This window comes from Mus caroli, unplaced genomic scaffold (assembly GCF_978045245.1).
Source record: "Mus caroli unplaced genomic scaffold, Mus_caroli_1 scaffold_19, whole genome shotgun sequence".
Lineage (NCBI taxonomy): Eukaryota > Metazoa > Chordata > Mammalia > Rodentia > Muridae > Mus > Mus caroli.
Genome location: NW_028227274.1, coordinates 62,712,150 through 63,000,507, shown reverse-complemented (window position 1 = coordinate 63,000,507; position 288,358 = coordinate 62,712,150). Strand labels below are relative to the sequence as shown.

Below are 288,358 nucleotides of genomic sequence, written 5' to 3'. Positions count from 1 at the left end.
GCTTGACAAAATTTTTGCCACATTTGCCTTCAAGTGACCTGGATATCCCTCTTTGTCTACTTTGTGCTCTTGTCTTTTGATGGCCTTAGCATTTTTATGAATATGATTTACATACTGGACTAAATCATTTAGATCTGATAGATCTTTTCCTACCACATGAAGATAATGACCCCACCATGGAGTTCAGCAAAGCCACTAAAGTCTGATATCAGTCTACTAGTCCTTGCTGAATCAAACCCTGTGAATAGAGTTCTGTCAGGACTGGTGAAGTTGGTATCAAACATACCTCTCTCATACCCAGTTCCCTCACTAGGGACTCCTTCCTCTATTGTCTTCCAGTCCCTGGTGTTCATGGGGACCTCAGTTGTGATAACCAAGAGTCCCTAGTGACTCATAGGAGTCAGTCCATCATGGACTGATTTCCCTTGTTATACAGGTTATACAACCTTTGTCTCAATGACACAATGACACACCCATACAAAAATTAATGTATTCATTTTCTCTACTTCTACAGCATTCAGGCTAATTTACCCAACCCCCATGCCCACAGCCTTATGAGCAAGGTTGTGAGAGACTCTATCATTGCTTATTTAATGCCTCCTCCCAATCCAAATGATGATTATTTCCTGATTTTTTATAGTTTCTTGCTGTGGGACATTATTATAAGACTCTGAATGTTGAATCATAAATTTTCTTTTCATGTCTACGAAATGTCAGACTTGAGCAGTATCTTTTATCATTTTTTCCCCACATTTTCTTTCTCCTCATTATCTGAGTCTTCCCATGGGTTTCAAGTTTTCGGATCCCAGGAGGGGCTCATTAGCATAGCTCTAGCTTACATTCTCTTTCCCTTACATCCTGCTAGCTGTTAGAAATGGCAAGCCAACATCTCCATGCTGTCCTTCCTTCTGCCCTCTGCATTTTGCTAATTCATAAGCTATTCATAAGAAAGCATCTATGTGTCTCTCTTATAATAATTCCTCCCTCATGCAGGCAAGATCTTTCTGGGTGGACAACAGAGCCTGAGTTGCATGTGTTATTACCTACCTCGAAGGTCACACAACTGATACCAAAGTTCTTATAATTCTGTTGCATACATGCAAATTTCAAGGGCTGCAATACATTCCCCAATCCATCCACCATTGTGGAGAGTGTTGCTGTACTCATGTGGTTGACCCCATTCATTAAGGAAGTATTCTACTCTATACCACATAGAAGAAAATGATCATCCTGAGATTACTGCCACAGACACTTGACCTTCATACAATACAGCACCAGTTTCATGTGTTATCACCATGGAAGGAACAATGCAACAGTTTCTATGGCAAGAAAGTTGGCAATTCTGCTCCACTTGGGGAAGGGTGGCCACATCAGAATCAACCTGTGAGTGCTCCACCCTCTCTTGATGACTTAGTTTCAGTTGTACATCTCATACCAGGGAGAATACAAATCGCACCTCTCAATTGCTTCTTTAGTTCTGTCAGGTCCTTATTCAGGCACCAAATGTCATGACTCTTTTCCTGTTGAGATGTGAACGGTATGTATTCACTCCAGATAGCACATCAGTGACAGACCAAAGAAACAATTGTACCCAAGTTTAGTTTTAGGGACCAGTGAGTTTAACATACAGGACCATGGGCAATATAGGAGCAGAACACAACAAAATAATAATTTCCTCCCTCCTTATGTCTCCCCACCAATTGTTAATGACTTAACATATCCTCTGGGAGGGGAGGGGCCTCATGGACCTTTTTATGAGATGCCCATGTGCTGCCTTTTAACCCTTTCCTCTTTAGTCCCTCAAGTATCTTTATGTGAGTCCTTTAACCGTCCATGACTGGGAGGTTGATTGCCTGGGTCTTATGAGGTTCACAGGTAAGAAATTGCAGCTGCTTTGATTTGAAGACACCAGTGCCATGTCAGACTCAAAAGGCAGAGTTCCACAATTAGCTATTGATAGATGGGGTAGAAGTAGAACACAATGCAGGGTACCTTGAAACAGGAAGGCAGTTCAAAAGGAAGAGTAATTGTTACCTCTGAGTTTCTTGGAGTTAAGAGGCCAAGAAGTAGAGGAGAAATGGGAATCCCATCACCTGGCTCCCATATCTGTGGCACTGATGGCATTGAAGTCAAGGTTTCTGCACCATACCGCATCAGGAAGATGAAACATGGGCTGAGGGTGTGGCTCAGTGGTATAGCATGTGCTTTGCATATGTGAGGGCTGGACTTAATGAAAATTAACCAAACAAAACTAATGTGAGCAAATCCTTTGTTGGTTTTGTCTGCAGCTGCTAACTCATCTAGCTTCTTTCTTCCTACATCATCCTCTCATGCCCTTGTATTCAAATTTAGAGCACCTAATTTTTTTCTTTTATCACATGCCATTGCACTGATTCATGACAAACATTAGATATGCTTAAAAACATGTCAATAAAATTTATTCAAAACATCTGTTTTAGGTTCTTTGGAAAATATCAATTTTATAAATTAAACAAATTCCATGATCCCAATAGAGTCAGCATATTTTTTTTTAAATGCTGTGGTAATTTGAATGAAAACATCCCTCGTAGTCTTAGGCATTTAGATACTCAGTCTCGGTTGGTGGCGCTGTTTGGAAAAATTTAAGAGGTCCAGCCTTACTGGAAGAAGTATGTAACTCTGTGGTGGCTTTGAGGGTCAAAACCTTGAAGCACTTCCAGTTCACTCTTTCAGCTTCCTGTCTTCAGTGAAGAAAGAAACTCTGACTGTCTGCAGGCATACTGCTCGCTGCCCTGTCTTCCTCTCATGCTGGCCCTTGCACCATAAGCCAAAAATAAACTCTTTCTTCTCTTAAGTTGTCTTGGTCATGGCATTTTATCACAGCAGCAGAGAAGTAGCTAAGACAAATACATAAGACAAACCATAACCCAACTCAAACATCACAATAAATAAATGTTGAACTATATTCTGTGAACAGTGAACTGGGTTTCCAGTTCTTCCTTTAGAAATTTGCCATATAGCCGGGCATGGTGGCGCACGCCTTTAGTCTCAGTACTCGGGAGGCAGAGGCAGGCAGATTTCTGAGTTCGAGGCCAGCCTGGTCTGCAGAGTGAGTTCCAGGACATCCAGGGCTACACAGAGAAACCCTGTCTTGAAAAAAAAAAAAGCCAAAACTGAAAGAAAGAAAGAAAGAAAGAAAGAAAGAAAGAAAGAAAGAAAGAAAGAAAGAAAGGAAGGAAGGAAGGAAGGAAGGAAGGAAGGAAGGAAGGAAGGAAAGAAGGAAGGTAGAAATTTGCCATAGTAGATGTCAGTTTGGATAAGCTTGTAAAGGTATAAGATAACCACACATTAGTTAATTGTAGACTGAAGTTCAGATTGAATGGTAAGAACATTTTATTTATTATAATTGTGTAGTATGTGTATGCAGGATGTGTGTGTGAATGTACACATCCCATGGCTCAGGTGTAGAGATCAGAGGACAACTTTTGGAAGTCAGTTCTCTCCTTCCACCATGTTGGTCCCTAGGGATTGAATTCAGGTAGTCAGGCCTACATTGGACATGCTTTTACCAACGAGCCATCTCATGGTCTCTGGTATGAACATTTGAAAGGCTTTGTACATATCAATTGCCAAATTGCTTTCCAATAAGCAGTGACAGTCCAGTCTCCCACAGTGTAGACAGGTCCTGTCATCTGAATTCTTGCTCCTATTGGAGATGAGAATCTTTAGTGATGTAAATAAAAAAAAAAATTCTTTGTTGTTTCAATTTGGGCTGAATTACCTTTTCTTTGGTTGGATTTGACATTCTGTAATGATGGAAATGAAAGTGAGAGACTCATGTATGCAGGAAAGTCAACAGACCCACATCTGATACTCAATTACCACTCCCTCTGCAAGGCTCCTGGGCAGCAGGTCTGAGGGAGTGCAGGAGATGGAAGGATGGACGAGGAACTGCAGTAATGCAGCTTTTATGAGTAATCACCCATTCTGGGATGGTGCTGTGTGATGTAGGAACTTGTGTATCATCCATGTCTCTGCCACTAATGCACATCCTAGCCCCATTTTGATGACAGAGTATTTAGACAAGTGGGTAAATAGATGAATATATACCCAGGTAGATAAATTCTAAGCTTAAAGGATGTATGATTTCCTCTTCTGAACTCAGTCAGACTCTATACCATGGAACAGAAAAGCCCAAAGGAAGAGTTTAAGGGGGCTATAGCCACTGCTAGAATCAAAGTGTGTTGGGAGCTATTAAGACAACACTATTGTCCTGATCTCTGAATTGGGCCTCTCCCCCTGAGAAGAATAGGGGGTCAAAAGCGGGCCACCGATGCACTGCTCCGAGAACAACCACAGATTGTTCCAGCCCTAAGTCAGCGCCAGATGTCCTAACCTCAAGATGTACCCTAATACTGCCAAGTTCCTGCTTCCCCATGTAGTCACCAAAAGAAAAATTTCCGCTGCCCCATCCCTCCTGCTGAGGTGCATTTCCGCTGCCCCATTCCTCCTGCTGAGAAGTACTTCCCCTTTCGCTTGTGCATTTAAACCTTGAGCCTTACTAATATAGTGAGACCTTGATGCTACTCAGACTGCTTCCGTGTGTTGTTCATTGCACAAGGTTCTTATCTCTCTCTACCCCCCATTTGGTTCTTAGGAGAAGTTCCCCTCGAGACCCTCAAATAACTGGACCTGCTGGACGGGTCAAAAGTGTTCAAGGAACATTTATTGAGAAAAGTAGCCTACATGTACTGCTTGTGTTTCAAAAGAAAGGGACCATGTTTGTTGGGATCCTTATATTGTGAGTGGGCTCTAAGTAAGATAACAAATCCAAGAAACATACATTTGCTTTTATGAGGTTACATTGTTTCAGGGCTAATGAGATGGCCCAGTGAGCAAAGGCACTTGCCACCAAGTCTGACGGCCTGGATTTGATCCTTGTCACCCATGTGGTGGAAGGAAGGAACAGATTCTTGTATGCTGTTCTCTGACCTCCGCATGTGTGCCATATGTGCCCACCCTCATAAATACAGATAAAACTGTAATTTTAAATGATCACATTACTTAAAGTACTCACCCTAAGTCTGTTGCATGCATTGACTACTATGGAAAGTATGTCAAAAGACAAAGTTAGGAAGTAATAATTATACACAAGACTGATAAATCTCCACCACCCGAGGCATATCGAATCACAGTCTACATGCGCTCTACCAGAACTCATCATGGGACACTGACCAAAGCAATCAGAAGTCTGAAGCCAGTCAGTCTGGTGTTACTTCCTTACCATACTTAAATACCTTCAGGGCAAATCTGGAAAATCATAGAATGATGCATAGCTAACATATCAAACACACCATAGCCACATAGTCTGCAACAGAACATAGGAGTTCAATGGTGGGATAGATATACCCACTGAAACAAATCAGAATTATGTGTATACACTAAAGGTATACTTAATACTTAAGTGCAGACATTCTGAGGTCTTTTTTCCTATTTAGTTCTTCTTTTTAAATTAGATATTATCTTTATTTACATTTCAAATGTTATCCCCTTTCCTAGTTTCCCCTCTAAAAATCCCCTATCCTCTTCCCCCTCCCCCTGCACCCCAACCTACCCACTTCTGCTTCCTGGCCCAGGCATTCCCCTATACTGGGGCATAGAACCTTCACAGGACCAAGGGCCTCTCCTCCCATTGATGACCAACTAGGTCATCTTCTGCTACACATGCAGCTAGAGTCACAAGTCCCTCTGTGTGTTTTCTTTGATTGGTGGTTTAGTCCCAGGGAGCTCTGGAGATACTGGTTAGCTCATATTGTTGTTCCTCCTAGAGGGCTTCAAATTCCTTCAGCTCCTTGTGTCTTTTCTCTAGTTCCTTCATTGGGGACCCTGTGCTCCGTTGAATGGATGACTGTGAGCATCCACTTCTGTATTAGCCAGGCACTGGCAAAGCCTCTCAGGAGACATCTATATCAGGGTCCTGTCAGCAAGCTCTTGGTGGCATCTGCCGTAGTGTCTGGGTTTGGTGGTTGTTTATGGGATGCATCCCCAGGTGGGGCAGTTTCTGGATGGTCATTCCTTTGTCTCTGTAGCTCCTTCCATGGGTATTTTGTTCCCCCTTCTAAGAAGGATCGAAGTATCCACACTTTGGTCTTCCTTCTTGAGTTTCATGTGTTTTGCAAATTGTATCTTCAAGTAATTTTTATATTACAAAATATTATAAGAGCCAGCATGGTGGCCAATGTTTGTGACCCTAGCATTTGAGACACCAAGGCGAAAGGCTGTGGAGCTCAGCTGCCAGCCTGGGCTACATAGTGAGATGTTAAATCCATAAAGGATAAGGAGAAGAGGGGGAAAAAGTTTTATGCTCAAGTACAGTACAGTTTTTTTAATGTTTTATTTTTAAATATAGAGTCACAAGAAATTGTAATAAACAAATGCATACAGAAAGATCCACTTTCCACCACCCAGCCCTCATTGTTAAGTCATCTTGTGGCTGCAGAGATGGCTCAGTAGTACAGAGTACATACTGTTCTTGCAGTGGACCAGAGTTCAGTTTCCAAGACACACAGCAAGTGGCTCACAAACACCTGTAACTCCAGCTCCAGGGAACCTGACACCTTCTTCTCACACATAAACACAAACATATACACGTAACTTTAAAAATTAAAAGGTTTTAGAAATTAATGTTTTCAAGAACGACGAGGGAATGACAAATCCAGAATACTGAGATGCATGCGCTCCACGGAGCTTACTCGGTCTCTGCTCATCTTATAACACTTGGTGTGCATGTGGTTCTGTGTAATTTCATTGACAGTCTCCCTCATCACCACAAAGCTGCCTGCTATGAGCCCCATCCACAACTCCTGGCAATCACTGACTTGTTCACAGCATCTATATATAGTCTTGCTATTTCAAAAAGTTGCACATAGGAACTACATCCCTCATTGAGATGATAAAGCACTCTACAAAAGCAACTTAAGGAAGAGAAGGTTTAGCTTGGCTGCCGGGAAAGGGGTACCTTCCGTCACCGTGGGGGAGTCTCAAGTGAAGAAGCTTGAGGGTTCACGCTGGATTCATAGGCAGAAAAGCAGAGTGAGGTGAATGACAGCTCAGAGCACTTTCCCTTTTTTGTTCCTGGGACTCTAACCCATGGACTGGTGCTACCTGCGGTTAGGGTGGATCCCCTATCTCAATTGTCCCAATCTCGAAACTCCCTCCTAGACTTGCCCAGAGGCTGGCGTCCTAGGCGATTCTAAATCTTCAGATTAACAGTCACTCTTAACTACCCCATTACGTAAATGGAATGCACGCTAGCTGACCCCAGGGAGTAGCTTTTGCTCCTCACGCTAATTACCTTGATGGATCCCAGTTGTGTGTATTGATGCTCCATCTGGTTTATTGCTGAGCCGTGTTCTGTGGCATGCTTGGTTACAGTTTAACGGCTTGCTCACTTACTGAAGAGTTGTGTGCTGTCACTGGTTCAACACAAAGCTGCCTTAAGCCTTGAGCATAAATACACAGAGATGAGCTCTGTCTTCTGGGCATGGCATGCCCATCAGCATCTTGAATCAGAGGGACCGTGATCACCCTCACGGGACCAGGACTATTAATATCTTCTCATAGAAGGATGAGTGACGTGGAGGTCATCAAACTCTTGCCTGAGATCTGGCGGCCGCCTCCTACCAACCAGACAGGTTCTGGCAGTCTGGGGAATGTATGTGCTGGAGTATGCAGGAGGCAGAAGGCTGACTGAAGGCAGAACTGTGGTGATGTGACTTTCATGAGTCAGTACCATGCTGGGTGGGACATTCAGTGAGGCAGGTGCCAGGGAATCATCTGTGCCTCTGGAAGTAATCAAAATTAACTCATTGGTTACTAGGCTGGACTAGGATGGAAGCCATTCTCTGGTCTTTCAGTACCTACCTAGGGTTAATAGATGTTTCTTTATACCTCCCACACAACAACACTTATATATAGGGTTTGCAAAAAAAAAAAAAGAATCAGAGAGCAGTTACTGATTTATTCTGTTAAGTGCACCTTTTGCTTTTTAAGAAGGCGACAAACGCCTTTCTTGACAGGCTGCATCATTTAACACTGTGGGGTAGGGAAGGTAAGAGTTTTCTCTCTCCCGTCTATAGCTCTTCACTCGGACGCATCCCTTGGGGGTGGGGGTGGGGGGGAGATGCATTGATAAAAGGAAAACAATTAAAGTTTATTCATTTGTATGTTTCGTTCAAGATACCCAAGCTTATGAGTAAATATCAAAGAGGTGGTTTTGAGTTCATATTTAGAGATGTTAGCTAGGGACTGGGGAGACGCCACTGTTGCTAAGCATTCTTGCTGCTCTCAAAGAGGGCCAGAGCTCAATTTCCAGCAACCACATTGGGAGGCTCATAAGCATCTGTAACTCCAGCTCCTGAGGATTTAGCACTCTCCTATGACATTTGCTTGAGACAGGGTCTCTATATTTGGTCCTTGGCATCCTGGCCTCAAACTCTCATTGATTGGCAGACGCCTTCCCGGCTGTCTCTTACAGACCTTTCCCTTACAAATGTAAATTGTTTTTAAAACACCAATTTCTGTTCTCCCTTTAGGACTTTTCTTTGCCTATAGTTTCACAGAACTTCAGCTAATTATCTCAAAACAATCTGTAGTGCAAAAGAGGTGTATTTCAAGTGTCCCATTCTAATCTCCTAGAGTCAGGTTTTGAGGTGGCATGTTCTGGTGTCTCATGCTAGCAAGACAGTAAGATCCTCCCAGTGTTCCGTGCAATCATTGTCCTTTTATCTTAGCCATTTTGAGAGATGGGTAGTGACTACTCGTTGTGGCTTTACTTTGCGTCTCCGTGATGGCTTATGATGATGAATGTCTTTTTGTATTCTCTGTTATCTGTCTATGCTTTCCAGTGAGATGTGTACACCCCAATGGGATTGCTGTTTTGATTGTTGAGTTGTGAGGTATCTTAGTTAGGGTTTCAATGCTGTGAAGAGACACCAGGACCATAGCAACTCTTATAAAGGACAACATTTAATTGGGGCTTGCTTACAGGTTTAGATGTTCAGTCCATTATCATTATGGTAGGAAGCATGGCAGCATTCGTCATAGGCTGGAGGAGCTGGGAGTTCTATCTCTTGTTCTGAAGGCAGCTAGGACAAGCCCATGCCAATATTGACACATTTCCTCCAACAAGGCCACACCTACTCTAACAAGGCCACACCTCCTAATAGTGCCACTCCCTGGGCTTAGCATATTCAAACCACCACATGAGGATTTTTTGTATATTCTAGATGCAAATTCTTTCTCAGGTAATGAGACTTGAGAAGGTTTTCAGTGGCTCTGACTTCTCATCAACTTAGCTCATAAAAGTAAGCGTTTCGGTTTTAACAAGGTCCAATGCATCAATATTCCCTATTAAGCTGTGCTTGTGATATCAAGTCTAAAAGCTGCCTCACCTAGTTCTTGTTCCTGTGGCTTTCTTTCTGCTTTCCATTGCTGTGGCTAACATCTGAGGAGATAACTTAGAAGAGGGAAGGTTTTGTTCTGGTTTCCACTTTCAGAGATTTGCTCCACAGTCGTGTAGACCCTTCCCTTAGAGCTTCTGTTGAGGCCGAACATGTCAGGAAACTGGTGGGGCAAAGCTGCTGAGCTCACAGGGGCTTGTGAGTGGGTGGGGACTAGAAAATGGGGAAGCCACGTAGAACAAGCTGTGCCCAAAGGTATAGCCCCAGTCACCACTTCCTCCAAGCGGGTCCCACCTCCTAGGGTGTTCACATCCCAATAATGCCATCAAGTTATAAACCCAACAATAGATCCACTCATTGATGATATTTGAGCTCTCGAGATTTAGTCATTTTCAAAAGCCCACTGATGGATTAAAACAATTAGAAAAAAAAAGTCTTCGGCATACAGTCTTTGTGTGATATTGTAATTCAAATTATCTTGGTTACATCTGTGGATTGTGGAAACTAGGTGGAAACTTGTAACTGTCAATATGTAAACTCCTTGAGTCCTCTACACTGTTAGGGGTATGGTTACTCTGTTTTCTTTCTTTCTTTCTTTCTTTCTTTCTTTCTTTCTTTCTTTCTTTTTTTTTTTTTTGGAAAGATTTATTTATTTATTTAATGTATGTAAGCACACTGTCACTGTCTTCAGACACAACAGAAGAGGGCAGTTACAGATGGTCGTCAACCACCATGTGGTTGCCAGGAATTGAACTCAGGACCTCTGGAAGAGCAATCAGTGCTCTTAACCTCTGAACCATCTCTCCAGCCCTTCTATTTTCAATACCATTTTTAAAACTCTCTTCTAAGATTCAACTTCTAAGATTATTTTACCAAGTGAAGTTCAGAGAATGAGATGCCTTAGGGTTTTTAGTTACTATTTATAGAATGGTTACATTTAGGGCATTGCTATAAGTAGTCTATCTGAATTGGCTCATTGAATCTTCCAAACTCTGTGATAAGAGAGATTTCCATAGCACGGAGGTGCCAAGTTCCTTGTAAGTTATGTATTTACACATATCTATCTTCCCTTCAGCACTACCTTGCTCTTGTCAGCCCCCTTTACACACAGTATCTGAGCTATGAAGGGCTGAGTCCTTGGCCCAGCCTACCTCAGTCTGGGAAGTGATGGACCTGGGATGCTGTGGTACCCCACTGCCTCTGTACACTGACCACACCCTTTCCAACAGCTGAGGGAACTGAGGTGTGGAAAGGCTGTGTAAACTCACTACAGTCACCCAGCAAGCGGGAAGGGAAGACCAGCATTCAAATTTGCAAAAAATCCAAATTTATTTTTCTGATTATTATTATTATTGTAGCCAATGCCACATACACACACACACACACACACACACATACACACACACACATACACAAATACAACAGGAAACTTACTATCTTAACTGTTCTTATCGATTCAGATCAGTATTGTTAAACATATCCACATTGTTGGGAAACAGTTCTCTTTAGTTTTTTCATTTAGCAAATCTGACATGCTACATGTATTTAAAATCAAATTCCCTTTTCCAGCTCCCTTCAGCCCATACAAATTACATTCTATTCTCCATTTCTATTTCTAAGATGGACAACTCTAGACACTCCGTGTAAGGGGAGAAATCATACAGCATTTGGCTTTTTATGGCTGCCTTATTTCACTTACCATGCTATTCTTGAGATTGATACATGTTGTATGGGGCCTAAATCTTCTTCCTTTTAAAACTGAGGAATATTCAATTGTATACATACATAAATCCAAGGTGTCTTTGACCCAAATTCATACTGTTGACTTGCACAGTTTTCTGTCTTCTATCATGGCTTCCAGAACCTTCTCTTACATGGTACCTTTTATATTTATCATAGACACCAAATATATCATCAGTCATATTAGTGTTAGTAAGGGTTTTCATACATTGTCCCTCCAGTACATATAAAGTTTGCTCTAACACGTATGGCCTTATCTATGTAACGTCTCCTTGGAACTGTGATATTACTTTATATCTATGATAAAGAAGATCTAATGTATACTAAGTGGAAAATTGAATTTTGTGGCAAGTTAAATTGACTAGGGGTGGTGTTCCAGAGCATGGTAGCATGGGGTTGTGTCTGGGCTTAGAAGAGAGAGACATGCTGAGCACAAGCTCAGGAGGGGGAATATGACATGTGTCCTAATCCTGGTCTAGATGACCTCCTCCTGTCCCATACATGGATGATGACAAGGGAAGCTTAAGTATGAATGGAGAGAGTTGGGAGTGGATGCCAGATGTCAAATTGTCCATGCTATGATTGGCTGACCTGATGTTCTAGAAGTGGGGGACCCTACTCTGAGTCACATTGAAAACATCCCTGCCTGAAAATGTTATGATTTCTTCCTAGTAACGATTATGTTCTGGGCTCTGTGGCCAAGCCTTCAGTGGCTTTTCCCTATGCCTGTGAGTTTATCTCAGGTAGGAGGAGAAAAAGGATGTAGCCATTTCCCTCTCTGCCCTGTACCCACAAACAATGAAAAGAGCCCAAGCCAGCATTTCCCTTTAATTTGGAGAGAGAAGACTCCCATAGAAATCACTGGGGGACCAGGTAGGAGGACCAGATGGCCATCACTCTGACACAGCCAAAGGCTCCTGAAGATATTTGACTCAAGTCACACATGGTGTCACCAACCTGCAACCCCAGCCCTTGGACTGTCGAGGTAGAAGGGTCACAAGTTAGAGGCCATTCTGGACTACCTAGGGAATAACAGGCTCTCCTGGGCTACAGAGCAAGAACTTGTCTCCTGAAAACAGAAACCATCCAACCTAGAAAATGCCATCTGGATGAAGCAGTTTTTAAATAGTGTGGCCCTCAGCACTTCCCTAAGCAAGCTAAATTCCTAACTCCATTCTACATACTTATCTTTACACCCACAGATAAGTGTAGATATCATCCATCATCAAAGATGTTTCTCTTTTCTGCAGATGTGGACCATTATAGAAAAACCACAACTGATCAGAACGTAGAGAGCAACTGGTTGTGGAGTGCCCCACACCAATTGGTGCATCTGTAACACAACTCCTGTACCGAAGCTCAGAGAACATCTTTGAAACAGGGAGGAAAGGTCGTGGAACCAGAGGACCAGGGAGACTGCCGAGAGAGTGACTCCTAGAAATTACAGGGAAGCAAACATCATGAAACCTTAACAATTCGCTGCCTAAACAAGACCTTGGCAAACCTGACACTAATAGACAAGGTAGCATGGAAGAGAGAAACAGCACGGAGGCCATCTTAGTCAGAGAACTATAGGCAACAAAGGATTGCCGAGAGCAGAGTTTGTCTTCCCCAAGGAGGAGTCCTTAGTCGGTTAACAATGCAAGTGGTCAGTTTTGAAGTCATATACACACAAGTAAATGCAGTAAATGGAGGGAGCAGTGTGTGTGTGTGTGTGTGTGTAACAATTAAAGAAAAATAAGCCATGAATTTAAGAAAGAGCAATGGGGAACATGGTGAGGGTTGGAAGGAGGGAAAGGAAGAGAAAAATGATGCAGTTATATTTAATTAAAAATTAAAAAGTAGTGTGGTTCATTTTTAAAATGTCAAGGAACATTTCTCTCTCTCTCTCTCTCTCTCTCTCTCTCTCTCTCCATACACACACACACACACACACACACACACACACACACACACACACGCAGAGTGTGAAGTCATATACACACAAGTAAATGCAGTAAATGGAGGGAGCAGTGTGTGTGTGTGTGTGTGTGTGTGTGTGTGTGTGTGTGTGGAGAGAGAGAGAGAGAGAGAGAGAGAGAGACTGGTTGTGGAGGACAGAGGTCAACCATTGGTGTTGTGTTGTTTCTCAGAAGTCATCTACTTTGTTTTGCTTTTTTTGCTTGCTTGTTTATTTCTTTGTTTTTCTTCTTTGTTGTTTGTTTCTTTGTCATTAGCCAAGAGATCATCAAGTAGGCTAGACTAGCTGGCCAGCAAGCCCCAAGGAATCTACTTGTCTTCACCTCTCTACATTGGGATTACAAGTCTATGCCATCACTCTTGGCATTGGGAATGGTTTTTTGTTTGCTTGCTTTTTAGAAAAGGTCTCTCTATTGCATAGACTAGGCTGGCCTTGAACTCACAGAGACCCATCTGCCTCTACTTTCCAAATGCTAAGATTAAGGGCATATGCCACCATGCATGGCCCACCCTTGTTTTGTTTTGTTTTGTTTTGTTTTGTTCTGTTTTTGTTTTTGGTTTTTAAAGTAAAATTGGAGGTTAAACACAGGTCCTTATGCTATCATGGCAAACACTTTCCTGATCGAAGAATCTCCCCAGCCTGAATATGAACTTTTAAAATGATTTTCACAATGAGTCATTAGGTAAAAGCATTTTTGTTTCTTTTGCTTGTTTCCTCTTTTTCTGTTTACTAGGTTTCCTTGAAAAATACAACTATTTTATACAACTATCTTTTGACATATGATCTGTTTTCAATAATTTTCTAGGTGTGTATGTTACCCTTCATATTTTTAGCTGTTCATAACTTTAATCACTTCCAATGGCCCAGAAACCATGTGTGTGTGTGTGTGCATTTTGAAACAAGAGTTTTACTACATAGCCCTAGCTGGTCTGAAACTCACTAAATAGCCCAGGCTTAACTGGTAGTGATATTCCTGCCCCTGTCTCCAGAACTGGGGCTTACAGGTGAGTGCCAGCAGACTTGGCCTCCATCTAACTTTTATATATACAAATGATAAAGAGAGGGCATTGGAAGGAGCTGACATTCTTATGATGTGACTAGTCATACCAAGCAAACATGGGACTGAGGATAGGACCCCACATACTACCCGGGGTTCCTGATTGCTTATCAATAGGTAGATTAAAGGTATGAACAGATAAAAACAGGAAGGGTAAAGTAGACACCAAGAAAATGATTGAAAACAGCTTATATGCCTAAATATATTTGGAGTGAATGTAGTTGTAGTTTTTAAGGAAACCTAATAGATGCTAAAGAGACATTTTTAACCACAGAAGGCAGCCCTCTGATAATGTATAGATGCTCCAGGTTCTGGTGTTTGCTGGCCCTCCATGGGGAAAAGTGGCCTCTCCTACTTCTGAAGAAGGAAGCACTCTGTGTCCATTGGTGGCTAGCCAAGGAAGCAGCAGAAAAAAAATCAGGTGCAAAAGGGGACTTCTAAAGAGCTTTATTCTAACAACTCTGCTACCTTACGGAGGACAAGGGGCTGAGCCAGATGAGAGCGTGACTATGTTGGTCTCATTCCTTTCATGGTCATTTGGTGACTCACACATTTATTTATCCAGCCGGTGTGTGCCATGCCACTCCAGGGGCCATTGCTCACTGTCCAGAGTAAAGGAAAATAATCAAGCAGGCCTGGCGGTGGTGGCACACGCCTTTAATCACCGAATGCAGGAGGCAGAGGCAAGCGGGATCTCTGAGTTCGAGGCCAGCCTGGTCTACAGAGTGCGTTCCAGGACAGCCAGGGCTACACAGAGAAACCCTGTCTTGAGAAAAAAAAAAAAAAAAAAAAAAAGAAAGAAAGAAAAAAGAAAAAAGAAAACAAAAACAACAACAAAACCAAAACCAACCAAACAACCAACCAAGACAGAAAAGTATTGAGCAGGGAAAACACAAAATGAGCCATAATGAGAGACACACTTGTGTAAATTTATGCTTTCTGCTAGCCACATTTCTCTAAAGAAAAAATTAAGTCCAATTGTGCAATTTATTTAAACCAAATGAGTCTAAGAGGTCTTTTATGTAAAAATTTTCAATGCAACAATCTATCTTCCTTTTTTTTTTTTTGCTACTAAATCTTCATTATCTGCTGGGTGTTTTACTCCTACAAGGCATTGTAACTTGGACAAGATGTTTTTGCCCATTTAGGAGCCACTTGGGGCTCATAGCTACTCTCTTAAACAGCTAAGCTCTAGGAAAAACAATTGTGTCAAATTAACCCTGGATAAAAGAAAGCATATTCCATAACTGTGTGTGTGTAAATAATTATAATTAATTGTATGATATTCATATATGTATAAATATTCACATATTGGCAGTGAGGGCTAATAAACAGAGCTATTGACAGCATCCCAGGTGGGTCTCTCAGGTTTTGAATGAAAAAGTATATAGAATGCATATTCTGTCCACAAAAATTTCAAAGTGTGAGAACTTAAGGAAGACGTTCTTTAGAGACAAATGCATCTGTCCATCCCAAAATACCATAGATTCAGTGATTTATAAATAGTACCAATGCGGGAGGGGCATGATGCCCTGCTCCTAGCTGAGGAGCTATTGACAGTCAATGGCTGCTGAAGAAGAAAGAATAGCTTTTGTTCAGTTGCTTAGCCACTGGTAAGTTGTTCACGATTTAGTAAATAACTCCATGGCCCCTCCCATGCCCATGCAAGTAGCTCTAATTAAAGTCAGAGGGTCGTAATAATAAAAAGGAAGACACAAAGTTGGAGAGGGTATGTTGGGAGGAAGGGTTTCAGAAGGAGTAAGAAAGAGAAATAATTAAAATACATCATATGCATTCTTTTTTTTTAAAGAAATAATAAATAATAGTATTCACAATCCCAGAGGCTGGGAAATCCAAGGTCAAATTCCTGACAGATCTGATGCCTAGGAAAGGCTGGCTCTCGTCCTTCAAAGATGTACCTTGTAGCTGTAAAGATGTGTCTTTACCCTGTAGAAGGGGACGAACCAGCCAAGCAGACTCCCTCGAGCTTTTTTTTCATAAGGGTAGGGATTCCATCCCAGAAACAGAGAACTCACAGGCCAATCTCTTTTCTAAAGATTCCACCTCTCTTGCCCACGGTCACAGTGGGGACTGTGCTTCAGTGTGGATCCAAACCACGGGGGCGTGAACGCTAAAACAGAGCAGGAAGCAATGACTGGGGAAGAGAAACCAAGCACACAGCAATGACAGAAAGAAATGAAGGGCGCCCTGCAGGGTTTCTCCAGTGGGGACAATAGTTTATTGTAGAAAATGGCAGTGTGAGTGTGGCTATTTGATGGAGGACCCATCCGTACCCTTCTACGAATGCCTTTTGTTCTGATGCTGCAGATGGAATCCCAAGCCTGCTGCATGTCAGGCAAGGACTCCACAACTGAGCTCCATCCCATGGCTTATGAAATCTTAAGTACAATACCCTGTACCCAAAAAAATCCAAAGAATGTGAAAAATAACACCTTAATTGGTATAACTGTTACAAGTGCTCTTTTGGAATTGCTGACTGTGAGGGTTAGCATCATTTATACACCTGACAATATCTAGAATCACTGGGCGGTTTGGGGGAGGGCAGACCTCCGGTGGGTGTGCCTATAGGAATGGTGGGAAGATGACCTGCTGTAGCATCAGCCTCTGGCTGGGATCCTGGGCTGTAAATGCGAGGAAGACAGCTGAGTGTCAGCGTCTCTCTCTGCTTCCTGATCGTGGACCGCAGGCTGCTTCAGGCTCCCCTCCTTCAGCCTTGGTTTTTCCAATATGGTGGACTATACACACCCTTGAACTCTGGGCCAGTTTATGAGCTATAAACCCATCCTTCCTCCCACAAGTTACCTTCTGTCGGCCTATGCTATCACAGCAACAAGGAAGGAGATTTGAATACTTACAAAGCTCATTCAACTAAGCGCATCTCAAAGAACACTTAAGGAGATGAAGGGATTAGGGGAGGGACACCTCCATGATGATGATTTTATGGCTCCCAGAGTTCAAGAGCGGCCATTGGGCCTGCTGAGAAAGGCCTGGTGCCAAGAAAGGCCTGGTGCTTTTATTTTTCTTCTGAGAGATTGGTTAAGGAACAGAGAAAGTCAGTAGGTACCATTTTTCCCCCCTCACCTCAAAGTCAAGCCAAGCAGTCACCCTTAAGCTCCTTTTATAAGAGCAGTAATTCCACCCCAAAGACAGAGCATTCTATGGCCCAACTATTTTCTAAAGGCTCCAACTCCTAATACTGTTGCAGTGAAGAGTGTGTTTCGGTGTGAATTCAAGGCTGGTCTGTGCTCTGTGGTGGCAAGACGCCTCAAAGATGTCATTCAAACGCCCCCACCCCAGTCAACCCCACCCCACCCCCACCTCCAACCTCCCAGTCATAAATGTGGATGTTTGGTTGCTCAGCTCTTGCTGTTTATGTCAGTGCCCTGCCATGTGGAACACAAATCCCAACCTAGATAAAGTCTTAGGCAGGTCATTTATTTGCAGCTCGGCCCCGAAGAGAAAGATGGGGGTTGTGAAGGCTGAGTAACAAGGCTTTTCTGCTCTGTAAGGTGATCACAGACAATCTACTCCCCAGTGACAATTCAGTAGCCCGCCCTGGAGCCTGTGAAGTTTACAGGCTGGCAATCCCTTAGTTGAGACTAAAGATTGCAACTGTCACAGTCTATGCCTGACAACTGGTGTCAGTGTCATGAGATGTCTATCAGGTCACCTATCTGAATCTTGCTCCAGACAGTCACAAGGGATGAGAGGAAAGCAGAAAGCACTGTGACTTGAAAAATGTATCTGTTTTTTTAACTTTATACATTGTGGGTTACTAATGCCTGGTTTTGCATGTTCGAAGTTGTGTCTGAGTGAAACTCTAAGGGACAAATTTGGCCTTTGTCCCTCTATTACCTTCCTCAATATTTTTTCTCTGGGTGGAAGAGTATGACTACTAAGTTTGCTGTTATGACAGAGAGAACCAATAATGCATTGGCTTTTGTAATATGAAAGCATATTTCTATGATAGATAAAAATCCAAGTTAGTATGGGAATAGGAGACACATCAGGATAGTTTTAAGGCCTGTAGCTCTTATCTAATTATTCTACCTCCTCCAACAGATGTGAGGTTTTCATCTTCTAGTGACCCAACCCTGCTGCTCATGATCCTGTCAGCTCATCTGTCTTCCATCCTGCATAAAGAATGTATCGAAAGATGGCCTAGTCGGCCATCACTGGAAAGAGAGGCCCATTGGACTTGCAAACTTTATATGCCCCAATACAGGGGAATGCCAGGGCCAAAAGAATGGGAATGGGTGGGTAGGGAAGTGGGGGGGGGTATGGGGGACTTTTGGGATAGCATTGGAAATGTAATTGAGGAAAATACGTAAAAAAAAAAAAAAAAAGAAAAGAAACCTAAAAAAAAAAAAAAAAAGAATTAGCGGGGCAAGAAGTGTGGTCAGCGAGATGCAGCCATCACTCATGCCAGAATGTTATCCTCTAGTCTACACAATGCCACAAGGAAGGGCTGGTTTAAAGCAGAGATCAGAGTTTAGCTCCAGCAGAAGATAGTGAGCAATATGAAGAATATTGTCTCCACTCACTAGATTCATGCAAGGCTGGGCTGTGCAGGAGACCCAGAGGACCTACGTGTAGCAGGAAGATGCTGGCCAAGTCAGCAGTGACAGGGAGTGATCCTCTGACTTGAACAAGATAAAGCTGTTAAGTGAAAGAATTAGGGATGCCCAGGAATAGTCACTGTTCTACTGACTCCAGACTTTCCAGGCAGGCCTATCTCAGGATTCCTTGTATTCAGGTGAATCCTGGGACGCCTGGGACGTTTGCTCACCGTGTTGAGTTCAACCTTGTCACGCAGCAGCTCAAGCCCCACATGCCAAACAAAACCCGAACTTCCTGCATTGGTTGCTGAGCCAGAATCAGCTGCTCTGCCGGGGTCTCTGTGTCCTGTCTCTTGTGGCCCTTGTGGCCCTATTCCTGCTTCATTCTCACCCAGTGGGAGCTCCAAGGTGCTTTTTCTAAAGCATAGCTAAATATTTCTGCTGAAAACTTGTACTTGCTGGGGGCCCTCTGTCAAGAATAGTCTGTCTAGATTGATGCAATCTGGCTGCTTTCTTCCTTCAAGTCTCTACTTAAAGTAGTTTCCAACTCTTTCAAGAGCCAAATCCTGGCCCTCCCAGACATACTGGTGCTCCCCATAATGCAGTGAACAGACCACAAAGCCTGCTGTCACCACGACACCTGCCTTAGGGTTTCTATTGCTGTGATCAAACACCATGAGAAAAAACAACTTAGGGGAGCAAAGGGTTTATTTCAGCTTACAATTCCATGTCATAGTCTATCACTGAGGGAAGTCAGGGCAGGAACTCAAGGTAAACGTCTAGAGAGAGAAACAGATGCAGTGGCCAGGGGGAGTGCTGCTTACTGGCTTACTCCTCATAGCTTGTTCAGCCCGATTTCTTATACACTCCAGGACCTACCTGCCCATGGTAGACACCATCCACAATGGGCCCTCCCATATCAATCGCCAATTAAGAAAAGGCCCGCACAGGTTTGCCTACAGGCTAATCTGGTGGGGACATTTCCATGAGGTTGAGTTGAGGTGATGAGTCATATGGACTGTACCCTAGTCACACATCCATGGGAGGACCTCTACTGAACTATAATTAGTTACATCGTCATTGACATCATAATTTAAGCTCTCAATCAGCCTGTGTTTTTTTTCTTTTTCCTTTCTTTTCTTTTTCCTCCCTCCCTCCCTCCGCCTCTCTCTCTCTCTCTCTCTCTTTCTCTCTTTCTTTCTTTCTTTCTTTCTTTCTTTCTTTCTTTCTTTCTTTCTTTCTTTCTTTCTTTCTTTCTTTCTTCCTTCCTTCCTTCCTTCCTTCCTTCCTTCCTTCCTTTCTTTCTTTCTTTCTTTCTTTCTTTCTTCCTTCCTTCCTTCCTTCCTTTCTTTCTTTCCTTCTTTCTTTCTTTCCTTCCTTCCTTCTTTCTTTCTTTCTTTCTTCCTTCCTTCCTTCCTTCCTTCCTTCCTTCCTTTCTTTCTTCCTTCCTTCCTTCCTTCCTTCCTTCCTTCCTTTCCTTCTTTCTTTCTTTCTTTCTTTCTTTCTTTCTTTCTTTCCTTCTTTCCTTCTTTCCTTCTTTCTTCCTTTCTTCCTTTCTTCCTTCCTTTCTTTCTTTCTTTCTTTCTTTCTTTCTTCCTTCCTTCCTTCCTTCCTTTCTTTCTTTCTTTCTTTCTTTCTTTCTTTCTTTCTTTCTTTCTTTCTTCTTTCTTCCTTCCTTTCTTTCTTCCTTCCTTCCTTCCTTCCTTCCTTCCTTCCTTCCTTCCTTCCTTCCTTCCTTTCTTCCTTTCTTCTGTGCTGGGGATGGAAGCCAGGACCTTGCACACAATAAGAACAAGCAAGGACTCTGCTTCTGAGCAACATCTCTGGCACAAACGCTTTTTTAATCTTTCATGCAGGAGTTGCCCAGTGTCAGAGACCCTGGAACTGGAGTTTCAGACATTTGTGAGCTGCCATGTGGGTGCCGAGAACCAAACTCAGGTTTCCGAAAGAGCAGCCAGTGCTCTAACCACTAGGCGATCCCTCTGGCCACTTTAGCCATATTCTTTATTGTAATTAATTAAGCATGACAAGTTTACCACTTGAATCATCCTTAGGTTCTAATCCATTGGCACTGCCCACATTCATGGGGGTGTACAGCCATCACCCCCACCCATTCCAGAGGGTTTTCATCTTTCCAAATGAAACTCCACCCCTTACGCAACAACTCCCCCTTCACCCAAACCTGGCAGCCACTATGTCACTTTTGGCCTGATATTCTAGATACCTCATAGAGGTAGAGTCATGCAGGATGTGTCATTCTGGTTTGTCTTATTCACTTAGCATTAAAGTCTTCAGGGTTCATCTATATGTCAGAATTCCTTTGTGTGTATGTGTGAGTGTATGTGTGTGTGTGTGTGTGTGTGTGTGTGCACATGTGGTGGTCAGAGGTCAACCTTGGGTGTCATTCCTCAGGAGTCAGCCACCTTGTTATTTATCTATTTTTGTCCAGAATTAAAACTTTGAAAATATTGACAACAAAATAGGAGGTCATTGTTATAGTAAACAAATTAAGGTGGGGAGATTTTTTTTGTTTTCCAAGTTCCCCTTTGCTCTGTGTACCTGCTGCCTGTGTGTTTTTTTCATTCCCAATAAATGTCTTTCTTCATAGACTAACCTAATGTCATTAGGAGTCATTTTACTGCTTTGTCCCTTTAGCAGAACAGTACACATCAGGGTCTCCGTGTTCAGTACGTTATGTAGGTGTTGTCTTCCTCAATAAGTATTTCGTAGCATTTGGTTTCCCCCTAGGTGCATGGCCTAGCTAGTCTCAGGTTCTTGGCCACCGGGGCAGTGTCAGGCCTGGGTTCCATCTCCTGGAGTGGGCCTTCATCTCATCAGGTAGTGTCTGGTTACTCCCAGAGCACTCTTGTGCCAACCCTGCACCAGCATATCTTGCAGGCAGGTCACCATGGTAGATTCAAGGTTCTGTAGCTGGGTTGGTGTTTAACTTTCCTCTCTGGTAGTGTGCAGAGTACATTTTAGTACCAGGAACACGAGTTTGATAGGGGTGAAGGCTCTAGATAGGCACCATATCAACTTCTCCATATTCAGTAAGTTATGTAGGTGTTGTCTTCAGCAAGAAGGCCTTAACCATCAGTTTGTGTAGAGCAACCAATAGCCTTGGCAATAGGTTGGGTTGTTTGTGGATTTCTGTGGACCCATTTGGCCACTGACTTGATTAGATATAACCCATTCTTGAACCGGAGATTTCATTTGGTAAGGAGAGATCTGTAGTTGGGGGCTGTTGTTTGGTGATCCCATTTAGATTTCTCTTATGTATGTATTTATTTTAGGAAGCTTCTACTATATTAGTTTTTCATGCAACACCTGAAATGCCCCTGGTTTTAGATGTTCCTTTCCATATCCCCTCCTTTACCTCTGCTCCCGGTTTAATGTTTCCATTCCAACTGCCTCCATTCATTCATAACCATCTATTCTATTTCTGCTTCCATAGAAGATCGTTCCCTTCAGCTTAATCTCTTACAATACACTCGACCTCTGTATCTATAAAGATTGTAACTTGCTTATCGAAAGCCTAACAGCTAACATTCACATATAAACAAATACATACTATGTTTGCCTTTTGGGTTTGGGTTGCCTCACTCAGGATGACTTTTCCTAACTCCATCCATTTACCTCTGAACTTCATGATTTCATTTAAAAAAAAAAAAAAACAGCAGAGTAAATTGTGCCTCATCTTCTTTATCTAGTCTAATGTTGAGGGGCATCTAGGCTGTTTCCAATGTTATGACCAGAGCATCAGTGACTAGTGTTGGGCAAGTGTCTCTGTAGTAGGATGAAGCATCCTTTGGGTCTATGCTCAAGAGTACTACAGCTGAGTCCTGAGGATGATCTATTCTTAACTCCCTGAAGAACTACCACACAGATTTCCATAGTGGCTGTTCAAGTTTGCAGTCCCACCAACAGTGACAGAGTGTTCCCCTTACCCCAAATCCTTGCCAGCATGAGTTCTCGTTTGTTTTATTGATCTTGGCCATTCTGACTGGTGTGAGAGTAAATCGCAATGGAGAATTTTATTTGCATTTCCCTGATAACTAAGAATGCTGAACATTTAAATATCTCTCAGCCATTTGTATTTCAGTAATTGAAAACTCTCTGTTTAGATCAACACCCATTTTTTTCTTTCTAATTTGTTCTTCTCTCACATATCACATCCTGACCTCAGTTTCCCCTTCCTCCTGTCTTCCCAGTCCTTCCCTATAAACTTCCCCTCTCCTCCAAATTCACTCCTCCTCCCTTCCCTTCAAAAAAGGGCAGCCTTCTCAGGGTTATCACCCAAACATGGCTTATCAAGTTATAATAAGAGTAGGCATAAACCTTCATATTAAGGTTGGATGAGGCAATCTAGTAGAAGGGAAAAGATCCCAAAAGCAGGCAAAAGAGTCAGAAACAGCCCTGCTCCTGCTGTTAGGAGTCCCACAAGAACACCAAACTACACAGCCATAATATACACGCAGAAGACCTAGGTTAAACAGATATAGGCTCCCTGATTGTCAGTTCAGTCTCTATGAATCCCAATGAGCCCTGGTTAGTTGATTTTGTGGGCTGAGCTCCATCTAATGTTTGGCTGTGGGTCTCTGCATCTGCTGTCATCAGTTGCTGGATGAAGCCTCTCTGCTCCCTCCCTCCCCCGCCTGTCATGTTTGGTTTTATCCTAGATCTCTGGGCTATCCAGTCTCTGGTTCCTGGCCATCCATGCAGTGTCTGGGGCTCCCAGTTATGCCATGGGTCTCAAGTTGGGCCAGTCATTGGTTGGCCACTCCCACAAGTTCTGTGACACCCTTAACTCAGCACATCTTGCAAGCAGGATAAATTGTAGGTCGAAGGGTTGTGACTGTGGTGGTATCTCAGTGCCTCCACTGGAAGCTTTGCCTGTCTACCCCACTTTTAAGGGGGTTATTTTTCTTGGTGTACAGTTTTTTGACTTATTTGTATGTCCTAGATATTAGCCCTCTATTGAATGTGTAGTTGATAAAAATCTTTTCCATTTTGTAGCCTCCCCCTTTGTCTGAATGATGGTGTCTTTTGCCATACTGAAGTCCCTCTATCAGATTCAGTGTGTTTGGCCTTTTGTTGAGGTCTTTGATCCACTTGAAGTTCAGTTTGTGCTGGGTGATAAGTACCTGTCTATTTGCATTCTTCTACATGCAGTCATCCAGTTTAAACAGGTACCCTTTGTTGAAGATGCTGCCTTTCATCGGGCATCACTAGGAGGGGAACCCCTCGGTCCCTTGGAGGCTCGATGACTCAGGGTAGGGGAATGCTAGGGTGCTGATGCAGGAATGGGTGGGCGGGTGAGGGAGCACCTTCATAGAGGCAGGGGGAGGAGATAGGAAGGTTGTGGAGGGGAAACTGGGAAGGGGGATAACATTTGAAATGTAAATAAATAAAATAAGCAATGAAAAATGAAAAAAGTGTGAATTTTCTGGCATATATATTCATATATATATGCACATGTGTATATGTATACATATGTGCATATATATTCACATTTACATTCGCATATAAGTGTGTGTGTGTGTGTGTATCTGTGTCTGTGTATGTGAGATCAGCTGTCCATCGAAATGTGAACTTTTTTAGAATTGTTTTAGCTATTTTAGATTTTTGTTTGTTGTTTCCATTTGAATCTGAAAATTGTCCTTTTAAGTTTTCAGTTTGCTTCACTTGCTTGCTCAGAGTTACCCAAGATTATTATTATTATTATTTTGGAGGCCATGGTGAAAGACACTGTCACCTACCTTATGTTTTGAGACGGACAGACTAGCTCATTGTCCTAGAGCTCGCTGAATAGACTAGTCTGGGTAGACACCAAGCCCTGGGATCTGCTTGTCTCTGCCTCATTAAAACTAGCATTGCAAATGCATGCTACCATGTCTGACATTATTAATTTTCAAGGATTGTGAGGATTGAACTCAGCTTAGGATTTTATCCTTTCTAAGGTTTTTGTTTTTTTTTTTTTTAAGCATTTCGTGTGTGTGTGTGTGTGTGTGTGTGTGTGTGTGTGTGTCTACCTTTGGAGACCAGAGGGTATCCATTCCCCCTGGAGCTGGATTTACAGGCAATTGGTGGTGACCCACCCAACCTAGATGCTGAGAGCTGAATTCTAGCTCTCTATCAGAGCCATATGTGCTCTTAACCACTGAGCCACCTCCCAGCCCTGAATTCTCTTTTTAAAAAGCTTGAATAGGTCTTGTGTGTGTGTGTGTGTGTGTGTGTGTGTGTGTGTGTGTGTGTGTGTGTGGTCCACTCCAGGCAATCAGCTATGCTAAGATGACACTGAGTACCTCCCTCCTGGCCTCCGGCTGTCAGAGCTCACTGATATGCATGACGAATGTTGGCTGTATGCATTCTGTGAGAAGCACGTGGCCATATAATTAGCTGCTGGTGCTTTGCATGAAGAAGGGAAACGGTTATGTAGTCCAAATCAGTGCCGAGAATGACAGACTGGTTTTCCCACCGAGGCAACGCATCTTGACCCACGGCAGCGTGCCCTTGCTGTTGAGTAGCAGACAAGGAGAACTGGAGAGATGGAGAGCCAGTCTGTTCATGGATGCATTGTGCATGCTGGTCTGAGTTCTCCACTTGGTTATTGAAAGAAAGAGGGCTGGCGCGATGGCTCGGCCGTTAAGAGCACTGACTGCTCTTCTGAAGGTCCTGAGTTCAAGTCCCAGCAACCACATGGTGGCTCACAACCATCGGTAATAAGATCTTACACCCCAGCTACAGTATACTTAGATATAATAATTAATAAATCTTTAGACTAGAGGGAGCAGGGCTGGAGTGGGCAGGGCTAACCGGAGCGAGCAACCTTCATTCCCAGCAACCACACAATGGCTCACAACCATCAGTACAGGTACAGTGTACTCATACATAAAATAAATAAATAAGTCTTTAAAAAAAAAAAAAGGAAAGTTAGGAGAAGGAAGGGAAGGAGAGAAAGAAACTCCTAGATTGATAGATACTGTTATGACTCTTCAGTTGGGGCCTAAAATTGCTATCAGGAGCGAAATCTCTTCAGTCTCTCTAAAGATGACGTCCACCAAGATTTTGTCAGAAAGCCCTTAAACTAAGAAAGAAGCCCGGGACCAAAGCACCCAATATTCAATGTCTTGTCATTCCAATTGTCCTGAAACACAAATGCCATTGTATTGCTCTGAAGAAACAACACAGGAAGGAAAACGAGGAGAAGGCAGAGGAATGTTGCCAAGAGATATCGGCTGCCTTCCCGGGAGCTACTTAAGTGTGAGTCCAGTCAAAAATAAGACCTTAAGAATAACAAGTGATCAGACCTTGAAAACACATAAAGGTCTGTGTATATAGTTTAAGTGTATTGTGTATATATAGTTTATTACTTAAGAGTAAATAGTCTCTGTAAGAAAATAAACTTAGACAATTTGTTTTGATTACAAGAACATATCCTACTCCATAGCAAAAGGAATCTATTAAGTAGGACAAAGGTCACTCCTGTAAAGGGCTGTTCTTTGTCATACACAGGTGACCTACCGCCAGGGCCTCTAACTGGCCATTCTTTTCCAATTTAACATTAGCTGGGAATTTCCTAGTTTGTAAAATAATTATCAATGGCTTAGCTGCATTAGCCAGTAGCCAGCCACATATTCAGTGATGAAACTCAAAGCTGCTGGACCAGATCCGGAGGGATGAGGTCACGGATGACTGTGCTCACGTGCTCTTGTGAGCTCAAAATGACAGAAGCTTCATATGGAAACGCCTTGGTGGCAGCTATGCAAAGAGAGCTGGCCCTCTGGGGACAGCTCTGGGACCAGTTTTTCCTGATAGAGGTGCTGCCTTATAAAGAAAAGGGGGAAAAAATCCGCAAAAGGAAATGAACAGTAACTTGTTTGCTGGACAAAAATAGAAAGGTTGACACCCAATATAAAAACAATGTAAGAAAATTTCCGAGGAAGTCCTCGGCTCTATGCGGCAACTGGGGTGTGGCTGAAAGCAAGCCAATCAGAGCACAGCAATGGCCAGAGGTCATCCTTATGAGTTTCAATCAGAAAGACCCTCCCACCCACAGGCACAGACCTAAGCACTCAATCAAGGGATGCTCTGTTTCATGGGCTGGACCCCAAACTGAATAACTGAATGAACAAGAGAGAGCAAGCTGACTACTGGAGTTACATGCATTAAGTAATAGCTCTCTCTCTCTCTCTCTCTCTCTCTCTCTCTCTCTCTCTCTCTCTCTCTCCTCCTTTCTCCTTTTCTCCTTGGAGCTAAAGTGTGTGTGTATGTGGTATGTGTGTGTGTGGGGGGGGGGTGTATGGTATGTGTGAATATGTGTAGTTTATGTGTGCTGTGTAGTGTGATGAGTATGTGTGTGTGCTATGTAGCATGTGAGTATATGAATGTGAGTGTGTGTGTGTGTGTGTGTGTGTGTGTGTGTGTGTGTGTAAAATGCTATGCATCACTGAAATAATTCAGTGGGTGTGGTTGTCAAGGTGCCAAGACAGACATCTCCAGACCCAGCCTCCTCAGGGAAAGAAAGCATCGCTGACCCTGATCTCTGACCCCTTCCAGAGCCAATGAGATGCCAGTGCTAGCAGAACTTCAGGAATGGAAGAGGGAGGGCCACTGATCTTTCTAACATCTCCTGGACACTTCCTTGCTCTGTGGATCTGGAATGAAGATCTGCCTTGTGGCATCAGCCACCGGAGCAATAACTGAAGGCAGAGCAGAAACGCCTCCTCCTCCTCCTCCTCCTCCTCCTCCTCCTCCACATCTCTATTTAGACATCGCCTTCTCAAAGGCCTGCCCCGCAGCCGCTTCTGTGACGCAGTGACTCCCCAATTCTTCCATCTTGCTCCTTCTGAGCTGTAACTCATTCCAAGGGAACCCAGAAGCTGGTTCCGTTTTTCTGTGTCCCACCTACATCTGCCACAGGAGTGCAGACTACAGAACCACCGCGGCTGGCCAGGGGAGGTGTTACAGAGCCAGTGGCTGCCAAGGAACAGAGAACAGGAATCAGGAATCTGTATGGGGCCGCAGCTGGGTGCCTGAGGCTGACTTCATGCTTCCCTGGGGCAGGCATTGCTCAACCTTTGGGCACCTTCCTTCCTTCCATGGTGACTCTGAGTGATGCACAGGGGTCACTTCCTGACCAGCCAACTCTGAGTCTTCTACTTGTGTGGGAGGAACAACAACCCACAAGTTATTTTTCTTTTTTCTTGCTTTCAAACTAGAGCCATAGGTTGGTTGATGCTGGTAACCTGACAGATTCTAGGATCACCTAGGAGACAAAATTTCTGGGTGTGTTTATGGGGGAGTTTCTAGATTATCTTAATTAGATGCGCTCTAAATGTGAGCTGCACCATTCCGTGTGCTGGGGTCCTGGACTAAGTAAGAGAAAGCGAGCAGAGCACCTCGACATCCAATCATCTTTCTGACTATGCAATGGGACTGGTCCAATGTCACATGCCTGATGCCCTTGTCTTTCCCTGACTCTCAAACTATGGGCCAAAGCAAATCCTGCTTTCCCTAAATTGTTTTTGACAGGTATTTTTGTCATGGGAATGAGACAAGTGACTAACACAGGACATAAATTTTAAGCTCCCCCCAAGAGACAACTGAGTTTCTGGAACATTCCAAACTATGTATACATTGGTATTTCTCTGCTTGTGTATGGTAACACCTAATCCATAAATTGGGCACTGTAAGAGATTAACAACAACAGCTAATAATAAAACAGAATGATGTGCTGGGTGTGGTGGCATACGCCTTTAATCCCAGCACTCGGGAGGCAGAGGCAGGCGGATTTCTGAGTTCAAGGCTAGCCTGGTCTACAGAGTGAGTTCCAGGACAGCCAGGGCTACACAGAGAAACCTTGTCTCGAAAAGCCAAAAAAAAAAAAAAAAAAAAAAAGCATTATGTTTTTTTTTTAAAGATATATAGTAATATACTGTAATAAAAGTTATGCAAATGTGGTCTCTGTCTTTCCTGCTCTCCAAATATAATATCTCATTGTACTATGAGAATATACTAGGCTGCTATTGGTGGGAGACAACTGACCATGGAGAGTGGAGCAGTGGGTGGGAAAGCACTGTGCCTTTCTGGAGAGCAGAGCTTACAGGAATGTTTTGTTGAGTACGTCCTAATTAAATATATATTTATAGTGTGCATGTGTATGTGTGTGTATGTGTACATTTGTGTATGTATGTATCAGTGTATATCTCTGTGTGTACATATATGTGTATGTATGTGTGTGTATCTGTGTCTGTGTGTGTACATTTATGTGTATGTATGTATCTGTGTCTATCTGCGTGTATCTATGTGTGTATGTAAGTATTGTGTATCTCTGTGTGTGTATGTATATGTGTATGTGTGTGTTATGTATGCATGCATGTAAAATGTATCTATGTGTGTATGTAAGTATTGTGTATCTCTGTGTGTGTATGTATATGTGTATGTGTGTGTTATGTATGCATGTATGTAAAATGCATGCATCATTCTATCTGGGAACAAGGGTGCTTTCTGGCCTCATCTAGTTTTCTCTAAGCTGTAACTGTTCTAAACGCCCACCATCTGTTACAGAGTCATTTGGTGTCTTCCGTTGCTAAGCATTAACACTGACCTGGCGCCAGTTGTGCCCACTGGCATCTGACAGGGTAGAGCACCTGTACCAATACCACAGAAACCACCTGTTTTGCTCTGCCGATCGATCCTTCCCTCTGGCCCTCAGCATCCTGCCATGTAAACTGAGTGGATGCTGAGAGGGTAAAGGTTGTTTTCGCCTCTCATAGACGTCCATCTATGTTTACTTGCTGGCTTCTTTCTCTAAGATGTGGAAAGTTGACTGTCACCATCCTGTTAATGAAGACTCACAACTGTGACAGTGAGCTGAGAGATACCGACTGAAACACATGATTTTGTTTTGTTTTGTTTTGTTTTCCACAGAAAATAAGCAAAGCAGGGAACAGTCTGGGCTGATAGAGGGATCAAATGTCTTTATGTGTCCTGAGTTGCATATCTCACTGCTCCATGCTCCATAGCTACTGGCTCCATGTTTAAAGTCCCCTCAGATCCAAGCTCAGCAGGTGCCACACACACATTGCTGACACAAAAGAGGAACAAAGAGGATGTCTTTGTTACTTTTAAAATGCTTGTGTGCCGTGCGTGGTGGTGCATACCTTTAATCCCAGCACTTGGGAGGCAGAGGCAGGTGGGTTTCTGAGTTCAAGGCCAGCCTGGTCTACAGAGTGAGTTCCAGGACAGCCAGGGCTATACAAAGAAACCCTGTCTCAAAAAGCCAAAAAAACAAAAACAAAAACAAAAACAAAAACAAAAACAAAAACAAAAAAAAACCCAAAAAACAAAAAACAAAACTAAAATGCTTGTGAAGTCTTCTAGAGCATTCTTTTTTTTTAATAAATAGTTTATAATTTATTTTTGTGTGTATGTGTGAAAATTTATGTGTATTGATATTACAAGGGCTTTTTTTGGGATAGGATATTTTCTTTATTTACATTTTAAATGTTTTCCCCTTTTCGGGTCTCCCCTTCAGAAACACCCTATCCCTACCCCCTCCCCCTGCCTCTATGAGGGTGCTCCCCCACCCATCCATTCATCCTGCCCTGGCATTCCCCTACACTGGGGCATCCAACATCCTCAGGTCCAAGGGCCTCTCCTTCCACTGATGTCCAACAAGGCCATCCTCTGCCACATATGTGGCCAGCGCCATGGGTCCCTCCATGTGTATTCTTTGGTTGGTGGTCCAGTCAACAGGTCCGGGGGGGTCTGGCCTGTTGACACTGTTGCTCCTTCCATGAGGCTGCAAATCCTCTCAGCTCCTTCAGTCCTTTCTCCAATTCTTCCATTGAGGACCCCATGCTCAGTCCAATGGTTGGCTGTAAGCTTTCACCATGCTCCTTCCATGAGGCTGCAAATCCTCTCAGCTCCTTCAGTCCTTTCTCCAGTTCCTCCATTGGGGACCCCATGCTCAGTCCAATGGTTGGCTGTAAGCTTTCACCACTGGAAGGCCCTCTTAGGAGACAGCCATATCAGGCTTCTATCTCACTTTCAGGCATCCACCATAACATCTGGGTTTGGTGTCTGTATATGGGATGGCTCCCGAGGTGAGGCAGTCTCTGGATGGCCTTTCCTTCAGTCTCTGCTCCACATTTTGTCTCCATTTTTCCTCCTGTGAGTATTTTGTTCACCCTTCTAAGAAGCATGGAAGCATCCACATTTTTGGTCTTCCTTCTTCTAGGGCTTCATATGGTCTGTGAATTGAATCTTGGGTATTCCGAACTTTTGGGCTAATATCCACTTACCAGTGAGTACATACCGCATGTGTTCCTTTATGACTGAGTCACCTCACTCAGGATGGTATTCTCAAGTTCGATCCATTTGCCTGCAAATTTCATGAAGTCATTGGGTTTTTTTTAATATTTTTTATTACATCTTTCCCTCAATTACATTTCCAATGCTATCCCAAAAGTCCCCCATACCCTCCCCCCCCACTTCCCTACCCACCCATTCCCAGTTTTTTTTTTTTTTTTTTTTTTTTGGCCCTGGCGTTCCCCTGTACTGGGGCATATAAAGTTTGCATGTCCAATGGGCCTCTCTTTCCAGTGATGGCCGACTAGGCCATCTTTTGATACATACGCAGCTAGAGTCAAGAGCTCTGGGGTACTGGTTAGTTCATAATGTTGTTCCACTCATAGGGTTGCAGATCCATTCAGCTCCTTGGGTACTTTCTCCAGCTCCTCCATTGGGGGCCCTGTGATCCATCCACTAGCTGACTGTGAGCATCCACTTCTGTGTTTGCCAGGCCCCGGCATAGTCTCATAAGAGACAGCTATATCTGTGTCCTTTCAGCAAAATCTTGCTAGTGTATGCAATGGTGTCAGTGTTTGGAAGCTGATTATGGGGTGGATCCCTGGATACAGCAGTCTCTAGATGGTCCATCCTTTTGTCACAGCTCCAAACTTTGTCTCTGTAACTCCTTTCATGGGTGTTCTGTTCCCAATTCTAAGTAGGGGCATAGTGTCCACACTTCAGTCTTCATTCTTCTTGAGTTTCATGTGTTTAGCAAACTGTATCTTATATCTTGGGTATCCTAAGTTTTGGGCTAATATCCACTTATCAGTGAGTACATATTGTGTGAATTCCTTTGTGATTGTGTTACCTCACTCAGGATGATGCCCTCCAGGTCCATCCATTTGGCTAGGAATTTCATAAATTCATTCTTTTTAATAGCTGAGTAGTACTCCATTGTGTAAATGTACCACATTTTCTGTATCCATTCCTCTGTTGAGGGGCATCTGGGTTCTTTCCAGATTCTGGCTATTATAAATAAGGCTGCTATGAACATAGTGGAGCATGTGTTCTTCTTACCGGTTGGGACATCTTCTGGATATATGCCCAGGAGAGGTATTGTTGGATCCTCCGGTAGTACTATGTCCAATTTTCTAAGGAACCGCCAGACTGATTTCCAGAGTGGTTGTACAAGATGGCAATCCCACCAACAATGGAGGAGTGTTCCTCTTTCTCCACATCCTCGCCAGCATCTGCTGTCACCTGAATTTTTGATCCTAGCCATTCTGACTGGTGTGAGGTGGAATCTCAGGGTTGTTTTGATTTGCATTTCCCTGATGATTAAGGATGTTGAACATTTTTTCAGGTGCTTCTCTGCCATTCGGTATTCCTCAGGTGAGAATTCTTTGTTCAGTTCTGAGCCCCATTTTTTAATGGGGTTATTTGATTTTCTGGAGTCCACCTTCTTGAGTTCTTTATATATATTAGATATTAGTCCCCTATCTGATTTAGGATAGGTAAAGATCCTTTCCCAATCTGTTGGTGGTCTTTTTGTCTTATTGACAGTGTCTTTTGCCTTACAGAAGCTTTGCAGTTTCATGAGGTCCCATTTGTCAAATCTCGATCTTACAGCACAAGCCATTGCTGTTCTATTCAGGAATCTTTCCCCTGTGCCCATATCTTCAAGGCTTTTCCCCACTTTCTCCTCTATAAGTTTCAGTGTCTCTGGTTTTATGTGAAGTTCCTTGATCCACTTAGATTTGACCTTAGTACAAGGAGATAGGAATGGATCGATTTGCATTCTTCTACATGATAACAACCAGTTGTGCCAGCACCATTTGTTGAAAATGCTGTCTTTCTTCCACTGGATGGTTTTAGCTCCCTTGTCGAAGATCAAGTGACCATAGGTGTGTGGGTTCATTTCTGGGTCTTCAATTCTATTCCATTGGTCTACTTGTCTGTCACTATACCAGTACCATGCAGTTTTTATCACAATTGCTCTGTAGTAAAGCTTTAGGTCAGGCATGGTGATTCCACCAGAGGATCTTTTATCCTTAAGAAGAGTTTTTGCTATCCTAGGTTTTTTGTTATTCCAGATGGATTTGCAGATTGCTCTTTCTAATTCGTTGAAGAATTGAGATGGAATTTTGATGGGGATTGCATTGAATCTGTAGATTGCTTTTGGCAAGATAGCCATTTTTACAATATTAATCCTGCCAATCCATGAGCATGGGAGATCTTTCCATCTTCTGAGATCTTCTTTAATTTCTTTCTTCAGAGACTTGAAGTTTTTATTATACAGATCTTTCACTTCCTTAGTTAGAGTCACACCAAGATATTTTATATTATTTGTGACTATTGAGAAGGGTGTTGTTTCCCTAATTTCTTTCTCAGCCGGTTTATTCTTTGTGTTGTTTCCAGCTTCTGGCTATTATTTTTTTTCAATTTTTTATTAGATATTTTCTTCATTTACATTTCAAATGCTATCCTGAAAGTCCCCTATAACCTCCCCCTCTACTCCCCTACCCACTCACTTCCACTTCTTGGCCCTGGCGTTCCCCTATACTGGGGTATATAAAGTTTGCAAGACCAAGGGACCTCTCTTCTCAATGCCAACTAGGCCATCTTCTGCTACATATGCAGCTAGAGACACGAGCTCTGGGAGTACTAGTTAGTTCATATTGTTGTTCCACCTATAGGATTGCAGGCCCCTTCTACTCCTTGGGTACTTTCTCTAGCTCCTCCATTGGGGGCCCTGTGTTCCATCCAATAGATGACTGTGAGTATCCACTTCTGTATTTACCAGGTGTGAGACACCTGAATTGCCAGCAAGAAAGACGCCACAGCAGGATCCTTCTGCAACACATTTATTGGGAGAGCATTGACTGTGTAGACGAAAGACCCCAAGCCCCAGAACTGGTGCTGCTTATATAGGCCTAGGAGTGATGTGTCCACACCTGATTGGCTGTGCCCTCAGCACCTCATTCACGTGCCTCGGGTCAGGCAGTGACTCAGCAAAAAACTCTACGGCACATGCACACATTGGTTGTTTACCCATATTCATGGGCGTCGGCTTATTGAAACCAGCACCATTTTGTAATGGCGTTCACGGCTTCCCACAACCAGGCAGTAGCATAGCCTTACAAGAGACAGCTATATCAGGGTTCTTTCAGTAAAATCTTGCTGGCATATGCAATAGTGTCTGTGTTTGGTGGCTGATTATGGGATGGATCCCTGGGTAGGGTAGTCTCTGGATGGTCCATCCTTTCGTCTTAGCTCCAAACTTTGTCTCTGTAACTCCTTCCATGGGTATTTGTTCCCTATTCTAAGGAGGAATGAAGTATCCACACATTGGTTTTCCTTCTTGATTTTCTATTCTTCCAATAAATATCTCATTGGTAAGAACTTGGCCATGTGTCCTACCCGACTAACCAGGGATTTGGACATGCAATCCTTTAGCTAAGCACAATTCTGCTTTTGACAACACTAGAGCTCGTGACTAGGGAAGAAGTGTGGAGCAGATGTCAGGGCAAACAAGGACAGTTCCACTGTACCATCATTCCCATCAGACAGCTGTATAGTACCAACGACATTCAAGTGAGTAAGTTTCCCTGTGTCCACATTGATAGGCATGGGGAAGGGGCAGGCGAGAACTCTTGCTTCAGAACAATAGACAGTGGCTCTTGGTGCCTCAAGGAACTTAGAAAGGACTCCAGCTTTAGGACCTGGCGTGGGCCTCTGCTCTGCTCTGCTCTGCTGTCTGGAGATTCATCTAAGAACACTGCTATCAGATAAAACAGTAGTTTCTAATTATAACAAAGCAACTGCAGAAGGGGTACCACATAGGGCTATAACCTGCCATTGCTTTTATCTCATGGGAGAATTGACAAAGCAGCATGATGGTGGAACATAGGAGGAAAAAAATCAGGGCCCATTGCAGCCTCTGAAGCCCTCTCTGGGAACCACAGCTCCAGCAAAGCCTGGACAGGATGCAAGATGCCAGAAGGTTTCTGGGGAGAAGGGACAATCCACGATTGTAAAGTATAAGAGTGAATAGGATAGGCCCTGTGGGGGATGGGGGAGAATTGGTTTACATGGATCTTGATGTGAAGTGAATGGCTACCGCATCCCAGCAGCCAGAGAAAGCTCCACATCTCAGATCTGTACTCTAGGTTGAATCTCAGAATTGTGTCCATATTTGTCCCACAGAGGTCAAGGGTGCCTGAGAGAAGAGAAGAACAGGAGGCTCTGCAGTAAGTATGAAAACGACTTCCATGGAGCCCAAGGATTACAGACATGGGAAAGAGGGAGCTCTTTCAGAAAAAAAATTGTTTTTTTACAAACTTAAGAGTATAAAACTAGAGTCAGGTGGATCCCTGAGTTTGAGGCAATTCTGATCTACAAGGCAAGTTCCGGGATAGCCTGAGCTAAACGGAGAAACCCTGTCCTAAAAATCAAAATAGAAGACTATAATACTAGGCCGGGGCCTTAGAAGGACTTTGAAGTTTAAGTGTCATTATGTTTATAAAAAAACTTACCTAGGGGACCCCCCCACCACCAATGCTATAAACATACACATTTCTCCGAAGTCTGTTTTGCTCGTCTCTTCTAGTTTTTAGGCACTGGAGATTTTGAATCACGAACAATGTTTGAATATAAAGGTGCTCTGAAAGCCACTGGTGCTGCGCGGCTCAATGGTCCATGCCTCTGATTCCAGCATGGCAGAGCCAGGGAGGATCTCAAACTCAAAACCAGCCTGGACTAAATAGTGAGACCCTGTGAAAAGAGGAAGAAAGGAGGGAAGGAAGGAAAGAAGGAGGGAGGGAAGGGAAGGGAAGGAAAGGAAGGAAGAAGGAAGAAAATAATGAAAGAAAGAAAGAAAGAAAGAAAGAAAGAAAGAAAGAAAGAGGAAGGAAAGGAAGGAAGGAAGAAGGAAGAAAAGAAAGAAAGAAAGAAAGAAAGAAAGAAAGAAAGAAAGAAAGAAAGAAAGAAAGAAAGAAAGAAAGAAAGAAAGAAGAAAAGAAAGAGTGAGAGAAAGAGAGAGAAGGAGAGAGAGAAAGAGAAGAGGAGTGGGAGGGGAGGAGAGGGAGAGGGGGAAGGGGAGAGGGAGAGGCCTGCAAGCCACTACTTGCAGGTGGCTGTTATCTGCCAACATTTGATTAGCCACAGCTTTCAGAAATGAACTGATTTCCAGTCATCCCTGGGAAATAGGCTTGCCCAGGCTGAGAGCGCTGGGCTCTGGGGAGCGTGGTGAGCTGTGAGTCACAGAGTGAGGTCTGTGTACTTCCTGGTCAGGTGTTTCATCGGTGTGATGATTATTCCTTATTGTCACCTTGGCTCGATCTGGAGTGAACTACAATCCAGCAATGTAAGGCACACCTGTGATCCAGATCTTGCGGCTGGAAGACACAGGCTTCTTACCCAGATCATGACATGGAGTGACACACACTTTTGAACCAGATCTTGAGATGTAGGAGTCATGAAAAGCTTAGGCCCAGGCAAGGTAGTGCACACCTTTAATCCCAGGAGACAGAGGCAAGCAGATCTCCTGAGTTCAAGACCAGCCTGGGACAGAGAAAATTCCAAATCTAGGTGTAGTGGTACACACTTTTAATCTGGGCTATACCTTCTGCTGGACCTATATAAGGACAATAGAAGAAAGACCTCCTCCTCCTCCTCTTCCCACCACCACCACCTCTTCCTCCTCCTTCTTTCTTCTTCGTCTGCTTGCACTTACTTGCCAGCACATCTGTTGGGACCTGCTTCTTCAGGATCCCAGCTTATACAGAAAACCAGCTGAAACAACTAGCCTCATGGGACTGAGCAACAACTAGATTCTTGGACTTCCCATCCACAGCTGCCCATTGTTGGGTTAGTTGGACTGAGGACTGTAAGTTATTACAATAAATTCCCTCAATAGAGAGAGACATTCCGTAAGTTCTGTGACTCTAGAGAACCCTGACTAATACAGTAGACTAGTGTCATAGATTGTTTAGATTTAAATATAAGTGGATTTTAAAATGGATTTCTAATGAAGCACACTTTGAAAAGAGGGAGGAGAGAGAGAGAGAGAGAGAGAGAGAGAGGGGGGGGGGAGAGAGAGAGAGAGAGAGAGCTATGTTGCTAGGGTGCAGGGCCTCATGCAAAGGCTGCTACTTGAATCACACCTGAGCATGCATACATGCATTTTAAATGGTGGAAATGTAATTTTGTTCTATTAATGGATGGGTGAAGGAACCTTAGAAAGAATATTCAATATGTGAAAAGATTTTTAAATGTCTTGGAAATGTCTTCATCCTAGGGAAAGAAGATAGAAGCAATGATTTTGATGTCTGAGAACATTTTTTTCAATTTTTTATTAGATATTTTCTTCATTTACATTTCAAATGCTATCCCGAAATTCCCCTATACCCTCCCCCTGCCGTCCTCCCCTACCCACCCACTCCCACTCCTTGGCCCTGGCATTCCCCTGTACTGGGGCATATAAAGTTTGCAATACCAAGGGGCCTATCTTCCCAATGATGGCTGATTAGGCCATCTTCTGCTACATATGCAGCTAGAGACACGAGCTCTGAGGGTACTGGTTAGTTCATATTGTTGTTCCACCTATAGGGTTGCAGACCCCTTCAGCTCCTTGGGTACTTTCTCTAGCTCCTCCTTTGGGGGCCCTGTGTTCCATCCAATAGCTGACTGTGAGCATCCACTTTCGTATTTGCCAGGCACTGGCATAGCCTCATACGAGACAACTATATCAGGGTCCTTTCAGCAAAATCTTGCTGGCATGTGCCTCAGCTATTAAAGACAATGAATTTATGAAATTCTTGGGCAAATGGATGTATCTTGAGGATATCATCCTGAGTGAGGTAACCCAATCACAAAAGAAGTCACTTGATATGCACTCGCTGATAAGTGTATATTAGCCCAGAAACATAGAATACCCAAGATACAATTTGCAAAACACAAGAAAATCAAGAAGGAAGACCAAAGTGTGGATACTTCCATCCTTCTTAGAAGGGGGAACAAAATACCCATGGAAGGTGTTACAGAGACAAAGTTTGGAGCTAAGATGAAAGGATGGACCATCCAGAGACTGCCCCACCCGGGGATTCCATAATCAGTCTGAGAACATTCTTTTTTTTTTTTTTGGTTTTTCAAGACAGGGTTTCTCTGTATAGCCCTGGCTGTCCTGGAACTCACTTTGTAGACCAGGCTGGCCTCGAACTCAGAAATCCGCCTGCCTCTGCCTCCGGAGTGCTGGGATTAAAGGCGTGCGCCACCACGCCCGCTGAGAACATTCTTAATCAGCCAGAAGTTAAATTTATTCTAGCCACAATATAGGTCTTATTTGTTAGATATCCTTTGTCTCTGTGAAGTGTTCTTGGTTCCTAAGTATACTGTCCTGAGATTTGGATATGACTTTTCTCTGCCAAACTTCATATTGGTTTTGAGAAGGGCGCTTGAACCTGAGAGCTTTGTGCCCTTCAGAGTTCCGAGATTAAGATCTGTACCCCTATGCCCAGCTTCATATTGGAAATTGTCAGTGCAGTGCTATAAAGAGCCGGTGGGGTCCTTGGGAGTGTTTGGATGGGGGAGGCCTCCACCCTCATGAAAGCATCAATGTGGCTCACTCAAGATGCTTGGTTACCTCCTAAATGGATTGCTGTAACACCCAGCCTATTATTCCCTCCTCTTACAGTCATGACTTCTTTGCTGATCTTACCAAGAGCTGAAGAAGCACCAGGCTCTCGCCATATGCCCTCCCCCAACCCAACCTCTTCAGTCTCCAGAAGAAGCACGAGCCTCAATGAACTTCTGTTCCTTCTAAATGGCTCAGTGCTAGGTGCTCTTTAAGAGTAACAGTAAACTCTCCAGGCCAGCTGTAAGATGTACAGCCTGCATGCCCATGCTCTGGACCTGATTGGCAGAGTATAAAATAGAAGAATACTTCAAGACATTTCTTCCAAAATAATGTGTCCTTGACTTCTGGCAGATACAGGATGGATTTCTCCATTTTGAAGCTCCAGAGGGCTTGGGACAGCTGTGTCTGACCGGAAAGTATGGAAGCTGATAGGAAGCACCTCATTTGGGGTCAGTTGTGGGAAGAAGAGACTGGCTTCTACCATGTACCACACTTGTGTGTGCTCATGAGGTGGCCTCTGGGGACTGTCTGGCTTCTGTGGGGTAGACTCTGAGGCACTCTGTGCTCTGAGCTGAGGAGCCATGGAAGCATAGGCGAGATGGTTGCCCCACCCCCACCCCCAGTGTAGATTCAAAGCCTGCAGTAGTAGTTAAGTCTTGTTCCCAAGGGCAAAGCTAAAGGAACATTTGAGGGTGTGGCCACTGGTAGGGTTCCTGTGCTTCTGTGAAGACCTCACCCACACTGAAGCACACATGGGCAACAGCAACTGGACTCAGTGTTTATAAAAAGAAAAATGCAAAGATACAACAAGATTGGGAGGAGGGTGTGTTGAGGGCACCAGAAAAAGAGTTGGAAGGCAAAACGGGGGCAGCTATGGTCACACTTTGTCGTATGCATGCATGCATGGAAAAAAAAAAGTAATCGTAAAGCAAAAGCAAATATCTCTAGGGATGTGACAGTCACATGCCAATCAAGAGAAAGAGCAGGGCCAAGCACATCTTCAGCGATTCCTGGTAACCCAGGTGAGCTGGGGACTGTCAAGCTGTGTGGCAAGCAGGATTAATCACAGCACACATATGTGTTAAATGTGCACCCAATTAGCTCCTGGCAATTGTTCCACAGCTAAGAAAAAGAAGGTGAATTTTATCTGACTCTTTTTGCCGGTGTTTCAACCAACTCTAACTGGTATGAAAGAGAGGGGTGGGCTGGAGAGATGGTTCAGCGGTTAAGAGCACTGACTATGTTTCCGGAGGTCCTGAGTTCAAATCCCAGCAACCACATGGTGGCTCACAACCAGCTATAATGGGATCCTATGACCACTTCTGGTATGTCTGAAGACAGCTACAGTGTACTTATATGGATAATAAATAAATCTTTGAATGAAAGAAAGAAAGAAAGAAAGAAAGGAAGAAAGGAAGAAAGAAAGAAAGAAAGAAAGAAAGAAAGAAAGAAAGAAAGAAAGAAAGAAAGAAAGAAAGAGGCCATAAATGGCCTAGGACCTGATTGCTGAGTGGTTTTAAAAAAACAAACAAAGCTGGGCGTGGTGGCGCACGCCTTTAATCCCAGCACTCGGGAGGCAGAGGCAGGCGGATTTCTGAGTTCGAGGCCATCCTGGTCTACAAAGTGAGTGCCAGGACAGCCAGGGCTACACAGAGAAACCCTGTCTCGAAAAACCAAAAAAAAAAAAAAAAAAACAAACCAACAAACAAACTAGATGGATGGAATCATGATGCACTCGTTTGTAATTCCTCTCTTGGTGAGTAAGTGTGGCTTAAGGAAAGCTCCTGAGGTGGTGTGAGGTGTCACTACCACTGCTAATCTATTAGACTAGCTGCCTGGTGTCAGAGATAAGAAATGTCTAGCTTAACACAATAAAAAACTGTGAAGGAGTCAGGTTGGGTCCAGGTGCCTAGTGGGTAAGCTGTTAAGTCTGAAACTCCAGAGAACTTAGAGAATTCCAAAGGGAGCTAGGCCAGGAGAGGCGTTTCTCTGCTGTCAAGGTTGCCTTGGGCTCGCTGCAATTGGACAGAAGTAAATGGACCTGAGAAACATATGTTGTTTTGGCATTCTTACGTTTTCATTTGAAATTTTAATACATACCTACCTACCTACCCCAAGGCCCATTTTAGTAAAACTTTAGAATCAAGGGAACGATTCCAGGCAGTAGGAAGGTGGTCACGGAATTAATTGCTTTTCTCATTGCTGTGAGCAGATCCCAGAGCAGCTAAAGGAGGAAGAGTGTGTTTTGACTCACAGTCTGAGGAGAGACAGTCTGTGGTGCAGAAGACATCACGGTGGGAGGATGGGGCAGCCAGGCACGTTGCTTGTGCTGTCAGGAAGCAGAGAGAGGTAGGCTCTGATATCCACTGCTTCTCTTTTCTGTTCTGCCTGGGGCCCCAGCCTATAAAATGGTGCTGCTTATGCTTAGGACTTTGTTTCCTAGGGGATTCTAGATCTTGTCAAGTTGGTAACCACTATTAACCATCACAGCCTCGTGGAAGGGGTTGAGAGACAAAGTAGCATCAAGCATGCCCTGTAACATCAAAATCTATCATACAGTGGAATTTTGCCTCCAGAATTCTGAGGACAAAATGCTTTCTGGTCTAGATCTCTAGATATCTAGTCCAATTTTAAAGGTAAAAAGGAAGGCGTTTCCAACTATGCACAGTGACAACAAGCCCTCTTCTTCTTTGCACGTTGCAGCCATCTTTTTCTTGCATGTTGAGAGATCAGTTCCCCCGTAGATGCTGAGAAGGTCTTGTGCTCTGTCTCCCAGCCTTCCAAGCTGCAGGTGCCTGGTATGGAAAGGGACCATAGCTGTTGTCATTACCGAAGTAGAACATAGCTGTGCCCATGTCAACAGCATACACTCACTCCAAACTCCCTTCTCTCAGGACTCCCTCCGCTCTCCATAGGAGATCGGGGAAGAGCGTGTACACGTGGTTATTGTGAATGAGATATATCACTCAGCTCTATACTAGGAAACCCATAGCTATCTAAGATGAAAGAAATAACATCAAAAAAGGCAAGGTCGGCATATATTAGTGTGTGAAAATAAACATAAGGGCCAACAGAGCTAAAAAAATGATTTCCTCTGGTGAATACCATTGACCATGAGGCTTGGTGCTATGGAGATTGCTGTTTCCTATCAGAAACTCTGTAGTACTGTGTGAGTATATACACATCATATTGCCAAAATAAATAATTAAAAGATTTTTATGACAGCATTATAAGAAAAAGTTTTAAATGAACAAAGATATACATGAAAAATTAGTTCCACCTGCCTCTGTCTCCTGAGTGCTGAGATTAAAGGCGTGTGCCACCACGCCCAGCTTGACTTTTTTACAAACTACATTTTTAGATTTATTTTATTATCTTAAACAATAAATTCAATTTAAATAATATTTAAATAAAAATGTATTTTATTATTTTCTGTATATGAATGTTTTGTCTGCAGGACACGGGGGTGGGGGTGGGGGGTGGTACCACCTGTATGCCTAGTTCCTATAGAGGGCATTGGATTACCCAGAACTGGAGTTATAGACAGTTGTGAGCCACTATGTGGGTGCTGGGAATCAAAGCCAGGTCATCTGCAGGAACTAGAAGTGTTCTTCACCATTGAGTCAACTCTCCAGCCCTCTACCCCCAACCCAGATGACACTTTAATACATATTACATAATGTACACATTTATTTTATATAAACAAAACAAACATAAACATTTAACAAATTTATTTAAACACTCTGTTGTGTTTGGCATTATCTTATAACAATATATCTTGGAAATGCTACAAATATCAGTATCACTAGATCTTCCTAATGTAATGCTGAATTAGTGTCTCATTGTATAGATGGAACTTCTGTTCAATGGTCACTGAGGTCTCTGCCAATGAGAAAGCAACATGACCCAGTGAACACATGTCTGTTCACCTTTGCACATGTCTTCAGCTGATCCTTAGGATTCATTCTTGGGACACACATATGCATAAAATCTTGATATTTGTTTCTTATCTTTCCTCCATAGAAGATGCATAATTTGCATGCCTGCTTCACTGATGAGATTTTGTCCACTTGACCCAAGCAAAGATATCTGGAAAGAGTGAACCTCAGTTGAGGAATTGTCTCTATCTGATTGGTCTGTGGCCATGGTTGTGGGGGCATTGGCTAATTGCTGATTGATGTAGACAGCCCAGCTAAGTGTGGGTGGTCCCACTTCTGGGAAGGTATGTTGTATAGTAGTTTTCTCTTAGATTAGAGCCTTCCTTTTTAGAGAGAAGCTTGCTAAGACAAAGGATCTTTTAAAAAAGAGGTGAAACACAGAAGGTCTTAGGGAAGTAGAAATATTCCATCTTTCAGGAAAGCTCATTAGACTCAAGAACTAAACAACTCAACATAACTTCCGAAAGTTCCTGAAACTGAGCAGATTCAGTAGGCCCCTCCATGCCCAACCATATACAAATACTAAGTATCACTGAGACAAGACTTTTGAGACAAAGCAAGCTGCCTAGAAGACTTTAAAAATGGACAAGCTCTCTGTAAGAGGTTTAGTCCAATCGAGCCTCCTGGAAAGGATGCTCTCCAACTCGATAAGTTACCTGCAGGTTGTACAGTATGCTCTGGGTTTCCAGCTTTTGTCAGCTGTCACCAATACTGATGTTGGCTTTGGTGATGCAGCTGTCTTGACTCATTTCTGCTCCTGGACGTAACCTCTCACCCACATCCCTGTATGTAACCCCAGTAAAGCTCACTGGTTCATCAGTTAGAATCTGGTAGTCTCCTTACTTTGGACCGTCATTGGTTCTCTGTCTGGGCTGAGACATGCTTATGCATGTCTTGCCAGGAACAGTCATGTTGTGTGGTGGTGGTGGGGGTGTATCAGGTTCGTGTAAAAGTGAGCCTAGAGGCAAGCAGTAAGCATTTCCCCCATTGTTCTTGCCTCTTGCCTCTTCTCTTGTTTGGTTTCCTGCCTTGACCTGCCTCCATGATTGACTGTAATTAGGCTGTATGAGAAGAAGAAGGCTGCTGCTCTCCCTTGCTGTTCCTGATTGCTGTCACTGCAGTTTGACAAGAAAGAAGTTGGAAAGATAACCTGATGACAAGACTGAACTGGCGTCAAGAAACACAGCATCCCTAATCAGCAGAAGTAGTCTAAAAAGGTCTACGCCCCATTTCCTCTCTAACCTTCTGTCTTAGTCAGGGTTTCTATTCCTTCACAAACATCATGGCCAAGAAGCAGTTGGGGAGGAAAGGGTTTATTCGGCTTACATTTTTATACTGCTGTTCATCACCAAGGAAGTCAGGACTGGAACTTAAGCAGGGCATGAAGCAGGAGCTGATGCAGAGGCCATGGAGGAATGTTCCTTACTGGCTTGCTTCCCTGGTTTGCTCAGCCTGCTCTCTTATAGAACCCAAGACTACCAGCCCAGAGATGGTCCCACCCACAAGGGGATCTCCCCACTTGATCACTAATTGAGAAAATGCCTTGCAGCTGGATCTCATGGAGGCATTTCCCCAACTGAAGCTCCTTTCTCTGTGATAACTCCAGCCTGTGTCAAGTTGATACAAAACTAGCCAGTACACCTTCTTTTTTTCCTACCTAGTGTTGGGGGGGGGGAGTTAGAAGTTGAGCACAAAGTTGGGGGGGTTGAGTTAGCACAAAGAAATAGGCCCACATTGTAGGTATACATAAAATCATACATATAGATGCATATATATATAACTCATAAATCATATATATGTACATATATGTATATATGATTTTTGAGTATTTATTTTGTTGTCATTCATGGTTTCAGGATCTTTTTTTTTTTTTTTTTTTTTTTTTTTGGTTTTTCGAGACAGGGCTTCTCTGTATAGCCCTGGCTGTCCTGGAACTCACTTTGTAGACCAGGCTGGCCTCGAACTCAGAAATCCACCTGCCTCTGCCTATTGAGTGCTGGGATTAAAGGTGTGTGCCACCACGCCCGGCTGAAGTTGTAATTTTAATGGTTTGCTTTGGGGAAAAGTTAAGATCCTGAAACCAGCCGGGCGTGGTGGCGCACACCTTTAATCCCAGCACTCGGGAGGCAGAGGCAGGCGGATTTCTGAGTTCGAGGCCAGCCTGGTCTACAAAGTGAGTTCCAGGACAGCCAGAGCTATACAGAGAAACCCTGTCTCGAAAAACCAAAAAAAAAAAAAAAAAAAAAAAAAAAAATTACAACTTCACTTCACCAGAAATCTTCATTAAGAACCCCAAACGACCAGGTGGTGGTAGCACACACCTTTGGTAGACAGATCTCTGTGAGTTCAAGTCCAGCCCTGTCTACAGAGTAAGTTCTAGACAGCCAAGGCTATACAGAGAAACCTTGTATTCAAACAAACAAACAAACAAACGAATGAATGAATACAGTGTTCATATAATTTCTGTATAGCAGGCCCCAGAGGCTCCTGGAGAATGCCCCCAAGGCCCTCCCTGAACACCTTGCCATATCTCTTTCTTTACATCATTTCTATTAATAATATCCTTTATACCAAACTGCAATCTGATCAATGAAATCAATGGAACGTGAAGAACAAGTTGTGAGCCCCCCGATTTACTGTTGCTTAGTCAGAACACAGGTAGAACTAGAGTGTGTTGAGTGATCTCAGGGACTGAGTCCCCTGCCTGTGGTGTCTGGTGCTACCTTCAGGAACACAGTGTCCGACCTGAACAGAATTAGGGGATACCTGACTGATTCCCGCTAGAGAACTGATAGCTTCATTGTTATTGGGCGGGGGGTATGGGGCACCCACACAGCTGGTGTCAGGTCTGATCTGACACCAGGAGAAACTGAATTCAAGTTTGCATTAGTCTTTCCTTGGCTGTCTATTTTTTCCTTGTTTGCTAGTATATATTTATTTTGTTTTGCTTTTTGAGATAGGGTCTCACTTTGTAGCTCTGACTGGCCTAGAACCTGCTGTTTAGGCAAGGCTGGCCTTGAACTTGCCATCCAACCAAATGCCAAGGTGAAAATCAAAAAAATCGCTTCCTGGTTTTTTTAGAGTTATTTATTTTTATGTGTATGTATGTCTTGTCTGCATCTATGTGTGTACATCATGTGACCTAGGAACCACAGAGGCCAGAAGGTGAGGGAGAGAAATCTCCTGGAACTGGAGTTACAGACAGGTGTGAGCCACCACGTGGGTGTTGGGAACTGAACTGGAGTCCTCAAGAGAAGCTGTAAGTACTCTTAAGTACTGAGTCATCGCTCCAGCTCCCTATTCCTTTACCTCACACTTAAACACTTGGTTCTCTTTAGCTGGGAAAGAGAATCCGTCAGCAGGCTGTGAGGCTAGGAGTATAGAAATGGTTGCACCCTTATACACAGGCTTCTTTCTGAGGTTTTTAGATGCCTTTCTCTGCAGTGTTCCAACGACAGCAACAAGTCCTACTGGTGTTCAAGTTCTAATCAAACAAAGCCAAACTGGGATAACACTGACATTCTATCTAGAATGAAGCAAAGAGGGGCAAATCACCAGTAAGGTAACAGGAACGAACCTTTGAAAGTCCTTCAAATAGTGTTGGGTGGAGATTAATTCCAGAGGGCAGGTGGTAAATGAATAAATATCCCAAACCAGCAGATGACTAAAGACACCATCAGCAAGATAAAGTGTTATACAACATCAACCATTCCTCCATTCTTAGAGAAACAATGACTCTGTGACCACACTGAATGCCACACTGAATGCCACACTGAATGCCACACTGATGCTGTAGATAAGAACTGTGAGCCGGGCGTGGTGGCGCACGCCTTTAATCCCAGCACTCGGGAGGCAGAGGCAGGCGGATTTCTGAGTTCGAGGCCAGCCTGGTCTACAAAGTGAGTGCCAGGACAGCCAGGGCTACACAGAGAAACCCTGTCTCGAAAAAAAACCAAAAAAAAAAAAAAAAAAAAAAAGAACTGTGGTGGATCTCAAGGGGCCCACAAGGCAGTGGGGAGTGAGAAGAGAGGAAAAGTGTAAAGTGCTTTTGGAATGTCCGTCCCTTTAGGGGACACTAGAGGAAGCCATTTCAGACCTGAGATAGGAGGGATGATGGGTGCCCTTTTCAGTGGAAGGGATTATACTGCGCACTATTCAGAATCCAGCAATTTGGACAGGGGAACACTGCAGTTTCAGGTTAGGCATAATGAAGGATGAAGTTGGAAAGGTCAAGGTGTTTCCCAGTCAGTAGGAAGTGATGAAAATGGAGCAAAAGATGGCACACAATTCTCAAAACTACACAAGAGCACGGCCATAGAGCAGGCAAGATGGCTCAGCAGGTTAAAGGTGCTTGCCACCAAGCCTGAGTTCAATCCCTAAGACCCACAAGACAGAAGGAAAGAACAAACTTCTCAAAGATTGTCATCTGACCTCTTCATGCATGCCATGACCCAAGCACAACACACACACACACACACACACACACACACACACACACACCACACACCACCACCACCACCATCACCGCTATCAACAAATTAAAAATTAAAAGTGCTTTTCGAATGTCCGTCCCCTTAGGGGACACTAGAGGAAGCCATTTCAGACCTGAGATAGGAGGGATGATGGGTGCCCTTTTCAGTGGAAGGGATTATACTGCGCACTATTCAGAATCCAGCAATCAACAAATTAAAAGACAAATTTGTAAGGGAACATGACAACTTGTGCTAACCATGATCATAAGACAATTTGGGATTTTGTGCTTTGTTTTGTGTTAGATGGAGTCCAGAGCCTCATATAGGCTAGGCAAGCACCCTATCGCTGAGCCACACCCACCAACTCTGAAAACTGCTACTTGGCCTTGTAAGTTAATTATACTAATTAAGTTTAACTGGTGTAGTGTTATCAACACTAGGTCAGTGTAACGTTCATTGAGTGCTTGTATAAATAGTCACTCATGATTCTTTGAAATCTCTTCCTTGTACAAAAGAGGTCTAGAGGAATGCACACACACAGTGATGAACATGAAAGAAAGGAAGCTGATTTTTAGCTACTAACTAGTATTTTGTTTTAAATTTTTAATTTAAATATAATTGCATTTACTCTTCCATTGCCTTTCCTGTCTCTCACTCCTCCCAGGTCAGCCATCCTAGCACATCCTCTCACACTGATGGCCTCTTTTTCTTCTGGTATTATTGTTATATATGCATAGGCGTATATACGTGCATAAATGTATGAATATAATCCGATGAGTCTGTTTAACGTTGTGTGTATATTGTGTCAGGGCTGACCACTTTGCATTGGATAGCCAATGAAGGAGCTCATCTCTGGGGCGTTGGATAACCAATTAGGGGATGCATCCCTGGAAGAGACCAGTTTTCCTTCTCTCTTAGCAATCACTGGTTGTTTGTAGTTCTTAGTCTACAGGTAGACTCTCGACAGATTGCCCACTCTGTATTAGTGTACCTATTTGTCCTGTTGTTACTTATTTCTTGCTTAGGCAACCATTTATTTTTCTTTTAGGTGTCTTGGATGTAGCTTCTCTGACACTCTGGTCCTTCATTTCTTACAGTCTTCCCACCCCGTCTTCTGCGATGTTCCCTGAGCCTTAGGTGCGTGAATCGTGTTCATTGGGACTGAGTCCCCAGGATCAGTTGATCTCCCAGGATCAGTTTTTCTGTGATGGTCTATCTGCTGCAAAAGGAGGCTTCTTGGATGAGGGGTGAGAGCTGCACTTACCTGTGAGTGTGGTTGGGTGCTATGCTGGTCTAGTGCAGTGTTAGGAGTAGATCCATGACTCCATCAGTCCCGGGTACCTGGCTAGTTTCTAGGAATAAGTATGACCTCCTTCCTATTGAGCAGGATTTACGTCCAGTTAGACAGCTGTTGGTTTGCCACCAAGATATAGAGATGCTTCTCCTTCACCTTTGGGGATAGCTTGCTGGTTCTAGTGGTTCACAGCCACCACAGCTGAATAGGACTGTTGGCTGTGTCTCTCCATTGGCCCCTGTCATAGCACCTTCTGCTACTGGGAAAGCTAGGTTACAGGGAGCTTTTCAGAAACAGATTTGAATAGCTCACCCAGACCTGATATTCTGATCTGTGTTTGGTTTGAAAAGATTTGCCCCCCCTCCCCAGATCATGTGTTTGAATGCTTGGCCCATGGGGAGTAGCACTCTCAGGGGATGTGGCCTTTTGGAGAGGGTGTGGCCTTGTTGGAAGAAGTGCATCACTGTGGAGGTGGGCTTTGAAGACTCAGATTCAGCTCTGCCCAGTCTTCTCCTGGCTGCCTTCTGATTGAATCATAGAACTCTCAGCTCCTTCTCCAGCACCAAGCCTGCCTGCCTGCACACTGCCATTCTTCCCACCATGATGATAATGGACTAAACCTCTGAAACTGTAAGCCAGCCCCAATGAAATGTGTGCCTTTATAAGAGTTGCCTTGGTCATGGTGTCTCTTCACAGCAATAAAACCTCAACTGAGACATCGCCTCGTGAATTCTGTGCCTCCCTGCAATTACCAAAATATCCGAGACACATTCCAATTTCTTCTTTGAAAAGAATGAGGAGCTTGGGGAGAAGCCAGGGGATTGGAAAGGAATCGGCGAGTGTCATAACTCAGGAGGTACATGAAACTTTACTTGGGCCAAAGAAGAGAGCAGAATAGAGCATCAGGCCTGGCAAGATGTCTCAGCTGGTAAGAGCGTCTACAACCAACCCCGACAACCTGAATTCAGTCCCTGGGACCCCACACTGTGTAAAGAGAGAGCCGATTCTGGCAAGTTGTCCTGTGTGTGACCTCTACATGCAGAGCTTGGCATGTGCGATCCCCTGCCTCATTTCTCAACAGATAAACATATATAAAAAGAAAAAAAGAGGGCATCATGTATATCTGCTGTTCAAAACGCCGCTTAAGGAGATGGGTAGAGGTTAGATGTTTCTCCCATTAGGTATCGCCAAGAGAGGTTCACGTGAAGCTATTTGTGCTTAAAGTTGTTGTCTTAATATGCTGGGGGCATGCTCCTTCACCCTGCCATCCCTTTCCCCCAAAAAATAAAACCGCAGAGCTGGTGTAGACCATGGTTCTGTAGAAGTCACCTTCCAGCTGAGTTCATCGTGACTGCCAGTTTAGAGTGATGGCTGACTGTGCTTAGTGCGGTGCCCGTGCCTTTCCACTGTTTAGAATTGCTTTGCCTTTATTGACTCCTAGGGTTGGAGGAGGGTAAATGCAGGTGGTATCATCTTTTAAGATTGCCTTTCATCTTTAATTATTACCTTGTAGAAAAAAGAAAAAAATCAAAAACTATTCTAGAAAATGATTTTTTTTCCCAGTCAAATTGAGCTGGTCTGTCTGACAATATCCCGTGTGGGTGCATAGTGATGTACGAAGGGTAAAACAGAAGCAGTGGGAAGACTGCGGTTTACTAAAGCAGAGACTGGAAAGCCTTACTGTTGTGGTTTTTTTTCACCGTCCCTCTGGCAGCAGGCTCAGGGAAGGAGCTGGTTGCGGCCTGAGAGTTCTAAATGGCAGAGCACAATTGTTCAATGTTAGCAGAGCCCGAGGAAAGGTAGAAAGATAGGGGAAATTTTTTAAGTACGTGGGAAGGGAAAAGACTCCTCACGCCAGCATCTAGCTGAAGAGCCAGCTGAAGAGCAAGGATTCCAGCAACCATCCTGTCTAAGGCTCTCTCACTGTAAACATACGAGCTCCTAGAAAGCTCACACCAAATAATAATAGTAATAGTAATAATATAAAAGAAAACCACCTTTTATGATAAAAAGAACGTACTCTACATCTTTGTTCAAACCAGTGTCTCCTGGTTTTACTTCATTAAATAATAATCCCACTCATGACATCTCCAGAGGCAGCCTATACTCTCATTTACTAAAAGGAGAGGGAAAGGTATATGGGGGGAGGGGAGAGGGATTCATGGCACTCCTTTGAGATTTAGCTTGGCAGCCACCAAAGCGGCATATATAACCACCACTGAGAAGCCCTTCCCTCCCACACTAAGTTGTCATATTCCTTGCGCTCTCTCTCTCTCTCCCTCTCTCTCTCCCCCGTTTAAAATATTTATTAATTAACTTCAGCCTATTAAGAAGCCCACAGCCATGCTCGATTGTGCTTTATTACTTCCTCGAGTTTTTTGGGTTTTTTTCGTTCATTAAAAATTTATTAACCTTTATTTTATGTGTCTGGATGTCTTTCTTGGCCTGCATGTCTACGCACCATGTATGTGCAGTTCCCATAGAGGCCAGAAGAGGGCATCAGGTATCCAGAAAGTTGTGTTACTGGACAGTTGTGAGCTACCAGGTGGGTGCTGAGAATCTAACCAGCATCCTTCAGGAAAGCAGCCCAGTGCTCTTAACCACAGAGCCATCTCTCCAGCCCCTCTTTCCAGTTTTAGTAAGGTCGAAGCACTTCATATTGGCTCGTTCTGAATTGATTTTCTGTGTTGAAGCCAAGGATGCACTTTCTTTTAAGTCAAAGTCTCTAAGAGATGAAGGGAACCCTTCGGGCTGTTGTGAGAAATAGAGTGGAGCTAGGCAGATTTCAAAATTAATCCTTGTTACATGCAAAATTAATCCTTGTCACATGCACAGGACAGTCGCAGTGATTGGCCAAAGGCACTGAGATTTGGCATGGTCTATCAGAGAGCGTGAGGGCCAGGATTTTTAGGTCAGGACTCCATCAGCAGTAAAGTCATCTCGTCGAGGTTAAGAGTCAGCTTTCTTGAAAGTCTTTTTCAGTTGGGAGTCTTCAAAAGGCTTATGGGTGACTGTCTAAGGCAACAGAGAAGCTCAGGGCGGCTCAGCGACTCTCATTCAGCTCAAGTTGGGTCCTTGACAATGACGCCATGACTCCAGCAAAGTTACTGAGCAGAGATAGGAGCTAGTACAATGCTTCATATTTAAGTGCGAGAGAAAGGAGAGAGGGGGAGGGGGCACAGAGAGACCTACATGGGTGTCTTCCCTATGCTTTGTGCCCGTGATTCTATGGTTGGGTTTTGTTTTGTTTTGTTTCGTTTGTAACATTGCCCAAAGGATGTAATTTACGACGACAAACCTTAAAGATTGGAGTTTTAAATTTAAATAAAAATACAAGAGAGTTTATTGTTCTTACCTTACAGAATATTTTGCAAACAGAATTGTAAAGATGGTTTTTACGAGGTGCATTGTTTAGATTTCGAGATTAGAGAGATGAGCTGCGCGCTAACAGTTAATCTCAAGCAAGCAGTCTACCTCCAGCTACATTCTTAACACTCCTACGGACCTTTGCTTGCCTCCCTTCTGATCCGAGAGACTTGGGAGTGCAAGCTCTGAGAGTCGAAGGGATGCAGGTGTAGGAACGTGCTGCTCGAGAAGCCGCGCGATTCACACTCTGGGCAGCCACCCGCACCGGCAGCAAGCAGTTTGCCACTTATACACTAACTCCTTCTGGCCCCAACGTCCTAAACATGGGCGACTTTGATCTCAGCAGAAAGTGAGCTTGCTGCAATTAGAGTTTCTCCGAGTCTTAGCGCCCTCTGTTCCGACGCCTTTGGTGACAGATCCCGAAACGTGACTTGGCCGGGAGCGAGCGCGGCTCCTCTTACCCAAGCAGTTCAGGTCCCCGGCTCTCACTAAACCCCGCCAGTTTTCCGAGCTGGCTCGGTCACCGACCCCGGTCTGCGGCCAAGCCGACAACAGTGGGCGGGAAAGTGACGCGAGGCTCGTGGGGTGGTGCCTGTGAAGCAGGGATCTGGAGCGCCCTGGGAGCCGAGAACTGCCGAAAAAGCAGGGTCACAGGGTAGACAAAGATCGGTCACAGTCAGGGGTTGCCACCTGCCTCTGGGGCCCTAGATCGTGTCACTGAAGCAGGACTCGGTAGAACAACCCCAGGCTTGGCGGCCCAGCCTCTCTCCACCCGGGGGAGGGATCGAGGGAGGGCGGACGGCGGGACCGCCCCCGGCCCCAGCTCCAGCCTGGTCCCCAAGCCGCGCGCGGCCACAGCCGCTGCCAGGGGGAGGCGAGAGGCTCCTCCCTGGAGCAGAGAAACCAGTTTGTCCGGTCGGGCAGAGCGGAGGGAAAAGGGCTGCCGCCTAGGAAGGGCGCACGGACGCGGGGCGGGGGGAAGGCGGGGAGCCCTTGGCGAGCCACGAGAGCCTGAGGAGTCGCGGCCAACTGGACAGGCTTCCCGGGGCCCCCGGCCAGCCCCTGTGTGCCATGCAGCGCTAGCGCAGCCGCAGCGCCGGGGCCGGGCGGGAGGTGGCCAGGTGCGCACCAGCCTCGGACAAGCCTCGGAGCGCCGCGTACCCCGCGGATGCCCAAGCCGGGGCCCAGTGAGCACTAGGTAAGAGGGGCGAGGCGCTGCTGTTCTCCGACCTCCAGGACCCAACCAGCCAGGCAGGGGTCCCTGGCTCCCTTGGGTGATCCACGGGCTTGTGGATTTCACGCAGCTGCGGTGCGGTAGCAGCAGCTGTCCGCACCCTCGGGCTCCTGAACCTGGACAAGTGGTGTTTGGGGGGCGGGGGCGGTGGTGCCGGAAGCCTCTGCCCCCGCCGTGGTCCATGGTTGGCAAAGGGCAAGCTGAGCGATTCCCAGTTCTTTGGGGTTTTCTCACCTGTTCGGGGGAGGGATCTCTCGGGAGCTGTTTAGGTATTTTGTTTTAGTATTATTATTTTTCGTTGGTTTGTGACACACATGTCCAGAGTTAAGATTCCAGAGTTAAGCCAAGAACGGATCGGGGAGTCTTTGAAGAGTGTTTCTGGCTGTCATGCGAGGACCACCTAGGAATCTTCCACTGACAGGGTTGGGGAGAAGGCGATTCAAAGCTCTCAAAAGGACCTTAGGGAGGAGTGTTTCTGGCCGCGGCGCACCTGCTGGGAAGGATGGAGGGGGTGAAACCCGCTCCCCCACCCCCACCCCCAACTCCTTCGGTGCGCATCTGTGAGGGAGTGGGGGCGTAATCGGGGTAAACAAACAGTTTTCCGGGTGATCGCTGGGTCGTGTGCACCAGCTCTGTCTCACCGCCGCCGCAGGCTGTCTGTCCTTAATCCCCAGTTTGATACCTGTAGCTGTCACTTGTTGAAAGAAAACGCGGCAGGCGGCGGGAGATGTGGCGTGGAACAGGGCCAGTGCTTTAAGTCCTCTCTTGGCCAACTCTCTCAGCCCAAAGTGAAAAAGAAGTGTCTGGCCAGCTTCTCCGAGGGAGTTCTAAGCATGTATGTCTCAATCCCTGGAGGCTCAGAATGCAGATTTCTAGACTACGTTGGGAAGAGTACCAGGGTTGAAGCACCGGGGCCGAGGAGTGAAAAAGGGCACAGGGAAGTGAAAAAGACTCCCACCACCTCACTGAATCCCTTGGCCTCCAGGCACTGCCTTAGGTCCTTCGTTCTCCTAGCCCTTCTCTGGTGCCTAGCTCTGTGGACTCTCCCATCCTCCCCAAATTGCCTACCCTTTTGGAGTAAAGAAAAGATCTACTCCCATCTTTCTAGATTGCTGCTTTCAAAAATTTTCTCCCCCAGTCCCCGCTCCCGCCCCTGCCCCTGAGAAAATCAAGCCAGATATTACCAATGAACTACTTGAAGACACTTGGCCACCGAGGAAGGCTAACAGCCTTTGAGGAAGAAAAGCTACAAAGAATGTGTCTTTCAAGGTCTCAATGGATGGTAAATGAGAGGTTCATAGCAAAAGAGGAAAGCCATACACCATATGAGGCCAAAGCTCTGGTTTTCCTGGTCTAAGCAGGACCTTCGTGTTAGGCCTAAAGCGTCATTCAGCACTCTGCCTTTTGTTAAGACCTTATTAAACCCTATTATAAATGTATAGACAGTGCGAACCATGATGGGTGGTTATTAGCTGATTAATTTCTGGGGAGCAGTCACACCTGCCGACAATTACTGCTCTGAAGCGGCTAATGGTTTTCTTTATGTAGACGCTTCCTTGTGCTTGCTTTCAGAGGCTCCGTACCGCTGTGTTCATTTATCATCTTCTAATGGTTTTACTTTGCTAATTCTGGTTCTTTGTATAGGGCCCAAGGAGGTGAGGGAGGACCTGGAGGACCTGTGTGACTGGCTTAGAACTGACCAGTACCTCGAACACGGGTGTCTGCCCCCGGGTCTGCCACCATCCAACTCTACTGATTTTTTTTTTTTTTTTTTTTCCGAGACAGGGTTTCTCCATATAGCCCTGGCTGTCCTGGAACTCACTTTGTAGACCAGGCTGGCCTCGAACTCAGAAATCCACCTGACTCTGCCTCCTAAGTGCTGGGATTAAAGGCGGTGGCCAGCACCGCCCGGCTTGATTTTTATTTTATTTTATTTATTTATTTTTATTTATTATTTTATAAGTACACTGTAGTTGTACAGATGGTTGAGAGTCACCATGTGGTTGCTGAGATTAGAACTCAGGACCTTTGGAAGGGCAGTCAGTGCTCTTAACCGCTGAGTCATCTCTCCAGTCCCTTGATTTTTATTTTAAGGACGATACATACCCAAGTTTACTTGTTATCACCTCCTAGAGATGGTACTAGGAGGGTTTTCTTTCTCTGTTTAAGACGGTGATTTAAAACAATGGTTTCTGGGAGCAAATCGTTTAGTAAAAAACAAAAACAAAAAACAACCGAGTCTTCGGATGTAAGCCAGGTTCACGGCTAGCTCCGTGTTCAGCCTCATTTCTGGTGTTGGGATCTTGGTGCTGAGGGAATGCAGCTGTGGAGTGCCTCCCTCTTTCCCGTTCTCTTCCCTTCTGCTTTAAAGCAAGGAGGAGTAAGGACACCTGGTTTTACAGTCCAACGGGGTTTTGGTTCTCTTGCTAATTGCATCCAAGTTTGCTCCTCTATGAAGGGGGAAAGATACTAATGGTTTTTATCTTTTCTTTTCTTTTCTTTTCTTTTCTTTTCTTTTCTTTTCTTTTCTTTTCTTTTCTTTTCTTTTCTTTTCTTTCCTTCCTTCCTTCCTTCCTTCCTTCCTTCCTTTCTTTTCCTCTCCCCTCCCCCCATGGTGGGGACAGCTGGAAGAGGAGAGAGAGAGAACGTGTGTGTCCTTTACCACTAGTAGATATTTGAATGCTGCTTTATTTTCCTTATTAGAAGAATGTTGGCTTTATTTTCATTATCGGTGGTGGTATTTCCAGACAGGGTCTCCTTGTTGGCTATGTTGGCCTCAAGCTTGCTATGTAGCTGACAGTGACCTTGAACTCCTGACGCTCCTCCTCTGATTCCCAGGTGCTGAGATTGTAGATGCGTACCACCACACCTGTCTAATTTTATTATATACGTCTTAATTTTTTGCAGAGCTGGGGATAAGCCAACTCCCGAGCTTTTTCCCCAGCCTCTTGACGTGACTTTAATAAGTCAGCACCTGGGGCAAGCATTTGGTGTTTATACACGATTATTACTTGATACTGGAGTCTAGCCATGTCAACAGGACAATTAATATATTAATATTTTATTATCACTTTAATTTAGATTCTGGGCTAGTTTTTCAGAAGCAATATAGACCATGGGTGATCTCTATAACTCTAGAGAGCTTTTAATTCTACTGTTGGCCTTGCTCTTCCATTCTAGCTTGTAAAAGAAACCTTTGAACCTTCGGATATAGAGGAAGTGGCTCTTTGGAGGCAGTTACAAGTTGTCCTGGGTCCATTCTGGGCTGGGTCCATTCCCGGTCCTAACCTGGGCTCCTACCAAGAGAATCTTTGAGGCTTCTTACGAACTTGCTTTTGGAATGTTTGCCTCTCTATTTGTTTCTAGATTTATCTCCCTGGAAGTTTTCCTTTGTGGGATGTCTTTGGGTACCCTGCGAGGATTTTGGCGTTTTTCTGTTATTCCATTACATCCAGTGTTTGTTGATAGGTCTTTAACTTGCTTCTCAAAGAGGTCGAATTATAGCACACACAAATGGCTTACCTTTTTCATCCAGTGATCTGTGTTATTCTTGAACTCCATCCTGGTACCCACCTAAAAAGCAATACCAAATATAAGCTCTTCTGTAGCTCTCTATGTCAGTATGGAGGAAGGTTATTGGAAAAAAAATGTGTGTGTGTGTGTGTGTGTGTGTGTGTGTGTGTATACATGGTCCTGGTATGTATGCCTCCTTTCTCACTTTTATTCTTAGAAACCAGGGAACTTACCAGCTCACATTTTGGCACAGATTAGTAGCCTCCTGATACTTTTGAGCGAATTGAGCTTTTAAATAAATTATAACCCGATCTACCCACAATGGAGACTATTTTGATAACAGGTCTCAGCGAACAGAGTCCGGAGCAGTGGTAAAGCAGAAATGCTGGCCTCTGACCTGGGGTTGGCATCTGGACTCTGCTGTTTCCAGCTGCATAACCTAGGGAACTTTCTGCAGCCAGGCAGGCATCTTCACCTGTAGATGGTGTGAGGTAATGAGTCTCAGATGAAGCGCTTGGGACAGGAGGGTGTATAAAGCTGAATACAAGGTGGTTGGTCATTGGTAGAGCTACATTGCTGTTGGTGCTCCGTGCATGGTGCTCCCCCCACTGCCTTTCTTCTGCTCTATGGAGGATACGGGATTCATGTTAGCATTTGTTTAGCAAACACAGGTGCACATTTGCACCTGGACATAGAAAGAGCAGTGCTCAGAGTAGGAGCAGATTTCTAAGGCTTCAAATCCTTGTCATTGTTCTGGGATGCTCTTGGATGGATGACCAGGAAGCTAACTGACCTCTAGCCTTACAGGAGGATAAGTTCGGCCAGTCACAGTCACAAGGGACTCTGGATACTCTCAACTGTGTGCTCCTACCTCCTGCCCTGCAGAGGCTCTTGGAGCACTTAGAACACCATAGTGCCTTCTGTACCCCGGTGTTTCTCTTTGACCTTCTTTTCTTTTGCTTCCTATTTTTTACTCCCAGCTTCATACTCAGTAGTCTTTGAATCTCATGGTTTGTGGAGCCTGTGCATGTAAGATCTTCTGTAGCTCTCTATGTCAGTAAGGCCCTAGAATGAAATTTGACCCAACTCTTTTCCTTTTCCTTTTCCTTTTCCTTTTCCTTTTCCTTTTCCTTTTCCTTTTCCTTTTCCTTTTCCTTTTCCTTCCTTCCTTCCTTCCTTCCTTCCTTCCTTCCCTCACATTCCATTAACTATGCCAATAGATTCTCTTCTTATTTTAGGGAATATTATTAGGCTTCTTAAGGGTTTGAGTTGGTTTTCTCCTTTGATAAGAAATCTGGTCAAGGGACTGGAGAGATGGGTTGTCAGCTAAGAGCATTTGCTTTACTTTCAGAGGACCCAAGTTTAGTTCACAGCACTGGCAGGGTGCTTCACAGGCATCTTCACTTCACGGGTACCTTCACTCAGATGATCTGATGCCTGCCGTTGGCCTCAAAAGATACTGCATGCATGTTGTGCACAAGTAGGCAAGGGCACAACACACACACACACACACTAAAAATAAATACATCTGAAAAAATTTGTTAAACATGTTCTTTCTCCTGCTTTGGACACTCTCTATATGGAAAGAGGGTGGTCTCAGATTCTGGCTCTCGGGGCCTGGTTAATCATCAGTCTCCAAGTCTAGCCTTTAAGGTGTGAGAGATGTGCTTGAGTAAGATAGCAGACGTGTTGTCCTAGACAAAGGACTGGACTCCTGGGGAGAAGATTGTCCTAAGTACCTTTCAGTGGTGACGCTATTCTCTCCTTCCTATCATGGTTGAGAAGCCAGCTTCGGCACTAAGTGGAGGCTGACCTTTGCCTGGTAGCCCTGCTCTTTATTTACAGGACTGTTGTTTTATGGCTTCATTTCTTTGCTGAGTGGCTTTTGTTCCACCAGAGTTGAGGTTTGTTTGATTTAGGATAGGCTGTGTTTGAAATCAGTTTTCTTATCTCCACCCTGACTGAGTTGAGCAAGAAAATCCCAAGTCGCGTTTCTTCAACACCAAATACTGAACACATGCTGCCTGGTGGTCTATCTTGCTCCTGGGGAGGTGTGTCCATGCGCTGGGTACATGATTTATTTCATGAGATACAGTGTGGCGTCTACACATTCTTAGTTTGCCCTCTTGAGACCAGTGAGCTAAGATCATGATGCTTCATCTACATTCTCCATGAGAAAGTGAATATTAAGACCGCTTACGTGGCTGGAGTGCTTTCCATATTCACGCTCCGAGATAGAGCTGGTGTGCTCCACTGCCTCTTGGGAAGCACCGGCCTTGTCTTTGCATTGAAGAGGGAGCGCGTGGTGGATCTTCTGAGGACTGAACCACCAGCGGGCAATACGTTTCTAGAACTTCTGACTCTACACAGAAGTCACAAGTGTGGCGCGCAGCCGTGCTCATCGGGCTGCAGAGACTGAGGATCAGGTGAAGTTCTCATTCGGCGTCAGGTAGCAGAGTGACTTTGGGATGGGACGGGACCTTTGTGATAATCTTCCGATGCAACAACTGACTTCGCAGGCGTTTTAGAGAAGAGCTATATGTACAGAGAACACCTGCCATGTTAGCCACATTCAATGTATGGTTCAGCGGCATGAAATACATCCTTATTATTGTGTAGCAAACACCATCGTTACTCCATGAAGTCATTCGGTGTCTCACACAGAAGCTCTATCTGTGTCTCCCTGTCCCTGAGCCCCTGTCTGTCCCACCGTCTGTCAACATGAACCTGACCATTCTAGGGGTGCCTGCTGTTGAGTTTAATCACAGTTACCCTTTTGCCATGGCTCATTTCTCTCGGCATGGTGGCTTCGGGGCTTGCCTCTGAAGTTTCTTCTGCTATAAGGAGACTAGTACTCCATTATCCATCTCCACATTTTGTTTACCCACCTAGACACTTGACAAATTGGATTTGGATGGCGGCCACCTCTCGCTCGTGAACAATGCCGCTGTGGGCCTGTTTGCATAGTTCTTGTTTCTTCACGTGGGGGTTTGAGTGCTCACTTGGTAAAAATTTCTCTTCATAAGTAAGGCTGGAGTCATGGAGTGTTTAGTGACATGCTTTCCTCCAGAACTACTGTTGGGAAAATCCTGGGGTACAGGGGTTACAGTGGTATCAAACATGTAAGATAACAGCCATTCCCCTCTCCTTGAAAACGGAAGCTGCTCATTCTAAGCGAAGGTCATTTGCTATTGCCCTGCTGGCCTGCTTGGAGCTGTTCACTGCACTCTTTGCCATCCTGGGTGTCCATGTTCTGTAGCTCCATGACGAGGTAGTCTCTACAGAATACAGGGGCCTGTTGGAGACGACATTCTGAATGGAGAAAAGAATCCAGGCTTCCTTTACCAATGATTCAATCTTTAAAAAAAAAAATCTTTTGAGTATTTAAATATCAGGTTGTTTTCCAGTTTGGGGTAGAATGGATACCCTTCAAGAAAAGCTCAAAGGGTCATTTGTATACTAAAGCATGGTAGGGTTACCAACTGAACAGTTGTTTTCCCCTAAGGAGATGTTTAGACAGGTCGTGCATGATCTAGAGTACATGACCTAACCCTGGCATTCAAGAGGCAGAGAGGAGAATCACAAGTTTGAGGACAGCCTTAGCTATGTAGCAAGAACCTTTCTAAAAAAAAAAAAAACAATATTCAAGCAAACAAACAAAAAACCCAACAGCAGGGGGTTGTGGCTCAGTGGAAGAGTGCTTGCCTACCACACACAAAGCCCTGGGCTCAATTCTTAGCAAAAGGTGGGAGCAGGGGTGGAAAGTATATTTACTAGTGTGTGGTAGTACATGCCTGTAATCCTACTACTTAGGAGGTAGCAGCAGGAAGATCAAGTTCAAGGCCAGCTTCAGCTGCATATCCCAAGCTACATCTGAGTCTATCTCAAGAAAACCAAACCCAACAAATAAACACACAGGAAGAACACACTTCTCTGTGTGGCAACAAGGTAAACCAAGGGCTTACCTTAGGGAACTATTGGATGTCAGTCTATCATGCTAAAATATCTGTGTTCTTTAGAGAATAGCAATGTCTCCATAAGAGCTTGTAGTCATCCCATCTCCCCAGATTTGTCCAAATCAGGATTTTACATTTTAAAAGTAGAATTTTCTTTTAAACTAAGTGACACAAAATAAAACAACATCGAAACTTCAACCACAAATACCACCTGAGTAGAATCCCTCTTTCCTACCTCATGTTAATCATTACCACAGAAGGAAAAAGGAAGGAGAACTGTTTAAGTCAACTTGATAGCGACCATTTCTATGTCTTATGCTCCCTCTACTACAGAGGGAGGTGTGAAGCGTTTAGGAGGCCATGTGGGACTCCCAGACCACTCTACAGTGATTTGTGTGGAATCTAACATGTCTTGGATCTTTAAAATCATTGGAACCAAGGCTATTAAGACAGGAGACAGATGGCCAGGCCTCTGTAACGTTAGAGAAGAATCAGTCCCATTTCTTGAGTTGTGGCTTTAATGGTTGACATTTTCCTGTCTGTTGGGGCTGCCTGTCTCCTATGTCATCCCCTAGAGAGACCTTTATTAGTATGTACAAAACTTCAAGCACCTACTGAGACCTCACTGAATCCATGGGCAAGTCCAACACCCTGAAGGTCTGTCTGTCCAGCCTTGGCCTGTGCCAGTGAACTAGCAGAGAAACATTTCCTTTAGGAACTCAGATCCAAGAGGCAACAGACAGCAGGTGCTGAGTATACATAACAAACAGAGTGACTATGTATTGTACACCAAGATCTGGGCTCCTGCTCCGAGATAACAGGAGAATGGGCCAGCAAGGACATGACTTCCTACTGAAAATAGAGTTTCCTGCAGCCTAGAGAAGGTGACCCATGAGCAAAGACTTGAGTGGAGAGGGAAGAGGAGGACCTGTAGAGTAAGTGGGGCAGGGGGTGAGGATCATACAGTGCAGGGCAGAGGTTTTAAAGGAGGGATGGCTGGTTTGACTGGATGAAAAGGGCAGAGGTTTGTTTTTTGTTTGTTTTGTTTTGTTTTGTTTTGTTTTGTTTTGTTTTGTTTTGTTGAGACAGGGTTTCTCTGTATAGCCCTAGCTGTCCTGGAACTCACTCTGTAGACCAGGCTGGCCTCGAACTCAGAAATCTGCCTGCCTCTGCCTCCCGAGTGCTGGGATTAAAGGCATGTGCCACCATGCCCGGCAAGGGCAGAGGTCTTAAAGGAGGAATGCCTGGTTTGGCTGGACAAAAAGACAGTACCAGTACTGTAAGAGTGAATGAGTGAGGGGAGGGAGGGAGGGTGGGAGGGAGGGAGGGAAGGAAGCAAGGAGGGAGGGAAGGAGAGGGAGAGAGAGGTGAACCAGATGGAGCTATGTCCGCCTGTGACTTCCACCTTGCCTATATGCCTGCCTTGGACTGAGGCAGGAGGACTTGGAAGCTTATCTGCACTGTATAGGAGGAGCCTGTTTCTCCCTTAACAAAAGTGGGAAAACAAACCAGAAGTGAGAAGATGAGGAGAGGAGGTGTGAGGAGAGGGCTAGGGGAAGATCCACCAGGCTTTGTAAGGACTTTGGCTTTGACTTTGTATGAGATAAAGCCACAGGAAGGGGTGTGATCTGACCTGATGTGAGCCAGCTTGGTTGATATTTATATGGGAGGTCCTAAGCCAAGAGATCAGACAAGAGGCTGTGTCTGCAAGTTATGATAAAGCCATCAGATCAGATCAGATGTCATTTAGAGAACAAAATAGCATCTACCTAGATATATGGACGTGGATGTAAGTTTTCACTTGATCAACTGAAAGGCAACAGGATTTCTGGGCAGATCAGAGGGGGGGAGGTGGGAGGGGGAGAGGGAGAGGGAGAGAGAATGAGTATAAAGAGGGGAGGGGCAAAGATAACTTCCTTGGCTGAGCCTGAGCTGCAGTGTTCTGAGTTTCTGCGGCCCACAGACTCAGTAAGTTCTGTTGAGGTGACTGGTTTGAGGTTCAAAAGACACTCCTCCGAAATACGTACGTCTGGTCTTGTTCAGAGAACCTGAGCTGTTTACCACCAGTGTGTGACCCCAGCTTGCTAGGGTGAGAGGAGAGTATGTTCAGAAAGGGGGATGGATCACAGGCAGCACAGGTAAGGAGCTGATCCACAGGGAATCCACACAGTGCTACAAGAGGAGCCATTTCTTCTAACCATCGACGCCCAGCCCACACGTCAAGCCCTGTGTCAGCTACATGAGCAGAGCAAGCATGAGGTTTCTTGCTGTGGAGCTCATACTACTGTTAGGATTGGGATCTGTGCCCCCTGACCCCCATCCCCAATCTTCTTGCTTTCTACAGATCCCAAACATAGCACTGAGTTCCTGCCCAGCCAGGGTCTTGGAACATGCTACTCTTGCTCTGACTAGAACATTCTTTCCCATGGCGGTCGCCTTCACATCCTTCAAGGACAGCCTCCTCCAGGAGACCCCCTTGGGCCTGCTTGCTCTGTGCCTTTTTTACATTGTGATGAGAGACAGGACATAAAACTTAGTGGTATGTGCTTATAGTTCCAGCTGAGTATGTGGTATGTGCTGATAGTTCTAGAGGCTAAAGTAAGAAGATTGTAGTGTGTTCGAGGCTGGGCTGGCTGTACTTAGTAAGTGCTGAATTAGCTGGGGCTACATAATGGAACCCAAGAGCAACCAAACAGCACTGGCAAAAAAAACAGTAAAATGTAAAATGTATCGTAGTGAAGACTTTGAGTGAACAGTTCACAGGTATTAGGCTGCTCGTATGGACACATAGTCACATCTTTCCTGTTACTCATCCACTCAAGGTGACAGAAGTAGGGGGTTTTAACAAATGTGCTCTTGCTGTGTCTGGATGTAATCTCAGAGTCCCACTCACTAAAAAACCTTCCAGCCGGTGGCTGTGGCATAACTGACATGAAGCAGCAAAAGATTTGCTCATTAAAATGTTTTAGTAGGGGATGGCTCAGTGGTTAGTGTACTGCTTGCTCTTCCGGAGAATCCATGTCTGATCTCTGGCACCTACACTGCTCAGCTCAGAACAGCCTGTGACTCCCATCACTGTGCTTTGTAAATGCCACAACATGGCTGCTTCTTCCTTCCTTTTCTGGAAAATTGGATTCTTTTGACATCTTGGTCGAGGTTATGTGTCTTTAGAAATAGTCCTTGGAAATTCTTAGGTCATTCTGTAATTCTGAACTATGAAACATTTGCAAACAGGGGTAAAAACGGCTTTATTCCCTCACTGGTATGAGTGTATTACTATTGGAAGAAAGGGACAAAGGATTTTAAGATCCTACAGTTATCTTGGAATAGGATGGGGCAAAGTAAAATTTGGTACTTGCTCTGATTTGAGTCAACCAATTTAATGTGTTTATCCACAGAACCAAAACATAAGAACATTGAAATAATTTATATAACTCTTATTTTGCTGTGATGGTTTTTTTTTTTTTTTTTTTTTTTTTTTTTGATTGAGGACAGGTCCTGGCTTATCAAAGATTTTTTGGTATCATATCTCCAACCTAATTTGAGTCAATCTTGCCCTCAAGAAATACTGCAGGAAGTGACAACATAGAGGATGTGACTAGTCTCACCAGAGTACTGACAAACATTCTGTAGTGTATGGATGCCCTGTGTCCCCAACAGTGAAGTATCCTGTTCAAAATGACCAAAATGACAGTGGCACTGGATTGAGAATTCTTATTCTGGCCTACAAGTAAGAATTCTGTTATAGTGCTGTGGTTCCTAGGATAGGCCCAGACAATTTCTTGTTCCTATCCTTTGTCTCTTTGAACCTGCCCAGAAGCAACTTAAGGGAGGAAAGGGTTAATTTTGCTCATAATTTTCCCAGTGTGCCAGGGAAGGCATGGTCCAGGACTGTGAGGCAGCTAGTGGCACTGTCCCTAGAGCACAAAGCAGATAGAGATATAGAAATGCTAGTACTCGATTGCTTTTGCGCTTGAACCCCGGCCCATGAAATGGTGCATCCCACGTTTAGAGTGGATCTTCCTTTCTCAGTAAAGTCTTTCTAGAAACACCATCACATGCATGCCCAGAAGTGTGTCTCCATGGAGTTTGTCAAGGTGATAATGGTGATGAGCCATCCTAGCCTACAGAGAATTGAAGTTGGACAATTTTGGAAGATAAAAACTCTCTAGTTGATGCTTATGCCAGAAACCTGGACTTGGACTTGACTTGAGTTATTCTAAACTTTGCCCTAATTTCCTTTGCAGCCCGATGTCCTTTACAGCTCCTATGTATATCCAAATGGTCCACAGACCAGTCAATTGCTCTGTCTACTGTCACCTGCTCAGTTCAAGCCAGCCTCCTTCCTCCATGGGGTTATCCCAATAGCATCCTAACTGACACACGCATTTCACCCTGCTCCCTCCAACTAGACTAGTCAGATCCTGTGACTTTTGTATATCTAGATAAAAACCTTTTTAGCATTGTAGGACAGGGATGACTGTCTCCTCTCCTGTGCTTGCTCAGCCTTCTCCTATCCCTTCCCTCTTCCTAGTTAGGCAGCTTCAGTCTTTGGATCATGACAAATCACTTCCTGTACCAGGACTTTGCTTCATTCCCTGAAACCTTCTTCCGCAGCATGGCGCCTTCTCACGGGCTTGTGGCCCAAGGGTCATTTCCGTATATTCTTCACTGAGTGCTTCAGAGAAAGGAGTCCCCTCCCAAGCTGTGCTCCAGTGAAAGGAGTCCCCTCCCAAGCTGTGCTCCAGTGAAAGGAGTCCCCACCCAAGCTGTGCTCTCTTCTCTTTTGCTCTGCCACTGCCACCATCTGATGATTTTAACTACTTTGTAGTATAGACCGAACTGACCAGACCTCTCCAGGTAGACCCAGTCCAGTTGTAGGATTCAACACAGAGTTGCTCATGTATTGGAAAGACCAAAATTTACATCATACCTCAACTAAGCAAGCCAGAAGCCCAGTTCAGTCCATTGTCCCTTGAAGTCACCCAAGAGCTTTTACAATGGAAGAGACTGGGGGCTAGTTAGATGACCGATTCACTGGCAAAATATTTGCTAAAGACCTGAGTTTGATCCCCAGGATGCCCGTGGCAGAAGGAAATATGTGTCCATGGCACAGGTACTACCCCCACCCCACCACACACATGCACAGGAAATAAATACAAAATCATTTTTAAAGTAAGTAAAATAAAGTTGAAGTCACTGGACATGATCATGTCTCATGTCTATAATCTGAGTAGTTGCAAAGTAGAGAGAGGAAGGTGAATAAGGAATTGAAATCCAGCCACATAGTTTAAAGCCATCTTGGGCTGCATGAAATTCTGTCTCACAAAACCAAAACCAAACTGATAGATAGATAGATAGATAGATAGATAGATAGATAGATAGATAGATAGATACATAGATAATAGGTAGATTACATGCATATATATATATACACATATGTAGATAGCTAGATGCATACATCATGTATAAAAATAGATACATACATATGTAGATAGATACATGCATATATATATACATAGATAGGCTATATAGATATGTAGATAGCTAGATACATATATGCATATGTACATATTTAGATACATATATAGCTATATACATACATGCATATATACATATATACATACATACATACATACATAAACATATATAAATAAGAGAAGGTTCCTGTGCCCTGTGCCTTCTCTTTTTGAGGTTTCCCAGGTGACTTTAAGTAGGTGTCTGTATTCAGAAGACCTGCCTTCTAATGTTGGAGATTATTCACATCTAAGTATCTGTGGTTGTATGAATAGTCTTCAACCCTGTTTTTTACCCTGTAAAGAGCTGACTGACCCCAAACCATCCTCTGGGCAGCCAGCACTGGCCAGGCCACACCCTACAAGTGAGAAGCATTGCTAAGGAAAAAAAAAATTGTCATCTGTAAAAATCATGGAAGATTGGGGTGTGGCTGTTGAGACTCTTGACTAGTTGGAAGTCCTTTCCTAATCACTTAAGGTGCAAAAGAGCCTGGGAAGGCTGAGAGATAAAATACAGAAAGAAATCTAGACCCAAATCTTCCCTCTGTGTGAATCCATTCATAAGATAAACAAAAATATTATGTACAATATTATTTTTATCAGATAATCCCTCTAGCTAAAGCCAATTAAGAGCGTTTGAGAGCTGTGAACAGTAAAGATCTAGCAATCCTCTTTCTTGGAGTAAAGATGAATTCCTTGCAGTCTCGAGTAGAACTGGCAAACTCCAGAATCCCCCTTTGCCAAGTAAGTCATTGTGACCTTCCCTCCCTACATCTTCCCAGAAGCCAAAGTTTTTCTTCTCCCACCCGCTCTGCAGCGGAAGCCAGCCCATCAGAGCTTTAATTGTTAAATTCCCGAAGCATGAATATATGTAAACACACAACAGGATATTCTTCACAGCTGTGCAGAGGGACCTGGGAGCCAGCCACACCGCCTCTTTGTCCAACCCAGCCAGTCCTATAAAATCTTTGGCTGCATATGTAGTCACTGTAAAGATACACAAGTTCTGGGGACTTTTAAAAGAACTTCAACATGTTGGATGCATTTTAACCTTTCCAAGGGCTTATTATACAGGATTTAAAAATTATATTCACTCTAGTCTTTCCAACTCCGCTTTAGAAAATTTTCTCTATGCTCACTGACACCTACCAAGACAAATTTACATTTACAGACAAACTTGTCAAAAGTTTTAACTGTGTTTACCTATTTGCTGTGTGTGCAGTGGGGGTTGGGGTACACGTGCCCGTGGAAGCCAAAGAACAACTTGCAGGTACCTTCTTTCAAATGGGTCCCAGGAATGGAACTCAGGTTTGTCGGGTTTAGTGGCAAGTGCTTTAACACATTGAACCGTCTCTCCAACACCAAACTTCATTGTGTTATGGGAACCATAAGCATGGGGTTTAGTTAGTTCCCTTATTTGGCTTCTGTTGTCAATATTTATATTAGATTTGGCTGAAAAAGAAAGCTTAACATTTTAACTCAAATAATTCCTTTCATGATAGAGATTGAGGTTTATTATTAATTACCACAGCATGAAATTTTAACGCCATGTCCAACATTGCTAGGATTTAAAAAGCGAACACCAGGCCCTAGCTGTCTCTAACTCCAGATTTTGCAGTTAAGCTTAGATTTAACTTGGCTGCTCAACAGCTTCCCAGTCCCGTCCGTGAGTCTCTGCACCTCCGGAAACCAATCTGGGTGAAGTGATTTCTCTGTGGTTTTCTTTTTTTTTTTTTTTTTTTTGCTAACCTCTTAGAGTTGTTCCAGAAAAGCCTTCTCAGACTACTTTTGACCATATTTGGGCCCCACTAGAGCTCTGAGGAGCCTTATGTAATTTCTCTGGGTTTTGTTTTACTACCAGACCTCTCAGGCTGGCTCCCAGAAAACCCTCCTTGACCAAATTTGGATTCTGATGAAGAGTCTGTTGGCTCATGCTTCCATGACTTCTTGTGTTTCTGGGTAATCTTGAAATGGGTGGAGGTTAGACCTGATTAGTCAGTTTCATGAAGGGATTATGGCCAGAGTAGAGGGGGTCACACTGTGATCTAACATGGTCCATTTATAGCTGGGTGCATCCGAAGTCACAATTAGCACAGCTTTGCCTGCAACAGGCAAGAGAGGACGGGGACACTTCCAAGAAAGGCCCTTTCCCAATAAAGGAAGAAAGGAATTTTACACCGGGAGCCTACACACATTCATATAAGAGTTGGCCCATTCCCAAGATTCCCAGTTAAAGAGTATGATATGGGGCACGCTCAGTTTAAGGTTATACCTTAGAAAGATAGTCGACACATTTGGGGGAATGCTCAGCTCAAGGTCACAGAGCACGTGTATAAAGATATGTGGTTTGGGCATGCTCATCTTGCATGATAAATAGCCTTTTAGCCAAAAATAAGGGAAGGGACATTCATTAACATAGAAGTTTTCCTGACATGTCTCTCTTCTGAGTTGGCCACTCCTCTGAAGCTACATTATGCAAAGAAACCCATTCTTCTTTCTCGAATCCTCTGGCAATTTTTGTCCAAGAGAAGCCAGCTGCCATATTGGATCTGCCACAGGGGAGAGGCAATGTGGCAAGGACCTGGCGTGGCCTCCAGCCAGGTGTCCATGAGGAACTGAATCCCAACCACAGCCCTGGGAGTAAGTTTGTAACTGGACCCTCCCTGACTGAACCTTCACAGGACTGCAACCTAGCCAGCATCTTGACTGCAGCCTGGGCTATGCCCAGCTTCCTGCATCCCTGAAGCTGACATATGAGTTTCTCCTTTTGAGGGATTTTTGTTAGGTAGCAGTTGATGACTAATATCAGGTGAAAGACAGACAGTAACACTGAAGGGTCCCCTTCCTTTGGAGAGCTCACTGTGTAGCATTAAGCTCTTCACGTGTCAGCACTCTCAGTTAAGAAGTGAAAGTGTGACCCTTGCCATTTCCTGATGAAGGGTTCCAACAAAGCAGTTTCTGACCTTCAGTTTTTAATTTCATGTTATTTGTTTTGGGTTGCTTGAATTTTACCTATGATTGACCTATCATCTATCTATCTTTATATTTATCTATGTATCTATATGTTTATCATCTATCTATAAGTAATTATCTATCTTTATCATCTATCCACCTATCCATCTATCCACCTATCCATCTATCCACCTATCCATCTATCCACCTATCCATCTATCCACCTATCCATCTATCCACCTATCCATCTATCCATCTATCCATCTATCCACCTATCCACCTATCCATCTATCCATCTATCCATCTATCCACCTATCCATCTATCCACCTATCCATCTATCCACCTATCCATCTATCCACCTATCCATCTATCCACCTATCCATCTATCCACCTATCCATCTATCCACCTATCCATCTATCCACCTATCCATCTATCCATCTACCTATATACCTATCTCTATCCACCTACCCATCTGTCTGTCTGCCTGCCTGCCTGTCTGTCTGTCTGTCTGTCTGCCTGTCTATGACTTGCTGTTCAGCCAAGGTTCTCCTCGGTTCATCTTCCTGCTTCAGCCTTCTGAGTGCTAAAATCACAGTCACCTCATCTAGGCTAACATTTAGTCTAAGCAATACATGCAAGGCCACACCCTTCAAAGGTACAAGCTTTGTGGTGGTGTCCTTATAGAGATCATTACCATTGTAGGTGGTATGCCACACAAGTCACACTGGAGGGAAGAGTACCTGGGTGGCCCTTGGTTTCCCCGTGTGCAAAAATCGTCTCTCAACTGAGTCGAACCTGAACGTCTGCTCACCTGGTTTAAAATGCCGCAAAGTAAGCTCCGCCAATCCCTTTTATTTATTGTTCAGAAAACTCTGGAAGAAAACAGCCTGCAAATATAATAATAATAACTGCTGATTTTCAGTGACTCACGCTTTCTTTGATGGCATTCCAGTGCCCGGTCTGTTCCTTGTCCTGGCACGATTGCTAGATAGTCCCTTTGATTCATTTACTGCAACATAGGAGTGCACAGGTCTGAAACGATTGCCTAATAATTTCTCAGTGCCTGACAGACTCTCTTACTATAGATAGAGCCAGTTAGTGGCATGTACTTGTTTCTATTTGTGGAACACTCAGCTATGATCCTGTGCCATGCAGTAAGAATTTCTCCTCCCCTTCCTCTTCCTCCTTCCCTCCCTCCTCCTCTGACTCCTCCCCCCTCCTTTCTAGTCTCTCCCTTTCCCTTCACCTCTGCACTCCGTTTTTTCTCTTCCCCTCCCTTTCCAAATATTTGAGTACCCACCCTTGCTAGTCATTCCTACGCATTCTGGGTACAGCAGCTACCACTCAGCTTCATAGGGACTTTAGGATGTGTACCCCAGTGGTAGCACGCTTGCCTCGCACACACAGGGTCCTGGGTTCAGTCCCCAATACCATGGGAGGTAAATTACACAGCTGTTCAATGACAGGAGCTGTGGGGGAAGTAGTGAGAAGGGTAGAAAAGAGTGGAGGATTGGTGACTTTATGCTGGCTGCTAAGAGAGGCCTGGTTAATAAGATGACCTTTCAGTTATTGAACAAATATTCTGGTGTTTGCTGTGATTGCGTCTTTTCTTGGCCTGGGTATGTGTATGATGGTTAGACAGAAACCAAGTCTTTCCCTCCAGAAATGTCTATTCTGGTGGATAGAGACACACCATGTAGGCCTTTCAGTCTGGTAGAGCATGGGAAGCGGTCATGTAGGGAGATCCCAGGTCGGTAAAGTGCGCAAGCTCCTGAGTTAAACATCCCCGAATCAGAAGCATCAACCCCCTGTAATCCCAGTGCTAGGGAGGTAGATTTAGGAAGATCCCTAGGACTTGCTGGCCAATCAGTGTTGCTGAGTCAGTGAGCCCCAGGTTCAGTGAGAAGCCTTGCCTCATACAATATTTAGGGGAGCAATTAAGCCCCTTGTAGTTGATCTCTGGCCTCTCCAGTCATACATACACCCCTCTACAACATAAATGGGAACAGGCTGGAAGAGGATACCTTTTTTAAATAAGAGGAATGTTGGACAGTGGTGGCGCATGCCTTTAATCCCAGCACTTGGGAGGCAGAGACAGGCGGATTTCTGAGTTCGAGGCCAGCCTGGTCTACAGAGTGAGTTCCAGGACAGCCAGGGCTATACAGAGAAACCCTGTCTCGAAAAACAAAACAAACAAACAAACGAAACAACAATAAAAAAGAGACATGTACAGAAGGGATAAGCAAGATAGGGCCACACACCTTAAAAGTAGTAATTAGACAGACATTCTTAATAAAACATTACTTATAGCCAGGCAGTGGTGCCACATGCCTTTTATCCCAGCTTTTGGGAGGCATAGGCAAGGGGATCTCTGTGAGTTCGCGGCCAGCCTAGTCTATAGAGCAAGTTTCAGGACAGCCAAGGCTATGTGGAGAAACTCAAAATAAAACAAAAACAAAAACAAAAACAAAAAAAAAATAAGAAATAAACAAACAGACAAAAAAAACAATAAAACAGAAACAAAAGTGTTATTTATAATAAGGTTATGGGACAGGGGGTCACTGCGGAAAGTGGGTCTAGTGACTGATGACTGACGTTGTCCAGCCCCAAGAAACCAACATGCCAGAGGCTTCTCAAACCAAGCAGGAACTTTGTGGTGCAATCAGAGGGAGAGGGAGTGTGGGTGGATGAACCTAATAGGAAAGAGCAGGTGGATTTGAGGCTATCATTAGAAAAATGGAACTCTGGCGGGGCTTTGGGCAGGGGCGTATCTCAACCACATTGCCTCCTGGGAGAATCTGCTGCCTTCTGTGTTGAAGTTACAAGTGAGGAGGACAGGGGAAAGGGCCAATGCCGGGTGAGAGAGACCTGAACTTTACCCAGGTGTGGAGCAAGATGGCGTTAGACTTAATATAGAAACACGGGAAGGCAGAGCCAATAGCTTGCTAGTGGGTAGGAGCAGGGCAGCAGGGAGTGGAGTCACACACATCGCCAAGTGTTTGTCTTGAGCTTGTGGAAGGCTAGTGTTGCCTCTACTGAATGGAGGAAGTGGTTTTAAAGTTAGCTTCCTTCCGTAATGTGGGCACAACAAGAACCACCCCCTCCTCTAACAAAATGCCCTGTGTGCAGAGAATGGGGACACCAAAGGCGAGCTCAGGAATGGGTGAAATCTCAGGACTCAGCTGGGGTTCAGCTGGAGCATGCTCCCTTAACACTAGAAACAGAGATCTTCATGACTTACTCCTGTCCTGTGGAGGGATCTGGGAAAGGTGTCCAGGAGGTTTTTGGAGGGTCTGCCTGCCATGCCCTGTTGGCCTCTTTCCATGTCCTTCTTCCAGAGACAAGAGGAACTTTGTCTAGTCTTGTATTAGCACAGATTAACACTGTCTCATCTGGAGTGGCTGGTCAGGGTGATCATTTCCAAAGCTCAAATCTGATTTGGACAGCACCAGTTTTGATAGCCTTGGGCTCTTTACACAGAGAATTCCTAGCCATCTGCTTCCCTCCTTGCGCTCTGCTTCCCTCGCCTCTATGGCAGCTTTAGAGCTCCACACGTGACTCACTTGTACCAGGGAATCTTCTAAAATTCCTTTCCCTGTGCTTCCTGCCCTCATTTTCCTGTTACTTCTCCATCGCAGTGTAAATAAATATTTCCTTGGGGTTGGAAAGAGAGCTCAATGGCTAAGAGCTGTATACTGCTCTTGCAGAGGACCCGGGTCCATTTTTGTTTCCTAGAACCTACATTGGAAGCTCACAACTGCCTGTAACTCCAGCTCTAGTGGTATCCAACACTTTCCTCGGGACTCTGGCGGCACATGAGGCACATTTTTACACACACACACACCCATGAGTGCATGAACACACACACACACACACACACGTACATATACACATAATAAAAAAGCCAGCTGAGAAGTGATGGTACACGCCTGTAATTCTAGCACTTGGGAAGCAGAGGCATGCAGATCTCTGAGTTTGAGGCCAGCCTGGTCTACAGAGTGAATTCTAGGACAGCCAGGGGTACACAGAGAAACCCTGTCTATGTATGTATGTATGACTGACTGACTGACTGAATGAATGAATGAATGAATGAATGAATGAAATAATTTTTAAAAATATCTTTGAGCTAGATACTGGTCTCCCCTCAGTCTTTAGGATTTAAGATTTATAAAGGCAGAAGCCACGTTGCTCACCAGAAGCTAGTACCTTGTTTAAAATGCAGGAAATGCTTGTCCCAGTCACAGAAGGCCTCTCCTGGTCTTTGGTTGCTTCAATAACCAAGCTACAAGTGTCTCTAGTCCATAAGTCCTTCTTAGCCTCGGGTGGCCCACTTTTGAGGCCCCTCTTCCCACCATGATCATTTTTATCCAGCAGTTAACTACCACTCTGAGCACTCCAGCCACTCTGAGAGTGAAGCCCACGCTGCCCACCCAGCCTATGCTCTCAGGGTGTCTAGGGAACTCTCCTCTGCATTCTCTCTAGACACAGTTAGTGTTCACCACTCTTTCCACATAGACTCCAGGTATAAGAGGATAGGGCTCACATTCCACTTGTCCTTATACACTTATCTTTAAAGATGTGTAATCTTTTTTTTATTAGATATTTTCTTTATTTACGTTTCGAGTGTTATCCCCTTTCCTAGTTTCCCCTCCAAAAATCCCCTCTCCTCTTCCCCCTTCCCCTGCTCCCCAGCCCACCCACTCCCGCTTCCTAGCCCAGGCATTCCCCTATACTGGGGACCTTCACAGGACCAAGGGCCTCTCCTCCCATTGATGACTGACTAGACCATCCTCTGCTACATATGCAGCTAGAGACCCAAGATCTCTCCATGTGTTTTCTTTGATTGGTGGTTTAGTCCCAGGGAGCTCTGGGGATATTGGTTAGTTCATACTGTTGTTCTTCCTATGGGGCTGCAAACCCCTTCAGCTCCTTGGGTCCTTTCTCTAGCTCTTTCATTGGGGACCTTGTGCTTAATCCAGTGGTTGTCTGTGAGCATCCACTTCTGTATTAGTCGGGCACTGGCAGAGTTTCTCAGGAGACAGCTATATCAGGCTCCTGTCAGCAAGCTCTTGTTGGCATCTGCAATAGTATCTGGGTTTGGTGGTTGTTTATGGGATGGATTCCCAGGTGGAGCAGTTTCTGGATGGTCATTCCTTCAGTCTCTGCTCCAAACTTTGTCTCTGTAACTCCTTCCATGGGTATTTTGTTCCCTCTTCTAAGAAGGATGGAAGTATCCACACTTTGGTCTTCCTTCTTCCTGAGTTTCATGTGTTTTGCAAATTGTATCTTGGGTATTCTGAGCTTCTGGGCTAATATCCACTTATCAGTGAGTGCATATCATGTGAGTTCTTTTGTGATTGGGTATAAGTACAGGTACCTTAGATGTATAATTTATATATAAGCTATAAGTAGTCTACAATATATATGATATAAAGATATGTATCTTTATATACTATATATGTATATAGTATAGACTACTTATAGCTTATCCTTTATAGATTTCGCTTTATGTAGTTATCTCTAGCCACTTTATATACTTTATATGTTGCATAGTCTTCACGTCTCTTTCTGTCTCTGTTCACTTTACACATGATGAACGCTCTGCTCATCACATTGATCTAGGAGTAGGAGAGGAACACTGGAGTTTGCAGCTGAGAGGCCTGTCCCTTAGAGCTCCTTTGTCAACAAGCACTGACGTCAGGAGATTGGTCTTTGCTTGGGAAGCTTGGGAGGGCTCTGCCCTTGGGTTTATTTTTGGTTTTAGCATCACTTTAGGGGACCTTAAGTACCCAGTAGGTAGGTTCAGGTAAATCGATGTCACATTCCATGTTGCTAAATGTCCCCTTACTGATAGTTGGATTTTTGTTTGTCTTTTGAGACAGGGTTTCCCCACACAGCCCAGGCTGACCTCTACCTTGTGAATCTCCTGCCTCAGTGCCTCACAAGCTGGGATGATAGGCCTACGCCACAGCTTGACTCCTATCCCTACCGAAGCCATGACCTTTGCAGAGAGAACTGACTTGGAGGTCAGGCTGCGCTGCCTTGGGGATGGGCTAGAACTCTCTGGCTTCCTCCTAGAGATTTCTCCTGAAGTTCTTTGCTTCAGGCTGGGCTGCCTTCTCTTGGGAATGTGGGTGTTGTTTGTTTGTGTGGTTGCTTGTTTTCTGTCATTCCTAACGTACTAAGCATGTCCATTAACATGAAACTCATTTATCTTGTTTACTAGTATTCTTTTGTTGTTGTTGTGATTGTTCTGTTTGTGAGACTTGGCTGTCCTGGAACTCAGGATGTAGACCAGGCTGGCCTCAGACTTAGAGAGATCCACCTGCTTCTGCCTCCTGACTGCTGAGATTGAAGGTGTGGGCTGGCAGCTCCTGGTCGCTTGTTTTTATCCTTATCTTTGACAACTAAGTGCTTTCTGGGTACCTTATCTGTTTGGAAAGATCAGGGATTATGGGAAGAGATCCACCCCAAGCACACTGCCTCCTTATATGGACTGAGTGTATTGCAGACCCAGCTAGCTCATCCTTTACCAGAAAGGAAACTGTAATTGGATTTGAAAGACGCTTGCCTAAAAACAGCTCTTCTGCCTGAGTTTTGGAAGCCTGCATAAGGGAAATTTGGTCAGGTCCGGTCATTTGAGAATTATATAGAAAAAGATTTACACGTCTCGAAGGCAGAAGGAGGGAATCAGGTGGTAATAATGCACTGCATGATTGCTGAGTGCTGCGAACTGCAAGCTAGCCAGTATGGAGCTTAATAAAGCCACCCGAGTGAGGGCAGGAAAGCTGGTTTCACTTCCAAAGTCAGTGTCTCATCCCCACCAGAAATAGCTTTATTCATTTATTTTATCTCCATAAGAAGCAGCTACATTTTGCGGTAGTCAAAGATTTCCTGAGTTAATTCTCCTGTCAGCTGTGGTAGTCACTCTGTTACTCACTCAGTCCCTCCTTGCCTCTGATAAGAAGCTGAAGTCCACACCTCTGGTAATGACTAGATGCTAAATTACCCTTCCCCCACCGCCTCCTGGTTCTGCGTGCCCCGCCCGGTGTTCCTTATCTCTTACTGGACCTTGTATGCGGCTTTGATAGGGAGAACTGATTAGAAGCTGATGTGATGGGAATAGGCAATGTGGAGTGAAGAATCCTGAGGCAGGCAGGACACAGGGCTGTGGGGCGGGGGGATGCCATAGTCAGATCCTGGCCATTGGTCAGGGCTTGACCAATGCAGACACTGAATCTTCTTCTTTGGTGAGCCATTCTACCTGTTAACCTGCCTAGTCTGGAGACTTTTGAATTTGGAAACTGTTTCTGGCCGACCTGCGTGTATGCTTCCCAAAGCCACCTTTCCTTCAGCATCTCAGCATCAGGACCAGAGCACTTAGCCTATCCAGGACGAGAACTCAAACCACTTTCTGGGAATCTACCCACTGGATTCTTCAGGAGAGCTGAAGAGCAGGCTCTCCCTACTTAGGACCCTTCCTTCCATACCTTCTTAAGGAACTGGGATGTCAAACCCATATCTGAGTTGTTATCTGTAGGAACTATCACCCATTTTTGCTTTATGGGTTTTGTAACCGGCCAGATAGCTGCCTCCCTCGGTGAGCCTGAGGGTTAACCTTTCCTCTTGGGTGTGTGTTACAGCTCAGCTCATTTCCTCCTCCCATCTGTATCCACTCGTGTCCTTGGCACAGGGCTCGTTGTTTCCCAGCTTGGCTTGCTACCATTTCTTGCCCTTTCTATTTAGAACTTGGGAGCAAGGATTAACTCATGTAATATCTTCAGTGCTGCAATGTAACTTGGGTGAATTAAGCACACAATGGAGACAGTTTTAAAAGCTTAGCGGACACAGAAGCGGTAAACGTGACCTTTTAGAGTTTTAATCTGGGCTATATTTTTCTTCTCTCAATTTATGTGGGCGGCTATTTTTAGGATTTGGGGGTAGTTTTACAGAGTGAGATTCTAGGATTCTTCTTAGTGACTTGAAGAAGAATTCTCTTTCTTTATGAGACATGGATGAATATATTTGTCACTTGAATGTGTGTGTGTATAAAATGAGGAATCTATAATTATCTAGCTTTAGACTCTATTTTTTTCTTGTACATGTAGAAGGATATGTGTTATTTTAAATGATAGCTCTAGCCCGTTGCTTTCTGCTTTCATACTGTAAAACCAGAACGCCTGGGGAGACTTGGCTCCAGCCCTTGTAACCGCTTCCTATACCAGTACTGTCCAGTAGGACTTGTGTGGCAGAGTGTTGTGTGTTTAGCCACTAGCCACACCTGGCTGCTAAACCTTCGAAATGTGCCAGTGCCACCGAGAAGCTGGCTTTTAACTGAGTCTCTACTAATTGTATTACCATAATCCACGTGGCTACTGTGTTGGACAACACCACAGGCCGTGTCTAAAACAACTCGGTGCACAACTCAGGCAGCAGGAGAGTTTATGAAGACCTAGAACTTATATCTAGATGATCCTAGAATCAGGCGAATATGTCACTACCGTTTTTCTTAGCCTCTGAGATACCTGTCCTGAGCTTTCCCAGGGATGCCCTAGCTCTTTCGGTGCTTTTTGGCACCAGAGGATCCCTGAGGCTGGCTCCCTGTTGTCCTACTGATGAAGTGTAGTCTCCTTAAGGCCCTTCATGACCTGCTTCACCTGTCTCTTGCCTTCTTACTTATAACTTTCACCCTCATGCTCCCATGACTTGGAAAGACCCTTAGTTCCAAGAACAAGGGGTCTCATTTGTAGAGCTTTGCCAGTACTGTGTCCCCTGCCTGAAATGCCTGTCTCCATCCACTTAGCTGACTCCGACATGGTTATCTCAGTTCAGATCTGAATCCCCGTGGCACCTCTGCTGGAACTTCTTGAGATTTTCTGGGACAGAAGGAGTCTGGGCTGGAATACGTCTCCAAATGAATCCCTGACACGGTTATTAGCTCCTGCCTCCTCTTCCAGCCTGCAACCCTGGCTGAGCCTGGAAATCCCATAGTGAGACCCTGTTTCAAAAACAAGTGCCAGCCAGGTCCACATAGCTAGTTCCAGGGATACATAATGAGACTCTGTCTTAAAATGTTAATAAATAAAATAAATTTATTTTTAATTAAGAAATAAATAAAATGTATAAATACAAACAAATAACTAAAATCATCATGTGGTAATGCATATATAATATAAAATCAATTATTTAAAATTTTTAAGGATTTTATTTTTTGTGTATGGGTGTTTTGCATCCATGCATGTCTATGCACCATTTATGTGCAGTGCCCAAACTGGCCAGGAGTCGGATCCCTGTAACACATGATTGTGAGCTGCCATGTTGGTGATGAGAATCGAACCCAGGTCCTCTAGAAGAGTATCCAGTGCTCTTCACTGCCCCGCCATCTTTCTTACCCCCTTTTGAATAACTTGAACTGTGTTCACACTGTTGTGCAACTGTTGCCATCATAGAACATTTCCCTTTTCTCAAATTTGAAACTCTGTATCTCTTGCACAGCTTTTCTGTTCTTTCCCTGTGGTCGACAGCTCTCTCTTTCTCTTTCTACTTTCTGTCCTAGAGTTTGACTGCTCAGGATCCTCTTGGAGGCGGAATCTGCATTACCTGCCCTTTTGTGACTGCCTCGCTTGTTTAACATAGTGTCTTCGGGTTTGCCTGTTACAGCTTGCTTCTTTTTGAGACTGAATAATGTTTTGTTGCACATACCCAGCCTTGTCATATCCAGTCATCAGACAGACTTTTGGTCACATCTGTTGTTTAGTTATCATGAACAATGGTGCTCAGAACATGGGTGATACCTGAGTATCTACTCTAAGTGCTGCTTTCAGGTCTGTCTAATTCTTCGCAGGAGCTCTTATCTGTTTTCCATACAATATGGCAATACTGTTTTATATTCCCATCAGCAATGAGCAAGGGCTCTGGTTTTTCCACACCCTCACCAGTACGTATTTTCCATTTTTGGCAACTAGATACTTGCAAAAAAAAAGTTCATTCAGGATAATGTCAGAGGAAGATAAAGGTCTCCAGATGCTCAAAAATATTTCTTTGCTCAATGAAACCCTATCTAGGAGTACATAGTGAACAGTATGCCATCCTATTGAAAGAAACAAAGCCAGTAGTATTCATTTTATTGATTTTTATCTGATTCTAACAAAATTGAAAATGTTTATAAAATGCATATAAAAATATGGATATTCGAATATTGCTACTCATCCTGATATAACGTATAGAGGTACAGCTCCATCTTGGTAGAGTTATTTTGGGATAATGATCCCATTATTAGATCGCAAGCTGTGGAAAATAGCTAGGAAACTGCAGGCAAAGTGTTAAGGAGGTCTCCTCCTTCTTTTCAAGCCGTGTCATTATATTAACCCCTGGCTTCAGTGGAACCCGAGCTGCTAGTTATCTCTAGAAAATGAGTGTAGTCTCTGTTAACATCTGGTTTCCATCTTCTAAACTTTAAAGAAAAAAAAAAAAACTATTTGAAGTGACGAAGCCACAGAATCAATGACTCATTGTGTTCTAGAAGAACATTATATCATCAGGGAATAGTCATGGGCTTGGAAGTTTAAGTAATAGAGCAAGGGTATTTATTCCACATGTTCACAGGGAAAGTTGGAAGAGCAGAAGAAGCATCCTTCCCTGCCTGGTATTTGGCCGAGGCCCTGTTGTTAGGGGCGAGCCATTCTGAGTTGTGCTAGCTTTAGGATCAGTGGGCATAAGCTTTCTCCTCATTACTCCTGCCTTTCCTAGCTATCCCACCCCTCTGTGCATTGTGTTCTTTTAGTGGGAAGATATACAGTCTCTCCAGATTTGTCAAACTATACAATGTATAGTAGCATCACTGGCAAACCCCACCATTAACCATGGGCTTTAGTTAATAATTAAACCCATCAGTTGTAGTAATTATGGTAACTCCCACCATCGCTGATGGGGAGCTGTGTGGTGGCTACTTTCATGCCAACCTGACACAAGCTTGAGAATTATCTGAAAGGAGAGAATCTCAATTGAGAAAAATGTTCCCATCAAATCCATCCCTAGGGCATTTTCTTAATTAGTGATTGATGGGGAGGGCCCAGCCCATTGTGGGTTTGTCATCCCTAGGCTGGTGAGCCTGGGTTCTGTAAGAAAGCTGGCTGAGCAGGCCATTAGGAACAAACCAGTACAAACCAACCTTTCTCCGCCTGACCTGTGCATCAGCTCCTGCCTTCAGATTCCTGCCCTGTTTGAGTTTCTGTCCTGACTTCCTTCACTGATGGACTACCACATGGAAGTGTAAGCCAAATTAACCCTTTCCTCCTCCACTTGCTTTTGGTTGGGATGTTTGATCACAGCAATAGAAACTCTTAAGACAGGAGAATCCTCTGTAATTCTTCCTTAATTTTTCTGTGAACATCAAACTACTCAAACAAACAAAAACTGGCCTATTGATCCCCCCAGCCCTGCCTCCTACCTCTAAGACAAGACAGTGTTTCTTTGTGTAGCCCGGGCTGTTTTGGAACTCATTCTGTAAACCAGGCTAACCTTGAACTCACTTGGTTATCTGCCTGCCTCTGGCTCTAGTGTGCTTTGATTAAAGGCGTGTGCCACCATTATCTGATTCTGGCCCATTGATTCTTAAAAGATACAGAAAGGAAGAAGATGAGGGAGGGAGGGAGGGAGGGAGGGAGGGAGGGAGGGAGGGAGGGGCCTCAGGCATCTTCTGGAGACAAATAGGAACAGAATTCCTCTGCTTCCCAGACCAGGCTCAGAGAGGCCAGAACCAGGCTCTGCAGGCTATTGAACTCAAAGTTCTTGTGAATCACTGGTCAGGTCAAAAACTCTGAGCAGAGTAGGAGTCTATCGTGGTTCAGGAGGCCATGCCAGACTGCTGCTGTTCTGTCTGTTGCTTGAGCAATACCTGTGTCTGTCCATCCTTCCCTCCTCCCTCCCTCTTTACCCTGCTGTGTCCAGGTTCTCTCTGTGTGGAGCTGGTGCCTCAAACTCCCCCAGCCCCCTGCTTCAGCCTTGGCGTTGGGTGTGTGTGTGCCTGGTTCCTAATCCTTGTTGCCTCTTACTTTGAGAACTCCGCTTTGGAATACTGCCTGGCAGTGGAGGTGACAACTTTCCTGTGACTCCTTGTAGCAAAGGTGTCTAGTGATGGTGGTCCTAGTGGGTCATTTCGGTTGGGCAGAGTGGCCCTTTTAACTGCTTTCTCTAAGAACACATTCAAATCTGAGTACAGTCTTAGTTAGGGTTTCAGCAAGGCCACATCTCCTAATAGTGTGACTCCCTGGGCCAAGCAAATTCAAACCACCACAGAGAGTATGAGTTATTTCTACTTGTCTGGGGCATATGTTTCTTTTCCAGAAACAGTTTTTGGACTGTTTGGATCTTTACCATAGAAAACCTACCTTGGTGGACAAAGATGAGGCTGTCGTGTAGCTACATTTTCTTGTTACATGTTGCACAATGAGCCTTTGGGGAGTAAAGTCCAGATGGGCAATCCTCCAGGCTGGATTCTGTGGAAGTCACTGGCTTTTCCTCAGTGGAGACCAGTGTTCTGTTTAGGGACATTCAGATCGAAGGTGAAGGCAGTGATAGGCTGTTCATGGGAGGGGCCTCCGCAGATGTTTCTGGAGCTGATAAACCCTGTTGCTCAGCAGGGACCTAGGATCAGGACTTTCCCCTTTGCCTGCCCTCCTAAGACATGTTATGTTGGTCAGTTTTCCCATCCCTAAGGTAACCAAACCAAACCAAACCAAACCACTTGAGGGGACTAAATTTCTAAAGGAGAAACAACTTATTTCCATTCACATTATCTCCAATAATTTGGGCCTGAGACAAGGCCACAGATCACAGTGAAAAGTGGACAGTGGAAAGCAGGTCCTTTAAGGGTAACTGATGTCATGGTGGATGGAGGAAGGAAGGAAGGAAGGAAGGAAGGAAGGAAGGAAGGAAGGAAGGAAGGAAGGAGAAATGGAGGGTCCAAATGCCAACAGCTGAGCCTTTGGGGGATGTTTAAGATTCAAACCATATTCATAGTCACCGAGACAGAAGGCATTTAGACATCTCCTCCACCTCTGCATTATTCCAGAGCAATTGTGTTTATGAAAAGACTTGGTTAATTATGATATCATTATTCCTGAACTCAGCTGGGCTTGCCCCCATTTACGTTTCTGGGGCTGATTAAAACCACTCTACAACCACGTGTGGCAGTCACACACCCACAGCTCCTGCATGAGGCATGGAGGCAGGATGGTGACAACTTTGAAGTCAGCATGGGCTACACAGGGATACCCTATCTCATGAAATAAAAATCCCTAGGTGGCCTGGGGGTGTGTGGGGGTACATTTTAGTTGTTTATTTTCCTGTGAATTTTATGTATGAGAGAGATTGAAGAAAAACCTAATGTCATAGCATTGGCACTTCCTTGTTGTTGATGTTAAGGGGTTTAGAGTGTTTGCCCTATTCTAGTGTCTAGTCCTCTTGGGTGCTGGTGACAAAGTGAGAGGACCTCCTGGCAGCTCTCCTCCATGTTGGGAAGCATGGGACAATGGGGGCGAATGGCTGGTTTGTAAAGGGCAGGACTGGGAGTATGAGTTTACCAGCAGGGCAGGTAGAGCATTCTGAGTCATTCAGGTGACTTTTCCTGGTCTGTTTCCTTTTATGACCACTTTATATGACTTGCCAACCCTCTGTCAGGGATTGAAGGTTCAGTGAATGAATGATCGTTTTGCCATATCCCCAGCATGTGAATATTCACTTCGCCATTATCGCATATCATATCATAGAACGTTCACCACCTTTGATAGAAATGTTTCCAGGGGAAAAGTCATGGATAGAAAATTCATAGTAATACTATATCAGCCCGGGCTAACTTGAGCCTTTAAAGGAAAGCTAGACTTGAGTCACATGGAAGTGTAGGTAAGGACTTCTGTCTTGGAGAACAGAGAATGGATAGAAGCAGATCATGGTGGGATGTATAGATGTCTTTAAAAAAAAGTATTTCTGAAATGGCATAGTGGTGCAGGCCTCTAATCTGAGCATTGTGGATGCTGAACCAGGATGATTAGGGGTCCCAAGCTAGCCAGAGATGCATAGCAAGACTGTGTCTCAAAAAAAAAAAAAATCGAAGAAAATGATGTTTACACACACACACACACACACACATTCACACACATATTCGTCTTATAAATAGTTCTTCTAACAGAGACATCTACTGATTTCCAGACATTAATTAGAAAAATGAAAACTACAGAAGCGTATGTATGATCTGTATTTGAGAAAGAGATATGAGAAAAAAAAAACTACATTTCTGCTGATGTTCACATAAAGAAACACAGGAAGAAGGAACAGAGAGCAGTCTGTCTCGATACAGAATGGGTGGCAGCCAGAAGGGACTTTAAGGAGGACCACTTTCCCTATGATAGGTTCATCTATTGCCACAGTTTCGGTTTTGTGGAGAGCGCTGTGGTTCCATGTTTAAGAGATGGTCTAAATGACAAGAGGAAGGGGAGACTCTAAAGCTCAAAGCAAAAAGAAATGAATGAACCTATTTGTATAGTCGGTGGCTCTGTTTGGGGGAAGTCATGGAACCTGTGGGCCATAGGTCCTAGGTAGCTGCTGTAGGCTGCTAGGGACTGGTCTTGCTGTTAGAACCTGGTCCCACTTGGGCTTTAGTTCTGATTCCTGATCCACCAAGATGTGACAAGCTATAGTCAAATTCCTACTGCCATGCATCTCAAGCCACCATGTAGTCCTGGTTGTGATGGGCGGTAGCCCCTAAACCAGGAGCCTGAATAAGCCTCTCCCCCTTTAATTTGTTTCTATTGGGTGTTTCTCTGGTGGGGCTTCTATTGCTGTGATAAATGCCAAGGCCAAAAGTATCTTGGAAAGGTAGCAGAGAGTTTATATCATCCTACAGCCTACAGTAGAGAAATCAGGGTGGGGACTCGAGCAGGAACTGAACTGAAGCAGAGGTCATAGAGGAGTGCTACCTATTGGCTTGCTTCTCCTGGCTTGTTCAGTCTGCTTTCTTATTCAACCCAGAGGGTAGTACCACCACCACGGGGGGTGGCCTCTGCCATATCAATCAGCAATCAAGACAGGGCCCCCACAGGCTTCCAACAGACCAGCCTGATAAGGCATTTTCTTAATTGAGATTCCCACTTTCCAGACAACCCCAGCTGGTATGAGTTGACAAAAACCTAACCAGGTCAAGTGTTTCGTCACAGTGGTGTGAAAAATAGCTAATCCAAGTGACAAAGGAAGATTATAAAGAAACCCCAACTTTTTAGTGTGTTATATAGTAAAATTAGTAAAGCAATTTGAAAAAGAATAGATTTATTTTAGCATGGGATTAATGAGGATGGTTGGGGGAAGCCAAGGTTCTCATTGAATAGTTCAGAAACTGGGAGAGGGGTAAGGACATTGTAGAAATCAGTTGAGATTTGGGTACAATTGTGAACTCACTTCTGTAAATATGTACCTGTAAAAGTGTTCCAAATATTATATGTGGATATCCAAACACACCTGTATATCTGCATATAGTACATAAGTCTGCCCATTGCAGGGTGAAGAAGCAGTGGACGGTCAGTAGCAAGAGGCACATCTCTCACTGAGAGCTTCATCTCTATTATCATTTTCCTTTATACCTAACCAGGCATGCCTAGAGAAAGGACAGACTACAGGGCTGGGGGTATAACAAGGCTGTAATACCCCGTTAGTGTCCCAAAGTATAGGAATTCTCAAAGAATGATGACAACCTGTTTTAGGATATCTCTTGAAAGAACTCCTTCCTACTGACCAAACGTGGATTGGTTGGAACACCAGTGGGCTATAAGGGATTATATACCATAAGAGAAAGTGGGAACTTGTGCATTCAGAGTGGAGGGCAGCTGTTGAATAAATGAATGAGAAGAAGGGAGACTGCATCCAGTGCGTGGTCCAAGCTGATGGATGCCAAAGGGTGTTCAGGTTGGGAAGTCTTCCTTTGTGGCCTTTGCAGTAAAGACTGGCTCAGGAGAGAACCATCGGTGGATGCCACGTGTAAGAGACGATTCTGGAGGCACAGAGATGGCTCAGTTGTTAAAGGCATGTACTGTTCATGGAGAGGACTGGAGTTCAACACTCATGTCAGGTGACTCACAACTATCTGTGACTCCAGCTCTAGGGGTCTTAAGGCCCAACCCCCACCCAGTGCCAGCTTCTGGCTTCTATAGGCACCTGCATAGGTATATGTGGGCACATATACATACATACACATAAATAAAAATAAGAATGTTTTAATGAAGGAAGAATATGGGGCCAGAAAGATGGCTTCCATGGGTAAAGATGCTTGCCACCAAGCCTGATGACCCAAGCAGACATATATAAATGTAAAAATATATATAATTTAAAAAATAAAATGAAGAACATGTTTGGGGCTCAGGGGCAGTGCAGTGTTGTCTAGTATAACAGTTGCCCTGGGTTTGATTCTCAATACAGTGAAAAGGGAAAAGAAAAAGGGAAAGAAAAAAAATGGGATAGAGGGTCAAGTTACTATATTCAAATGTATGTAAAATTAAATGTTTGCATACGTTGTAAAAACATTACAGATGAAACCATATGGCCAAATGAGAAATAACTGATTATAGAATATAACTTGTACACAAGGAAAATAAACTACAAATGTCATTATTATTGAGTATTATAGGACAAAGTGAGGTCTTACTAATGCTATTGTTAATGTTGAATTGGTTAAAAGTTGGTCATTATTCAATGCTTATATAAAAGAAGGAAGGAGATTGCCTGAAAGTGTCTAGGCAGAGAAGAGTGGGACTTAGCTAAGTACCTTACCCCTCAGATGGTCCAGGGGAGGGATGTGTGAATGTGTGTGCTGGAAAGATCACATATGACCGAGGAGCCAGAGTGTGTGTGCATGTGTGCAAAGCCAGTGGTGTCATGGATACTATGTGAGGCAGAGACAGCATCCTGGCACTTGTGCATCTCATGAAGCTGTCTGTCCCTGGAAAGGCTCTGTTCCATCCTAGCTGGAGATGGGTGAGGCTGAGCCGGCACTGCTGTGACTCCCTGGAGATGCCGTGAGAATGCAGGATTGACACCTTCTGGAAGTGGTTAGCCGCCGCCACCTCTACCCATACTCTCTAAGGCACTAGGAGTTAAACTTCCCCATGGGAGCTGGCCTGTGTAAACAGGTGAGGTGAGCACCTGACTGAGGAGGGAGGGGTGCCTGGCCTGAGAGCAGCAGATAATGAATTAATCAATCATCAAACATGCAGATAATCAAGAATAAACTTGATTAAGTCATGGAGGTGAAGTTGCCAAAATCATGGATATGATATCAAAGAGTATTTTTTTCCTCAGATGGATAAAACAAACAAACAAACAAACAAACAAACAAACCCAAAAAACTGGACAGTCAAGTTTCTTTATGAAAGTCCTTACTCCCCAAATGTCAGCATTGTTATATAGCATATGAATTTTATTCAGTAAATGGGATACTGGCCTAAAGACAGTTCCATAAAGCAGTTCTGATAGGAGTGTACTGTATGAATACATAAACACACTCAGCCCTGGGTTCTTCAATTTACAACCACACATTGTTGATAAACAACTGGGGACTATTTTTGTCTGGATGGTGTAGTGTGTCTCACGCTGGCGAGGTCCATACAGTATATTGTGGCAGAGGTGTCAGATGTAAAGCCAGTTTCTGGCTCTGAAAAATAACACTTCGTCTTTTTTTTTTTTTTAATCCCACCTGAATTTATTATGCAAAGATACTGACTCTAAGATGCATTGTGGGTTTTATACTTTAAGTTCTCTAGGCTGGGTTTTGTGACACATTGTGTCACAAGATCTAAAGAAGGTAGTAATGGATCCTCAGAAGGCAGCTTTGTCCTGAGCAGCTGCTCAACTGAAATATTTAATGTCTCTGTCACGACTAGGGTGACACTTTCCTGCAGCCTGAGCATGCAGGTTACCAGTGAGGCATTCCCTTGGCTATTAATGATTCAATAAGCAAAGGGCCATTTGAGCCCAGTGTGGGCTGTAGGAACTTAGTCACTCTGAAGTGTCGATTGGCAATGCGTTTATTTCTCCTGGTGTCAAATCCTCCCGTGTAAGAACAGCAAGAACTAATATTTACTGTACCTTCCTTTGAATTAAGCTCTATCTCAGTAGCTTTACAGGCAACCAATGTTCCATCTCAGCAAGAGGCAGATGTGTTATTCTGGGCATGATGGTGGACACACAGTTCCAGTGCCCAGCAAACAGAGGCAGGGGCATCCATGGTTACAGGCCAGCCTGGGATAATTGTTGAGCCTGGGGAGAGACAAAGAGTGAGAGAGATGGAGAAAAAGAGACAGAGACAGGCAGACAGATAGACAGACACAGACACCCAGAGGGAGGGAGGGAGACAGAGACAGACAGAGAGAATGGGGAAGACAGAGAGACAGACAGATAGAGGCAGACAGACAGACACAGACAGTCAGACACAAACAGACAGACATACTGAGGGGAGATCGAGACAGAGCTAAGAAGAGACAGGCACAGAGAGACAGAAGCACAGAGAGAGGGACAGAGAGAGTGAGAGAGATTGAGAAGACAGTATGACTTTGTTTATTTTTAGAGATGGGAAACAGAGGATTGCAGTGTTAATTCTCCTAGGACCACACAGCTTTCTGGGCGTTGTTGTTGTTGTTGTTGTCGTCAGTGTATGTATTGCTGACCCTGGGAAATGAAAAGAGCTCAGATTTGGCTCCTGATTCAGCCTCATCACAACCTGCTGTTTGACTCTGAAAAATCCTCCTCAGCTTCAGTCTGTTCTTTAAATTAGGGCAGTTGTGATCATTTATATCTCACACTTGTTGGGGGGGGGTAGGTTTAATGTGACTTAAAAGTGGGAACAGTATGTAAAGTGAAGTGAGTCACTTCAACAGAAAAGCAATCTCATACAAAACTGAGACCATGCAGAAAGTTCCAGCTGGTCTGAAGAGCAAGTGTACTTCCTGGGAGCTGCATGGCTGGAGTAGCCCTGGCTTGCAAGCACTGCTGCTTCCTGTGGTGTTTACCCTTCATAAGCTCCTAAAAAGGGAGAAACTTCTTTTGGCTCTTTATGAACCAAGGAGCTGATGTTGAACACCTGATTTCTCAAGATAAGTCTGAGCTTGCATCATGGATGATACACATGCCATGTAGGGTGATCTACTCTTGATAGGTCCGTGTATGCTGAGAATAGTGTGTTGCATGGCTTTAGTACAGGAAGACATCAGACATGAAGAAAATTAAAATCAGTATCTCCCCTTCCTCATTCATGGCTGTGGCCAATGCTGTTCCATCTAGCGTGTCTCTACCCACTTTCTCCCTCCCCCTAAGCAAGCTCAGTCAGTGCCTCTTTGTTTAATCTGGTTTCGAAATTTGGTGTGTTTCCCATTTTCATACCTTGATGCAACCGTGAGACGTTGCCTACTAAACAGACTTTGAGGAAAGCCAAAAAATCCAAGATCAGTAATTAGGTCACGAGCTGCAACTTTCCCTTTGGTGATGCAGGGGTAACCATGGTTTGTCTTTTTTTTTTTTTTTATAGGTATTTATTTCATTTACATTTCCAATGCTATCCCAAAAGTACCCCCCCACGCTCTCCCACCCACTCCCACTCCCCCCCCCACCCACTCCCACTTCTTGGCCCTGGCGTTCCCCTGTACTGTGGTATATAAAGTTTGCAAGTCCAATGGGCCTCTCTTTCTAGTGATGGCCGACTAGGCCATCTTTTTTTTTTTTTTTTTTTTACATCTTTTCCTCAATTACATTTCCAATGCTATCCCAAAAGTCCCCCATACCCTCCCCCCTACTTCCCTACCCACCCATTCCCATTTTTTTGGCCCTGGCGTTCCCCTGTACTGGGGCATAAGTTTGTCTCTTTTAACCGGGAACTTCTGAACGCTTTATTCTTTTTGTAGTCTGGAAGTTGATGTGTATAAGACATGTACAAGATATCTTAGATGGTCATGGCTCTCAGAAAGCTCACACAGTGGACTGGGATGTGATGACAGGTTTTGGATTGGGATCCCCTAGACCTCATTGGTTGGTTTTCTCCGTTTATCAAGAACTCCAAGAACAGGGATACAATGATGAGTTCTGATCTCAAATGTCTATTCGGCAGTTTGTCATTAATATCATCTATGTGTCAGACACTGCTTAAGGGAGTAGAGATATTGCAGAGAATGAAAGCCATTGCTTTTCAATGGCAGCAACTGAAGCAAGGGTTTTGCTGACAGGGACAACCTTCCCTAAAGAGTGAAGTGTAATATAAAGGCTACTATTTGATTTTTTCTGACTCCTTTTCTGCTTGAAAACTACAAACATATTTTAAGCTTACACAATACATTAAGTTGACAATAAACTAAAGTCTACTGGGAGGGAAAATGTTAGGAACTCTCTGGAGTCAGGTCTTGGTTACTCTTCGATTATATCCATCAGTCCTTTCCTCACACAGTAGGTATCTGACCATTTTCTATGTGTTCTGTTAATACTTTCCCACGGGGTCAAGATCGAGCTTCCCAAGAACCCTACAGGGCAAGTGCCATGTTTCATAAATGAACAGCTAGGGGCATACTAAGGATCTTTTGCCCTAAGTCCTGCAGGAGATTAAGTAGTAGAAGAGCAGAGACTGTTGGTGCCTGCCAAAGGCTTCATCTGTCTCCAATCAAGGAGTCTTTGCCCGTTGTCTAATTTCTTCCCTACTTGAATAATAGTGGGATCTGTGTGGCTCTTAGGCTCAGGCTCTGACCATCATAGTACAAAGAAGCAGAGAGCTGACCAGGCACAGAGTTGTTTGCATGTAAATGACAAGTCATTGTGTGCTGGATCTGAGGAAATGAGAATCTGAAAATGAGCTGAAGAGCCTTCTTGCCCATGGGTATGCAGAAGCTTCAATGCACCCTGCAGTAGGTAGGGCTGAACAGAGATTGCCTCTCCAAGAGCTCTGGAGATGTGAAACTATTAGCTCTCATAATGGAGCACAGCAGAAATGGGCTATCTGTAGCTTTTAGACCAAACAAATTTCAGACTCCCACTTGACCAATGGTAGCCATTTCCTGAGAATCATTGATCCTGACTTATGTTGTATATAATTGTGTTTGAGCTAACAGCAAAATTTAAACCATTCTGAATGATTCTTATGCTATTTTTCAGTAACACTCAAATTGTAGGTAGCTCTGAGACTCTTTAGATGCCCACAGGTTTTGGTGAAACAGGCACGTATTTGCATAGTGAGCTGCAGAGATCATAGCACCCTTGATCTCCTCTGGCAGGGTAGAGTCTACAAAACCAAGCTGAGAAGTTTCCAAGATGCAGAAGGAAAAGAGCAGAGGTGGGCTTTGTGCGTGGGGTGAGGTGTCAGGCAGGACTGTCCTACTGCATAGGCCTACAAGGTGTAGCCCAAATACCAGCTTTGAGTCTTGATTAGATCAAGTCATTCACTGATGAATATACTCAGAAAGCAATTGTCATGACTTCAGTGTTTGAAGGGGTACCACTATGAGTTTAGGTCACAATCTACTTAAGTGCTTTAAAAACATGCTTTGACAATATTTTAGTTATATATATATATATAAATATATATATATATATATATAACATATAGTTGTGTATATATATATATATATATATATGTTATATATATATATATATATTTGAAGTGAAGTTTAAGCCTATGTGACATTGGAAGGCTTTTTCAATGATTCCCTTGAGTTACATAGTGTGCAGTCAGCTTGGATTTATTCCTAGCTCCTGTGTCCTTTTACAAAGAATAATTAAACTCTTTTAATTATTCTTGAGATTTTTCAATTTATCCTTCTTTAATTTTTTTTGAGTCACATGTAGCTAGTTGTGTAGAATGGCTTTGAACTTGCTGTACAGCCAAGGCTGGCCTTGAACTCTTGATCTTCCTGAATTCACCTCTGGAGTCCTAGATCTGTGGGTATACACAACCCCCACACCCAGTCCTTCTCTTTATATTCTTGGTTGGTTGGTTGATGGGTTGGTTTTTCAAAACACAGTTTTTTGTGCATAGGCTGACTATCCTGGAACTCACTCTGTAGACTGGCCTCAAACTCAGAGATCGATTGCTTCTGCCTCCCGGATACTGGGATCAAAGGTGTGTGCCACCACTGCCCAGCTTTCTTTATTTTCTTACACTAACTTCATTTTCTTGCTTGCTTTCCAAAAAAGGACTCTACAATCAAAAGGATTAATATATGGAAATAGCTAGTTCTGGGCAACTAGAGTTGCTCCTTGATAAGAGTGTATTCCTGGTACTGACTTGTTTTTAAAAGGAATTATGGACATCTGTGAGCTGCCACCTGAGTGCTGAGACTCATAGCCACATCCTTAATCCCTGTGCTCTTAATTCCTGAGCCCTTCTGTCCAGCTTCCTGGCACTGATTATTTTTATGGATGACTGGTGATAGGCATACAGTTCTTGTGTTTGCAGGAAAGCACAGACCCCTAGACAGCCCTGCCAGGACCTGCTCCCTCCCAAACCTACAGACAATGATAATGAGCCATTTCCTAAACAAAATAAAGGCCGAGTTTCCTGACTCAATTTAGAATTCTATTGTATGCCTTTACCTAGAACAAATTCATTCAGGGAGGGAGCAATATTTGAAGTCAGTTTCACATTCTACAATGTTATAAAGCCATAATAGTGTTAATGATAGTAGGATCAACTTTCTGAATCATTTTAGGATAACTAGAGTGTTAGAAATGACTTTTCATTTAGTCCAGTGACATTGAGGAAAGTCAATGTAGAAGAATTAACAACAAAACCCAATCTTATCATGAATGATTTATAGTTTACTTCAGAGTTCAAAAAGGACCTGAATATTCTCCCTATACTTTTTGAGTGGAGTTTGGGGCACAGCTAAATCAAAGTCATGCAAGCCCTCATCACTACGTGTAGTTGCTTCCTCAAAGAAACACACAGAAATTTAAAGGGGAAGCACCTATTGATTGAGAGAACTACCACCGTAGAAGAAAGTTGTTCTAGAATAAAGTTGCTTTTTTTCCCCCTGTGACCATGTTTTGTTGTTGTCGTTATTTTGTTTTGTTTTTTTGTTTTTGTTTTTTAAAGTGGTGGACTAGAAAACTGACTCATTTGGCACATCTTTGAGATTCCCAAATATTTGGAAGCCATTTTAACAAATATTGCCTGGTTTTATGGGTATATACTTTCTCTGAACATGCATATCAGAATGTGTTTCTGTACAAGCCCTGCATTTGTGGTCAGGATTTGAGTAACCAGTCACTATTCATACTGAATATCACTTTTTCTTTTATTTCCTACAAATAACACTTCTAAGAGGAGGGGGGACATGTTACGCCATCCATTCATTACAAGACATAAGAGAAAGCATCCTCATAAAGATCCCACTGTAGCATTAGAAGAGCTGGCAGCGTTGTCTTCTGTGTATGTGTACACAGCTATGGGGGGGAAGTGGACTTCCAGTCCTCAGATGCAGAACAAACCTTTAGCAGCTATAGGGGAAAGTGGACTTCCAGCCCTCAGATGCAGAAAAACAAATCTTTAGCTCTAAGGTCCTCCGCTAGTAGGGTTAAGTAATTTTTAAAGTTTCTTCAAATTGCATTCTACACTGGAGCTGTGGGCAGGGGCTCTAAGAAGTAGGCAACTGAATGACTTCAACAATGAAAGTGCAGTGTCTCAGTCCTCAAGGCTGGGAAGTTGGCATGCCCCTAATGGTTCTAGTGGCCTGTGGTAGCTCCATTCCAATCTGCACAAGTATGCTTTGTATTTGTCTCAGTTCTGCCATACTGTATTGCATACCACCATAATGGCCTCATCTTACCTATTTACATTGGTCACAAACCTATTTTTTTTTTCTCTCGGCTTGTCCATTTTAGTTTCTGTGACTGTGTCTTCTGTGCTCAGCCCATGGTCTCCAGTGTGCAATAAAAGATAATTTTGCTCTAGTAGCTTGCTCATTTGAAGAACCTTATGCATTGCTGAAGCTAAGCTGCAGCTGTAGCAGAAATGCCTTCCTGAGCATAGTAGAGAGAACTCTCTAGGAGGATGTGCGCATGCGTAAGAAACACCTGACATCCCCAATATATTACTCCTTTTTCCTCAGTTCCCAACAGGTAAACGTTGAGGGGAGAAATGGGAAAGTGTCCAGATCATTGGGAAGCCCTTCTATCTCTAACATAAATACAACTATGTGTCCCTAGGTAATTTGCCACCCCCTCTATAAACTAGATTAATTATATTTTATTTAGCTTACACCAAAGTGGTATCATTAGGTATAATTAATAATCCCTTACATGTAGTGGTTAAAACCATAGGCTCTGACAAGGCGCTACATACCACCATTAACTATATGTCCTTGAGCAAAGACTAGGCCCTCCTGTAATGCTAGTTTCTTATCTGTAAACCAAGGACATTAATTTAATCCTTTTCCAATCAAAGTGTTTCTAAGGAACACCCGAAGTAGCAGGTCTGTGTTTGTAGTGCGATCGGGTGTATAAGTTCAGGTGTGAATTCTGCTATCACAAATGCACTGGTAATCCCAGCTGAGTCAGATACAGCCGATGAGATGGTACTGCCTATCAGATGTGGCCCTTATCCCTTAGACGTCTGATCTGGAATATATGAAAATATAGTGCTAATTTTTTAGATGAAGAGAGAAAAGAGGTTCAAAGACCGGGAGCGGGGAGCAGAAGAGTCAAGTACATACACGACTGTGAGTTCTGAGCTATGTATGCCTCTGTTTTTAGTTGATGTCACAGTTTTGGATGTGAGTCACTAAAGAAAGTTGGGTGGGATCACTAAGAAAAACAGTAACTGTGTGTATGTGGGGGGTGGGGGGATGGAAGTGAACGACGTCAGGTAGTATGCCTGAGGGTTTGGGGGACAAACAGACCTGGTTGAAACGTCCCTAAGTTTCTCACCCCACATATATTATTCAAAAATATACAGTCATAAGACACAACCTTGGACTTTACCTTTCTTCCCATTTAATACTAGAAAGCATTTCATGTGTTTGGACTATTGTCATTTTTAATGACTATATTGAGATAATAAAAGTGTCTAAAAACCTGTCCTGGCTCAAGGAGCTATTGGTTATTAGTGTTTTCTGGGGGGTAGGTGCATTGTCTTCAGTGATGTAGCCACTGTGTAGTTACAGTGCTCCTATAAATAACCTATCACCTATGGCCAGGTAAGCAACATTAATTAAACCAAAAGAAAAATGATGGAAAATAGAAGAGGCACTGGCTGGGAAGAGGAAGGGGACAAGAGAGGGTAATGATCAAGATATATTACATATATATATGAATGATGTCATAATGAAACTCATTATTATATAAAATTAATATATGCTAATAAAAATGATGGGAGCCGGAGAGATGCTTCAGCAGTTAAGAGTGTGCACTGTCCTTGCAGAGGACGTGAATTTGATTCCTAGCACCCATGGGGGGCAGCTCACACTTGCCTGTAACTTCAGCTCCAGAGGGACACCATGCCTCCAGCCTCCATGGGCAGCTACACTCATATCCCATCCAACTTTCAGGTGGCTTCTGTTCCTGGTCTTCCACTAACAATATTTTTTACGGGAGTTGAGTTCCTTTGTTGAACTATTAGAGAAGTCTCTGAATGATAGATACTCTTGGCTCAAATATATCTTCAGTGTTCTTTTTTTTTTTTTTTTTTTTTTTTTGGTTTTTCGAGACAGAGTTTCTCTGTATAGCCCTGGCTGTCCTGGAACTCACTTTGTAGACCAGGCTGGCCTCGAACTCAGAAATCCGCCTGCCTCTCGAGTGCTGGGACTAAAGGCGTGCGCCACCACGCCCCGCTCAGTGTTCTTGATAAAAGAAGGTTGCATTGGGGCTGGAGAGATGACTCAGTGGTTAAGAGCACTGACTGCTCTTCCAGAGAGGTCCTGAGTTTAATTCCTAGCAACCACATGGTGGCTCACAACCATCTGTAATGGGATCTGATGCCCTCTTCTGGTGTGTCTGAAGACAGCTACAGTGTACTCATCATATACATAAAATAAATAAATCTAATTTAAATAAGGTTAGGTTGCATTGTTTTACATAGGGATGCACAGATTTCTGTGTGAATATCCCAGTACGAATGTATGTGTGTGTGTGTGTGAGTGTGTGTGTGTGAGAGAGAGAGAGAGAGAGAGACAAAGGGAGAGAGAGGAGGTAGGTAGAGGAAGGGAGAAAGAGACAGACAGACAATGCCTCTGTGTATGTGTGTGTGTGTGTGTGTATTCATCTTTATCTGAGCCAGCACTAGACACCACTGTTAAATATTCAGCATAAAGTGGTGTCTTTCGGTTCCCCAGCTTGCCTTCCTGTCATTACTAGCGAGAATAATCCTTTCCCTGTCTGTTTGTTATTCCTGTTTACACACCACGTCTGCCCTTTTATTGAAACAAGCTGTTCCTGTTGAACCTGGACGGGGAGTGTACACACTCTCTGTGTCTCTGTGCAGATGGCAAGTGTTACAGCTTAGGCTCTGGAAATCCACGCCAACGTGGATTACATCTTTCTCTGACACTCATTGCACACTGACTTCCAGGGTCCTGGTTTAGTGAGCTCCACAGCTTCACTGTCCCCTGGGGGTTTTCCTTCCCTGTACCTGCTGATTGCAACCTTCCTGGACTTTCTATTATGGAAATGTGAAGATAATTTGAGAGCCTAATTTCAGTGGCAATAGTAAGGCATTTAAAAAAAAATGAAACCTTTGTAACTAGCTAAATAAACAAAGTTTAGAATAAATACATAAATAAATAATAATGCTTTTCTCCTGTGAACTTTTATCATTTATTATAAAATTACATCCTGGATTGAGGCTGAGTCTCTAAAAATAAACAATTGGGAGAATTTTAACACCATTGCCTTCTGGGAAGCAGGTCTAGTCTATTGTATATTTTTCCTCCTTAGGTTTCCAGACAAAGGAATGGAGGCCCCACCCTGTCTTGATTTTTTTTTTTTTTAATTTATTTATTTTTTTTTTATTGTCCTATTTTTATTTTTATTTTTTTTTTATTTTATTTTTATTACATAATTTCCTCAATTACATTTCCAATACTATCCCAAAAGTCCCCCATAGCGCCCCCCACTTCCCTACCCACCCATTCCCATTCTTTTGGCCCTGGCATTCCCCTATATTGGGGCATATAAAGTTTGCAAGTCCAATGGGCCTCTCTTTCCATTGATGGCCGACTGGGCCATCTTTCGATACATATGCAGCTAGAGACAAGAGCTCCAGGGTTCCCGTTAGTACATCATGTTGTTCCAACAATAGGGTTGCAGATCCCTTTAGCTCCTTGGGTACTTTCTCTAGCTTCTCCATTGGGAGCCCTGTGATACATCCAATAGCTGACTGTGAACATCCACTCCTGTGTTTGCTAGGCCCCGGCATCGTCTCACAAGAGACAGCTATATTTGGGTCCTTTCAGCAAGATCTTGCTAGTGTATGCAATGGTGTCAGCGTTTAGAAGCTGATTATGGGATGGATCCCTGGATACAGCAGTCTCTAAATGGTCCATCCTTTCATCACAGCTACGAACTTTGTCTCTGTAGCTCCTTCCCTGGGTGTTTTGTTCCCATTTCTAAGAAGGTGCACAGTGTCCACACTTTGGTCTTCATTCTTCTTGAGTTTCATGCGTTTAGCAAATTGTATCTTATATCTTGGGTATCCTAAGTTTTGGGCTAATATCCACTTATCAATGAATACATATTGTGTGAGTTCTTTTGTGATTGTGTTACTTCACTCAAGATGATGCCCTCCAGGTCCATCCATTTGGCTAGGAATTTCATAAATTCATTCTTTTTAATAGCTGAGTAGTACTCCATTGTGTAAATGTACCATAATTTCTGTATCCATTCCTCTGTTGAGGGACATCTGGGTTCTTTCCAGCTTCTGGCTATTATAAATAGGGCTGCTATGAACATAGTAGAGCATGTGTCCTTTTTACCGGTTGGGACATCTTCTGGATATATGCCCAGGAGAGGTATTGCTGGATCCTCCGGTAGTACTATGTCCAATTTTCTGAGGAACCGCCAGACTGATTTCCAGAGTGGTTGTACAAGCTTGCAATCCCACCAACAATGGAGGAGTGTTCCTCTTTCTCCACATCCTCGCCAGCATCTGCTGTCACCTGAATTTTTGATCTTAGCCATTCTGACTGGTGTGAGGTGGAATCTCAGGGTTGTTTTGATTTGCATTTCCCTGATGATTAAGGATGTTGAACATTTTTTCAGGTGCTTCTCTGCCATTCGGTATTCCTCAGGTGAGAATTCTTTGTTCAGTTCTGAGCCCCATTTTTTAATGGGGTTATTTGACTTTCTGGAGTCCACCTTCTTGAGTTCTTTATATATATTGGATATTAGTCCCTTATCTGATTTAGGATAGGTGAAGATCCTTTCCCAATCTGTTGGTGGTTTTTTTGTCTTATTGATGGTGTCTTTAGCCTTGCAGAAGCTTTGTAGTTTCATGAGGTCCCACTTGTCAATTCTCGATCTTACAGCACAAGCCATTACTGTTCTATTCAGGAATTTTTCCCCTGTGCCCATATCTTCAAGGCTTTTCCCCACTTTCTCCTCTATAAGTTTCAGTGTCTCTGGTTTTATGTGAAGTTCCTTGATCCACTTAGACTTGACCTTAGTACAAGGAGATAGGAATGGATCGATTCGCATTCTTCTACATGTTAACAACCAGTTGTGCCAGCACCATTTGTTGAAAATGCTGTCTTTCTTCCACTGGATGTTTTTAGCTCCCTTGTCGAAGATCAAGTGACCATAGGTGTGTGGGTTCATTTCTGGGTCTTCAATTCTATTCCATTGGTCTATTTGTCTGTCACTATACCAGTACCATGCAGTTTTTATCACAATTGCTCTGTAGTAGAGCTTTAGGTCCGGCATGGTGATTCCACCAGAGGTTCTTTTATCCTTGAGAAGAGTTTTTGCTATCCTAGGTTTTTTGTTATTCCAGATGAATTTGCAGATTGCACTTTCTAATTCGTTGAAGAATTGATTTGGAATTTTGATGGGGATTGCATTGAATCTGTAGATTGCTTTTGGCAAAATAGCCATTTTTACAATGTTGATCCTGCCAATCCATGAGCATGGGAGATCTTTCCATCTTCTGAGATCTTCTATAATTTCTTTCTTCAGAGACTTGAAGTTTTTATTATACAGATCTTTCACTTCCTTAGTTAGAGTCACGCCAAGATATTTTATATTATTTGTGACTATTGAGAAGGGTGTTGTTTCCCTAATTTCTTTCTCAGCCTGTTTATTCTTTGTGTAGAGAAAGGCCATTGATTTGTTTGAGTTAATTTTATATCCAGCTACTTCACCGAAGCTGTTTATCAGGCTTAGGAGTTCTCTGGTGGAATTTTTAGGGTCACTTATATATACTATCATATCATCTGCAAAAAGTGATATTTTGACTTCATCTTTTCCAATTTGTATCCCTTTGATCTCCTTTTGTTGTCGAATTGCTCTGGCTAGGACTTCAAGTACAATGTTGAATAGGTATGGAGAAAGTGGACAGCCTTGTCTAGTCCCTGATTTTAGAGGGATTGCTTCAAGCTTCTCACCATTTACTTTGATGTTGGCTACTGGTTTGCTGTAGATTGCTTTTATCATGTTTAGGTATGGGCCTTGAATTCCTGATCTTTCCAAGACTTTTATCATGAATGGGTGTTGGATCTTGTCAAATGCTTTTTCCGCATCTAAGGAGATGACCATGTGGTTTTTGTCTTTGAGTTTGTTTATATACTGGATTACATTGATGGATTTCCGTATATTGAACCATCCCTGCATCCCTGGGATGAAACCTACTTGGTCAGGATGGATGATTGTTTTGATGTGTTCTTGGATTCGGTTAGCAAGAACTTTATTGAGGATTTTTGCATCAATATTCATAAGGGATATTGGTCTGAAGTTTTCTATCTTTGTTGGGTCTTTTTGTGGTTTAGGTATCAGAGTAATTGTGGCTTCATAGAATGAGTTGGGTAGAGTACCTTCTGTTTCTATTTTGTGGAATAGTTTGTGAAGAACTGGGATTAGATCTTCTTTGAAGGTCTGATAGAACTCTGCACTAAACCCATCTGGTCCTGGGCTTTTTTTAGTTGGGAGACTATTAATGACTGCTTCTATTTCTTTGGGGGATATAGGGCTGTTTAGATCATTAACCTGATCTTGATTCAACTTTGGTACCTGGTATCTGTCTAGGAACTTCTCCATTTCATCCAGGTTCTCCAGTTTTGTTGAGTATAGCCTTTGGTAGAAGGATCTGATAGTGTTTTGGATGTCTTCAGGATCTGTTGTTATGTCTCCTTTTTCATTTCTGATTTTGTTAATTAGGATGCTTTCCCTGTGCCCTCTAGTGAGTCTGGCTAAGGGTTTATCTATCTTGTTGATTTTCTCAAAGAACCAGCTCCTTGATTGGTTGATTCTTTGAATAGTTTTTCTTGTTTCCACTTGGTTGATTTCACCCCTGAGTTTGATTATTTCCTGCCGTCTACTCCTCTTGGGTGAATTTGCTTCCTTTTGTTCTAGTGCTTTTAGGTGTGTTGTCAAGCTGCTAATGTGTGCTCTCTCTAGTTTCCTTTTGGAGGCACTCAGAGCTATGAGTTTTCCTCTTAAAAATGCTTTCATTGCGTCCCATAAGTTTGGGTATGTTGTGGCTTCATTTTCATTGAACTCTAAAAAGTCCTTAATTTCTTTCTTTATTCCTTCCTTGACCAAGGTATCATTGAGAAGAGTGTTGTTCAGTTTCCACGTGAAGGTTGGCTTTCTATTATTTATTTTGTTATTGAAGATCAGCCTTAGTCCATGGTGATCTGATAGGATGCATGGGACAATTTCAATATTTTTATATCTGTTGAGGCCTGTTTTGTGACCAATTATGTGGTCAATTTTGGAGAAGGTACCATGAGGTGCTGAGAAGAAGGTATATCCTTTTGTTTTAGGATAGAATGTTCTGTAGATATCTGCCAGATCCATTTGATTCATAATTTCTCTTAGTTTCACTGTGTCCCTGTTTAGTTTCTGTTTCCATGATCTGTCCATTGGTGAAAGTGGTGTGTTGAAGTCTCCCACTATTATTGTATGAGGTGCAATGTGTGCTTTGAGATTTACTAAAGTTTCTTTAATGAATGTGGCTGCCTTTGTATTTGGAGCATAGATATTCAGGATTGATAGTTCCTCTTGGAGGATTTTACCTTTGATGAGTATGAAGTGTCCCTCCCTGTCTTTTTTAATGACTTTGGGTTGGAAGTCGATCTTATCAGATATTAGAATGGCTACTCCAGCTTGTTTCTTCATGCCATTTGCTTGGAGAATTGTTTTCCAGCCTTTCATTCTGAGGTAGTGTCTATCCTTTTCTCTGAGATGAGTTTCCTGTAAGCAGCAAAATGTTGGGTCTTGTTTGTGTAGCCAGTTTGTTAGTCTATGTCTTTTTATCGGGGAGTTGAGTCCATTGATATTAAGAGATATTAAGGAAAAGAAATTGGTGTTTCCTGTTATTTTTGATGTTAAAGTTGGCATTTTGTTCTTGTGGCTGTCTTCTTTTAGGTTTGTTGAGGGATTACCTTCTTGTTGTTTCTAGGGCGTGGTTCCTGTCCTTGTATTGGTTTTTTTCTGTTATTATCCTTTGAAGGGCTGGATTCGTGGAGAGATAATGTGTGAATTTGGTTTTGTCGTGGAATACTTTGGTTTCTCCATCTATGTTAATTGAGAGTTTGGCTGGGTATAGTAGCCTGGGCTGGAATTTGTGTTCTTTTAGTGTCTGTATAACATCTGTCCAGGATCTTCTGGCTTTCATAGTCTCTGGTGAAAAGTCTGGTGTAATTCTGATAGGCTTGCCTTTATATGTTACTTGGCCTTTTTCTCTTACTGCTTTTAGTATTCTATCTTTATTTAGAGCATTTGTTGCTCTGATTATTATGTGTCGGGAGGTATTTCTTTTCTGATCCAGTCTATTTGGAGTTCTGTAGGCTTCTTGTATGTTCATGGGCATCTCTTTCTTTAGATTTGGGAAGTTTTCTTCTATAATTTTGTTGAAGATGTTTGCTGGTCCTTTGAGTTGAAAATCTTCATTCTCATCCACTCCTATTATCCGTAGGTTTGGTCTTCTCATTATGTCCTGTATTTCTTGGATGTTTTGAGTTAGGATCTTTTTGCGTTTTACATTTTCCTTGATTGTTGTGCCGATGTTCTCTATGGAATCTTCTGCACCTGAGATTCTCTCTTCCATCTCTTGTATTCTGTTGCTGATGCTTGCATCTATGGTTCCAGATTTCTTTCCTAGGGTTTCTATCTCCAGTGTTGCCTCATTTTGGGTTTTCTTTATTGTGTCTACTTCCCTTTTTAGGTCTAGTATGGTTTTGTTCATTTCCATCATCTGTTTGGATGTGTTTTCCTGTTTTTCTGTAAGGACTTCTACCTGTTTGATTATGTTATCATGTTTTTCTTTAAGGATTTGTAACTCTTTAGCAGTGTTCTCCTGCAATTCTTTAAGGGATTTTTGTGCTTCCTCTTTATTGTCTTCTTCCTTTTTAGCAGTGTTCTCCTGCATTTCTTTAAGTGTGTTATTAACGTCCTTCTTGAAGTCCTCTATCATCATCAGGAGATATGCTTTTAAATCCGTGTCTAGCTTTTCCGGTGTGTTGGGGTGCCCTGGACTGGGTGAAGTGGGGGTGCTGGGTTCTGATGATGGTGAGTGGTCTTGGTTTCTGTTAGTAAGATTATTACGTTTACCTTTCGCCATCTGGTAATCTCTGGGGTTAGTTGTTATCGTTGTCACTATTTAAAGATTGGAGCAGAAGCTGTGTTCCACTCACCAGCAATCTCTAAATCCTGCGGCGGGGGTCGTGGGTAGCTGATGGTACCCCGGTGCTGGTCCAGCCGGAAGAGGCCTGTGGTCCTACTCAGGCCGTTTTTCTGCTTCCCTAACTAATGCAGTCTCTGGTCCCGCGTGCAATTGGATTGGAGCAGAAGCTGTGTTCCACTCTCCAGAAGTCTTAAGATCCTGTGGTGGGTGTTGTGGGTAGCTGGTGAGTGTCAGCCGACCCTGCGCCCCAGCTGCCCCGGTGCTTTTCTGACCGGAAGAGGGTTGTGGCCCTATGTAGGCCGGATTTCTCTCTCCCCAACCAGAGCAGTTTCAGGTCCCTCGTGATTGGACTGGAGCAGAAGCTGTGTTCCACTCACCAGCAGTCCCAAAATCCTGCGGCGGGGGTCGTGGGTAGCTGGCGGGTGTCAGGCAACCCTGCACTCCCGCTACCCTGGCGCTGATCCGGCCGGGTGAGGCCTGTGGTCCTACTCAGGCCGGTTTCTGCTTCCCTAACTAATGCAGTCTCAGGTCCCACGCAATTGGATTGGAGCAGAAGCTGTGCTCCACTCACCAGAAGTCTTAAGATCCTGTGGCGGGTGTTGTGGGCAGTTGGCGAGTGTCAGCTGACCCTGCGCCCCAGCTGCTCAGGTGCTTTTCTGACCGGAAGAGGGTTGTGGCCCTATGTAGGCCGGATTTCTCTCTCCCCAACCAGAGCAGTCTCAGGTCCCGCGTGATTGGACTGGAGCAGAAGCTGTGTTCCACTCACCAGCAGTCCCAAAATCCTGCGGCGGAGGTCGTGGGTAGCTGGCGGGTGTCAGGCAACCCTGCGCTCCCGCTACCCTGGCGCTGATCCGGCCGGGTGAGGCCTGTGGCCCTACCCCTGTCTTGATTTTTAAATGCAATTTTTTTCCTAGCTGTCTCCACCCATGTCAGCTTCCCGCACTGAGTGCTGTGGCTGATCACAGGTGACTAGTAATAATTAATAATAGTGAGGCTGGTTTAAGATGAAAAAAAAATCTGGGACCAGGAGCTGTTCAGGGTCCTGTGACTTGACCTGCCTGGCTAACTCCCCCACCCTCAGCCTTAACAGATGGGCTGGAGAGAGTCACACTCCTCTCCTTGGCAGACACTGTCAGTGCGACAGGCAGTTCCAGAAATGAGGCATTGCCAAGGCCAATGCGTTGCAGAAGGTTCAAGCTCTGTGGAAGGTGACTCCATTCAACCTCTGAACATTTTCTGGCACTTTCCATTGTACTTTCCTGCCTCTGCCTTTGTGTTCTGGTTCTTCCTCATTCCTGAAAATCCTCTTGCTTCCCTCCTTACTACTACCCAAAGTTCCTCAGTGCTCCTATGAGTCTTATTGTCCACTCAAACATAGAGAGGAAGTAACCAACCACATAGAGCACATCAGACACGCCTGCCTGTAGGTTGGAAAGTTTGATGCATTTTTGTTAAGTTCTTCTTTTCCTTTACCCAGGCGTTAGTCATAGTCACAGAAAGTGACCTACAGTTGAGACTTGAAGTCCTTGAGTGATAGCAGAGTTCCAGCACTTCCTGGACCGAGCTTCTGTTGCAGTGACTCCACCCTGCTCACTATGTCACATGGGTCACAGCCCAGGTGGGTGGAGAGAGGACTGAAGTCGAATGACCCTACTACCTAGAAGCTAGGTGACCTTTGGCAAGTTACTTGGCACTGCACTCATCTCATTGGCAGTGCTGAAACCTAGCCACATGCCTTGGACCGTTTCTACCACAACTATAGGGGTCAACTGTCAGGGGCTCCCTAAAAGGAGTCATCTGTATACGGAGATGGAGGGGAACCAATGACAAAGCTGGACAAAGAAAGGCCCAAGTGTGCAGGGTTTCCACAGCCCTTTTTCCACGGCTGTGACTCAGGATGAGAGTAGGGAATGGAATCAGATCAGGGGTGGGCTTCTGCTACAGCACAGAGAAGCCTTTTATCTCGAGTGAGTGAGGATCAGAGCTAGATTGTCTCCGCAGTGGTGACGCAATGGTGCCTTTGTTTTATGTTAGCCGCTTTGGCTTCTGGGTTCTTAGGCTTTGGTTTGGAGAGGAAATAAATACAGTCCTACATGTGCTGGGAACTGCAGTCAGATTGTTTCCCTAATAAAGTTTGATTTTAATCTCTCTTAGATCTATGTTATTAGCATTGCCTCATGAGATTCCTTGTCTGATTTTAGCTGTCAACAGGCTTGTCAGATTCTACCTTCAAGAATATTAGGCATGGGCTGGCGAGATGGCTCAGTGGGTAAGAGCACTGACTGCTCTTCTGAAGGTCCTGAGTTCAAATCCCAGCAACCACATGGTCCAGGCTCACAACCACCCGTAATGTGATCTGACGCCCTCTTTGGGTGTGTCTGAAGACAGCAACAATGTACTTATTTATAATAATAAATAAATCTTTGGGCCGTATGAGCAGGGACTGAGTGAGCGGGGCCGACTGGAGTGAACAGAGATCCTAAATACAATTCCCAACAACCACATGACGGCTCACAACCATCTGTACAGCTACAGTGTACTCATACACATTAAGGAAAGAAAGAAGGATAGAAAGAAAGAAAGAAAGAAAGAAAGAAAGAAAGAAAGAAAGAAAGAAAGAAAGACAGGAAGGAAGGAAGGAAGGAAGGAAGGAAGGAAGGAAGGAAGGAAGGAAGGAAGGAAGGAAGGAAAGAAGGAAGGAAGGAAGGAAGTTAGGCATATTCCAAATGGGGCATAACATGTATCAGAACTAATCAGGATAAAGAGAGATTTCTACTTCCCATCACAAGATGAAGGCCCAGGATGCTCAGTTTATTTGTTTGTTTGTTTTTCTTTGTCTTTTCAAGATGGAGTCTCTCTGTGTAGCCCTGTCTATCCTGGAACTCATCTTGTAAACCAGGCTGGCTTTGAACTCAAGAGATCTGCCTGCTGAGTTCTGGGATTAAAGGCGTGAGCCACCTGCTTACTTTGAAATGGCAAGTTGTCACAGCCTAGAATCACCTGAGAAGAGAGGTTTAATTGAATTGTCTAGATCAAGGCCTGTGGGCATGTCTTGGGGTGGGGTTGTCCTGATTGTTAATTGATGCTGATAATGCTTTCCCCTATGAAGATGGTCTTGAACTGTATAGGACAGGAGAGAGTTACATGAAAACAAGTAAGCAAGGACACAGTGTGTGAACATGTTGCTTTAAGTTCCGGCCTTGACTTCCCTGGAATGATGAGCTACGACCTGCAATTGTGGGCCACGTGAATCCCCCTTTCCTCTGAAGCTGCATTTGTTCAATAGAGTGGTTTCAATAGGAATGCCCTCCCCCAAGCCCCGTAGACTGGTGTATTTGAATGCTTGGCCCACATGGAGTGGTGCTATTAGGCATGTCCTTGTGGGAGTACGTGTGGCCTTCTTAGAGGAAGTGTGTCACTGTGGAGGTGGGCTTTGAGGTCTCATATGTTCAAACTATGCCCAGTGTGGCACACAATCGTTTCTGCTGCCCGTGGATCAAGACATAAAACTCTCAGCTCCTTTTCCAGCACCATGTCTGCCTGCATGCTGCCATGCTTCCCACCATGATGATCACAAACTAAATCTCTGAACTGTAAGCCAGTCCCAATGAAAAGTTTTACTTTATAAGAGTCGCTTTGGTCATGTGTCTCTTCACAGCAATAGAAACCCTAACTAAGACAGTCAGGATCTTTTAGCCACAGTGATAGACTTGAAACTAACCCAGGGCTTTCTTGGAAATAATGTTGGTTAATTAGGCATCCAATTGGGGAGCTATGACTGTTGAGATGAATAGTACCAGTATTCATGGCTGCATGATGCTTTATCCTCAAATGTAGGCACTTAAGTTAACACAGGTCTACCATCTCCAAGGTTATGGACAGATGTCTGGTAGAGCTTAGCTAAGTCTTCTGCCTCAGGGTGTCTCACAACACTACAATGAAGGTGTCTTGCTAAGGGTCTCACTTGAAGACAAGACTGTAGATTATGCTTTCTTTTTTTTTTTAAATTTATTTATTTATTATATGTAAGTAGACTGTAGCTGTCTTCAGAAGAGGGAGTCAGATCTCCTTACGGATGGTTGTGAGCCACCATGTGGTTGCTGGGATTTGAACTCAGGACCTTTAGAAGAACATTTGGGTGCTCTTACCCACTGAGCCATCTCACCAGCCCTAGATTATGCTTTCAAGTTCACATGACTGCTGGCTAACTTCATTTCCTTGGGGATTCTAGTGCTTTCTGGGCACTGCTCCATCAAAGCCACAAAGAGGATAGAGTTGCCTGGCAAGAAGAAAGGCACTGATTTTTGTAACCCAATAATAAAAATGACTTTTCATCACCTGTTGCAATGTTTTGTTGCTTGGATACAAGGTACCATGTCTCTCTCCCAGTGAAAGAGAAGGGATGGCCCCAGTCTGTTGTATAACTTGGTTCTTGCCCAGGGGGACTCAAACTCAGACAGAGAAACTCAGAATGTTCATTTCTGCCCACTCTCAAGTTTGTCTTGTTCATAGACTAATAAAGCTTTCAGGAAGAAAAGAAATTTTTCTTCTCTTCTCTTCTCTTCTCTTCTCTTCTCTTCTCTTCTCTTCTCTTTCTTTTAAAAAAAAAAAACAAAACAAAACAAAATAGGGAATGGTTGAGACAGTTCCATGCTACAGACCTCGCTAGCCTGGAGCTCACTGTGTAGCCCAGGTTGGCTTCAAACTTGCACAGTTCCTGTCCCTCAACCTCCCAAGTGCTGAGCTCCCGGAATGAGCCACCATGCCTAAAAGAAGACATTTCTGAAATACAGTTTTCCTCTTTGGGCTTATAGTTAGTTACCAAGGTCAATGATGCTGACTGTTTAACAGAATACATCATGATATAATGACATTGCATTTATGTGTCCTATGCTACATGTTCTTTGTCATGTGTTCTAAACAGGATTGATCTCATCTCAATATGCAGAGCTTAAAATGGTCTCCAATGACCCCCACAACCCCTGATGGCCAAACCTTCCAATGTTCTTATGTAGGCCTCCAGCAGAAGCTGTAGCCCAAATTAAAGGTGTACGTACACCTTTAATCCCAGATGACCTTGAACTTGGAGATCTTGTCTTAATCTTCTGGAATTCATAGCCAGTATGCCTCAAGATCTCTATACCAAGATCCAGGTCAGAAACTTGTATCTCCCAGCCTCCAGATTAGGATCACTGGTGAGCCTTCCAATTCTGGATTGTAGTTCATCCCAGATATAGTCACTACAGTTGACAACCAGGAATAGCCACTACAGTTGTCTACATCAACTAACTCTTACCCCATCTGAAAGGCCATGTTGTTCTCTCCTTTTTTTCTATGGGAAACGAGAACTTCCTTTCTTCCTTTCTTCCTTTCTTCCTTTCTTCCTTTCTTCCTTCCTTCCTTCCTTCCTCTCTCTCTCTCTCTCTCTCTCTCTCTCTCTCTCTCTCTCTCTCTCTCTCTCTTTCTTTCTTTCTTTCTTTCTTTCTTTCTTGATTTTTCAAGCCAGGGTTTCTCTGTGTAGCCCTGGCTGTCCTGGCACTCACTTTGTACACCAGGCTGGCCTCGAACTCAGAAATCTGCCTGCCTCCGAGTGCTGGGATTAAAGGCGAATGCCACCACACCCAGCTTACGTGAACTTTCTTAAACATGCTAAATTATGCACTGAAGTTACAAAACTAGTGAATCTCGGAGATAACGTTCCAACCCAGGCCCATGCTCCTTCTTTCCCTCCCTGCCTCTCAGTCTTCCTCCCTCTCTTCTTTTCTTCCTTCCTTTCTTGAACAGGCCCTCATAGCTTAGCCCAGGCTGGCCTCAAACCTGTGTTCCATCTGCGTCAGTCTCCCAAGTGCTGTAAAGGCATGCACTGCCAAGCCCAGCCCCCATTCTAACACAGGGGCTGGGGTGGTGTGGGACAGGAGGGCTATGGTATAAACCTGAAGACTACTATTTGGCCCAGGATTTTGTGATGTGTCCCATAGCATCTGTGTCCATTCCCTGACACCTAGCTGGTTCCAGGTGGCTTATTGGAAATCCAGGACTCCCCAGCTGAGCTTTGCTCTTTGAAAGTGTGCTCACCACATACTCTCATCCCAGCAGAATATCCTATATCCTATAGTAACCAGTGCATTAGGAGTTAAATGCTCTAGCACTTTTAACCACCCAGTCCCTTTTGGCTGCATCTCTGCCTGTCCTGCTGATAGCTAGAATGAGAATCCTAAGGATGAGGAGTTGGAGGATGTAGGTAGATTTGATCTTAAGTCAATTTATGCTAGTACTCAGGAAGATTAATTTTTTTCCAATGTGCGGTAATATTAATTCTATAAAGTTATAGTATTTACTCCAAGGCTGAAATCAAACAACTTTCCCTTTTAACGTACACACAGTGTGCATTTTAAGCAGTGATAAATTGATGTAGCAATGTGAAGCCTACCCAAAAAACTATAAACAATTTCGTGGCTCCTTCCAAGTAAGCTGACTATGGGCTCTTTCTAAGGATAGATGACAGAAAATCTCCTGAATGCTACAGCTCAGTGATAAGTTAAAAAAAAAAAAAACCAAAAGTATAAGTTATTCAGTTATTTGCCAACGTGCTGTCCCCCCTTTCTTTCTCTCTCTCTCTCTCTCTCTCTCTCTCTCTCTCTCTCTCTCTCTCCTCCCTCTCTCTCTCTCTCTCTCTCTCTCTCTCTCTCTCTCTCTCTCTGTGTGTGTGTGTGTTTGAGACAGGGTCCCATGAGACAGGCTTGGCCCCCACTGTTATAGCTGAAGCTGCTCTTGAATTATTGATCTTCTTGCTCTCCCCTCACTACTGCTTAGATTACAGTCATGTGCTGTCGCCTCTTTTGGTGGTCCCACTTGTTAGGCAAGCACTCCATCTCTACATCTTCAGCCTTTCTCTTTGTTGTTTGAAACCAGGTTTCACAGAGTGCAGATTAGCTGCAAGCATTATGAAGCAGCCAAAGCTGGCCTTGAACTCTGTGTGTACAAGTGTGTGTGTCACCAGGAGTCAGCTCTCCACCTTATTTGGGGTGACAAGGCCTCCCAGTGAACTCATAACTCTTCAGTTTGGCTAGACTGGCTAACCAGTGAACCCCAGGCGTCTGCTTGTGCCTGCCTCGCCAGCAATGGGACTCTGGGAACTCACTGCTGTGCCAAACTGGACTTTAACATGTGTAGTGGGGATCTGAACTCAGGTCTTTGACCTTGCATGACAAGTGCTTTACCAACTAAACCAGCTCTTTGACCTTGAACTCTTGAGCCTTCTGCCCCCACCTCCAAAATGCTAAGATTACAAGCCTGTGCTGCCACATCAAGTTCTGTTGTTCCTTTTAGAACATGATCATATTAAACAGGTTAAGGGAGTGTAGTGGCTATTCCTGGTTGTCAGCTTGACTATATCTGTAATGAACTACAATCCAGAATTGGAAGGCTCACCAGTGATCCTAATCTGGAGGTTGGGAGAAACAAGTTTCTGACCTGATCTTGGCATGGAGATTTTGAGGCATAGTGGTTATGAATTCCAGAAGACAGGGAGGTCAAGGTCATCTGGGATTAAAGGCACGGAGGCACACATCTTCAATCTGGGCCACAGCTTCTGCTAGAGACCTATGTAAGGAGATTGGAAGAAGGAAGATTTTTACTCTCTATCTTCTTCACCTGCTTGCCTTGTGGGACTAAGCAACTGCTAGCTAGATCCTTGGACTTCCATTCACAGCTGCTACTGACCATTGTTGGGAGTTGGACTGCAGACTGTAAGTCATCAACAAATTCCTTTATGATATAGAAACTACCCATTAGTTCTGTGACTCTAGAGAACCCTGCCTAATATAATATGTAAAGACTGTGGGACTTTTTTTTTTTTTTTTTGGTTTTTCGAGACAGGGTTTCTCTGTCCTGGCTGTCCTGGAACTCACTTTGTAGACCAGGCTTGCCTTGAACTGAGAAATCCACCTGCTTTTGCTTCCTGGGTGCTGGGATTAAAGGCGTGCACCACCATGCCTGGTTTACGTGAACTTTTTTTTTTTTTTTTTGGTTTTTCGAGACAGGGTTTCTCTGTGTAGCCCTGGCTGTCCTGGAACTCACTTTGTAGACCAGGCTAGCCTCGAACTCAGAAATCCACCTGTCTCTGCCTCCCAAGTGCTGGGATTAAAGGCGTGCGCCACCACTGCTGGGCTGACTGTGGGACTTTTAAAGTTATTTAAATCTTGGGAATGAATAAAAAAAGTAGTGATGTGTTTGTGTGTCAAGTTGACAAGGGGTCAATTGTACTGGCTGGTTTTGTGTGTCAACTTGACACAGGCTAGAGTTATCACAGAGAAAGGAGTTTCAGTTGGGGAAGTGCCTCCATGAGATCCAGCTGTGGGCATTTTCTCAGTTGGTGATCAAGAGGGGAGGACCTATGGTGGGTGGTGCCATCCCTAAGCTGTGTAGTCTTGAGTTCTATAAGAGAGCAAGCTGAGCAAGCCAGGGGAAGCAAGCCAGTAAGAAATATCCCTCCATGGCCTCTGCATCAGCTCCTGTATCCTGACCTCCTTTGGTGATGAACAGCAAGCTGGAAGTGTAAGCTGAATAAGCCCTTTCTTCCCCAACTTGCTTCTTGGTCATGATGTTTGTGCAGGAATAGAAACCCTGACACATATTAAAAGTCAATCCTTTAAAACATCCAATGTCTTTGAAAATTCAAAGTCTTAACTGTGGGCTCCACTAAAATACTTTCTTCCTTCTTTCTTCCTTAAAGAGGGAAAAATAAAGCCGGGCGTGGTGGCGCACGCCTTTAATCCCAGCACTCGGGAGGCAGAGGCAGGCGAATTTCTGAGTTCGAGGCCAGCCTGGTCTACAAAGTGAGTGCCAGGACAGCCAGGGCTACACAGAGAAACCCTGTCTCGAAAAAACCTAAAAAAAAAAAAAAAAAAGAGGGAAAAATATCAGGGCACAACCACAATCAAAATCAAAATCAAACTCTAACCATCCAATGTCTGGAATCCACTCATGATATTCTGGGCCCCTTCGAGGAATTGGGTCACTTCTCCAGCTCTGCCCTTTGTAGCATAGACCTTGTCTTCTAGGCTCCAGCTGCCTGCACTCCACTGTTGCTGTTGTTCTTGGCGGTCATCTCATGGTACTGGCATCTTCAAAACTCAGCTGTCTTCCCCTGCAACTAGGCTACACCAATAGTCTCTCATAGGCTCTCTTCATGGTGCCAAGTCTCAACTCCTTTGCATGACCCCTTAAGTCCTGGGCCATCAATTGCAACTGAGGCTGCATCTTCACCAATGGCCTTCCACGGCCTCTCACAGTGCCGAGCCTCAGCTGCTCTTTGTGACCCCTTTATGTATTCAAAACCAGTAACACCTGGGCGACTCTTATACATTACCAGGTCCAGTCATGGCTATCGCTGGAACACAGTCCCTGTGCTCTCAGAAAACACTTCCCAGAAGATTTCACCTCAGTGATGCTCTTCTTAATCACAGCTAATTTCTTAGCTCCAGCTAACCAGCATCAATAGTCCCATTAATGCAAAGGTTTCACTTTAGTAGTTCTGGTATCTTGTTAATCACAGCTGATTCTTCAGTCCCAGCTAACCAAAACCACAGAATCTTCACACTCAAAACAGTAACAGCCCTGATAAGAGTCTTTTTTTTCTCTGAAATTTCACAATCCAGGCCTCCATCTTCTGCACTGTTCTCAACATTATCTTCCAAGCTCCTACAATACATCCCACAGAGCTCTTAACATCCCAATGGCTCTTCCAGCTCAAAGTTCCAAAATCCTTCTACGGTCCTCCCCAAAACATGGTCAGATTGTCACAGATTGTACTATGCTGGTACCAATTTGTCTTAGTCAGGGTTTCTATTCCTGCACAAACATCATGACCAAGAAGCAAGTTGGGGAAGAAAGGGCTTATTCAGCTTACACTTCCAGCTTGCTGTTTATTATCAAAGGAGGTCAGGATACAGGAGCTGATGCAGAGGCCATGGAGGGATGTTTCTTCCTGGCTTGCTTCCCCTGGCTTGCTCAGCTTGCTCTCTTATAGAACTCAAGACTACACAGCCTAGGGATGGCACCACCCACCATGGGTCCTCCCCTCTTGATCACCAACTGAGAAAATGCCCCACAGCTGGATCTCATGGAGGCAGTTCCCCAACTGAAACTCCTTTCTCTGTGATAACTCTAGCCTGTGTCAAGTTGACACACAAAACCAGCCAGTACAGGGAGGAAATGTCATCTTGGGGGCTGGCAAGATGACTCTGCAGTTAAGAGTGCTTGCTGACAAAGCTGATAAGCTGAGTTCCATCCCCTGGTCCCACATGATGGAAGGAGAGAACTGACTCCTGAAGTTGTCTCGTCCTCTGCATGTTTGCCCAAGTGCATGCACATGCACACACACACACACACACACAGACATACATTATTAATAAAAATACCATCATAATTGGCTGTGGATGTGTAGGAAGGTTCCCAACCCCAGCATCCTCACAGCAAGGGAGATGCAACGGTGTCATCCTAGTGATTGTCTGGTGTACATCGTTTCTGGTTACATATCCCAGAAAGAATGAGGGAGGTAACACCCCTAAATCAAAATGGCAACTCTTGTTATTAAGGGACATTTTCCCTTCATAACTACTTCAGCTGGTAGTAGTTTATTTCTCCCCCCTCCCCCCAAATGTGTTCTATTGACCCAGTTTGTTGTGAATTTTATTTGACTTTGGACATTCGATGTTGACCAGTTGTCTTATTGATCTTATTTAATTTCATTATAGCTTTGGGGTCAGCAGGCTTTTTCTTTTCTTTTCTTTCTTTCTTTTCTTTTTTTTTTTTTTTGGTTTTTCGAGACAGGGTTTCTCTGTATAGCCCTGGGTATCCTGGAACTCACTTTGTAGACCAGGCTGGCCTCGAACTCAGAAATCTGCCTGCCTCTGCCTCCCAAGTGCTGGGATTAAAGGCATGCGCCACCACGCCCGGCAGCAGACTTTTTTTTATAAAGGGTCAGAGAGCAAATACTTTAGGGTTTGGGTCCTTATGGTGCCCATAGTAAGTACTGTAGTTGGCGCTGTTTCTGCAGCCATAGGCAATAATGCCTAGATAGATGAGCAAAGATGTTCTAATAGGACTTGGAGAAAGTAGGTGATGGTCCAAGTAGAGCCCCTGGACTATAATTTACCAACTGCTGTCTAGACTACTAGTCCTGTAAGTACAGAATCAAAATTACATCCTCTTTGGCAGATGTGGCACCTGACCTGGGATATTGTGGTGGGCTAGAAAGGTTGCTTCTTACATGCAGTGTCTTCAGAACCTTACAAGAAGCCCTGCTATATTTCCTATGCATGCTACGGTCTTGAACAATGCTTTTTTGATGGTCTCAAAAAAGCCAGCCTCTAAAAGAGCTCTATATTGCTAGACTTTTGACCTTGGCTGTTTTGTTGGTTTGTTTTCGTCTTGTTTGAGTTTCAAGTTTTAAGCCTTCATCCAGTATTGTTGGAATCTGGTAATACCAGGTAGGAGGTATGAACTGGAAGTTGATAGCAAAGAATATTGATAGCAAACACTTCTCTTTGGTATCCTTATCTCCAGATCTTTGCCCTCTGTGTCTCTAGATCTTTGAATGCCAAATAATGTGACTCTGGGTTCCTGTAGAGCAGTGGTTCTTAACCTTCCTAATGCTGCAACCCTTTAATACAGTTCCTCATGTTGCGGCTGCCCACCCCCAACCCTAAAATCATTTTTGATGCTACTTCATAACTGTAATGTTGCTACTGTTATGAGTCATAGTGTAAATATCTGTGTTTTCTGATGGTCTTAGGTGATCCCCACAGGGTTCACAATACGCTGGTTGAGAACCACTTCCGTAGTGATTGTGGTCTAGTCAGGTTCCTGTGTGTTCATACTTGTGAAAGTGCTAGAAAGTATACAAATAATAATGCTATCCCACAGAGGTGACCTGTTCCGTGTCATCGGTAGACGGGGACTTTGACATTACAGTCTAAAGAACGAGAATCCATCATGCTTAGACCGAGGGAAAAGCAGGATCAAAGGACCCGAGGCAAGGAAGATATGTTTGGTTGATGAACTGAGCATCTCTGTGATGTGGATGCTGGTATTCAATCTTCCAAAGCAGGAGATGGAAGTTCAACTGCTGAGTATCAGTCAGGACCAAGCTCTCCTTCAGGGGAGTGTATGAGATACTAAAAAGTGGGAAATCACCATCTAGAAACAGTTTTAGGTGATAAGATATAACACATGTTTCTGCTTCAGTCATAGCCACGTACAAGTTGATTAGTAATGGTCAGAGGTGTGGGTAGCTCAGCCAGAGCAATTTGGGGCCTTTTCAAAGAGAGCGTATTATGTTTATATACTAGGTAAAGCATAGATGCTACTGCATAATAAATCCAAATCAGTTTAATGACTGCACCAGTGACATACACGGATTGATAAACTCACAGAATTCTGAAAAGAAGAAATACAAAGTCCACAGTGAAAATCCAAACCAAACCAAACCAAAACCAAAGCAAACAACCAAACAAAACGCTGGTAGTCTCCTGGCCATTGATGTGTTTACAAAGAAGAAACAAAGCATGCTGATTGGAAGGACACAGAGAGGGAAGGGCCATGCCCATGCTTAAATGTACCACGAAGACTCCATTTGTAAGGGGATGGTAGTCTATGTTTTAGGCATAATTTTGGAGCAGGAAAAGTGTAAAGGGTGGATGAGTCCTTCTGTTTGCTGTTGTAAATAACACTTATCTAACAGTGGACACAATGGCTAACAGTCGTGACTGGCTAATGCTTACTGAGTCCTTGCTATCAGTGACCCACTGCTTACTGAGTCCTTGTTATCAGTGACCCACTAATTGGAGTACTTTGCATTCATCATTCACTTAAAGATTCATTTTTATCTATGTATGTGAGCATGACCACAGGCTTTAGGGTGGCCTCTGGCCTCCAATTCCCAGGAGCTAGAGTGACAGGTGGTTGTGAGTCACCCAGTGTAGGTTCCAGGAACCAAACTTGTGTCCTCTGGAGGGGAAGCAATCGATCTTAGCCACTGAACCTTCTCTCTCCAGCCCCAATCTTTATACTTAAAATAATGCATGCCAGATGCTGGCATTTGCATCAGTAACTGGGACTATTCTGCTTCTATGGGCCTATAGCTCACTATCCTCCCACAATGCATTGTGGCACCACTCAGTGCTCTCTCTCCCGGTCATTTTCTAAATTGACATACACTATTCCAACCGAATGAGCACTGACTCATGCGTATAGTTGACACTCTTTAGTTCCCGGCTTGCTTCTGGTTTTTACTGGTTTAAGTCCCACTAGACTTTTTTTATATGGATTTTCCTCTCATATTAAACTTGAAAATTCTCACACCCATTAATATAAATGCTATTCTAGATGTCCAAGATGCCGGGTTTGGTGTAAATTGTGCACTCATGTCAAGAGTTTCTCTGCAAGCAACTTAAACTTAATTACAGCACATAATAAGCTATAGCACAGAGGTAGAGTACAAGTGCTATTTCCTGGAAAGTGATTGTTGTTGTCACAAAGTTTTCAATATTCCAGAGTCTTGGTTTTCTTCTCAGTAGAGAACAAGTAATAATGACTTCCTCAGGGTGATATGAAACTTTCAAAGGAGCAGTGTTTATGAAGCCCTTAGTCTAGGGACTGGTGTATAGTTAACTCTAAGTGAATGTAGGCTGCTACTGCTCACAATACTCAGTCCATGGCAGACTGACACGTGGGTAAATAATGGCAGGCTGCATGAGTGTCCTCAAGTAACCCAAGGAATTTGTGTAAATATTTTCCCAATATAAATAGAACTCCGGGTATCCTTGTTTCCAGCGTAGAGGTATTTTATGCAGCAGCATACCCTCAAACAAATCCGAGAGAGGGAGGGAGGATGGTGGTGGGAGGAGGGCAGGAGATGGAAGGAGTGTTTGTTTCTTGAAGCAAACCGATTAAAGACTCAAAGTATTAGCATTCACAAGAAACAGTTCTCTTACGGCAGCAGTGTTCCAGCTCTGTCTAAAGTGGGAAATAAAGTTCCATGAAACATATTAATATAATGCAAATAAATGTGTGCTTCTGGGTACCATAAAGCTTTTTTTTTTTTTAACCAGAAAGTACTTGTTGTTACTACATGAATCATGCTTCAATACTGTTAAATCTATTTCACTTTTATTTTAACATTGAGTGTGACCCTACTGAATTTATTACACTAGATAGAGATGGACAATTTGGAATATTTCTTTTAAGGTTTGTGTGGCCTCCTAGAAGGAAAGAATTGAGAGAGATTGAGTCTTATAGTTACATGTTTTTCTTTGTGTGTGTTATGTATGTGGGTATTATATATGGATGCATGTGTATATACAAGTACCAGAAGTGACCATGGGTATCTCCCTCAGGTCCTTCTGCTCCTGTGAGGACCTAAGGAAGCAAATCACAGACTTATAAACTTCTCTTTTTCCCCCTCAATTCTGGTCTGGCACTTAACCAATAGTGTTTTTGTTCTTGTTGCAGAGCAAGTTAAACTTTTACATCACTATTCGTGATATTTGCATTGTCAGCGGCTCAGCGTTCTATAAAAGGGGTCTTCTGACAGGATGCAGCAAGATTCAGCCCAACACGGGAAAGTCACGACTCACTCCTGTTTCCTCCTTTTCTCTCCAGGTAGTTCCAATTTGCCAGCAGAATGAACACAGAAAGAGACTCGGAGACAACATTTGATGAGGAGTCTCAGCCCAACGATGAAGTGGTCCCCTACAGTGATGATGAAACGGAAGACGAACTTGAAGACCAGGGCTCCACGGTTGAACCAGAACAGAATCGTGTCAACAGAGAAGCTGAGAAGAAGAGAGAGACATTCCGGAAAGGTGACTAGGTGGAGGACCTGCTGAGGGTGTACTGTATGTGTGGATGCTCTATGGGGCAGGGGAAATGTACCAAAATTGTCTGGTGCATTCCACGTGGTCTAGGAGGGTATCTTCCTGTCCTCCTCGGGTGGCACTGAGCACGTACCTATCATCCCCAATGTGGCAAGGGTGGAAGCGCATATCTGACAAGTTCTGTCAAGAGAGCAGAAGGTTTGGTTAGTGCATGTAGTTTATGAAGGGGGATTGTGTGTAGAAGAATTGGCTTGCCACGACGCTCAGGAATCTGAAAAGTATACATGCCAATCATAATAATAAATAAAATTTTATTTAAACGATTTGCATTGCTAAATAGCATAAGCACTAAAGTGGCTCCATTGATACTTGAGGCTGGGGATAAGAGCTGGCTCAGTGGATAAGAGCACTTGCTGAGTAAGCATGAAGACTTGAGTTTAAATCCACAGTCCCCTTATAAAACAAAACAAAACAAAACAAATATGAGTATGTCCACTCACGTGCCTATAACCCTAGTTCAGTGTTAGGCAGTGGGGCTGGGGGCTTTCTGGCTGCTAGCTTAGTCTTCTTCAGGGACTCCAGGTTCAGTAAGAGGGAATAAGGCAGAGAGTGGAAGAGAATGGCACCCTGATATCTTCCTCTGGCCTCTCTCTGCACATATGTGAAAGCATACCCAAGCCTACAGTTGATCATATATCATATACTTAGTGTGTCTATGAAGGTTGGCTCCTGTGCCCACAAATCGACAAACACGAGCGGTATCCACATGCAGTTTTCACACTGTGCTGAAATAAATGCACTTTGGCGAATATTCAACCAGTGTTGAAATGTGTCTTTTCTCTGCTCAGCAGAGGTCAGGATATCACACACTGAGGGCAGCTTCCCAAAGAACTCGCAGAGGCAAGGACTCTTTGGAGGAGTGATATTGGAACATTCACATACATTCCGTGACTGTACATTGGGATCAGGCCAAGAGCTCTTTTGTCCTTTGTAATGCTTCCTGATACTTTAGGGGACCTTGGAGCCTCCATACCTTTTGTTCAGTCACTTGTGAATATAAAAACGGCTGTGACCCTCCAGAAAGAATTTTTGTTGGTTATGTTTGCATGTTTACTTTAAAAATATTTGTATTAATTCTTTAAGAATGTTATATGATGCATTTTAATTAATTTCCCCCCAATTCCTCCGTTTAGTTCCTCCCAGACCTGCTGTCACTTTCCTACCCCCTTGGTTTTGTTTCTCCCTTTTCTATTAATTTAATAACCCAATAATTCCAACTCGTACTAGCCATATACTACTGAGCATGCAGCTATCTATGGTCGATCGATCTACCAGGAATCATACCCATAAAGGAAACTGACTCTCCCTACTCCAGGAGCCATAGCTGTTTGTAGCTCCCCAGTTAAGGGTAGGATCTTAGGAACCCAATCCCACTCCTTCCTTGAATTTTGACTGGCTTGATCTAGTACCAGCAGCACTGGTGCTTGGAGTCCTTGAGTGCCTTGGTCCTGTCAGTTCTAGAAGACATGTTGCGCTCTGGTCCTCTCCAACCTCTGGCTTTTACCACCTTTCTGTCATCTTTTCCTTGATGATTCCTGAGCTTTGGAGATGAAGTGATTATAGATGTCCCATTTGTGGCTGGGCACACATTACTGCATTTTGAATACTTTGAGTCTATGCACTAACTACCATCCATTATATTAAGACAAATCTTCTCTAATGGACTGAGAGGGCTACACTACACTATAGGTAAAGAAATACAGATTTAGGAAACAGTCTCACTACCTATGTCAATTCAGCAAAATTATAATAGTAACTTCATTCCTGTGGCCCACAAGCTCCCCAGTCATTGGCTCTCGGCCTGCTTTGCAGAACCAGACACATGTTTCCATCCGTGGAGTGGGACCTGAAGTTTGAGCAGAAAGTAGTTGGTTATTGGCACCACATTCATGCCACCAGCCATTATGCAGGCGGTCATATTATGCATTCTGGTTATTAAGACTACCCCACCCATCAGTCTTCAGAGCGCCTTCTAGATTAAGAGAACCAGCCATCATGGCGGAAACTTCCTGTTCAGTCCCAACTTGGTCTCTCCCTGTCCTGTAAGCTGTGTGTGTGTGTGTGTGTGTGTGTATGTGTGTGTGTGTGTGTGTGTGTGTGTGATCAAAAGAGATTTATTTTAAATGGGTCTTTATTTGCCACGAGGGGCCATCTGCAGCAACCTATGCTTCTTGCCTGAGTCAGGCCAGCTTCAGACATCTCGTCTAGATGACAAGCTTTTCATGCAGAAGGACAGACAGGAAGCATTGTAGGCTTTGCAGACCACACAGTCCTTGCCAAAAGTGCTCTACTCTACCAGTAAAACAGCCACAGACAGTGGCCACTTGGGCAGCAAAATGTGGCTTCCTCGGATCCTTATACGTTCCCTTGTGAACTTACTGGTTCCTGTTGCTTGGCCCTACCCTGGCAAGCAAATGTGACTTTTTCTGTGACTTGTCTGCTCCTGAGAAAGTTGAGTCTTTTCTCTTTGAACTCTAGGCTTGTCTAGGATTCAGGTTAATTTTTTTCTCACTGGATGCCCCAGATTCTAGCAGAAGGAATGGTTTTTCATTGCTGAGTGTGGCTCCCTGTGATGCCCAGCCCTCCAGATGGTCTCCCCAGCTCAGGCCAAGAACCACTGCTTTCCTGAAGTCGTGCCTCCTGTTTTACCCTGCAGGGTAGGGATACCTCCCCTGTCACTCCCTGCCTGATACTTCCCATTTTGTGCTCTGTACCTAGCTCAACGTTCTTTCCTCCCCTGAACAGTTTTCACCTGTCAAGAGTGACAAGTGCCAGGTGCCAGGGGTTGTGGCACATATCTGTCATCTTAGAACACAGGAGGATCACGAGTTTAAAGCCAGTCAGTCCCACATCAGCCTAGGCCACATAACAAGATCCTGTATCAAAAGAATCAAAGAAATATGGACTGGAGCCTGTAATTCCACTTCTATAATGGTATTTCTTTCTGATTCTAGTCACGTTGGGTCACTCTTCATCCTCTTCTCCCTGACGCTGGTGGGGTACAATCCCTGTGTGTGTGTGTGTGTGTGTGTGTGTGTGTGTGTGTGTGTCTATGTCTGTGTGTCTATATACAAAGGGATTTTAAGAGGTCCCATCTCACCACAGCCTACGAGACCCAGAGAGGCTTTCCACTCCTAAGGGTTATCTATCTGCTCCAGCTTCACGTCACTTAAATGAGTTGGATTTCTGGGTTCTCCCTGTTGTCTTCCACTCCGTGAGCACTCTGAGCTCACTGCCCAAATTAGGAAGTATGAAACTCGAAATCTTCGATTGACACGAAGATGAAATCACATTGATCTGGAACGAAGGCAACCTCTTGTTCCAACCGGTCCAAACTGGTACGAGTGGAATGGGGACAAAACTGAAGCGGCCCAACAAGTTAATAGAGAGTTCTAGCTGATTGCCTGGGGTGAATAAAAAACATGCCTCTTCCTCATTCTTTCCTCCGAGGCCCAGCCTGGTATCATAATCTCGGAATCTCTGCAGTGTGTATGTAGATATCTGGGGAGTTGGCAGGAGTTTTGTCTCTGTAGGGTGAAGGGCAAACTTGGCAGTTTGTGCCTAGGGCCACACAATCAGATACATGGTCCAGAGAAGGGACCAGGGTTGGATGCCCACAGAAATGTTGGAAAAACACATCATGGATACAAACATTGCCTCTGTTTTTTTCCAACTTAGCCTGTACTTCATGGTGGTTAGCGCCACTTACTGTTCGTTTAATGATAGGTAATCTTATTCCTAGATTCCTTTCCTTGTTCTATGGACATTGAGGGAGCTTGGTTTTCTAAAAATACAAATGATTGACACTTGTGTGTGCATGTGTGTGATGTATGTGCACGGCAGTGCCCATACGTGCTAGTCAGCTCTGCCGTTTTACTATGTAAGTCGGAGATTGAACTTAGGTGGTCAGGCTTGGTGGACAGCCCCTTTACTTACTGAGACATCTCACGGGTTCATAGTCTAGTTTATATTTTCCTAGGGAAATTTATTGGTTTTCATTTTTCATAACTTCTGTCAAATGACTTTGCCTATGAGTTTTGATACCTGTCTGCCCTCTGCAAGTGCAAACGGACATTCAGTAGATTCCTGCTCTTTTTGTTGCTATTTCTCTGCTGCCCTGTATCCTACAGCTAGCAAGCCATCTTCCCTCCCTCCCTTTCCTGTCTCTGTCTCCCTACTCCCCAGCCCTTCTTAAAGTCCTCTCTAGGTCATTGTCGCAGTCATATGACTGTAACTCTGACCTTCCATTTTGGTTGTTGTTTTGGTGTCTTCCTTGGCATTGTTCTTCGTGGGTTACTTACTACAGACAATTCAATTCTTAGGGACACAGGAGTAAACTGTGACCCACCCACCACAGAGCCTACTAACTCCACCTAGCCCGATGCCAAGGCACCTCGGAGTGCAGGAGCCATGGTTACTTCTTTGATGACATCATTGCCACACTGTCTGTTTTCTTGTTTTAAATCAAGAGAACGCCCTAACCCGCTAAGCTTTCTTTTTAAATGCATGTCAAGCAAGAGTTTTAAGAGACCCATTGAAAGTCCCTTTCCTTTGAAGAGCTATTCTTGTGTGCTGAAAAAAAAAAAAAAAAAAGGAGAACAAGTGTTAACACGCTCCTAGAATGTTCCAGGAGGAGAGATAAGCTCACCACGTTCACCAAGGTAGCCTTACTCTTGCTTGTTTGCTTTGAGCAAGTGTAGACAAACAACCTGTCGATGCTTGCTGGTTGAATGCATGAGAACACTGGCTCCCGGGACGAGTGTCAGGACTCCAGGCTTCGGTTGCCCCTGGAAACATGGAAGTCTTCTTCCCTCTGGGGTTTAGGGTTCTTTATCAGTATTAGGGGGAAACAGTCAGACTTTGTGGAGCCAGAGCTTTCTGCCATTCCTTGGCTGTGGGATGCTGGGTTTAGCTGATGTCCCCAGACCAGTTCTTTGGGTAATAATTCTTTGCCTTCTGGGAATGCTTCAGAGATGAGATCCTCAGGAAGGAGCATGCTCTGGAGAGGATTTCTGGGTTAATGCAAATGTGGGCTTTTCTGAGCCTAGGAATGGGGTGTGAGCACCGCCTCCCACCTCCTCCGCTGTTGACTTATCTGGTGGTAACTCCAGTCTTGCCTTCTGGCTCTGGCTGGCTTCCCCATTTACACACAGCTTCTTTGCCCCAGGCCACATTCTGACCTAAACTCCACCTTCTGCACTCCATGCCCCAGTCTGCCATTCTTAGGAGCACACTTCTGAAAACCACTATCCACTATCACAGCCTCCCATCCCCCTGGCTTCTTCCCCTCTGTGGGCTCCCTGACTCTACAGATAATGCTGTCTTAAAGGTCACCAAGCACCCGGCCACCAAGCCCAGTGAGCTTTGTATCTCTTCTTCTGGTGCCAGCCTTTCTAACGCTGCCCTCAGAAAACCCTGTCTCCCTCCTTCTGTCCCCCGCCCCCCATTTCCATTCTTTGCATGTCACTGTTCATGTCTACAAACTATCCTGTGACAAAATCAGCCTTTAAACCCATGTCATAGGATCAATTCAGGAAACCAAGGTATTTGCTACCAAGCCTGATGACTGGAGCTCTGGTCCCCCAAATCCACTTGTTGGAAGGGGAAAATGGACTTCCTCAAGTTGTCTTCTTAGAGGACACAAAGATACACACACACACACACACACACAAATGCATAATAAACAAAATAAAATAATTTTAAAAATACTAATTAAAAATGCTCATGTAATAGGTGCAAATGTGTGTCCCTGAGAAGGCTAGATGTGCATTGGTTAAGAGGGAAGACCCCAGACTCAAGCTGTGTAGCCAATCAGGCCTAAGTCCTGTCTTCACTATTGTCTTAGTTAGGGTTTTACTGCTGTGAGCAGACACCATGATCAAGGCAAGTCTTATAAAGAACAACATTTAATTGGGGCTGGCTTACAAGTTCAGAGGTTCAGTCCATTATCATCAAGGAACCTGGAAACATCCAGGCAGGCATGGTACAGAAGGAGCTAAGAGTTTTACATCTTCATTTGAAAGCTGCTAGCAGAATACTGGCTTCCAGGCAGTTAGGAAAAGGGTCTTAAAGCCCACAACCACAGTGACACACCTACTTCAAGGCCACACCTCCAAAGAGTGCCACTCCCTGGGCCAAACACAGTCAAACCACTCCAACTATTTTCTAACTGTCTGGCTTTGAGGAAAGGGCTTTATTTCCCTGTGTTTCAGGGTCCATATCTGTAAAATAGGATTGATATTAGAAGAGATGTTATGGTGGTTGTGAGAATTAAATCAGAAATAAATGTGAAGAGCATGTTTTGGCATGCAGTAAGTGCTCAATAAATATCAGCTGTTGTCACCTCCAGCCTGGATTTTCTTTCTTAATCTCTCTTCATATCCAAGTTACCTTTCCCTGCCCCTCAGCTCCTGCCTTAATTTTTTATTAGCAAATCTTCATCTTGACCCCTTCTTTTTTTCTTTGGGGCATTTGCATTCTGGCTTCCCAGACCGAAGCTGTGGGGTTATTTATTAACTGAGTCCTGCTGCCCAAATCCATGAGGGAGGGAGGGAGAGATGACCGGCTGGATTCCAGCATTCCAGGTGATCAGTTCCTCGGACTGAGAATATTTTGTTATTTGGGGTCTTTTCGGGCTCTGTCACCCCCCCAAGGCTTGTGCTTTCACACAGACTTCTTCAAGAAAGCCAACCAGCACACACACACAGTAACAAGGATGTCACTGAAGCTCGCAGTGAAACTAAAAGTGCCATTTATGTAGTGACTTGTCTTGACAGATTGATCCATGGCAGGGCCTCTGCCCCTAACGGATCCAGGAGGCTTCCTCATGATACAGACCTGCCATCTGAAAGATGAGGAATTGATCGGGAGGGAAGAGCACTTACAGGAAGATCACACACAGAGACTCTGGCAGGAGAGGGAGATCATGGTGGTGGCACACAGAGGAACTGAAATAAAGCCTCTGGCCCCACAGGAAAAATACATACTCACTTCCTCTCCTTCTCAGGACCTACCCTGGAACTATTTAGAAATTGAAATGAATGGTTGGAGATTGTCTGTCTCTTAACCAATCAGGGGGTGCTGTTGTGGCCTGGGGTTCCATCTTTCTATTCTGAGCTAGTTCTAGCTCCCCAAGCCCTGTACTGGCATGGATAAAGAAGGTATTTGTAAGTGCATCAGGGGCTGGAAAGATGACTCAAAGGTTAAGAGCACTGGCTGTTCTTCCAGAGGTCCTGAGTTCAATTCCCAGCAACCATATGGTGGCTCACAACCATCTATAATGGGATCTGGTCCCCTCCCTCTTCTGGCCCGCAGGCATATATTCAGGCAGAACACTGTATACATAATAACTCTTTAAAATAAATTAAATCTTAAAAAAAAAAAAGTGCATCAGACTACATGAGCACTGGGACCAAATGGAGCTCTACCAGAGAAATGTCTGTGTACCAAAGGCGCCCTGGAGATGGGTTTACCTGAATGGAGTAGGTGACTGCCTCCCAGCATGCTCCAGAGTGAGACAGTGGTGACTACTAAAGAGTGGAGGGGACTTCAGGGGAGCTAGGGTTCCTGGTGCTGAATGGATCCTTGGAGCCTGGGTGATGGGGATCGGGGATCAGGCAGCTGTGCACGAACAATGTAAATGTCATCCTGAAGGGAGCCTCTCAGGCAGAAAAGAATAGGGCAAAATAAGCTGTAGCCCCCCTTCCAGGGCTTCCTCTCCATGCCCACACCCCTTTCCTCTTCCTGCCGCTCTTATCATAGAGAAGTATTGTTCTGTACACAGACTCCTCACTAGCCCCTTCTCCTGTTCCTTGGTATAGTTTGGTCATCTTTTCCTCCCTGGTTGATCAGGTTACGCACAGCTAACAGCCTCATTCTTTACTTTGCAGCCAAGCCACTTTGACTTGTTGGTTTGCGCTCTCATCTTTAAAAAGATATAAAACGATAAGCCAGACATGGTGCCAAACACCTTTAATGCCAGCATTTGGGAAACAGAGGCAGTGGATCTCTGTAAGTTCAAAGCCAGCCTGTGTCTACATTAGTGAGTCCCAGGCCAGCCAGGCATGCACAGTGAGACCCGTCTCAAAAAGTAATAGCAATAGACTGTATTCCTTTCAAACGTTCTTCTGACTTGGAACCTTGTTCTGATTTCTGTTTGAGACTGAATGGGTCATTGACAGACAGTACTTATGATGAAGTGTTTAATCACTGGGTGGACAGTATTTAGGATGGCATATTCCATAGTCAACAGGTAAGCAGCTTCTAAGGTGGAATGTTTACCAGTCGAGGGAAGAGATCTATCTCTGTTCTTGGCAGAAATTTAAACTGGATTTAACATTCACGAAACCAGTACAGCTGGACACTTGCTGACAGAGACACCCACAGGAAGGGTCTGTAACTAAAGATATGGGAGTGTAGAGGACCTATTAATTTTATGTGGATCCCAAACACTGAAGTATCAAGGTCTGAGGAAACTGTGCAGTAAACTAGACAGAGAGTTATAATTATTACACATTCACATGTGCAAGTTTCATGTTGTATTTGGCTTTCCTTTTCTGATCGTGGGTAAACCAACATGACCAGTGACTTGTGAAATGGAGGTGGAGGATACTGTCCCTTCTCTAGGAGATAAGTATTGGGGGTGTCTCTTGTTTTTCAGGCATTGCTTTTTGACACTAATTTACTATCTAGCCTAGAGTATGAAGCTCTTGTTCATAGAGACCAAATGCAGCTGATGTTTTTCTCCCTACAAGTTTGGAGCTTCTAAAGCAGATTTCAGGCCTGGAGATATAGCTCAGTTGGTAGAATGCTTACTTAGCCTGCGGAAAACCCTGAGTTCAGCCCCCAGCTTTGTATAAACCAGGCACTGATAGCACACCCTGTAGTCTCAGCACTTGAGAAGTGAAGACAGAAAAATCAGCAGTTCGAGGTCATCCTTGGCTCCAAGGCAAGAGCAAGGATAAACTGTGCTATGTGAGCCCCTGTATCGAAACCAAACAACAGTAATAGACCTTAAATGTTAGGAAGGCACTGGCCCTGGCCCTAACTGGGATTCTCAAGGCCATCTGTGTGGCAGGCTCATCTGTGAAGCATAGAAAGCTCTCTAGATTCCCAGCTCACTCCCTAAGACATTAAGATGGAGGAAAGCTGGATTCTGCCTTAACTCAGCAGAATAGCTCATCTCCTCTCCCTGCACACTGGAGACTGAGCACTGGTCCAGCCAGCACCACTGAGTACTTACTAACTAGGTAGAGGAAGCATCTGGCTGCTCCCCTCTCAAGAATCCCAGAGGGTCTTTAAAAACCTTCAGACCTGGTTAGTTGACTCCGTTGGTCTTCCTGTGGGGTTCTTGTCCCCTTTTAGCGCCATAATCCTTCCCCCTGTTCTTCCATAAGGATCCCCAAACTCCATCCAATGTTTGGCTGTGGGTGTCTGCATCTATCTGAGTCAGCTGCTGGGTGGAGCCTCTCAGATAACAGTCTTGCTAGACTCCTGTCTGCAAACATAACAGACTATCATTAATAGTGTCAGGGATTGGTGCTTGCCCATGGAATGAGTCTCTAGTTGGGCAGGTTATTGGCTGGCCATTCCTTCAGTCTCTGCTCCATCTCCCATTCCTGAATTTCTTGGAGACAGGATAAATTTGGAGTCGAAAAGTTTGTGGATATGTAGGTGTCCCTATCGCTCCACTGGGGTTCTTACCCGGCCTCTTCAGGTTCCATATCCCCAATGCTGAGTCACACAGCTAAGGTCACCCCCATTGATTCTGGGTTGTCTCCCTTATCTTAGAGTCACATCCTGGAGATGCCCCCCCCCCACCTCCTCACTCTGGTCAGTAGCAGATTTCCATTCATTTTTATAGCCATCTGGCCATCTCTCCTGCCCCTCCTCATACCTGATATTGAACCCCCCTCCCCCTCCCCACAGCCTCTCCCACCCTGTTCCCTCCCTCTATCTACCTCAACAGAACCAACTATCCTGGACCCTTGGGGCTCTCAGAGACTGAACCACCAACCAAAGAGCATATCCAGGCTGGACCTAGAATCCCACACATATGCAGCAGATGTGCAGTTTGGTCTTCATGTGGGTCCTGAACAACTGGAGCAGGGGCTATCCCAAAAGCTGTTGCCTATATGTGGAATATGTTCTTCTAGCTGGGCTGCCTTGTCTGGCCTCAGTGGGAGACTCATCACAGAGACTTGATGTGTGGGGGTGGGGGAAATACCTAGGGGGCCCCCACCTGCTCAGAGGAGAAGGAGAGGAGGAGGAAAGGGGGAAGGATTGTGGAAGGAAGTGACCTGCAGGGGGGCAATGAGTGGGATGTAAATTTGATAAATAAAAAAATTAATTAAATTAAGTCTAAAAATGTCAACAAAAACAAAAACCTTCAAACCCACTAACAAGTGTACTTCAGTGAGAGGTTTTTACACTTCAGCCTCACCTACGAATTAGAATCAAATTATCTGGCCTGCCCCAGATATACTAAAGCTGCAAACCCTATGTAGAACATGAGGTCTGGAAGGACTCCTTCCTCATAGGAATGCACTGGGTATGCAGGTATGCTTCTGGAAGTCTAGGACTGTGAGGCTCCATCTGGAGACCCTCGTGCTGTAAGTCTGGGCTCTGGCAGAGCCTGCATCCCTCACCAGGTTCCAGAGGATGCAGCTACCCATACCTGGAGTGCCCAAGTGTGGATTGGTGGCGGTGGCGGCAGCTGCTGCTGCTCCTCCTCTTCCTCTTCCTCCTCCTCCTTCCTCCTTCATCCCTCTCCCTCCTCCACCTTCTTCTTTTCTTTCTCCAGCAGCAAAGAACAACATCTAGGTTTTGTTTTGCTTTGCTCTCAATCTATCGATTATTGAGATTAACCAATTGACTAATGGCAACAGTCACATCAAGCAAATGGACACAATCCATTCCTGAGCCCGCCATCGGCTCTATGCTTTTCAACTTCTCAGAAGTTCTTGTGACTTTTCTCATTGCTGTGACCAAATACTGGACACAAAGTAACCGAAGCGGGAAGTGGTTTGTTACGTGGGGGAAGACAGGGTTGCCGGAGTGTGAGGTAGCAGTTCCCATGCACCCACAATCAGAAGGGACGCGGCAATGAGGGCTGCTCTCAGCCAGCTTTATCCTTTTTATGCAGTCTGGGACCAGCCTATGACATGACACCTACTACCTTTAGGGTGAGGCTTTGCACTTCGTTTAACCCCATCCAGAAATTCCCTCAGAAGCATGTGCAGAAATGCGTCTCCTAAGAGAGTCTAGGGCTTATCAGGCTGTCACTCAGTCTTAGCTCTTCTCTTCACAGTTCTCACTCCGAGCAGTTGTCTTAATCATAAGAAAAGCAAGACCCTCTCTGAACCTTCTCCTTTTCTAAGGTAGAAACAAGAACCTTTCCCCTCATCCACTCCCACCCTCAGCAACACATCTGTGCCTCTGATTCATGCCTGTTGTCCTCAATGGACAAACCCATTCACAGGTCTCATAGATACTTTGAATTCAGTACAACCCCTCAAGTAGGCCCATCTCCCCACACTCTATCAGGCATGTCCTTTTCTTTTTAAAAAATATTTGTATCTATTTGTGTGTCTGTGTGCTTATTAATGTGTGTCTTAGTTAGGGTTTTACTGCTGTGAACAGACACCATGACCAAGGCAACTCTTACAAAATACAACATTTAGTTGAAGCTGGCTTACAGGTTCAGAGGTTCAGTCCATTATCAAGACAGGAACATGGCAGCATTCAGGCAGGCATGGTATAGGAGGAGCTAAGAATTCTACCTTCTATCTTCATCTGAAGGCTGCTAGCTGAATATTGGCTTCCAGGCAGCAAGGATGGAGGTCTTATAGGCCACACCCACAGTGACACACCTACATCAACAGGGCCACACCTTCTAATAGTGCCACTGCCTGGGCCAAGCATATACAAACCATCACAATGTGTGTGTGTAAGTCAGAGGACAACCTGTGGGAGTTGGTTTTCCCCTTTCACCTGTGGGCTCTGGGATAAAACTCATGCCATCTGACAAGGGCCTTTACCTGCTGAGATGTCCCAAGGGTCCCATACATATCTAACCCTTTGACATTGCAACATGACATTGTCATCTCCCATTCAAGTATACTAACTGTTTCTGACCCTGCTTAGCTTCTGAAATCATACAGGACTGAGTGACGATCAGGACAGTGTGGCCATAGACAACATCAACACCAAAGATTATGCTCTAGAACTGTGTCACACACACACACACACACACACATACACACACACATACACATGCACGCACTTGTATGTGCACATGCGTAGTGAGCAGCATAAGGCTTTAATGTTTAACTGTAGGGTTTTGTGTTAGGCAACCTTTCCAAGGCTGCATGCCAGTCAAGCCTACGTTCTAATTTGTCCTTGGTTAATTTTTTCCTCCGTTTTCACTTTTAATTCTTTTTGCCTTCATTGCAGAAAGAGCAAGATAGCTCTTGAAGCTGTTACCTCTCTTAGACCATAGCTCTGGTGGGCCATTGTTCATGCTACCTTTAATGATGGTTCTGGTCCTCTGACACTGGTGGTCTTGTTCCCTTTACATACATCCTCACCGCTTGTGATGGTAACTTCATCCAGACTGTGCCAGTTTCCCCTCTAAAGCCCTCTGATAGATGTCTTGCCATGGGCTTCCAGGCCCCACCATGTGCTGGGTCCTGTCTCGTTGCCTGTTCCTAGTAGGAGTGACTCTGGGGCCCCACAGTGCTTTTCATGTATGAGCCAGGTTGTTCCAGCTTAATGTTCTTGCTAATAACATCCCGCTACCCTGAAAAACCCTGAGACGTTTCTCCTCTTTCTTTACTGGCATAATTATGTGCTTCTAAGACTCAGGTAAGCCCAGGCAGTGGCTTGTGTAGTCCAGAGGCTAAGATGGAAGGATGATAAACTCATAGTTAGCCTGGCCAATGTGGAAAGACCCCACTTCAAAAGCCAAAAGCAAAACCAGAGACATAATAGTCCATACAAGGAATGTCTGTTCCAAACACGTTCCCACCACACCCTGGCTGGACTAGACTTCTCACGGCACCAAGTGTCCACCATTATTTAGTACATGGCCATCTCATGTTAATTTTTTCCTCCGTTTTCACTTTTAATTATTTTTGCCTTCATTGCAGAAAGAGCAAGATAGCTCTTGAAGCTGTTACCTCTCTTAGACCATAGCTCTGGTGGGCCGTTGTTCATGCTACCTTTAATGATGGTCCTGGTCCTCTGACACTGGTGGTCTTGTTCCCTTCACATACATCCTCACTGCTTGTGATGGTAACTTCATCCAGACTGTGCCAGTTTCCCCTTGTGTATAAGTGTGTCTGTGATCCCTACTCTGACTGGACAGTTGGGTTTCTAGAGGGTGAGGTTAAGTTTGATCCACAGATGTTTATCTTTGGAAGGGTTTCATATCTGTCTTACTCCAAATTCATATATTCTGAATTTGTGTGGACATTAGATTCACATAGATGGTTTGTGAGAACTCCATCTGCAATCTCTGCTACTATAGCTTTGGGGTGGGACCTAAGGACTGGCATGTCAAATGAGTGTCCATGTGCTGCTGCTGCTGCTGCTGCTGGCCTGGAACCCCAGCTCTCAGAATCATTGCTGTGGTCATTACATGAGCTGATCTGCGCTTTGTCCATCTACAGTTCCAGAGACTGTGGATGTAGATAGAGGTGAGCCTAATTTAGGAAAAGTAGAAGCCATGACATGTGGTGACAAGTTCCACCCTTTCCCTGAGGCTCATTCTATAAGCTAATGGGCATTCTCTGTTTCTCCCCTTGTGGCCTGTTGGCAGAGCAGCCCCTATGCTAGACCCACACTGGAGTGGAAGAACCCAGCCTAGCTGGGCTGAGAGACCTGAGGTGGGCTGGAGTCTTCCTGCAGACATAGAAAGGATAAGCTGATATCTCTTAACTCCCTCATCTCCCACCCTGGGTCGGTTTGACTCCCTCCCAGGCATGCATCAGAGCCCCTCAGAACATGTGGCTGGAGGGACTACTGTAGTTTTCACTTAGGTGACTTCCATTGCCTGTGCCCATTATTCTGGCTGTCAGAGGCCAGTGCTTCTTTCCTCCTGCCTCTACTTCCCCTTTCAAGCTTACTTCTTGTCTGTCTGTCTGTTTGTCTGTCTGTCTTCCCTTTTAGTTCTCTCTCTTTTTAAAACTTGGGATATTTTTGCTTGTGTGCTTTTTTTTTTTAATTAGGTATTTTCCTCATTTACATTTCCAATGCTACCAAAAATTGTGTGCTTTTTTTTTTTTTTTTTTTTTTTTTTTTTTTTTTTTTTGAGACACGATGTTACTGTGTAGCCCTGGCTAGCCCGGAACATGCTAAATTGATAGACCAGGTTAGACTTAAACCTGAAGCCATCCCTCTGCCTCTGCCTTTTGAGTGCTGGAATTGCAGGCCAACACATCTGGTGCACATCTGGCTTTGGTGTTTTTCTTTTCATGTACTTTACAATCCTGAAAGCTGCAGAGAATGCAATCACCTGGCTAAATGGTTATTTCGTGAACATGTGGAACTGTCCTCATGTCAAGCATGAACGTAAGGCTGATAGCCTGGAGGACTTTCATTTCTACCCTCCCTGTTTGCTCAGAGGAAGCCACCATCCTTCTTTTCTTTAAAATGTTTTTATTACATTTTTATTTATTTGTTTGGTGTGTGCATGTATGTGTATGTGTGTGTATCTGTCTATGTGTGTAAGGAGGGCATATGGGGCGTGTGTTTGGTGTGTGTGTGAGAGGAGGGTGTGTGTATATGTGTGAGTGCATGTGTACCTTGGCCCACACGTGACAGAGGACAACTTGTAGAAGTCAGTTCTCTTCTTCCACCATATGGGCCTGGGATCAAACTCATGTGATCATGCTTAGCAAAAGGCATCTTTGTCCTCTGAGCCATCTTGCTAGCCCCATCCTTAATTAAGTAGCCACGACTTCTTTTCTCTTCTTTATTGTTTTCCTATCTGAATCCATGTCTTTAAATACTATAGTTTAGTTCTGCATGCTTTTGAATTTTGTAAAGTTTATTTATGTAGACCTATACAGATATATATCATATATTCTCATTTAAAATATTTTAAGGTATATTTATACTTATTTCCATGGCCATATACATTGAAAGAAATAATAGAATCACAAGCATATTTTTAATAGTAACATATGCAAATGAATCTAATTTGCATGAGTAGAGAGTGAAAGTAAAATCTCCCTTCCCTAGTTCTTCCTCAGCCACAAATTTTTCCTTCTCTGGAAAGAAATTTGTTCTTACTACTTTCTCCTAGATCTGAGAAGCATATAGTGTACACATGGATATTCATCAATCCTTACATACCTCTTGCTCTGTGTCTCCAGGGACATGTGTATGCATACAGTCATCCCATATATTGCTTCTGTGCATCTTGTAACTGAAAGCCCAGGATAATAGTCACTGTCTGCCTTTGACAGTTGGTCATGTGACATAGAATATTTCCCTACCATCCATACAAAGCCATCTCATTTGTTTTATTTTTTTCCTCTCTCTCACCTTAGGCTTTCAATACACGAATGTTTAACCAACTGCTCCTAGTAGGAATTTTGCTTATTCCTAATCCTTAGACAATGTGACTGTATTGAGGAAGCTCTGCACTGCCTGCTCCCTCCTGCAGAGTAGTGCACACATGGGGAATTACTCCTAGAAGTTAGAGTATCCTACAATGCACTAGGTACCAAATTCTGAGACACGGCCAAACTGTTCTCCACAGAGGCTATCCACAGGACTAATTCTTTTTAACTCAGAGCATCATGAGATTCTTTATTCTTTGCAAGAATTTTAGCATTTTAAGATAAAACAATGCTACCCCTGAACACTGGATCTTCAGTATCTTTTCTCCTGTGAAAGAACTGTTTGCATTTGTGTGTGTGTGTATGTTTGTGGTATGTGGGGTGTGTGTGCATGTTGGGGCGGGAGGCTTGCCCTGTGTCCTGTACCCATGTCTTTCTGGGAAGATTGATCTGTTCTTAATATAATGATTCTAAGCTTTTGATTTCCCTAGTCTCCTGAGTTGATTGTAGCTTGTACCAACTATTCCCGGCTTTTGGTTGTTGGTGGCTTTGTAAATGAGAATTCAAAACAGCACAGAGGATAGGGATAGACCCATGCTACTTCCTTTGCCAGATGGCACTGATCAAAGCACTTGGCATCTGTGGGAACACTCTGGACATCACGTAGCTGTGCTTAGATGTATCGATGACAGCAAGCATTTACCAGAGTGGCGTGATACTGATCCACGTGTGGCTGATGTTACACGCATCCCAGACGTGTACCTGCTTGGTTTGCTGCCACAACCCTGGCTGATTATCTTTCTAGCATCCAACTGCAGGACCCTATGTTAAAGATGAATGTTGATGTCGTTCCTGGTAAATTTATAATTTATTTCCTTTGTCAATATTCCAATATGGCTTGTAACTTTTAATTTTTAAAATGTTTTAAAATACGTATCTTATTTCATTTCATGTGTACGTGTGTTCTTCCTGCCTATATGTATGCATAGCCCATGTGTGCCTGGTGCCCACTGAGGTCAGACGGTGACTTTGGATTCCCTGGAATTAGAGTTATGTATGATTGTGAACAATTATGTAAGTGATTGAGTCCTAAACTCAGACTCAGGTCCTCTGAAAGCAGTCAGTGTTCTTAACTGCTCAGTCATCTCCGCACCCTCTGGCTTAGCTTTTGGTCGTCCTGCCCCAGCATCCCTAGTAACAGCTGCAACTGCCTTGTGTACCACTTGTGCAAAGCCCTCCTGGGTGTTTCTAGGACTGGGTTTCAGTCCTTCCCACTGATCTCTTCCTTCTTCTCTGGGAATCCTATCTACTTTTCTTCCCTTCCTGAAATGTAGGGCAGTCTTCTCAGCAGTGTTGTGGTGTACCAGTGCCTAAGACATGACCTGTAACCAACGAGCTCAAATAAAACCTTAGAACCTTATGTCCCTTAATGTGGCACATACCACTGTAACCCAGCACTTAGGAGGCTGAGGCAGGACAATAATAATCTCCTCGCCAGCCTTGGGCTATGTAGTAAGACCCTGTCTTCAAGAATAAAATAGTAAAAAGAAGAAGAAGAAGAAGAAGAAGAAGAAGGAGGAGGAGGAGGAGGAGGAGGAGGAGGAGGAGGAGGAGGAGGAGGAGAAGGAGAAGGAGAAGGAGAAGGAGAAGGAGAAGGAGAAGGAGAAGGAGAAGGAGAAGGAGAAGGAGAAGGAGAAGGAGAAGGAGAAGGAGAAGGAGAAGGAGAAGGAGAAGGAGAAGGAAGGAGAAAATAGTAATGGGTGGATAAATGGCTCAGCAGTTAAGAGCTCTCTGTTCTTGCAGAGAACCCCCATTCAAACTCCAGTATGCACATAACAGTTTCCAACTGTCTGCAATTCTAATCTCAGGGCATCCCATGGGCCTGCTAGCCTCTGTGGGCAACAGGTATACATGTGGTACATCACACATACATGCAAGTAAACACCAATACACATAAAATAAAAATTAATAAGTCCTTTTAAAATGATAAAAATCAGCTACATCGCAAACTGCTGCAACACGGAATGGATTCACGACTGACCCCTGTTTTAGCTCCTCTCCTTTAGCGCTCTCCTTTGAGTGGAAAAGAAGTGTTCTGATTACAGATCTTATCCCAAAGCTTGCAGGTTGTTTTGTACTTCCACTTCCATTTTCCCTCTTGATGAAATTGCTCTTGAGGTTGAGCGACGCCGGGAACATTTACACTTGTCACAACACAACACTTACGATTCCCCAATGAGTGACAGCCAACCACGCAAGGAGACGCTCGGGAATGGTGTTGTGATTTCGAAAATGTAATCAAGTTCATTATTTGCATTCTCTGCCAGTCTGCACTGGATCTCTTGGAGTCGTATCTGGGTTTCCTAAGGAATAGGAAGGTGGAAAGGGAGTCACTTAAAGAGATGAGGTATTTTCCTCCTAAGTACAACTCCGGTTTTTATAATTGTCATGCAATTGATTGTTTTTATGACCCCTTACTCATAAGGTTTTGTTTCTCTGTTTGCCCTTCCAAAAACAGCATGGTATACTCATTGTTAATTTCATCAAACCTTGGCCCACCCCACTGTATGTCACTCATGGGAAAGCTGCCCAAGTGGTATGGAGAAGAGCCTAGCCAACACAGCAAGGTGGAGGGCAGAGGGACCTCAGACAGACAGACTAGATTCTAAGTCTTATGCTAATCTTGCTGATCCTGCCAATGGCTCAGTGTTCTGAGCTATAAAATAAAGATATTAACCACTAGGCACCATGTCTGCCTCATACAGAGAATAGAGCATGTTATCTACAAAACTGATATAGTATAGGGCGGTAGAAGCCTAGATGGAAGAACAAGATGAAACACAGGAGATGCAGCCTCATTGCCAAATGAGGTCATCTCCGTGTGGGAAAGTCCCTTGAGCCTACATTTCCACTCAGTGCTGGGTTTCAACAATAGGGCATCAGTGGATATAGAAAGAGAGCAAACTGAGCTATGAATTTGGCATTTCCAGTTCATTTTGAAGATACTTTGGTGCTACTGTGTTCAGAACATAAGGAGAACCTGTGAGGAATTCAAGGACAAACTTGGTATGTCCCAGGTTCTCCTGGGAACCAGTCTGGGCAGAGAGGAGGTCACAGTACCCATGATAAGGTGTGAATAGAATAGCAGTAGTCACTGCTGTCCCTCTGAGTGGCTTGGCTACAGTGTAGGTTAAGCTACTCTGAAGGAGGCAGGTCTAACTTCTGTCTATCTTCATGAGAGTATGCTCATTCTCTATGTCTCAAAGTGTATGTCTGCCTCTGCTCTAGAGTGGAGTCAGCTCCATCACTTGAAGACCTATGATTGGCCCTGCCCAAAGGGACAGCAGGCAGGAGACAGAATAAACTACATACTTTGGGAGTGGCACTGATAAAGGACTGGTCACAGATGGCTTTAAAGGTTAACAGCTGCCATAAAATGGGGTTTAGATTGGGACAGCTATTGCCTTAAATGTGATGGCTATTTACATTCCCACCTTCTACCTAAGGATTGTGATTTTCAAGATTCAGAGTAACCAAAAGACCGTGGTCAATGAACTGTGCACTGGCTTGTTCAACGTGTCCAAAGGGGACACTGTCCTAAAAGAATGGCTACAGTCATGCAGCCATTAGTGTCTGAATAATGCTGTCCATACTGTCAAAAGACCAGACATGATCAATGTACAACTGAAACCATAGAAAGAACATGGTCCTTGAGTCTGTGCTAGAAGTCATGCTGTTGGCCTGAGCCAGCCACTGGCTGGGTTGAGGATGACTAAGCCACAGGGAGAGGCAGCCACAAGTCTCCAACAATATCAGAATGACCCAGATTCTGTGTTTTGAAGCTTATAAAAGACCTCTGGCCATGACTATGAGAAACATCAGCTATCCAAGAAGCTTGCGGCTGGCTAGCTTCTTGTATATCTGTGGACCCCTGAAGGCAAGTGGAAAGATATCTTGGGCTACAGGAGAAAGTACATGTATCTTATGAGGCTACTATGAAGGACCAGATTAGAATTTAGGCCATTCTAGCTGTGGTTACCCATAGACATGTCTGTATTTGTAGCAAAGGGATGAAGGGTCCTACAGCTACAAGGACTTCTGGGAGATCAGGACGGATTTGATACCAAAAGTGTCTACCCCACAGGACAAGCAGGCTTAGGAGTGGCACTGCCTACATGGGCAGAAAGGATGGTGTCTTAGTTTTATTTCTATGGGGGCTGGGGGGACTAAAATACCCTGACACAAAACAATGGCCTGGGTTTCTGTATACTTTCTCTCTTTCCCTTTTAAAGATTGCACATAGCAAGTCAAAGTAAATGATTGAAAGTTCTGCAGCCAGCCTCATTTTATCAGTATAAAGTGATTTGGTATTAAGGATTTATATTTGCTCAGAATTCCAGGTTATAATTCATCATAGCTGGAAACTCAAGGTGACAGGAACTTAAAACAGCTAGCCAGATCACATCCACAACCAGGAGCACAGAAAAACGGATATGCATATGTTTGTAACTCAGATATCCTTGTCCATTCATATACAGTCCAGGTCTCAGATTCAGGGAATGTAGATACCTCTAGTGGACAGGGTCTTCCCACATCAATTAATCTTACAAAGACAATCACACATAAACATATCAATAGAAGAAACTGATCCCCCATAGAAACTCTCTTTATGGGTGATTCTAGATTGGATCAAGTTGACAATTAAAATTGACCAACCTTGGAGATAAGGTTGATATACAAAGAGATACCTATACAAGCTTCATCAGAGTTGGAAATACAGTGTTAAAAAGAGAACCTGGGCCAGTGGCCTCAGGGATCAACCCTAGAAATAATCAAGTTAGCCAGCACAGCATGATGGTCATAGATAGGTGTTTAAAGAGACACCTGTTAAACAAGAAATTGTTCACCTTAGCAGCAGAGAGAGATACTGTGAAGTTTCTCAAGTTCCCTAGAGTTCAGACATAACAACAGCATGAAGTGAACTTGGAAAGATAACAGGCTGGTCACAATGCCGATGCAAGATTATGACTCAGACATATGGGGCTAGTTGGTGATCCTCTTCTTTGCAATTTATTCATTCACTAAATATTTAAAGCAACGTAAACGTTAGAAACAAAGCAATGGGATTGAGATTTTAAAATAGTTGTAAGCTTTTGGATCTTTGGCAGTTTTCTTTCATCCCTGTTACAGGTTGATTGCTCTTTTAGAACATTAATGTTCCATGAGTGGCTGGTCAAGTCTCAACTCGGATATTCACTTGCTAGGACTACAAGCTGTAATGTAAACATCTGACATGTATGCTGGTGGGCTCTTGCTCTGAAGGTCTGGGATCAAGCTGTTGCCAGGTTTCATTCTTCCCAAGGACAGTGGCGTTGTGATCTGTCTTATTTACCTTTCCTGTTACTGAGATAAAATACCTAAACAAAGGGACCTTAAGGGAAAGGAGGGACTTGTATTGAGTCCCTCCTGGCAGAGAAGGCCTGGCAGTAGAAGGTTGAGGCAGGCAGCCATTCCCATTGTAGCCACACTCATTCAGGAAGCAGTCAGAGATGAACACCTGAGTTTGGCTCCTTCTCTTCTTATTCATGTTAGGACCTGAGCTCATGGAGTGTGCTCATAGTGAAGGTGAATCTCCTACCTCAGTTAATGTAATCAAGGTAATTCCATACAGGCATGCCAAGAGCCCTGCCTCTCATGTGATTCTCGACTTCATTGTCAACCCAAATTGACCATTGAGATTGCCCATCACAGGTTCCACCTCAGGTTCTATGACTGTAGATTCTCATCTTCCACAGGTGACTTCACACCATCCTCCTTCCCTGTTAGCATCTCAATGGCATCTTTGAGGGGGCCATCATGTATATAATAGATTAGGGCCCACTCTATAGACCTTCCCTGGTAACCTCCATTTGTATTTAGAATTCTTTTCTCTTTTTCTTTTAAAGATTGCACGTGGCAAGTCAAAGCAAATGACCGAAAGTTCCACGAACAGCCTCATTTCATGAACACCAAGTTCTTTTGTATTAAGGAGAGCAAATATGCGGTAAGTTAATGGTAAAATGTTTTTATAGTAGCCCAGGTTTGCCTAGTCACTGTCGTGCTTGTCAGCTTCAAACAGTGTCTCCCATGAAAGTAACTACTTGCCTGGGTCTATTAATAACCCTCCCTCATTCTATAGACTGTCTTTTTATTAAAATTTAACTACTCTGAAGGTTGATAGGTATGACGAAACAAAACAGAATCATGTCAATTGGAAACTTCCCCTGTGTAGCTGCAAGGTTCTTGCTAAAATATTTTATGAAAATTATGATTGTCACTGAAGTCCTGTTTTGAAAGTACTGAGTTGACTCTGCCTTGGATGGGTTTAGAGATAGCAAGGATATTTTCACCTAAAATGCTTATTTCCTTTAATATATGATAAAACATATAGACAAGTGGGGTTAGAGAAATGGCTCAGTAGTTAAGAGTACTTGCTGCTCTTACAGAGGACCATGGTTCATTTCCCAGCATCCACAAGGCAGCTCGTGACCATTATAGCTCCAGTTCTTGGGAGCATGAGACCCTCTTCTGGAGTCTGCAAGGACCAGATGTACATGTTGTATACATACATGCATGCAAGCAAAACATTCATGCACATAAAGTAAAAATCAGTAAATCTATTAAGAAAGAATACAGACAAGTGTCAGTTAAAAGCAGAGAAAGGAACTTATTCACTGCAGCCACATTGAGAAGAGTAACAAAGAGTGGCCTCCCAAGTCCATCTTCTAGATTCTCCCATGAGGTGAATGATAACCAGAAGATGAGGGTTATGCATAGCTAAGCTGTCCCTGTCAGTATGTTGTCAACCTGCCACTCATTGTGATGGTCTAGTTAGAGCCACAAGGTGATCTTACAAGCTGTTGTAACTGTGTGAAAGCTCTTTCCTATCTTTCCTCTGGCTAGGAACATTAGAGTACCCCCATTGTGTGACTTAGAAAGCAGGACATTATTTTCTAGTAGTTCAGGGGATCACAAGTCCAGAGTCAAGGGGTTGACACAGTAGGATCCTTATGGAAAATCTCAGAATCAGAGCCATGCCTGTCCCAACATCTGGTGCTTGCACACGATTCTAAGCATTCTTTGGCTAGTAAACACATCACTCCAATTCCTGTCCAATCCAGTCTTCTGTCTTCTTCCTATGTGTCTCTGTATCTAACCCTACCCCCTCACCTTCCCACAAGGCAGTGCTTCTCAACCTCCCTAATACTGCAACACTTTAAAACAGTTCTCCATATCATGGTATCCCCCAACCATACAATTATTTTTGTTGCTACTTTATAACTATAATTATTTTACTGTTATAAGTTCTAATGTGTAAAAGTAACTTTTACTCTCTTGTAGTTATTGTCATCTCTAAGGGTTTCTGCCTCAGTCTGCTAACCTAGGCCTTGTTCGGGAAGCTTCTAACCCCCTTACAGTCTAACCGAGGTCTAGAATGTTTTCAGCTTCTGAGACTTGCTGTCTCACACTTTCTAGCTCTTTCTAAAATCTGGCTAGCTGATCAACTCAGCTGTTCTGGCTCAAACTCTTCTCCAAGCTGACTGACTTACTCTGGTTTCTCTCTCAGCCTCTGACTTTTTGTTCTGCTTGGCAGTCTGTTCTGATCTTCTGCCTCCTTTCTCATTCGCTGGCTTGTTCTGTCTTCACCTGTGTCTAGCTTGTTTTCTCTTCAACCTGTTTCTGGAAAGCTCCTGGTAAAACTGCCTACTCTCTTTTCTTCCTTCTTCTGTCTCTGCACTACCCTCTTAAGTAGCTTCCTTTCCTCTCTCTTCTTATGAGAGTTGGGCATATCCTATTCTGTTAAATCTTACTCTGATTGGTCACTTTGTCTGCCAGTCAATTAGACATGACGTTCAAACATGGGTGCTTCCTTCTACAAACTAACTTTACCTTCATTGTTTGGGATTAAAGGTGTAAACTAAGGGTGTGTCCGTATTCTAGCCTGAGGGATTAAAGGTGTGTTCTAAGTCAGAGCCATAGCTTAATTAAAAACAGCTTTTTTTTTTTTTCCTTTAAAGCAAATAACACAGTCTCAGGGTTCACTGTGGGCCTGTGAACCATTTCACAGTGTCATCAAATATCCTGCAATAGTAATGTGAATACCTGTGTTTTCCGATGGTTTTAAGCAACCCCTGTGAAAGGGTCAGTTGACATCCCCCACAAAGGGGTCAAGACCCACAGGTTGAGAACCATGGCTATAAGGAGACCAGTCGTTAGCTTAGAACTCACCCTGAGCCACTGTGAAGTCATTCTCACAGACGAGTAAGATCTTGTTAATGGGCATTAGAGTTAGACTTCCTTTTGGAGGAAACAGCTTTTTGCTCTTTCTGACGCAGTAGCCTTTATCTTCCCTTACCAAAAGGTACTTACTTGCTCTGTTCACATTGGCATCCATCTTTGTCCCAAGCTCTAAGAGGTACAATGGATCGAAAAATGTGACAGCAGGATCCATAAGGTCACAGCCTGGTGTCTGAATCTTGTGATTTACATCATTCTATTAAAAACTTAGCAACTTGAATTCTGGCCCTGGGTTTTGACGATGGTGATTTGTGCAGGTGGTTCGACTTGGTATATGGCATCGCTTACAATAACTCATTGTTTTGATTTGTTTTCCAACAGAGTAATGCAATTAAAACATACAAGTACAATGGATTTACCTTTCTACCCATGAATTTGTTTGAGCAGTTTAAGAGGGCAGCCAACTTCTATTTCCTGATCCTCCTGATCCTGCAGGTAATTTGCCCTTTGAGACCTAGACTCTGTTGTCAGTGACGGATGCTGAAGGCACGAAGTAAGTAGATAGTCTCAGGGGAGCAAGTAGACAGTCTTGGGGTTGTTTTTATTGTTGGTGGTGGTGGTGTTTGTCCATTTTTTAACTTAGTCATCTACCTTTTTCCATAAGGATACTTTTGATCATAAAGCATCTTAGTCCCTTTTGCAAGTTGGTTTTTATATTAGAAACTAAACACTTTGTTTTTAAGCCAAGGAATCCTTATCTGGAGCGTTAGACTTTTATCTGTGTAGAAACAGTTACTATAATCAAAGGGTTCTACACATTGTAGTTAGTGGTCACAATCAACCTTTCGTACCCCGATGATATGTGGGTCATAAAGATAACATAGTCGGTTGGCTTTATCGGATTCTTTATCACAAGGGTTGGCCTGGGAAAGATCCAATCCACTGGGATTTCCTAGTAAAGCCTTAAACTATAGTAGCATGTGTGTCTGAGAGGGACGTGGGGCTTGTGGAGCAAAGAAAAGATAGAAAAGACACCAAGAAAAAAATGGATATTCAACAGATGTGGGGAAACAAAAGGCCCGATAGCTTGATCAGAAAAGATCTCTGGGCAAGTGTAGAGGTGTACATGTCAAGTCCTACTAGACTTCTCTGTGGCCAGCAGGCTTCTTTCCCTTCACCTACTTCAAGAAGAAGAGACAGAGTCACATGTTCCTGATATAGCTGCAGTCCATTTACTTCCTCTTAAGGTCCAGCAGTCCCCATTAGAGTGACAGTAACAGGCTATTTGCCTGCTTATTTGCTGACTATGAGGTAAACACCAGCTCAAACTTCATCTTGCAGAGAAGAGCTGAGGCGTGGTGTGGTAAAGTATCTTGCCCAGAGTTTGAAATCCTGATTATGTAGAGTTGAACAATGCTAAACCGGGGAGCTTAACTTCAAGGAACCAGCTATGGCCCAATGATCAGCCAATGAATTTGAGAGATCTTTACTAAAAATGGAAGTATCCATTCCACTTGAGACACTGTCTTCATGAGCCGGAGCTTCCTCTCTTGCCAGTAGCAAAGACCATGATGGGAGCTTTACCTAATCAGTTTGGCCGGCCATATTGCCATCTTTTGTCTAATTGTGGGACCACAGTAACCACTGGCTGAACACATCTTGTTTAGAGTCAAGGGCTGCTTCCTCCTGACCCTACCCACTTGGAGTTTTTTTACAAAACGTTTGGAGTAGTTATGATGCAACCTCCCTTTGATGTCTGATTAGAGACAGCAGGATGGTTCTTAAATGTCCTTTCCTCAGTGCACATAGACTTGTTCAACGACAGACATTAGCAAACTTAAAATCAAGTATCCACTACCTGGAAGTTAGATGCTTTTGTGGGGAGGTGTGTGTATGAACGCTTTTCCGTTTCTTTCAGGCAATTCCTCAAATCTCCACCCTGGCATGGTATACCACACTTGTACCTCTGCTTCTGGTGCTGGGCATCACAGCCATCAAAGACCTGGTAGATGATGTGGTAAGGATTTCTCAAGCCACTTTCTTCTTACCCTTCTGACCTTGCTTACACATGTCATTGATGTCTTTAAATATCGAGACGATCCCAATAATACTCCCTCGTCTTCCTTCCAAAGGCTCGTCATAAAATGGACAAGGAAATCAACAATAGGACGTGTGAAGTCATTAAGGATGGCAGGTACCTCCTTTTTATTTATCTGTAAAGATTTCATGTATAAATGGGTCTAGATGCATATTGGAGACTAACAGAGCCTATAAGTCTATGGCACATTAGGTTCGTGTGTATGTGTTTGTGTGTGTTTCTGTGAGTCTGTGCATTGCTACAGGTACATATGGACATGAGAGTATATGTACATGGTGCCAGAAGTCAGTGTTGGGCATCTTTCCACAGATGCTATCTACCTCCCTTTTTGAAGCAGTGTCTCTCAAGGTTCTGAGGCTCACCGATTCAGTTAGACTAGCTGGGAAGTGAGCCTGGGGGTCTGCCTACCTCTACCTCCCTAGCATGGGATTATAAGCATGTACTTCTTGGCATTCCTAGATTTTCACGTGGTCTCTGGGGATTGAACTCAGGTCCTAAAGATTTCATTGCAAGTACTTTACTAACTGAGCCCACGTACATTAGAATTTTAATAGCGAGTCCTCTCTTTAAAGAGAGATTCACCTCGCCTTCAGGGCTGTGGAGCTGAACCCAAATTGGGATATATGTAGTTGCTAATTGGGCTTAGGATACCAGAATATGTAGCTCTTACATAGCCTGCTTCCTCTGGTATGTGGCATCTGCCTCCACCATTCCCAGTTGTGTCCCCTTCATGGATTTGCTGGTAAAGGATGTCCCCCATACCTTTCCTGATTTGTCACCTAAAGTGATTTCTTCCTCCCCTCCTTTTTTAAAAGAACCTTATTAGTACTCATCTTTTTATAATATGAATGGCATTAGAATTATTTGTGTAGGTAGGTGTCTCACCTCCTGGCTCATCCCACCTCACTGTTTAGGGTACATCTACCATGCAGAAAGAATTCAATAGCCTCTTGTTCAAGGAACACAGAATATAGTCAACTCTAGCCAAGCCAAACAAATGAAGGATCAGTAATAAGTCACTTTATGAGCAAGATCGTCAAGAAAGGACTCCAAAGTCAAGTGCTAAAAAAAGAAATGAAAGCCCAACTCACAAGACTTTTTAGTGTGTCCACAATTAGGAAAATAACCCAATGTACAGCCAAAGCCATACATCCAGATGCCACCAAGTTGTAAATGTTGACAAAGGCTTTTTTTCTCCCTCCTTGTAAATAAATGAATGGGTTCTGGGCTGGAAGTTACCTCTGGATTCACTTAGAGTCAATATTGTGAATGGAGGTGAGGTTCTTTGCCATCCCTGGTAAATGGGCAGCCTTGAAGCTAGGGGGAAGCTCAGAGTACAGTGTTTGCCTACCCTTCACACACACACACACACACACACACACACACACACACACGTACGTGTGCACACGCACGCACACATGCACACCCACAAGCTCTCAGTGTAGGAGCATCTCCACCAGGGCCTTGAATCTTGCATCTCTTAACAGCAAATGGAGCCTGCATGAATGCAGGGTGTTGGTGGTAGGGCCCGGAAGCCTCCTCCAAGAAAACTGTTACATCACCCAGTCCAACAGAATGACCTCTGATGTTCCCAGAGTTGGGACATAAAAATTACCAATGTGTCCCACTGTAATTTGCGATCAACACATACATTTCTAAATTATAATTAAACAATATTATAAGATCAAGTATAAATGTCTCTCTTCTTTCTGTCGTGTTAGTTGTTGTTCATTTGTTTTTTTACTTTTATCATTATTTTTGGTGCTGAAGCCTGAAATCAGGACCTTATACACCCTAATCCTGCACTCTCTCTGTCTCCAAGCTACATCTCTAGTCCTTAGAATGTCATTTACTGAGCTATAAGCTAAGTTTATTTTTAAAAGTTCTGGCATTGGGGATTTAAATTCTTACAAATTGTAGAGACGATACTAACAAATACTTAAAATGTATCCTAAATTTCCAGTTTTCTGATGTTTGTGAACACATGGGTGGACAACATAGTAGTTAACGTCTGTGTTCAGAAAACACCTTACTGGTTACTATAGGGCGGTCATGGTCATTACCACTGGATATGTGAAAATTTTACCACCCCTGCCTCCTTTTTTGCCTGAGAAATTTTTATAAAAGCTCAGGTGTATCAAATATCCATACACAAGTCAACCATGGTGGGATAATAAATCACAAAAATTTTATTTTAGGGTGAACCTTTGGTATCAATATAATTTGACCATTTATGAAGGATAAAAGTACATCTTCATACTAATGATTATGCCTGTTTATTTTTACATGAAGAATTTAGTCTTGGATGAACATTTGACACTACAGGACTTAGAACAGCTTCAACCCTTTTCAGTTGGCTGGTATTTTAATCCTTTTGAATCTTCATTGCTGGCAACTCTGACCCATAAATACATAGTACACATGGCAGAAGTAAGTTTAAAGCCACTGCAGAAATTGTTGTACATCCTATCCGCACCCCAAGCCAGAACTTATATAATGTTTTGCTGTTGTTCTTACTGTTGTTTGTTTGTTTGTTTGTTTGTTTACAAAACTCAAGAAAGCAATATCTTTTGGGTTACCCTATGAAGTGATGGGCCTCATTATGACATTTTATATGTCATATTTGATTCTCAATAATTCCCTTCCAGCAATTTTTAAAATCAAGCATTCTAACATAATACAGTACAAAGATGTACTAACTTTCAGAGGAATAGGACAGAAAATATTAAAGTCTTTGTTTTCCGCAATTAAGTGGTTCTGTCTCTATAAGAACAGAAAACATGTGTACAATGAATACCTCACACTCAGTACCAAGCAGTCATTCTCTCGAGCCTGGACTGACATATTCCAGCCAACGCTCATTGGCAGAGCCATGGCCTCAGTGAAGTTTCAGGCCACAGCCTGAAAGAACACTCCCAGAAACACCTCAGGTTCCTTAAGCATTTGGTTTTGCATCTTGACATTTTGTATATTCATAAATCTGTTACTGTTGCCAAAAGTTGTGAAAACCCCACATGTGGAAGAAGCAAACCCGGGCTTACAAAGCTGGGAGTCAGCACCCCTTTTGTGGGTGTGAAGAAACCGTTTGAAGCAGAGGACTACAGTTTGAAGCTTCTCAAACTGCATTAGAAAGGGAGAGATCCTGTGGAATTTAAAGGAGAGAAGCCCTGGGAGAGTTAAAACCTGTGAGGATTCTTGGTGGCCTGTGGGAAATCATGCTTCCCTGTCCTGTACCAACACCAAGCAGAGAGAGAGAGAGAGAGAGAGAGAGAGAGAGAGAGAGAGAGAGAGAAGAGAAGAGAAGAGAAGAGAAGAGAAGAGAAGAGAAGAGAAGAGAAGAGAAGAGAAGAGAAGAGAAGAGAAGAGAAGAGAAGAGAAGAGAAGAGAAGAGAAGAGAAGAGAAGAGGGAGGAGGAGGAGGAGGAGGAGGAAGAGGAAGAAGGAGGAGGAGGAGGAGGAGGGAGGGAGGGAGGGAGGGAGGGAGGGAGGGAGGTAGGAAGGAAGGAACAAACAAACAAACAAAACAGGGAGGGATAGCAAGCCGTGAGCACAGGGAGAAGAAGGTGGCTGCTGTTCCCCCTGCATGTTGAAGTCGATTCTTCCTTACATGAAGCAGGGTGAAAAGAACACAGCATACCACTCCAGTGCCTCCCAGGTTGCCATGTTAAGGCAACTCCCGTGGCGTTAGTGGAAGGGAGAACTTGTAGCAAACACTCTCCTATGATTTTCACTTTTTTTTTCTTTTAAGAATCTTTGACACTCAAGAAAGAATGGGAATTTCTTAGCCTAAAACTTAAAAACCCAAATTGTCCTTATTTTTGATTCTTAGGTTCAAAATCATCAAGTGGAAAGATATCCAGGTTGGAGATGTCATCCGCCTGAAGAAGAATGATTTTATTCCAGTAAGGGAATGGCCTCTGCTCCTCTGCTTCCCCTCACACATACCCACCCCATCTTATCTCCAACCCTATCTCTGCCTACCACCCCAGACCCAGACCCACCAGGCCTCCCCATTCCCCACACCATGTTCCTTCCACCCTGGGGACGCTGTGTGTCTCAGGTGTCTTTTGTTTTTGACAGGCTGACATCCTGCTGTTGTCCAGTTCAGAGCCTAACAGCCTCTGCTATGTAGAAACGGCTGAGCTTGACGGGTGAGTGGGTCTCAGGTGGACCTGTTCCAAAGGGGACCTGGAAGGGAACATGCGTTGTCTGTTCTGGGTAGACTGCGAGTTGGCCTTTGCCTCGGCTGCAGTCTGATATGTCCACAGTGGAGTGGCTCCCTTTTTCTCTAAAATGGAGCTGTTCCCCACTCCCATTAAGACTACGTACCCAAGTTCCTTGCAAACTACTGAGCAGTGACCATGGATACCATCATATCTTCAGAAATGAGACTAGGTTCTTTGCCAATAGAAAATTTTGAATTCTCTCATCATTGTTAGAATAAAATGCTGGGGGGGGGGTGTTGAGGAATTTTCAGTAGATTTATTGAGTACTTAACCACATGAGGACATTTTAACAACTATGTAATTATTATCACACGAGGACTCTGAGGCCCAGGGAGGTGGAGTAGCCTGGCGAAGATCACATAAGAAGGGACAGTCACGGCTCTGCTCCTTGTGGCCCCTGCTTCTCATACCCCAGCTACGGACCCAAAGCTTTATGGAGAGCTAGAATCACAGGAGGGGAAAGCTGGCCTTCTCTTGCCCCGTAGATCAGCTGGTTGATTGTTCAATCTTAGAGGTGGCATAGCCCTTACTCCCAGGGCTGAGAAATTCTGAAACTTTCCAGAGACAGGAAGTCATGTCTTGTCAGAACTGAAGGGTGGAGCTGGGATCATCAGTCAATGTCCTAAAGAGTGAAGACTCCCTTGTTACTGACTATGCCTGAGAAGGCAGCCTGACCCTCCTGAGTGAGGTGCTCAGCTGCCATCATGGAGCACTCCCATGGAGCACTCCCACTTGCTTTTCTTTAGGTTGAGGGTGGTGCAGCCTAAATATACTTACTACCTCCTTGCCTGGCTAGAGCTATCTTTTTTGAAACACATCCAATTGTCTGCTCTAGAAAGTATATGGACAGAAGATGCTAAGCAGGTTGTCTGCACTGGGTCTGTTTTGCATACCGTTGTAGCTGGAGCATGGCAGCATGCTGTGGACCAGGTTTGGGGGCAAAAAGTGCACTTGAAAAGGCTGTATTTTGTCTTAACTGGCACAGTGGCATGAAGCAAAAGGGCGTGGCACATCTTAGGTTTAGATTGGCCCATCTAAACTCACAATTAGTGTGAAAATAGAACAAGAAGATGATTAAGCTTCACTCATTCTGAGAGAGATAGAATGTTACTCTGTGGGATTTTCTTTTTTTTTTTTTAAGATTTATTTATTTATTATATGTAAGTACACTGTAGCTGTCTTCAGACACTCCAGAAGAGGGCTCCAGATCTCATTACGGATGGTTGTGAGCCACCATGTGGTTGCTGGGATTTGAACTCAGGACCTCTTGAAGAACAGTCAGTGCTCTTAACCACTGAGCCATCTCTCCAGCCCCCGGGATTTTCTTTTTGGTTCTTTGAGCTACAAATTGTGCTCCTTTAATTTTACCTCCCTCCCTCTCTCTGTAGAGAAACCAATTTGAAGTTCAAAATGGCCCTGGAAATCACGGACCAATATCTCCAAATAGAAGATAACTTGGCAACATTTGACGGTTTGTACAAAACTACCTCACTTTGTTTGAAATTCTAGTTATTTTACTCGGTCTCCATGGGTTAAGCCGGGGCCTTTTGTATTTGACTGATGGTGTGAATTATACCTTTTGCAAAAGGTTTCATCGAATGTGAAGAACCAAACAATCGGTTAGACAAGTTCACAGGGACGCTGTTTTGGAAGAACCAGAGTTTTCCTCTGGATGCTGATAAAATCCTGTTACGCGGCTGTGTGATAAGGAACACCGATGTCTGCCATGGCCTGGTCATTTTTGCAGGTACGTCCCAAATGTGCTTCGAGTTCTTACAGTTTAAAGAAAGAGCTGAGCATGGTCCAGGCTCTCTGTCCCCTCACTCAGGAGACCGAGGCAGGAGGACTGACATGCCAGAGCCAACTGGGACCGGATAGCCAGACCAGAAGTGTTTGTCATGAATTAGTGGTGGGAAGAGCTTTTTTCTTCTTTTCCCGTTGAAACCACAGAAAGAGTCATTTTATTGATGTGCTTATTAATTGAATTATCCAACTACCAATCACATTGAATTTTCCATTTTTAGGTGCTGACACAAAGATAATGAAGAATAGTGGGAAAACCAGATTTAAAAGAACCAAAATTGATTACTTGATGAACTACATGGTGTACACGGTATTTATTTTTCATTCTGGTACATGAGAGAGTAGGCTGCTATCTTTTGCTCTAGTTTGATGTGTGTTTTTCTAATGCAAGGTGGTCTTACGTTTTTATATGGAGTACAAAGAGGCCTGATTACCCCAAGCCTAATGGGATGGATGTAAAGGGCCTCCCAAGCCTTTTCTGAGAAATTTCATACTTCAAGCAAGAGATTGGGAAGAGAAAGTTCAGAGGCTGTTTCGGGGTATTTTCATGGTTGGCTATTGACTACTTAAAAACCAGGAATATTACACTGGAGCCCTTACCAGAGTTGTTAGGGTCAAAGGTTGCGCCCTGGCATTCCCAATAAGGTGAGACTTGGCTACCCAAGCTCATTAGATCAATGAAATAGGCAAGTGCTAGTTAAAAACAGAGAAAGGAGATTTCTTCCGTGTAGTTACACTGGGAAGAGAAAGAGCTTCATCAGGGTCCTGGCATGAGGTTTCATCTCAGCTAGAAGGAAAGAAGTGTATGATCAGAAGATGTCCCGATTGGGTTGGGGTCTCACCCATCACTGACTAGTCCATCATTTTCTGAGATCCACTTCCAATCCTCTAGCTGGCACCAGGCTTTAGCCTTTCCCATCAGTCAGCATTAGATTCCTGGGAGATTTTCAATCCCTTGGGGACCATTGTTTCAATAGACTGATAGCCAAAGAGAGGGGAGTACAAATAGTTCTCTTTAAAATATTTTCCCTTTGGCCAGGATGGTTAAAAGTCTAGGGACTGTAGAATGGGCTTTATTGCTGTTAGCTTCCCATGGGGGTCCTTGTCATGCATGCAATTGTATGTATATATGTTAAGGTTAGCAATAAGGTTTCTTGAGAGTCTTCAAAGCCATCCCCAGGCTCAAGATTAGGAAGACTCACTGGGTTTGGTGTTCACACCCGTGTCTTGCTGCAGCAGAAGGTTACAAGATAAGCAGAAGGCTCCTGAGGCACATCTAGAGGAAGTTTGTTTCATTTGGACTCACACCAAATAGGCACACAGTTTAAGCAGCAGCAGTTTGTGGCTCTATCCATCCCCTGCTGTCTACAGTAGAGCTCCTTAGCGACTTTTTTAGTTGGGAGTTGGGTGTAAAGGCTTCACTTGCCTGCCATGCTCCAAATTCTAGACTTACTGTAGAAATGCATAAAAGATGTTGTTTGTCCAAACAGGCACAGCGAGCTATTCTTCTAGGAGAGTTGTTCTCAACCTAGGGTTGAGATCCCTTTAAGGGGGGTCAAACCATCCTTTCACAGGAGTTGCATATCAGATATTTACATCACGACTCATAACAGTAGGAAAATCACAGTTATGAAGTAGCATTGAAAATAACTTTATTGTTAGGGGTCATCATAACATGAGCTGCTGTAGTAAAGGGTCACAACATTTAGAAGGTTGAGAACAGCTGTTACAGGAGAATCCGAAATAAGAATCTGGGAAACTCTCCCTAAACCTAACCGTCCATATGCCAGCCAAGGGAGAGTAGACTTGGGCCATGGTATTAACTTTATTCTGCGTGCTCTGAGATCTGAGTCTAAGCAGCCCCATTTCCTAAGGAGAATTGCTTTTCAAATATTCACTTCAACCTGAATGCATAAACACTTCAGAAGGCATAGTTATAATTTGTTCAAATGTGTTCATACTTACAGCCACGTAAAAGTAATAAAAGTAATCAGAGTAACCCTCCCCCCAAATTTTATGAAAACATTTCTCGGACTTGGAATATTTGTCTCTCATGCCATTGTAACTATCACGATGCAAGCACTCAGATCACTGTCTGTCCTGGGGTCCCTTTCATTTCACGAAGGTACTTGAAGAGTCTGTGTATAGAACTCTGTATTTCCCTGGCAATTACTACTGTGGTGGAATTATATAAATATTTCGAGGAAAATTGGGGGAGAAATTGAGACAGGGTCTTGCTATATAGCCCAGACTGGCTTGAGTATTTTGTCTGTAAACATATGCTTCTTAACTCCATAACTTGGTATCTATTGTACCTTAGATGATCTTATCTAGTGTATTAGTTACCTTTCTGTTGCTGTGATAAAATGCTATGACCAAGAGCAACTTAGAGGGGAAGGAAGTGGGGTTTTTGGCCTCATGGTTCCCAGTGAATAGAATCGGTTACTTACTAAGACATCACCTAGCCAAAGAAGCTTTCTCAGGAAAGGGGGGGCGGGGGGGAGAAGGAAAGCAGAAAGGAAAAAATAAAAGAAACAAAACAACCTGCATCTAGTACTTTTTATAAACCTCTCAATTTGGTATTCTTTGAAGTTGCTTCATGCTAAGGTGAAGTATCTTCACGAACAATATGTTACTATTCAAAGTGATAATAGTTGAGGGACTTCCCTGTCATATAAATGACTTTAAGGATTGAATATAAGACATCAGAAAATGTAGCCTTATAAATATAAAGAAATCCATCAAAACCTTGTAGACCTTCAAAGTAACTCTACAGTCCTGTTTCCTCCTAAATGTAATATACTAAAAGGTCATATGCAGTAAAGTGCTAAATAATGTTATTAGAATCTATGAGATGTATGGTGTTGGAAATCCTGCTTTACAATGCATGTCTTCTAGATCTTTATTGTTCTCATCCTGGTTTCTGCCGGCCTCGCCATTGGCCACGCCTATTGGGAAGCCCAAGTTGGCAATTATTCCTGGTACCTCTATGATGGAGAAAATGCCACACCGTCCTACCGGGGCTTCCTGAATTTCTGGGGCTACATCATTGTATTGAACACCATGGTGCCCATTTCTCTCTATGTCAGGTAAGCCTGGTCTCTTCTTGGCCTCTTATTTCCAGGCATAATAAATGCCGTGTCTTAGCAATAATCATTTCAAAGGTCAGAAGGAAGAAGAAAATCAGCTCCATTTTGGAATTGAGGGTGAGGTAGGGGAAGGGCATGAACTTTGAGTGTCGACCCTGTGCCAGGTACTTTCTATCTTGTCCTCTGGGCAGATAAGGCCAGTGATGTCCCATGGTCAAAGGTGACAGTCATTTGCTTGGTGAGTCCTTCTCAGTGGATTCACAAAGAGTCTGAGAGAAGGTAGAGATTCAGAATGTTGTGGAAAAGTTCTTCCTCTTCCAGAGCCACTCTGTGCTCTTAATAAAACCTTCTTTATTGCTGTTGCCCTGGCTTTGCTGGCCTGCCAGGTCTCTCCTTCCTGCCACTACCTCCTGGTAGGAAAGGTGGCCCCTGCATTCCTTCAGCCTCTCTAAACATTGTTTCTCTGTGCAGAACCAATCGCAACCTCAACAAAAAGTCAAGGTCACAGCTTTCTGTCTTATAATCCTCTCCTTCTTCTTCCTCTCATATCAATGTTCACAATTATTGACCAATTGGATTTGAGATCTTGGGAGGAGAGACTGTACATTGTCGTACTTAGAGTGACCAGTCAGTCATTACCTCAATGAGCAACAGCCCAGAAACACCTGAGATCTCACACTCAGGTATCATTAGAAGCTTCCACTTGTTGTTGGAGAGATGGTTCAGTGGTTAAGAGCACTGACTACTCTTCCAGAGCTCTTGAGTTCAATTCTGGTGGCTTAATGGAATCCTGTGCCCTCTTCTGGTGAGTCTGAAGAGAGTGACGGTGTACTCACATATATAAAATATATTAATAATTTTTAAAAGCTTTTACTTTATATAATTTTTATTACATGTGCATTTGTTTTGATTTTGATTTGATTTGATTTGATTTTTAACACATATGTCATTACTGATATCCTCTGAGTGGGAAGTAAATCCCTAGAGCTGCCATCTGTCCAGTAGCCACTTTAAAAGAAATCAAGACGTCATGGCGGTGCTAAGGAGAAGGCTCCGTAGGCAAAGCCCTCATAGCACAAGCAAGAAGATGAGTTTGGACTCCCAGCACCCACAGAAAAGCTGAATGTGCTGGTGTGCCTCTGTAACCTCAGGGCTTCGGGGAGAGGATTGGTGGTAGGGTGCACGGAGGGGAGACAGGCAGATTCTTGGGGCTCACTGGCCAGCAAGTCTTTTCAAGATGGTGAGCTCCAGGTTCATCGAGGGATACTATCTCAAAATACAAGATAGCAAGTGATAGAAGAAGACCCCTGGTGTTGACCCCTGGCCTTCCGATGCAGATGCATGAACAAGCACACCAGCACACCGGGCATTGCTCTTCACGGTCCTTTTTAAGACCAAATCCCTTACCCACCTGCAGCTCTCACCAGCTTGGCCAGGCTGACTGTTGGGTAAGCGCTGGCGAGCCTCCTGAGCCCACCTCCCAGTGCTGAATTACAGGCTTGCATCAATCACTATATGGGTGGGTGCTCAAGCTCCCTCACCAACTAAGTAATTTCCCAGGCCCTGTTTGTTTGTTTGTTTGTTTGTTTGTTTGTTGTAACAGACCCTTTCTTTATACTCCTGGCCTGGAACTCTTTGTTCAGAACAGGCTGGCCTTGAGCTTGAGCAACCCTTTTGCCTCTGTCACCCCAGTGCTGGGACTACAGGCACATGCTACTATGCCTGACTTCAAGTACTCTTTCATTTTCTTCAGACCTTGGCTCTTAGGTGTTACCTTATCCCCATGGCCTCTGTCCCCCCCTGACCTAAATGGTCACTTCCCCTTCCTAATGGTCTCTCTCTCTCTCCTGCCTGCTTTCATTTTCTACAGAGAATGTGCAGCCTCTGCGAGTTTATGTTTGCTGCGTTGTTTTTGTTGGGTTTGTTGATGCTTAAGTCAGGGATTTCTTCTGCTTTGTTTTGCAGTGAGCATTCAGGCACCAAGTAGCACTGCCCTTTAGAAGGGAGGGAGCTATTTTCATCCATAGAACTTGTACAGTTATCCATGGCCCACTTAGCAGTTGCTGGGTATATAAACAGTCTTCTTATAGCTAAGTTTTAAAACCAACATGATTTTCTTAGGATATCTCCTTTTGGACATTCTATGACTTCTAAGCATTTAGGAAGCGAATATACTCTTTCCATAGTATGGTAAGCTACTAAGGCGTCAGTTGCTAAAAGACTCGGTTCAATTGACACATGATGGTGTATCCCCCGGGGGACCATAGTTCACTTTGCACAGGTGATCTATGGCCATCCCAGCTGTCCCTAGCTATGAGAGGCAATGAGAGAAAGAGGGAGGTGCTGTCTCTGTGGCTCTGTCCTACTATCCCTGAGCCTGAAGTGTGGTATGCATTTGGTCAGGGGATCCCCGTGTGGCTTCTAAGCTGAGTGACTTCAAGACAGCAGAGCTTTTACTTTTCATAGTTTAGGAGGCTGGAAAGGCAGTGACCAAGGGTAGCATTGTTGGTAAGTAGTGAGAAGCCACACTTGAGTCACAGATGATCTTGTCTTGCCTTATCTCCTGGCAAAGGAGTCAAACCAGCTCCCTCGGGCTTCTTAAATGGAGGCACTAACGTCACTTGTGAGCTCTTCGCCCTTTGGACCTACCTATCACAGAAAAGCCCCGCCTCTCAGTACTGTTGCACTAATGATGAGGTTTTACTCTCTGGGCTGGAGGAGGGTAATATTAGTCACCTTCCCCATTGGCATAACAATATATCTGTTAAAGGAAGCTTAAGGAAGGATTTATTTGGGTTCATGACTTGAGGGTGCAGTCTATCGTGCTGGAGAACGCATGGGGGTGGGCGTATGAGGCAGCCAGTCACAGTCTATCCGCAGTAGTCTGGAAACAGATGGAACCTGAAACCCAGTTCATTTTCTTCTTTTGGTTCAGTCTGGGGGCCCCAGGCCACCCTGTGGGGCCTTCCTACCTCAGGTAAACCTCTCCCAGAAACACTCTCACGGCCACAACAAGAGATATGTCTCCCAGGGAATTATAAAATCCTGTCAGGTGAATGATCACGATTGACTGTCAGGGCTGGAGGGATGGCCTAGCAGTTAAGAGTACATACGCTCTTGCAGAGGAACTGAGTGTGACTCCCAGCAACCAAGTTGGGTGACTCACAGTCTCCTGTAACTCCTGGAAGATAAGTTGGGCAACTCACAACTTCTGTACCTTCAGATCCTGGAAGATACAACACCTTTGTCCTCATGAGCACCTGCTCTTCCATGCACAAACCCAGGCAAAAACACATACACACTCACACACACACATAATGAAATAAAATAAGTCTTTTTTAAAAGAATGATTGACCACCACAGGAGTGAACACTAACTTTCAAACCAAAGCAGTGGATAAGCAATTCATTGCCATGTGCACAGGGAGAGCAGAATCCATTCCCTGCCCCTCCCCTCTCTGCTTACCACTGAAGCCATCTTCTGTCCTAGTGTGGAAGTGATCCGTCTGGGACAGAGTCATTTCATCAACTGGGACCTGCAGATGTACTATGCTGAGAAGGACACTCCTGCCAAGGCGAGGACCACCACCTTGAATGAGCAGCTAGGGCAGATTCATTACATCTTCTCTGATAAGACGGGGACACTCACGCAAAATATCATGACCTTCAAAAAGTGCTGCATTAACGGGACTATCTATGGTGAGTGACGATCGTGAGGTGGGCGAGCCAGAGCACATCGTCTTCATAAATGCACCGGAAGCTTGGGTTGTTGTCTTCCTGCAGAGTAATTCCAGAGACATTCTTTCAGTTACTAGGTTCAGTTACGTTTTGGGTCTGAAAAGACAGGAATGGTTGGCTGTTGTGGAGGGGTAGAAGCAGAAGTCCCTGGGTGCTGTCTAGAGCAGAGCCTACCTTCCCATGGCTGTTGGTGCTCTCCCTGTGTGGAGTCCAACCAACAAAGAAACATGGGCACTGTTGGGGACAGACAGACAGCCACACACGCACACGCACGCACACACGCGCGCGCGCACACACACACACACACACACGTACATACACGTACACACACATACACACACGTACACACATGTACACAGAGAGAGGGGGGAGGAGGGAGAGATATCAATAATTAGAAACACCCCTCAAAAAATTAAAAACTGAATTGCTGAATTGCCTAGCAATTCTGCATCTAGAAATAATTTGTGTTCAAAAGATTTGAAAACAAGGATCCAAGGATGTTAGTGTAATTTTAAAAGTGATTTTTGTTGTTGTTGTTGTTGTTTTTGTTTTTTCTGTAGCCTGAGTAGCTCAGTTGGTAGAGGGTCATGATTGGAGCCCCACTTTGGGCACCAACTATTAGTGCAGTTTTTAAAGTGATTATTCTTTCTGTAGCCAGGCTAGCTCCCAAATGAACAAGAAGCTTTATGGCGCAAAAGCTGAGCAGTTACTGTTTTACCTCTCTAAGCTAATCTGTCTACCTCCCAACCCAAATCCCCAACATACTTTTGCATTTTAGTATTGGTTTGGTTATCTCTGCTCTAGGTATGTTCCCATGGTGTCTCCTGGACCCTTTGGTCATGGCCGAATCCTCTCTTCCTCTCTCCTGGCTGGGATTGGAAGTCCAGCCCTATTCTCTCCCCTGTTTGTCACTGGCTGATCAGCTTTTATTGACAAATCAGAGTAAATGGAAACAATGTTTACATATGACATTGAAACCTGGAGACTCTTAGAACAAGCATGACAATGCCATGTCTGCTTGCAACCAGATATGGGGGCAGAGAAATCAGCATTTGAGTAATACAAGGCTAATCTTTACACATTACACAATAACATTATGTTTACACAAGGAGATATTGCTTACCCATGTTCATAGCCACATTATTCACATTTGGCTAAGGGTAGGAACAACACAAGTATCTATCAATGAATGAAGAAATGAGCAAGGTGTGCTACAATATAAGTAAGCCCTCGGGGCATTGTGTGAAGTGATACACATGCACAAAAGTAGATGTTGTTATGATTTCATTTAGAATAATCAAAGCCACGGGGACAAAGATGCGTACTGGTTGAAAAAGTTTTAGTAGGGCAACGGGAAGTTAGTGTATAATGTCAGAGTTCAGTTATCAAGATCCAAACAGTCTTATGGTGATAGTTGCACAAGGCGACCACACTGAGTATGACCAAGCTATACAGTAGAAAATAGTTACAATAGTTTATGGTTTATTTCCATCCTACATTCTGAAGCATTCTTCACACACATGAACAGCATTAAAGTTAATATTGCCTTTCAAGAAATATACACGTGCATATTTTTCCCTTTGGAAAAAATGTATAGTGTGTATGAGTTTCCCCATCACCAAAGAAGGTGGGATATGATGGTGTTGGGGAATTTGTAACCATGGTAATGGCAGATGAAAGCATATCAAAGGACTCCCTTCTGGTCCCAGAAGAGGATAGTGGGACAAGTACCCATATTTGAAACAACTCTGGTCAATATTTGGCTACCTTTTTCTGTAAAGAGCCAGATAGTAAACACTTTAGCCTTTGCAGGCCACATAATGATTTCTACCATATTCTTCATTCTTTGAATTATTTATGTATTTAGTTAGTTAGTTTTTGAGACAGGACTTCACCCAGAACCCAAACAAAGCCTTGATTCATAGTGATTCTACTTCAGCCTACCAAGTGCTTGGCTTATATGGATGAACCATCAACGCCTTTGTCATTTTTCCAACTCATAAAAAAATGATTATTTACCCCAGAACCATCCAAAACCAAGAGTAGCATCAGACACTGCAACTGTGTTTGCAAATCCAGGTAGGAGGCTCTACACACACAGACTCAACTTGGTTTGTCCCGTTTGTTTCTTAGGAGACCATCGAGATGCCTCTCAACACAGCCACAGCAAAATCGAGGTGGGTGGTCCTGATAAATCAGTGGCCTGATTGGGTTTCTTTTCCCCGGGCTGCCTCAGTCTGGGGTGTAAAGCAGCAGAAACGTATCTTTCCAAAGTTCTAGAGACTGGAATCCAGATGTTAGCCCCTCCAAACATTTTAGAGGAGGCTCCTTCATGGATTCTCCCTAGCCTCTGGTAGCTGCCAATGATCCTGGCTTGTAGACACCAGGCTACCATCTCTGCTCCTGTTGTCAAGTGGGTTCTTTCTCCTCATGTGTTTGGCTCTGTCCATGATTTCCGACATAATTTAAAAACTTGGCTACAAAGAAAAGGGAATATCAATTATCGATACAGATTTTTAAAACATATATTTATATATGTGTGTGTATGCATGTGCATGTGTGTGCTGCCACACTGCATGTGTGGAAGTTAGAGAACAACTTGATGTAGTTGATTCTCTTTTTCTACTATGTGAATACCAGAAATCAGTATCAAACTCAGGTTGTCAGTCTTGACAGCAAGTGCTTTTGCCCCATGAGCCATCTTGCTGCCCCGGATACATATATCTTTTACTAATTTCCTTCTCCATCTCTTTCAGCTAGTGGACTTTAGCTGGAATACATTTGCCGATGGAAAGCTTGCATTTTATGACCATTACCTTATCGAGCAAATACAGTCAGGGAAAGAACCAGAAGTGCGACAGTTCTTCTTTTTGCTTTCGATTTGCCATACGGTCATGGTGGACAGAATTGATGGTGAGTGTTTCTCCAAAGGCCAGTTTGAGAGTTGGCAGGTGACTCATCTTTAATATCTTAAGTGTAACAAATTCCACGTTTGTCACAAACACTCAACCAATGGCCATTTGTGAGGGCTGACACTAGATATGTATGGAGTAACCAAGCATGAAACAGCCAGTTACTGATTTTTTAACTTATTTTATTTCATTTCATTTTGGGGTAGGATCAGGCTAGTCAAATGCTTCTTGAAGCTCCAGAAAAACTCCTTGCTTCTCAAAATTGTTGACTGATTTAATTATAGCTCTGAATGTGTTAGTACTTTGTAAACAAAATTCTGTTAAAAGATATGGTCAGTGGCCTGGGGGGATGGCTCAGCAGGTAAAGGTGCTTGCTGCTAAGCCTGACAAACTTGAGTTTGATCCCCAGGACCCACAAAGTAGGAGAGAACTGTCTCTCTCAACTTGTTCTTTGACCTCTGAGATCTCATATGTGCTAAAGCCATACACAACATACATGCACATGTATGCACATATAATAATATTATACTACTACTACTAATTAGTAATAAACTTTTAAAACAGTTTGCTATTGAATAAAATAAAGTAAGCTTTATTTTTGTACAGTATACAAATGTTCATTGGGAATGTATCATCAGGCCTTATCTATATCATGAGTGAACATAAGTGTTATTTTCTACAAATTTCTTTTGAGATGTCTACTTTTGTTCTTTCGATTAAAACCTTTGTAACTTGAATTAGATCAGCTAAATGAAGCCTGAGCCACTTTTAAGGTGGCTTTCCCATTTGATGGAGCAAAATTATAGAGAATTTGTGAGTGAACAGCAAAGAATTTAGGCTCTTTTGAAAAATTCTTAAATGCAGTTCATGCCAGCTTTGTCTGAGGAAATCTGTCCGGAGTGAATGAGTACTAGTTATTTTATCACACATGGACATAAACTCTCTAATTCTCTAGGTAGACAAATGCATTGTGGGAAGAGTGAAGGGGATGCTGTTGGTGTGGCTCCAGTCTGCCTGCTCTTCACTCTGCCATTCCACTCCATCCTCTCTTTACTTCAGTCCCTCTGGAACCTCCAGTGGAGCCCCAACCTTGACATTTCATATGTAGTGATATGAAACACTCCCGAGAAGGCACATGTGTAAAAAAAAGATCCCTCAGCAAGTTTTAAAGAAATCCACTCCCCAAGAATGAACAAGTAGCTCCATTAAGCAAAACAGTACAGTTCCGATGGAAGGTGTGGGTTAGCGGCTGTTTGTGGCAGGAGTGGGGATAACAGAAGGGAAAAAAACTGCCAAAGCAGAAGTTCAGAGTCTAGATAGACAAGCAAATCTGACTTCTATCTCAAAAATAAAGTAAGATCTTTTTAAGCACCCTTGTGCTTTGAGGTCTTTTCATCTGTAGAATTCTTCTTCGAATGTGCAGTCATAATTCAGGAATTAACACCCATAGACAAATGTGTATTAATTGTATAGTTTGCTTTCTTTTCCCCATTGAAAGACAGAGCCTTGGGCTATGTGCCAGTCCTGGTTTAGTCCCTATCTGGCCACCGTTTTTCTCAAGAGTGCTGTAAGAAGGGTGGGCATTCAAGGTTCCTGTAAGCACAATCCTTCAGCTCTGTGCTCCACTGTTGGCTGAGGTGCAGGCTGTACATACCAAGACATCTTTGCCCAGCAGGTGATGAGCTGAAAGCCACTGAGAACCAGAACAAGTCGAATTTTGAGGTGCAGAGTGTTAGAAAGGAAACTGGATTTTGATCCATAAGAGACCCTGGAGAGTTCTTTGAGCGGTATCTCAGGGACCATGCCCCCCAATTTTGTGCAAAACAGAGTCAGATATAGGAAGCACTCAGGGCTTTCCCGAGGTCACCCTGAGGGGTCAGTTCAGTGTAGTTCTCTACCATATGACTGTCTCTTTGGCCACCTTCTTGTGTCTCTCTTTTATGAGGATAATGGAGGGGAGGGAGATAGACCAGTGAGAGAGAGTCCTGGCTTGACATGCATGAGGTCTTGGGTTTGATTCCTAGCACCACGGAATAATGGAGAGTGACCTTGTAAAATTATTGTTGTATGAGGAGGAAGCAGCGTTTTCATCTGTGTGGCCCGGAACACTTTTCTTCCTCAGCAGACATTCTGCATAGTTATACATCCATGAGTGTCCTGTTTCTCTGCAATCAATTGCTGCCGCTTGGCAGCTTGGAACATCTGTTTCTTGTGTGTGTGTGTGTGTGTGTGTATGTGTGTGTGTGTGTGTGTGTGTGTGTATTGTGTGTTTATATATAGAGAGAGGGGGGATGGGTACACTGTAGCTGTCTTCAGACACACCAGAAGAGGGCATCAGATCCCGTTTACAGTTGGCTGTGAGCCACAATGTGGTTAGCTGGGAACTGAACTCAGGTCCTCTGGAAGAGCAGTCAGTGTTCTTAACTGTGAGCTTCTAGCTAGGCTTGCTCTTTCCTCTAGGTCCTTGTGAACTGGTTCAGTTTTAAACCGTGTTGGGGAGTCCTCCTTAAGTAGAACTCTCTCTCTCCCCTGCAAAGGAGGGCTCACCTGCTGAGCTGAAAAACACCTAGTTATTCTCTGTTTGGTTTGGTTTGGGGGGGGGTTATTTGTTTGTTTTTCCTTCTTTCTCCTCAATGTGGAGGGCCAAGGCTAGCATAGGTCAGACAAGTGTTCTACCTTTGAGCTACATATGTCCCTGGTAATAATCTCCTCTTGGTCATTAATCAGGACCTACCTACTGTTAAATCTAAAATGTCCCTTCAAACTAACACCTAGCTTAGTGCTTGCTGAATGACTGGAACACAGTGAGTGCGCATCACTGGGGTGGGAACCTTGAGGCCATAGAGAACTGTTCCCACAGAGACTGCATGAGGGCTAAGCCCAAAATGTCATAGAGCCTGTCACCTTATGCTATTTAATCGGCGCTCATAGAGTTTCTTTAGGGGCCTTTAGCACCCTCGAGTGTGATATTATGGGAACTCTGGGGTCAGTATTGGTGGAAGAGGGTTTAGACTGGGGTGAGATGCTCACAAAACAATGAGAAAGACACAGGTGTAGGAGACATCCCATCAAGAATTAGAAGTGATGCAAGGGTAGAAGGCATTTCTGAGGCTGGTGACTGTGGTCCATGGTACTGATATCAGTCAGCAATAACTAGAAACAGGGTGAGAAATGTGAGGTGGCAATTGTGGAATGTGTGTGTGTGTGGGGGGGGGGTATTTGAATTTTAATTGAAAAAGGAGAAAAGAGAATGTAAATGTAGTGCCCACAGTGGCCAGAAGGGAGCACAGGATTCTCCCTAGCCAGTATGACAGATCCACCGGATAGAGTGTTGGGATCGGAACTCAGGTCCTCTATAAGAGCAAGATGTGGCTGGAGCCATCTCTCCAGCCCTGCATCATTGTTGTTATTGTGACAGCATCCTAGTCCTATGCAGGCATTCCCATGACTCCACACATGACTTTCTGGATGGACAAATAGAAAAATAGCCTGTGATGCCGTCTTTAACCACTAACAGGAAAGTGGGTTAGTACCGGCACAAGCAGGGACCGTTATCTCTATTTCCAGCTGCTCTAGAGGCTAAGGAGGGAGGATGGTATGAGCTAAAGACCAGCTTGTGGAACACAGTGACTGCCATCCCCCCACCCACCCCATCCCCACAAACCCCCAAGATTAAAAGAAACAAAACCAAAACAAGAATGCTGACTTGATTGGAAGGGATTCTCTGAGCCAATGTGGTTCCTACCACAGCTGGAACATCCTACCTTCTAGGCAGACTGGAGGGAGAGATGCTGTGAGCTCACCTGTGCTCTGAGTGCTGGATGGAAACTAAATGCCTTTTTCTGTAAAACTTTGGCTGTGGAAGTGCTTTTCCTTCAGTGCTCTTAACCACTGAGCCACCTCTCCATCCCTGCAATTTTTTTTTTAAAGATTTATTTATTTATTATATGTAAGTACACTGTAGCTGTCTTCAGACACTCCAGAAGAGGGCGCCAGATCTCATTACGGATGGTTGTGAGCCACCATGTGGTTGCTGGGATTTGAACTCTGGACCTTTGGAAGAGCAGTCGGGTGCTCTTACCCACTGAGCCAACTCACCAGCCCGCAATTTTATTTTTAAGAGCCAGAAATTTTGAAAATAAACCAAATACCCACGAGAAAAGAGAATAACAGATGTATATTCACTAAAATAATATTTATGTGTGGGTAATCTTTTAAAGACATTCCAACCTGGTCAAAATATGACAGTAAGAAAAAAATCAGAGCCGGGTAGTGGTGGCACACGCCTTTAATCCTAGCCCTTGAGACGCAGAGGCAGAGGCAGGAAGATTTCTGAGTTTGAGGCCAGCCTGTTCTATAGAGTGAGCTCCGGGACAGCCAAGGCTACACAGAGAAACCCTGTCTCCCCCCCCCCAAAAAAAAAGGAAGGAAGGGAGAAAGAAAGAGAAAGAAAGACAGAAAGACAGAGAGAAGAGAGAGAGAGAGAGAGAGAGAGAGAGAGAGAGAGGGAGGGAGGGAGGGAGGGAGGGAGAGAGAGAGAGAGAGAGAAAGAAAAGAAAGAAAGAAAGAAAGAAAGAAAGAAAGAAAGAAAGAAAGAAAGAAAGAAAGAAAGAAAGAAAGAAAGAAAAGAGGGGAGGGGAGGGGAGGGGGAGAGACAAGAGACAAGAGAGGAGAGGAGAAAAGGGAAAAGAGAAGAGAGAAGAGAAGAGAAGAGAAGAGAAGAGAAGAGAAGAGAAGAGAAGAGAAGAGAAGAGAAGAGAAGAGAAGAGAAGAGTAACCCTTCAGACCAACTGGCTTGTTTTCTCCGCAGTGTGCTGAACCCCACAGAGCTGTCTCAGCACAGAGCTCAGGCATGGCTCCCAAGCTCAGACTCACAACAATTCTGACATTTCTCTCCTGCTTCCCTCCTCAGGTCAGATCAACTACCAGGCCGCTTCTCCTGACGAAGGCGCCCTGGTAAACGCTGCCAGGAACTTCGGCTTTGCCTTTCTCGCCCGGACGCAGAACACCATCACCGTCAGCGAACTGGGCTCAGAGAGGACCTACAACGTGCTTGCCATTTTGGATTTCAACAGCGACCGAAAGCGGATGTCTATCATCGGTGGGTCTCTACCGCAGGCTGTCTGGATCCTTCCACTCCATGTGCCTTGTCTCCGTTTTAATCAGCGATGTTTAAGTAAAAGAGAGCATAGATGGACAATTGACTTCTGAGAGTGTCCAGATTTCCTGAAAAAAAAAATTTTTTTCCCCTCTGTTCTCCACTCTGCCGCTACTCACTACTCACGCGGACAGCTGCGGCCTGCCAGGTCCGCAGTGTCAAGGGCAGTGATGACCCGACTTATCTTCCTTTACTTTCAGGTCGCCTCTCCACACTTCTCTGCTTGAGGCCAGGAAAGGGAGGTCTGAGCAGGAAAGGCTGTGCCCATGAGTCCCAGCCTTACCTCCAGTCTAGGATCTTAACAGGCCGCCAGACAGAGAGGAATGTCTCATTTTAGATTTTAATGTCTTTTTCTGAATGGTTTGAAATAATTTCCAACCTAGGGTGGTACTTTTGTATACTCTGTGGTATCAGTTTTTAACATTGTCTACAGTTCCTTTGTCAGTTTGATTATAGATACAGGTATCTATCAGATATCTTCTGAATTACTTCAAAGTAACTACAGGTCAAATATGCCTACCTTTCCTATACAAACACTACAGATATTCCCTACCAACAAGAACCGTAGATGTATATGAGTGGTCAGAATCGGAAACTTGCATTGATACAGCGTTATCCCCTGCACTCTATAGAGCTAGCCTACAGGCATTTTCAGGTCTTACCAGGAACCCTTCAAAATGGTGTTCTGGTGTCCCCTCTTCTTTGTCCCTATCTCACTCCTTCCATTTGTTTGGGGTTTGGGTTTAGAGATCAATTAGTGTTTTAGATAATCATGATTCTGAATAAAGGCCAATTCTTTGTCCTCTTTGAATCTTTCATATATTGGCATTTCCCAAAAGCGGGGCCAGGTTTATTGTAGAATAGCCTGAATATTGAATATTGAATAGAATATTGTAGAATTTGGGGTTTGTCTACTGTCCCTTGATGCTTATAAACCTGGTCACACGTTGTTGGCATAAAGGTTACTTACTGATACTCTGCCCTTCTCGAGGTGTCCTCCTCCAAAGACATCTTGTGGAGGGTGATGTTACTGTTGCTTGGTTGTAAAAATGTGTCCGTGAACTTTCCCACTGTGATGCCGAGTTTTTAATGAGTAGATTTACATTTTATTCAGTGATTTCTGGGTGTCCTACTGATTGTAGACTGGTGATCATGGCTGGAACTTACTTCAGAGGACTGAAAATCTAGTTAGCAATGGGGCATATTCTATGATTATATTGTTGTACAGACTGAGCACTCTAAGGAAATGGTCACAGGAGCCTTGTTAAAGGCAACAAATGGTATGAGCTCAAAGACGGTAAAAAAGAGTCCTATTGGTTTGTGTGGACAAAGAAAATTCTATGGAAGACATTAGCTTCCACAAATCACTGCACATATTATGGAGCCCGTAAAAGGATACAGAAAACTGAACTGACCCAGACTGAATATTTTCATATCTGTCTCACTGTTCCATTCAATAAAGGTGGCAGCTTGCCAAGTTTGTTGAGCGCAGCACTTCATGTGACAAATGTGGTTTGTTTGTTTGTTTGTTTGTTTGTTTGTTTTTTAAATAAGGAACCAAACCTAACTTTATTACTGCCTCTCCTTCCCTTGCTACCAGTGAGGACCCCAGAAGGTAGCATCCGGCTGTACTGTAAAGGTGCTGACACCGTGATTTATGAACGGCTCCATCGGATGAATCCTACGAAGCAAGAAACACAGGATGCCCTGGATGTGAGTCTCACCTTCACTGTTTCTGCTTGGAGAGTCCCCTCTTGCCTTCTGGGACTGTCTCCTCGGCCACACAAAAACTATGCACACAGTTAGTGAACCCTCCCTTCACTCTGGTGTCGTGGGGCTGGCAACACCAGAGTAGAAACATGATGGGTGGTAGTTTTGCTCTTGCTGCCAACGTCCCAGAAAATGATGGTGATGCCCTTTCTTAGCATCCGAGTCTGCAGGACTTTATTGCTCTTCCAGGGGACTTTAAGCAAAGAACAGTTTGCCCTGAACTGTAGACTTTATTATCTCTGTGGTCGCCAAGAGTTTTAGCAAATTCTAGGTATAGAGGGAAGGAAAGAAAGCATTTCTATAGGGCAGGATAGTGAAGCAAATTATTAGACCACTGAGTTCTGATACCTTTGCTATGACCTATATACTCCACAGCTGCAGAGCTTTGTCTTGGGGGGCTACATGCTAACTCCCTATAGAGCCATTAGAATGTATCTGAGACTTGCACTTTGGGAGCATCCCACCAATTCTACATTAAGTTATACTATGGTGGTGAGGTCCTGAGGGTATCGTCATCCTTTTTTTCCCCCAACTTTGTGCCTTTGGGGCAGATACTTATTATATGAAGTGAATTATCAATCTCCATATGAAGACTGAAGGAAAACGCTCTTCTGTGACATAGCGTTGCAAGAGAAAGCCCACTGCCTAGGTTCCTGAAGTAAAGAGGTTCCTAAGAAAAGGTTGTTTCTGTCCTCTAAGAATCCATTTAGGGACTGGCAATATGTCTCAGTGGTTAGGAGCACTGACTGTTCTTCCAGAGGTCCTCAGTTCAATTCCCAGCAACCAACCACATGGTAGCTCACAATAATCTGTTATGGAATCTGATGCCCTCTTCTGGTGTGTCTGAAAACAGCTTCAGTGTACTCATATACAAAAAATTAAAAAATATTTAAAAAATAAAAATAAAAAAGAATCCATTGAGCTTTAGGGGTCAGCCAAAGTCCTAGCAGAGAAACCTGGTAAGCGTTATTTACTGAGTGAGGTCACACTTTCAGGGTATGCACCGATACATAGAATGAATGAGTTCTCATGAGAACAAGGGCAGCCTCAGTGAGGTCAGCACACTGACGACCCATCCAAAGACTCCTTGGAAGTCAATCTGTGGTTGTCTCAGCCCTGCTGCCTCAGCTACAGAAGATGGGACTGCGAAATGAAGACCTTAGCAGTTCAGATAGAAAACTTTGTGAACCTGTTCACCACAGGACAACTTTCCACAAAAGCTTTTCCTTAATGTTTGATCCAATTTGACAGTCGCTTGCCAGTTTTAAACTTGATTTGGTATCTGTGTTTGGTTGAGAGTTCGTAGTTGACTGGATTTGAGACACAGTTTGAGGGCAGGAGTCCTGGATTTGCCATGTCTCTGTGTACACCATGATTGCACTCTTCATTATTGTCTTTGTCATTAACAGCAATGGGGTTTATTTATTCTTGTGACTTGATTTAAAAGAAAGACAGATGTTTGTTTGTTTGCTTCATCTAATTTAGGTGCTAGAAATAGAATGTGTAGGACCCCTGGAATCCTTACAGAAGCAAAACTAACAAGACTTCATAGCCAATGTGCTCTTTTTAAATTCTCTCACTTTAAAGTAAGGTTTCACACTTAATCTACATACAAATAGATCAAGAAAAGTTCTTGTGACTCTATGGAATGGCTCAACAGAAAAAGGCACTTTTTTCCAAGACTGATGAGACCTGCATATGTGCCATGACAGGCATGTATGAATGTGTGCGCTCATGTGTATACACACATGCACTCTCGAGCACACACACACATACACACACTATAAATGTAGTTTTTAAAATGATTTTTTTTTTGGAAAGTAACTATTCTTTGCATGGGTGGATTTTGTCTTTTAAATAAAACAGATCTTTGCAAGTGAGACTCTCAGAACCCTGTGCTTGTGCTACAAGGAAATTGAAGAAAAAGAATTTGCAGAATGGAATAAGAAGTTTATGGCCGCCAGTGTGGCCTCAAGCAACCGAGATGAAGCGTTGGATAAAGTGTACGAGGAGATTGAGAAAGACTTGATTGTGAGTTCAGCCCTACTAACTCTCTCCCTGATATTCTGAACAAATTTGCATTTTTGATTCATTGCATCTCTGATGTCACAGTTTAGAGGGAATTCTCTGATGTATACAGTTGGTTCAAGCAGCTACATCATTTGAATTTTTCTTGTTCAGCAGATAAAAGTTGATATAATAAAACAGAAAAGACATTTTTAATTTTTTTTAAGGCAGGCTCCTTTCTAAACTGCCTTGGCTGGTCTTGCACTCACTTTGTGGTTCAGACTGGCCTTGAACTTATAGCAGTAAAAAAATTTCATTTGATACTTAAATGGCAACAAACTAGCATTTAGTAATTTTATTGAGAGAATTACTAAATCAGTTTAAATAATGGGAAAGTTTAGAGCAAAAAAAATGTTAAGAAAGTCATACATGGTTTTCTTAAAATTTTTAAAGATTTATTTATGTATCTAAGTTCTCTATTTGCATGTATGCCTGCATGACAGAATTGGGCATCAGATCCCATTACAGATGGTTGTGAGCCACTATGTGGTTGCTGGGAATTGAACTCAGGACCTTTGGAAGAGCAGCCTGTGCTCCTAACTACTGAGCCAGCACCCCCTCCCTGCCCCTGCCCCTGCCACCTGCTTTCTTGAATTTATATACAAAAGTGTAATACCTTTAGCTTGAGAAATGGGCTTACATTTCTACAGCTCCAAAACACAATGAAAGTGGATCTTTAACATCTTTTTGTGCTTGTACTTTTTTTTATTTGGGGAACGCACCATATAGCCCAGGTTAGCCTCTAATTTGTGGGCGAGCCTCTAGCTCTGCCTCTGTAGTGCTAGATTTTCAGGGTGAGGCCTCATACACCCTGTATCTATACTTGCCCTTTCTGCCTCAGTAAATTAAATTGTTTAAGAAGCACATTTTTGGGTGCTTTGGTTTGAGCTGTGTCCCAGCTTTCGATGACAGTGCCAGCCATTGCCATCCTAGCATCTATGTCATTAGCTCCCCTTCGTAGACGTTGGCAAATTGCATTTAAAGATACTTTTTATCTGCTAATTTTGTCTATTCCAGCTCTTGGGAGCCACTGCTATTGAAGACAAGCTACAGGATGGAGTCCCAGAAACCATTTCAAAACTTGCAAAAGCTGACATTAAGATCTGGGTACTCACCGGAGACAAAAAGGGTAATATAGGGTAATCTATCATTTGGGGGACACATTGTTAAGTCACAGTATTTATAGCTGCTATTTCCTTTCCTTTGTCTAACATGATCTTTATAGACTTCCCTTCCCCTGGGAATGAAGGGGCTCCTTCCTCTTAAAAACCCTCCTCCTAGTCCAGTCCACCTTGATCAAATCCTTCTCTCTCTCCAGCCAGAGGTGAGCTCTTCTGGAAAGGCCACGTCCCTGTCCCTCCGGTCTCTCTAGCACTCTGCCATCTGCTGAACACAGACTAGAACAATACAAAATGTTGCTACAGCAGCTTTGGTTTCCCTGCCTATTTCAGGTCTTGAAAATTATAGCAAACATTTTTTTTTTTGTGCTAGGAAATCGTTTCACATTTAAACTTAAAAGTTAACCTGGTCATTGTTCATCACCGATTCCTTTTCTACCAGTCCTTCCTCCAGAGACTGCTACTTTCTCATTCCAACACTCTCCAGAGAGAAGCACAGCCCTGCCCTCCGGCAAATACCTGTGGGTGTTAATGCAAAGAAGGGGAGGGGCTCCTGAGCAGCAGCCTTATGTGAGGGTTCATGGAAACAGCCATCCTTGCTCCAACCCTTAACTCGGTGGTTAAGCCACAGGATAGGAATGTTCAGTGTTTTAATGGGCATTAACTGGTTACATAAGCAACTTCGGGGCTTGATGGCATAGTGCATTTAATTTGGGGGGGGGTGTTTGTTTGTTTGTTTGTTTGTTTTTTGAGACAGGGTTTCTCTGTGTAGCCCTGGCTGTCCTGGAACTCACTCTGTAGACCAGGCTGGCCTCGAACTCAGAAATCTGCCTGCCTCTGCCTCCCAAGTGCTAGGATTAAAGGCGAGCACCACCACCACCCGGCTAGTGCATTTAATTATTAAGAGTGTCTCAAAGTAAACTTTGACTCTGACTCATTTCATTACAGAGGAAAAAAATTCTTCGTTGTGGGTTTTATGCATAGCTACAGAAAAAAAGCATATGTGGTTAAATGTGGCTATGATCAAGAGTGGAAAATATTATCAGGAAATCCCTCAAATGCTGAAAATCTGAAAATCTTTTAGCCCTGGCATGATACCACCTGTCTTCATACTACACAAGCCATGGTCAAATGCATGTGATTTGTATGAAGTTGTATAAGTAGTTTATATTTTATATATAGGTTGTGTGTGTTAGGCTCGTCTGGAATACAAGTGACTTCCTGTTTAGACTTGCATTCCACCCTCTAGATAGTGTGTGTGTGTGTGTGTGTGTGTGTGTGTGTGTGTGTATCGAGTATGAGCGTACACTCACACATACTCCAAAGAACAAAATCGCAAACACTTATGGACCCAAGCTTTTCAGATAAGGGACACTTAACATGGCTTAGATAAGCAGAAATAACAGTTAACTTAATTTTGCTCTGTTGTAGAAACTGCAGAAAACATAGGTTTTGCCTGTGAACTCTTGACGGAAGACACTACTATCTGCTACGGGGAGGACATAAAGTAAGTATCCCCTGTGGAAGGATGTATAATATATGTAATATATATAAACTAAGTTCCTGGTTTGGGAGGACATAACGTAGGACGCCCTGCTGTGGGTAGATGCAAATTAAGTACCGGCTTTGGGCCTCTGGTATGAGAGGATATCTTAGCTGGGGTGGAAGGCCGTTTGTTCATTTGTATGATGTTTCTTTTTTTTTTTAAAAGATTTATTTATTTAATGTATGTGAGAACACTGTAGCTGTCTTCAGACACACCAGAAGAGGGCATCAGATCCCATTACAGATGGTTGTGAGCCACCATGTGGTTGCTGGGAATTGAACTCAGGACCTCTGGAAGAGCAGTCAGTGCTCTTAACCACTGAGCCATCTCTCCAGCCCCTGTATAATGTTTCTTAATACAGTCAATATTAAGTGTGGAAGGCAGAAAACACACAGAAATTGGAGCTAGACTGTCTCTTTCTCACATTAAAATGAAAAGGGTATTCCTGTGAACAAGTTTCAGTCAGGGGGAGGTGGGAGCTTTAAGGAACTCTTTTCCTCTATTCTTTAGAAACCTTCTTTTTTTTGTTGTTTTGTTTTGTTTGATTCAGGGTTTCTTTGTGTAGCCTTGGCTGTCCTGGAGCTCACTCTGTAGACCAGGCTGGCCTCGAACTCAGAAATCTGCCTGCCTCTGCCTCCCGAGTTCTGGGATTAATGGCGTGCGCCACCACACCCGGCTATTCTTTGTCTACTGGGACAAAGTAAATCAGAACTGGAAATGCAGGTGCCCACAGCCATCTCTAGCTTTCTGCACGGGGGCTGGGCATCCAAACTCAAATCTTCATGCCATGATGGCCGTAACCACTCATGGACCTATCTTCTCGGCCCCATTGCTAGCAAATTAATATGAATTATGTTTATGTCCCTTTTCTAGGGACTTCATCTTTTAAAACAAAACATAGAGGCAAAAAAAAAAAAAAAAATCCTGGAATGAAAGTCTCGGTGAGCTATATATATCATATAGGTAGGTAGGTAGGTCATTTACTGGTAGTCTCTAAGGGAGCGTGACTGATATTTCAAGCCCTGACTTGTGCTGAGACATTGCTTAGTTTCTAATCAGTTGCAGCAGATCTGGAAATGTGTAACGTAAAGGTATAGTCCTGTTATGGGCTGTAAGCGTTCCTGCGATGCAATTACTGCTGGCTTAATCATTCCATTTATTTCTCAAGCTTTAGAAAAAAACCACAGTCTTTTCTTTCTTTTTTTTTCTTTTCTTTTCTTTTCTTTTCTTTTTTTTTTTTTTTTTTTTTTGTTGTTGTTGTTGTTGTTGTTGTTTTTGTTTTTTGAGACAGGGTTCCTCTGTATAACCCCTGGCTGTCCTGGAACTCACTCTCTGTAGACCAGGCTGGCCTCGAACTCAGAAATTCATCTGCCTCTGTCTCCCAAGTGCTGGGATTAAAGGCGTGCAACCACCACGCCCGAAAAAATCACAGTCTTGTCTAATGGCACAAAGTAGAATTAAGCTGTGAATACACATCTGCTGTGTGTTCTAACCCGGATGCAATGGTGAGCCTTTCTAATGCAGTCAGCTCTGTAAGTCCTTCCAGCGTCGGGCAGTTTGCGAAGGTAGACAGAGCTAGCAGCCTTATGATCTAAATCCCTTCTGTTTGCACAGAAGCACATAAACCAGGCCATTTTGAACTTGCCCTTTTTTTTTTTTGGTAAATACCAATAACCACATTAACTAAAGTGGTTTTTGACTGCAAGCAACTTGGTTAAGTCCCACATGGCTTTATTTACTTTTTATACACAAGATGCTTAATAATTTTTCCATCTCTCTATGGAAAAGGTCAGATTGGGCCTAAGCCAGACTAAGTGGCAAGTTTATACAGACATCAAATCTTAGGGTCATTCTCTCAACTGACTTCCCGGTTATAGAGAGGCGAGCCATCTTTCTTGGTGATTCTTTGAAATCACGGTTTCCATCAAATAGTTTGAGCACACAGCGCCATGAACTGGTCTGCTCCAGTCTTTTAATGACTTCATAGTACTCAGTCATTTTGAACTTGAAAATGAGAATTAGACTGATGTGGGATGAAGTTAGTAAGTGCCTAGTTCTCTGGGCAGTGCTTCTAAGTATTTGCTCATTTTTTAAATCATTATTGTTATCATCATTATTATTATTATCGTCGTCATCATCATGCCTGCACATGTCATGGTACACGTGTGGAGTTCAGAGGACAACTTTGTGAAGTCAGTTCTCTTCTTCCACCTTTACATGGCTTACGAGGGCTCTAGGGGAACAAACTCAGGCTTGTATAGCAGAATTCTTTGCTCACTGTGCCATCTCACTGGCCTTGGTTCTAATTTGATAGATTTTTTTACCTTTTGAGCATCATTGGCAGTGTCTGCAGACATCTTTGGTGGGTGTAACAGGGGAAGAAGGTCCTAACCTAGTTCTAGTAGGCAGAAGCTAAGACTATGCTAAGCCTTATAGAAAGGACATAATCTATAGCAGGTGACCTTGTAGGAAGGAGAATTATCTGGCTCAAGATACCAATAGTGCCCAAGCTGGGAAACCTGCTTGTGAAGATGAAGAATAGCGGTGGTGTGTGTTGGATGGGGAAAGCCTCAGGTTTAGTGGGGAGACCTGAATCCTTTTACCAGATTTCCAGTGGACTTCCTGCAAGTCAGATCACATCCTTTCTTTCTGCCTTCATTTCCTGATTTGTGAGATAAGGAGATTAGTCACTTCCACTCTAAAGTTCCACAGCTCATCTCCCCATCATACAAAAGTGTTCTGATAATTTATATTGATAAATTATAGTGATTTAAAGCAATAAGAAGGCTGGAGAGGTGGCTCAGCAGTTAAGGGTGCATAATGCTCTTACAGAGGACCTAAGTTCAGCTCCCAGCAGCAATGTTTGGCAGCATATACATGACATACAGTCACATAAACACACAACTGTAAATAACTGAAATTAAACATAAATCTTTAAAAAAAAAAAAAAAGCACCAGTGCCAGATGGTAGTGGCACACACCTTTAATCCTGGCACTTGAAGAGCAGAGGCAGGAAGGTCTCTGTGAGATGGAGGCCAGCCTGGTCTACAGAGTAAGTTCCAGGACAGCCAACGCTACACAGAGAAACCCTGTCTCAAAAGACCAAAAATATATAAATAAAGAAATTAGTTAATGAATTTATTTATCATCACTGAGATTTTTGGAGAGCAGATACGATTTTAAGTATGTGGGAAAAGCCTTTTTTATGTCATAAAATAGCGTGGTAAAATTCACATCAAGACTGCTTCCTTTCTCATACATATGGACACAGTGTTTCCTGCATCTTTATTTGGATCTTTGACACGTGGTAAAATTCCAAGATGATGCCCTGTGCTGGAGGACTGAGCACTTAGACATTTCCCCACAGTGGCGGCACCATGGCTAAGGGGTGTACAGAAGTACTCAGCATCACAAACTGTTAGGAACATGCAACTCAAAATCAGAGACTATGACTTATTTCTGGATGCCCAGAAAAGAAAGAAAATGTGAAGATCAGGACTATGGAGTGTGTCTGTGGGATAAAACATGTGTGGTTGCTAAGTTCTGGTGAGGCATGGCAGGAGCAGAACTCTGGCGTGTGTTGGTAGGGTAAAGGCATGCGGCCACAGTGTGGGTCTTCGTCAAGAGCATTAAAAAATAGAATTTTCATATTGTCCTGTCCTGGGTACCTACTCGGAATAGTTGAAAGCAGGATATTGAAAAAAATATATATGCACAGTCTATTTATATAGCTCTGTTCACAGAGGCCAAGAGACAGAAGCAACCCAGACATCCACTAAAGTATGAGTTGGATAAGCAAAAATCAACATATCCACACAATGGAGTATCGCTTACCCCTCAAAGGGAAAGAGAGTTTGACAGATTATTTCATAGCCCTGATGAACTTGAAGACATCAGTGAGGTGACCCAGTCACAAAACAAGCGAGCTTTCCAAGACGGACTGGCTACTCAGTGTGTGAATAGGCTCACCCCTATGAACTACACTCAACAATGTGATAAATGTCAGGCTGGGTACTTTGTAGCATGATTTTTTTTAAGTGAGGTTAAAATTAAAGTCTAAGGCCAGGCATGGCAGTGCAAACTGTTAATCCTAGCACTTGAGAGGCAGAGGCAGGGGGATTGTGAATTCAAGGCTAGTTGGTCTACATAGTGAGTTGTAGGCCTATCAAGGTTACATGTGTATCTATGTGTGTATAAGATCCAAATGCTAGGATTAAAAGTATATACTACCATGCCTGGCCCTAGTCTTTATATATATACACACACACACACACTCACACATATATAGTATATTTATATATAATGTATATTTTATATATAGTATATTTATATATAATATTATATATAAATTTAATTTCTAATATGTAATATATTATAGATAATAACATAAATTATATATATTGTATACACACACACATAATATATATGAGACTTTATAGTCACCTGTTTCAAATTCATTTTATTTTCCCCTAGCTCTCTTCTTCACACCAGGATGGAGAATCAGAGAAACAGAGGTGGAGTCTCTGCAAAATTTGCACCTCCTGTGTATGAACCCTTTTTTCCACCTGGAGAAAACCGTGCCTTAATCATCACTGGCTCCTGGCTTGTGTGTATCAGTAGTGAGTCTTGCCTGTCACTCAAGAAAGTTCATTTGGGCCATTCTTTATTTCTTTTTCTTTTTTTTTTTTTATGTCTTTATGTATTTATTATATGTAAGTACACTGTGGCTGTGCACAGAGGGCACCAGATCTCACAGCGGATGGTTGTGAGCCACCATGTGGTTGCTGGGATTTGAACTCAGGACCTTAGGAAGAGCAGTCGGCGCTCTTAACCACTGAGCCATCTCTCCAGCCCCATTGGGGCCATTCTTGATGGCTTTGCATACTAATTGCCTGTCAATCTCATCTCTTAGCCTGTCACAACAAGTGTGACTTTCCTAAGTTTGAGTTTTAATGTTAGAGGTTATCTAAGAGTTTAGAGCAAAATGGTGAGATTGGTTATCCAGGGAGTTCCACATATGGGTAATTTCCACTTTTCACTTGAAAGACATGCCTATTTTCTATAATCTTATTGTATGCTTTTTATTAGCACAATAAATAACCCATGACCTTTCCTTCCCAGGACTCAAATCTTGGGAGTGGTACTCGTGGTGTAAAAACTAAAGTGATTGGTGGTGCTTTCTCCTTCTGGTGTCACAGAATGAAATCCTTCTAGAGAAGAAGACCAAGAGAAGTAAGATCCTGAAGCTGAAGTTCCCAAGGACAGAGGAGGAGAGGCGGATGCGGAGCCAGAGCCGGAGACGGCTGGAAGAGAAGAAAGAGCAGCGGCAGAAGAACTTCGTGGACCTGGCCTGCGAGTGCAGCGCCGTCATCTGCTGCCGCGTCACGCCCAAGCAGAAGGCCATGGTGGTGGACCTGGTGAAGAGGTACAAAAAAGCCATCACGCTGGCCATTGGAGACGGGGCCAATGATGTCAACATGATCAAAAGTGAGTTGTACACAGGTGGCTTGTGACACCAGCTTGCTGAACACAAGGGGTAGGAGCATGGGGGAGTGAGGGAAAAGTCTCTTCAGTTGCCAGGACTGAGGCATCATAGGCCGGTATCACTGAAGGCAGCTTTCCCTGCCTTGACCTACCCTCTGGAAGCCGGCAGTAGGCTCAGCGGGAGTGGGATTCACCGAACATCCAGTAGATGAGCTATACATGGGAAACTGTTTCTTTTATGTACAGTATGGCGAGGTTTTCTGAGGATAGTTCATTTTTAAGGGCTTAACAAAAGCTTTATTCATTTATTTAATGTATATGAGTACAGTGTCACGGTCTTCAAACACACCAAAAGAGAGCATCAAATCCCAATACAGACAGTTACTTACAGTTGTAAGTCATCATGTGGTTGCCGGGAATCGAACTCAGGACCTCTGGAAGAGTTGCCAGTGCTTTTAACCACTGATCCATCTCTCCAGTCTCCGAACTTAATATTTTTAACTGTTGCTTCTATCCTGATTAAAAAATTAGGTGCTCTGCAAATAAAATTATTTTTTCTTAATGCAATAAAAACCCTTGATATGTAAGAAATTCTGCAAGAGAGTTCTGCTGCACTCAGCATGGACTGTTATGTCTCTCTCTCTCTCTCTCTCTTTGGTATTTATTTTGAGAATATTATTCTTTCTTACCTAAGCCCTGCAGAAAACATTCTCCCACAATCTCATGGTCTTGATCTCCCTAGCAGATAGCCCATGGTCTTCAGGTTAGGCCCAATTTCTCATCTGAAAAAAAGAAAATTATCCTCTCTGTTGTCTAACTCAGTGCTATTACAGTTAAAGTAAAATATTATGTTACTATATATACACACGTACACACACCACATACACACAGATGTACACATACCACACACACATATACACAGACACATACACACAGACATACACATAGACCTGCACATATCACACATGCATATCCACAGAGAAACACATATACACACACATACAGGCACACATACACGGACAAACACAGACATACACACTAACATATACACTACACATACACCCGCACACACTGATACACACTACACATACACAAAAACACACACACATACTACATATACACAGACACACACGGACACATACCACATATACATACACAGGCACACATACACACACACACACCGCCTGTTGTGCTGGGGAACTTAAGTGTGTCACCTATAACCGGATATGAATTGAGCCTACTTTGTGACTCACAGATTTATCTCTTTCTTTCCTCAGAGCTCCTCTCCTTTCCTCCTTGGCCTGTGCTAAGAGTCTCCCTGCCCTGTCTTCTTCAGCAGGAGCCGTCTGTATGACGTATGTCTTCTTGCTTTTTATCAATGCGCACATCTGTTGCCACTGCCGGTTTCGTCCCTCTCTGCTCTCTGCTCTGTGCCTGTCTCACCACACAGATGCCACTGCTCTGAATGAGATCCCTCCCTCCTCGGTGGCCAGCTCTGGATTATTGTCCCACTATGCACCCTTATATGTCTGTGCCTGTGTCTAAAGAGTAACTTACGCATGGTTTTTATTCAGTTCTGATAGAATTTTCTAGTTGTCCTGGAAGGGAAGAGGCCTTACAGACTTGTCATTTTATTAAATGATGGAGCCTCCAGAGGTTTCCTTCCCCGGTTCACCGTCTGTCTTCAAAAGACAGATAAACCTCATGCAGGCCCAGTTTTCTAAAGTTGCTTTAAACTTTTATTTTTTTTTAAGAATTATTATTTATTTATTTTATGTATATGATGAGTACACTGTAACTGTCTTCAGACACACCAGAAGAGGGCATCAGGTCCCATTACAGATGGTTGTGAGCCACCATGTGGTTGCTGGGAATTGAACTCAGGACCTTTGGAAGAGCAGTCAGTGCTCTTAACCACTGAGCCACCTCTCCAGCCCTAAACTTTTATTTTAAAATTTGTATTCATTTACTTATTTAGTTGTGTATGTGTGTGTGTGTGTGCAAGGTATGTGCATGTGTGTGCTAGTGTATGTGTGTGTGCTAGTGTGTGCATGTGCGTGTGTGTGTGTAACTTAAGGAGCATCTGTTTGGGATAAAAATACAGGAAAATGGGGTCTACCTAGAAGTTGTCTGTGTCTCTGTCTGTGTCTGTGTCTGTCTGTGTCATAAGTTTTCTGCCAGATCAAGAACAATGTACATAAGAAGACAAAAACCCCACGTTCTCTCTCCTGTGCAGATTCTAGCTTATAATGTTTATATGCATGCGTATAACTGGGCGTGATTGTGGGCTAAAGGTACACTGTGGCTTTAAGATAGATACATGCATGCACACATTCACAGGCAAAGCTGATTTCCAATGTTGTGCTCATTCTTCCAATAGTTATTAAATACATTTTTGAATTAGAGAATCCAGAATATTGTCCAGGCCTTAAAAATTAAGGTAAACAAAGACAGTGATGTCTTGTAGAGAAAAATGTGCTGACGAACACAAGCAGCCATCCTTCTCCCATGGCCTCCTTTCTGTTTACACACCTCATTTGCACTACTGCCCCCTCCTCTGTCCTAACATGTCCTCCCCAGCCCTCTTATGGGTTCCTTTTTAGGCTGAGTAGCCTCTGGCCCGTTCACTAGAGGAGCTTTTACTGTTTAGGTCTCTCTAAAGAACTTCTCAGTTGAAAAGCCTTTACGGCTGCCCATCAGCTGGAAATGGTTAGAACTCTGCTACAGATATGTCAAAGAGGGAAGGAGATTTTAGGCTCCAGGTCACCTCAGTTTCCCAGTCATGAGTGGATCTAAACAATGGACCCCAGTCACAATTGAGACCAATGGCAGCAGAGTCTGGGAAAGTATGCCAATTTGCTTTCCGGCCTTACTACTTACAACAGAGGAAGAACGCAGGTTGGCAGGGCTAGTTTTGCAGCATCTACTGTAAGTGCGGTGCAGCTGACTCATCTCTGGCTCCTAAGGGTGTCTGGGGCTCACCCTGTGGATGAAAGAGATGGCTGATATGTCAGGTAGATAATCCAAATGGAATTCATCACCCACCTGAGATCCTATCACAAGTTATTTAAGGAGTCCCATCTGAGCTTGGTTTAGCACACTTGTCCTTCTGAACTGAAATCAGGAGCTGGAGGCAGGGGTAGGGAAGTGGGGCGATGGTAAGCAAGAGTTTTTGTTTTGCGATGGAAAGTCTTATGTTGCTCAATGCTCTGCCTTAAAAGCAATGTCTAACCCACTATTTCTTTTTCCCTCTGCCCCCCCAGCTGCCCACATTGGTGTTGGAATAAGTGGACAAGAAGGGATGCAAGCTGTCATGTCCAGTGACTATTCTTTTGCTCAGTTCAGATATCTGCAGCGGTTGCTGCTGGTCCACGGCCGGTGGTCTTACATAAGGATGTGCAAGTTCCTACGATACTTCTTTTACAAGAACTTTGCCTTCACTTTAGTTCATTTCTGGTACTCCTTCTTCAATGGCTACTCAGCCCAGGTAATATAACATGATTCCTTTAGAACTATTTTTTTTTTAGTAGAACTTTTTATAAATAAAATGCTAGTTCTTTTAAACATTTTATGAATTTGTTTGTTTATTGTGTGTGTATCTGTCTATGTGGGGAGGACAGGGCACAGTGTACATGTAGAGGTCAGAGAAACAGCTTTGGGGAGTCAGTTCTTTAGCTGGGCTTCAGGAATTGACCTCAGGTCACCAGGCTTGAGTGACAAGTGCCTTTGCCTGTGAAGCCACCTTGCCAGCCTTCCTGAACTAGTTTTATTTTCAATATTCTTTTTTTTTTTTGAGTATTTAAAAAAGTTTTAAATGCTTCATTTCCATTTCAGAATTGTAATTTCATTTCACAAGGAAGTCTGAAAGTGAGGAACCCAGCTAGAGAGTTGCCTCAAGGTTAAGAGTACACACTGTTCTTATAGAGGACCTGAATTTGGTCCCCAATACCCATGTCAGGTGATTCAGACTACCTGTAACTCCCATCCCAGAGGATCCAAAGCCCTCTTCTTGCATCTGTGGACACTCATGTGCACATACCCATATACAGATGCACACACATACACATAATTTAAAATTTTAAAGTCTTTTTTAAAAAAATAAACACTGATTTTATTTTACTAACATTATTAGTCAGAACAGAATATTTTGGCAAAACCTTATAGTATTCACACACACACACATTTAAGGAGACAATTTCAGAGGGGATTGTTGCTATAGAAAAGCCTGTGGTATATCTCACTGCATAGACTTATTTTGTAGGGCCAGCTGAGGGCTACTTCCTCTTCAGGAGAGGTCCACGCTGGCAGGAGACAGTCCTGCGTGGTGAAAGTAGACCTGTAATGTGTCTGTGTGTGACATAGAGCCTCTGTCTTCGTTCACAGACGGCGTATGAGGACTGGTTTATCACCCTCTACAACGTGCTGTACTCCAGTTTGCCTGTGCTCCTCATGGGGCTGCTTGATCAGGTAGGAGGCCTGGGATGGGGTGCTGTGGAAAGACCCATCTGTTGCCAGGGAGATTACAGAAAGCGCATCCACGCGTTCTGATAAACCCCGGTATACCTGTCAAGCAACAATAGCTGCTTTCTGCTCTGTTCCAAAAAGAGTTTCTGTAGCTTCACTGAGTTCAAGCAAGGATGCTCACATTTTCCTTTCAGACATTTGTTCAGGCGACACCCAAGAATCCAGCCTGACTTATGTCAACAACTTATTTTAAAAAGTAAATTTTAATAGTTTCCAAAGTTTACGCATCTAATTCCTAAATCATGTTTCGCCTAACAAGTTATTCTTTTTTTTTAAATATTTTATTTGTATTCACTTTACATCTCAATCACAGCCCCCCTCCCTCTTCTCTTCCCAGTCCAACCCTTACAAATCTCTCCCCCCCCCAATGCCTCCCCACTTCTAATCAGGGAAGGGGTGCCTCCCTTGGGTACCACCCAACCCTGGGGCATCTAGTCCCAGCAGGTCCCTGTCATCCTCTCCTTACAGAGGCCATTCCAGGCAGTGGGGAAGGGGATCCAATGGAAGGGAACAGAGACCAAGGCAGCCCACACCCCTCTTGCTAGGTGGACAAGTGATTCTTAGGGAAGGGATAATTGATAAGAAATAATTGGGATAATTAAGGATTAACTTACCAACTTGTGTGTGAGTATTCTCCCTCTAGATTTGTAATAATACAAATACATTCTCTCAGGGGGTTAGAAGCTAATCTCCACATACTACTTGACATTACTATTGTCTTTACTAGTACAGTGATAAGTTCCCCATAGCCACGGTCTGTAAGCATTGAGTGACGGTGAGCCAAAGCTTGACTGACCTCTGCACACAAAGATACTGGTCAGGCTTCCCGCTTGCCTTCCTAAAACACTGGGGCAAGGTGCAGCTGTTTGTGAGATCCAAGATGCTCACTGTGACGTCCCTGCATCCTTGACCTGATGGGCGAATTTTGTTTTCTCTTTAAGGACGTGAGTGACAAGCTGAGCCTCCGATTCCCTGGGCTGTATGTAGTGGGGCAGAGGGACTTGCTGTTCAACTATAAGAGATTCTTTGTCAGTTTGCTGCATGGGGTCTTAACCTCAATGGTCCTCTTCTTCATACCGCTTGGCGCTTATCTGCAAACAGTGGGACAGGATGGGGAGGCGCCTTCAGACTACCAGTCCTTCGCCGTCACGGTGGCCTCCGCTCTAGTGATAACGGTCAACTTCCAGGTATGTGGCTTTCCTTCACGGTATCCTGTATCTGTTGGTACCCGTACTTCTGTAACTAGGCAAGCCTGCCCAGCCTGTCCTCAGAGCCCCTGTCACTTTACACAACGAGAAGGTTCTTTGCATCCCTCATCCTAGCATGTTTCTTCTCTCTCTCTCTCTCTCTCTCTCTCTCTCTCTTGCTTGAGCCAAGGGTGGCTTGGTCTCTGGGTGTTTACTGTTCCAACCAAACCATACCCAAACTGCCAAATTGAAATTTGTCAAATTGGAATTTGGAGGGTTCACAGATCTTTCCTTTTCCTGCTCAAGTCCCCAAATGAGTGCTCTGGTTTTTATCCCGCTTCTGGTTTCCCAACAGATTGGCTTGGATACTTCATACTGGACTTTTGTGAATGCCTTTTCAATTTTCGGCAGCATCGCACTGTACTTCGGCATCATGTTTGACTTCCACAGTGCTGGGATACACGTTCTCTTTCCGTCCGCATTTCAGTTCACAGGTTGGTATTGCCCAGACTCCGAAAGTAAGCGTAGGTCAGTGCCATGAGATTACAATCACACATAATCCTTAGGTGAGCAGAAAAATACAAAGAGCATATATCTCTGCTAGTAAAAAATGAGTATTCTAATAGGAATTGAATGGCAGTGGCTCCTTGGAAGGGTCTAAGCAAGGTAAAGTCATATTAAGACACAGCTGTGCATCCGTTAAAGAAGATAGCTTCAAGGTTAAAAGGCTTGGGCCAGCAGGATGAACCAGCAGGTAAATCACTGTGCCCACCACCCAAACCTGACAATATGTGGGCTCACATCGAAGGAGAAGAGAAAGAATTCCCAAAACAAGCTGTCCTCGGACCTACATCTGCAAATGTGCTCACGTACACTCACACACACCCACGCACGCACAATAAACATAGAAATGAACTAAGCTTTTTAAAAAGATTTAAAAGTCGGAGGTGAAGAGATAGGTCAGTGGTTAAGAGGACACACTGCTCTTGCAGAGGACCCAGGATCAGTAAATAACTGTGGCAAGCACAATTATTTACTTGCTTGGCTGCCCCAGGCCTTTATTTAATCTTTACGTTATCTTATTTAACAGATGCCCAGCTGCGTCTTAATGTGGCTTTAACCTGCTTAGACCCTTCCAAACAGCCACTAAAACCCATATCAGGTGGCTCCCGATTGCCAGGAACTCCAGTCCCAAGGGTTCCATGTCCTTTTCTGGCTTCTACAGGCAACACATACACACATAGTTTTAAGATATCATTTTATGCCCAGCAGTAGATGGCCAACAGAAAATGAACTTAATGGCATTCTTTGTGCCACAGTTCTTTCTCAGGGCTCTTTGGTTTTGTTTGTTTCTTATGGAACTTTTGTGTATATATATTACCGATTTCCAGTTTTGTGTTTTCATGAAATTTCTGTGTATGTGAACCTGTGTTTCCACATCTTTTTGTGTTTCTTGTGCTCTTGTGTGTGTGTGTGTGTGTTCTTTTTCTGTTTGTTTTGTCCTATTCTGGTTTGTTTTTATCTTGTCTTATTTTATTATTATTTTTAGATGCCTGTTTGTATTCTATTGAGAGAGAGGAAAGGAAAGTGTGTGGATTGGGGTGGGAGGGGAAGTAGAGAGATCTGGGAGGAGTTGAGAGAAAGGAAACCTTGATCATATATTAGATGAAAAAAATCTTTCTTCAATTTAAAAATTAAAATGAAATTCAAATTGTATTTGGTAAAAGACAATAAATAGGCACAATTTAAAAGTAATAAAAGACAAATAAAACCAAAGATTAAATTGCCGGGAAGAGCGGCAAGTGCCTGTAATCCAAGTTCAGGGTTGGCCTGGTCTATAGAGTGAGCTCCAGGCCAGCTGGGCTAAAAGCAAGGCTCTGCCTAAAAAAAAAAAAAAAAAAACAGAGGCAAAAGAAAGAGGCAGGGGCAGCTAAATAAAGCCTTCCTCCACTCCCACAAGACCTAATCTCCATAGTTATGACACATTGAGTGCATATATATTTCTGAAAGAAGGTTTAATTTTTTCCAAAACACTCTGAAAATGCACAATTAACTATAAAATGCTTCATACATTTTGACCAGGTGTTTCTACTTTAAGGTTCTTTGTACAAAAACTGCAACACTATCACAGTTCTAATCATTTTTAAAGGGGGTGTAGAAATAGGTCAAAGACAAGAATATTAAATTAACCAATCAAATGACGAATTACTAATACAATGGAAACCTAGAACTCAGAATCCTGGTCCATCTTTGGAACTATGTCTGTTGAACAGCAGTTCAATGAACAGTCCACAGAAGCCATGGGCTCAGATGATTGTAACTGTTAAACACATGACTTAAGCTCCAGAGGTTGGGGCTGGAGAGATAGCACAGCAGTTAAAAGCACTGGCTGTTCTCCCAGAGGACCTAGGTTTGACTCCCACCATCCACGTGGTGGCTTACAACATCTGTAACTCCAGCTCCAGGAGATCCAATGCCCTCTTCTGGCTTCCAAAAGCACCAGGCATGCATGTGATGCACAGGCATACAGGCAAGCAAAACACCCATACACATAAGATGTAAAAGTAACACACACACACAATTTAAGAGCCAGAGGTCAGGAGGAGAACAATGTCTTCTGACTCTGACAGGACTGCTGCACTCATGAACTCACAGAGCTGTGGTTGCCTGCACAGAGTCAAGCCAGCCAGTATTTCAGTGTGGAGGGGGAAGGGGCTCGTGAGCCCTCTGCCTCTAACTTAGTGGGACAGTTGATGGCTTCTGAGCAAGGGAGAGTCAGATTCCTTTAAGGGTGTCACCCTGCTCTAGTAAATGCCCTACTTTTGAGTATATGGGTAGCACAAAGCAGACTTGGAGGGTTATTTAAAAAAAAAAAAAGAAAGAAAGAAAGAAAAGAGAAAAAGAAAGGATAAGAACTTGGGAGGGAAGTGTTAGCGGAGTGGAGTTTAAATATAATCAAAGTATATTGTATACATTATATCAAACTGATATAAATACCACAAATACAAAAATAAACATAAATTGAACTTTTGTGAGATTCTCAAATAGTTTGGATTTATGATGAAATAAAAATTCTCCATAACTTTTTTTTGAATAGAAGATTGGGACTTTATGGCCCATTGTTGAGTCTTAAGCGCTTGTTGCTATGGTAACCCTTTTCATCTCTGGGTGGAGCTAGTTTTCATTATTTTTGTTTTGGTTTTTTTTTTCTTACTCTTTTAATGCTTACTTAGAAGATTCTGATATGAAGTGGGTTCTCTCAATTTAATTTATATTTAGTAGTTTAAAAGCAAAGACTGTGTGTGTGTGTGTGTGTATGTGTGTAAATATGAGTAAAGCTTTAAAAAGTAGAAAGAATAAGAGAGGGTAAAAATAGATGATGAGGGAAGACGGAAGATAGGCAAAGGATGCTCAGGATACTGAAGAGCAGATGACGCCAAGTGGGGAAGAGGTTCTGTAGGGGATTAAGAAGAACAGTAGGGTGGAAAGCTGAAGGGAGGAGGGTGAAACCCATTCTGAAAAAATGCCATGATGACATCCGATACCTTGTGTGCTCATTTTTAAAAAGATAAAAGTTTAAATTTTAAAAATTAATTTTATGGACCCATATAAAGTACAGAAAGCTTTGTGGTAAATTCGCCTCTAGATGTTGGGGAAATGTATATGATCCTCATATACATCATGTATATAAAATTCAACAGCAAATCACCAGTTCCGGTGGCCAAAGCTTGGCTCCAGTCACAGAGTGGGTTTTGATCTTGGGACTGCCCTGGCTAGCTGTGTTTTCTTGGGCAAACTCACTAAGCTCTCGACTCAGTTTCCCGGTGTGGCTCGGACAACAGCTCCCACCTCTCAGAATAGATTGAATGGCATGACCCATATAAAACACTGTGGGCTGCCAGTTCATATGACAAATGTGTGGAGTTTCTGGCCAAAACTATTTTTAAAAATGGGATACAGAGCTAAACAGGGAATTCTCTCAACAGAGAAATCTTGAATGGCACTTAAAGAAATGTTCAACATCCTTTAGACATCAGGGAAGTGCAAATCAAAACGACTCTGAGATTCCACCTTCCACCAATCAGAATGGCTAAGATCAAAAACTCAGGTGACAGCAGATGCTGGCGAGGATGTGGAGAAAGAGGAACACTCCTCCATTGCTGGTGGGATTGCAAGCTTGTACAACCACTCTGGAAATCCATCTGGAGGTTCCTCAGAAAACTGGAAATAGTTCTACCTGAAGACCTAGCTATACCACTCCTGGGCATATACCCAGAAGATGTTTCACCATATCCCAAGGACACGTGCTCCACTATGTTCATTGCAGCTGTATTCATAACTGCTTTATTTTTAACATCCTTTTTGGAACTCTCTACTGCCAAATGACCCTAAGGGCCGAGTGCTCACAAAGCAGGGATCCGGCTGAGAGCTCCACCTCAGCGCCAAACTTCCATTGTTCCTTGGTGCAGCATTAACAAAAGCATCCTCCCCCCTTCCTTTATCAGCTTATAGCAGGCAATCGACCTTTTTTACTTGGCTTTTCCAGGTCTAGGCATTTTAAATTATGCATTCCTGCCAGGCAATGAATGGTAGCACATGCCCTTAATCCCAGAGCCTGGGAGGCAGAGGCAGACCGATCTCTGTGAGTTCAAGGCCTGCCTGATCTACAGATCAAGGTCCTGCCTGGAAAGCCAGGTATACCAGGAGGAAACCCTGTCTCAAAAAAATAAAAAATAAAAAAAAACAAACAAACAACAGTGAATTCCTGTCAGGGTGTGGTGGATCTGATCTGCCATCTCGGCATCCTGAAGGCTTCAGGGTTGAAACCCTACCTCAAAAACAAAATCTGGAGGTGGGGTGGGGAAGTCCATTTCTGGAGCAGTGTAGGGAGGTAATAAATCGTTATAAAATGTTGGGCTGGAGAGATGGCTCAGCGGTTAAGAGCACCAACCCCGGTAACCACACAGTGGCTCACAACCATCTGTAATGAGATTGGACTCCCTCTTCTGGTGTCTAAAGACAGCTGCAGTGTACTTACATATAATAAATAAATAGATCTTGAAAGAAAGAAAGAAAGAAAGAAAGAAAGAAAGAAAGAAAGAAAGAAAGTCTTACCTAAGATGTCTGCTGAGTATATGGAAGGCTAACTCTGTCCTCAGGATAGAAGCACCTCTGTGAGTCCCTGTGAGTCCCTGTTGTGTTGTTGCAGGTACGGCTTCCAATGCCCTGAGACAGCCATACATCTGGCTGACCATCATCCTGACGGTTGCCGTATGCTTACTACCTGTCGTCGCCATCCGTTTCCTGTCCATGACCATTTGGCCATCAGAAAGTGATAAGGTACATAGAGATACAGACCTACCCTCCTCCTACAGCAGTGTCCCTTCGGGGATCCAACACATCCCCCATCACTACCTGTCCTGCTGAAAGCCTGTGGGAAGGCTGATAAGAATTTTGCTGTCTCACTGTTTCTCTTTAATTCCATCGTGAGGGATCGTGAACCTTCAGACGTTTGTTCATACAGTGAAGCAGGTCTTGTCCCTTCAGTTTTACAATTATCTTAACATTTTGCCATGCTAATGGTTTGGGCTTCCTTCCCCTCCCCTTATTTGTTTAATTGATTATTTTATTTACATTCCAGATGTTGCCCCCTTCCCAGTCCCTGCTCCCACAGTTCTTTATCCAATTCCCCCTCCCCTTTGTCTCTGAGAGGGTGATCTCCTCTCTCCCCCCTCACCCACCCTCCTTATTTAAAGCAAATATCATATCTGATAATATAATCAATGTCTCAAAAACGGTGTAATGATCCCCTTGCATAATGATCAGCAGACTCCAGGCCCCGTTGTTGAGCAATTTAACATTGCTTTTCCCGTCACACTTCTGAAGGGAGTGTCTTCTTTATTAGTTTCATCTTGTGCTGTGAGGTGGCCACAGCAGTTCCTGGCATCACATCGATAAATGGGGACAAGGCTTCCATCCTTTCCCTCAGGATCCTGGGAACTTTGCACGTGTACTTTTCTCAGATGTCATTTGTCAGAATTAGGCTGTACATTGAACTAATAGCCAACAAGATAAAACTCCCTCTCTTATGAAGAACGTCACTGTAGAGGGGAGGGTGATTACCTTTCTAAATCAGCATCCTATGGAAAGGTGAGGGTGGACGTTAGGTAAGCAAGGGCCCAGGAGAACACTGTGACAGTGCTTGGTAAACAAGAGAAGAGATAGGACCTCAGTTCTCTAAGTGCAAGAACGAAGACTTGAGTCTGGGTTCCAGCACACATGCTAACAACTTCACCTGGCACCCTGCATCTCCAGATGTGGGGGCAGGAGGATTCCTGGGGCTTGCTGGCCAGTGTCGCTGAATCTGTGGGCTCCAGAATTGATTCTATGACAAATCCTATCTCAAAAATTAGGGTGGAGGGGATAGAGGGAGACACCAGACATCCATCTCTAGCTTCTATAGTCATGTACACACACACATGCGCAAGCACCTGCACATATGAACATGCACGCACACACACACACACACAGAGTGAGAGAGAGAGAGAGAGAGAGAACAAGAAAGAGAAAGACAGACAGACAGAGACTATGCTGTAACATGCCTTTGAGGTTTGTCAACACATACCAGTCTGCCCTGGGATTCACAAAAAATGTTAGCTTAGCAGCCTAGTTTGCTTTCTACTGCTCTGATAAATAGCACGACCAATGCAATTCGGGGAAGCAAAGGTTTATTTCATCATATGACTCCCAGGTCACAAGCTCCCACTGAGGGAAGCCAGGGCAGAAGGTCGATCAGGCAGGACCATGGAGTCAGAAAGTGAAGCAGGAACTGCTGGAGGGGTGCTGCTCACTGGCTTGTTCTCAACGGCATGCTACCCAGAATCTTCTACTCAGGGGTGGAACCCTCACATTGGGCTGGGCCCTCCCATACCAACCACTAATCAAGATAATGCCCTATAGCCTTGACTACAGGCCAATCTGATGGAGGCGGCTTCTTAATTAACATTCCTTCTCAAATGAATCTAGTTTGTGTCAAGTTGACAGGAAATAACCACTACACTTACTAAAAGTGTGAGGCTTGGTTTTCCTGGAACTTGCGATATAGACCAGGCTGACCTCCAAGATACCTCCACCTTTTGAGTACTGGGATTAAATGCCTGGCAATAGTTTTCCAAAATCTACCTGCAGGATAGTGGAAATAGTCCCCAACCCTCCGGACCCTCCATGTCCCGCTAGCCCAGAAAGCGGGGACATTTGTGCGTGCATAAGGGTGTAAAGGCTCTCCGCGGGGCTAGCTTCTGCCCAGCTTCTATTGGCTAGGCGACCTGTGCATCTCAGATCTGTCTCTTCTTGCTTTTCTCTCTCCAGATCCAGAAGCATCGAAAGCGATTGAAGGCTGAAGAGCAGTGGAAACGGCGGCAGAGCGTGTTCCGGAGGGGAGTATCTTCCAGGCGCTCAGCCTATGCCTTTTCCCACCAGAGAGGCTACGCAGATCTCATCTCCTCTGGCCGCAGCATCCGCAAGAAGCGCTCGCCCCTGGATGCCATCATCGCGGATGGCACGGCTGAGTACCGGCGCACAGTGGAGAGCTGATTGGCATTGCTCTGCTGAGAGACCGGAGCGCTGGGAAGACGTTTTGGTTTTGGTTTTGGTTTTTTCTTTAATGAACGACTCAGGACCTTTTTAAAAACACAAACAAACTGAAGTTGTCACAGTGATACTGATGACAATAACCTTTTTAATAAACTTCTAGGATTGTGCTGTTAAGCAATCACAAAGCCAAGACACCACCTGTTATTCAGCCGATTGTGTCTGCTGAGATTCAAAGGGAACTTTTTTTTAATCCTGGCCTAATGGAAGACCGCAGAATTTAGAAAAGTCTCCCATTTCAGCTGGAAGGACACTACTACACTACAAATTTACAATTACACTCTTCTATCTGTGGCCTCAAGCGTGGATTTCTCAGATGCACTCCCCCTCTGCTTGTCATCTTTAAAAAGAAGAAAACAGAAAATCTGTTTTTAATGTATGGGTGCAGTAACAAAGGGTTGCTAATGTTTATCACCTGACAGGAAGTGGCTTAATGACTTTTTCAGACCTTGATCAGGCTCCCTGTTTCTTTCTACCAACTTTCGAAATTTGAAACAAGTTTCCTTGATTGAATGATTTAAGTGCAACGTTCCATTCTGGTTTTGATTTTACTACCAAGCTAAATAATGTATTCCGTGTTTTTTTACTATTTGGTATTTCTCTGTACTACCAAGCGATTTGACTCCCTACTTTAATTTTAAAATTTTTTAAATGACAAAAAATATTTTTTTAAAGCTGAGGACATTATCCACTAGTATTAAGTACCATTTAGATAAGAGAAATAAATTGTGGCATCTGTAAAGGACTATAGATCATGATAATGGAATGTGTGTTTCAGAAATGCTAGACGAAAGGGATTTAAATGTTTTCAACAAGAAGTGATAACTGAGAAATGGAAAAAACGTGATGTCAACTTTATACAATATACACGTGCTGAGGAACATGGCAGGCCACCTTGTGGCTTGGTGGCAAAGCTGGAGTCCTAGGTCCCATATAAAATGGAAGAAACATCACATGATGTCCTATAAATATGCACAATTACGGATCACCTAAAATTGACTAGAAAGGGACAGGACTATGCCTATTGAAATTTTCCTTGTGGTTTCCTTTGGAAGACAACACTATTTAGCTCTTCCCAGTCACTGAATGGACTGGGAGGTTGGGGGTGGGAGGGGAGAAACAAGAGTCTTGACTCTTAAGTGATGGGAACATTGTTACTACTGCCCACAACAGAGGAGAATGATACATACAAAGGTGTATTCAAACTGCTGCCTGTGGCCTCATTCAGGCAAGGAGAACTATGAATATAGCCCAATACAAAAATGGTTAAAATTACTTAAAACACTATGAGATTGTGTGTATATATATATATGTGCAACATACGTGTGTGTATATATATATATATATATATATATATATATATATATATATATACGTGCAACTTCATTGCTTGGGCTTGAGTGTGAGCTTTCCCACTGTCAGGAGCATGGACTTACCTGGTAGGGAGTCTGTGGAGGACTTTCCCCTGTGTTTCCTAGAAGCAAAAGAGAGATCTACTGTTCAGAACAGATAAGTTTAAACAAACAAACAAAAAGCCCAGAGGGCATCAGTGATACCTTTGGGAATATTTTGCAGAATTATCTGTTGAAAAGAAACTGCTTGTGTCCCCCTTCCTAGAAAGTATTTTATACAAGTCTTTTGGAGCCTTGCTCTTGCATCTGTCTTATGTCTAAGACAAAAAAGAACAGTTGTTTTTGTTTTTTATTTTGGAAAAAACATTAGGTGATTAAGGAAAATATCCTTGAAAAGGTAACTTATTTTTTTCCCCCAGGGGATTTTTCTCATCTTATTTCTTTCACAAAACAGTCTCCCTGCTCTCTCTACTGAGGGCCTCTGTGGGTTGTAGTAGGTAACTTTCTTTCCCCTTGCAAATGTTCATAGCAGTCTGTGAATTCCCAAAAGGAAATCATGTGTAGTTCATCTTCTATACACAGGACAGGAAAAAAATTAAATTGTACTTTTATAATGCAGTGTCTAGATATGATGAAAGAATGTATGCCTATCTCCTAGAGGTAAATTTCTGAAAGTTTACAACTTTACCATGTAAATAAAAAGAATTGCATGTTTTCCTTTTTTTATGGAAAATTTAGCTTGTGTAATTTTGTCAGTTTCAAGTTTCGCTTTTGTTTTTGTTTTTTTTGTTTTGTTTTTTGTTTTTGAATGGCGGGGAGGGTTGGCAATGCAAATGTGTCAAAGACTTACACTGCTGGGTGCAATATTAATAATTTAAAATGCAAATCATAAATTATTTCTATATGCTGTAAATCTGAGATTTAATGTATATTTTTGTTTAAGAAAATAAATGCTTTAGTAAAATATTTGGAACATGTAATTTTATATATGTATATTTATGTCTGTATTGTGTGGTTATTTATTGGCAGTGCTGGGGATGTAACCCAGGGCCTTGTGTATGCTAGGCAAATGCACTCCTGAGCTGCACTTTCCAGTTTTAACACATGTTTCTAAGTGGGGTTGTTGGTGGTGGTATGTGTGTGTGTGGATGGATGGATAGATGGATGGATGGATATAAGCCTTGTGTGTACCAGTGCCTGCAAAGACCAGAAAAAGATGTTAGCTCCTCTGAAGCTGGAGTTACAGATGGTTGTGAGTTACCTGCTACGGGTACTAGAAACTTCCTCCCTCATTCCCATTTGCCCACCTTTCTGCCAGGTATTCTACACGTATCTTATAGTTCAAGAACAGCAGCCCACTTCTCTTACTCTCCTTCTAAGGAACTGAGGGGAAAGAGGTCTGTACCTCTGGAAGAACAGCAAGTGGCCTTAATGGCTAAGCTATCTCTTCACACACACACACACACACAAAGTTTTGTTTTTTATTGCCTTTGAAAGAATGGCATTCATATATCCTAGGCTTGTTTGAACTCCTCATATAGTCAAGAATGACCTTGCACTTCTGAGCCTCCTTTGACCACCTCCCTCCCAGTGCTGATGTTAGTAGGTGCCACCACAGCTGCATTTTTTTTTTTTTCGTTTTTCGAGACAGGGTTTCTCTGTATAGCCTTGGCTGTCCTGGAACTCACTTTGTAGACCAGGCTGGCCTCTGCCTCCCGAGTGCTGGGATTAAAGGCACCACCACAGCCATAGCTGCTTTTATTCAGTGTTGGGATTTAAGTCTTCCTGGATACTCACCAAAGCACCCTGGTGAGTTATCTATGTAGCCCACCCCCTTTTTTTTTTTTTTTCTGTTGCTGCAGCTGTGGTTTATTTTGTTTTGTTTTGTTGCTTTTAAGTGTGGAGTATATGACAGGAGAATCTAGTCCCGAGACGGTTCCTGAAACGTGTAGAACTCCTCTGGCCGTAAGAAATAATGTTAGAGACTGTACAAAATATAAGAGATGTAGCTGAGGGAAGTGATTAGACTTTCAAGGAAAAGGGAATAGCCATTTCTGGGTAAGACAACGTCTACTGCTCCAGACCTCTTCCTCTCAGTTCCTTAGAAGGAGAGTAAGAGAAGTGGGCTGCTGTTCTTGAACTATAAGATACGTGTAGAATACCTGGCAGAAAGGTGGGCAAATGGGAATGAGTGAGGAAACTCAGTCCATATCTGAGCTGCTGCAAAGATGAAGTGAGAAGACTTCCGTGTAGCACGGGGTGGGGGGAGGGGCGGGAGGGGGTCGGCCCTAGAAGCAAGGGACAATGAATGTGCCTCACCAGCAAAGTGTGGTTGGTTGTGCCACAAGGAAAGAGATCCCCTGGTGAGGACCTCTCTGGGAGTTATGGTTGCAGCGGGTGAAGAGAGGCTGTCACCAGGCTGTGGGTGTGTGGGGTGATAGGAGAGGGGCTGGTTCTAGCTTCCTCAGTAGACAAAGTATAAGAAGAGCTGGGCAGCTAGCAAAGCACCAGAGTTGGTTCAGGGATATTTTCGACTCAACAGCACCACCTAGAGGAACGTAGTCATATCCTACGGCAGATGCTGCTCGGGACTGGCATCTGATGGAGATGAAGTGTGATAGTCAAATGTATACCCCAGTGGAATCCAAAGACGTTTCAAGAGGCGCTGCCTTCCTGTGGCGCTTAGGAAGACTGCAAAACGGCTTCTAAAACTCCTGTCATTATCTGCTAGCAAGTTACGGCTGCAATACAGATTCTGGTGCAGTTATAAAACAAAAGGCACTTCGAGATATCTGGGGGAGATGGAAGTTGGGATGCCTAAAACAAAGAAGGCAAGAAGTAATTCTCTAGGGAGCTGGAGTGATGGCTCGGTGATTAAGAGCACTCGCTGCTCTTCCAGGGGACCCGGGTTTGATTCCCAGCACCCATATGGCAGCTCACAGCATCTGTAACTCCAGCCCTGAGGGACCTGATGCTCTCCTCTGGCTTTCACAGACAGCAGGCATGCAAGTGGTACATAGACATGTGTTAAATGAATTGGGTCTTAAAAAAAGAATTGTTTATTTATTTAATGTATATAACTACATTGTAGCTGTCTTCAGACGCACCAGAAGAGGGCATCTGATCTCTTTACAGATGGTTGTGAGCCACCACGTGGTTGGTGAGAATTAAACTCAGGACCTCTGGAAGAACAGTCAGTGTTCCTAACCGCTGAGCCATCTCTCCAGCCCCATGAATTGCTTTTAATATAAATGTAAATACTCGATTAGTCTGGCAGCTGTATTTCTTTACCTTTACTAGCTTTCCAATAACCACATAGAGACACTAAGATTTATTAAAAGTCCCGTAAGGCAAACCTGTACGCAAAAAGAGGCCATCAGATCTCATCATAGATGGTTGTGAGCCACCATGTAGTTGCTGAGAATTGAACTCGGGACCTCTGGAAGAGCAGACAGTGCTCTTAACCTTTAAGCCATCTCTCCAGCCACTTGGCTCATTGGCTTTTATCGCCAAGGCAGAGAATAAATGAGGAACACTGCTTATACAAACTTGAGACAGGGGCTTCTAAAAATAAACATAAAACCATGTCCAGATTGAAACAAGATACGAGGGTGGAGAAATCAGCATTTGAACAACACAAGGACAGCCTTTATGCAGTGCACAAAAATATGCACAGGCAAAACACCCAGGTACGCATAAAAGTACTTGTTAAAGAAAAGGAAAATGATTTTCTAGAGCTATCTCTCCAAGATAAATGGTTGATAAGTACACGGAAAAATGCTCAAGGTCTTTGGCCACCGGGAAGGTGAAAATCAAAGTGTGAAGGCAGGCGTGTCTCTGCAGGAGCTGGAAGCAGGCAGGTGGTTGTCAGCATCATGGCAAATCTGAGGTCAACATGAACTAGGGAGATCCTACCTCAAATAAACAAGCAAAACGCAATCCCACTTCACACTCAACATCGTAGTCATGATATTAAGAGAAAGTGGAGAAACGAACCCCCATCCTTCTGGAGACAGGGGAGTAGTATAATCCCTGAGGAAGACCGATTTGGCTTTGGCTGGGCAAGTCCACTCTGAGATGCATACTTGACAGTATTAGAAACAGGACCTCAAACAAACACTTACAAACCGGGTTCATAGCAGCCCAGAGATAGAAACAACCCAGACCGCAGCATCAGCAGGTGGATGAATCAACAGATATGGATGGATACAATTGGAGTACAATTTGGCCACAAAAAGAAGGAGATGTTGATCTATGCTATAACATGTGTGAACCTTGATACACCTTAAATGGAGGAAGTCACTGTCAGGCCAGGGGATGGGGTTAGAGAACAGAGAACATGTGTGTATGAGAGAGTTTTTAAAGTTTTTTTTTAAGATTTATTTATGAATATACTGTAGCTGTCTTCAGACACACCAGAAAAGTGCATCAGATCCCATCACAGATGGTTGTGAGCCACCATGTGGTTGCTAGGAATTGAACTCAGGACCTCTGGAAAAGCAGTCAGTGCTCTTAATCACTGAGCTATCTCTCCAGCCCTATTTTTGTTCTTTAAAAATGTCTGTGTATGTATCTGATATATTTTGATTATATACATCCATCGGCTGCCCTTCAAATCCCCTTAGTGCCCCCACCCCATATCCCTCCCAACTTCCTGTATTGTTGTTGTTGTTATCAATAACTCCCTAAGTCTAATTCGTGCTACCCATACACCACATAGTGCATGGGAAGGTGGCCATCTACTGGGGCATGACCAACCTGCTAGCTGCCAAATCCCCAAAGAAGAGTGACTGGACTCTCCTGCCTGCAACAGCCATCAACTGCTGATAGCTCCTCCAATAGGGGTAGCATCTTGGAGACCTTTCCCAACCATGCTGAAAGTTTGACTGGCTTGATTGTGTGCAGTTAACCACAGCTGCAGTGAGTTGGTGTGTGCTGTGACCACACCCTAGAAAACAACATGAGTTAGGCTTATACAATTGTGCTGTGGGGGGTTATACATGATTGGAGCCAGCAGGGTGCCCTTGGAGATAGGGGCAAGAGATTGACATTGTATGCCTGAATCTGAAAGCTGGGAAGAGAATAATTGTGGAGAGCCGTGCAGCGAGCAATCGCTGTGGAGAGCTGTGCAATCACCATTATAAGATGGCGCTGGCCTCCGCTGTGACTAACTAGTAAACAAGTGCGAGTGCGAGAGTGAACTCACTCCTAGTCACTGCCCATTCTCGGGGTGTAATAGTGGTGTGATGGGTGAGCAATGAATCAGGAGCTGTCACGCCACATCAGGTGCTGAAACGTCATGGCTGAGCGCTATATAAGGGACTCCATTTTCTGGGGTCGGGATCTTCCTGAGAAGTAAGCAATAAAGCTTTGCCGCAGAAGATTCCGGTTGTCCTGAGTGTGTTCTTGCCGGCGGGGACAAAAGCTCGGGATAAATAATTTACCCTTGATGGACTTCAGTGGGCAGATCTAGATATCTGTATTAACCTTCAAAGCAATTTCTTGACTTGTTTGGTCAAGCAGGTGCCACAAGATAGTACAGATGAAATATGATTAACCGGAAAAAAATGGCTATGAGGGAGGGGCTCTTTGGGGGTAATGGGATATTTTGGAATTTAAATTTACCTCTAATGAATTTCATAAAGGAAAATCGTGGCTAGGATTATAACTCAGTTCATAGAATGCTTGCCTAGCTTGCATGAAGCCCTGGGCTCTATCCCTAGCCCTGGAGTAAAATATGGTGTGGTCAGGCATGATGGCATGCACCTTTAATTACAGCTGAGGCAACTAGATCTCTGTGAGTTAAAGGCCAGCCTGGTCTTCATAGGGAGTTCTACTCCAGTCAGCGAGACTTTGTCTCAAAAACAACAAACAAACACCTAATTGTGGTAGTAAATGCCAGTAATGTCAGCACTCAGGTGGAAAAGTCCGGAGGACTAAAAGTTCAGTCATCCTTAGCTACACAGTGGGTTCAAGATCTACCTAGGCCATGTGAGCTCCTATCTAAATAAATAAATAGATGATAGATAGATAGATAGATAGATAGATAGATAGATAGATAGATGACAAAAGAGAAAATGTCCAGCAAGGCTTGGTAATGCACAGTTAAAGCTGTGTGCAAAGCCCACCTTCTGTTTTATTATTGACAGAACTATAAACTGAAGAAACCCTGATATGGGAAGTTTAGAAATAGCCACTAAAAATCTCAAAACTATGACCCTGTGACATGGTCATCGTATTCCTCGACTTCATCGTGCAGATGTATCTGCCCCCAAGGGATGCCACATGTACCACTACGGCACTACCGAAGGACTTATAACAACAACATTGGCAAAGCTAGAAATCAATGAGACGGGGCTGGCTGAAGTTAGCTGTCTTCTGGTGACACTAGCATGGAAACCGAGAGGGACTAAAAACAGTCTACACGATTCGTTGTGAAGACAGAGGGCCAGGCCTAGAACTGTGCCTGATGGCTGGCTTCCTTTCATGTGAAAGGGGTGGGGTTGGTGCACAGAAGCAATGTAATCCTAACAAAAATCCCATAGATTTTCTAGGTCTCAAGCATATTCTAAATCTCAACTGGGAATACAAAGACATAGAAGGATTTATAAAATAACAGTGAAACAAAATTAAAGATGGAAGGTGTTGAGGCTGGAGAGATGGCTCAGAGGTTAAGAGCACTGACTGCTCGTCCAGAGGTCCTGAGTTCAATTCCCAGGAACCACATGGTGGCTCACAACCATCTGTAATGGGATCTGATGCCCTCTTCTGATTTGCCTGAAGACAGCTACCATGTACTCATATACATAAAATAAATAAATAAATCTTTAAAAATAAGAGATGGAAGGTGTAGGTAGGATCTGAAATGTCTCTAAAACCCATGTGTTAAAAGGCTTGGTCCCCAGCCTGTGGCACTCTCATGATGGGGTACAATCTTTAGGAGCTGGAAACCAGTGGAAGGAAGTTATGTCATTGAGGAAATGTCCTTAAAAGAGATATGGGAGCTCATATTCCTCTCATTTTTAACCCCCAGTCACTACAAATGGGTCTGTTCCATCACACATTCCCATGGCAATTATGTATCCACAGGCCCAAAGCAATAGGGCTAAGGGGCTATGCCTTGAAGCTATGAGCTGAAGGAAATCTGTTCTCCTTATAAATCAACTCTCCCAGGTAAACTGGGTGGGATGGCACAGGCCTGCAAACCTAAAAGGCAGTAAGGAGGCTAAGGCGGGAAGGTCATGAGTTCAAAGCTAGCTGGGCTTCATAGAAAGCTAAGACTGATCCAAAATACATAGCAAGACCACTGCAAACCAAATGAAAGCCGATCAAAACAAAATTCAGGTATCTATCAGTTAAGCAGCACAGAAGGCCAGATTACCACGAAGTTCCAAGTGTGATAGAGCTACAGTTATCAAAAAGATGTAGTACTTGCCTGCAGATAGACAGAACATAAAAGAGCCCAGAAATCAGTCCACACATATATGGACAGCTGGGTTTTAACAAGAGAACAAAGGCAATTAAGTAGGGGCTAGAATAGCCTTTTCTACAAATAATATTGAATATTCACAAGCAAAACAATGAAGATGAATCCCCACTTTGTAGCATAGCTCTTCCTTAGAGAAGTTTGAATAGACACTTGAACACAGACACACACACACACACACACACACACACACACACACTACTCAATAGTATTGGTCAATAGGAAAACGGGGAAGATACAATACAAACAGATTTGATTACTGGAAAACCCTGTTTTTAGTTGTGGTGTGGCTCAGCCCTTAGCACATACCTTTAATCCAAGAGCTTTCTTCTTAGGATTAAATAAAATCAACCATAGGTCAAGTAACTGGTTGACAGGAAATAATCATAAGATTATTAAGAAATAATTACTAAGAGCAAGAGGGTGTCAGCAGGACGGGTAGAGAAATGCACAGGAAGTAGAAGGGAGGGACATTCGATTTGAAGAGAGTTTTTGTGAGATGGCCTGAGAGAGGAGCATTTGTCCTGGGAGACTGGCTGAGGAGGAAGGTCAGCTGGGTGCTTTCTCTGCCTCGGTGCTATCAGGCTTTCACCCCGGCTTTGGGCTCCTGAGTCTTCATTGGTAAAATTGAACAATTGAGATTTTTGCAAAGCAAAACAAAACAAAACAACCCCCCCCCCAAAAAAAAACCCAAATCACAAAACAGTTTGGGAAAACTTTAGGGTGGAAAGTAGGTTTGTTCAGTATCCTGGCTATAGTGATGATTTTATGTGTACACAGATCTGTTTAAAAAAAAAAAAAAACACCTTCAACTGCACACTTTAAATATTTATCCTTTATCGTACATTATTGTCACTTTTAAAAAGATGGTATAGGGCATGGAAAGATAGTCCAGTTGGTACTGATGCTTGTTCAGGACCTGGCTTGTTCAGGACCTGCGTTTGAATCCCAACATCTTTGGGGGTGGGGGGAGAGGGAGAGAAAAAGAGGGAGAAAAGGCAGGTATGGCCCATGCCTAGTGTACTGACTGGTTTTGTGTGTCAACTTGACACAAGCTGGAGTTATCACAGAGAAAGGAGCCTCCCTTGAGGAAATGTCTCCATGAGATCCAGCTGTGGGCATTTTCTCAATTAGTGATCAAGGAGGGGAGGGCCATTGTGGGTGGTGCCATCCCTGGGCTGATAGTCTTGGGTTCTATAAGAGAGCAGGCTGAGCAAGCCAGAGGAAGCAAGCCAGTAAGGAACATTCCTCCATGGCCTCTGCATCAGCTCTTGCTTTCTGACCTGCTTGAGTTCCAGTCCTGACTTCCTTTGGTAATGAACAGCAACATGGAAGTGTAAGCTGAGTAAACCTTTTCCTCCCCAGCTTGCATCTTGGTCATGCTGTTTGTGCAGGGATAGAAACCCTGACTACAACACCTGGTAACGCTAGTATTGTAGGTGTGGATACTGGATCCTTGGGGACCTCCAGCATAGCTCCAAGTTCACTGAGAGACCCAGCCTCAAAGGAAGGAGACAGATGATAATGCCAAACACCTGATATACTTCTCTGGCCCACACTTGTATATGCACACACACTTTTAAAATGGTTTTTCATAGGTCAGATGCATGGCTCTGTTGGTAAAGTGCTATCTATATAAGAAAGAGGACCTGAATTTCTTTCCTAGAACTCACATAAAGGCTGGTTATGATTACACACACCAAACCTCCCATTATTGGGGAAGTGGACACAGGAAGATTCCTGGGGCTTGCCGGGCCTTGTTACTTAGCTAGTCCAGTTATATCAGCAGATTCCAGGTTCAGCAAGGGACATTGTCTCAAAAGATAAGATGCAGAGCTATATAACAGAAGATATTTGATGAGGAGTAAGACTTTTAAAATGGAAGAATCTTTTCATACTTTTAAAACTAAAACATGGAGCTGGAGAGATGGATCGGTGGTTAAGTGCACTGGCTGCTCTTCCGGAGGCCCTGAGTTTAATTCTCAGCAACCACATGGTGGCTCACAACCATCTGTAATGCTTTCCAATGGCCTTTTCTGGTGTGTCTGAAGACAGTTACAGTGTACTCATATACATAAAATAAATTAATAAATCTGGTCTGGAGAAATGGCTCAGTGGTTAAGAGCATTGAGTCCTCTTCCAGAGATCCTGAGTTCAATTCCCAGCAACCACATGGCCCTCTTCTGATGTATCTGAAGACAGCTACAGTGTATTTATATAAATAAAATAAATAAATCTTAAAAAAAAAACAAGGAAAAAAACTAGAACATGAACTGTGCATATATAATATATTCCATGATTGTAATGTGAAATAAAACATTTTGTCTTTTCGTCGCTGCGTGTGATAAAACACCATGACCACATGTTATGGAAGAAAGAGTATATTTTGGCTTATGGTTTGAGGATGGGGATCTATACTGGCAGCACAGAGGAGAAAGATATGGAAGCTGGAACAGGGAGCTGAGTACTCACACTTTGAGCCACAAGGACAAAGTAGAGAGAGAAATGGAAGAGGTGCAAGTATATGAACTCTCAAAGCCCACCCCTCATGACACACTTCCCCTAACAGGACTACACCCCCTAAACCTCCTCAGACAGTGCCACCAACTGGGGACCATGTGTTCAAACATCTGGGGGGGGCATTCTCTTTCAAACCACTACACATTTTTATGCCAAAAGGGGTCACTTGAGTTCATATTTTCCTGTGCAAGTCACAAATGCTTCCCAATTGCAACTCAATCTAACCCACACATTTGTCAATGAGACTTCAAAACTCTGCTCCATGCTTAGTCCTTCTGGATGAGCAGGGTTCAGAGTCCTAGATCGTGCTGCCTTCCCCCCCTTCAACGGTGTTGAGAACGGGCATTTCCTTTGCCTCCAGAAGAAGCCAGATGAAACCTTTAGGACAAGGGAAGCAAGTGGAGGACCCCCCCTCCCACCCCCTGCACCATGAGAATGGGAAATAATGTTACCGAGTCAATCAGTAGGTCTCTGTGGTGACCAATCCAACAAGATGACTGTGTGTCCTAAATTCAATTCCCAACAACCACATGAAAGCTCACAACTACAGTGTACACATATACATAAAATAAATAAAGAAATCAAAGAAGAAGAAGAAGAAGAGGAAGAGGAAGAAGAAGAGGAGGAGGAGGAAGAAGAAGAAGAAGAAGAAGAAGAAGAAGAAGAAGAAGAAGAAGAAGAAGAAGAAGAAGAAGAAGAAAGAGAGAGAGGGGGAGAGAGGGAGAGAGAGAGGAAGAGAGAGAGAAAGAAAGAGAGAGAGAAAGAAAGGAAGGAAGGAAGGAAGGAAGGAAGAAAGAGAGAGAGAGAAAGGAAGGAAGGAAGGAAGGAAGGAAGGAAGGAAGAAAGAAAGAAAGAAAGAAAGAAAGAAAGAAAGAAAGAAAGAAAGAAAGAAAGAAAAGAACAGTACGGTGTTTTTCTAAGTGTGTGTGTCTGTGAGGGTTTCCAGAGATGACTAGACTCTAGCTAGGGCTTAGACCTAATGAGCATACTAATGGATTCATGACAAGAGGTCTTAGAGAGAGGTGGCGAAAGCAGAAAGTCATCCATACTAAAGGAAATTCATTACTTGGGATATATCCTTTGAAGTTCTTTCCTTGGCACCTTTGCTTCTGCCCTGGTGCCCTTCCTTGTCTGTTTCTTGGCTGCCACAGTAGAAACTATTCTGCTCTATCACAGCCTTCCCCCACGCTGGGCTGACCCCTTTAAAGCCATGAGCTAAAATCTCCCTTACATTACCTTCTGTCACAGATTTAGTCACAACGCTGTAGAGACATTGAATACAATGACGTCAATAATAGGGCGCACAGAAAGAAGAAACGCTCATAGTTTTAAAACTAGCAGAAATTTCATCTCGGGATCTGACATCACCCTACTGGCTCAGTCTGGTGAAGCATCTATCTTGCTAACGGGAAGACATGAGTTTGACTCACCAGAATGAACATTTGAAAAAGCTAGATGTGAGGAGCATGTCTCTCTGAGAGCCTAACAGGCTGTTATTGATGGTTATTGATGGGTGGCCGTTGAAGGGAAGACTAGAGAAGCTGGGCGGTACGGAGGGTCTGCCTGTTTCATTCAGAGTCATGACTCCCGTTTGCTCTGTTGTCTTCTGAGAAGTGCTTTGACTATTCTGAAGGTTTTCGTTGTTGTTGTTTGTGGGTTTTCTTTCTTTTCTTTCTTTCTTTTTTCCTTTCTTTTTGGCTTATATGAATTTTAGTCTCCCCACCCCCAACTGCTGTGAAGAAAGACATGGGTGTTTTGTTTGACTTTGATTTGTTTTTTTAACATAAAGCCTCATGTAGTCCAGCCTGGTCTTATTTTAACTACTAGTGGGTTTTTGTTTATTTGTTGTTTCTTTTAAGTTTCAGATTTAAAAAAAAAAAAACCTATAGTAATTGTTATTTTTTGAGTGAATCTAGTGCTTGAGTCCTAATTGCTCAACTTTATCTCCTTAATGGGATGTTAGTTTTTAAATGATTTTATTTCTTATTGTTCCTGGGTGCTTACAGACAAACATGAAGTAGCTTGGGGAATCACCAATGAAAAGGTTCTCCAGGAATAAGCAGTCTAGCTCGTGCTTAAATTTAACTCTCCAAGGAGAGAGGAAAGTTGAATCTTCAGTGCCTTCAAATAAGTCTCACAATGATATCTCCACTGTTGTCTGTTGTACAGGTTTTACACACTACGTACATCTTACACACACACACACTCTCTCTCTCTCTCTCTCTCTCTCTCTCTCACACACACACACACACACACACACACACACACACACACCTTCCCAGGCTAGGATGGAGTAAGGAGACCTCACAATAATTTTTGCCTTTTCACTCTCCAAAAATTGTTTTGTGGAGCAAAATACTGAATGGAACCAAAGCTCTTGGAAGGCATTTGTGAATTTGACAGGACCCAGGAGGAGCCCGGAAACTGCCCAGCGTCAACATGGCGTCGATGGATTCGTATGCCCTGAACTTAGGCAGGTAACTATGGTGAAAGTTAAATAGAGATATACCCTTTACAGTGCGCGGCAAACCAAATGGAGTGAGTAGAGAGACCAGAATAATCCGAAGAACGCAGTGCGGGAACACGGTGACCACAAGAACAGAGCGCCCTTAGAATGACCATAGCCTGAACAATGCCATTAATTAAACACAATTCAGTCCGCGAATCAATCAATAAAGGGCGCTGGCAAATTCCAGCCAATTTCTGATAGTGACTTTCTCTGCTATGCAGCAAGGAAACGTCCGCTCCTGGAGGGGGATCGGATTAAATGAGACTGTGTGTTTGCCTAGAAGAGTTAGCCAAGCGCTTCCTGTACTCCATACTGTGTTGAGAACACTACACCGATTCTAGCCAGACAAGTTATACATAATCTGACTGGTGACATAGTAGATCTACCGCCAGAAGCAGGGAGTGAGGCCATCCCTCGCTATCAGAGAGATTTTTAACAGGACCCTTGCAAATAATGAAACAACGGACGCCTTATACCAAACAGCATAGCTTCTGCAACGAACCTATACAAATCTCGCATATTTTAAATCATCTGACTACATCAACTAACGCGATTAAATATTATATAAACTGTTGTTCTACTAGGGAAGGCTGTAGATGGTAGGCTCATTACAATTTCTTTTTTAAAGCATATTTTCAGGGGTTCAGCGGTTAAGAGCACTTGCTGCTTTTCTGAAGGTCTTGGGTTCGCTTCTCAGCTCACAATCATCCAGAACTCAGATCCCTAGAGATCCGATGTCTTCTCTTTGACAGGGCACGCATCTGGTGCGTGTAGCCGCAAACCACTCATACATATAAATCAAAAACTAAAACTAAAAAAAAAAAAAAAAAAAAATCCCCTTTTCCCCCATGGTGGTTGAATTTCTCAAAAATAGAACCTGCAACGCGTTCAGCTAGGCGCAGGGGCTGGGAACTAAGGGAGACTGACTTCTTCAGCTGCGCAACCCAACCCGGGACCTACAATTCCGTCTCCGGAGCCCAGAGACCTCACCCCGCCCAGGGTCTTCGAACCGGAAGTGTTCTCTTCCCTGACTAAAAATGGCGGCCACTGAGTCACTCGCCCACCTCGTCTAGCCAATGGATGCCCGACGTTCCGCTGACTCATATCCGCGACCGCTGCTCTAGGTGATCTGATGCAACGCCTCAGTCAAGGAAGCCTTCAGTGCACGTTGGGGTGAGCAGGCGGCGGTGGTGCAGTGTAGATGTCCTCGGAGGTGATCAGGGGGACTGCAGAGATGGTTCTTGGTGAGTGAGGTTCGGCGGAAGGGTTCCGGCCGAATTCTAGAACTTCTCTTAGTGCTTGGCGCGGCGTAGGCGCACTCTCAAATATTCGTGGGGCCCTGGTCGCTCGCCCCAGACCCTCAGACCTGGGCCACCTGGACACCCGACTCGGTGGTCGGGGTCTGGTTTTGCTCCAGCCCTGTGCGTCCCTCGGCCACCGCCTCCCTAGCCCAGCCCCACCGCGAAAGTCTCGTGATTCCGCCGAGGCTAGGGCGCTGCAAGGGTCTGGGACCTAGTGAAGCCCCAGATGTGCAATTCTTAAGTCGTTCTTCTGGGAATGATGTAAGGCTTTTAATTAATTTCCGCACAACCTCTTTTTTTTTTTTTTGTTTTTTGTTTTTTTTTTTTTTGTTTCTCCGTGAGTTCTGCAGCGATGAAAATAAAAAGATGTAAGTGACCGAGGCGATGTCACAGTTGTGAGGCCCTCCCTCTGCGGCTTAACCCCAGAGTTTGTGATTTGTTTCGAAAAGCACAGGGAACTGGCATTTTCATTTGCTCTCAGTGCACTGTTACTGGGATGCCTGGCTCACAGCTTGTTCTGTTTTATTCTCAGTACAGCTCTGTACGATGTATATTGTCTTCCTGATTTTATAGATGAAGTAAGTAACCTCAGGAAGATTAGATAAATTCTCCCCAGGTCACTCCGACTTTAAAGATACAGCATCTAATAAAGTTAGGACGAACTGTAAAACTCTGCCTTGGTTGCTGTGCAGCCAAGTAGAGAGAAGTGCGAATGGGTTAAAATAATGAAAAAAAAATCATATAGGAAAGTAAGATTTGCAATTCATTGTGTTAGGGGGTGGGATAGACTTAAACATGGAGACTGGGAAAATATGTTGACTTCTTTTGGACTGTGGGAGTTTTTACAGATGGGATGATTTTTCTGTTTGCAAAGAGAGCAAATTGATAAAGCAGCTGCATTGTTAAGTGTCTGAGCATTGCTGATGAGGGACGAGTAACTTTTCATTTTGTTTTTTAAAAAAAAAAAACCAGCAGAGCTCTATGTCTCTGACCGAGAAGGAAATGACGCAACCGGGGATGGAACCAAGGAGAAACCATTTAAAACGGGCCTGAAGGTAATCTCCGCAGGATAGCTGCTCTGCATTTTAGTAGTGAGTGTTGACATTGAATGACTTGTCAAGAATTTTATTTAATTCTTTCTTTGAAAGGAAAATACTGCATTTGTTCACGGGGCGAGGTGGGGGGCGCACATTATTTGTGTGCCTCTGCCACAGGTATGGAAGTCAGGGGACAATTCGTACCGTTTGTTCTGTTGTTCCGCCATATGAATTCTGAGCAGCAAGCTAAACTCAGGCCATCCTGCTTTGCAGCAGTCACCTTTACCCACGCAGCTATCTACCTGACCTAGTGGTTTGTCTCAGACATTAGGTTTTGAAAAGGAACCCCTAAAAGGGAAGGTAAGGGGGGTGGACACATATGTAAATCTAATAGTGGTAGATCAAAGCCCAAACTTACATATATACCAGTTCTTTCCTTTTCTCCTTTACTGCAAGGTGTTCATCTCTGGACTTTTTTTCTCTGTTGGGTTGTCTGTTTTTCAGTTCTTGTCACAATAGGAGTCCCACTGAATCACACTGACCCGGTTTCCCCGGGTGAGTCTCTTGATGGCTTTATCATAGTACAGATACCATCTTGACCTTGGGACCCAAAAACTTGACATATGAGCAACCCATCAATGGACTAGCTTCTTAAAGCAGACTCATGAGTCTGAATGCCTAAGGGAAAAAAATGCCACTTCATTAATGTGCTGTTATTTGGGGGGCCTCGGGACATCATACGAGGTTAGCTCATTCTGAGTAGTCTGTTACACATGTCCCAGGAATCCTTCTATTCAGCATCAGGTTAAGGTGTCCCCACTATAGTGTTTATTGACTATGTTGACCTGGAATGCTGGAGTCCTCTGGCTATAGCTACTCCACAAGGGAGATGGTTAAATGCCCCTCCTTGGAAGAGACGCTCCTTTCTCTGTGCATCCATATTTGGCCAATTCTTGGTTTTTAGATGCTTGACAGTACCAGTCATCAAATCCTGCTAACCTTGAAGTGTTTTCTACTAAGGTCAGGCCACGTGGTCATGCTTTAATATGTTTTTTAACTCTTTGGAGGGAAGTCTCTCTCAATTGATATATCTCCTGTGACTTTCCAAAACCAGTGGAGACCTTCGGAAGAGGAATGTTGCAGTTTGAAGGTGTGCCCTTCAGTTGTGAGGAAGGGTAGTTAGGCTCTTCCGGTCTCTGACTTTAAAGATGAGTATCGGTGTACAGTTCGAGGAAGGAAATGGATTCCAAGGCTCTACAGGTGCAGCTGTGTGTTGGTGGGAGATGGTGTGTCTGTACAAAGAATGTGGGCAGTCACGGTGACCCTCCACACTGACCACCTGATGAGGCCGGAGTTGGACATGCAGCCCATCATTGACTGAATCGGCCTTACACGGTGCAGGACTATGCTCCCATGGTGGCTTTCCATTGAGAATTCTCTTGGTGTTGTCAGAAGATTCACATTCCTGCTCTACAGCAGATAACGAAGTGGACTAAGCTCCACCTAAGCTCCACTAGAAGGTCAGGGTTTCTGTTCCCTTGGGTTTTGGAACAGTGAAGGAAAAAAGGGTCAAGAATAGCAGAGGTGGGGGGATAAACTTGCAGAGCATCTTCTCGAGCCTTGGGGATTGGAGGGCTCCTCCTCAGGGAGAAGGATAAAGGCATCAGTAGGGCCTGTGCGTGTCTTCTCCGGGAATGGGTGGAGATTTTTTAGGGATTTGGGCATTCCTCCCTTCGTTCTTTTTATGACTGTTTCTCATGTGCGTGCATGTGTATGTGAGTGTGTGTGGTCGTTTTGTATGCAGGGGGGCTCTTACCTAATCTTAAATAAATCTTGTTAATGTTTCCTCATTGGCCTAACTGTTTAAACCCCCTAGCCACTGACTTTTTATGGCCTCTGGCCTTTAGCTGAGGAATGAAACCAGACAGGTCAGGATGCATGGCTCATTGAACAGAGGCACAGTAGCCCTAGTCGGGGCTCAAACAGGCAAAGACTAGATGGTCGGATCTCAAAGGTCGGGCTTTATGAACTTGAGATTTTATTGCCAGAGAGAACAAGGTACTTCTTTTCCTGTTTGATGTAATAACTGGAGAAAGTTTCAGACGGTGCTTGAAGGTCGCTAAGATACTCATCTTTGTCTTTGACCCGTAACTCCAGCACTTGGAAGGTAAAGACAGGGAGGACGATCAGGAGTTCAAGTCATCCTCAGCTGCACAGCAAGGGCAAGGCTGGTTTGCGCTCGAGACCCTATTTTAAAAGCTGGCCTTTTGGGGCTCATGAGATGGCTCAGTGGGTAAAGGCGATTGCTACCGGTTTTGACAGTCTGAGTTCAGACCCATGCGGTGGGAGGAAAAAGTTGATTTTCCTAGTGTCCTCTGACCACACACACTTACTCAATAAATGCACAGCTAGCATTTCTAAATTTTATTAGATTCACTAACTTAAATCACACAATCTATAAATTACCAAATTATAATGCCTAATATGTCTTAGTTAGGGTTTTACTGCTGTGAACACACACCATGACAAGGCAAATCTTATAAAGGACATTTAATTGGGGCTGGCTTACAAGTTCAGAGGTTCAGTCCATTATCATCAAGGTGGGAGTATGGCAGCATCCAGGCAGGCAGAGCTGAGAGTTCTGTATTTTCATCTGAAGGCTGCTAGCAGAATACTCACTTCCAGGCATCTAGGATTAACGTCTTACACACCCACAGTGACACACCTACTCCAGCAGGGCCACACCTAATAGTGCCACTCCTTGGGCAAAGCATATTCAAACTATGGCAACCAATAGTGATGAAAAAAATAGTCTCATGAGAATTTTTCAAATTAAATGGAGATTAGTCTTCTGTGTAACTTGGCTTTTACTCTGTTGAAAGTTTCAGACCTGCGTATCTTAGGTCCCGCCTTTGATCGTTTACAAGTCTCTAACTTTTCAGACTGTGTTTGCAAAGTGTTTTTGCTTTCTGCTGCCTCTCGCCTGTTGTTGGCATAGCTGTGCTGGTCCCTATGACCGTTTGACTATCTTCTCTGACAGGGGTGGAGGTAGGGGCTGCTTCCTGTAGCTAAACTGGTTGGGATTTTCAGTAGCGTGACCTGTGATGATGTCCTGAGAGCAAACTCCTGCAGTTTGAGGCTCAGTGAGTCATCCTGCTGACATGGTTTTTGCCTCTTGGCTCCTGATGTTTCCTGCTAGGCTCTTGGTAATGTTCAGATTCATAATCCAGGTGTGATTTTGGTTACTAAGAATTGTATAATATTGGAATGTTTTCTCTCTTCCCCTCCCCAAGGCTTTGATGACAGTTGGAAAAGAGCCATTTCCCACCATTTATGTGGATTCACAAAAGGAAAATGAGGTAGGGTGCACCAGAACCTTCTCGAGATTGTGTTTTGTGAAAAATACATTTTTCTGAGCACCTAGAGGTATTGAAGATAACACATATCTTTGTGCTCTCTCTGTAGAGGTGGGATGTTATTTCTAAGTCACAGATGAAGAACATTAAAAAGATGTGGCACAGAGAACAGATGAAGAACGACTCTAGGGAGAAGAAAGAGGTGACTGATGAATTTGCCACTACCCATTTTTAGAGTTACAACACCCAGAACTGTATTTACCAATTCTGTTATTTTTAAAATTAGGCAGAAGATAACTTACGAAGGGAAAAGAACCTGGAGGAAGCAAAAAAAATTATCATTAAAAATGACCCGAGCCTGCCAGAGCCGGCCTGTGTGAGTATCTGTCCTTCCTGGTGTTGTGGGCTCGGCTGTAACTGCACTACTTGTGGGTTGCAACCCACAAGTTCTGTTGTTCTGTCTTCCTTCTTAGGAGGAGGAGACAGACAGTGTCCTGAGGGCTGAGAGAGGTTCAGTTTGGTCCTGAAGTTTAGACATTACCTGATGAGTGGTAGATTCTGCTCCTACTGACCAGCAGTAGATGACGGCTGCCGTCTGGCTTAGACATTACCTGATGAGTGGTAGATTCTGCTCCTACTGACCAGCAGTAGATGATGGCCGCCGTCTGGCTTAGACATTACCTGATGAGTGGTAGATTCTGCTCCTACTGACCAGCAGTAGATGATGGCTGCCGTCTGGCTGTGCTGGGTAGTTTGAGGCAAATGATTATGTCTTCTCTAGAATCTGTTTTTTCACTCAAAAGTCAAAAGGTAGAATTTTCACAAAGTTTTGCAAATACTTCAGAGACATTTATGATTCTTTGAAAGGAGGTTTGCTCTTGTGTTTATTTTATTTATTTATCTATCTATCTATCTATTTTGGAACCTAAGCAGACTGCTGACTCAGCGGTGAGTGAGGCTTGGGCTCCAGTAATGTTCGCCTGCTGGCAAAGTGTCTGTCAGCTTAAGCTACTTCCCCACGTCACCCAGTTCCTCTTCGCAGCATTGTCCTCTCTGTTTAGGTTTCTGGTGTCTGGGTGTTTAGAACTGTGAGGCTGGGATTGTTGCTAGTGTGGGTGACAGGCACATCTCTTGTGACAACCTGGATTCACTTATTAACTGATTTTCTGTAACAGTTTCTAAGATAGTTTTAGGTATCTCTCATTGCCAATTTTGCACTAATGGTAAAGGACTTTTTCTTTTCTCTCTTTTTTTAAATTCAGCACAGTAAGGTGTGTGATTCTGAACTCCCCCCAATTTTGTTTTGTGATTTTTTTTTTTTTTTCAGGGGGGTGGGTTGGTGGTTTTTGTTTTTGTTTTGTTTTTTACTGATTATTGTGATGGTGGGGGTTTTCTTGTTTGGTTTAGTTTTTTGTTGTTACTGGTTGTTTGGTTGTTGTTTGAGAGAAATGTACACCCGACTGGCCCAGAATTCATTGAATCCTGCCTGGCCTTGCCTTACACATACTGGCATTAAGTATGTCTGCCATATACCCAGCAGTGGTTGTTTCTGACATTTGACTATGGAATATTGGTGAAAACGTTGGCCTGTAATAATGACATGTTTCAAGTAGTTTTCATTTAAATTTGACAGGTAAAGATTAGTGCATTAGAAGGATACAGAGGCCAGAGAGTGAAGGTGTTTGGCTGGGTCCACAGGTTACGCAGGCAAGGTGAGTGGGTGGCTTTTCTTTCCTCTTTACAGTCTTCAATAATCCTGGTTTTAGCTGAAGAAGACATAGAAACATTCCTTCACGTTGATTTGGGTTCTTGGTGTACTGTCTTTTTAAGGGGTGTGATAATTGATAGCCTATATTTGTTCCTGTGCCACATAACTGTGAAAGTTTGAAACTTAGACGTTACTTCCCCTGTTAGAAACCACAGTGATCAGGAGGTGTATAATAAAATAAGTACATTATCCGCAAACTGAATTTTAATTATGTAATGAGAAACAGGGACATGTCTTAGAGGGACAGATCCTCATCTAGAGTAAGGTCACAGGGGTTTTGTGTGCTCGGTTTTTATTTTATTTTTTACATTAGCATCCTAGTTGGCCCCCTGCCCTCCCGTGTATGGTGTGGGAGAATGCATGTTTGAATGTATGTGGTAGATATATGGAGGCATATGCACGTGGAGGCCCGAGACCGATGTCTGAAGTTATCCAGGATTTATCTTCCACTGTATCTGGTTGAGGCAGGGTCTCTCACTGGAACCCAGAGCTCCTTGCTATGTGACTGGTCTAGCTAACCAGCTTGCTCTGGGCGGCTCCCATCTCCTAAGGCTGGGATTACAGGGGCCACCACGCCCCCTGGCCTGCGGTTTGCCTGGGTTCTGGAGATCTGAAATCTGCTCCTAGTGCCTGCGTGACAAGCACTTTAACCATAGCTGTCTCCCCATCATGACACCTGAGTTTCCATCTTTATAATTACCTTCACCCTGGCATTTTTCCCCTTTTTATTACTTTATTACTTTACTATACGTGCTTATCGCATCTTTCATAAGAATAAATGGGATATAAGTGAGTGCGTGTCTTCACATCTTTATGCCCCTTCTGAGTGCTCAGCACTAGGGATTCAGAGTAAATATGACAGCGTCTGCCTCAGTTCAGAGCTGACTGACTGTCCCACGGTCATGTGGATGGCAAAGACTGTGTACGATTAGAGCGTACAGTACATAAACAGTAGGCTTGGGGGCCCTTCAGATGGAGAGGTTTGAACTGCTGCTGCTTAACCTTGGAGCTGCGTGTGGAGGGTGGGTTATGAAGTGCTCTGGAGTCCTTGGGACTGGCTGAATTTGTTTCTCATTTCTAGGAAAGAATTTGATGTTTTTGGTGTTGCGAGATGGTACGGGTTATCTTCAGTGTGTCTTGTCAGATGACTTGGTAGGTATTTTATCTTAAATATGTCTGTAAGATTGTATTTAATAGGGCCCATAATTGTAAATTTTGAGTTTTAGGAGCTATGTACATATTTTACATTTTTACTGTGCTAACTGGATACCTGTAGCAAAACCATTGTATATCACAAATGTAAAACGTTTTGATTATACCTTAGAAAAGCTAGAGGGGAAACTTTTATTATAGAAATTTTCTGAAACATAAAATCTTAGAGCAGTGTAGAGAGCCAGTTTATGGTGGATCCTGGTTTGTTTCCCTGGATGTCATATTCACAACAGTGTCTTACCTCTGCTCCCCAGTTTTTTGTGGGAGGAAAACCCAGCAACATTACTTTGTGTGAGATTGGTTGGCCCTGCCTGTCTCACTCAGCGTGCTTCTGCTTGCACTGCTTTTACAAATGGACGTCATGTCTGATAGTATTAGATTTTTATTTCCTTCACACAACTACAACTACACAACTACTGTTCCTCTGGTTATGTCAGGAGGCACATGACACCCACTTGCGTTTCTGTAATCAGTAGCTATGAGTGTAAGCAGCCTTATCCCACTATTGTCAAGTTGCTCTTCTCTTTTCTTGTAATGACTTTATTTTGTTTTGTTTTTCGAGACAGGGTTTCCCTGTATAGCCCTGGCTGCCCTAGAACTCATTTTGTAGACCATGCTGGCCTCGAACTCAGAAATCCGCCTGCCTCTGCCTCCCGAGTGCTGGGATTACAGGCGTGCACCACCACCGCTGGCTGTAATGACTTCAGCATGTACTTGTCATCATAGTGTATAGAAGCTCTGTCTGTTTAAGTCAAAGATGGACTGTGGGAATCTGTAGTGGGGCTAGTGCCCTTTACCTTTTGTGTTCATGTAAAGAGGACAAATATGCTTTTATACAGCTATATGTGTTGACTGATAGCACCACAGTCCAACAGGTACATTGGTAAGCTATCTCACTGAGCACATATTAGGGTGCTTAACTTAGCTATCACATCACTAGGGCATACAAACGTGCTCCATCGCTAACAGGAATACTGTGTGGTGCATGGCTACACTGGCTTAATGCCTTCTTCAAGGATAGCTAGCTTGTGTGCGCTCTCTCTCTCTCTCTCTCTCTCTCTCTGTCTCTCTGTCTCTCTGTCTCTGTCTCTCTCTGTCTCTCTGTCTCTCTCTCTCTCTCTCTCTGTCTCTCTCTCATTTTAGAAATCAGTGGTGAACCAAGGTAGCACAGCCTATAATCAATCCCAGCACTTTCTCTAAGAGGCAGGAGCATCAGAAGTTCAAGGTTAGCAGGGCTATATGAGACCCTTTCTCTCTGCAATAGAAAACCAAACCAAAATTAACTTGTTTGTAAACAATTACTTTACCTTAACTAGAATATTTCAAATCAACCTCGGTAGGCTAATATGAACTTTGACCTTTTCACAGTGTCAGTGTTACAATGGAGTAGTCCTGTCCACCGAGAGTAGTGTGGCGGTGTACGGAACACTAAACCTAACTCCGAAGGGCAAACAGGTAAGTGAGCTGAACTCATGGGGTAAAGTGATCGGTGTTTAACAGTTTGTTCCCCAGTGTCTGTAGTGGTACATTTGGTGTTGTCCTATAAATACACAAGTGTCAAATACTATAAAGTCAACCTACTACATCCAGTAGAATATGTACACTGTATGTTTTTATCTTACTCTGCCTTTTGCAGCTCTAACAGCATCTCACGGACTAGGAAATTCACGGCATTTTTCTTGTAGTTCTGGAGGTTGGGAATTTCAAGATAGAGAGGCTGCTTTTAGTGATGTAGCTCTTGCTGTGACTTACCATGACACAACTAACACATCCAAGTGAGAGAATGCATTCAGTAGATTTGGATGGGGCTGAACTGGCTTCTGCAACCAACCCAGTCACGTGATCACTAGCAGCCAGCCCACTGTCTTACTTAGGATTTCGTTGCTGTGGAGAGACACCATGGCCAAGGCAGCTCTTATAAAGGAAACATTTACTTGGGGCTGGCTCACAGTTTCAGAGGTTCGGTCCATTATTATGGCAGGAAGCATGGCAGTGTGCAGGCAGACATGGTGCTGGAGGATCTGAGAGTTCTACATCTTGATCCACAGGCAGCAGAAAGGGACTGAATTCCATAGGCAGCCATGCCACACTGAGCAGAGCTTCTTGAGCATAGAGACCTCAAAGCCCACCCCCACAGTGACACAAGGCCACACCTCCTTACAGTGCCACTGCCCAGGAGCCAAGGATTCAAACACATGAGTCTATGGGGCCAACCCTGTTTAAACTCTGAGAATTTTAGAAAACACTAGACTAAACTGAAACTTTTTGAACAGGAATTGGTAGTTTCTTAGAAAGAAAGAAAGGGAGGGGGGACTGAACATTGGAATATATTTTTGCTTTAGCCAAGAGCAGGTAATCTATTCTAATAACATTTACATGTTGCTAATTACAGTTCAAATAGCTACTGAGGTTGTAACTGTTGCTTAGGAAACAACCCTGTAAGTGTAGCCTATTAACCACTAGAGGGAGCAAGTACTCCTAGTACAGCATTCATGTAAAAGCCTGCCCTGCAGTAGACATGAGTGTGTGTTCACTGAGCTTTCTTGAAGTACTGCGATTACAAATGCAGTGGTTGTCATGGTGTTACTTGCTGTCCCGCTGGCAACAAGATAATTACATGCTCCATGAGTGAGAGGCTTTTAGAATAAATAACTTACCATAGAGTCAATAGGGAAAATTCTGATTATTTTTTTCTAAATAGATAATTGCTTTTAGAAAACTTTTTCCATTTAAATGTAAGATTATTTTTTTTTTACTTCATTTGTGTATATGTGTGTTGGTATATGTTATGTGCACACAAGTACAGATGCCCTCAGAAACCAGAGGCATCAGATGCCATGGAGCTGGTTTTAAAGGTAATTGTGAGCCACCCTGTGGGTGCCGGAAACTGGACTCGGGTCCTTTGAATGGGTAGTATGCACTCTTAGCTGCTGAACTAGCTTTTAAGCTCCATGTTTAAGTTTTAAATATAGAGAAGTGTGTTAACTAACTCTTTAGAGAAATGCTAGAAAAATAGGTCCTGGAATTAGTTATATAATTCTTAGTATATGCCTTTGTCTTAGTTAGGGTTTGCCCTACGTGAAGAGACACCATGACCAAGGCAACTCTTATAAAGGACAACATTTAATTGGGGCTGGCTTACATTTTTAGAGGTTCATTCCATTATCATGGTGGGAAGTGGCAGCATGCAGGCAGACATGATGCTGGAGAAGCTGAGAGTTCTACATCTTGGTTTGCAAGCAGCAGAAGAGGACTCTCTTCCCCAGGCAGCCAGGAGAACGGGCACTGGGTAGAGGAGTCTGATCATAGGACCTCAGAGCCCACCCCTACAAGGACACATTTCAAACAAGGCCATACCTCCTACTAGTGCCACGTCCCATGGGCCAAGCATATTCAGACTACCACAGCCTTTTTAATTTACAAAATGCATGTGTATTTTTTCATGGAAAGAAGTATTCACTGCAAAATTATAGTTACTGCTGAGTTATTGGGTCTCTAATTCTGGAGACTAAGGCTACTAACAATGTTCTTAAATTAACACCGTTCTAAAACCTTGGCTCTAACATCTTCAGTGCTGTTAATTTTTAGTGTCTTTCTCACTCTCTCTGCTTTTCTCTTCTGCTTTTTCCACATGTAGGCTCCAGGAGGCCATGAGCTGAGCTGTGACTTCTGGGAACTGGTGGGGCTGGCCCCGGCTGGAGGAGCTGATAACCTCATCAACGAGGAGTCTGATGTGGATGTCCAGCTCAACAACCGGCACATGATGATCCGGGGAGAGAACATGTCCAAAATCCTGAAAGCGCGCTCCATGATCACCAGGTGTTTCCGGGACCACTTCTTCGACAGGGGGTACTGTGAGGTAAGTGCCTGCCTGCCTGCTGCAGGTCACCTTTTGCAAATGTTCCCCGTGCTGTTCGGAAGTGATGGCCGCAGCAGACTTGTTTGCTCCTTCTCACCTTAACAGGTTACCACGCCAACACTGGTGCAGACGCAGGTGGAAGGTGGGGCCACGCTCTTCAAGCTTGACTATTTCGGGGAAGAAGCGTTTTTGACCCAGTCCTCACAGCTGTACCTGGAGACCTGCCTTCCAGCCCTGGGAGATGTTTTTTGTATAGCCCAGTCATACAGGGCCGAACAGTCCAGGACACGAAGGCACCTGGCTGAGTATGTAATTGTCTTACCAAATCGGCTCCTTGGGCTGGGGGGGGGGGGGGGGGGTAGAGGTCAGCTGGTAGAGCGCCTGCTTAGCATATAAAGGGTTAAGTCCCCAGCATCACAGAGAAGTGGGCCTGGTGGCACATGCTGGTAAGTAGGGGCAGGGAAGTAGAGGCAGGAGGATTAGATGTTCAGGGCCAGGCTGGGCTATAAGACCCTGCCAAAGCAGAAAGAAAAGGCAGTTGATTCCTTAGGCCACAGCTAAAATCTGTTCTCTGATTTTCCTGTGAGATTTCAGTGAGGCTTGTGAGATACCCACAACTCACTCTGGACAGTTCCCCGAGGTTCAAACCTTTGCGTCTGTGTAAAATAGGAGCGCACTCAGCTGTGTCTGTTCTTCAGGTTCACTCACGTGGAAGCTGAGTGTCCTTTCCTGACCTTCGAGGACCTCCTGAACCGTTTAGAGGACCTAGTGTGTGATGTGGTGGACAGAGTCTTGAAGTCACCAGTGGCAAGCATAGTGTATGAGCTCAACCCGGTAGGTGTAGTGTTGTCTCCAAATGAAACGATCCCAGTCTTTGGGGAAGACAGCATCACTCTATTCTTGTAGACTCGGTGAACTAAGTGAATAATGTTTTGAATATTTAATACTGGTAAATTGCCAGTGACTGTATTTTAGCTTATAGAAGAGGCAGCTAGTTCATAAGTGTTTCTGCATCTGAAATACTCATCCCTAGTAGTAATCTGTCTGCAGAACTGTTTTCTAGGTTAAAGAGTCTCTTGTTTCTGTGCGTGTAGCGGTGCAGGTGGAAGGCAGAGAACAACTTTGTGGAGTTGGGTCTCCTCCCACCTCCAGCCTTGGTCCACCTACTGAGCCATCTCTCCAGGGTCTGCTCCCATCCCCTGCTTGCATTTTTATCTTATATTACATATATTTATACTTATATCCGGATGGGTATTTTGCCTGATGTATGTCTGTGCAGCAGGTGCATGTCGTGTCTCTGAAAGCCAGAAGAAGGTGCTGGATCCCCTGGAACTAGAGTTAGAGCTGGCTATAAGCTGCTGTGTCGAGGCTGACAGTTGATCCTGAGGCCTCTGGACGAGCAGCCCATACTCAACCACTGAGCCATTTCTCCAGCCCCCTCCCCCTTTCATTTCTTCCCAGGCATTTTAAGGCTGGATATTTCTTTTTATACAGTTTCGCTCTTTTCTTTTCACTCTAGAACTTTAAACCCCCCAAGCGGCCTTTCCGCAGGATGAACTATTCGGATGCTATTGAGTGGCTGAAGGAGCACGATGTAAAGAAAGAAGACGGGACTTTCTACGAGTTTGGAGATGTACGTGTCGCTTTCTCATTGCTTCTGAGGGGCTTGCGTGCTTGAGCAGGTTGCTGGCTGTGGCCACTTCCTGATGCTGGATGTCTCTGCTTGTCCTCAAGTCAATAATAGTAGCAGAAACTACTGAAGTTCATGATAGAGTGTACTTTAGAACAGGGTCTTTTTCAGAATATTTGAGTTCCTTCTTTCGCACAGCACCTTTTTTCCTTACCGATCATAATCATTCCTCAGCCAAGTCTTTCATAAGCCTCCAGGGCTGTGACCCAACAGCCACTCCAGCCTCACTGTCGCCCTGTGTGTGTGTGTGTGTGTGTGTGCCTGCCCAGGGGAGCCATGAGTGGCTGCTGCCCCACAGAGCTTTGCTTTGGCTTTGGAAGTGATTGCTGTTGAGAACAAATGATGTCTCCTCTCCACACATCGCCCTTGCTGTCTTGTAAATTCAGTTTATGATGTGTAGCCTAATTCTGAACTGAAGTTTTAAAGTACTTAGTGTGAGTGAAACGATCCTCAGCTATAGAGCCCAAATGTGTCCCTGCCTTAGGTGGGTTTTCTCTCTGAGCTAGCTATGTAACTGAAGGCTAGTGACCCAGCTGTCCTCATGTCTACCATGAAGTGACACCTTCTCCCTCCAGCTGAGGGCTGGTAGCGCACACAGGAAGCTCTCAGTGCATGTTGGTGTGAATCGTGCATTCCTCCCTCCCATAGCACAGGGCTCTAGAGCGAGTGAGTCGTCTGCAGGCTTTCCCAGGTGTGCGTTCATCTCACACAGAGCCCCAGCGTGGGAGACAGATCCAACCTAAGAAGTCAAGACTGTTCCCCACTGCATCCCATCTCTCCAGACCTTCAGGGAGCAGAGCCAGTGACTGCCCAGCTCTGTTTCGGCCCTTATACAATCAGTGAGTCCTGTCCAGTTTGCAGTCAGCTTTCACTGGCACAGGAGTTTTGAGTTCTGGTTTGAATACAGTTTCTGGAGGGATGTGTTCTGAGAGAGACTAATTTAGCTTGATTCGTCGTCTTATGTTTCCTGGCTATTGTTGCAGGTGTGATAACACAAACTTGACCTTGGCTGTTTACTTTATGACTGCTCCTACCATTGGATAAGTGATTTATTTTGACAGGACAGGGGTTTAGGTAACAGTTTAAAGATGAGTGTCATTGGTGCTCTACAGATCAGTCACATTCTGGAGCACACCCTGATTGCCTTTTGCTTGCGAGTCTGGCCGCTGACCAAGAGTCAGAGCAGTATCCAGTCATCACTTAGGTGTCTGGGCAGTGGGCTCACTCCATAGCAGCACTCAGCACACCACATGGGCTGGGTTAAAGGGTGATCCTGCTATAGCTTATTTGATAGCCACAGTAGGTTTTATTTCTTTTTTAAATAAATTGTTCCTATATACATGTGCATGGGTCTAGGTCCTTTTGCATTCTCTAGTATATTATAGGAACTGACTGAAGGGTAAAAAGCTGCTTTCTTTTCGCAGTTTCAAATGTTAATGAAATCTGGTTTAACCTCAGGATATTCCCGAAGCGCCTGAGAGACTGATGACAGACACCATTAATGAACCAATCCTGCTGTGTCGCTTTCCTGTGGAGATCAAGTCTTTCTATATGCAGCGCTGTCCTGAGGATCCTCGACTTACTGAATCTGTCAGTTTGTGATTCCATGAGTATTAGAAAATTTGCTTTTTAAGGGTCTGGGAACTGTCCTTTGGGATAAGATATAGCTCGTGGCAAGTAATTCATGAATCTAGAATGACAGTAATTAAAGCGACAATCCTTTCCCTGGTAACAGTTGACATGTTCCGTTAAAGAACATGAGTACTACTTGAACTTTGCATAGTCACACGGCTTCCTTTCAAGTTAGCAGCTTGATATGATATGCAATTTCCCTAAAGCCTCGCAGTTGTGTCTGGTAGAGTGGTGGTAATTGTGGGTTTTTCAACTTACTGTTTCAAGGTGGACGTGTTGATGCCCAACGTTGGTGAGATTGTAGGCGGCTCGATGCGCTCCTGGGACTGTGAGGAGATTCTCGAAGGCTATAAGAGGGAAGGGATTGACCCCGCTCCTTACTACTGGTATACAGATCAGGTAAAAGCAATAGTTTAAGGTTTAGGAGGACAGAATCCCAGGTATTCAGACAAGCTCTGTGTGCTTCATGTAGCATTGGGATATTGCCATTTTTGTCTTTACCCCAGTTATACGTCAGTTTCATTTGTAAAGCTCTGTATCTGCTACAGTTTGTTTTTGTTTTTGTTTTGATGTGAATGCATGTTTGTTTCACATGCAGTGCCCCTAGAGGCCAGAAGAGGGCTTAAGATCTGGAACCACTCCTACAGATAGTATTGAACTACCATGTGGATGCTGGGATTCAGCAAGCCCTCTGGACAGCCAGTTCTCTTAACTGCTGAGCTACCTTGCTAGCTCCTGCTGCAGTTTTGAAAAAAAATAAATTATTAGGTCCGACCAGCTTCTAATACTGTTCCTCACTTTCTTCTGAAAATTCAAGGCAATTAGTTTGAAAGGTGGAATCTCTTCCTTTCAGATGGTTCACTGAACTATTCCTCTCTGCATGGTTTATGACGGCGAATGGATTGTGTTGAATTATTACTACAATGAGCTAACTGTTACAGTGTGGAAAGTTAGCGCATCATAGTAATAATTTTAATGTGATTAGATACAGTTTTAAAATAAGCACTCTTTCTCTCATTCATTTAACAGAGAAAATATGGCACCTGTCCTCATGGAGGGTATGGCTTGGGCTTGGAACGATTTCTTAGCTGGATTCTGAACAGGTATCACATCCGAGACGTGTGCCTGTACCCTCGATTTCTCCAGCGCTGCAGGCCATAGCCACGGGGCCCTGAGCACGAAGGAGATGAAAAGTTAAGACTGCCTCTGCAAAAGAACAAACGCCCAAATCATCCCTTGACTTCCTGTTGGGGGTAGTAGCTTTCTCCTGACTTTCCCATTATCAGAAAAAGCAGTAGGTATCACTTGAACATCAAGTGACATTGATGCTCCTTTAATAAATATACTCATTACAAAATTTTGAGGAAATATATGTCATGTCACTCTTTAGTATGGAGATATTTTATTGTGCTGTAGGTTACAATCATTGTATTAAATAAACCATACATGATTATACAGTTTTCAATTATGGTCTGACATCCAGTAATTCCACCTTTTTGTCCTTTTAAGTGTCACTGGGATTCTCGAATTCAAGCATCTAAAAGAGAAATTGGCTGCTTGATATAAAAGATACTGGAGTCGAATATGTAGCCCTTTACATTCACTGTTAGTCTTTTCCTTATTCATATAGTGTTCATAATTCTGAGGGGTATGAGTTGACAGGGAAAATGAATGAAGGGGAAATGGATTATAATTTGCAAAGAATATGATCGGATGGTGGGTTATTCAAATGATTCCAACCCCGTTAGCCTTTAGTTTAAGAGCGGGCAGATGGGGCTTCCCTCTTTGATGTAATTCCTGAGTAACAAAAGTAAATCTGTTTGCAAAGACTTTGCACCTGAATCTTAGCCACCGTAGACAGCTACGTCATCCCTGCCTGGTCCTTGGGTGCCATCTGCGCGGCCTTGCCGACTCAGCAGGGCTACCAGTGGCTGCAGTGCACAGTCGCTCTCCCCAGATGCATGCCGTGTGTTCTAATGGGCTGTATCCCACTAACCAATAAAGGAGCAGTGGTTAAAAAACAAATCAAAACATTTTGCTGACTTATTTTCTCAATGTTGACCATCTCTGACTCACATTTTAAATCTTAGACAGTTTTATTTGTTATAATTATTGGATTCTGAAGTTGCTATTATTAGAGCTTCATGATAGTGACAGAGTGAGTTTTTAAAAATTTGACGGATGCTTGGGTCCTAGTTACAACTTTTTGTACTTTTTAGTTGTTAGTTTTAAATACACTAAATTCCCTACTGTTCTCAAGTCAGTAAATGACTGATGGAAACAGGCCATTGTGACCTAGTACCTGGACGAAGCAGTAAGCTGTGCCCAGTCTGTTAGCAGTAGGCTTCACTCTGGTGAAGGGTTGAGGTTAGGCTCAGTTTACCTTGAATTTTATGTAAATTGTATAAATAGGTTGATAGTTAAAACACAAAGAAAACCAGGATTGGATAAGAAAAAGATATCAGACTATGGGGCCCAGGACCTGACCATGAGTGACCACAGGCCCCATCCACGTGTGCTTTGTCTCACTGAGATTCTTGCTCTGTGCTTTCAGGATCACAAAAGCCATCCCTCACCCCTTTCAAGGAGCAGCTTGCAGACAGCCCAGTTTCTAATTCTTGCTCTCCTCACTAGGTCCTCATCTCCTCCCTCTTTCCTCTCAGAAGCCTGTTGATGGTCCCACCAAAAACCTCCACTTGGCCTTCTGAAGTAGACCTGCTCAGAGGATCAAGAAGCCAGTCCTCTAGGAGTTCAAGTTGCAATGCTGCCCAGCTTAGGATAGTTAGTCAGTGATACCAAAGATTGGCCCAGAAAGCATATTGCTTTTAATCTTTAAGAGTCAACAAACTACCGGTGTTAAATACTTTATAAAATATGCCGTATGGTAGAGGGTTTTGCTCACTCTTCCTCAGTGCTCTGAATATGTTGTAGAGATAGGCTAGGCCACACTATGATTTTATAGAAGGTGTAGTAAGTATATTTTCTACCCATGATACTTTCAGCTTATGCTGGGGCTTTGGAGGAGTAACCTCATTGTATGCCAAGAAGCACCTGGTCGAACTATTCATTTTTCTTAGAAGTCCTTCAACCATTTTTAGCAATTCAGATTTCTCCTTTGTTTATCTCCTGCCCACCTTGCTATGTGTAACAATTCCTAAAAATATCTTCTTAAATACAGAGACCAGTTCAGCACTGGGTGTGTATTATAATTGCTTGGTGATTTTATAAATGACAGCGCCTGAGTTTGACTGGACTAGCTGAGTCTGGATTGACGAATGAGGCCAAGATATTTTTTGAAACTTTCTAAGTAAAACTGGGGTAGGATGAAATTAACTAACTGTTACTAAAAGACCAAGCGTATTCACCACAAAACAGGAATCCTGGGAAAAGACTGGGTTATTTAAACTGTCTTAGCATGGTGTGTGTCTTCTAGGAATAAAGGCGCCATGAGCTTCAGGTTCTGTAATTCATACCATCAGGAAGCCATTCAAGTTAGTGGCTCGTGCTCAAAGCTCTTACTTCCTGGACATCAGCTTGATTAGAATTAAATGACGTCATGAGTGTGAACACTTGAAGTTCGCACTCAGAGTGAACGTTCAGCTTGTATCTGGTGTAGCACAGCTTAGAGGCGTGGATGTTGTCCGAGTTGAGCTTAATTTAAAATCGAGCTCCATGCTGCAGGAGCACATGGTTTCTTCCGTGATGCTTCGCCATAGAAGCCATCTGTCCCGTGGAAGACGAGAACGGTACTGTTCCTGTCTGCACTGCTCATGCGCACATCTCCATCTTTCCAACCTCCTTCAGTTGTCACTTCTTTTGGAGACCTGGTAAATTGGAATTGCTTTTCCTTCTGTTCCTTCTCGGTTTCCTTTCAGTTAGTAGCATCAGGTTTTCTTCAGTTCAGACATAGTGGGTAATCTCTCGGTTACATTCTTCCTGTAAAAGTCTCCTGGGTTGGGGCTGGAGAGATGGCTCCGTGATTAAGAGCTCTGACTGTTCTTCCAGAGGTCCTAAGTTCAAATCCCAGCAACTACATGGTGGCTCACAACAACCCGTAATGAGATCTGATGCCCTCTTCTGGTTTGTCTGAAGCTACAGTGTATTTGTATAGATAGATAGATAGATAGATAGATAGATAGATAGATAGATAGATAGATGTTTTTAAAAAAAAGTCTCCTGGGCTGTCTACCTGCCTTTATCTAGAACCTTCGGCAGCTTGTCCGGGAACGAGGTCTTCAGTTCAGGATGACGAGCAGTGCCCCACTGGAGGGTGGGGACCTGGGCATCTGATAGCTGCTGTGACAACCTTTCAGTCCATCTCATTAGAGCATGTTTTCCTCATCTCCACTTCCAAAGGCACCTGCTGCCACCAAGCCCAGTCACCAAGCCCAGCCACTAGGGATCCTGTTGGCTAAATCTCAATGGTTCTTACTCATAGAATGGCCAGCTTACAATTCAGTTTTTCTCCAGCTGGCTAAACCATGAAATATTGACTCATCTGCCCTCTGGCTTCTAAAATTCTGTTGCTATAGTAATCTTTTCCCTCTTATTCTTTTTGACTTGTCCTTGGGAACAAAAAGCACCCAGTACCACCGTTCTAAGACCTCTGTTGAGACTGCAGTGGGGTTGGAGCCAAAGTGAAGCTAAACCTGTGTGTCCAAGCCCCCTCTGACCCAGAGGTCATTCCTCTGTATTTGAACACAAGTCAAAATGAAGAAAGTACAAAGGGAAGAGATACACCATCAGTCACTGTTGGGGAAGACAGGCTGGCAGGCAGCAAGGACACATACAAACGGATGAAACTATAGAAAGGTAGCATGTGACCTTTAAGTGGGTCTCGGGAATCTTAGAGGCATTATCCTTGAACTTTGATTGTTGAATCTCCTTGGGGTATCCGAGTTCAGTTATGAGTGAATTCAGAGGTTCACAGCTGTGGTCAGCAGCTCTAATAAACTTGAGACACTGTCAGTGAACTCCATAAGGGCTCTCTGGGCACTGTCTCTGGTATTAAAAAAAAACAACAACTTTTGAGTTGTATTCTGAAAGAATGGAACTACCTTCACAGTGGGAACAAGGCACACCTGGTTTGAAATACCAGCCCTGCCCCGAGGCTAACCAGCCTCCGTCCGGTGCCCTCTGCAAAAGTGTTTTCCTCACCTGTAGAATTGGTGACTAAGAGTCCGTCTGTGATCAACAGGGTCTAATCACTCTTTGGAAACCCCTTTTTTAAAAAGTCAGTATTTCCTTTTGTTTGTTTGTTTGTTTGTTTGTTTTTCTCTTGTGGGTGTGAGGCAAGAACTAGGCAAACTCTCTTTACAGCTGCCATTAGGAACCCACCTCTGTTGACTTGGGAAGGAAATCAACTCATTGGGTAAGCCAGCAAACCCATGAGTCCTGAAGACTGCCTCTAGTCAGTGCTGCTCAGGCTCCATTTATCTTTAGGCAAGGATGAAGTTCAGGCTTAGATGAGGTTGGGACCAGTGACTGCTGGATGCTCTGTGCCTCTCCGGTAGTCAGAATGAGATGTTGCAGGCACAGGTCCTCATGCCTGGTAGATCTGGAGAACATCTTTGTTCCCTTTGCTTTGGAGTCACGGTTTTAGAATGGAAGGGGGAGGGTGTGTGTGGAATAAATAGACCTTGGACCATTAGTTTGGGGCATCCTTTAGATGATTGCCAAGGGCTGTGTGCTCGTGGAGACGAGTGTTTTCTCAGAGAGGATCGCAGAGGGGGGCTTACATAAGACAGGTCTCCCCTTCCCCTTGTGTTTCCTGCCTGTCCCAATGTCTCTTCGGGCTCAGCTTGTTCCAGTCTTCTCTTGTAAAATCATATCTCTGGTTTGTGTTTTGAGACATCACTACTTAAGGCAATCCTTCTGCCTCAGCCTCGTCCGTACTCCCATGCCAACAGTTCCTCTTGTAAATTCTATCAACACTTTAGTGAGTGATCCTCCGCCTTCTGATCCTGACTGAAGTCAGTTCAACTTCTGCTCACCCCTTTGTCCCTCACTGTAAATACATTCATTGGACAAACTTAGTGCTTTCTATCTTAGCTGAATGTGAAAAGAACAACTGGAATCAAAAGGCACCTGCCTTTAATCCCAGCACTCAGAGGCAGGCCAGTCTAGTCTACACAATGAGTTCCAGGGCTACATAGAGAGATCTTATCTCAAGAAACCTAAACCAAACAGAAAACATGGTTCTTAGCCCAGAAGTTGTAAACTCCGGATACAGGGTTACAGAACAAATACTTCAGATGAAACCATGGGGTTAGTTGGTTTCAGTATAAAATCAATGGGAGGGAGGAGGTGCAGATGGTATCAAAGCCAGAGCTGTTAGGTTAGCGTCTTAGTTAGGGTTTTACTGCTGTGAACAGACACTATGACCAAAGCAACTCTTACAAAGACATTTAATTGGGGCTGGCTTATAGGTTCTGAAGTTCAGTCCATTAACATCAAGATGGGAGCACGGCAGCATCCAGGCAGGCAGAGCCAAGAGTTCTACATCTTCATCTGAAGGCTGCTAGTGGAAGACTGGCTTCCAGGCAGCTGGGATCTTAAGAGGGTCTTAAGACCACGCCCACAGTGACACGCCTACTCCAATAAGGCCACACCTCCTAATAGTGCCACTCCCTGGGCCAAGCATATACACACCATCACAGTTAAGAGTTGGGGCTCCTTGAGAATTGAGCCCAGCCAAGATGTTGAGGGACTTTAGGCAGAGCATTCATACAAAACAGTGACCACACAAGTGCTGCTCTGAGTGTTCACAAGTGAACATAGCTTCCAGGAGATTCATGTGAAAGCAGAATGATGGGGCTAGAGCCAGATCCTCATGCAAAGGGTGTTCAGAGGCCTGGCTTTTCTGTAGGGAAATCAGAAAGCTGGATCTCTAGCCCATAGCAAAAGAAGCCTGTGGTGTGCCTAGTTTCTGAAGGGAATAAAAGTGGATTGCAAATGTATACACCTTAAAAGAGCCAAGATTGTAGAGCCAAGAAGATAACATCAGGCTTTCTGAGAGTCAGGACACCCCAGGATGCTGGACAGGCTCTGTGGGGACTCTTTTTATCATCCTTGGAAGTTGGGACAAAAGTGCTCTTACAAATATGGGCTCAGAAAAAAAGTTCCAAGCCGTGGGAAGAAATAGTGTGTTCAGTCACATAGTGTGTATCTTAATGTCAGTCCAGTTGCTCCCATTTTGTGCATGCTTCTGATCCTTTAGAAACTCAAGTGTGAATCACAGTGCTACAGGGACAGCACTCAGAGGGACATGTGCAAGATTCACTGTCATCTGCAAAGTTTCTCTGCTCAGGCCATGTGATCTCTCGGGTCCCTTGTGTCCTCTAAATGAAGTTGATGTGCTAATCCCTAGATCTGACTCATTGGATCTCCCTGCCTCTGCCATTTAAGCTCTGGAATTATAGGTGTATACCACGGTACCTGGCTTCAGAAACACAGTTCTTGCTGGGCATAATGGCACCTGCCTTTAATCCCAGCACTCAGAGGCAGGCCAGCCTAGTCTACACAATGAGTTTCAGGGCTACATAGAGAGATCTTATCTCAAGAAACCTAAACCAAACAGAAAACATGGTTCTTAGCCCAGAAGTTGTAAACTCCGGATACAGGGTTACAGAACAAATACTTCAGATGAAACCATGGGGTTAGTTGGTTTCAGTATAAACAGGTATTCAAAGCCTTACCAGTCACTACCAGAAGATAGGGAATGGCCAGGATGGGTTCTTCCATACGAACTTCAAGGGGCATGTGGCCCTCTTGACACGTTAATGTAAGGTTTCTAAATTTCAGAGTTGGAAAAGTAGGGAACTGTTGAGACCTTGTCACTTGCACTGGGAAACTAACACAGGCTCCAAAAGGGTCCCCACCTTTGCAGGTCGCTTCCTCCGGCAACCTTCCAACCCCTGAATCAGGTTTCACATTTGCAGAGTTCACGTCTGACTTCTCTACAGAAACTAGTAGTTCCGGACCCTCTGCATTCTTCTGCCTGTGCTTTCCTCCCTGGCCTCTAGCCACAGCAGACATTGTCTTTGTCTTTGTCATAGACAGCTGCCTAAGTGGCCCTCTAGAATGTTAGTTCCACGTGGATTATTGCCCAGTGCTGTACACTAGGTGACCAACAGCAGGCTTCGCCTTCATACTTGTCTCCTAAGTGAATGAGCTTCTTGTGAGTTCCTTTAAAACTTTCCCACACTTTATCCTCCCCATCACATGGGGCAACACTTTTCTCACTGTGGACACAATGAGTGTGAGCACTAATGGACTCCAAACTCCTGTGGTTAAAGAAGGTCTCATCAAAGCATGAAGCCTTGGGTTCTGGATCTGGTGGGTGGCTTAGGTCTTAATTGTGAGGACAAAGGCTCAGATTTCCTGGAGTGATTATTCTAAGCTCGCCATTTGTCACATGGAGCCAGCCACTGTTTCTCTTGCATGGAGTCCCTTCCCCCCAGCCCCTTTCTGATTAAGGAGACAAAGTCGAGTGATCTAAATTTAGTTCATGTAGCTCAGAGGTGCCAATCACTGCAAATAATGAATTAGGGGAGTCTCCCCTTCCCTGGAGCACTGAGCTGAAACCAACAAATTCATTTTATTTAGAACTCCAGGCTGAACTCCAGAGTGCTGTCTGTGACAGGCAAGTGCTTTATTCACTAATTAAGTCGCCCAGGCTCAGACAAATCTTCTCCCTGGTGACAACGCTGCTTATCTTGGTCCACACAAAGCTGCGTCTTTCAGCCTTCTGTTTGCTAATGGAATCGGTATAGAATTTTTAAAAATGTAAGCTGGCAAAAGGGGAGGGGAAGGAGAGGAAGCATATACGTACACACATATGGAAATCTCATATTTATTTGGCCTTTTAAGGACTTTCAAAATTTCCTGTAACCCAGCATCCAGAACTCACAACTTCTGGACTAAAACCACAGTTTTAAAATTTGTTTGTTGCGGAGACAGGATCTGTCTGTGTAGCCCTGGCTGTCCTGGAACTTGCTGTGTAGACCACGCTGGCCTCAAACTCAGAGATCTGCCTGCCTCTGCCTCAGCGCTGGGATTATAGGCACGCGCCACTATGCCCAACAGGAAGGAACTCTATGTTTGAAGCCAAGTATGGTGGAATGTGCCTGTATTCCCAGTGCTTAAGTGGTGGAGGCAAGAAGACCAGATGAGTTGAGGCTTAACTCAGCTGCATAGTAAGTTCAAGGCCAACCTGGGCTACAGGTGTCCCTGTCTCAAGAAAATGAAGCAGCAAAATACACCTGTGTTTTCTATCAGCCTTAAATAGAATTCATATGAAGTACATTTTAGCTGCTTTTATTTCATAAGAATTTTTTTAAAAATCCACTGTGGGAAGCTGTTGGTTTTGATGTAAGCGCAACCTCAAATAATATCATTTTTGTAATCAGAGTCAAAAATTAGCAAAAGGGCTTAGCCTGGTGGCTTGGGCCTGTAAATCCATGGACAGGGGAAGCCGAGGCAGGAGGGTGATGGGTTAAAGGAATGTCTAGACACTAATTAGATAAATAACTCAAAATCACATTTTCCTTTGCTTGTTTCCTATTTTGAGCGTGTGTTCATACTCATGAGTGCTGTGGTGTGTGTGTGTGTGTGTGTGTGTGTGTGTGTGTGTGTGTGTGTGTGTGTGGCGGACAGAGGACAGTTTTCTGAGTCAGTGCTCTCCTTCCGTCATGGACTCCAGGAACTGCAGATGGCCAGGCTTGGGCAGCAAGCACATCCCCTGTTGAGCTATCTCCTTACCAGCCCAGGTTTGGCTTTCTTTTTACGACCCATGAATCCGCTGTGTGTACATCAAGAAGCTTAACAGGGAGAGACTTTAGAGTTTTTCAAGTCAGTAAAAACAAAAAACAAATAACAACAACAACAACAGCAAAAACCAATGTAAGTAAGGGAAAGAAATGCCCATTATTTTTTAAAAGAATGTTAATTGGATTAACGTCTGGAATAAAGTATATGGTCAGTTTTTTGTTTGTTTGTTTGTTTTGTTTTTTTGTTTTTTGTTTTTTGTTTTTTGTTTTTTTTTGTTTTTTTTTTGCTTTCTGGTCACACATAAATTTAACCTGTCACACATAAATTTAACCAGGCTGCAGATTTTGTGGGAATTGGCCGCATTTTGCCTTGTCACTAATCATTAGCATGTCCCTGGGAGGGGCCAAGGAACTCTTGTTATCTCTGCTTAACAGGAGTTCCCAGCACCCAGCATGGCAGAGTGACTCCTTCAGGGCCTCCCAGAGGTCACAGACAAGACATCTCTACATCACGTAGTAGCACAGCATTTCCAAGTGTGTTGTGGGACTTCTGTTGTTAATTTTCTAATTGAACTTTAGAAGAGTTCCAGCCTTAGATGGGAAGCCCTGTCCGTAAAGGCCATCTTGTAGTGGGTATTCTGGTGTTGACAGAGTTGATTTCATGTGATAGGCGATTGACTCAGGCATTTTATAAGACTTCTGGGTCCTCCCAACTCTGTTGCCATTTCGTCCAGATGTTTGTCTCTGCCTGGGCATTTCCCCTCATCTCCACCTATCTCAAGAGAAAGGCAGCAGCCCCCTCAGGAAGCCAGTATCTGCTCTTTCTCTCTGCCTGTATCTCCTGACTTTACCTCAGTCTCTCTTTAGGGCAATCTCAATGCCATTTTGATTTTGAGAGTCAAGAATTGGCAAACAACTTGGCCTGGTGGCTAAGTGTTGCAATCTCAGCTACTGGAGAGGCTAAGGCAGGAGGATGGCAAGTTCAAGGTCTGCCCTGGCACCTTACAAACCCCTGCCTCAAAATGAAATGTAAAAAGAGGCCTGCTGGAGCTGGGGAGGAGGCAGTGAGGTGAGGTAATTTGACACTTCTCAGGGAACATCATGCTTGAGTTTGAAAACCCTGTCTCATACATTAGAGTTTACATGGGTCTTATAAACACAATAAACCAGTAAAGCCAAGAGTGAGGGAGAGCTCAGATTTTAGCTACAGAAAGCTAATGTTCAGGTTGATCTGGGCTCCATCTTTTCTCAGCTAACCTACCTGCCTCCCTTCCTTCTTCCTTCCCTCCCTCCCTTCCTTTCCTTAAGCCCCCATGAAGACTTCTATCAGTCTTACCCTTTGGTTCTCTCTTCCTAGAACACTCTGAGTCTTTCAAAATACCATTCTTCCGTTCTGCTAAGTCTCTCCACAGCCTTTTTTTTTTTTAAATATTTTTTCATTTACTCTCTTCACATCCCAATATCAGCCTGCCCCTCATCCCAGTCCTCCCCTTTCACAGCTTCTCCCCTCTCACAGCTTCTCCCCTCATCTTCTCCTCTGTGAAGGGGGAGCCCCTTCCCCCTGGTATCCCACTACCACCACCACCCCACACACAGATTAGTCACTGTAGGACTAGGCATATCCTCTCACACTGAGGCCAGACAAGGCAGACCAGTTAGGGGAACAGGATCCACAGGGGTGCAGCAAATTCAGGGACAGCCCCACTCTCCTGTTGTTGGGGGATCCACATGAAGACCAAGCTGCATGTTTGCTACATATGGGGGGCGGGATAGGTCCAGGGCATGCTTGCTCTTTGGTTGGTGGCTCAGTCTCTGGGAGTCCCCAATGGTCCAGGTTAGTTGACTCTGTTGGTCTTCCCGTGGAGTCCCTATCCTCTTCGGGACACTCAAATCCTTCCCCCCACCTCTTCCACAAGACTCCCTGAGCTCCATTTAATGTTTGGCAGTGGGTTTTGCATCTGTTTTGGTCAGCGTTGGGTGGAGCCTCTCAGAGGACAGTTATGCTAGGATCCTGTCTGCAAGCATAACAGAGTATCATTAATAGTGTCAGGGATTGGTTCTTGTCCATGAGATGGGTCTCAATTTGGGCCAGTCATTTGTTGGCTATTCCCTCTTCTCTGCTCTGTGGGCGACTCTAGCAGTGGAGGCAGGAGGACATGGATCTGGAAGTGGCCACTTTCTGTAGCCAGTCAGGACTCCCAGTGGAGGGATAAGGACAGCAATCCACTCACAAAACCTTCAACCTAAAATCTGTTGCCAACAAGATGTGCAGGCACAGCCCTTTCTTAATCCTGTCTGCACCAGGCTTCCTGACCACCCTGTCAAACTCTGCTACAGAAAGAGGGATGCTGCCAAAGCTAAGAATGGAGCTACACACACACCACGCACGCGCGCCAAACCCCAACAAAACCCCCACCCTCTTTCTTCTCTGGAGACAAGGAAAAAGGGTCTGCACTTTGTGGTGCAGCAGCAAAGCAACCAAACTGGAGAAGGGAGGCAAAAACATGGGCACGTCAAAGGACAGTTATGGAAACATCTAGAAAGTCTTTTGCCCAGTCGTGGCTGTCGTTCCAGTTTCGACCAGGTTGGCAGAAGCGACCGGAAGATCCTCTGGCGCCGCAGACCTAGCGGGATCAGGTGCGCTGACCCGTGGTGGCAGGAGCGGGTCTCCAAGCCACTGGCCTTATCTTGGCCGGTTGCAGCTTCCAGCTTCTGGCTGCCCCAGCCTACAAGCCCCGCCCTCCTGGGCCCGCCCCCGAGGGCGGACCTCCTGCTGGCCCCGCCCCGGCGGCGACGGCGCCGGGCGCAGTGATAAGGCGCTGTGGCGCGGGTGCGGAGCGCTGCCAGGTCGGCGTTCCCGGGCCTTGCCGGAGCGCCGCCGCAGAGGATCCCTGGCCGTCCCGGAAATGCTTTCGGCCAGCGCCAACATGGCTGCGGCCCTGCGGGCTGCGGGCGCTCTGCTCCGCGAGCCGCGTAAGTTGGGTTGCGTCTGCGTTTGCGAACGTGAAGAGCGTCCGGGAGGCCGCGGGTTCAAGTCGCCCAGGGCCAGCTGCGGGGCTCTAGCAGTAGCTGATTTAGTGTTTTCCTGGAAGGTCTCTGAAGGACCTAACACCTGAACCGTAACGTAGGCGTCCTTGTCACTATCACTGTTGGCATCTCTCTTGCAGTCTCTGCTGATGCATCAGATGGCGGTCACGGTGCCTACTGCTGCTGCTTTGCCAAAGCCAATGCCCAAGCCAATGCCAGGACTTCTGGGTAGCGGGACCCACAGTGGGGAGGCCTAGAGTTGTTTTTTTGTTTTTTTGTTTGTTTGGTTTTGGTTTTGTGGGATATCTGGAGAACAAATGAGACCTCAAGTGTTGCAGGTTCAGTTTGTGAATGTAGGATGTGCCCACTAGAGGAGCTGGGACCCTGGGTGGAGCATACTTTGTTGGGACAGAACTGAGCAAAGACACTTTGAGCCAGGGTCCCAACTTACTTGCTATGAAGATTGGGATGCAGGTGAAGTACTGAGCATTGAGCCCCTCCGTTACTGATGTCAAAGACTGCCACAAATGAGCCCGCTTAATGAATTTGAATGGTGACTAGACCTGACTTTTTTCAAAGGAGTTTCCTAATGTGTCCATTTGACACCTCCTTTGGGTAGAGAAGATCTGCTCTGAATATCCACACATTATTGCTGGTGCCTTTGTTGCAAGACTAATTCAGTAGTACAGTGAAGATCAGCTCCCTAAGAACATTGGGAAACAATGTTTCAGATAGGGACAGTGCCAGCCAAGGAAGTCCTGAATTAATCTTTTCTTTCACTATCCTTTCCAGTGGCCAGTAAAGTCCAACAGACCCGAGATTTGAGGTCATGAAACAACATGAGAAGTGAAATTATTTTCTGTGTAAGTCAGAAGTAACTAAGTGAAAGGATTTAAAAAACAAAAACAAAACCCCAGTATATCTCAATTCCAACTGTATTACAGGCCCCGGTGCTTTAAAAAAAATTTTTTTTATATATGCATACCATGTATTTTGGTCATATTCACCTCCAGTTCTTTCTCCTACCTTCAAGATTCATGCCCACTTCCTACCCCTCCCACTGCACCCCCCTTTTTTTTAACTGGTAAATCCAGTTTATTCTATCCATACACCCACGAGCGTAGAGCCACCCACTAGAGCATAGTCAACTTATGGGGGGGGGCACACATTTAAAAAGAGCCTGACTCCCCCCCTCTTCTCCAGAGGCCATCAGTTGACAGGCAGGGTCAGGGGCTCAGGAGCCCCTAACCACATCATGATGGAATGTTACCTGGTTTGATCTTGTGCAAATCTTGTGCCACAGCTGCAGCAAGGTCACGGTGCAGCTGTCTTGTCATGTCCAGTGTTTTGCCCTGGGCCTCTACCATCTTTCTCCTCCCTCTCCTGCTGTGTTCCCGGAGCTTTGTGTGGACAGTGGGTCCGATATGGCCATTGGCAGTGCAATGCTTGGTTCTTTACTCTTTAACTAGTTGTGAATTTCTGTGTTAACAGCTCACACTCTACTTTTTAAGGCTACCATCTTAAAAAGTTACCACCTTATCGTACTTTTATCATTTTGGCTGACAGGAAAAGATTAATATTAGTTAAGAGGAAATTTGAGTATATTCCGCAACTGAATTCTGGAAGCAAAACTGGAAAAAAAAACAAAAACAAAACAGCTTTACCTTCTATATTTTTTTTATCATTTAGAATTAATAGCCGGGCGGTGGTGGCGCACGCCTTTAATCCCAGCACTCGGGAGGCAGGCGGATTTCTGAGTTCGAGGCCAGCCTGGTCTACAAAGTGAGTTCCAGGATAGCCAGGGCTATACAGAGAAACCCTGTCTCGGGAAAAAAAAAAAAAGAATTAATAAGATGCTTTTTCCAGTGGTTATATAACACACACACACACACACACACACACACACTAAGAGTTCTGTATTTTCTTCGTCAAGAACTCTGTAGATCTATGCACATTTTTTAAAACTATCTTTCTCGGGATCACTTTTTTATTTTACTGTGTATATTTTGAAATATACAAAATTGTAGTTTCTTATGTATCCGATGGTTTTATTATGCTTAGTTCCGCCTACTTAAAATTTATTTTTATTCTTCACTCTGTGTCAGTGTGTAAGTATGTGCCTAGGCCTACAGAGTCCTACAGAGGCCAGAGGGGTCAGATCCCCTTAGAGCTGGAGTACAGGTCTTTGTGGGCTGTTCAGTGTGAGTGCTAAGAACCAAAGCTGGGTCCTATGCAAGAGCATCAAGGGCTGTCAACCACTGAGCCAACTCTCCATCTTTGATTTTTTTTTTTTATGCCTAAGGTACATATACATATCCGCGATATCTTCTGCTTCATTTATGCAGTATACGTAAAAGCAGACTGTCATCAATATGATACTCGGAGATTTTTTTTCTTGATATGTTCAAAGTAAAACTTCTATTCTTTTTGAAGATTTGTTTTAAATTGTATGTGTGACACTATGTATGTGTGGGGATTTGTGCATGTGAGCGCAGATACCCCAGGCATGGGATCTGGAACTGGGGTACAGGTGTTTGTAAGCTGCCAGATATGGATGCTGGGAACTGAACTCAAGTCCTTTGCAAGAGCAGCAGGTACTCGTAAGCCCTGAGCTCTCCAGTCCTGATATATCTTAATTTTTATTTATTTATTTAAGCATTTTTAAAAAGATTTATTTATTTATTTATTTATTTATTTATTACATCTAAGTACATTGTAGCTGTCTTCAGACACACCAGAAGAGGGCATCAGAGGGCATCAGATCTCATTACAGGTGGTTGTGAGCCACCATGTGGTTGCTGGGATTTGAACTCTGGACCTTTGGAAGAGCAGTCGGGTGCTCTTACCCACTGAGCCATCTCACCAGCCCTATTTATTTATTTTTTAAAGATTTATTTGTTAATTTTATGTATGTGAATACTCTGTTGCTGTCTTCAGACACACCAGAAGAGGGCATTGGATTCTGTGAGAGATGGTTGTGAGCCACCATGTGGTTGCTGGGAATTGAACTCAGGACCTCTGGAAGAGCAGTTAGTGCTCTTAATCGTTGAGCCATCTCTTTAGCCCATATTTTAATTTTTAAATGGTCCAGAAATCACATTGGTTTTGAAAGTTCTCCTAACATGGATTTTTCAGTACAGTGTTGGGTGAGGGACAGTGACAGTCCTTTTCCTGTCCGATGTTACAATCCTTTGGAACAACAAGACCATACTAAGTAGCCAAATCTGGGGAGCAAGCCCCCTTACCTCTGCTTCTGAGGTAGTGTAGGATCTTACTTCATTTTACTGAGTGTATGTACTTTGTACAGTTTGTATGGGTTTCTCTGTGACATTTTTATACAAGCATATGACTCTTTGAGCCTACTCACCTCTTCTGTTATCGTCTCGGACCACCTGCTGCTTGTACCCTTCTATATCTGTAACAGCCCAGTAGTTGGAGAGGGATGTTTTAGGGATGTGTTTAGAGGGGTATGTTAATCGTAAGTCTCAGGAGGAAGGATCCCTTATCAGTACCCACATTTGGTCAGCCGCGGACAAGAAGTTTGTAAGCCAGGGCGTGGGAATAGTCAGGAAGCTGGGAAATTGTACTAGGAAATCCTGATGGACTAGCTGGGGAATAATCTGGTCCTACTCCCCCCCCCCCCCGCCCCGCCCCCGGTGCTGCTCCTTTTGTTAGGTTCATAGAAAGAAATTTGTTCATGACCATCCCAAAGTCAGAATTCTGTTATCATGGCCCAAAGCCTCTGATAGAATGTCATTCGTATAGGGACTTGGAGACAGTGTGCACGATTGAATACCTGGTTAGATCGCATCATGTAGTTCATATTTAAATGTCTTCAAACAAGGGGATGTGTGTCGTTTGAGACTTCATTTGAGTGGAACAGAACTTAGGTCCGTCTTCTCACTCTGCCTTAATTTAGTGAGGCTCCCCCGGCATAAACTCATAGACTGGGCTCCATTGGGAGTGTGCATGAGGTAGTTTATTGATTGGTTTTGAGGCAGAGTCTGGCTCAAACCCTGGCTGGTCTCAAATGAAAGATCCCCCTGCCTCAGCTTGCTGATGCTGTGGTCACAGGTACGTACCACCACGTAAACCTGTATGTCATAAACATGGACCCTCATGCGAACATGTCCATCCCAGGCATGTCCCACCATGTGAACATTTGCAATCTGGGTCTAAAGACATCTCGGCGAGCTGGAGATACCAGTCTCTCCTGTTTTGTTCCGTTTGGGTGATTTAAAGCAGTTGGAGCAGGTGTGGTTGCTCGTCTCTAGAAGCTCCTAAATGAAACTATTATATTATACTAGCCCCTGTCATGTGACAGATGTTACAGAACACCCCTCTTGTTTTTTTTTTTTTTTTTCTTGAATCTTCAGTGTTTCCTCCAGCAAGGACTCATCTTGTTATGGAGTGGATATTAAGGCTTTGTGAGATTGTAGTCTGACCCAAGCCACACTGCTATGAAGTGGAGATCTGAACTTAGTCAGACCTCTTTGATCCAGCTTGAGCTTCACCCTCATCGGGGCTCATAGAGGGGAATAAAGACAGAAGATGACTGATCCCATACTAATTTCTAGCCTGGTATTATGAGAGCGGAAAAGGAGGTCAAGTGCAGTAGCTACCACCGTCCCCTATTATCTTCCTCAGCACTAATTTGTGGTTTTAGTTTAACTTTATAGTCTGTTTAAGGACAAATACTCGGTGTCGCAACTCAGCCACTCAGCGCAGCACACATACTCCTTGGTTCAGTTTTTTTTTTTTTTTTTTTTTTTTTTTCATGGCCCACCCCGTAACCTTGTGGAGCCGAGGTCAGGAGTATAGAAAGGGGGATGCGTGTCCCACATAGAACAACAAGACCTGTGCCTCAGCCTTAACCAGTAGACCTTTATAACTGCCGGGAAGCAATCTTGAACTTTCCTAAACCCCTGTGGAGAAGAGGCCTTGAGAGAGTTGACCTTCGAGCTTTCTTGCCTTTCTTTTTTGTTTTGTTTTGTTTTTCCAGACAGGGTTTCTCTGTGTAGCCCTGGCTGTCCTGGAACTCACTTTGTAGACCAGGCTGTCCTCGAACTCAGAAATCCGATTGCCTCTGCCTCCCAAGTGCTGGAATTAAAGGTGTGCGCCACCACTGCCCCGCACTTGCCTCTCTTCCTATTACCAACTCTTTCCTACTACCCCATTGGCTACCCTGAATGGCACAAACTGCTTATAGGGATGGTAACATCTGTCCTCCGGAGGGTAGATGTGGGGAAGAAGCCTGTAGAGACTCTGGAATTGGTGGAGGAGCTTAGGGGAGAGGGAATTTTTGAGCTCTGTGTCTGGGGAGCCTGGCTTGTCATGCCGACCGAGTGTTGGGCTCTGGGGACTGTGGGGACTCTACACCTCATGGTGCATTCATTCAGAAGAGAATGTTCCCCCTTCTCATCGTCAGAGCACCACTGAGGTTCCCATTCATGGATGCTTTACCCGGAAGGCTTGCAGACAGAAGTGGGATCCACACTGAGTTGGGAACTGGCTCATTTTCTACTCTAAATGACCTTCCACACAGTGCTTCTTACCTCTCCTCGGAGGTTCTAGGGATAAGATCTGAGCAAAATTTGCAGCCAGGACATGGTGAGAAGGTGTGGCTAGCTTCTAAGACAATCAAGCAACCCTGGAAAAAGGAACTTGTATTCCAGCCCACAGGAGAAAGAGGCCTTCAGTGGGTTTCCCTACCTGCAGAGACGCGGGGAAAATCACCTCTGCCATAGCAGCATTTTAAAATTTAAAGCCAGGAATTATGCCCTGAGGGCCTCTTGAAAAGAAATTACTTTCCGACTAGGTTTCATGCTAGCACTTTAATTTTGTCACAGTGGTGCACGGCAGCTCAAGGGCCTGTCAGCCATGGAGGTGCCAGTCGGGTGCTGCGGTGGCAGCCACTACGGAGAAGGTACATCATGCCAAGACCACCAAACCCCAAGCTCAGCCAGAAAGGAGGTAACTTCTGTCTCAAATAAGGTTCTCCTTGTTTTGTTTTGTTTTTTTTTCTATTGTGACAAACATGAGTGGGTTCGAGCAACCTATGGGGAGAGGTACTTAGGAAAATCTAATATATTTATTAGCAATGGTGTAATATTTTCTTGGTTTCCTTTTAACATCTGTTAAATAATAGGTTTTAAGGACTAACAAAGGGCATATAGTTAAATATAGTCTTCAGTCATATAAGAATCTGGCCTTGGTATATGTCAATATATCAAATCAATTATGTATATACCAGAACCCTCTGTATGAACTGAACATATTTATGCCTATGAAACAAATGCTTTGTATAGGATAAAAAGTAGTTAACCTACCAAGAACTTCTCCAGGAGATTCTACCATTACTGCTTTTAGCTTTTCACATAACAAACATAATTGCCAATGACATGCTACGGCTTATAGCTTATTAAGGAAATAGAGTGTACTTCATTCATTCTTGGTGTTTTTTGGGTGGAGGCAGTAACCAGGGTGTGTGTTTTCTTCAGCAGCCTCTGAGAATAACCTCTGTGATAGAGAAGGACACATTTTATACAGGGGGAATTGTTCAGATCTAAGAAGGAATTCGCTGAGTCATAGCGACATCATTATTTTCTTGCCAAGCAAGACGTCACTCTAGAGCTGGACGGAGGACGGGTTACTTTCCTATCACTGTGATAAACCACAGCTTATCGAAGAGTGTATTTGGGCTTCTAGTTTCGAGGGAGTCAAAGGCAGGGCAACTAGACCAGCATCAGAGAGCTCCCCTCTTGAACTACAGCAGGAAGTAGGGAGAGCAAACCTGGAATGGTGTGAGTCATGAAACCTGGGAATCCAACCTCAGTGACATATACTTCCTCCAGCAAGACCAGACCTCCTAAACCCATCCACACGGTCCCACCAGGAAGGGACCAAGTATTCGGATGCCCTAGATTGCAGAGGGCATTCTCATTCAGACCACCATGACCATGTGCATGAAATGTTTTCATTTTGTGATGGTTATTTTCCATCGTGTTGTGGGCTCATTGATTGAAGGCTGCAAAACTGAGGTTGATTTAGGATATGGGATTAGGGATAGGTCCCAAATCCCTTCCCCTCAACTCTGTCTTCCTGGGATACAGAGTTAGTGGGTAAGATAGGAAACATACGTGTGCCTAGCAGGATGCTGGCCCCCTGTCCCTGTGGTCCCTTACGACTTGAGAAAAGTATTAGTGTGAGCTGAAGGACTGGTTTGATGAGGAAGGAGCCTAGAAGAAAGATTATTTCATTGCTGTATTTTGTAGTGACAAAAGTCAATAATAAAAGTGGCCTTATATTAATTGGCAAAATTAAATAAAGTTAGGGTCTACTAAATGACTTTATATAATTTTATAAAAAAGTAGAAAACTCAAGTGGAAAGAAAGGATTTAAAAGTCATAATCTTACCATCTAGTGGGTTTTTTTTTTAATATTTTTTATTTATATGAGTACATTGTAGCTGTCTTCAGACACACCAGAAGAGGGCATCTGATCACTTTACAAAGATGGTTGTGAGCCACCATGTGGTTGCTGGGGATTGAACTCAGGACTTCTGGAAGAACAGTGTTCCTAACCACTGACCCATCTCTCTAGCCCATCTAGTGTTTTATTATGCACTTATATATCCTTACTGACATGCAAACAATGCTGTATATATTATTTTACAGTTTTTAATCTACTGTCACCAAGGATCTACACATACTTTCTATGTGTGTTTTTTTTTTTTTTTTTTTTTTTTTTATCTTGTTGCTGTGACAAAATACCCTACAAAGTCAACATAAAGAAGGGCTTTAGCCGGGCGTGGTGGCGCACGCCTTTAATCCCAGCACTCGGGAGGCAGAGGCAGGCGGATTTCTGAGTTCGAGGCCAGCCTGGTCTACAGAGTGAGTCCAGGACAGCCAGGGCTATACAGAGAAACCCTGTCTCAAAAAACCAAAAAAAAAAAAAAAAAAAAGAAGGGCTTTATTCTCGCTCACCGTTTCTGGGCACAGTCCATGGCGGCGGCAGAGTGTGAGGTGGCTGGTCACACTTTACATGTGCACACAGGAAGCAGGGAGAGAGGAATGAAAGCTGGTACCTAGCTTGCTTTCCCCTGCTCATCCATTCCCAGATGCATGGACAGGCGCTGCCCGTGGTTAAAGTAGACAGTCCTACCACACTTAACTCAGTCTAAACGTCCCCTTACAGGCACACTAAAGGCTTGTCTCCTAGGCGGTTCTATAGACTGTCAAGTTGACAGTCAGTCTTAGCTATCTTGAGTAGTTTAGGAGTATATTCAGTAAGTCACAGTTTAGTTATGTGAGCCCACATTGCAGGCATTGGCTACATCTAGTTTGGAATATGTGACATGCTAATGTATGGAGTATGCTTGGCGATCGTTCTGATGCCAACGGTTTGGAAGACATTGTGCTGTTTAGTGCTTGGCTTGAGCTAAACTACAACGCTGACCAGCTGCTGTACTAGCTTAGGAGTCCGCAGGCTTTTAGGAGGAAGATGGCTGCTTATTTATTTACTAGATTTTTATAGGCCACACCATCTCCTTTGTTGCTCTTTACCTTTGCCGGGACAATGTCAAGGCAGCCATAGGTAAAACAAATGCAAGGGCAGGGCTTTGTTTGTCTCTGTGTGTGTGAGGCTGTGTGCAAGTGTAAATTTGGCGTGGATTCGGTTGTTACCTATTGTTTCTGTTCTAGAAATAGCAGAGATCCTTGGGTCACTGATGTATTGTAGGTTCAGAACTGAGGCTTTATTGTTCTTCATCAGTGCTATCTTGATGCCATAGAATAAAATGACTGTGTGTTAACGGATGAGCTCCTATTATGCACATTTCACGGTTCAAAGGGAAAGCTTTGGCCTTTCAAAGTCCCAGAATATAACAAACGCAAAGCATTTAAACTTCTCGGAGTAAGTTTTAAAATCTGTGTCTTCACTGTGCATACAATTATGTCCAAACAAAGAGAGCTGTGGCCAGGCAGACCTTGGTCTCAGGTGTGGTCTGTCTGGAGGGAAAAAAGAGACAGAGACCCTTGATTAAAGCCTTGCACTTCATACTCCAAAACAGAGTGCAGTCGGGCTAATGCACCATTCACCATGCACAACACAGTTTTGAATTAAGTGTTCCGTGTGTTGGGGGGTGGGGGGGTCTTTCAAATCATATGCGACTCTTTCATGTTTAAAATCAACACGGGTTTGCAAAGACGTGAGCAGGGCACAGTAACATGCGCTTTAAAGCCACTCCTGTTCTGAGCTCAGGTGTCACGGGTGGAAAGCACAGTTCTAAATCCTGTTTGCACTTTGATACCCTCTGTGGCTTAGGTAAGTCTTTTAGCCCGGGCTTTCTTAACCAGTAATCTGTTAACTGGCAGCAATCCATAGGGAAAGCACTTAATTTATTAGAAGTCACAGATTTCGAGGGTGAAAAGACAAGAACTCGGGGGGGGGGGAAGATGGGTGGTCTCAGTGGGAAGATTAGGGGAGACTGTAGTCTCACCAGGTGATGGTGCATCTGGCATGTTCAGGAGCAAGAAAACTCAACAGCCCCGTCTAGCTGTAGCATTTTTGTATGAAAAAAAGTTTTGTAGAGGCTAGGGAGATGGTTCTGGGTTCAGGGTCTGCTTTCAGTCTGGGTTGAACTTCCTACACCCACATAAAATCTGGGCACAGTTTTGTGTGTCGTAATCCCGAGCATTGGGAGTTGGTCAGGAGCAGGAAGAGTCTAGGGGTTCACTATTCAGTTAGTGGAGCTGAGTTGCTAAGCTTCAGGTCAAAAAATAAAGTAGAAAACAGTAAAGGAGGACAGCAGACATGAAGCCTCTGGCCTCTGTGTGTGCACTGATGGATCCGTGTGGCATCGCATACATGCGCACATACGCAGGTGCCACATATGCACACACAGAGTTTTGTCATATCTTAAGTATAATTGCTTGGTATAATCCTCTTAGTGAAAAGAGGATTAGATCTTCTCTCACTACAGACCGGAAGGTATTTTTGCTTGTCACTGCTGAGGTAAGGAAGTATCCTGGTTTGGTTTGTGTTGCTATAACAAAATGTCAGCCAAAACCAGCTCGGGGAGGAAAGGGTTTATTTGGTTTGCAGGCTACAGACTGGCGTTGAGGGAAGCCAGGGCAGGAGCTGAAGCAGAGACTACAGAGGAATGGTGCTTACTGGCCTCCCCCGTGGTCTGCTCACCTTGCTTATATAACCCGAAACCGCCTCCCCAGTGGTCACAACCACTGCACACCGATTCAAGAAAATGTCTGACTGACGTGGCCACAGACCGTTGTGAGGGAGGCATTTTTCCTCTTGGTGTTGCCTCTTCCCAAGTGACTCTGGTTTGTTTTCATGTTGTCAAAAATTAACCAAAACAGGTTAGCACATAAGTGTACTCTTCCATGGTATGTTATATTGCCAGCCAGACTGTGGAGGCGAGGGATATTACTAAACACCCACAGGAGAATCCTCTACAGCGAAGGGAAGGCAAACAGAACCCATTTAGCTCAGGAATAATTTCCTACATGACCAAAGAGGCGGGAACAGATTAAAGAGCAAGCGATAGACTCATCGAGGTGTTCAAATAAAAGGGGAACATTTCTCCGTGGAACAGAGCTCACTCTGTGGTAGATTGTGCTGAGTATGTAAAGAATACAGCGAGGTCACCAAATAATGTTGAAGGTAAGATGTTGGCTTTAATTTTAGCATACAAAGCAACCTTAACCTCTGGAAAGCCAGACCTGCGTAGTTAAACGAAGCACTAGCACCTACAGGTCTTTTGGCCACTGAACAATTTTTGATTTCTAAAACTTTCTGTCTCTAAAGAATTGGATCTTTGTTCAAGACTGACAGAAAAATAGAGCAATTGAGGTCCGTTGATGCCAACATAGGGCTGGCCTAGAGACCAGAATCAGAGTTTGAAGTGGGTCAGTGAAGAAGTGGAGGCCCTCTGTGCCTGAGGAGACAGCCCTGTGATGGCAGCATCGGGCCTTCAGGTTCTTATCAGCTGAAGTAATTTCTGCCCCGGAGCAAGTGAAAGTGTGGCAATGAGCTGTTTTATCTTGTGTAGGAAGCCAAAAACGGGCATATTAATGTTAAACATGGGAGGCCCCGAAACCCTTGGAGAAGTTCAAGACTTCCTTCAGAGGCTCTTCCTGGACCGAGACCTCATGACACTTCCCATTCAAAAGTAAGTTATGCTGTGTGGAGTGTCGTGTGTGGGGTGCATTTGTCATCTGTGCGGCTCTGGCCGTGGTCACGGCAGCACCTGTGTCTTCTGTAGGGAAGCAGAGGGAAATGGTATGCAGAGCCCTACAGCAGGAGAGCCAGTTAGCCAGCACTCTCCTTGGGCCCTCTCCTCCCAGGCCCTGGGAGTTACAGCTGTCTAAGCATGGCTAAAGTAACTTTAAAGTGTTGCAGATTTGTAAAGATGTATTTGTAATGATTAACATTGAAGAAGCATTGGTTATCATTTCCTGTACTTGAGGGTGGACTATGGCTTTCTCTCCTCCTTTCTATTCTTACTTCCTTGCTTCCTTTTCTGTCATTTCCTTTCAAAAGACATTTTGCAATAAAGAAATGAACTCGAGTATATCCCTGTAACTATGCAAATGATACATTTACACTAAAAAGCAAATGTCCCTTTCTCCTCACTGGAGTTCCAGCACCAGTTAACCAAATACTATTCCTGTTTTATTTGAAATAGCGTATGCATACCGGAGCCTGTCTATACCTGCCCGCATTCTTCCCTCTTTGTTATACAAACGGGAATACTTGCCTACCTTATTTGTCACTTTTGTGGGGTTTTTCATAATAGTGTTCTGTTTCATAACAGATTATATAGATCTGTCAAATTTCCTCCTGACGGTTTTGATTACATCTTTATCTAGCTTGCACCTCATTGGCAGACAGCTGTTTACAGTGTGGCTGTAGACCCTGTGTTGTGTACCTCACTGCCCACATACGCAGCCGTACAGGATTAACATTCATTTTGCTAAATTAATAGCAGTGTGGACTATGGAGGGGGCTCGGAGTTTAGTTCTTAAAATCCACACCCTTGTTTGTTTGTTTGTTTGTTTGTGGCTGTAATATCAGCACTGGGGAGGAAGCTGACCCTCCAGCCTAGCTTGCCTAGTAAGTTCCAGGCCAGGGAGAAACCCTGTCTGTTTTTTGTTGTTGTTGTTGTTTTGTTTTGTTTTGTTTTAAGGTGGTTGTGCAGAGAAAAATGTTCAAGGTCTTTTTCTGGTCTATATATACACACAAGCACGCACACCTCTGCACTCTGCACCTGAACATATCTGTGCCTCCTTACACACAGACATACTTTGTTTTTTGGTTTGGTTTGGTTTTGGGTTGTTTGTTTGTTTGGTTGGTTGGGTTTTTTTGGTTTTTAGAGACAAAGTTTCTCTATGTAGCCTTGGCAGTCCTAGAACCCCCTCTGTAGACCAGGCTGGCCTTGAGCTTATAGAGAGCCTCTGCCTTCTGAGTACTGGGATTAAAGGTGAGCACCACCTCGGCCCAACCCCAGACATCCACGGTATTAAGAGTGGTATGTGACACTGAGAGAGTAGAGCCCTGGCAGAGAAGAGGTTCTTCTGAAAGTGACTTCAGCTTCAGGGTCGGAGGCTTGTTCTATTGGCTGGATTATTAGTTAGATCACAGGAGTCTCCTCCCTTTGTCCTAATTCTCTTGTCTTAGAAATTATTAACCCCGTTGCCAGAAACAGTCGGTACCGTCCACTTTGCTGAGTGTTTGGTGATGTGCCAGAATGCCCCTGATGCCGGTGAGCTGACTCGACGTCCAGGAAGGCAGGATGTGTGGTGTTCACACCTTTGTGGAGTCATCCCACAGCATCGCAGCCATAGGTAGCATCCCAGTTAACCTCTGTCTAGGGTTAAAAAGAGGAAATGGCAGGTTACACAGTGTTCTAAAGGCGCTTTGAGAGTTAGGAAGGCGCTGTCTTTGGTACGATTATAGATAAACTTGCCTTGGCCTTAGCACAGGGTGTACCTGGGTGTTCATATAAAGAAATACAGAGTGTATCTGGGTGTTTATATAAAGAAATACATTGTTTTGTGCAATAGTGACCATTTTATTTTTGGTTATTTATTTATTTATTTACTTTTTTTTTTTTTTTTAAGTTCGGTGGTGGTGTTTCACACTTTTAGTCCCAGTAGGGGGATCTCTGTGAGTTTGAGACCAGCATAGTCTGCAGAGTGAGTTCTGGGACTGCTAGAGCTACACAGAGAAAGCAACCCTGTTTCAAACAAACAAACAAACAGACAAACCAAACAAACCTTTTTATTGTAAATTGTGTGTGTGCACATGTGTGGATGCAGGAGCTGAGGAATCTAAAGGAGGGTGTCAGAGCCCTTGGAACGGAAGCTGCAGGTGATTGTGAGCTGCCCGCCATGGGTGCTGGGAGCAGAGCTGGAGTCTTCTGCCCGAGCAGCACGTGCTCTCAGCTGCTAAGCCATCTTTCCAGTCCCAAAGCGAGGTTTTGATGCCCAAGAATTTTGATATTTTAATTGCTGAGGCCTCTGTTCGATGCAGTGCTTTCTAATCTCTTAACTCCAGTTCTGTCAGTGTTGAGAGTGGTAGTTGTTTTAGAAACTAAAAGCTACTTATTATTTTCTAGAGAAATTTCTTAACATTGCACTCAATATTTATAATTGCATCAGAAAGTCTTGGTTTTTATATTTTAGTGTGTGTGTGTGTGTGTGTGTGTTTGTGTGTGTGTATACACATCATGGAGGGACTCGCATGGCAGGAGAGAACCAACTCAGCTCATGTAAATTGTCCTCTGTCCACCACATTTGTACCAGCGTGTATACACATGTGTGCACACACACACACACACACACACACTCACACTCACTAATAATAGTAAGTGTAACAAAAAAGCTTTTAAAAGAGCCCCGATGTGAGTTAGGCTTGGTGAAGCGAGAGGCTGAGGAAATAGTCCACAGGGCTAGCCTGAGCAGCATTGTAGTTCAAGGGCTGTCCAAGTAACATGGTGAGATTCTGTCTCAAAATTAAAAACAAACGGGGCCCGTCCTGGGGCCTCAGTTCCATGGCAGAGTCTTTGCCTAGCACCACGAGGGCCCAGCTTCAGGCTCACAGAACCAAACACCCCCGACAAAACCAGTGCAGGCTTTCTGTGCTTTCTCCCCTGATTCTTGTTAGGTGCAGATTCAGCGTGTAGGATGGTAGCTATCAGCATCCCGGTCCTGGCTGTGAGGTATCCAGAGTGTGCAGGATAGAACACGTGTGGAGTGCAGGGGTGAGCTCTCAGATCCATGCTGAATTGTCAGGGGCCTCACGGCCACATTCCTGACCACTGGTCCTGTTTGGCTCTCCTTAGGAAGTTTTACTCATCTCTTCTTTAGTGAGTAGGAAATGTACTTGGAATTTTGAAGGTGGAATAAAATCCACTCACTTATGTGTCCAATGATTTAGTAAGCTGGCACCATTCATCGCCAAACGCCGAACCCCCAAAATTCAAGAGCAGTATCGCAGAATCGGAGGTGGATCCCCCATCAAGATGTGGACTTCCAAGCAAGGAGAAGGCATGGTGAAGCTGCTGGATGAGTTATCCCCTGCCACAGGTGTGCTCTTCTTCTTAGTGCTGGGCTAGGCTCGGTACAGTAGGACTCAGGGTCGGGGGTGGACTGGGGTGGGCTGGGGGCACTCCTGTGATCCCAGCACTTGGGGGGTGGGGGCAAAGGCAATAAGAGTCTCTGCACTAGCAGGGTGTGTGTGTGTGTGAGAGAGAGAGAGAGAGAAAGAGAGAGAGAGAGAGAAAGAGACAGAGAGAGATATTGAGTGTGTATGTGTGTGTGTGTGAGAGAGAGTATATCTGTGTAAGAGAAAGGGAGAGAATGTGTGAGTGTGTGTATACCTGTGTGTATAAGAGAGAGAGGGAGAGAGAATGTGTGTGTATGAGAGAGAGAGAGAGAGAGAGAGAGAAAGAGAGAGAGAGAGAGATTGAGTGTGTATGTGTGTGTGTGTGAGAGAGAGTATATCTGTGTAAGAGAAAGGGAGAGAATGTGTGAGTGTGTGTATACCTGTGTGTATAAGAGAGAGAGGGAGAGAGAATGTGTGTGTATGAGAGAGAGAGAGAGAGAGAAAGAGAGAGAGAGAGATATTGAGTGTGTATGTGTGTGTGTGTGAGAGAGAGAGAGTATATCTGTGTAAGAGAAAGGGAGAGAATGTGTGAGTGTGTGTATACCTGTGTGTATAAGAGAGAGAGGGAGAGAGAATGTGTGTGTATGAGAGAGAGAGAGAGAGAGAGAGAGAGAGAGAGAGAGAGAGAGAGAGAGAGAGAATGTGTGTGTGTATACCTGTGTATATAAGACAGAGGGGGAGAGAATGTGTGTGTGTGAGAGAGAGAGAGAGAGTGTGTGTGAGAGAGAGAGAGTGAGAGAGAGTATGTGTGTGTGTGTAGGAGAGAGGGAGAGAATATGTATATGTATGTATAAGAGAGAGGGAAAGAGAATGTGTGTGTGTAAGAGAGAGGGAGAATTCTCAAGGCACTATCCTCTGACTGTGAAACTTTCAAAAATGACTTCCAGTGTTACAAGTAAACAAACTGAAATGCCAGAAAGTGTTTCAAAAGGAAGTTTAAAATTAAGTTGAGCTAGTTTATAAAGAAGAAGCAATATTCCGTGCACAGAGGGTAAGACTTGCTGTGGCCTTTTCTTCTAGTTGGATGGTAAATAGCTGAGCATTTAGAGAAGTTGTTGGCCGGAGTCACTGGGCAGCCTTCAGTCACACTTTCAGCCAACAGCACCTCCATTGTGAGGCATCAACGCCTTGCTGCGTTGGCCTGGCTCATTGGCCTGGCTCTGACCCGCACACGTCTGGTAACCTGTGATAACCTCTACATAGACTGAGCCATGAAATGCAAGAGTGAGCTACAGATGCTACATGGACTGTAGGACACGGTTCCGTACAATGCTAAAGCAGGAGCCACTGTGAGTGCCCTGGTTTGCTCTCTGTCACTGTGATACTGCGCTGGCCCAAAGCAACCTGGGGGAAAGTGCATCCCATTTTACATTTCCGTGTAACAGTCCATCACTGAGGAGAGCTAAGGAAAAACTAAGGCAGAGACCATGGAGGAGCACTGCTTTCTTGCTGGCCCCTCGTGGCTAGCTCAGCCTGCCCTCTTATACCATCCAGGACCTCCTACCCAGGCGTGGCACTGCCAATAGCGAGCTTGCCACCCGACACCCCTCCTCCCCCCCCCCCCCCCCCCGTATCTGTCAAGAGGATGCACCACAGACATTCCCCCAAGCCAGTCTGATGTAGCAGTTCCTCAAGTCACCCTCTTCCCAGGTGACTGTAGTTTGTGTCAACCTGACAGAGCCAACCAGCAGAATGAGCAATGTTAAAACTGGAAAAAGTTCCAGTTAGCCATTGGCGTATGTCCATCGTAGACGCACTTACGGCTTCGGATTCAGGACAGGAGTTGATGATCCTGGCTCCCTCAGAGAGAGCAGCCTGTTAGGCAGGACTCTGAGAAAGTATCACTGAATATCAGCTTGAAATGTTCTCAGGAGAATACCAGTCCTGTCGCACCAAGGCACCCAGTTTTCTCCTCCCTCGGCAGACCACCTCACTTAGAGAATTGTTCACCCGCACTTCTGACCGTCAGGTTTGCATCTTGTCATTTCCATGGCTCAGGGGCCTCTCATGCACAGTTCCTCCACACAGGCCACAGTGCATCTCTTTAGATATAGCAGAAAGCCTTAGCTGTCTCTACCCACGCCTACTTGGTAGAGAACAAACTCTGATTGTTGCCTTATCATGGTAGGGGATTTGGTGGGCAATTTATTTAATGGAAAGAAGAGTTAGAGAGGTGCCAGTCCTTCTGGTTTATAGGTCACTCTAGCGTCCACCCCCATGAAGAGCCCTATCAGATATCAGATTTGAGAAAGAAAAGCTGGGAGTGGTGGCCCACACCTTTAATCCCAACACTTGGGAGCAAAGGCAGGCAGATCTCTGTGAGTTCAAGACCAGCCTGGTCTACTTAGTGAATTCCACAGTAGCCAGGACTACATAGAGACCTTGTCTCAAAACAAACAAAACAAAACAACAAAGAACAACAAACCAGATAGGAATGCCTCTCTCCCACCTTCTCACCCTTTCCTCCAGTCACTGTGAGGAAGCTGTTGAATGTCCAGCCTTTCTGTGGCTTCAGGCTCCCAGGTTGGCTGAATAGAGTCCCAGGGCACCTTCCCACCTTCTGTCATTTTATTGTAAGGCCATATAACGAAAAGCCAGGACTTTCCATGTGGGCAGGTTCTGACACTAATGCTCCTCCGTGTAAGCCATCAGAGGATCACAGCACTCATTTTGTACTTGAAGTTGCTGGGAAGGTAGCTTTTTAACCTAGTGATTGAGCATTCTGTCCTCTGGAGATTTATTTTTAAAATATTCAGGACTCACTACAACTTTGGGGCTAAGCTCAGTGGCTCGCCCGACAAGTCATTAAATCACTCAATGTGGCATAAAATTGTCTTTTCTCCTCTGTTGGGTCTATCCATTTGCCTGTATATTTACCTATGCTTCTACCCATTGATTCCTGCACCTCTGTGTCCTTCAGCCAGCCTCCAGGTCTGTGTGTTCACTGAGCACGTGGAAGTTGCGTACAGGAAGAATAGGAGCACCAGCCTGACCACCTTCACGCAGGCAGCAGAGTCACCTCCCTTGGGAGCTACCTCTTGTTTCTCTCAACCTTGGCAGCTCTCCTTGGGTTCCTAGCCCTTAGTGGGCCTTGGTACTCATGACCCTTTGTCAAGTCACTGTCCCCTTGGGTGACACTACTTCTGAGGAGGCATGAACAAGCATCTTCTCCCCCAAATAGGAAACAGATGATAGATCAAAATATGGCTAAGCTGGTGAACCGATGAGGTTTATGGAGCGTACTAGCAGGGATACGGGTAAGCGTTACTCATAGGGACACTGTTGCCTCAGATGCAGACGCGTCACCAAAGCCCACCACAGCATGGGTGGCACCTCACAAAAGCTGGGAACCTGGAGCCCACTGCACAGCCAGCAGGCATCTCCGTGGGCTGGACATCTTTTGCAGTTAGCCTGAGCCTCTTCCAGGCAGCCCAGCTGCTCTTTGTTTCTTTTTTTTTTTTTTTTTTTTTTGATTTTTAATATTTTTATTACATATTTTCCTCAATTACATTTCCAATGCTATTCCAAAAGTCCCCCATAGCGCCCCCCACTTTCCTACCCACCCATTCCCATTCTTTTGGCCCTGGCATTCCCCTATATTGGGGCATATAAAGTTTGCAAGTCCAATGGGCCTCTCTTTCCATTGATGGCCGACTAGGCCATCTTTCGATACATATGCAGCTAGAGACAAGAGCTCCGGGGTTCTGGTTAGTACATCATGTTGTTCCAACAATAGGGTTGCAGATCCCTTTAGCTCCTTGGGTACTTTCTCTAGCTTCTCCATTGGGAGCCCTGTGATACATCCAATAGCTGACTGTGAACATCCACTCCTGTGTTTGCTAGGCCCCGGCATCGTCTCACAAGAGACAGCTATATTTGGGTCCTTTCAGCAAAATCTTGCTAGTGTATGCAATGGTGTCAGCGTTTAGAAGCTGATTATGGGATGGATCCCTGGATACGGCAGTCTCTAAATGGTCCATCCTTTCATCACAGCTACGAACTTTGTCTCTGTAACTCCTTCCCTGGGTGTTTTGTTCCCAATTCTAAGAAGGTGCACAGTGTCCACACTTTGGTCTTCATTCTTCTTGAGTTTCATGCGTTTATCAAATTGTATCTTATATCTTGGGTATCCTAAGTTTTGGGCTAATATCCACTTATCAATGAATACATATTGTGTGAGTTCTTTTGTGATTGTGTTACTTCACTCAAGATGATGCCCTCCAGGTCCATCCATTTGGCTAGGAATTTCATATGCTCTTTGTTTCTTGCGGGCGGGCACATCTGTTGAACCCTGCTTCTTCCAGGCGGCCAGGCTTATCTGAGAGCGATGATTAGAAGTCTTTTTTTGTTTTCTCTCTCTTTTTTTTTTTTTTCCTGAGTCAAGTTCTCATTCTCTCAATACTGGCCTTGAACGTGCCCTGGATCACACTGACTTCAGACTCATTTGGCCTGCCTGAGGCACTTGTATGCTGTGATTGCTGTGATCAGTGTCCTGTTCTACAAGGCCCTTGTTTGTTTGGCTTTGCTTTGAGACATTGTTCTAGCAATGTGACTCAGGCTGGCCTCGAACTTACCTTGTAGCCCCAGCAGGCCTTAACTTGGCCTTCTGTTCTTGCTTCCGGAATGTTGGAGGTTACAGGCCTATGCCACTTTGCTCAATGCAGACAGTACATGCCATGAATGAGTACTAAAATGTAAAAACTCAAGTGGAGTCTCACTATGTAGCCCTGGCTGTCATGGAACTTGCTATATAGAACAGGCTGGTCTCAAACTCACAAAGATCCCACTCCTGAGACTGGGACTGAAGACTGTGCCACCATGCCCAGATAGGTGTACTAGTTGTGGGGTTCTTCTCCGCTCTCTTTTCTTTAGTCTCTTCCTGACAGATGAGAACAGAGAATAAGAATAAGAGCTTGCATTTTAAAGATGATCACGTTAACAAAAGGTAGGCAGGTAGGACTGCCGATCTCAGAGAATGACCAAGCGTCCCCATGCCTGCTAAGTGATGGACAAGATGCCAGGAATGTCCTAACCTGCTCACCATATCAGCATTGTAGAAAATTAGGTTAGTCGTTTATTGTCCTGGCCATTACACCATGTTTGGTGACTCCGAGGAATCTATATAAAGATTAATCCCTTCTCCTTTCCGCTTGTGCTTCCTAATAGCACCTCACAAATACTATATTGGATTCCGGTACGTCCATCCCCTGACAGAAGAGGCAATTGAAGAGATGGAGAGAGATGGGCTAGAGAGGGCCATTGCTTTCACACAGTACCCACAGTATAGCTGCTCCACCACAGGTAAGGACGTCTCGCAGGCGGCTGTGCCCCTGGCACGGTTAGCCCAGGAGTCTGAGTGCTGATGGTGTTTGGAATCTGAATGGCGAATCTGGACCGTCTTCATTACCCGTGAGAGCCTAGGCCACTTACTTTGAGACTGCAGGCCGCGTGTGCGTCTGGAATTATCAGCCAATCAGCTGAGACTAGAAATGGTGGGTGGTGGCCGTGCTTGGTTACTACTTCAATACAGTTGGTTAACAGGTCACTTTCTAGGTTTGTATCATAAACTTATTTTTATGTCTACCCTGACGTTTTTATTAAAGGAGCAAAGGGAATACCGGTTTCTATTTTGAAAACAGAAGTGTCCTGTGATAATGGAAAACGCTGCTATTTTTATTTTTGTGTCTGTCTCTCCTTCAGTTATGGGTTACCGGTTAACTTAAAACTCTATCCTTGCCGGGTGTGGTGGCTCACACCTCTAATCCTAGGCAGAGGCAGGCTGGTCTCTATGAGTTTGAGGCCAGCCTGATCAACTTAGTGAGTTCTAGGACAGCCAAGGCTCTAAGTAGGACCCCCATCTCAAAAACAAATAAACCCAACAACAAACAAAAACAGCAACAACAAAACCAATGTGAGGCCTTGAGTTGACATTGTACAGATTTTTCTGTGTCCATTACTCCTTGCAGTCCTCTGTATATTTGACTGAAGATTAAAAAAGAAGAAGAAGAAGAAGAAGAAGCAGCTTGGGAAAGGGTCTATATTCATGTTCGTTTTTTTTTTTTTTTCTTGTTTGAGCCAGGGTCACACTATGTAGATTATGCTGGCCTCGAACTCACAGAGATCTACCTACCTCTGCCTTCTGAGTGCTGAGATCAAAGGTGTGCGCCCCCACTCCCAGTTACGCTTATTATAGGTAAAGCTTCTGTTATTACCCACAAATAGAAGTGCATTTTCTCCAGGACTTAGGTCAGCGCAGTTATGCTCCCAGTTTCTTTGAATATTAATGTTATTATAGCTATAAGGAGAAGTAAAAATCTACAGCGGAAACATTCCTAGTGTTGTGTGCCTTAAATACTGAGGCGTACAGTGTGTATGTGAGTGTGTGGAGAGACAGAGAGAGAGAGAGAGAGAGTGTTAAAATACCCAATCTTCCACGTGCTGTCCAGAAGTTTGAATTGTGATTTACTTAATCAGATCTTAGTATTTTCAAGGGATATTTTTATCTTGCTTCACAAGATGTCCCTTAGCCTACAGATGTCTGCTCTCAAAAGTACGTAAATTAAAAGTGGTTATTTGTATGGCAACAGATGCACTCCTTAGCTTGCTGGTGGCTCTCACTGTGTGGTCAGAGCTCAGGGTCCACTGCTCTCCTTAGGGCATCTCATGTGGAAGCCCAAGCATTTAGGCTTCTGGGCTGCGCACGGTTCAGGAACCGCGTTTCTGCTTTGAGGCCAGTGGTCTCCTTTGCCACTCTGTCTTTTAAACAGGCTCTGTGTATTTCTCATAGCATCTTCCTCATTTACATTTCCCCCCTTTTAACTACTTCTGTAGTTTGTTGACTGTTGTCCACTGACACTCGCAGAAGCCCTCCTGTCCATCAGAAAACCACGCCCACGTGTGCAGTAGGATCTGCTATGTGAAGGGGATGAGATGCTTTGCTTTCTATTGGGGATTATTTTTGACCCCCAAGCTTGGATTCTCTTACTTCATTATATTCCACTCATTGACGTTGAACCCAATGATTTTTTTTTTTTATATACAAGTTGGATTTTAGCCTGACCAAACAGTTTGAGCTAAACTATATCTGTGTCCCAAGTAAGCTTTTTAAACTGGCAACTTAACTGGTTCCTATGGCAAGAATCCCAGGGGACTGGTGATGGTCAGCACAGACCTGTTGGAACTTGTTATGTGCAGGACTGAGAAAGGGGGCCCTGTCAGGATTGGGTTTATAGGCCTTAGGATTGACCCCAGTGCCAGCTTCCCCAAGCTGGGGAAAAGCTGCGGCTTCATTCTGCCATTTGGGTTGTCATATTCACAACAATTTAGGAACACAACTTTTGTTTAGAGTGTAGTGTCTGCTTACTTTATTCCAGGGTAATGATGCATCTTGTAAAAGTTGATTAAATACAGGGCCTTTAGACCCCTCAATAGGCCACTTGCTCTATGATGGCATCTTTAGAAAAGGTGGTTCTGCTCCAGACAGAGAACTATTCATATTCTAACACAGAAACTTGGTGAAGTAAAACAGCTGTAAAGGAGAATGCCAGGAACCGGTTCCTCTAGAGTGAAACAGTGCCGCGTCAGCATGCTGAGATAACAGCCCACTTGTGTCTGTCTTCCTCACCCCCTACACTGCGTGTAATGAGGCCGATTCTGACCACAATAGGGACGCTTTTCTTCACATGCCCTCCATCGTAAGACCTGCTCCTTGCAAGTTCACAATGGCTTCTATTGCGTAAGCTCAGAGCCCTCCTGTTTCTCGGTAGAAATGGCCTCAGTAATCTTTGAAGGTCTGTTGAAATTGATTGCTTTTTAGTGATCTTCATTCGCTGGGTTGTTAAATCTATATGCATTTTAGAGTATTGAAAAGATTGTAATTAGACTGGGTTTCTGTATAGATGCAGCTGCCCACTTTGAACTCACAATCATTGCCTTTACTCGTCTGCGTTATGTTTCCACCACGACCAAGTGCATCTACTAAATGGCTCCCTTGTCTTTTAGGCAGCAGCTTAAATGCCATTTACAGATACTATAACGAGGTGGGCCAGAAGCCCACCATGAAGTGGAGCACAATCGACAGGTGGCCCACGCACCCCCTCCTCATCCAGGTGTGTATGCTCAGGGTAGCCTCTGTCCTCCCAGCACCCAGTGCCACCCAGCTGCTCTGTCTGTCGGGGGTGCTCGCTGAGCCTGCGTTCTCCTGCGTAAACTGCATGCTGCGTGTTAACACCACACCGTTAGCCTTCTCACTTACCATGAAAAATGACGATAAATGTAAAGGCTAAAAGGATCAGACCCTTTCCTTTCTTCAGATTATACTATAGGCCCACAGTTAGACTTTGAGTTGGTATTTCTCAGCGTCCAGAAGAACATTGAGGATTATATCGACTTCTGCTAACTTATGTGTCTAAATTGAAAGACCAACATATTACTTAAATCCTATATTTTAAAAATCCTTCAAAAACATCAAAGGATTAAAAAAAAGTGAAGGCAGTGAATAGGTACATGTTTGGAAACATGAAAGTAAACAGCATTATAATGGAAAAGGTTTGTACATCAAAAGAAAATTTTCATTTCTCCTGTACATTTACCTTTGTAATAAATATTCTGTCAGTGGGTACTTTTACTCTAGAAGAATCAGTTAAAATTACAATTCGAAAACCATTAGCTTTGAATTGGTATTACCTTATTTAAAAAACAAAACAAAACATGAGAGCGAAGTTGATTTTAAAAACGAATCCCAATTAATTCAGATAATGTTTTGAGTCTGTAGAAGCTTTTGTTTTTGAGTTATTTTAGGTCTAGATATATGAAGTGGTTTGGATTTATTTTGTATTTTATATACTTCATTCATTCTGTGCTCTTTGGCAAATATCTGCAAAAATTGGCAGTACTTAAAACCTGTGACCACTAGATGGCAGTAGACAGCATTAAAATCAGGCTGACTTCCCCAGAGTGGTGTCCTATGGGCAGGGAAAGGGTTAAGGCTCGTGCAGGAGTAAAAGAGGTCCCCTAGGGATGGGTGTCGCTGTGGGCTGCGCGCCTGTGTCCAGCGTTCATCGTTCTCCTGGGTCCAGCCAGAGGTAGCTGGAGCGCCTAAGGCCCAGAATGCTTCTATTGAAGCCGTGGCTGGGAAGGAGGGGTATTGCAGGTCTGAGCTGACATGTGGCACAGGAACAGGGGATCTGCACAGCATCTGCCTGCCCTGATCGCGGGAGTAATTAGATTTGCATTAAAATTCAGCCCTTTGAAAGGGGGAAGCAGAAAGATGGAAAGGTCTCTTAACCGAGGAAGTCTCTGTTCATAAAAGGAAAGGGAATTTTAGAGGCATTTATCTGCCCTCCTGGCTGGTGTGATTGAAGGCTCTGAGAGGTCTTGCTGCTTTCATTTCGCACAGGGGCTGTGCACAGAAAATCCTGCAGATGGGTCTTAGGTGATTTAAGTAGCACTTCTGTTTGCCCATGCCGCTTGAGTTTTGAAGATGGCTTAGTGACTCTCGAAAGCCCTGAGGGATTGTGTTCTTACTTGCAATTTTACAAGCTGAGGAAAGGAAAGGAAGGGGGTGGGGCTTCAATCCCCTAAAAGTCTTACATAGACTCAACTGAAAAATAGGGCCTTAAATCTCATGTTCCTGCATGTTATCAGTGCTAGTTACTCAAAAGAGCCATCTTAGCACCTTTCCTCTAAGACTGATGTTTATCTAGCTTTTGGAGGAGTTGCAGTAAATGTCTATTCCAGGTCTCCACATAAACTTTACAGTGGCTTTTTTTTTTTTTATGTAGGCTGGTCTCTAAAAATAATCCTTCCTGAGCAGTCTTGCTTCCTAGACATTATGAACACTATAAAAATACAGCTTTTGTATCAAATGTTACCACACAACATGGAGACGAGGAGGAAGGGAGAGGGAGGACAAGAGCACCAGATGCCTTCTCTGAGTCCCATCTTCTTCACTAGGGCATTTTCTGACCCACACTTGCGAGTTCCAGAATGAAAGCTAGTTTAGTAGTCCTAGGGACTAGTTTAGTAGTCCTAGGGACTAGTTTGGAACTTAGAGTATTGACGGAACACTCGTATGTATCAAAACTGCGTCAACTACAAGCTTGTGCGATTCTGTTCTTTAAATTTTATTTGGAAATTATTTCTGACATGCAAAATAACTACAAGATTAAGAAGGATAATGTGTTGGAGAGCTGGCTCATTGGTTAAGAGCACACCACTACTCCAGTTGAGTTCCCAGCAATATGTGCGCACATGCGCGCGTGCATACACACACACACACACACACATACACGCACGCACATAATTAAAAATTAAGCTGCAGAGATGGCTCAGTGGTTCAGAGCACTGGCTGCTCTTGCAGAGGACCCACAGTTTGATTTCCAGCACCCACATGGCAGCTCACAATCTTAGTAGCTCTAGTCTTAGGGGCTCTGATGGACTCTGGCTTCTGTGTGCACCAAGTATACACAGGGCGCACAGACATACATGCAGACAAAATACCCCCACACACAAAATAAGTAAAATCTTTAAAAATGATGCCGTGAGTTGCCATCTGTTCTATACCTGTATTCCTGTGTTATTTGTATCACTTGACCTATCACTTACATATTCTCTGTATGTGTATATATATGTGTGATATATATTGATATGTATATGTATGTATATAGATATATATATATATGTTTGAACTACTTGGGAACACACACACAACCTTAAGATCAGAGGTATTCTCTTAACATAACTATAATACAAAATTTTGCAGAAGTTTATTTAACACTGATATCAACTTCTGTCTGATTCTCAGCCACATTCAAGTTTTATCAGTTGGCCCATTTCTGTCCTTTGTTTTCCTTATAAGCCTGACAAGGAATGATTCAAGTGTAAGATGAAAGAAAGTCTCTTCAGATCTGGTGTTTCAGCACCTACCCGTGAGAATCAGCAAGTGCCAGCTAAGAAGCGAGGGAGGGAGCTGGTCTGGCGGGCAGAGGTGGGGAGGCAGCAGGACCTGGATTCTAGTCCACATTCACACATATGGCCAGCTAGGCCTCCCGTCAACTGCAGCCTTCCCCCCTGTGTGTTTAATGGGGGCTGCACAGCTCATCATCTGTCATTAGGACGCTTGTGAGGAGGAGTGCTTTGGTACAGGTTCTACTCGTAAGGAAGATGTCATAAAAATAGAAGAGTATTTTCTTGTTTCTCTCCTATTTCTGGCTAATGTATTTTAATGTGATAGGCCTGAAAGCCAAAGTAAGGGAGATTTAGAAAGACCCTGTAAGCTGTTTTCCTGCTAACAGAGCAAATGTGAGGTCTTAAAACAACCTCTCCTTCCCATCTGTGTTTCCTTTCCATCTGGAAGTGTGCCCCGCTCTTCCCGTGGGGAAGCAGCTCCTCCGAGTTCATTTGCAGAGAGCCATTAGTGAGCTTTAGAAGTTTCCCATCAAATTCCCCAGGCCCCTGGAACCATTGCGAGCCATTTCGAAGCTAAACCAAAGCAAAGAGACTGTGATGTTTGCATTTTTTTTTAAAAAAAAGAGAGAGAGAGATGGGGTTCCAGATTTTGAAGACTGCGCTAAGGTTTTTGGTGCGGCTCTCATTTCTTAGATCCTACTTCAGTTCTTTGCTTTCTTCTCACCACCCTCTTCCCCATTCCTGGGGTTCCCACAGTGCTTTGCAGACCACATTCTGAAAGAGCTGAACCATTTTCCAGAGGAGAAGAGAAGCGAGGTGGTCATTCTGTTTTCTGCCCACTCCCTGCCGATGTCTGTAAGTACGAGCATTTTGTTGGTGGCCGAGGACTGAGTCATTTGACTTTCTCAATGTGTAAAGTGGATCTGGCTCCGGTCTGTGCTCAGCTCAGTGCAAGCATGAATTCTAAGCTCCCAGCCTTAGCTTGCTCATAGACACTTTCTAAAACCTCCCAGCAATTAATTCATTGCCCAATATCACAAATAGATCTCTTATTAATAGCCTTCTTTAAAACGATAACTGGAAGATTCATTCAGATCTTAGTGTTCCTAACAAATGCACCAGCTGAAAGAAGCTTCTACCTGCCGAATGGGAAGAACACAGTGCGCACTTTCCCGATACTGAGCTGTGCCTTGCTCACACTAAGCCCAAACTCTGTCTTCAAACCTTAGCAGAAGCCTGTGCCTGCTAGGAAGCCTGTATGGTTTCTGATTTGCTAAAACTAGGGACCACAGCCTGGCCAGAGAATGTACAGCAGACAGTGTGTGGTCCTTAGTTCATTGTGTGATACACCAGCTTGCCCATAAAATGTCACATCCTTCATGCGGGTCCCCCAACAACTAGAACAGGAGCTGTCTCTGAGCCTGTTGCCTGCCTGCCGGCCTGCCTGCCTGCCTGTGGATCCCAAGTCCCTAAATGGACTGCCTTATCTGGCCTCAGTGGGAGAGGATGTGCCTAGCCCTGAAGTGAGTTGATATGTGGGGTTGGTGTGTGTGTGTGTTGGGGGGTGTTAGTTGGGGGGATGACACCCAGAGGGGGACTTCCCCCCCTCAAAAGAAAAGGGGAAGGTGAAATTGGGGGAGGGCTTGTGTGAGGGGGTCCTGGGAGGAAAGAAAGGACTGATTTGGGGTTGTTAAGTGAGTAAATAAATAATTGAAAATTCAAGCCACACATGTGGGGAAATATTCAGTCATATAAATCTGACAAAAGTTTGTATAAATACACTGTTAAAATTACTTCTACGTGTAAATTATAAAATGACAAGCAAATCAATGAGAACATGGAAAAAAAAGTCACTTCCTGAGTCACAGGAAACTTGGAAATATCGGACTTGTGTGCTGTCTGATATTTGAAAGGTCTTGGACACAGTCCCTAGTTCTATCCACTCAGAAGAAGCGTCCCATCCTGAGAGCGCTGTTTTCCTAGTCACGGAGGTGGAAGATTACATTTTCTTAGGTGTGGTCGGTCTGAAACGCATGATCAATGGGACCAGCCATCCTCAGGTGGAGGGTGCCACCCTTGGTGGTCACCAGAGTCAAGCCCCGGGCAGCTCACCTGAAGATGCAGCCATTACGTTAATAGCAGATAGCTTTAGGGAGAGAGTCCTCTCACTGGGAGGCTGCCTGTTTCATTTCAGTCTCCTTCGTGGTGTCATGCAAATCCTTTCCGAGGGTCCATTCTTGGTGTGATGAGACCTGAGGTACCAGAGTGAAGCTCCAGAGAGGGGCAGGCAGATTTACACTGGGACATCCCGGAGCTGTAATGGTGGATCCTTCCTGCAGTGGTTCTTGTCATACTGTGCCAGAGGCAACCTTGTGTTTCTCTCATCCCTTCTACAATTATTCTTCTAATGATCATTTGTCCACTAGTACTGTCATCAAATATTGTCTTAGTATTTCATTTCACCAACGCAGTATTTATTGGGTGCCTACTGCACACATCAGATGTGGGGATGAAGTAGACAGGAAGCCTTTATTCCTGTACAATGACAGGAAAAGATAATGAAAGTCTGGGGGGGCCGAGGAACTTCTCTGCCAATGCTCAGATCCAACTGTCATTAGTCTGAAGGAGAGCAAGGGAGGGGTCTAGCTCACGTTCATCTTGTCCCTGTATAGCCAGTGGTGCTTGATATCCTCACAGTGTTGGTGACAGCATGTTATTTTGTCCCTACTGCAGGTTGTCAACAGAGGGGACCCCTATCCCCAAGAGGTAGGAGCCACTGTCCACAAAGTCATGGAAAAGCTGGGTTACCCCAACCCCTACCGACTGGTTTGGCAGTCCAAGGTAGGTCAGCATCTCTGGAGAAAATCTGTTTGATCCCTAATCTATAAATGGGAATTTGGGCGCTTCCATGCCAGCAAGCTTTTCTGTAAGTTGACTGCTCACTGTGGGCAGAAAGAACTCTGCAAAGAGCAAGCAGACAGAAGGGGAGATGGACAACTGTAGAGCTGTGTCAGTTACTATCTGACTTTTAGCTTTAATGAAAGAAAGTGTTTATTTGTATCATCAGGTCAGGCCAGCCTCTAGAAGGATTCAAACCTCAGTATAAAAATATTCAAACCTATCAAGGAGGCCTAAGAGTGACTCTCACCAGGATGGGCAGATGTGGGCATGCTCCTAGCGTGTGTTGGGGCCTGATAATAATATGTTGTTAAAGTGTCAGGAGAAATGTTCCATTTCCATGGTGGTTGTCCTTTCTCATAGGTTGGTCCAGTACCCTGGTTGGGCCCTCAGACAGATGAGGCTATCAAAGGGCTTTGTGAGCGGGGGAGGAAGAACATCCTCTTGGTTCCAATAGCATTTACCAGTGACCACATTGAGACACTCTACGAACTGGATATTGAATACTCTCAAGTGTTGGCTCAGAAGGTAAGCGGGCCTTTATGGCTTCTTAGACCCATCATGGTTTGTTTGAACCTGAATTTTTTTTTTCTACAACTACCAAACTATACCTTTGAAAAAAAATTACTGTTTATGGGGCTGGGTGTAGTGGCACACTCCCTTAATCCCAGCACTGGAAAGCAGAGGCCAGACAGAGACAGACTTAGTGTGCTTGTATATATTATATATTCATCATTTTGAATAATGCTTTATAAATTAATTCTACATCAGCAGTAGAGAGGACATTTATGTCTTTATTAAACCATGTTGCCCAGTATCACTGAAGAAACTAATACTTTGTTCGGTCTAAGTTACCGTACCGTCCATCTGAAGGTGAAATCTTTCGTGAAAAGGGCTTGAATCTCTCACCAATTGTGAGGGAAACTGTTTACCAGTCTAGAATTAATTCTCTACACTTAATGCAGTCCTTGGGCTGATACACTGTTTCTGGTTGGGCTTGTGGCCTAGGCGTCTTTGACATTTCAGAGGAGCACAGAACAAACAGGAAGCAGTGTGTGCTGTAATTCTGTTGACCTCTTCAGTGCACTCACTTAATTAGCTGTTTGCTAACAAGTTGTGATCAATCTGACTATTGAAATAACAAATACCACTGTTGGCATAAGATGGATGGGACGCGTCACTCAGGGTGGAAAAAACTGTTGCTTACCTGTCTTGTAGCTTCTGAGGGCTAGCCCGAAACCTTCACTGGCTTATTGAAGTGTTTCTATGCGAAGTTTGGAAGCATGGGGACTCAGGAAGTCCTTTTCTCCCTCTCATCTTGGATGAGAACTCATGGCCTTCCCATAGGTGACTGGTGGAAGTCTGGCTCCACTGAAATCTATTCCCTTTGTGGGACTGGGTGTCGGTGAGGGGCAGAGTGGAGAGTGGGTAGGGTCAGCACTGGAACCAGTTGTCAGGTATTAGTGTGTCTCTTGTTACTAGTGTGTCTAAGCCAGTCAAGCATCAATAAGTTAAGGGGAGCCTATAATGTCTAATCACTAGGAGTTAAGTTGTAACTGACAAAGATGAGGCCTCATTGTTCTCATGGGTTTTATTTACAGATGCTTCTGTTTGCCCACCATGACGCTGGCTAATTTTAAACTTGCTAGAGAGACTTCAGTAATAAGAATAAGACCTGGGCTGGAGAGATGGCTCAGCCGTTAAAGGCTAGCCTCACAACCAAAAGTATAAGAATAAGACTTAATTAGGATAGGGTGTTTGAAAATAAGTTTTTTCTCTGTGTTGCATGATAGTTTCCATTCGTTTGTATTATAAGTGGAGGCTATCAGTTACCAAGACGATTATTAGTGATTAATAAATGAATCCCTGTAGTGAATAAAGAGAACTAGGTAACTATCATTATTTTGATATGAAAATATAGCATGCTTAAAGCAACTAACTTTAAAAGTTTAAAAAATGTTTTACTCCAAAATAGAAACAACTTTTTGCCTTTTGCTGATAAAAACAATAAAGTTCTCAGATGGTACCAAACGGTGCCAGGTCAGGAGTGGGTCATGTCTCTCCCGACCCTCAGAGAGGACGTAGGTTAATGTCTTCATAAAACACCTTCCTCTTCCCTAAGCGTGTCTGCTTTAATAATAATAATAGGCTAATGACGTCTTAGCCATACATTTTTGTGATCCCTGTTTTCTCTTTTTAAATATATATCACATGTATATGTGAGAGTAAATGCAGTCAAATGCCCATAGCTGTTTTTAGTAAATCCTTGATTAATACTCATTTGAATTTTTAAATTTTTTTTTTTACTATCGTATGCTGCATGACTATAAACCCTTGTGTTGTCCCATGGACAGATTCGTGGCTCTTGCATCTTCCTGGCCCACCCACCCCTGCTGATTACTGACACTGCTGTTCTATTGCTGTGGACACTTTGCGACTTTTTTTTTTTTATTTAAGTAGAGCCTCCATATTGAGGTCTAGGTGTTTGCTGATAGGCTTCCCGTGTGGGCTCCTCCTGTAAATGTCAATCTAGAAGATAAAACGACTATGTATGTCTCCGTGTGGATGGGAAAGAGATGAACCTAGCCACATACACAGTTCTCTATTATATGGGAATAATTAATTGTTTTTTTTTTTTTAACAGGGAAAAAGAATGATACAGAACATACTCAAATTTTTTCTTACATTTTTTTCTATTTAAAATTTTTTTTTGTTTTTTTGTTTTTCTAGGCAGGGTTTCTCTGTGTAGCCTTGGCTGTCCTGGAACTCACTTTGTAGTCCAGGCTGGCCTCGAACTCAGAAATCCGCCTGCCTCTGCCTCCCGAGTGCTGGGATTGGGATTAAAGGCGTGCGCCACCACGCCCGGCTCCTATTTAAAATTTTATTTTAAAATCCATTCTACATTGGGTCCAATTTAAAACCAGTATGTTTTAGACTCCATAAATTAATTTCCTTCATTTTAGCACTTACTTGGGCTCAAAGTAAATAGGAAATTTTACTTAATTGCAGCAACATTTACTAGATGAGTCTGCAAGGCCTGCATTAGGGAAAGGGACAAGGACAGAGGGATATGGGCTTGGATCGCTCCAGAGACCCATCCAGCACGCACACCACTGTGGGAAGGACAGGGCAGGGGAACACAGGGACACCAGAGCAGCCTCTGGTAGCCTGGTCAGTCTGCCCATCCAGTACCCGACCACAACCGTCAATTAGGAGCCTTCTGCAGCCATTCACCGTCAGGCTGAGTGTGTGCGTGCGTGTGCGTGCGTGTGTGTGTGTGTGTGTGTGTGTGTGTGTGTGTGTATTTCTGTGCATTTATTCTTTTGTGGCACTTAGTGTCTTTTAAAAAAAAGAAAAGGAAAGGAAAGGAAAGGAAAAATAAAACGTGTCTGTTTTCTTCCCATTCTCCTTTGATTCAGTGTGGAGCTGAGAACATCAGAAGAGCGGAGTCTCTTAATGGAAATCCATTGTTCTCCAAGGTACCGCAGTGTTACAACCATTCTAGTAGAACACAGCGCAGAGTAGTCCTCTGAGAAACTCCTGCAGAATATTGGTTTTCTCACATATTAGTACATTTAGAGTTCCAATTAATTACAAAACTAAGAGCAAATTCCTTCTCTGCTCCTTTCTCCTGCAGGTAGCCCCAGTCTCCTTAGTTTGCCCACCACAGCTGCCTAATTTGCAGTCTGCTTCTCAGTGAACAGCTGCGGTGGGTGGGGTAAGAGGATTCACTTCCCGAAGTGTCCGTTTTAACTTGCCCTAAGCTGACGATGCCTGTCCAGCTCAGTTTAAAAGAAACCCCCATCTGGAACAATCTTCCCGGGACAAGCTCAGGGAATACATGCAGGGAGGGCCCTCGACTCCTCACCTCAGGTGGCTCTGTGCTCTGTCTTGCAGGCCTTGGCCGATCTGGTGCACTCCCACATCCAGTCCAACAAGCTGTGCTCCACGCAGTTGAGTCTGAGCTGTCCGCTCTGTGTAAATCCTGTCTGCAGGAAGACTAAATCCTTCTTCACCAGCCAACAGCTGTGACCCTGCCTGAGGACCCTTGGGGTTTGCAGATGTGCAGCCTCCAGACACCTGCGCTGGGGACGATGAGGACAGAAGCCACGTTTATCTGGGCACAAACTGTGATTTCTCTCTTGCCTGTGTTTCGTTTTATTTGATCTTATTTCTTGCTTTCCCTACGTAGGCCAAGCTGGCTTCCAGTGTGCCTCCCGCTCCCGTTTCCTGGGCGCTAGTTAGAATCACAGACATACAACATTGTGTTCCTTGGAGGATGGACTCGAAATTCTTACTGAGATTTCTATTTTCATATACAAGTATAGTGACTGTTCCTGGGGTCAGTTTATCAATATGGAATATCTGTCTACTGGAACATCCCAGGAATGAGTTTCACATTTTTATCTTATGAGACGCACACAAATTCTACACTTATTGCCCAAAACAACTTCCTACAACAGTGTGGTGGGTCTCCTGATGTGCTACCAGTGGCGACTGAGATGTTTACAGTCTTATGGATATAGCTATCGCTTAAGTGAATATTGTGAATTTATGAAATGTAATTTGTAAAAGAATTAGGCTGAGCACACAGCTTGGGATCGTGTGCTTACCTGCAAGGCTCCTACTTTAATCCCCAGCACCAAACACAAAACACGATGTTACCTACTCTTTCCCCGAATCCATGGGTACGGGAGTGTGAGTGAGTTGGAGTGGTCACCTGGCACTGCCTCTGTGGACAGTGTAGCCACTGTCCACTGCCGTGTCTGCAAGAGTCTCATCTCCCTCCCTGGAAACTGAAACAAGTGCGTGTTTCAAGAGTGCTAAGATTCCCCGGGCGCATAGCCTAATAAACGTGTGGAAGTTCAGTCCTTGCTGTGTACACCTTCATTTGAGTCCATGGTGCCTCAGGGAAGGGGACTCTGTCTTCTTCCTGTCTCCAAGGACAGTGCCACCAGGAAATGCTACTGATGGATTTGAGCTTAGCTCCCCAGGGGCCAAGGAGCCTTCCAGTGCCATTCTCCTAATCTCAACTGAGTGCTTATTTTATAAAGCTGACTGTGTCTGATAGCCTTGAATTTTCTTTGTGAATAAGTTCTTATTATAAAAATGGCATGGTTATAGACTAGGCCATTTGTAAAACACAAAGAAATAACTAATGTAATAATTATCATTTCATTTTAATCTTTTCCTGCATATATGTGTATATATACACACACATATATACATATATATATACACATATACACACATACATATATATATATACATACATATATATGCACATACACATATATGCATACATATATACACATGCATATATAGACATATATGCACATACATACATATACACATAATATATGCACATACATATATGTATAGTCTTCAACATATTTGATCATATCAACCTCCTTTTCCCTCATAACTAATTCTTGCATGAATTTATAATGAAATGTTATTCTAAAAATGTAAAAACTATGTCAAAGCAGAATCTGATCTTCTATATTTGGATTTAAATGGATTTGAAAGTCTTTGGGATCCTTGAAGGATTTGTAATAATCACTTTCTCTAAAACTTTGCTCTTCAAACAGAACATTTCTTTGAGTTTTTTTTTTTTTTCTGATAGAAAAACGGCTCATGAAATGAAAGCAATTAGTAGGATGCATAGATATTCTATACTCAGGATTTACTGTTAATAGACGGTGAGCTTTAGCCGTTTGATTTGTACTGTCTCCTGAAATGACTGGACACAGGAAATTCACTTTGTAATCCAGCAGCGAAGCCTGCTTTCTGCTCCAGGTAAGAGTTTCTTATGCTGATAGCGGCTTTCTAATTTGAACAGCATCTACTTTCTGTGTCTGAATTGGCTCTATCTTCCTAAGTAAGCAGTCTGTAGAGAAAGAACAAGGGTCTGGGCACTTTGGAATGTCCCCGTATCCATTTCATCACCTCTGGGATTAGCTTCAGAGTGGCCTGTGAGTGACTGTCCCACAGTGAATGGACATCTCAGGGCTAGTGGCCCCTGTTAGCAGACAGCTATGCACACAGCCATTATCCCTTCCCCCAGTCCCCTTTCAGGGAACTTGCTTGTCATCAGTCTTGGCTCTTGAGCAGCTTTTCAGATGAAAACATTGGCATGGGGATATTGCGGGAAATGCCAGCTCAGGAGTCCCCGCTGGAGTCTACGAAGCCCCCCATTTGCCAAGCAAACAGTGAATGAGTTGTCTGGAACTATTGCCGGCACTGAAGTGGGAGCAGACTGCCCTTTGAGAGGCACTTACGGGAAGCACTGCCTGTGGCATCTTCAACTCCTAAAGATGCGATTCCTTTGACTGCTAACCACAGATAGGTGAGGGTAACGTACCAGGGTAGTGTTTGGAAGGACGGGGATCTCTTGTTAGCATTGATGAGTCTTTGAGAGTTGTTATCCTGTTTGTCAGCCGTGAAGTACAAATGTTTGTCATTGTAATTAGCAGTGAGCTGCCAGTGCTGTCTTGAGCTGCACTGTGTACAGACCTGGATTTTTTAACTGATCCAGAAGATCTGCCGGTGCTGGGAATGTTCATTCCACTGCTGTCATTGCAAGAGCCCAGAGGATGCCAGCCCAGGGGAAGGGGCTCTCTCGCAGACCTGCGTGAAGGATGCACACCATGTCATCAGCAGTGAGTTAGTGTTGACAGTAGAAACCCATGCTTTCAGGTCTGAGGCTTCCTCAGAGTGCGTCGGCTTCCTCAATTCAGCAGCACTGAGTGAGTCTTACTAGTTTCATCATGTCTAGAATTCGTTTGCAACTATCATCTATGAAGAAGTGGATTTTTCCATCTCAGCATGCCCAGACTAAGCCTGTCAACAGCCCTAAGGTAATATTAGGGCTTTTACATTTTCAGATGATCTTGAAAATAGATTTCCTTCTCTTCCTCTTGAAGCGGTAGAATAGATCCTCTAGAATAAAGTCGCTGCACCTGGCTTCCTCCTCGACTCTGTATTCATACTTTGGGCGTTTAATTCAAGAAGCCACAGTTGAAGGCACACATTTGCTTAGTGTGAGTCGATTTATCTAAACTGTTATCACACCATGAGGCAAGGGAGCATACTGTCCCAAACGCCCAGCAGGGCCACCAGAAAGACCCACAGCCTGCTAGAGGTGAAGATGGCTGTAGTAACTAGGCTGTACTGTCTGCTCCCTTGTTCTAGGGAGTGACCATTTGTGCTGCTTCATCTGGAGGGTCAAAGATGAGCTGATAGCCATTAAAAAAACAGCAAGCAAGGGTATAGTCTCTCTTGCTCTCCACCACATCTGTGATTCCTGCTTTGGTGTCCGCTCAGTAATGTCCTAGGACCGGGAATTAAAAGCCAAATAAACCCTTTCTCCCCACAGTTTCCTTTTGCCGGGGTATTTTGTCACAACAACAGAAGTGAGACTAAGACAAGCATGCAGTAGTCTCTGGCCTCACTGCCAGGTCTGTCCCAATCCTGAGGACAGCACAGACTGACTGGTGCGTCCCAGTCTTGTGGGAAGAAGAAACTCATTAAGAAGACAGAGTTCTGACCATTTACTTTGAGTTGGCTACTGGTTTGCTGTAGATTGCTTTTATCATGTTTAGGTATGGGCCTTGAATTCCTGATCTTTCCAAGACTTTTATCATGAATGGGTGTTGGATTTTGTCAAATGCTTTCTCAGCATCTAACGAGATGATCATGTGGTTTTTGTCTTTGAGTTTGTTTATTTAATGGATTACGTTGATGGATTTCCATAATTAAACCATCCCTGCATCCCTGGAATGAAACCTACTTGGTCAGGATGGATGATTGTTTTGATGTATTCATGGATTCAGTTAGCGAGAATTTTAGTGAGTATTGGTCTGGAGTTCTCTATCTTTGTTGGGTCTTTCTGTGGTTTAGGTATCAGAGTAATTGTGGCTTCATAGAATGAATTGGGTAGAGTACCTTCTGCTTCTATTTTGTGGAATAGTTTGTGAAGAACTGGAATTAAAATTCAGGTGACAGCAGATGCTGGCGAGGATGTGGGGAAAGAGGAACACTCCTCCATTGTTGGTGGGATTGCAAGCTTGTACAACCACTCTGAAAATTAGTCTGGCGGTTCCTCAGAAAATTGGACATAGTACTACTGGAGGATCCTGCTATACCTCTTCTGGGCATATATCCAGAAGATGTTCCAACCGGTAAGAAGGACACATGCTCCACTATGTTCATAGCAGCCTTATTTATAATAGCCAGAACCTGGAAAGAACCCAGATGTCCCTCAACAGAGGAATGGATACAGAAAATGTGGTACATTTACACAATGGAGTACTACTCAGCTACTAAAAAGAATGAATTTATGAAATTCCTAGGCAAATGGATGGACCTGGAGGGCATCATCCTGAGTGAGGTAACCCAATCACAAAAGACCTCACATGATATGTACTCACTGATAAGTGGATATTAGCTCAGAAACTTAGAATACCCAAGATATAAGATACAATTTGTAAAACACATGAAACTCAAGAAGAACAAAGACCAAAGTGTGGACACTTTGCCCCTTCTTAGAATTGGGAACAAAACACCCATGGAAGGAGTTACAGAGACAAAGTTTGGAGCTGAGACGAAAGGATGGACCATCTAGAGACTGCCATACCCGGGGATCCATCCCATAATCAGCCTTCAAACGCTGACACCATTGCATACACTAACAAGATTTTGCTGAAAGGACTCTGATATAGCTCTCTCTTGTGAGGCTATTCTTGGGCCTAGCAAACACAGAAGTGGATGTTCACAGTCAGCTATTGGATGGATCACAGGGCCCCCAATGGAGGAGCTAGAGAAAGTACCCAAGGAGCTAAAGGGGTCTGCAACCCTATAGGTGGAACAACAATATGAACTAACCAGTACCCCCTGGAGCTTGTGTTTCTAGCTGCATGTGTATCAGAAGATGACCTAGTCAGCCATCAGTAGAAAGAGAGGCCCATTGGTCTTGCAAACTTTATATGCCTCAGTACAGGGGAACACCAGGGCCAAGAAGTGGGAGGGGGAGAAGGAGAATGGGAAGGAGGGCATGGGGGACTTTTGGGATAGCATTGGAAATGTAAATGAAGAAAATATCTAATTAAAAAAAAAAACTATGACTTTTAATGCAAAAAAAAAAGAAGAAGAAGAAGACAGAGTTGACACCAAAGTGTTGCTGTTGCTTACAGTCCTTTAGGTTTCAGTTGTACTAGCAAGAGGGAGGTACATTTCTCAGAGTAAGGGGCCAACGTGGCTTTCACATTTCTAAGTTTATACCCCCCCCAGAAGCTTCATGAATATTATTCACACTCTCTTTCCAATTGTCTCATTACTGAGATTCTCCAGGAGTCCTCCCCGCCACCTTGGTAACTCCTCCCAGACCCAAAGGCTTTCAGTGACATTCAGATTACATGTATAGGGACCAGTGTCACAAAGTTTCTGAGTACATGCGGCAAGTAGATTAAAACAGAAGTTGATTCGGCTCAACAAGTGAATCACTTCCAGTTAAAATATTTAAGGCGTTCCCTAACTCTGTTGTGGTTTCCTGAGCCTACTTTGTAGCATGCCTGCAGCTAACTCAGACCATAGCACCTGGAGACTTCTGATGCTTTGCCAGGTTCCCTCCAGCTGCTAACCCACCTTTGCCTTCACCTCGTGCTTCTTTGGGACAGTAGGAAGCGTGCAGAGTTACATAGCGCTGGGCCGAAGGCTGGATGCCCCTGAGAAGCCAACCGGTCTGCTGACACTTGCTGTGTATCATGTACAGAGGGACACTGGGGGTCATCTGCCTCCTGGGACCGCAGTTGTAACACTGTAGGGTTAAGGAAGGGTTGCTGTTGATTTTTACATAGAAGTCTCTCTACAGGAAAAAGGTGAAGAAAATGATAGTCAGTTTTGTACAGTTTTTTTTTTTTAAATAAGACTGCATGGTTGTTTTTAGCTGAGTTAATAGTTTCCATTTTTAACGCAATAAATTAGTCTATAGTGGGCTATTGTTATAAAATGTTGGAAGTACTTTTTAAGATTTTTACTTTTGTGATTTTTTTCTTTTCTTTTTCTCTTTCTCTTCTTTTTCTTTTCTTTAGTGTATGTGTGAGTACATAAGTGCAGGTGCCCACAGAGGTTAAAGATCTTCGATTCCTTGGAGCTGTAATTATAATGTAAGAGGCCTGACATGGGTTCTAAGAATCAAACATGAGTCTTCCAGAAGAATAGCACGTGCTCTTAACCACCGAGCCATCTCGCCAGCCCTGGATGTCAGAGTTAAAAACATTTAGTGGAACTGGGGTCATGGCTCAGTTGATCAGCACTTGCTGTTCAAATATGAGAACCTGAGTTCAGATTCCCAACTCCCAAAGCAGACTCAGCTATGGCTGTGTGTGCTGATAATCCCAGTGCTGGACAGGCAAATCCTAGGGGCTCATTGGCCTGCTGGTCTAGCAGAATCATTAAACTCTAGTGTCGCTGAGAATCACTGTTTCTCAAGTAAGTGGGGGACTGAGGATGGCATCCTGTTGATAGCTTCAAGGCCACATGGATAAGTTCATCAGCATGTGTATACAGCACACACAGAGAGAGAGAGAGAGAGAGAGAGAGAGAGAGAGAGAGAGAATGAATATGTATGTTCTGGGATAAAGCTTGATTTGAGCTTTCTTATAAGCCCGTGGGCAGGGATTAGGTTCTGTTTCTGTGTCTTGCAACTTCTCACTCTGATATTGTTTCCGGACATTCACCCTTCATGGGCCGCTTCTACCCACACAGCTTGAGCTGTCCCCTCCTTGAGCTGTCCCCCTCCAGCCTCCCTTATGGTTCATAGGTTCCCATCAGGTCACGTGAAGACAATAGGGTGGGGGGTTGCAGCTCAGTGGTGAGTGGAGCTAGCTATATGTAAGGACAGCCCTGGACTCCATCCCCAAGCTTGGAAAAATGCACAGAAGAGGTTTTAATAGACTTCATCCTGATAATTCATGATAGATCGTGTATTTTTCTCGCTTCCTTTATGCACACGAACGCATACGCATGTAAGAAATGAAAGTGACGGCACACGCTGGCTCACAGCTGATGGTTGCTTCTCAGTCTGCAGCAGTGACGCTATATAGTAAACTACCGTTACCATAGTAGCATTCAGATACTGTCACTTATTATTTACTACGTCATTGCTTTGCTCTTTATGGGACACAATGGAGAAAATGTTAACATAGTGTAAAGTTAGTCTTATAGCCACCACATCAACCCTTACAGACCAATGAAGAAATGCTCTCCAGTTGTCTCTAGTTGTTTGAAAAGTGTTACCCAGTTTATCCAGCTGACATTTGGACATATCAAGAACTTATCTTCCATTTGAAGTACTCACTAATGAGATTAAAAAAAAAAAAAAAAAACCAACATTGGGGCTGGAGAGATGGCTAGTGTGTAAGAGCATTGGTTGCTCTTCCTGATAGACAGGGTTCTATCCGCAGCATCTACCTGGTGGCTCACAGCTGTCTATAACTCCAGTCTCTGGGGAAATACCACTTTCTAGCCTCCTTGGGCACCAGACAGGTACATAATATACTGGCATGCAAGCAAAACACCTTACACATAAAATAATTAAAATAATAATAAAAACCAGAACAACAGCACTTACCACAACTACACCTGTTGATCAGTTGTAGATCAGTTGGCTACTGAAACAAAATCTTTTTTTTTTTTGTTATGCTTTATTTTTCAAAACAGTGTTCCTCTGTGTAGCCCTGACTGTCTTGGATCTCACTCTGTAGATCAGGCTGTTGGCCTTGAACTCAAAGACATCCACTTGCATCTGCCTCCTTAAAGGCATGCTCCACCACTGACTGGCACAAACTCTTGATAAAAATGAGCAACAGTGGGCTGGAGAGATGGCTCAATTGATGGTTGCTGCCAAGCTAGAGAACTGGAGTTTGATCCTAAGGCCCTGACTTAGTTAGGGTTTTACTGCTGTGAACAGACACCATGACCAAAGCAACTCTTAAAAAGAACATTTTATTGGGGCTGGCTTACAGGTTCAGAGATTCAGTTCATTATCAAGGCAGGAGCATGGCAGCATCCAGTCAGGCATGGTGCAGGAGGAGCTGAGAGTTCTACATCTTCATCTGGAGGCTGCTAGCAGAATACTCACTTCCAGACAGCTACAATGAGAGTCTTGTTACCCATACCCACCATGACACACCTATTCCAACAGGGCCACACCTTCTAATAGTGCCACTCCCTAAGGTGAGCACATACAAACCATCACAGAGCCCAAAGAAGATGGAAGGAGAGAGTCAGCTGCACAAAGTTGCCCTCTGTCTGGCCACCACCATGACACACTCACCTGCCAAGTCACGCTGTGCACACAAGCAATCAATAAAAAACGACTTCCTTGGAATGAGCGAGAGAATGCTTTTAGACAAGTTACATTTATGAGAAAGTAAACTCACATTCTTGCTTAGACTGTTGGGTTGTCTCCCCCCAACCCCTGTACCCAGATTTGTAGGGGTGACTATTTGCCAGTCTCCTATACTGCGCCCTGATAGAGTGTTTTTCTAGGATGCCAGAAATGCCATAGACATCCTGCTTCCTATGCTTTCTAGATTTCATTTTCTATAGAGGCAGCTCTCCCTGTCAACTGCCTCTTTGGAATGAGAGCTGCTTCAGGTGACTGCTGTCTGAGATATATATATAAATATATATTTTTTAAAGATTTGTTTTATTTATTTCATGTATGTGGGTATACTGTCTCTGTCTTCAGACACACCAAAAGATGGCATCAGATTTCCATTAGAGATGGTTGTGAGCCACCATGTGGTTGCTGGGAATTGAACTCAGGACCTCTGGAAGAGCAATCAGTCTCCTTAACTGCTGAGGCATCTCTCCACGTCTGATATTTTTAATACGATTCCCTTGGTTTCCAACGCATGCCCATGGGCCTGTCAGGGAATGTCTAGACAGTGGATCTTAGGAGGAGTCTGAGTCACGGGGCTGTGAGGGAGAGTTTTCACACATAGGAAGGGTCTGCCTGAGAAGTAGGCTTTGTTGTCCTTCCCTTGTCACTTGGCCCTGGAAAACTGTCCTGGGGAATACACACAGTAGTTGGACCTTAAGATGAAGCCCTGACCCTGTGTCCTGCTTTTGACCCCCCAGACCCATCCTTCGTGTCCCTTCTTCTGAAGGACCAGACCATACACTGCCTCTCTCCACTAAGATGAAGTTGAGGGACTGTTGAGAGCAGGGCTGCTGAATTCTAGCAAACTCATGAGGCAGCCCAGCAGTCCCCTGGGTCCAGATACACCCTCTCTATGATTTTACCATCATGCCCAAGGGCCTCTGGTTTCATGATTCTTGATTTTTCCTGAAGCAACGCCACTCTTTCTCATACCCAGCCTCTGAAGACAGGTTTTTTTGTTTTTGTTTGTTTGTTTGTTTGTTTGTTTTTTGTATTTTTCATCTCTGTCTTTCTCATGGCATGACAGAAGAGAGAGAGCTGTATCACACTTGCTGGGGGTGTGGCTTAGGTGGTACACCACTTGCCTGGCATGTGTGAGTTCCTGGTTTTGCCAGTTTGTGGAGGGTACCAGCAGCCTGCTCCTTTCCTTCCTAACTTGACCAAATTCATGAACTCTCAGTGCCTCTTCACACTTGGTCCCAGCCTCTCTGCAGGAGCTGAACCCCCTTCTTTTCCGAGATGCTTTCTTTTGTTTCCTGGAACAACCTTATCCCTCACTGCAATCCCTTGATCCTCTGGAGCTAGGACTATCTCTAGGGATTTTACTCCTGATCCCTTCCATAGCCCATAAAGGCCAAGTGCCAAGCTTGAGCCATTATGGTGTCCAATACAAAAGGCTAGCCTGGTATTACCCACCCCAAAGACCAAATGACTCTTCAAGAGCCTGATCAGACATTTCGTAGCAACTGTGGCGCATGAGGTACAATCCCTTTTTGAAATGCTTCAATGGGTTGCCCCAGACTAAGGACACGCAGCAATTGCTCCTGCCCGTGTTTTTATCCACGCTGTCACCATCTGAACCAAATCTCTCTCTCCATCCTGCTGAAACCTCAGCTGTAACATCCTCAAGTCTAGAAAATCTAGAAAGGTTTGTCCAGGAGGGAGGGCTCCCAGAACTGGGCACCTGCAGGATGGGAACAAACATGCCTCCAAAGTCTGCCCCTGAGCAGTCTTACCTGGGCCCAAGACTGGAATTAGCCTGACACCGATGCGTATGCTTGCCCCTGGCTAAAACTCAATTCTCTTACTTCAGGGGTGGCTTGGAGCCACCAAGCTTGGACATAGAGCAGGTGTACTTGACAATCTAGGACTCTGCCAGAGGTACCCATTTTCTAAATAAGGTGTCAGAAGAGGGCATCGGATCCCATTACAGATGGTTGTGAGCCACCATGTGGTTGCTGGGAATTGAACTCAGGACCTCTGGAAGAACTCAGTCCGTGCTCTTAACCACTGAGACATCTCTGCAGTCCCAGGTGTCACCAGTTGTAACTCGTGTTCCTCATTGGTTTTTGTCCCACTGACATCAGGAGTCTGGGTTCTGGCCTTCACCCCAGTGCATAGGTTTCTTTTCTGAGAGTCTCCAGGAAGGAGCTAGCAAATGTTTAACAAGTGGCTCATTCTTCCTGGGAGAAGAGAGAACTCTGCTCTGCAATGTATAGTGATTTCCATCATGTAGATATGCCCACGACAGCCATTCTAGGTCCCTGATCATAGAGCTGGGATGAGATGCTAACTGTTGACTTTACGAGCCAGCACAAGCTAACTTCCACACCACTGCTGATTCTGTTCCCTTCTGTATATGTGTTCTGGAATGTTCCACCATTTCATTCCCTTGCTCTCCTAAACAGAGCAGAATCCTTGAGTCCTCACGGATTAAAGGGGGTGCGGGGGAAGCTAGAAGAGGAACAAAGGAAGTTACTTTCAGAAGGATTCAAGCTGTAGCCTTTCTTGTGACAGAGCTCAGGGAAGCCTTCCTGTGGTTAGTGACCCAGGGCAACCATCTTCAGAGAGGCGTGGGTGCTGGTTGGTATGGGCCATGGAAGGGGCCTGTGTTCTATGTTCAATTCTCTTCAACTTCTGTGTATGTTTGAAATTCCTTCAAATTATCAAATAACCGCTCTGCCCGCCTCCTGAAAATGTTGGTGTAAAAATAAAAAATCAATTGAGACAATGTGTGTGAAACCACAGCTCAGACTAGAATGGGCTACTCTGTGTGTGCAATGGGGGGCCGTTCTCAAGCTCACTGCACCCGTGAATTTTTGTGTACATTTAAAGCTATGTGAATGTAATTGATATATTTTATACATGATTTAAACTTACAAAAATGCTCACGCTGGCCCTGCCCTTCTAAAGCCTAGATTGCTCACTGAAACCCGGACAGGACTTCCTTGTCACGGGATATTCTTTTACAATACATTTCTCAATGGCTGCAGCAATGCTACGAGACTAAGGCTCGGTTACTGGACTGTTTATTATTTCCATTTTTCTCATATTACTAAGCAGTGGTTGGATAAACATCCTTAGAGACAAAATCTTTAGGCACAACCTCAATGATTTCAGAGAAAGACTCTGAAGGTAAGTTTTCTCCATCAAAGGAAAGACTTGCAGATTTTTTTTTTTTTGGCAGAAGGATGAACTGTGCTATGTTTGAAATCTCTCTCTCTCTCTCTCTCTCTCTCTCTCTCTCTCTCTCTCTCTCTCTCTCTCTCCCTCTCCCTCTCCCTCTCCCTCTCTCTCTCTCTCTCTCTCTCTCTCTCTCTCTCTCTCTCTGTGTGTGCATGTGTGTTTTTCTGTACATGTGTGCATGTATGTATACAGTAATGACTCAGTTATAAAACAGGCCCAAAGGCCACTTTTATTTATTCAGCTATCAGACTGCTGTGGTTTCCACGGATAACTATTCTAGAAGGTAGAAGAAGTCTCTGTTTTTTTAAAGAACAGTTATGAAAAGCATGGAGTCAGGATACTGTGAGTTGAGCATACACGTGGAGCGTCCAGCAACCTAAGAGATCAACTCTTTTGTCTCGCTCTTTCTGTTCCTTATTGCTAATAACTTTGCTCCCTTGCCCTGACAGGCTCACGGGAGGAGAGAAAAGACTCTAACACAGTCGGTCTCTATTCACCAGTAAATTTGTGGAGATTTTGAATGGCAGGAGACATTGGAAATTCAGGTTGGAAAATTTGAGGGGATTATGTGTTGATCTCACTTGCCCTTTGCAGACCTGCAGGTCCCCAAGTATTGCCCATGTGTGTCCCTAATGCCCCCCTGCCCCTGTGGGGCTCTGAGCCATCCATCACAGCCAGGCATGCCTTGGCTCAGGTAACCACCATATTAAAACAATTGTCCCTTTACAGAAGGTCAGCAGGGAACATGTTCCTTCCTGTTTGTGCCCTCCTGAAGGTTTTCATGTCCACACTAATCCACAGCGGGCCTGGGCCAAGGCCAAGATGCCCATCAATATTTTAAAGCAGTGGTGTTATAAAATTTATGGAAGACGCACAAAGGACAAATCCCTGAAGAGATGAGCCCGCTGAGAAGGGATGTTGGCTAAAAGGAGATTTCCCACTTTGAAACAGTGTGAGATCAAGTCCCATGCTGAAGAGGCCCTTTCTATGCACGGGGCTCAGTGCTTGGTGTGGAGCCTGACCTGTTTTCCAATCCCACCTACAACTGTTAATTTATTTGGTTATCTATTAACGGTCTCCTGGCAGCTTACTTTTATGTTTAAAATTAAGTGCTTGATTGATTATTTTCTAGAACCGTGATGGGCTGTTGTTCTATACTTAAGCCAATCCATTAGTGGGCTCCCTCATTACTGATCTCTCTTGCCTCCCTAGGTTCCCTGTGCTTGTGTGTGTGTGTGTGTGTACCCAAAGGTGGTGTGGGGCTAAGATGGGGTGCAGAAGAAAGATATCTTTGTTCTGAAAGCAGAGGAAGTATAGCTTTTCTTTTACAATCCTGATGGAGTTTTCAGTAATCAAGGAATCATGTTTAGAGAAGGAAGTAGTGTGCCAGAGAATTTTATCATATCGTTATTTCATATATCAAAATTTTTAGTATAAGCTTCTATTACTGCTCTCTCTCTCTCTCTCTCTCTCTCTCTCTCTCTCTCTCTCTCTCTCTCTCTCTCTCTCTCTCTCTCTCTCCCTCTCTCGGGTGGTTTTGTTATACTGCTATGGTAGCCCCACACTTGTGATTCTCCTGCCTCAGCCTTTTCTGAGACTACAGGTGTGCATCACATCTGGCTGTTCATCTTATGTTTAAAACCTCTATTGTCATCCTGCCAGAGGCAGTTGATATGTTTCTGTCTTTCTGGGTTTTGTTCCAATGATTGAAGGTTTATTACATTTTTTTTTCCGAATTTGGGGCTTACTAGATATCAAAGGAAAGAAGAAAAGCCCTTGACATCAGGCAGAGCTCCTGACTCTGTGCTTGATTGAAATTCCCAAGTAACTCAGGAGCTTCTTGGTAGCTTTCAGCCCTTGGAACTGTGAAGCGTGGCATAATATTTCCTGAGGTCCAAGCTGGGTCATCTCTGGCCACTCAAAACAACAACCTCACAGTGGAGGATCTAACCCACATTCTTCCCGGAGAAGCCTGGGAACACAGGAATACCATGTAAAGAATCATTTTCAAGAATCTATTCCCCCAACTCCAGCCCCCGCCCCCACCCCATTCACGGCTACTGAGGGATGCCAATGTCACCGTGGGGAATAAGTGCTGTTCTGAAGCACGTGGCTCGATAACCTGTCATCTTGGCTCTTCTGTGCAAGGAAGCTGTGGGTAGACACCACCATCCACATTGTTGGACTGGGCTTTTTTTTTTTTTTTAAAGATTTATTTATTATATGTAAGTACACTGTAGCTGTCTTCAGACACTCCAGAAGAGGGAGTCAGATCTCCCTATGGATGGTTGTGAGCCACCATGTGGTTGCTGGGATTTGAACTCCGGACCTTCGGAAGAGCAGTCGGGTGCTCTTACCCACTGAGCCATCTCACCAGCCCTGGACTGGGCTTTAAGTATCAGATGAACTAGGGAACCATGATTCAGTTCATCGGTGTGAAGTACGAAAACATTCTCATCTCCCATCTGCATGCTGAGAGTCTTGTCTCGGAGCCAGCAGGTCTCTTTGAGGAAGTTCTCCTGTGTCTCAGAGTCTAAAGGTTCATCAGGAGCAAGTATGTATCTTTGTCAAAGTGCGTTCCTAAAAATGTTCAAGGAAATGGAAGTTTTATCACTCTTAGTACATGGGAATTACGTTGGGAGGTGGGAGGGTTTATTTAAAAAAACTACTAAAATGGAGAATCTTTCTCTAGGTTGGGAAGATAGTTCAGTTAGTAAAGTACTTGATATTCAAGCATAAGGACCTCTGTATGCCAAGAACTCATGGGATAAGCTGGGCATGGTGTTTGCATGTAAGCCCAGTGCTGGGGAAGCAGGGAGAGGGAGATTCCTGGAGTTTGTTGACCTGCCACCCTAGGTCCAGGTCCCAGTGAGAGACCTTGTCTCAAAAATCAGGGATGAGCAGCACCTAAGGTTAATTTCAGGCCTGTACACACACACACACACACACACACACACACACACACACACACACACGCACACACACACACATCTATACAAATGCATACCTACACATATATACACAGACACACACAAACATGCAAACACAGAGGCACACAACCTTTCTCCAACACCCTCTTGATTTAGCAAGTTTGCTCATTTAGATTTTAGACCCTCACCGGAATGTCACAGAATACTTGCCAAGCTCACGCGCACTGTATCCATCTGACTTTGTGCTTCTATGTCAAATACCCAAGAGAATCGGCTTCCAAGAGGGGGGTTTGTTTCAGTTCACAGTTGCAGAGGGGCTGGCTTCATCGCTATGAGTTTGAGACAAAGTGAACCGTCATGGTGGAAGAAGAGGCTGTCTACCTCATGGTGGTAAGACATCAGAAGAGAGGGGCTGGAAGAGGCGAAGCAGAACTCACCTTCTAGCTTCCAGGACCTCTTCAATAACACCGAGTCATCAGTACAAGAGGCTTTGGGGGATACTCAACACTACCACTGCCATAAACCCTAACGCTGACAGGAACTGGGGTTCATGAAACAAGGACCTTCAAGTCCCAGAAGCTCTAGGAATGGTTAGGAACATGGGAAAGATGGGCTCTGGCTGGAGCTGCCAACCTATGAGGTGGCCTTTCTGTCCCTCTTACTGGGTGGGCCAGAAGCTAAGGAGACTACCTGACAGACATAGCTACGATAACGCTATAGATGGGATCAACTGTATCCAGATACACTGGTAAATGTGCACTCAGGCATTCTGAAGACAAACCCACTTCCCACTCTGTCTTTGTTCCCTGGAGCAACTGATGAAGAACCACGAAGTCTGTGGTTCAAGCCACCATATGCTTGCTCCATGCAGTTCTGGAGGCTGAAAATCTAAATTGAAGGGGTCAGCAGGGTCATGTTCCTCTTCAAGACTCTAGGTAAGAACACTAGTAGTGACTTTCTGGATGCTGGGGTAAAAGACCATGACCAAGATTACTTATAGAAAAAGGGATTTATTTGTACTTATGGTTCCAGAGGGATAAGGTCTATTACGGTGGGAAAGTATTACAGCAAGCAGCGGGCTGGAGCTGGATGCAGAGGGCTCCTATCTTGCATTGCAAGCAGGAAGCAGAGAAAGCAAACTAGAAATGGAGTGTACCCGTGAACTCCTAAAAGTAGGTCCAGTGGCATACTTCCTCCAGCAATGCCACACCTCCTAAACCTACCTAAACAGCACCACCTACTGGGGACCAAATAGTCACACATCTGACCCTAGGAGGGACACTCTCGCTTAAACCTTCCTTTGCCTCCCTATAACTGTGTTCCTGGCCTTGTAACTACATCACTCTGACTTCTCCCACTGTAGCCATCTCTGATCTGTGTCATCCCCTAATAAATTCCTATAAATTCCCACTGGTGAGACTTGGGGCCCACCTATGTAATCCAGTATGACTTTGTAGAAAGGGAATCTGACAGGTCTCGGCCATGGGTTCTGGGCTGTAAGATGTGGATAGACATATTTCTGCATAGTTTAGAGATAGAGAGTTAAGAGTTCTGAAAGAGGTGGTGCCTTGCTCTAGTTACAGTTGAAGGGTGAGGAGTTGGGCTTGGCTTCTGGGTTCTATAGAATGCAGGCCTCTGCTGGTTACCGGCGATCTTGGTCCCGAGACCCATTCCTATACATTAAACATATGGTTCCTTTGGGGCAAGGGATAGGAACCTTCCAGAGCCTGAGGAAAGTGTGGGGATAGTCCTGGGGAAAGCCAGAGGGGGTTGCATTTGTATAGTAGGTTTACTGGAGTTGCCTGGGTTGGGGAAGGAGGAGCCTGGGCCAGTGTCTTCCCCATCACTCCTCCTAATGGCCCCACTCTCTTCCTCACCTCTGGACCCTGCTAAGACTGCCTCTCTGGGCCATGGTGGTAGAAACAGCAGTCGAACAGAGCAGTTTCTCCACCTTCCAGCCACATTGCCCCGTGCCCCTGTGCCCTTGTGCCTTTACCAGGCATAGCCTCTTCCTTTGCATCAACAACTGCACAATTCATATGTATTCCTGAGACCAAGCTTCCAAAGTGGCACGGAGTTGTTGTTGTTAATTTTTTCAAAAATCAGGTGTTTTTCCTTAGTATCAATATGCTTCTTCCAGGAAATTGTGGTTCATCTCTAGAAAGAGGGAGGGAAGGAGAGAAGGAGAGGGAGAGAGGGAGGGAGGGAGGGAGGGAGAGAGAGAGAGAGAGAGAGAGAGAGAGAGAGAGAGAGAGAGAGAGAGAGAAAGAGAGAGAGAGAGAGAGAGAGAGAGAGAGAGAGAGAGAGAGAGAGAGAGAGATTCTCTTGTATCTAAACACAGTGTTCCTCAAACATAGAAGTGCCAGACTAGTAAGTCTTATAGGAAGGAATATATCCTGGAGCCTGGAGAACATCTGTACAGAGGACCCTGCCCCCAACCTCGGCCAAAACCAAAACCAAAACAACAACAACAACAACAAGCGCAAATGAATATACAAATGAAGGCAGGAAATTCCAGAGAGACGAAGTGGTTTTCCTAAGGTCACACGGAGCTAAAGATTCTCTAAGATTTTTATTTCTTTCGATACTGTGCTGGTGTTCCACTCTAACAGGGCACCTTTTAAAACTATTATTAGTTTATGTTTATGAGAGTTTGTTTGCACCTATGTCTGCACACCACTTATATACCTGGTGCTCACAGAAGCCAGAAGAGGGTGTCAGACACCCTGGAGCTGTAGTTACAGATAGCTGTGGGCTGCCAAGTGAATGCTGAAAATTGAATCCAGTCTTCTGGAAGAACAGCCAGTGCTCTTAATTGCTGAGTCATTTCTCCAGCCTCTCTGGGTACATTTTTACTAGATACCTTAATGCTACTTTTTCAGACACAGTTACACTGTTTCGGTGACATAAAATGGGGCAAAGTTGGAAGGAGGAGGTTGGAGGAGGCAGAGCAGAAAGATCTTTTATCCAATGTAATACCTATAATTAAGGTTTAGGTCTCAGACATTATATAGTTCACCGTTGGCAAAGGCACCTATTTGCTCGAGATCTTTTCCTCACACGAACTATGTGACAAGATTCTCAAGATGAATTTCCTATCATCAGCATCTAACTTAGGGAGCTAGACACACACACACACACACACACACACACACACACACATATTTCTTTTAAGAAACAAAACAAAAAAATTAACATCATCAATGAAAAATACAGAGTTTGTCCTGTTTAGCTCTCCAGCTATTCCAATGGTATGGCTCATCAATTCAGAAGTTAGGTGACCTTTGCCCTGGGAGCATGTGTGCTAGGTATTAAGGACAATTGAGGGATAATCTGTGTAGTACGGGAAGGGACATCTGTTCAGCAGAGTGAGACTTGTACACCCACCCACCCCCGCCCCTTCCACATATATAGCAAGCTTTCATCTTCTTCCTCTGCCTCTTCTCTTGGACTCATGTACCTAAGGCTGGCTTCAAGCTCTGTGTAACTGAGATGACCTTGAAGTTCTGCTCATCCTGCTTCCATCTCCCAAGTGCCGAGATGATAGGTATGCTCTGACACCCCCAGTGTCTACAGTCCTAACTATCAAAGCCACAGCTAGGGAGGCACTCTACCATCTGACCTACATCCCCAAATCCTTGTTTTTCTATGGCCTGCTTGAGCTTCTGCTTTTCAGCCTGTCCCTAAAGGCTCTGGTGGCCAAGGGATAACACATGCGACCATCAAAAAGTCTTCCTACGCCTAACCATAGCAAGCTTAGTCACCAGGCAAACCTTTGGAAGAGTTTGATTTCCTGCTGGTGGTGAGACGGCACTGTGTGTACACACAAGTGTTAGTGTATACGTGGGGGCGAAGAAGGGGAGGAAAACGGCTTGTAAATCACTTCCTGCAAATCCTCCCATTCAGAGCCCGTTGCAAACTAATTTCTCTGCTTTTCTCAAGCTTTGATTTATGTATTGGGCTCCTGGGGTTTGTGTCCCATCTTCTGGCTGTAGCTTTGGATTTAGCTGGGTCCCTCCGTAAAAATGCGAGGTGATTTGCATGCTCTGTGCTGATTGAGCTTCGTTCTTTATAGGATCATTTTTAGATGGATTGTCTCTGAGGGCGTCTGTTCTTTTGTTTGCCCGGGTTCAGGGGTTACATCAAAAGCCTCCAGGCCTGCTGCCTGATGTGACCTTTGAACTCCAAAGGGCACAAGATCAGGAGGCTATAAAACAAGGCACAAACACTAAAGGTGTCATTCTGATGGTCCTCAAAGGACAGGAGTTTAAGGCTTGGTCACATGACTCAGAATAGGGGCAGTATAAGAAAACAAGGAGCCAGGATCAGCTCATCTTAACCTCAATTTATATCCAGGGAGATGTAGAGGACCCTCTGGGACTAGTCCCTGGGTGAATTGCTAAATCTGTTGGCTGTGTCTTTGTGCAGCCATGTTTGGTGTGTGTGTGTATGTGTGTATATACGTGTATGTGTACGTATAAGTATATGTATATATATGTGTGTTTTATATGTACATAAGTATATCTATATATAAAAGTCTAGTAAAGCTCAAACTACAAACCTGCAGTCTGTGAGGTGTTGTGTTCAGTGCGCCACAAGCAGGTTCATTTTTCCTATCGCTGCAGTGAGCAGCATCAAGACAAGAGAGGTTACAAGGAGGGCCAGTGTGTGGCCACCTTAGGGTTCAGGCTCACAGGAAGGACAACGGAGCAAAGCTGAAACCTGAGAGCTGTGGCGACGGTGGCTTGGAAGAGCTCTATATTTGATGCTGTTTTTTTCCTTTTCTTCTTCTTCTTTTTTTTTTTTAAAGGGGTTAGAAGTGCTGGCTGTGAGTCAAACCTCCAAAGAGCATGTTGTCAGAAAGGGAGGATCTATTCTGAATAATGATAAAAGTCTCCTTGTGCCTGGCTAGCACTACAGTGCCAACAAGCATGCAGAGGTAGTGCAGCCAACGGAGCCTTGCAAGGACTGGGGTAGAACAGTGAAGGCATAGACGTGGAATCCTTCACACCAAATAAACGACCCGGAATCCTCTCAGACTGTACTGACGTATGCAGAAGTTTCCAAGGTCTTTTGAAAATGCACCGTGAGGACATTTGTTCTCCCTGGTGGCACAGAAAATGGCCCATGGCAGCAGGAAGGAGCAAAGCCAAGGCAGGCAGAAACCCTTCAGCTACAAATAAACTGTTGGGCTGGGGAAAAACCCATCCACAGGACCTGACGTGGGGGAGGGACAGCCTCGGAGAGAAGTCAGAGTCCACTGTGGATTGTACCATAGTCCCATGTAGGTTGACTGGGACACATCTGTTCTCAGATGCTACCCTCATGCCCTAGCCAAGAGGAAGGTGCATTTTTATTATTTCGTGTGTGTGTGTGTGTATTTGTGTGTGTGTGTTTGTGTGTGTGTGTGCGCGCGCTACATGTTTGCCAGGCCCACAGAGGCCAGACGAGGGTTGGAGTCCTCTGCAGCTGGAATTATAAGAGGCTAACGAGCCACTGGACAAAGCACTGAGAATGAAGCTCGGGTCCGCTGAGCAAGGGTTATTGGCTGCTGAGCCATCTCTGCAGCCCCAGGAAAGGATGCATCTAAAAGTGAGGCACAAACACAGAGATTGGAGCTTCCCCCCCCCCCCGAAGAATGAATCTTCTCTACTGGGGATTTACACCCAAGGCTGAGGTTTGAAGGCCTTTGTAGGGCCCCAGAAGAGAGTTGTGGATTTCAGGCAAAACTAAGGTTGCAACTGTAGAATAAGGCAGTCTGGGTAGAGATGGAAGAAGGAATGGAGGGGAGGGAAGGGGGGCAGACTCAGAAGAAGGATGGCTGGTACTTCTGTGGTGGCAGGGAGGTTGTTGCAGATATAGGCTAGAACAAAGGAAGGGCTCTTAATTCTAGATAACTGAGTTTTATACAGTGTAGGTCCTCCACATTCAGAACCAGGGCCTGAGACGGTCTGAGGTCCTGTGTTAAAGTGGTTGCCTGTTTTGAAGGAGGGACCTGGTATGTGGGTTGCCGGAGGATTTCCAGTGTTTGATGTACCTATTGTGGGACAGTAACATCGCTACAGAGATGCGTTCCAGCCTCCCCCACATCTTTATTCACTTTCTAGTCTAGTGTCCAAGCAGTCCGGGGACCATACCTAAGTTTTATGTCTGTTTGGATTTGAGCCTGGTGATCATTTAGACCCTTGGTTCTCTCATCTTCATGATGAGGAAGGAAGTCACCTTGTGGAAGGGAGGCTGAGCCCCAAGACAGGGTCTTTCCACATCAGAAAGCAGTGAGCACCCCAGTGCTTTGTGGGAGAGAAATTAACAAAGACCATTTACATGTGTGGAGGGGGTGGGCCAGAGTTCCTAGAAGCGAAGTATTATTCAGCAGAGTAGAGAGATTCTCTTCCCCTTCATGAATCTAAAGAGTTGGATTGTCTGCTCAAGGGTCTGCATTCTCTACTCCATAGGTCATTCTTCATTTGTTTCTGTTGTTGAAAGATCCGGTTAACCCTGACATCTCCAGAAAGTCCTCTTGGAAAAGGGTAGCCCAGAAGGGCCTTTCCATTGGATCCTGTAGAGTGCCAGCCATCTGGCATAGCTTGCTTGACTTCTTCCTGATACCCAAACAGTATGCATGGTGCATAATATACTGGGATATCTACAGCCACCTCCAAACCCCCTATCCAGCTAAATTAGAAACTGTCCTTCCTCCCATTCATCTCCTTCACTAAAAATATTTCTTGCTTAATCAATGTATTGACTTCTTGGGCACACTGCTCATCTTCTTTTGATGGACATTCATTTTATTAGAAGTTTAGTTGGAGGACGTTGATTAAAAATGCCCCTTAACCACCATGATGCCAAGTTCCGTGATTCTGTGAACACGTAGACTATCTACAACAATTTCATCACTGCCCCTTGTACACATCAAACTAAGACAGTTTGGAGGCTGGGTTGAGAGAAAGGGAGATGGGACCAGCCCAAGAAATTCAGTTTTGAGTGGTGTGGTAGTTGAGGCTGTCTGAGCAATTTCTAGGTCACCAGCAGAGACCCAAATGAAAGTTGTCTGAACTGGAGCCCTGACTTGCGTTCCTTAAAACCTCTAAAGTGGCTGGACTACTGAGTTGGCATTGGGGTCATAGGCCTATATGGAAAAATCAGGCTGACACCTGATTTTTGTGGTCTCTAAATCTCAATCCCTAATTAACTGAATAGGAAATTTGATCGGCTAAACTGGGTACCAGGTGTCCACCTTGGGGGTAGTAGAAACATGAATGACAAACTGACTATTGAACAGCCTACTCCCTCTGTATATATGGGTTATCTCTCAAGAGTGAGACAATTGTGTGTTTGGCAGACATTCCCCCAAGGTGACTGGAATAATTCCTTGTGTCATGGTGATATCAAATCTCACTGTAATTGTTGGTTTTGAGGTCTGTGAACTCTTCAAAAGCAGAGATGATCATTTTTCTGAAATGCTATGTATTACTCTAGTCACTTGTTTTCTATATTTTGTGATGCTGGGGCCTTGTGGAAGAATAGCCTCTGCCAGGCTTAGCACATACTAGAGATGCCAAGCAATTTATCTGCAAGAAAGCCTTTGATATGAAAACCAACTGACTTCAAGTTTCTACCCTTATCCACTGCCCTTTCATCAAGTTCAGGAGGCTCTGGCACATCCTCCAGCCCCAGACCACCTAGGGAAGGAAGATGGTACTAGGTAACTAGACCACTCCATTAAGCCAGAGTCCACCAAAGTTCTTCAAACTATCTATTCCTAAACGGGCTGCTCAGACAGCCCTGCCTCTGTATGTATCCCTCCCCATGAGTCCCCACAGCAAAGGCTTCTGCTTTGCCTTTTTCTTCCTTCTCCTACCCCAGAATCACCCTGCTTCTTCCTGGTGTCGCTCTGTGGGGCTCCTTCTCATGAGAACTACAAACAGTAAATTAGCACGTGCATGTGTGCATGCACATACACCTCTTCCTTCCTTCCTTCCTTCCTTCCTTCCTTCCTTCCTTCCTTCCTTCCTTCCTTCCTTCCTTCCTTCCTCCCTTCTTTTCTTTCTATTTTGACATGGTTTTATGGATATCAGGCTGACCTTGGATTTTCTATATAGCCAAGAATGACCTTGAACTTTTTCTGACCCTCCAGCTTCTACCTGGACATGACCTATTTTTTTTTTAATCTCTCTTTCTGTGAATGCAAACAAAATTCCCAGTTTATTTAAAAACAAAAAACAAAAACAAAAATAAAAAACCAACACTGGGTACAGAACCTACCATATAGAAGGTAAGTGATAAATGTTGATGGCAGAGATGAATGAAGTATTGGATGTGTGGGTGGATGGATGGATGGATGTGAGGATGGATGGATGGACAAATCTTTGAGAATTTAGTAGGAAAGGGGTGTGGTGTCATATACTTGACCCAACCCTGGATGTTGTATGTCTGTACCTCACCCTGCACTTCTTCCTCTGTTATAAAAAAAGAACCATAGACAATTCCAGCAGAATAATAGAAAGGGGGAACAGTATGAGTCCCTGAAAAATAACAATCAGATCGAAGACTCAAAACAGAAGAAAAAGTGTGAGTCTGACATCCCTGCTTTCCTGAAAGCCCTTCATAGTGTTTGTAAATAGAGATGATGAATGAGCATGTCCTGACATCTCTGTCGCCATGCCAGGACTTCCCCCTCTTCTTCTCTACACATTCACACTGTCTCTCCAGTGTAGAAAGGCTGAGCAACAAAGAACTGTCCCTTCTAGTCAAAACTAGGGGAAACTGACAGACTCAATACTGTTCATTAGACCTGCAGATGAATTATGGGACGTGAAGGAAAACCGAGCTTGGCACGCACATAATGAACCCAGGATCTCAAGTGATGGATGGATAGATGGAGGTGAACATTAATCTACTCTCGCTGGCTCAATGATGTCATTCTTAACCAACGGGCAAACTTCACCCAGAAAGCCAGTCTGGAGACAGAGCAGCAGCACTGGGGAGTAAGGTTGCTGAGAGAAGAAGGAGGGGGTGGAATCCAGAATCCTGACAGTCAGTGGTGTTATGAGTTCATTTAAATGCTCCGTTTAGCTCCTTCTTGAATTAAAACAAGACAGGGCTAAGACTTTAATCAATCCAGTTCAGCTGCCGCACTCGGGCACGGGCAGGGAATAGAATGAAGGTCACAAGAGAAGTCCAGGAGAGAGAGGTTGACAGTCTGTGTAGATGAATGGGGTTCTGCCAAATGGCCTTGGAGATGAAAGGGAGGCTGGAGCTGGAGTTCATTTAGAACTCCAGTGGCCATCTGTCTATGGCTGGTGCCAGACTCCTGATCCCTGTGTTTCCTGGGGGTTGGGAGGAAAGTGAGATGTATATGTGTGTTCACCTGCCAGGGTGCAGAAACAGGTAAGAGGCCATCGCAAAGGAAAGCCTCCTGTACGTTCATCAGTTAGAGACATATTTGGGGGTAGTTCATGACCAGCGTCTACAAAGAGTTCATTTAAAATAAGTGTAAAAGTCGCTTTTCATAATAGGTACTTTGGCCTTAAGTCTTGAGCTACAGGCATGGTAGGATTTAAGCCTAGCTCACATCCCAGTAGACTTAAGTCGCGGTAAGGGAACAGACATGGGAGAAGGTTTTATAGGCATGGATCCTAGTCCAGAGAGCACCCACTGGGGTGCCCAGAGGTCTCATGGATGGTGATAGATCAGAAACAGTCTATTGAGGAGAAGGGAATGCCTAAGAACAGAAGTGGGCTAGAGAGCTGATGTAAGCCCAAGGATCAGGAGTCTCACTTTTTTATCTACCTAACACCACTTTCTGGTGTCTGGAGACCAGGGGATTG

General features: G+C 44.1%; 3 protein-coding genes and 1 long non-coding RNA gene across 7 annotated transcripts; 3 read left to right on the top strand and 1 right to left on the bottom strand.

Moving 5' to 3' along the window:
- The first annotated feature begins 52,627 nt into the window (after positions 1-52,627).
- Positions 52,628-191,269, top strand: Atp8b1 (ATPase phospholipid transporting 8B1). 2 transcript variants are annotated; one of them, XM_021150778.3, is made up of 28 exons: positions 52,628-52,978; positions 116,466-116,668; positions 138,252-138,349; positions 140,965-141,078; positions 142,502-142,600; positions 142,716-142,777; positions 146,510-146,582; positions 146,761-146,831; positions 148,295-148,377; positions 148,495-148,653; positions 148,931-149,019; positions 151,608-151,798; positions 155,288-155,496; positions 157,669-157,712; positions 158,292-158,448; positions 163,360-163,548; positions 165,206-165,318; positions 167,242-167,406; positions 168,460-168,571; positions 169,992-170,067; positions 174,580-174,712; positions 175,305-175,593; positions 178,854-179,077; positions 179,974-180,057; positions 181,056-181,301; positions 181,657-181,795; positions 186,511-186,641; positions 188,670-191,269. In XM_021150778.3, exons 2-28 carry the CDS (start codon positions 116,488-116,490, stop codon positions 188,892-188,894), a joined length of 3,756 nt encoding a protein of 1,251 aa, XP_021006437.1. In that variant the 5' UTR covers positions 52,628-52,978; positions 116,466-116,487; the 3' UTR covers positions 188,895-191,269. The 2 variants fall into 2 exon arrangements, with proteins under 2 accessions (XP_021006437.1, XP_085689685.1); XM_085833559.1 differs by lacking the exons at positions 52,628-52,978; positions 138,252-138,349 and having other exon boundaries at positions 116,541-116,668.
- LOC147000313 (uncharacterized) lies at positions 188,774-203,879 on the bottom strand. Its single transcript, XR_015046066.1, has 3 exons — positions 203,696-203,879; positions 190,388-190,425; positions 188,774-188,980 (listed from the first exon to the last, which is right to left on the bottom strand). It is a non-coding gene; the product is annotated as an uncharacterized LOC147000313 (long non-coding RNA).
- Positions 203,880-203,924: 45 nt separating this feature from the next.
- Nars1 (asparaginyl-tRNA synthetase 1) lies at positions 203,925-220,704 on the top strand. Of its 2 annotated transcripts, none has more exons than XM_021150756.3 (15): positions 203,925-204,062; positions 205,095-205,174; positions 208,450-208,515; positions 208,622-208,714; positions 208,799-208,888; positions 210,146-210,224; positions 211,362-211,432; positions 212,861-212,947; positions 215,130-215,351; positions 215,457-215,656; positions 216,050-216,185; positions 216,871-216,984; positions 218,500-218,631; positions 218,941-219,072; positions 219,703-220,704. In XM_021150756.3, exons 1-15 carry the CDS (start codon positions 204,020-204,022, stop codon positions 219,832-219,834), a joined length of 1,677 nt encoding a protein of 558 aa, XP_021006415.1. In that variant the 5' UTR covers positions 203,925-204,019; the 3' UTR covers positions 219,835-220,704. The 2 variants fall into 2 exon arrangements, with proteins under 2 accessions (XP_021006415.1, XP_021006414.1); XM_021150755.3 differs by having other exon boundaries at positions 203,927-204,062; positions 205,092-205,174.
- Positions 220,705-231,251: 10,547 nt separating this feature from the next.
- Fech (ferrochelatase) lies at positions 231,252-264,829 on the top strand. Of its 2 annotated transcripts, XM_021150808.2 has the most exons (11): positions 231,252-231,416; positions 237,320-237,443; positions 242,539-242,658; positions 245,928-246,076; positions 251,322-251,456; positions 254,157-254,263; positions 257,820-257,918; positions 259,797-259,904; positions 260,325-260,489; positions 263,381-263,440; positions 263,859-264,829. In XM_021150808.2, exons 1-11 carry the CDS (start codon positions 231,350-231,352, stop codon positions 263,991-263,993), a joined length of 1,269 nt encoding a protein of 422 aa, XP_021006467.1. In that variant the 5' UTR covers positions 231,252-231,349; the 3' UTR covers positions 263,994-264,829. The 2 variants fall into 2 exon arrangements, with proteins under 2 accessions (XP_021006467.1, XP_021006468.1); XM_021150809.3 differs by lacking the exons at positions 231,252-231,416; positions 237,320-237,443 and adding an exon at positions 241,871-242,150.
- The last annotated feature ends 23,529 nt before the right edge of the window (positions 264,830-288,358 follow it).

What these genes read in the sequence shown, in the direction of transcription:
- Nars1 (XM_021150755.3), top strand. Translation starts at nt 204,020, where the DNA reads ATGTCCTCGGAGGTGATCAGGGGGACTGCAGAGATGGTTCTTG. An exon ending in TAGTGTATGAGCTCAACCCG is followed by an intron (nt 216,186 to 216,870) that starts GTAGGTGTAGTG and finishes TTTTCACTCTAG; the next exon opens with AACTTTAAACCCCCCAAGCG. An exon ending in CTTTCTACGAGTTTGGAGAT is followed by an intron (nt 216,985 to 218,499) that starts GTACGTGTCGCT and finishes GTTTAACCTCAG; the next exon opens with GATATTCCCGAAGCGCCTGA.
- Fech (XM_021150808.2), top strand. Translation starts at nt 231,350, where the DNA reads ATGCTTTCGGCCAGCGCCAACATGGCTGCGGCCCTGCGGGCTGCGGGC. An exon ending in CCCACTCCCTGCCGATGTCT is followed by an intron (nt 257,919 to 259,796) that starts GTAAGTACGAGC and finishes TCCCTACTGCAG; the next exon opens with GTTGTCAACAGAGGGGACCC. An exon ending in GAAATCCATTGTTCTCCAAG is followed by an intron (nt 263,441 to 263,858) that starts GTACCGCAGTGT and finishes TCTGTCTTGCAG; the next exon opens with GCCTTGGCCGATCTGGTGCA.
- Atp8b1 (XM_021150778.3), top strand. Translation starts at nt 116,488, where the DNA reads ATGAACACAGAAAGAGACTCGGAGACAACATTTGATGAGGAGTCTCAG. An exon ending in CCCATTTCTCTCTATGTCAG is followed by an intron (nt 151,799 to 155,287) that starts GTAAGCCTGGTC and finishes CTTCTGTCCTAG; the next exon opens with TGTGGAAGTGATCCGTCTGG. An exon ending in CATTAACGGGACTATCTATG is followed by an intron (nt 155,497 to 157,668) that starts GTGAGTGACGAT and finishes TTTGTTTCTTAG; the next exon opens with GAGACCATCGAGATGCCTCT.